Source organism: Calypte anna, chromosome 6, assembly GCF_003957555.1.
Source record: "Calypte anna isolate BGI_N300 chromosome 6, bCalAnn1_v1.p, whole genome shotgun sequence".
NCBI lineage: Eukaryota > Metazoa > Chordata > Aves > Apodiformes > Trochilidae > Calypte > Calypte anna.
This window is the reverse complement of record NC_044252.1, coordinates 21,818,798-22,070,000: the sequence shown is the minus strand read 5'-3', so window position 1 is coordinate 22,070,000 and position 251,203 is coordinate 21,818,798. Positions and strand designations below refer to the sequence as shown.

The following is a 251,203-nucleotide window of genomic DNA, read 5'->3' as shown; positions in this document are numbered from 1 at the left end:
AACTCAACATAAAAGGATTAAATATAAAAACAAACAAACAAAAATCCTCCCCATCACTAGCTCCAAAGGGGAGCATTTCCAAGTAGATAACATCCCCCACCGCCCTCTTCCCTCCCACCTCTACACGAAATCCAAGGCTGTGTCAGGTTTGAGGATGAAGGATGGGGATGGGGGGGGGGGCGAGGACCGCGTCGTCTCTTGCTCTTGAGAAATGGGGTTTGTGCTGGGAAGAACAAGCGTGGGCCGGGTTTAGAACGAGACCCCCGCGGGTCTCCGTGACCCAGGCAGGAACGCAGTCACCGCGTTGCAGCGTGCCCGCACCTGCCCGTGCCTTGCGCCCATTCCCGCCCTGACGAGGGGAGAGAAGGATTCTCAGCCCCCGACGGCGTGGGAGGCGGGGGGGACCGACAGACCTCCTGCTCGCTCCCGCAAAGGCCCTCACCCCCAAAAGCTCTCACACTGCAGGTTTTCATCTCACCAGCCAGGGGCCGGAGGGAATTTCTTAGCCCTCCTTGACCAGGTTTATGCTTTTATTTTCCCTGTGGGGATTCTCGCCTTCCGCAGTTAAATCTGGGCCTTTTCCCGCCTCATTCTTTCGAGAAAGGCCGATCTCTCTCCCTGTGCCGTAACCACCCTCCACAGAGGTGAGAACCGCCCGTAGCCGGTACCCAAGACACGGAGCCGACAACGGAGCTCCGACACTCTCCTAGTTTGCTTGGGAGTGGTAGAAAGGGACTGGCTCTGTTTCCCCTGTACATTCATGCAGGACGCACCAGGGGCAGAGAGAAGGCCGGGCAAGGGGGCCACTGACCACGGGGTTCCCGGCCAGCAAGCCCCGGGGGTCTCGGCCCAGCTCCCCCCTTATTGAAGCAGCGGAGTGGCCGGCGGCGACCGGGGCGGTGGGACAGGTTCCCACCCTTAGGGACAGATGGATTAGAGGGACGGAGTAATTCGGGGGAATGGAGCGGGCAAGAGGTGCTCCGTGCCGGCCCATCCAGCAGCCAGGACCGCGGCCCCAAGCAGAGCTCCGAGCAGGCTGAACGACTGCGGCTGGGCCCTCTGCCCCCGCAGAGGGCACGATTTTGTGCTTTCACCGAGCCCCTACTAGTGCTGCAGGAGGAAAAAACAAAACCAAACCAAACAAAAAGCAAACAAACAAACAAAGCAAAACAAAAACAACAACAAAAAAACAAACCAAAAAACCAAACCCAAGAAACCAAACCAACAAACAAAAAAATAGCCACAAAAAAAGACCAACAAAAAAACCTACCAAACAAGCAAACAAACAAAAAAGAGAGAAAGAAAAGAAATTAAAAATAACCGGTGAAGTTCCAGGTAATTTAGTAATTTCTAAAAATCGAGGCAGGGAAAAGCCTAAACAATAAATTTACACAGCTAGGTAATCTCAGGAAATGTCGCGTTTAAAAATGCATGACAAATGAGGGACACAAGCCGGCCCTTCATTTTTAAACTGAAAAAAATGAAAAGCTTTCTTTTTTTCAATATGTAAATTAAATAACCAAAATCCCAGCTATTTGGAAATGGGGGACGAGCCAAATTAACACGATGCAACTCTTTGAGTGGAGCCTTTATTTACTAACTGTCCCAGCCACGTGTGATAAACTTCTGCGGGTGCAAGGCGGCCCGGTATCTTTTCCCTTTGCTCACAGAAGTCAGAAATCCAAATTAACTCACAGCCTATTTTCCATACACCCAGCCACACCCACCCCCACTTTTTAAAAAAATTATTTATTGGTTATATTGAAGTGTAGTGTGTGTAGCCTCATTAAATCCATTCCAGGACAAAAGAATAAAAGAACGAGGGGAGGGAGAGGACAGGAGAGGAGGGGGAAGAGGAGAGGGAATGGGAGGAAAAAAGAAACAGATAAAGAAAACAAATAAAGCCCTTTAACTAGATATTCACATAAATGTCACAGTTTCTCAGCATTTACGATTTGCCTGTTTAGCATAAAAACACTTAAGGACAAGATTGAAGGCTTTCGGAGAGATCTGGACAGAAGTCAAAGCTATGACTTGGAGGTAAAAAACTAACCAAAAAACAAAAAAACACCCCACAAAACAAAAACGAAAAGCACCACCCCAGAGCAAAGCACCAAAGCCCAAACAAAAGAAAACAACAACAACACAAAGTATCCCCAAGCAAACAAACAGAAAAAAAAAAAAAAAAAGAAAAAAAAAGGAGAGGGGAGGTGGCGGAAAACAAGTGCTTTTCCAAATAATGCTAAAGAAAAGTGGATTTCATTGTAATTCATAGGCTTGTTCCAAATACCAAGAGAGAAAGAGAGAAGAATAGAAGAGCACAGATGCCCCGGCGAAGGGAGAACAGCTCTGTTCCCATTGTTGTGGAGTTAAACAGAGGAAGGGAGGGTTAACCTAATCCATCAAATTGTCTGGAAATTGTGAAGAAAATTCAAAAACCATATGGTCTCCAAGCGCTCGCCTTCTCTCTGCTGCGGAGGGGCACGCTTGTTTCAGCATGGCGAACCGCAGGAGGCTGTATATGCTCCATTGTCGCTTGTCACTTCAGAGAAGAGGGCTCATTTGTCCCCAGTTTTCATGCTTTACGCTAAAAATTACAACCCCATCCATTCTCAAAGAGGAGAAAGATTTATTTAGCCTCAGAGAAACTGGACCAAAAAAAAAAAAAAAAAAAAAAATCCATCCCACAAACCAACCCTGTCTTATCTGGACACTTCTCCTCCGAGCTCTGCCACTGTACACCAGATTTGTCTTTCTCACATAAATTTTGCAAAGAATAGGGAGAAACACACGAACACACGTTGCTCGACTCCAAAGGCAGGTCACGCCGCCCGAGAGAAAATACATTCAGCAGCGCCTTAATTTTAGCGAAAAAAAAAAAAAAAAAAGAAAAAAAAAAAGGGTTGGGAGGGGGAAGAGGGAAGGAAAAAAAGAAAAGAGTGTAAAATTAAACATTGTCCATCCTCATGTCCTCATGTCTCCGGTAGCAGAGGTTTTGCCCAGAAGCGGGAGGTCTGGCCCGGCAGGCGGAGGGCAGCTCCCCCCGCTCACAGACATCGCTCTTTTTGTCCAAGCCGGTGATAATTCCTTCCCCTCCGCTCGCATTTGGTTTTTCTTTTACATTTTTTCCCCACTTCCCTTTCCTCTCTGATGTAGGGCTGGAGGTGCTCTGCTGAAGGAGATCGGCGTTGCGGGATGCCGGTGGTCCCCCACGCCCCGCTGCCGCCGCGCATCCCCCGCACCTCTGGCCTTACCGATCCGCCGAGTTCTCTCTCTGATAGACCTCTACCTGGTATTAACCTCAAATAAATAAATAAATAAATTTTAAAAATCAAAGATATAAAGCAATAAAGTTCTGATGTGTGTGCATCTTTTCCTCACTGGTACTGCAGTTAAAGTAACTTTAAGTGCAAACGGGATGGGAGATTTCTGGGAGGTGGGGAGTCTTGCGTAACCTCGGACCAGCGGAGAGGATTTTCGTTCACAAAGAAGGACGTTAAAAGTCTATTAAAATGGTAAAGATTTTATTGTATCGGAAAAAGAGCTATCTGTACAATTCTAAGAGACAGTAAATAAAGCGACATTGTCCCTATCGGAACTTAAATAGCAGGCCTTTTAAAATTTGTACAATTCAAACAAAAACATGTCTTAAATCTGTACATTATTTTTAATTTATAGTGTAATATTTAAATGTATTGATCTTGGGATTTGTCTTTCTTATTTTCATAGCATGCAAAAATTCTAAAAAGAGTAAAAAATAATTCTAGGATTTTTTTCATTTTCTTTTTTTTTTTTTTTGTTACCACCTTCATATAAAAAATACGAAAGGCAGCTTTTTAATAAAAGCACAACAATAGCAGAAAATGGTAAAAATAGCTTTTAATTGGTAAAATGAGGCAGAAATTGCATTGGAGACAAATCTCTATGCTCTAGGAAAAAAAGAAAGTATATATTTGCCAACTTGCATTATAACCCATCCCCAAGTTCCCAAGATTGCAAAAGAAAAAAATATTTTAAAGGAAAAAAATTACTTCGTGCACATCTGAAACATGCAAGGAAAGGAAAGTGGCTAATTTTCGCTGTTGCCCTTTTAAGTCTAACTTAAATCTCCTCTAAAGTGGTTCATTTCAGAAGTGTCTGAAAACAACTGCCTATCCAAACATCTGTTTGAAGCCGAGTTTATTCCAAGGTTACGCGTCTCCGTTACAGACAAAATAATCGTCATTGATACCTATTTTTTTAAAAAAAAAAAGATAATCAAAACCTCAAAAAGAAGGGGGGGAGGAAAAAAAATCCAATATATACGTTTAAATATTTATACAGAAGCCGTCCGTAATTGCACCATTCCGAAGATGTGACAGGCGGAGGGACATCGACTCTACCCTAAATTAATTTTCGTGTGCATGTGTGTCTGTGGTGGGTTTCTATTGCTTATTGCTCCGACCGAGGGGGAGCAGCCGCCCCGCCGCGCTGCCGGGGCCGGGATGGGGGACCAGGGGTGTCAATTTGGAGCTGTCGGGGTGATGCTGGGGGGAGCGGGACGGGACGGGGGAGAAATGGTGGTGGCTGGGGGGGGAGGCCAGCCGGCCGCCCCTCAGTCATCCACGTCGATCTCCACGTCCTCCTCTTCCTCCTCCTCCTCCTCCTCCTCGCTGTCCCGGCGGCTGCGGGGCCGCTCCGTGGGGGGCGAGGTGGGGCGGGGCGGCGGCGGGGCGGCGGGATCCCGGGAGGCGGCGGGGGGCGGCGGGGGGGAACCGGACCTCGCCTTGCCCCTTCCCTCGGCGCTGGGCTCCAGCTCGGCCAAGGCCACGATGTCCACGGCGGGGTTGGGGCCCAGCTTTTTGGCCGATTCCACGTCGGCCTTCATCTCCTCCAGGTCTCGCTTGAGCTTGGCGCGGCGGTTCTGGAACCAGGTGATGACCTGGGCATTGGTGAGCCCCAGCTGCTGGGCGATCTGGTCCCGGTCCGCCGGTGACAGGTATTTTTGGTAGAGGAACCTCTTCTCCAGCTCGTAGATCTGGTGGTTGGTGAAGGCCGTCCGTGACTTTCGACGCTTCTTCGGCGTTTGCCGCTGCCCGAAGATCGTCATCCCGTCCCTGCCTGCCGACGAGCCGCCAGATTGTCGCCGCTTACCCCATGTCACCCCTCACACACACACCCGAGCCCCTCTGCCCCATTCCCCTCTCCCGTCGGTATCGGGGCGCAGCGGGGCAGAGCCGCCGCTCCTGCAGCCCGAGGGCCAGCGGGGGAAAGATGCTGCCAGGTACCGGCTACCCGGGGTCCCACCATCCCGCCCCGTGAGACACCCCGGGAGAATGGAGGGGGGAGGAAATAGGCCGTGGGGAGGAGCGGGGCAACCACCCGCAGGAGGACCCCTCCAACTCTGCCAGGGGCTTACCTTCTGCCGCCTGCAGCACGCTGACTTCCAGCCCCTTGAAGGTCTTGCTGGCCAGCTCTTCTAGGGCGCACAGGGGCGAGGTCTGGGAGAGCAGCGCCCGGCCGGAGAGGGGCAGCCCGGCCGGGGGGTGCTTCTCGGCGGCGGAGAGGAGGTGGGCTGTTCCGCAGAGGGTGTAACTCCTCCGCACTGAGGGCTTGTTGAGGATGTCCTCGATGCTGAAGGGGGTGAGGGGCTTGTTGGAGTTGGCCGGCGGTGGGAGGTGATCCAAGGGGCTCCGCCGCCGTTCTTCCCCCGAGGAGGGCTTGGGTTCTTCTTTGGAAGTCATGGTGGGGCCGGGCCGCGCGGGGTAGCCTTCCCCACCCGCCACGGGGATGCGCTGCCGCGGGGAGAAGCCCCCGGCGGGACCGCGGGGTGACGGCGGCGGAGACAGCGAGCAAAAGTTGAAGCCCACCTCCAACTCCGGCGGAGGAGCCCCGGGTCCTCCCGGGGAGAGCCACTTCTGGCGGCGGGCAGGGCGGCGGGCTGCGTCCGGAGCGGAGCTGCCGTCGGTCCCTCGCTGAGAGGTGGTCCTGCCGCACCTCTTGTCCCAGGGTTTTGGGTCGGGTATTTGTTTTCTTACCCTGTCTCTCTCCCTCTTCACTCTCCTCTTGCTGGCTCTCTCCTCTCTCTTCCTCTTCCCAACTGCTATTTTAAGAAACACCCCAAATTGCAGCACTTTCCCTGCCCTCCCTCCTTCCCCCAAGACCGAATACCCCCAAAAATAATTAAAAAAAAGAAAAAAGAAAAAAGAAAAAAAATTAAAAGCAGACTTCGGAGAGGGGAAGAGAAGCCCTCGCACCGAGACCTCGGACCAAGGGGAAAGAGGCGAGAAGAGACGGGGTAATTGACTATTGCTAACAAGTTATTGTTGATTGGGAGGTAATCAATTATCTTCAATGACACTTTTCGCCCTCTCTCTCGCTCGCTCGCTTGCTCTCTCTCTCTCTGTCCAATGCAGGCTTTTGCAAGTTCGGAGACCCATTAATTAGGAGGCGGTATGGAGGTGGAGCCCAGTTGAATTATAATGCTGAATGCACTTGTCATATTCTGGCCCTGCTATTTGTTTGGACATATATATTTTAAAATTACATTACAAACCAGCCTTTATTGCATCAGGATAATACAGTATAGTGAAAAATAATAATAAGCGAAAACAAAACAAAATGAAAAAATATCCGGCGGTATCTTTTGTTTGGTTTTGTGTTTTGTGGGGGTTTTCTGTTTGTTTGTTTTTTTTGTTTTTTCTTCCCCCCGAGATTTTTTTACTTCTATTTCTGTTTCCTGTTAACTTCGGCTACTACTTTATTTAAAATATCTCTCTTCGGCTTTACTCATAGCCGTTTGATTTTTTTTTTATTTATTTTTTTTTTAATGAGGGGAAGAAAGGGAGAGCCTGGTTCCAGGTAAGGCAGACCTTTCATTTCCAATAAAATACGAAGGTTTCCGCCAAATTTATCGTGCTGCTCTTTCCCAACTCTCTGTGCCGGAGCGAGCTGAGGGGACTGGGGCGGGGGCAGCTTGGCGGTGGGACAAGCCCACCCCGGAAGGTGCCTATGCCCGGAGTGTCGGCGGAGGAGCTGGTTCGCGCGGGCCGGGATCGCTCCCGGGATGTCGGCGGCTTCTGCGGTTTCGTTACCTCCGGTGGATCCTGACCACGGGCAGCGGGGGAAAAAGGGGCAGGCAGCTGCCGGGTTACTCCGACCAGCTGTGTCGGGGCCGGAGAGAGCCGGTTTCCAGCTAGAGGCCTTTTCCTGCGAGCCCGTGGGCAGGTCTGGAAGGGGGCAGCAGCGGTGGAGCTGGCTGAGCCCCTCACCGTTCGGGAAAACCAGCCCGGCCCGCCTGGCCGTGGGGGCCAGAACCTCTCATTTTTTTTACCGGGGCCAACAGCCCGCTTCTCATCTCTCTCCAGGGCCGAAGACAAAGCCCGGAGATGGGGGGGTGAGCTGCGTGACCCCCACTCTATGCTGGGCACTCCCCAAACATCCCGCGAGGCGTCCGGGACGCGGCCCAGGGCTGGGTTTGGACGGGGGGGGCGGCGGCCGCCCGGTGCATCGCGATGCGTCAAGGAGGGAGAAGCGGCCGGGGTACGATGGATCCGGCCCTAACTTTCCCACTTCACCTTGACGGGAAGTAGGAAAGCGGCTGGCAGCTCCCAGGCCTCTAGGTACCAAACAAGCACAAAAGAAGCAAATGGCTCCTCTCCTTAAAGCGCCCTCTTCCCATTTTTTATAGCTCTCTGGGAGTCTCTTTATGCAGTGACCTATTTTTAAAGGCCTATATTGGGTTATTCATCATATCAAATACTGCGAGGAGCTGGGGGGGAGCCGGTTTGGAAGGGGGGGAGCGAATTACACTGATTCTAAATCTCCCGGCTTCTTTGCTTGCTACGTGGATTATTTGCTTCGCTTTGCTTGGGTTTTATGAAGTGATTTAAACATATTTTAACCAATTAGAGACTTTCCTCCTCTCCCTTGTGTCCCCTCGCGTTATTTTCCAGCGTGGTGTTTTATGTCAGGATCCGGGTTTTATTGAGAACTCAGCCTGAGATGCTGATGTTATAATTACAGAAATAAGATTGAGGGGAAGAAAAAAAAAGGAAAAAGTAAAAAAATAGTCTTGTTTCTGGATAACTTCAGACGGGTTGGCAGTGTTTAGGATGCGCTGAGGTACTGCCGGCCCCAGCCTGCCTTCCCCGCAGAGCGGAGGGTCGGGGCGTAAATTGCGCCCCTACCTCGAGCGCAGCCCGCTCCAGTCAATGAAGGGACAAAACTGCGCCAGATACAGTGAAACCCACAAGCCTTTCAGGATTTCCTCCTGCCTCCTCAGATCGCAACTCCTCATCCCTTCCTCCGCGGCGGGACAGGACTTTGGATGCACCCCTCTTTTTTTTGCGCTCCCTAGTAGTAGCAGGGTCCGGGGAGGCGGGCAGCAGACTCAGGGCTCAGCAGGCACTCCGGGCCAGGGCAACGCTTTTTCGTTTGCCTCGCCCGCTGCCTGGCAGACGGTATCCTCCTTCATGCTTTGCATGAGTACCTGAGCCCGGTCGCTCCAGGCCCGCCGCCTGCCCTTGTCCCCAGTTTCCCTTCATATAGCACCTCCTTGAGAAAAGGGGTGGCTGAGAGTGAAGAAAGCAGGTTACAACCCCCGCCTAGTCTCTCTGGTGCTCCTTGGTGGTCCTGGAGCGGTCCCACCGACCCTTCTCAGATGTGTGCTCGGCTGCTCGCTTGTGGGTTTGGTTTTGTTTTCTCTGCTCTCACTTTGCCTGTGCAGATACCGCAGCCCGCTGTCCACCGGGGCCAAAAATCAGAAGAGGGGCAGTCTGGATTGCTCCAACCCTAGCTGAGTGTAAGAGCTCCCCATTCCCCCTCCACACTTCTCGAAACTTAATTATTTTATTTTAATATTTTTAACAGACGCTTGGCACTTCGCCCCCAATTAAGGACCCTAGGTGCCCCGCGACAGATCCCATCGCATCTCTGAGGGCACCTGGGAGCAAGGGGGCACCAGGGACAGACGGGGTCCGGCTCCAGCAGCCGCCACGGAACTTCGCAAGCCGCCGGGCCCTTCTTCTGCCCGTCCCGCAGAGACGCCACTGCGAATCCTGTCTACCAGATTTGAGGTAATTTGGGAAAAAACGCTCGCATCCGAAGGGATTCAACCTTTGCCCTCCCATCCTCCTTCTGCCAGCTTATTCCGAAGGCAGGCCCAGCAATGATCACTTCCTGATGGAAGCAGGAAAAGTTTGGGTCAGGTCCCGTGCCGAGACGGGCTGGCGGGAACGGCTGCCCCTCTCTGTACCCGTGGCTGGATGAAGGGGTCTCTCGGAACTGTCAGGGAGGCTTCGCTCCAGGTCCCTGCCTTCACCAGGGGAGAGAAGTGAGTAAAGGCGAGGCCTTTCCTCATCTACGGAGCGGAAAACTACCGCTAAATATGGAAGTGCTCAGAGGGAGCAAAAAAGTCCCTCTGGATACGAGTAACATTTTTGGAGGAGTGTCCCCTCGCCGCCCCCAGAGCTGTATTTTGGGGTGTCGGCGTGGCCGCCCTTCTCCGTGAGCCGTCCTAGGCACGGCAGCCAACGGCAGCCGGGGCTGCCGGGCTTTGGCTGTGCGCGGCCCACTTTTGTCCAGGAAAATGTCACAGGAATATAATTAAAGCAGGCGGCATAAATCATTCAAGTGTTGATCACCAAAGTAACTGCGTACAAATGACACCTCCTTTCCCGGCATAGCTGAGCTGTGCATGGCTCCCAGTTATGTCTGCCTAGTTTAAGTGGTCTAAACACGTTGCCTCTCCCTGTTAGCAGCGCGGAGAGGGACGAATTCCGTGCCCTCTGGGTGACAGCGAGCGAACGGTCCTGGCACAGCGTCTCGCGGAGGTCTGGGGTGGCGAGCTGACAACTTAGGATATAATTGTTATTTTTTGTCTTTAAGCACCCCCCAAATTTGCGAGTGCAGCGAGACGGAGAAAAAAAATCGGTGGGATCCGCCGTGGAGCCCGGAGAAGAGGAGAGCCGCGACGGGGTCCGAGGTCCTTGTCCCAGCCCTCTCTTGCAAAGCTGCCGGTACAGTGTACCCACAGGTGTCCCCTCTCCCCTCCGCCCCCACGTACTGCTCGTCTTTGCTCCCCTTGGAAAACAACCTCCCTGAGCTGGGCGCTCGCGGGCTACCGGCTCTCATGGGGAGGGGGAGAAGGGGTTCGGGGAACACTGCGGGGCTGCGGAAAAACTTCTCAGAGGAGTCTATCTCTGAAGGTCGTTTCGTACCTTTCTCCCACTCCTTCCTACCCTCGCAACTAGCTCCCTGCGGAGAAAAAAAAACAACTTCGCTGCACCAAAAATAAATCTGACCCAAGTGCCCGCAGCCGGCTCTGCCGGAGCACACCCTTCCCTCTAAGAAAAACACACATATCCCTCCAGAAAAAAGCCGGCGGAGAAGTCGTCGTTCCCTCAGGGGCTCCGGCAGAGAGGCAGGGCCGGGTCGGGCCGAAATCCTCCTCCCCAAAAACTTGTCCGGAGGCGGGGAACGGGACCATCCTCCCCGGGCGGGCGGGTAGGGCAATGTCCGACTCTCCACCTTTCCCCGGGGATTTTTCGTTTGCAAACGAACTCCCAGGGCGACACAGCGGTGCTGGGGGCGGAGAAGTTGCTGGGCACCATCTTCTGGGCCGCTTGTTTTTGTGTGGTGTTTTTTTTTTTTTTTTTTTTTTTTTTTGCTTTTTTGTTTGTTTGCTTGCTTGGTTTTTTCCCTGAAAAAACCCCGCAGAGAGGAGCTGGATCCTGTAGTGCTTGGACCGCCTCGCACCGCAGGGTCAGGAGAATGTGTTGAGCCAAAATTCAAGCGAGTCCTTTTGGCGGTGTGAGCGGGGACGCTCTCTGGCGGGGTGTATGGAAAATAGGGGAGCCCTTTACACGCACAGCTGGCCTGAAGCACAAGTTAAAAAATAACTGCCGAGGAGGATCCACTTCTTCGGTCGCCTTGCGTGGGACCAAGGGGAGCGTTTACCAAATTAAAGTTGACCCCGCCCCAAATGCCGGGGGTCAGCAGTCGGGACCATTCGAAAGACACCACTCCCCGCGTTTTTCAGGGTTCTCTCGGGGTTTGGGCAGCCGGTTTCAGCTGCTGCAGGACCCCGACCCCGGACTCAGCAGCTATGTAACCCCTGCCTCTCCCAGCCAGACTCCGGGGCTCCCCAGCCTGGTTGGCGAGAGCGGCCCTCGATTTCCTTTCGGGGACAGCGTCGTCCTGCAGCCGCCGCAGGGAGGGAAAGGCAAATACTAGCATTTGAACGTGTTCTTTAAAACTTGAACGTAAAAACCCCAAAAAACCAACACTCTAGTATTTTAATTTGTAGTCCAAACTAAGTAGGATGCGGGTTCCCCTGGAAAAGGACCTGCCCGATCCGTCTCCAGGAAAGGCGAGAACTTGAATTTTTAAATATATTTGAAATACCTCGATAAATGCAATTTGCAAGGGCCACTGCGGAGGAGAAGGGGACAGGCCGGGGAGGGCAGGAATCGTCCGAGGGCATTTCAGGCCTCCCGGCAGTGCCAGGCTCTGTGGGCTGCAGAGACTTAGCAGCTCTCTCCTCTCTCGCGCTGCCCCATCTCTGTTCCGGGAGAGGCAAGGCCGGGACTCGGGGAAAGGGAAGGAGACCGGTCGGAGGGGGTCAGAGCAGCCCCAATACTCTCTTCAGACCACAGCTGCCTCCTGGGTCACCTTCTTTTTGGGACAGGGCTCAGCCACAGCCTTCTCTCAATCGCCACTCTGCTCTAGGGAAGAGACCGGGTGTCGCAGGGCTCAGCAGTCGCGGAGCTCGCCCTGAGCCCAGGGGGATGGGCGCAGCCTGCAGCCGTCCTGCCCCGCAACTTCGCTCTGGACTTGCGGCGCAGCAAAACTTTGTTGGACGGTGAGAAGGACACAGACTCACACAGAACCACCCCGGGCTGTGATAGCCGAGCCGCGCTGGCTCCTCCGAGACCTGTAATATCTCTGCCGCTCCCGACACGTGTGAATAATTCACCAGGCTGCCAAATGCAAGTAACGTTTGTGGCAGCTATGAAGGAGCCGGAGAGGCGAGGGCTCATTTTTGGGGGGCAGGAGGAGGTGTGGGGAATCAATTGAAACTTAATAAAGGGAGTGGGGGGGGAGAATGGCGGAAATAAGCCAGGCAACTTCTTCTAATAACAACTTGGTGTTAATAATTCAGGAGCCGTCATTGGATTATAGTGCAATATCCGAAGTACGTGTTGCCGCCACAGTGCGGGTGGATAATGTAATCGGAGCTCATTTTGCCTTCCAATAAATTACAGAAGCAAAAGTTTCCTGTTAAAGCAGTTATTTGTATTTCTTTTTTGAAGGTGATCCCTCTCCCTCCTCCCTTTCCAACAACTGTAGTAAGAAAATTAATTAAAAAATAATATTTCCATTCCTTGGAAAAGCAGCACCGAGATGTGAAGCAAGAGTTTGGCTCTTCCAACTTTGTGTGCTGCAAGGCTGCTCCTTCCTCCCTCTCATTTCTTTCCTTCTGTGCTCCTGTTTTTGCATCCCTCTTTTTTTGTGAACTAGCCCATCTCACCTTGAGTGACTTCTCCAGGCTCAGGCAAATGCTGCTGGAAAGAAAAATATCCCTAAAATCCATCCCTGTGTTATTAAGCTTGCTGTGTTTGTTCCTCTTGTTCTTCTTTGGTTCCATTATGAAGGGGTAGCAGCTAGAGACAGGGTCAAACAGCAGTTGACATGTCTTTGAAATCAGATGTAAAGCGAATTGTGAATCCTCAGATCCCTCTTGTTCTTTTCCTTCCAAGCCACAGCACCATTCAGCAACAGACCTTTCCTCCTCTCTAGTCCCCTGTTTCTCTCACTGGCTGTCAGGCTATACTCTTGTGGTCTCCATCCATGGCAGTTCACAAGCTGATTTTCAAACCTCCCCCAGCTGTTGCTTCTGGACACAAGGCTTTGTGGCATCTCTCTCATGTACCAGGCTGCTCTCTATAGCCTGATTGGGGCCTGTCTCACCTTGAAAAGTGGCCTTTTGCCAACAGCCAGAAGACACCTCTTTTGGGAGGCTTTACACCTCTATTTTATTCTGCTTTCTGCCCCAGGAATCTCAGATACATTCCTCATATGAACTTGAATCAGGCATGATTCTTTCTGTGGGTAGTTTTAGCATCCTGTGATGATGGCTGGCATCTCCCATCCTGCATAACAGCTGCTGTCAGCTTACAGCATTCCTGTACCAATCACTGTTGGATCATTCGGTCTGCCTGTTTCCAGTGCTGCATGTTGGTAGGATGGAGGTAGAGATAAGAGCTTCCTGCAGGAGACGGATTAAAAAAATACCTTTCCTGATAGGCATTTCACTAATTCTTGCTCTTCAGAAAATAATTCAAACTCTGCGCTATGTTTAAAATAGCTACCAAATTGCCTTATCTTCAGTGATTCCATCTCTGAACATCTTGTGGTCTAGTCTATCTTCCTTCCCTACGGCCTTCTGACTGGCATTTTTTCCAGGTGATGTATGGTCTCTTGTGATGGTGGAATTTTACAGCCCGGGCTTTTTTCTTGGGTGCTGAATAAAGTACGTATAGTGAACAGCCTCAAGATTTGTTCCATTTTACTTCTTGAAATCTCCTTGGGGTCTATTTAATTCTGCAGTTTTTATAGGTGGGGAAAGCAGGTCTTTGCAAACGCCAAATGTGAAGCAACATGTGGGTTCTGCTCACATGTGACAAAACCAGTCAGGTTCTCTGCCATCATTATTGTTACACTTCACGAGGAGCTACCAGTAGCTAAGGGGAGTGAGCAAGGAAGGTAGTAAAACCACAAACAGTAGAAATAATGTCTAGGGTGTGCAAAGAAGAAGGCTGGAGCTGGCACCCCTCAGCCTCGGGAAAGGTTGCAGCTGGTTGGAAAGGCCCATGGTGAAGGTGGATTTAAGTCCTAGGAGGACAGGTATGGGACTTGTGGGACCCGAAGGGGTCTCTGGCCAGGGCAGCAGCCGCTAGAGGGAGGGCGCCGAGCGCGCAGCAGCAGCAGACCTCAACCCCTCCTCCTCCTGCTACCGCCCCCCCTCCCTTTACCCCCCTCGCCTCCCTCCCCCTTCTCCCCTGGCCTCAGCCAGGAGGCTGAGGGGCATGAGGGAGACCACCCTGAGGCTCACTACCGCTTCAGCTCCTTCTGCTTCTTTCAGTATCAGCAAAGAAACTGCTGCTGAAAGTCTCCTGTGCCCTGCAAACCTACTGCCAAGCTCTGGATGGTCCCCTGTTATAGCTAGAGAGTTTCCACCAGCCTTGGAGTGCACAGACTCTGGGACAATGTAGGAATGTGATTTCTATTTTCCAAGGTTAAATACTTGTTGGCTGTTAATTCAAGATAAAATTTATGGGAGATATGATTTTTTTGAGATGTTCACAAATTCTTAATTGGTGACTTAATTATGGATGTGGGACGTAGGCAAGGGGTGAGGAGAAGTCAAGTCTAGCAGCGGCAGAAGCTGTGCCCATGCACCCCAGGGCTATGGAGCCATTGCAAATCTTGGGTGCACTGGGGCCACTCTTCTTTTTGGTCTTTGCCCCTTTGCCCCCTGCGTGTATGTAATCCAGACCCACTGGCTCAGTTTTGCAGAGCTGGGCACATAGTGCTGCAAGAAGATGACCTTTTGCTCTGAAGGTGGTTAGAGCTTTGTGCTGGCAGCAGAACAACATACCCAGTACAAATAGAATCATTCTGATAATAAATCACCATCCATAATAAGAAGACATCGTTAATAATAAGTCATCCAGGGGTCTCCAGAGATCAGCATACAACTTACTATAAAAATAGATAGGAAACATGGTGTGATCATTACAAGCAAGATAACAAATAAAAGAGAAAATTAGTTTTATAGACATTTTATAGGCATTTAGCTCTTCTTGCTTCTCCAGCTTTCAGGTAGTTCTGTTATCAGTTTGATATCAGTATGTCTATGATTTAAGTTTGGTCACAAACACAGACTGGATTCTGCAGATGTGGAGCCCTGGGCTGAAAGCACCTATGAGCTGGTCAGATCATGACCAGCAAAGGAACCATTTGGCAAAAATCCTTTCTTCTTTTTTTGCCCTCTGTCACAGAATGATCCCTTATTTATCCCATTTTTTCCAAAGGGTTATCTTCTGGATATGGGCAAGCACTCCCTGGTTAAGATATACGGGAACCAGCTGAGGCCTTGCCCATAGATGTTGGCTCTTTCTGTACCCCTTCAATGGGCAGGATTTGTTGCCTAGCTTCCATGGCTTTGTTTTGACTCAGCTGATGGGGTGGCCAGACTTGAGAAATCAAAGAATGGTGGTTGGCAAGCACACAACAAAATTTGAGCTTTTAAATGAATTAATGTTTGCACTGAGAACTCTCCAGATCCAGGAATATTTTCACTCATAAACTAGCTAGCATCAAAAGATTTGTGAAAATTGCTCCCTGCACAGGAGCCAAGGTAATCTGACACATTTGTTTGAGGACAAATTTGCAAGTCCTGCCTTGCAGTGTTCCATCAGTTCTGAAACAGATCTGCTTGGGGTATCAGTGCTGCTTTCTTGCAGCAAAGGGGAAAGAGGTTAAGGCTGTTCAAATCTTTCTTGGTTTCTCCCCTTGTTTGCTATTGCCAGGCAAACAATAGCAGATGTTATATAGTCAGTTCAGTTTGCTACTAGTCCCATTATGTTCTATTTATGTTTCACTTTATTGGCTTTTTTTTTATTTTCCTATTATTGTTTCACTCTGGGGGAGGCAGAGGATATAATATATTCATCTTTATTATACAAAATCTGTGTGAAGCATTTAATAAAATGCTGTTTCCACACAGCTAGGAATATTACTGTTAGCTATTCTTAAGTTAATGCTCCTATTAAAAAATGTTTGATGGCTGCAGTGACTGGAACTTGTGTGGACAAAAAGCACACACACCACTACATAAGGCACTCATGGCAATTCTGAGATTTCCTGATGCCTTGTGGAAAACTTCTGTTTAGCCAGATTCCTGCTTACTTAGCATATTTCCAGCATTGCTCTTCCCTGGCTTTATTATTAGTTGAATTTGAATGACAAAGTTTTGCTTTTTCTCCACAAAACTTCCTGCTGCTATTGGAGGGGTCAAGTTCTTCTCCTGTCCCCAGGTCTCTTTCCCATGCAGGAGTTTTGGCAGAGGTAGGTGTGAAGGCAACAAGTGCAGGACACCAATGCGAGTGAAGTGGTGGTCTGAATCAGGACCAGCTTGTGTCAAATCCATTATGATCTCCTGCCCCAAAGACACTGATTCAGTCCCAAAAATGCCTGCATGAGGTACAGTAAGGTTTGTTCTGCTTTGTAAGCATGTGGAGGGGATCAGAAGAACTGCATTTGCTCATGGAGATGGAGCATGGCAGGAACTGGGACCTACGTGTCATGTCACTTGGCCATGCTGGGAACAGGAATGGTTTTTCAAGGACTGGGAACACAGGACATGCTGTTGCTTCTTGGGGTGCTGAGGGGATCATGCCAAACAGCAATGAAAAGTCAGCATTACTGCATAAGTTGAGAGGAGATTAGTGATGGAAAGAAGTCTTCCTGAGAAACAAAGAACCTATTTTGCCTTTCAGGTCTTTTCCTAATTGGTGACTTTCCAGGGAAGATGCAGACATCCACATCTGAGACAACACTGACACAGAGACTGACAAGTTTGGCTTTAGGTCCAAAGCACAATCAAGCACACAACTTAACATCATAGTTCTCCCAGCACAGGCAGTGGTTTGAAGTGCAGCTGTAGTTTCACAAACCCTTTCTGAATCAGAAGCTTTATCCTTGCCTGTCTCCCTTGAAGAGCAACAAGGCAGTTCAGTGATATATTTTCAGGAGTGCTAACATCAGTCAGCCTGGCACTGAGCTACACTGTCACCACTCAGGAGAGGCTGAGGAAGGCCATATAGGGTCTAACAAAGGTCTTCTAGCCCTGCAGCATGGCTCCACTGCTGGCTGGTGGTGGATGTCCCAAGAGACCAAAGGACCCAGTCATATAGTATATTATTATCACTGTAATATTACATTATATTACTGTAATACCAACATTAAGAAGTATATGACAGGCTTCCCTGGGATACTTCCCCAGCCTCCAGCAGTTTATGTTTCAGAGAGTCCTGAGCCAGAAGTGATACCTTTGTGTTTCATAGGCCCAGATAGATTGTTCCTCCCTGAACGTGTCTAACCACTTGTTCAACGCATATAAGCTTCTGGCATTCCTGATATCCAGGGGCAATGAGTTTCACGGCTGATCTACAAGTTACGCAGATAAGATCTTCCGTTCATTTGTCATGAATCTGCCACCTGATAACTCCACATCCGCTGGCACTTGTTCAGGAAAAGGCAACACACAACTTATCCCTGATCACCCACACTTGATCATGCGCCTCTGGCAGCACCAACACCCACAGTCCTTGGTACAGCCTGTCAGCTTGGAGCTGACTGTGGGAGAGGTGAATCATTCAGGACTGAGCAGCCAATGGAGACAATGAAGGAAAATCAAGATGCTTGTCACAGAGTGTATGGCATTAATGGTGTGGTGGGCAATGGGGAGGTCTGTGATGTCCCTAGTTGGGCAAAAAGCTGGAGAAGATGTTGAGCCAACAGGATGAAATGGAGTAAGAGGCCTGGCTGGTGCATGGGGTTCGCTGATGCATGAGGGAAGGCAGCTGTGAAGGGGAAAGGTTGGCTTTTGGGACCGCAGAAAGAGAAACAGTGGGGCAGGGATGAAGGACTGTCCCCAGCCTGTTCCTGTCATGTACTCCAACACTCTGGATTTGTGTCTTTGCTTTCCCCACATTTCAAGGGTCAGGGAGGCTTTGGAGATGAAAAATGAAACATCCAGGGAATCTAGAAGCAGATGAAACATCCAAGGGACTTTTGGGGACTGCTGTGAAAATTATTCCTCAGAAACAACAGTTGCTATAGCAGAAATGTAAAGAGAAGTGTCTTCAGCCTCCATAAGGTATTCCTTGGTCTTTCTAGCAGTTGGACAGGCAGAGGAACTGGAGGAGGGACATATCTACTGCCAGAGCAGTCATTTCATGACACTGCATTCCCCAGACGGCAGCACCTGCAAGACAGAGAGAGCTTGATAAGCTCTAGAAAGTGGAAATGTTTTACAAAAGCATCATAAACATCTGCTGAGAGGTACATGGGAATGTGATTATGAGAGAGAATGAGGAGGTGCAGGGGGGAGGGAGAATGGGTCTTTCAAACAGGTTAAACCCCGCAGCACTCCAGGGATGATGAGAAAGGCTTGATGGCACCATGGGGGGCAGCAACCCTGCCAGGTTGGGGAGGAAGCCTCTAGAGAGACTTACTGAGGCCTTTGCTCTGTGATAGCAGTGAGAAAAGAGCCAGTTTTGCTTGAAATACTTCACTTTAATTGCAGAAGCCTGCTTGCTGGCTCCCTGCTGGCTCACTGGGATATGATTCTGTCTCAGTCATACGCATTCAACTTTTGGGATGGTGAGTGGGGCCAGTGGTGGGCAGGTACCAAAATATCCTTGATGCAGTTGTCTGTCTCTAAACAGGCCTCTAGCACTTAAGCCTTTAGGGCTGCCTCTTGCCCTAATGGGCAGACTCTGCTGGTCACCCAGTCTCAGTACTTCACAGGATTTTTGCAAGTTTTTCATGTTTCACTCAAAACCTGGGGAATGGTTCAGCTTGCACATATACATTTTCTACCCTGAATTTTGTGGTGACAGAGGTACCCTTGAAGAGGAGCAGATATTATGGACAAAGCATCCAGGGTGAGGGATAAGGACAAACCACACTTTATAAAATTTTGGTTTTCATTGATTTAAGCTTTCACTCACGTTTTTTAACCTGCCTCCTCCCCCCCCCCCTTTTTTTTTGTCTGCTTGGTGTTGACAGCACTGAAACAGAACACGGGTTTCCTGCCACGACCCACAATTCTAGTGATTTTCCAAAATCCCTCAGTCTCCAGAAGCCATTAAACAAAATCACTTTTTTTTCCCTGAGACCTCCCATTGCAGTTCCCTATCTGATGTTCTGCACTGCTGTAATGCACAGCCCCCAAGGCTGCATCCTGAGGGGAACCTCCCAAATCCCAGGTGTCTGATGTGCACCTTACAAACACACCATGAGCTCAGCTGATGGCTGCCTCTGGCTCTATGTGCTCTTACAGTGCTTCAGACTTACAGGTTCACTGACAGGAGGCGAGTGGCACAGGGAAATTTTACCTCTCTTAGTCTGTCTGTCCTTCTTTCTTAATAGAAACCCATATCCCAAAAAAAGGACTGAGATGTATTTCAAGTGCTCCTTGTAACTGGAAGCTAAGCTATAATTGGAGCAAATCTAGGTGCCATGAAGGCAGAAATGCCCATGCAGTTTGGGGAGATGCTCCTAGAGGGTGTGATGCAGACATTTCACTCCACACTGTGTGTCTGGAATGACCCATGTACTTGTCCAGCCATTCAGATGGCAAAGGTAAATTGGTCCTATTGAGGTCTGTGGGAAATACAACACTTTGCCCTGCAAGTGAGCACCTGTCTGCCATTGCTCTGGGTGGTGAGGAGCCTGAGAAGCAGAAGTGATGGTGCTTGTTTCCCTCTCATGCTTTTTCCCTGGCTCTTGGTTATCTTCAAGGCTTTTAAAAGCTCCTCCTGGCTGCAATCTGCCTCCTCTTACATTCCACTCTGTAAAATGGATTCCTGAATTAGACAGCTCTACACTTCTGTATCCTCTTCCATCAACCCAAAAGCTCTCCGTAAAACACTGGCAAATCTCTTCTGTGGGGTTTGCGGTGGGATCTCATCCCTGTTCATACTGGTCAGCCCATGTGGGCTGTGCTGGAGGTAGCCATTTCCCCACTTCAGGGCTCCTAGTCCCCCTGTAACTGTGTGGGGCCCTGCCCCCACCCCCAGAGCAGAGCTGGCTGGGGTTGTCCAGCATCCATGAGCCCAATCCCCACTGGTACCTGAAGTCAGAGGAGGGATGTTGCCCTAGACATGAAGAGCAGGAGCTGTGACAGCAGGGAACAGCCCCCATCCCACAGAGAAACACTGCAGGGTGGGGAGACAGGTAAGGGGATCAGGCAGAGAATTGCAGGCAATTCCTTCCCCCACCACGACAGCGTGTGAACAGCTTTCTCCCCAACCCCACAAAACTTCTCTCTCCTCCCAAGTGAGCATCTTTCCCTTCCCCTCTCTGTGCCAGCACACAGGAGCAGTCGGTTGGTGGGGGGCTGAGCCCGGATGCTCACCATCTCTCCCACCATTTGCTCCAGGGAAGGCCCAAGGCAACGTGCTCTGCTGCCTACCTCGTTGTGTTTTTAATCCTGTTTCCCTGGTTTCGCATGGCAGCAGCCCACGTTTGCCTGTGCTAAGCCTTCCTCTGAATTGCTGGCAGCCGTGCTTCCAAACCCAGCTTGCCGTTTTCCCCAGAGTGGCGGGATTGATTGGCTCCAGCCGGAATGGGCATGGCTCTCCGCTGCTTGGACCGAAATGCAACCATCTGTTACACCTCTAGTTAAAAGTACATAAAGTTGAGCATTTGCGTGTAGACAATTCCACCCCTGATACGCTTTCCACTGCATATCCCTCTCATGCTTTGGCAGGATCTTGTGCCGCGATGGCCCCAATACAGGCAAAACCGGCACTTTAGCTCTGCTGGAACCAAGCAGCGTGGAGATGGCAGGGGTGTAAATCAGCCTTTCCTTCTTTCCCTGCAGCTGGTCGACGTCAATTTTGCAGAATGCCATGTTCCAGGCTTACCCCTGGTCCAGGGCTGGTCTTGCTACCTGATCCCCACTGGGCTGAAGCCCTCCCCACCTTGGAGGGCAGGCTGCCTCGTGCCTGCTGTGCCACTGACACTGGTGGAAATGGCTGTGTCTGGGTTGGGTGTTCCTATCGAGTGAAAAACAGAGGATACAAAAGCAGCAGAGAATTGGGAAGACAGGACCAGCATACAAGATAGCCTGGAGGGTGGGAGCATAAAGGCAAGCATTGCAGATGCATTGCCCTATCTCCCTGCACCTGCAAAGGCCTGGACCACACACCTGCTCTGCTCACCACCAAGCACTGCCAGCCTGGTCTTGTGCAGCCCAATCTCTGTCTAAATGTCCCCATGGAGCAGTGATGTAAGGGAAAGTCAGGGAACTGGTTGGGAATATGGCTAAGCGTCCGTTCCCTCCCTGAAAACATTGAGCAGAGCTAGACCCTGACATAACTACATAGCGATTTCCATGGGTAAATGAATTATGCCTTCTCCAGTATTGTTTCCCAGCTTCCTCCCATTCCTGGCTTCTTGACTCCCTTTCCCTGAAAGCTTCAGAAAGACACTCCTGGGGGAGACAGAAGTATGCTATTCTGTACCCCAGCAGCAGCTGCTTTTCATCTGTCTGCAGTGCCTCCAAGTCTTTGCTTTGGTCCTCCATGTCCACCACTAAATCCAGGCACAGATATCCACAAAAGTGTCTAGCAGCCTCTTACTGAGGCCAGGAATGGTCACAGAAATGAGTTGCTTTTCTCCAGACCATTTGTACCACTATGGAACATTTGCTTGGTTGTTTACCTTCACCAAACCACATGGCTCCTTTTGAAGAGACTTGGAGAGAACCCAAATTTCCCAGTCTTCCAAGGCTCACAGGTGGGGGCCAGCATATGACAAGCACCCTCGAAGTGCAGCAGCATCCCTCCATTGCTGTCAGTAACTCTTCCTGGAAATACCAGTCTCTTGGTGCCTTGACTGGAACCATAGATCTGATGAAGCCAGAAATACATTACCTTTGCATCATTAACATGACTGATACCTGCACTGGCTGATGGATATTGGGTATCTAAGTCTTCTCTCAGGTCCCTTCTGGGTTACAGAGGGATTGGTGGTGATGTATCACCAGTCCATGACTTCTTTCATCTTTGTGGAGCAGTGGAGGTGGTGGACAAAGGAAAGGCTAAATCCACCTCTCAGGAGCCAGAATGGCTCTGAAAGCTGAGAGGAGAGCTGGGGGCTGGGGAAGAATAAGAGACATCCGAGCTCAACACAGGGACAGCAGATGGATTGGAAGGAGCATAACCTCATGGCAATGCATGCTCTGGTCCCTGCATCTGGCATTAAGGGTCAATTATTTTCAGTGTAACAACTCATTTCTAAGTGGAAAGAGAGTGGCCTGATGACACTGGTAGGGAGGGCCTACTGATGTCCATCTCCCTGATGTGTGAGAAGACAACAGCACAAGCCTTGAGTTTTGCTTGAGGGCAGAGCCCAGGACAGGTCAGAGGCAGCTGGGCTGGGGAGGGCTGAGACAGAACCCTATGTGGTGTGGGCTGGATCCCATCCTGTTCTCTAACGCCAGGTTTCTCTTACATGTAGTAGTATGCATGATAAGACTCTGCGTCTTTTGCAAAGAAACTCCATAAGGCCAGAGGGCTTTCCAGCCACAAGGTGCAGTCTGGGTGTGCATTAGGACAGCTTAGAGGCAGCAAGGCAAGGTTTGGGTGCTGTCCTTATGGTGGGACATTGCTCACCAGCAGCACTTGATTCAAATCCACCACCTCTGGGATAGATGCAGGAAGCATCAAAGTAAGTCTCAGGAAACTCATCTCCCTCCTGCAAGTTTAACATCGCCCTGGCAGGAGGGTGATCCTCCAAGGGTTGTGGTAGATCTCAGCCATGGCTCTGCCTGTGCTGCAGCCTGGGCATCAGGACACAGGTAGACCTGGGCTGTTTGTCCCCTTGTTTCATCCCCCCTCCGCCTGTCCTGAGGAGCCAGCTGAGCTCAGGTGCTCTGTGCAGCTTGTCCAGTTCACTGAGATGAGTTAATCCTCTCCAGATTGTGCCATCCACGTCTGCCTGTAAGTGATATCTCCCACCGTGCCAGGACCCTGACCTGTGAGGAATTGCTTCAGCTGGCAGTGTGATCTGCGCTTCACTGGCCACTTGAGGGCGGGGGCAACCTGCTGCAGAGGCAGCCCATGGCACAGCCCGGTGCCAGGTTGGAGAGGCTCCTTTGATCTCATGTCTCTGCTGAAGCCACATAATATTTGTGAGGTCCACATGACACTTGTGAAGTTCACAGATCTGCTTGCCCTGCAGCATAAGCAGATGGGCACAGCCTGGGGAAGGGGCTGAACAAGGCTCCCAGGCTGGTTGCTCCAAGGGCATGACGTGGTCCTGGTTGGGTCCCCTGTGCTGAGACCTTAGTTCACCAGTAAGTCATGGCACACCAGAGCCTGACTCTCCTCAGGGGAGCATGGCAGTGGTTTGGATGAACACCTTAACCCACAGAGGGGCTATTTTGTGAGTCTACTGGACACCCAGGTTGGTAGGGAGAGAGGATCTGTGAAGGGGGAAGGAGGACAGTAGGGAAAGGAGAAAAAGAAACCCAAAAGGCTCAGGGGAGAAATAGCCAGAGCAAAGGAAAGAGAGAAGCAGAGGGAAGAGGAATAAAGGGAAGATCAGGCTCCTGCTGTCAGTCAGCCCTTTAAAGGCTGAGTGTAAAAGGATCTCAGAAGGAGCAGAGGCACAGGTCATGACAACCCACAGCCTGGACAAAAGAGATGATGACAAGCAGCTATTTTAGCTTATGGCCTGCAGCCATCTTGCCTAGGGCAGTGCACTCATCAAGTCTCCTAAGCTGAGCAAAATTTGGCCTTGGATCGGGAATTGTATGGGAAAGCCAAAGGAAGGGATGAAGGGCTGGTCCCCAAGCAGCACCATGGGTTAGCAGCATGCTCAGACGTGGGGCTGTGGAACACTGACCCCTTGGTGCAGGTTGCCTTTTCAAACAAAGTGGTTGATGCAGCTTGGTTTCTGGACATTTCTCTTGCTGTTTTTGTAAGGATGGGAACAGGACAGGCAGTGTTGTGTCCCAACAGGGGGATTTCAGCAGGCAGTCAGGGAATACTGCAGGACCTGGGTGCTTGGAAACCGTCCTCTCACCACAGATGACTGGGACTTACATGGGACTGCTGATTTCTGAAGGGCCCCCTTTCCAGTTTGAGAAGACAGAAGATGAAATAGGTCTGTGGTTTTGCTGAGACGTAGAACTCACATCTGCTTACAAAGTGCCTTGGGAACCAGTATGGAGAAAAGATGCTTTTCAACATATTTCAGTTTTCTTTCTTTTTGCATTTTCTGTGATGCAGCAAGGGCTGTGTGGGAGCCAGGTGCATTGGGAGCTGCTGGAGTGCCCTGCTGTGCTGCACAGCAGGGAGCTGTTGGGAAAAACAGCCAGCAAATACCTGAGCATGTATGCTAAAATGTCTCACTGTTGTCTTTAAGGGACCATGGGAAGATGGTGCATCTGTTAGAAGGATTCGAGATTCAATCTACAAAGCACCTGCTTTACTTAAAGCCCAAGCATAAACTCCTTGAAAGCCAAAGAGATTTAAACACGTGCTTGGAGTGAAGCCTGGCTGTCAGCATACTTGTTCTATCTGGATGGAGTCTTTCACATAAACATCAAAACTGGTTTGCAAACATAGCTGCTTTAAATTCATCGCCCAAATTCACATGTAGGCACCTTTTTGGATGTCCTGGTAGTCAGAGCAGCGCTGCTGGGTCATGGGAAGCTGCCATTTATAGAAGCCAGAACCTAAGCCATGCCAGGCAGGCATGGACCGAACCCAAGAATCTCACACATTATTTGAATTGAGACATCATTGACAGGAAGAAAAAAAAAATCCCACCCAAAGCTCCTAAATCTACCAAGCTTTAAAATGCCAGGAGGAGATGGCCAAAGGAATTATACCCAGGATGAACTTGGCTCTGCAGGTCCTTCAGCAGTGATCCCTGAGGCAATGTTGAATCTAGTATCTCCTCTGGCATTTTTATCCTATTTAATTAATTCTATTTATTCCTGATCTTATTAACTTTATCCTATTGATTCAAATGCATTTTCATATTCCCTTATGGTCCCCTTTTGCATCACTTCCAGCTTTTAGGCAAACAGAACAGAATCTTCCTCTCCTGGGGAAAACAGTGGTTAGCCCAAGTGCACGCTTCTCCTAAAGTGCCCTCATGAGTCTGGGAGAGTGGCTTTTATTTATTTATCTTAGTCAGACAAATAGCTTCATTTTCACAGAAAATAGGATGTGCTGCTGAATGCATATGGAAAAGGTCAAAAGGTTTTAACTGTGCAAAGGGCAAAATCTGAGCCTGTTGAAGTGGTGTTGGTACAGTTCAGAGCATCTTTGTGATTGAAGACATCACTAAAGGCTGCAAAAATACTGGAAGGTGAAGTTTTATGTACCTGCCAGCCAGCAAGTATGTTCAAACCTTTAACTGCAATGGGCTCCCAGTGTTACCATTGCTTTCTGCTTTTTGTTGGCTGCTGGTAGAGATTTGGAATTTAGATCTCTTGGAGAGATTTGATTTTCCTTTTGCCTGTTTCTAAAGACATCTTCAGTATTTAGATGGGTCTGCAGTTGAACGCTGAGCATCTCTCAGTCTCAGAGAGATGCTCTGGTCTGGGTGTGGGCATATGAACACTTCTGCTTTGGTGACGGCCAAAGAGGAAGGGTGAAAGAGGGGCATGAGTATCTGGAATGGAGGCTTTATGAGTCGAGACTCTTCACTAGTATTTTCTGCTCTGGCACAGTCAAAGGCATGTCTCTGGTAGAAGCACAGATTCTTGGTAGTATGGTACTGGGAGAATGGGGCAAGTAAGGAATTGGGCATCTGCAACAGTAATTATTTTCAATAGTACTTACCCTAGGCTGGTCGCTGCTGCTGTGAGCAAACTGGGGACGTTTAACCAGCAGTACCCAGTAGGTCTAGGCCTGGGAGCAATGGGTGTCTCTCAGCTGCTCATCTCTTATTAGCCCCACATTTTCTTTTTGAGTAAAATTTGTGACATACCAGTCTCCTATGCCTTCTAGTTTGCCCCTTTGGTTGAACTCTTTTGAGATGAAGACCTGTTTTTTGGCACGTACATTGTCTGGAAAAAGGAATAAAAGACCTCATTTTAATAAACACAGCCCCTCAAATAGCATGCACAGTGCCTTGTTCAAAGCACTCGGCCTGTTTGAAATCAGCAGCCCCATAAAATCCAAATGGGCTCAGAAACAGTTGAAGTCATGGGATCTCTCCACATGAAGGGACTAGCTCAGGAGCTGCCCCTCACCAGGATGTCAGGGCTTGTGCCTTTAGCGGACGAGGCTTTGCTGTCCATCACCTCAGCTCAGGGCTGCATCTCAGAACACATAAATCAGAGCCTTCGCCCTTTGCTGTGGCTCTCAGCAGAGGGGCCAAAGGGTCATGAGCTCCCCACTCCAAATAATCCCGGACGATCAGGAAGTGTTTCTCGTTTGATGAATTAGGTGTATAAAATCCATGAAGGGCTCACAAATGGACAGACCTTTTCCTTTCTTCATGGGGATAGTATTTCATGATTTGCGGAGGAAGGAGTGCAAAGGGAGCGGGGGAAATAATTAGTAATTTGTGATTAACTCTTTTCATGGGTATTTTGTTTCTTTGTTCTCTAATGCTGCCTGGAGCCATTTAAAAAATGACTTAGTGACAACAACCAAACCAATCACTCTTTGTAACTAATGGCTGTGTCAGAACTTGGAAATCAAACTTGGAACAAGTTGCAAAGGAGATGCTGAGCATGAGAGAGGGAGTGGAGAGTGATTCCCTTCATGGTATCAGACAGATCCTCAGAAAGGGCCCTGAGATCTGCAGCTATATTGAAAGAAAGCTCCCTTGAAACCTGGCTTTCTCACTGCTCCAAGCTGATTGGTCAGCCTGTGATGTGCCCCTTTCCCATGGGAAAAGGTTTTATTCAATCACACTTAGGACTGAAGCCCTCCAAAATCACCTCTTCAACTTTTGACCAATGCGTTGCTTAAGATCATAGAATAATTTAGGTTGGAAAGGACCCTTGGGATAATCAAGTCCAACAGTTAACCTAACACTGCCAAATTCACCACTAATCCACTTTCCTAAGCACCATGTTTACATGTGTCTTAAATACTTTCAGGGTTGGTGACTCAACCACTTCCCTGGGCTGCCTTTTCCAATGCTTTATAACCCTTTCAGTGAAGAAATTTTTCCTAATATCTAAACCTCCCCTGCCACAACTCGAGGTAATTTTCTCTTGTCCTGTCACTTGTTAACTGGGAGAATTGACACCCACAGATAATTAAATGCTCTGAGTTTTGGCTTTCAGTTGGTGGACTGAACCCTCCAGCAAGAACAGGAGGGTTTTGCTGAAGCTCTAGGTGTTTTCTCCCATGGTGAGTTCATCATTATAAATGGCTCTAAGGCCTCTTCCCATGTAGATATGATGCATGAATCAGAGTGACACCCTCTGCCTCTGTCTTTCTAGAGTATGGCATTTTACTGCAGGGTGGGGAGGTCTCTGGGTGTCAGAAGATGAGAATTGAGGAGTGTTGCTGGTGGGAAGCACGGAGGGATGGGGCCCGGGATGAAGTTTTCTTTCAGTCTTGAAGGCCACCAATAAGCAGGGTTTGTAAAGCAAGCCATCAGAGAGCAACTGGGACCCAAAGCCTTGTGGTCACTAATTGTGTCACACATAAAATAGAGCTTCAGATTGAAAGCCTTTTGGAGCTATGATTTAGCAAGGCAAATCCATTCTGGTATCTGATTATGACACTGACTTTAAAAGCAATAGGAACCTCTAATCGATGGAAGTTAATTTATTTAGACTGTAAACCAGGAATTAATTTGAAAAGGGCTGTGGTTGAGCAGCAGCTGAGATTCCAGCTGTCCCTTGTGTGGTGATGGCAGAGTGACAGAGATGTGCTGTCCAGAGGGTGCAGCCCATAGCTCTCCCTACTGGGAATCTCTCTGGATTCCTGTCACATCCCCCAGCCCTGTGTTGACCGCAGGATGGGGGCATCTTATTGAAGAAAGGTGAGAAGTTGAGTCTTTTTTTGATTTGCCTGCAGTGACTTGTGAAGATTCGCCCTGCAGTGGAGACTGTCCCAACTCAGGCATGATAGGTCCCCAAATTAAGGTGAGCATAGAATCAAGTTTTCTGAAATGTTACTGTCCTTTCTATAAACCTCTTCTTCCTCCAAGTGCACAGGAGGCATGGCTCAGTCCTTCAGCAGATACTGGTGGGTATTGGGCCCAGTCAGGAGAACCCTTGGGTAAGTGTGGCTGAAATTCATCAGGTCTGGAGGGGTCTGGACACAAAGGACACATAGCAGCTAGCTGTGGTCCAGAACAGTGAATTTTAGCTCCTGGCTCTTGACTAAGGTTGTGCTGAGGTGAAGATATTTCCTTAGCCCGTCACTTTTGTTTTCCTTGGTTATTGTTTAAAATGCAGAGATTATGAGGTCAAACTTTCACAGCCAATATTTTTCCTAATGAAAAATGTAGTAGGGTACGAGTCAGTGATTGAATCTATATGTTGAGTGTTCCACACTACAGTGATTTCCACAGACAGAACTTCAATAAATCTTGTTTTCAGAGAAATTATATGAGGCTGATGCTCTATTTTTGCCAGTTTAAGATCACTTTTCACCTCTGCTGTGCTCTGTCCATGTGGAACTTTCCTCCATCTGAGCTGATTCTTTGCTACAGCAACATGACACATCCTGAAGGCTACAGCATAAGCAAGGCAGAGGTATGAAGGTGGCTCTCAAAGTTCCTTTGGGGTCACTCTACATGACCATGTGGTTGTAGAGTCCTTTTTCCAAAGATGCCAGAGACTGTCCTTTGAGAGTGGCATCATTGCCCATTTGTTTTCCAACCTGAAGCATTTTGCCTGGGTGATGACAGCCCTGGGTTCATTGCCTCTCCCATGGCCAGAGAATCACAGGCACAGGATGCACATGGGTATTGCTGCTCCTGCTACACACTGTGTGGGATGCCCATCACTGGGCTGCAATAGGTAAGGGACTGTCACAGCTTAGAAAGTAAACATACCTTTGTCTTTCCATCATGCACAGTCCTGCCTCTTCTCAGTATTGTTTAATGTTGGAAGTGCCATGGCCTCAGTCAGTGTCTTGCTGTGTGGTGTGCGGTGGGATGGCCACCCTGCATGTGCACACCTGCAAACACTTTTGAAATACTAATGGTACCACTGGCTGGCTGACAAAGTCGTTCAATGTCTTTTCTCCTTTGCAGCTTGGGAGTTTTGTCTTGATTCTCAGCTTGATTTGGTGATGTTTGCAGGGTAGGCAGAGGTGTGGGGGGCAGTTTGCTCCCCATATTGACTGCCCTGCTGTCTCCATCCCCTTGGTGGATTCAGCGACAGCCCGTGTATAACAGTATTTCAGAGCCTGTCCATAGAATCAATATGACATTTCCATCTGTCATTAAATATGTCTTCTTTACTTTGTGCTGCATAAATCAACCTTTCAAATGTGGCTCCTGGAGTGAAGAGTTGCTTTCAGAGATCACTGACCAAAACAGGGTCTTTTCTTGGTGGCTTTCACATGCTCATGCTCTGCTGGCATAAATGGTGTAAACTTTGGGAAGATGTACAGAAATTATGTGCCTCTTGCAGGTATTGGTAGAGATTAAGCCTTGATGCTGCCCCTGCACTCCCACTGCTAGAGGGAAGAGGTAACATGCTGGGATAGCTTGTGTTTGCCCCAGGGGCTGGGAAGGTACCAAGACCCTTGGTCCTGGGCTGTGCTGGATTTTGAAGCCTTATACTGAACCCAAACCAACTTGGTGTGAGCAAGGTCAGGTGCAAAGACATTGGGCTTGGACCAGCCCCTACAGTGCTGTTGACTCAGGGCAGGGACTCCTGCTGTGGCAGGGAGAGGGCAATCACTGTGCTGGGATGAGTTACTCAGTCCTTGGGAGGTGGACCAAGAGTTGTGGAGGTGGATACTTCCTCAGAAAAAAGCAATTCTTGCTCCAGCTCACCCCTAGAGAGGGTTGGAGCACTCTGGAAACACGCCCCCTCTCTCACCTTCTCTGTTAGTTTTGACCCTGGAGACAAATGATCTTTTTTTGTGTGCTGCTCCTTCAGACATCGCTGTCCAGCATCCATGTCTGCCTGTGCAACTACAACTCCTGTAGAGATGGGACAGTGTGGGATTGGGCCTACCCTCCTGAGATAGTGGGGATGGATGAAAAGCACCCCATCCCTCCCTTGTGACACAGAGGCTTCACTTGGCAGACACAAGGGTGGTGGGTACATAGGATCCCTTGGATGCCCAGGCAGAATGGTGTATTCAGATCTCTCTGCAGCCATCCACAGCCCTCAGTGGCAGCAGAGACAAAGGGAAGGACTCAAAGGGTGCACACAAAGCTGCCTCTGCAGCACGCTCCAATCTCCCCCGGGAAGAGCGGGCACTGACCCGCGCCCTCCCTGTCTGGTGGCTTTTTGTCAGCTGGCTCCCTTGTCCCTGCTGTATACATACACATTTTAGCACTGTCTGCAAAGCAGTTTGGGAATCAATATTGCAATTGTGTTGTAAGTGAATTAGTTATAGATCAGCTTGGGGTAGGATTAGCTTATAGATCAGCAGGCTGGCAGGTTGCAGGGAAGGATCGCAGGCAGACATACACGCACACACATCCCCCAGCACACCGTTCTGCGGATGCCCAGCAAGAAGAAGATAGTGAGCCAAGGCTCTGTGTGCTCAGAGCTGCTGCCCTGCAAAACAGCCATTGTGGGTATGTGGACACTTACTCCTGGTTTTTGCAGTGCCTGAAGCAGAGGGCAAGGAATAGCAGAGGTAATAACATACACGACCTTGAGTCTGCAGATGTGGAACGAAAACCTGTCAGCTGGCTCTGTACAGCCCTGGCCCCATGGCTTGCATCCTTCCTGTGAATGCTCACACCTCTGTCAGGGAGCTGCTGCAAACCTTTATCCCAACAGCTCTGCCAAAAAATGTGTAAAAATACCCCAAACACAATTATTATCCTTTTATCCTTCCTCTGAATTTGAAATAAACTGCTTTTGTCTAGCTGCCATCTGCAGAACCTGGGATGTGACCCTTTTAGCAACCTCACATGAAAGTAATATCACTGCATAAGGATGGGGAAACTGAGGCACAGAGCAATAAGCTGCCTGCTGCAGCCAAAGCAGCTGGTTCAGTGCATCCACCCAGGCTCTCAGCATCAGTCCATACATGGCCAGCCCTGGACCCCACTTTCATTTGGTGTGCTGCCCATTTCTTAAAGTAATATTGAGTCTTTTGTCACAACTCCAGGATATTCTGGCTTTTAAAAATAACCAGTGCTTGGGTCCATGCTCAGGGGGTTTCCCTTTAAATAATACTCCTGCCTCCCCTCCTACTTTTGCTTTGAGTAAGCATGCTTCAAGAACAACTTGCTTCTAAAATAAGCTTCTCTTCTAACTCCCGGTTTAAACCTGAGTAGCCGAGCATGACATAGCTGGGGCTGGGATGGCAGCTGTGCCATCTCTCCGGCCACCTTTCACTGCAACAGACCCTCAAGTGGCTGGGGCAAGGGCACACGTGGGCTAGGGCTGCATGGCCTTCAAAGAGGATCAGGGCTCTGCTGGGAGAGGATTGAGGTGGTAGAGTGTGGGGACAGGTATCTCCCTCATGATACGCACTCCAGATAGGCCATCTTTTCTGAAGAACACTCCTGACATCAGGACATGGCCATTTGACAAGCTGAAATGCATGCAAACCTCCAAAGAATTCCAGTTCTCTGGGCAAGGGATAGTGAAGTGAGTTTCCCCTGGCACCTTGTATTGACTTTCCTAAGTAACCCTGTCTCCAGCCCCCTTCTCCTTATGTAGAGCCATTTTTTAGCCATAGGACTGGAGCTCAGTTTACACCCACTGGATTTGATCTGGGGCCAGATCCCAAGCTCAGTTTCACAGCCATAAATCTGGGGTAGTTCCACTGAAGGTGAGGGAGTTAATTCCAGATTTACACCCGGCACCACTGAAGTGGGACTCAGAGGCTCTGGCTTTTGGGGCGAAGGGGGTAAAGGCAGGCTCTAGAGGATTTACCCTGGCAGGTTGCAGTGCTTGACCAGTGGCAGCGCATCTGTGCCTGAGTATCCCGTGGTCAGAGTTATTAGAGCAAGCCCCCTCTTTTTTATTTGATATAATTTACTGCTGTCCCATTGGGTTCCCCTCACTCTGTGCTCTGTGAAACCGAGTGGAACTAACCCGAATAGGAGGATTACAGGCTCCAAATGGAAATGGTTGCACCAAGCTGCCAAGCGGAGCGCCTTGCACTGAGCAAAGAGGGTGGCTGACAGACTCAGTGATGTGCCAGCACTTAAAATGCTGATGATGGATGAATGTCATCCTGCTGGTAAGGGAAGGGGGGGTATGCAAGAGGGGGGATGGGGGTGGGCAGGGGAGGGGAGGGAATCTGGCCTGGAGGAGCCAGGGAAGAAGAGCTGGCACCACAGTTGATGTCTGCGCTGATTCTGGTCCATGGGCTGTGATTCATGGGGAGAGGAGAGAGCTGAGCTCCTGCCCACTGGCCCCACAGCTTTCTGCACTCCACAGTGAAATTTTGCTGCTCTTGGCAGCTCTCTTGTCCATAGCACAGGCCCATGCACAGATGTATATATATATATATATGCACACATAGAACATACATGAAGAATGTTTAACAGAAATGTGGGCAAATGTGTGTGTATATTTTTATATGTATAAACACCTCCCCTTGACAAACATGCATGAACATAAGAGATTTCCTCCAAGACACTTCATTAAAGGCTGCTCTTGTCCTCACCTTTCACTGTATATTACATTTCATCCACAAATCACATCAATTTTTTTTTTTTATTCCCCAGAAGTCAGGGGATGTCAGTGAGATGGCTGCATTGCCAGAATATTGCGGGTATGTCTCCAGAGTACCCAGGCAGGGGATTTCTCTCTCTCTGTCTCCTGTTGTATTCCTGACAGCAAAGTAATTTGCTTGTATAGATTCTGGCAACAAGAACTACACAAAATCTGGCTGCTCAACAGTGTAGCATTTTTAACTTGAGGTTGAACAACTGCAGTCTGGAGACCTCTGGGATTCTGTTATAGGGTTGTTTGCTCCTGGGATTTGCTCCAGCACTGGGTAACTCTGTATATTGGACCATGTTAGAATCTTCCTTAGCACAGGAGTTTGTGAAAGGGAGCCTACTGTGAGCTGTGCCCTGTGCCAAGGGCAAAGTGGGGCCCTTCCTGCAGGTAGGATCCCACACTGGCCATGTCTTTTTCTGTTCAGGACCCCATACTGCAGGCGTAGCATCCCACAGCTGCTCCCAGAGGTGCAAGTCCTGGAAAGGCCAAAAGTCCATAGTTATTCAGCAAATACTTTAGGGCAAACCAGTGGGAGAGAGATCCTGTGCCTGAATGTTCGTGTGAGAAGAGCACATGTTCTCCAGGTGCATGAGCAAATCAATGCTCTGGCAGCTGGTGTCCAGCTAGGCAGCTGGAAGACAAAGCAAAATCCATCTTGGTGTGTGCTAGTTGTGGTTCTGCAACACAAAGTGGGTAAAAGAGGGGGCTAAGCTTGGAAAAAAAGCCTGTAAGCTCAGCTCTAGAAGGGGAGCCTGGTTTGGGGCTGATCACAGCCCCAGGAAGAGGGTCTAAGCCAACGTTTTGGCAGGCAGCACTCCCTGCTCTCGCTCATCTCTGACCCCAGCACCCCCGGGATTAATCCTGTCACCCACCTCCGACAGCAGCTGCTTAACCACACACAGCAACCCCACGCAGCAGTTTCAGCAAGAGAGTGAAGAAGCCTGTATCCAATTGAAACTGCAGGGGGGATTTAGGAAGGCAGAAGGTAATTTCCCAAGTTGGAATATGGCCAGGATACAAGGACTAATATCATGGCTCTTGGGGAAACAGTCATGGGATCTTTGCTTGCTGAGAGTCATCATGATCTCTGTTCTAAGTCAGATCTCAAAAAAAGGAAAATGAGACAAAGGGAATAACCCTTCCAAGAAGCCAGGGCTTCAGGGCACTGGTTTAAGCTGCTGTCATTGCAGGGAAGATCTTCCAGGATGTAAAGCCACTGGGCAACCCAGACATAAAGGACTGTCAGTCACTCCATGAGGGACCTCTGTGCCTCAGGCTCCCCTGTGCACCCAGATGTGGCCAAAGAATGCCCTGCTCCCAGGAATAAAGTGGGGTGAATCACACAAGGTACTTCTGTAACTTGGTCATGTCCTTGTGCAGGTGCTTCCCTCTGCTGGGAGATACCAAGGAGGCTGAGAATGGTTCCATGACAAAGGACAGTTGGGGATGGAGGGATTTATGCTGGCACCAAGAACTCATGCTGCAGCCATTTTCCCCTTGGAAAGACTTGCTGATTGTGTGAAAAAACGATCACAAGAGAAAGCTGACCTGCTGCAGAAGCATCACAAAAGGTAGGAGCGGGGTCTTGCAGATCCATCCTGCCTTTTCCAATGTCTTAGAAGATTCAGAGCAGTTGTGAAACAGTGGTTGTAAGGGGATGGGCTGTGCTTACTCCTTTGCTTCCTCAGGGCTTCTGAGTTCAGAGCTGACCCTTGGAAGAACCATGATCCCATGGAGGGAGGTGGCTAAGCTCCCAGGATAGATTAATACAAGATTAGTTGTCTGGGAAAGTCTAAACTGGTGATCCTGGCAAGGAGGAGATGGAAAAGTAGTGCTGTCTTATAGGGCTTCCTTGGTCCTTCCGTACCAGCACAGATCCCTAGCCTGTGAGGAAAGAGCTGTAGACCTTCCCCCCCTGAGTTGTCATCAGGTCCCTGCCAAGGACGCAGAGAAAAATGGACATAGTTCCCTTGCCTGTGGGTGTTGTCACCTGGCACTTAGGCAAGCAAAAGCATCTTGAGGAGGGTGTAAATTGGTCTGCAGTCCTGTCACCCCTCTGCTTCTGATATCGCTCTTCCTGGGCCCTGGGGAGGTGTGAGGGCTGCCATGATCCTCAAGTGCCATCTTTAGGAAGCAGAGAAACCCCAGGTCTCCTACATCTCCATAGAGCATCACTTTTTTTTTTTTTTTTTTTTTTTTTGCTATTTATCTCTCCAAATGCCCAGCCCCAGGAAAGTCACCTTTCAAGTCACGCTTCCAAGTCCCTCTCAGGGACCTCTGAGGTGGTTTTATGGCCTCACTTGGAAACTGCTGCAGATAGGATGGGGTGGGAAAGAAGGCAGCCAGTGGCCAGAGCAGCAGTGGTATGAGTACTGAAAAATACTGCTCCCCAGACAGAGAGCTGCTGCTTTCTGCCATCAGGAAGGGATCCCTTTTCCTGCTCAGACCCACAGAGCTGGCAGGAAGAGAAATCATCCCTGACATGTCAGGGCAGGTGAGGGCAGGCTGCACTGCCAGATAGCTAAGCTCGTGTCCCCAGCTTTTACACCACTGGTTTGGTTAAGTGCTTTGCTCAGGCAGGGCAAGGCAAGCTCAGCCTGTGCTTGTGCTAAGTCATCTCAGCCAGTGATGCTGAAGCACTGGTCTAATGGAAGTGAGGGCTGGGTCAGCACTGCTGAGGCAAGCTGACAGCTTCCGTCCTGTGGGAAGGAGAGAAAAAGTCTACTTTAAAATTTAAAACACTTGGAAACAGCATTGGAAGCCCTCAGGTTAGGAATTATTGCTATTCCTAGTGTGGCTAGAAAACCTTGAATGTTATCTATAGGAGTGTGTCTCTTTAATCAGTGTCTCCAGCAGGTTAATAGCTAGTGCTCTTCTCACCTTTACAAGTGATCCTTTCAGGCCACTTTTTTTCTTATGGCTGGGCTCTCTGTGATCTGCCTGCTGGCTGGCAGTGACTCTCCCCATCGTCCCCTTGTCTGTTGGCAGGGCAGGGGATAACAAGCAGCAGCCCATCTCACTGCTCTATACATCATAGCCAAGATCTGTATTCTGACAGTTGCATTTTGTCTTTCACTTTCTAAGCAATGTGCCCTCAGAAAGTCGAGAGTCAAAAGTATCCTCAGGTTTGATTGAAGACCCAGGGCAGGCAGACGCATCCTCCAGACCACCTCGGGAGATCTGGCTGCTGGGAGTTGTTGTCCTCCTAAATCCAATCAAGAGAGAGCAGGAAAGCTGCCAGAACTTTGCTATGCTGTGTGGTTTTGCTGCCTTGTCTGTTCCTCCATCCTGGTTCTTGCCTGCTGGCAGCCAGGAATGAAACCAGCCAAGCCCTAATATTAACAAGCCCTGACCATTGCACTGTGCTTAATTGGGTTTGCACATTTATCAAGAAGTTCAGAGTGGGGAAAAAGGGTTGCCACTGGGGAGTCCCCAGCAGGCTGGTCTGACCCCCAAGCCATATTTCTGGGGTTTAATTTCCCCAAGAAAAGTAGACCTGAGATGCCTGTCCCACCATGGGGTGCCTCAGCAAGCTGGGCCTGTATATGAAGGTGAGGTCACAGAGCCTATGGATAGGCTGGAGCCTCATGCATTTTGCACCCTTCATATACATCCCCTCTCTTAGTCTAGACCCTGAAAATGCAACTGTGCACAGGGTGATGGGGCAGAAGCAAGGGCTAGACCTTCCCAGCAGCTGAGGCTGCTCTTTCATCTGTTCATCTTTGAGTTCCCAGAAGGGGCAGGACCCGAAGTCTGCTCACAGGTTTTGGGTGTGGGTCTCCACAGTGAGACTGGCGCAGTGGCACTGGCTGCACTGTTTATTTGCAGGGCACAGGCAGGTTTGAAAACTGGGACAAGAAGTTGGTCTCTTGTGGCTGAGGTGTCCGGGTGATGCCCCCTGTGAACGTGGCTGGAAAAGCACTCGTTCTTCATGTGAGGCCAGTAGGAAGCCATGACATGAGTTTGGAGAAAGCAGGGATATTTTCAAGATGAGAAGGAAAACAAAGATCCTGCCAGGGTCTATGTTGTAGTGATGTGTGTCTCTCCAATGACTGCCTAAGAGTCACAGCCTGCCCTTGGTGCACAAAGATAATTTTGATCATTATAAATAAAGCTCTTGGTGGCAGCCTCATGTCTGACGGTGCCTCCCTGAGGGACCAGCTCTGTGCTGCACTGATGGGCAGAGAACCCATCTCCCAATCTTCCTACCACTCCTTCGAGGAAGCTGTATTTCAGAAGCAAGGGAAGATGCAGCCCCACCACGCTCTGTGGGAGATGGTATGCTCACGTGTGTGAAAGCGGGACTGGATCAGCCCTTGCAATTCTCCAAGGGTCCTGGGTGTTTTTAAAGGCAGCTCTGTCAATCAATAAAAACCAATCACAATAATGAAGTATCAAGTAGGAAGAAAAGATTTCAAGCTCTACACTGTTGGGGGACTGGGGGTTTTCTTTAAATGAGGCAAGAGAGGCTGGGAATGCAGAGCCCTCAGCAGAGGGATGACAAATCTGCTGCTTTTACATGGGGGAAGTGGCAGGACTGCAGCCCCTCCAACCAGATCCAATGACAAGGGAAAGGCTGACAGAGGACCCTGTTTCTGCAGACACAAAGGACAAGCCAGTGGCGGTGACTTTCTCTCTGAAAAGTCACGTTTTCCAGGAGAGGCTGTGAAATCCAAGCCGTTCCCAAGAGCTTGTTCCCTTCCCCCCCCCCCCCCCCCCCTTCAAGTCTGGGGAAGGGAGTAATTCTAATTTTGTTTTTATTATCGTTATTCCCTCCTGGGCAAGTGCTGGGAAAGTGGTGAATTTTGCAGCTGCCCGAAAGTCGGTAGGAAGGGGGATGTGAGAGATGCATGCCAGAACAGGGTCTATTCTCACCTTCTCCCTGGCTTCCCATGTGACCAGGCATGGCTGAAACCAAAGCATCTCCTGTTTCCTCTCCTCTCCATTCCCACCCACCCCATTTCCCCCTCAGTAGGGCCTGTGGGGTGGCCTGTGGCTTGCAAAGGCAGCTGTGCCCCCCAAGCATGCAAGGCAGTGCTGGCTGCATTAGCAAGGGGATGGGAAAAAACTATCACAGCAGGCTTTTAAAAACTGAGTCATAAGCTTTCTTACACTGGAGGAGTAGTTGTGGTGGATTTTGGTTCGCAAGGCTGGTTATGGATGGGCAGGTCTCTCCAGATGGTGCTTGCCAAACTGCCCCATCTTCCCAAAGCAAGGCTGATCCTAATAGGGATTTCTTAGCACTGATTTAGCACTTTTTGAGCACTGATGTGAGGCAGGTCACTCAAATAATTTGCTCTAATTAAGCTTACCACAAATCATAGAAGTCTTCCCCTGTAGCCGTGTGGTCTCTGATAGGCCAACACTCTTTCTTGCCACAGAAACATCAATTAAAATTAAAGATAATCAATGGGATCTCTACCTGGCAACCAAAATCTCCATTGATACATATCAATAAGGGCTGGATGCAATTGCATGCGATCTAGGAAGGTCTGAGACAATGTCTGGGATTGTGGAGAAGTCATGTAGGTCAGTCACATTCCATTCCATACCTGTGATGCCAGCCTATGAGGATATTTAAGCACTGCTTTACAGCTAAAAATTAATTATGGCCAGAACCCAGGCAGGTCAATGAACTAGGGACAGGAACACATCTTTTGCTACTTTTGCAGAGGGGAGATGCTCAAAGTCACTAAACCTGGCCATTCCTGCAAGGCAGCTGTGGTTCCAGCAACATCTTCACCTCTTGCCTCTCCTCCCTCCCTCCTCTTGTTTCACTCCCTTAGCTTTGATTGTACCAATTGCCAGAGAAATGTCTGCCACAAACAGCCCAGGCCCTGATTCCCAGGGGTTGTGAATGCCATGGACTGTGGGTACCTCAGCAGTATCTCCTGCATGGACAACACTGTCTTGCCATATAGCTCAACCTGCAGCCCTGAGAGTAGCACATAGAGGACAAACCCCTCATGTCCTAGTGGAGGTTCTTTATTCAGGTGCAAGCACCTTAGGTTTCAGTGCTGCAGGCCCTGGGTTCAACACAACCTATTCCACCTGGGGACTGGCTGCAGCTCTTCCTCTGGCTATGGCCTTGAAGCTCAGCCCAGGGAACCTTCACATCCTTCTGCATAAAGTCTTAGCTTTTTATCAAATTTGTTCTTTCTGGGGAGATGTAGATGGAGAGGGAGAGGCATCTGATGTCTTTCTGAGGGAGGGAAGAAGATAAATACCACAAAATTCCTGGTTTCCTGGTATGGACAGAACAGTTGCTGGTTACGTTTGTCATAATCAAAGGGATATTCTTGGTGCAGGAGCTGCATGAGCTTCCAGGGGGAGACTAAGCCAAGAAGAGCCCTTGGTTTCATGTTGGGTCCACCCTTCAAGCCCAGCAAACAGCCCCCAGCTCAGAATAGTGGAGATGGGAAGAAGAAAAGAGGACAGATTTATTCCATTAAATGAATGGAATGCATTGGGTGTTAATAACCTATTTACCAACATCTCCTCCTCTTTCGCTTATCCAGGAAAATTGCTTCCTACCCTCAGCTGTGCCCATCATGCTTTCCCCCCATTTCTTTGATACTCCCCCAAAAGGGTCCCACTGTAAGGGCAATGGGAGGGGAACCCCAGAATCAGACCCCCTCCAGAACACTTGCCTCAACTTACCTGAGGGTCCCAAGCCAACGTACACTCACTCCCACCTTGTACATACACACTGGCAGAAAAGATGAAGCTGAACAAACCATTTAAACGCCAAGTGGATTAGCCAAATTGTGTTAAGCCCCCACAGGGACATCCTTGTTCACAGCCTTCATTTGATTTCTCTTTCAAAAGCCCACCAAGCTGAATGTGATTATGGCTTCTTAATACTGCCTGCACGTGTCCATGTGGGGTTAATGCAGCGTAATAGATGCCCTTTACAAGTGCACACTGGTGACCATTCCTGCATGGCTAAGCCCTCAAACCCAGATGTTCAGCAGATGTAAACGCAAAGCACAGATTCTGAGTGCTACTGCTGGACCAAAATGCTGCTCTCACATCTAAAATATGGAGAGGGAGCTCCATCTTCTCAAGGATGAGCAGCAAATTTCTGTCTAGAGCAAGAACTGCTGTTGGCACTCAGCTTCGGATCATATCAACTCCTGATGTACTGAACATGCTCAGTAGGTCCAGGCTGCGATCAGGTTTTTGCCCCCAGAGGTTAGGACGTGGTATCTGAGTCACAGCTCCACCAGCAATGCTGCCCTCCCAGTAGCACCTGCCAGCTTGAACCCAGGGGTGGGGCAGCTGATGGGTAGGTTTGCTTTTAAGAGAGTATCACTTTGATAAGGAGAAGCTACAACCAGTGTCATTGCAGCCAAACAGCAACACTGGAAATCTATAGTGCTGCTCAGCTAGTTACTGCAAGGCTGCTGGCTCTGCCCAGTCAGGCATGGGAGACTGCAAGACAGAGGGGAAGAGATTTACATTGGTCACCTTTTACATTTTTATTCTTTAAATGAGAAACTCATGCTACCTTCAGGAAGACAGAGGTGCAAAAACAGATCTTCAGAACTGTACTTTGCATAGCCAGCATGCATCAATCTAAAAAGAAAACCAGGCCTCAGTGCAGCAGGATTTGCACACAATCAGTATGAGCCTTGGCCAGAGCACTTCTCCCTGTTTCCGAAGAAGAAACCATGAAAGAGCCATTCATGCCTGCATGGAATCAGGTTGCCAGAGCAAGATGTGCAAGGTGCTTCATTTAGGGAGAGAAACCAGACATGTTTCAGTCCTATTATTGGCAAGAAAAAAAAAAATCAAAGACCTTGTCTGGGGACAAGGGGGATGAAACCACAGGGGGTAATTTCCATAACTCAGCCACCAATCAGCACACAAACTCTTTTCTCAAAGTCAGACCACCTGCCAGGGGAGCAAATCCATTCCCCTGGTGCCTTGGAACTGTATTGCATAATCCCCCTAATAAAGCAATCAAGATCCAGATCAAAACCAGTTAAATTTCTACCTTGATGAAAGTTTTTTTTTCAGGATATCACTAGGAGGAAACCTCCTTAAACTCTGATGTTTTTTTCTGGACTAACCAAAAATAAAATAGCCCCACAACAAGTAAATGGTAAAACTGTTATTTCCCCATAGAAACTGTTGGTTTTGCCAGAATGATATTTTCCATTAAAAATGTTTTGCTGGAGAATTCCCAACATCAGGCTGCCTCATCACTGATTTTAATTGACTACAGAAATTCCCATTTCCTTTTGTTTTTAAACTTATATTCAGGAGAAGGGTTAGTTGTAGATCTGTCTGCCTCCTTCACCAGCAATGTAATGTCACCCACCAGGTGACACGTACAAGAAAGACAGAGATGAAAACCCAGTGTGGCTCTTGCTACAGCCCGTGCTCCCCAGGCTGTGGCATAATCTCTCACAAGGCTGCCTCAGATCTCAGAGCCCCTTGATCTCCAGCTGTTTTTTGGAAATTCTCATTTTCCTAAGCATAGCTCTAACAGTGAGGCTGAGCTGAATTCACAGATAATCAGTATCTAATTGGATTAGGAGCTGATAATATCTTTGACCTTTTTTAATGGTTTGTCTGGCCTGCCTTTCTGCAAGGCTGAGGCTTAATTTTAGGCAAGAGTTTTTTCCACAAGTGAAGCATGACCCTGTTAACCTCTGAATCAGAGAGGCGTGACCTTCCCTCTCCCCAGCCACTGTGGGGATATTGATGCTCAAGCAGGCTTTCATATATGCATGCACACATCTGTGTACAAACAGACTGCACTTACCTACAGAAGTCAGATTCAAGATCCAATTTTCAGTTTTGGCTGGGCTGATGCAGAATTAAGTCCTGACACAGAAATGGTGAATCAAAGGAGTGTGAAACTCCTGCAAAGTCAGCGTCCCTGCTGGTGTCAGCTGTGCAAGTCACATCCTCTCTTCAGAAGTTCCTCCACATGCAATGTGGAGAAAATGAATCACCAGTGTGACAAAGGGCCAGAGATGAAGATAGTGGGTATTTGTGAGACAAAGGCACAGGGATACTTGTATATTCTTGTGATTATGTCTTGGTCTGGATCACCTAGTCCCATTATTGCAGCTAAACATCCTTCCACATATGTGAGCAGGTTCATAGGCTGGCCAAAAAGAGCTAAGTGCAGAGAGAGTTTGTTTGAGCTAAACCTTCCTGGTGCCCATCACAAACATGACTATGTATGAACACAGGAATGAGCACGCCACAGTGAGACAGACATCTACACACGGAGCCACACTCAAGTGAGCACACTCTGTGGACACAAAGGGATACCTTCCTCCTGCTTGCCACAAGCATCTGTGTGTGTATACCTGTGTCCCTCCACCTGCCTACCTGGCTGCTGTACCCTTTTTTCTGCAGCTCAGCTGGGCACTCCCGCTGGGGTGGGTATCTCCCACTGCCCTTCATCGTGCTGCCCTCCTTTGGCTGTTGCTTGATGCCTGTCTCACACATATGCACATATTGACACCCTCTAGGTCACAGGGCACTGCAAAGTCCCTTGGTCTTTCTCCTCTTGAACATGTACTTTCTTTCTTGCTTCTTCTCTCTGCTTGCACACCCACAACCTCCCTCCCTGCTCTTGCTCACACAAACCCCTCTGCACACACAACCCTTTCAGTAGGTTGGCTGAGTTTTTGGGCATTAGGATTTAAGGAGATGCAGGGAGAGGCAGGGGAGGGAAGGCTGCCTGATGAACAGCAGATGTTGGTGATCATTGGATGGAACTGTTAATTTAACTGGAGTTTATTGAATGGCAATTAGGGGGGCCTCATTATTGTAGCGAAGTAGCACAAAGACATACAGTAAAAATCCAGGGATCAGGGCTATGCACCAACAGAGTAACAGCACTGATGCAGTGTTTAGCATCTGGAGCAGTAAATCCTCTTGCTTGCCCAGAGATCCTTCTCCTGGGTGGTGCCAGCCAGAGCTTGGGTGCCTGAGCCCAGGTGCTGGGCTTATCTCATGGTGGAAGGTTGCAGAGTCAGCAAGGGGTGGTGAGTGAGGGCAGAGAGGATGGGAAAGAAATAGAAGCCTGAGAACAGTGGCTGTAATGAAGTGTGGTTAACAGCCTGGGTAAGGTTGGCAGGTCTCCAGCTCAGCCAGAGACAGGGATGGAGGCAGGATAAAAGGGTGGAGGAAAAGTTTGAAGCTCTGTAAAATATGTCGAGTGTCCCCATCTGACATGGAATGGGACAAGGTGTCTTGGTGCTAGACATAGCATTGCCTCAGAACAAGCACTGCAGGATCCCAGCAAGGCAGTTTTCCATTTCATGTGATAGCCATAGACCATGCACTTAACTGCTCCTCCTCCAGAGAATTGAAGGTCATGCTTCACACCTCTGCTGTGAGGGGTGGCTCTGACACTTCTGGGGAGGAGATTTAGTGCTTTGCTCCTGCTGAATGTAGGCACAAGCTCCAACTAGACCATTTCCAAGAAAGACCAGAAAGTGCCTGTGCCAGCACAGCCTTAGTATTTGGTGTGGCTTGACCAGTGCAAAGAGAGGGTAAGAGAGCTTTACCACCCTTGTATAGCCACACAGCCTGGAAAAGTCTTGAGCAGAGCTTGCTCCTAAGGAGGAATACAATGGAACACAGAGACATGCACAGACACAAAGCCACACTTACTCTCCTAATGACATGTGACTGTATCCGGAACAGCGTCGCCAGCAGGTCCAAGGAAGTGATTCTGCCCCTATACTCAGCCCTGGTGAGGCCACACCTCGAGTACTGTGTCCAGTTCTGGGGCCCCCAGTTCAGGAAGGATATCGAGGTCCTGGAGCAGGTCCAAAGGACGGCAACCAGGCTGGTGAAGGGACTTGAGCACAGACCCTATGAGGAGAGGCTGAGAGAGCTGGGGTTGTTCAGCCTAAAGAAGAGGCGGCTCAGGGGAGACCTCATCACTGTCTACAACTACCTGGAAGGAGGTTGTAACTGGGTGGACGTTGGTCTCTTTTGCCAGATGACTTTCAACAAGCCAAGCGGGCATGGTCTTAAGTTGTGCCAGGGGAGGTTTAGGTTAGATATTAGAAAGAATTTCTTTACGGAGAGAGTGATCAAGCATTGGAATGGGCTGCCCAGGGAAGTAGTGTATTCTCCGTCCCTGGAGCTATTTAAAAAGAGACTGGATGTGGCACTCAGTGCCATGGTCTAGCAACTGCAACGGTGGTTCAAGGGTTGGACTCGATGATCTCTGAGGTCCCTTCCAACCCAGCCGATTCTATGATTCTATGATTCTATGATTCTATGATTCTATGATTCTATGATTCTATGATTCTATGATTCTATTTGTCTTCTGTCTTGAGGGAAAATCAAATGATCCAAATTTAAACACAAACAAAAAACTTCCACTAATGAACAAATTGCCCAACCAGAGTGCAGCAGGGATTTGGAGGGTTAAAATGTTTGGTATTAATAAACTGATTAATTAAGCCCTCACATCAGCCTCCATCCCCACAGCCCTGCTATGGCAGGAGGGATGTATTGGCAGTGTGTGATCCTGTCAGCAAGACAGAGGACTGCTGGGGTGAAGGTGCTCAGCAAGGGAATTTTACATAAACTCTTGGGATTGTGGGGGTCTGCTGTGCCCCTTCAGACCTTGTGTGTGACGCCCTCACACCTCTGCTCTGATCAGAGTGGCTGCACACCCTGGTTGCTGGCTGCTTTGAGGTCTTGAAAGAAATATATAATTTTCAAATGCTGGACGGATATCTATCCCCAGAGGGCATGGGGCTTCCTTTGGTTCTGCCCTGCTGTGAATGTGACAGTAGCCTTACTCTGCTCAGCAGCCGGTGATTCCCACCACCTGCTTATCCTGGAGGAAGGGAGCAGTGGATGTTGCAGTGGGATCTCAGAGGACAGTAGCTATGGGGACATTTTGTGCTGACCTCTAGCCCCATCCAAACTTTTAATGTTGGGTGGGACCCTTCATTTTACAAGGACATGTAATAGGAAAATGGGTAATGGCTTTAAACTGGAAGAAAGTAGATTTAGGTTAGTCATCAAAAAGAAATTTCTCACTATGAGGGTGGTGAGACACTGGAACCCAGGGAAGTTTGCCCAGGGAAGTTGTGGATGCTCCCTCCCTGGAAGTGCTCAAGGCCAGGTTGGATGGGACTTTGAGCAACCTGATCTAGTAGTAGGTGACCTTGACCATGGCAGGGAAAACATGATAATTTTGGCTTCTTCTCCCATAATTCCTGAGCCACAAAACCATCAAAGGAAACCTTGCCGTGACACGAGGTCACCTGCCTAATTCCCATGTCCTGGTTTGGTAGAAGTCTATCCACTAAATGTACCACTGGTGGATCTTGTGGATAATCTGCTTGCTGGATACTAGTAAAGTCTTTAAGATTTTAAACACTGCTGTACACAGTGCTCCTAAAGGTTAAGCCATCTCCATCCCACACTCCTCTCACAGTCAATGGATTCCGTGTCCTGAAGAGTGCAAGAGTTCATTAATAAGACTTGTGCCTGAGGACTTTCAGTACAGATCTACGAAGTTCTCCTGGTTAGATGTCTTGTACATCAAGATGTGCATTGCAACCCTTCACATCAGAATAAGAGAAAATAAAGAAAAAACCTCATATAGGTTCACTCACATAAAATAGAAGAGAAAAAAAAAGGTTGGTTGCAGCAGTGGACAGAGTATGTTCAGTTGGACTAAAATAGATTGCCTTGGAGGGGTCCTTCTGAGAGTGGGTGGCACTGGCTTAGCTTGTCTCACATGTTTTTATTTTTCTGGGTACAAGCACTCAAGGGAAATGGCAACTGGAGCTCAGCCCACTACTGCTCAGTGACTTCATGCTATAAATGAGGCATTGAGCTATTGCACCCATCAAAGTCTTTCCTGTTTTCCGGTCTAAAGCAGTGCAGTGTCTGGGCTACGTATAGCACTGGTCCCTTTGTGGTATCCAGTGTGTTCATTACCCCCGGATTCTGTGATTAAGCGGGTGGCTCTGGTTTTTTGTGAGAAAAAAAACCCCTGCTAATAGCTCCAATGGGAGAGAGAAAAATTTAAGGTTAGAGCCCAAATGTATCTAGATAGAAGCTGTTGATCTCTTTTGCCTAAAAATTTCTTATAGAGAAAAATGTTATTATTTCTTAGATTCCTCTAAGGAAAAAGGTACAGGTTTTTTGTTTTCTGATCAGGAGAATAAAAGCAACAATGCAAATAATTCCACCTTGAAATTCCCTGGCCAAGCAGCAGTCTTAATTTTAAAATGTGTCAAGAATGCTTCCCAAGTTCCACTTCCACTGGCAAAGTAGAGATTTTTCTTGTTGATGTTTTCACTTTCCGCATTTGCTGTTTAGTTGCAGTCTGCACTTTGAAGACTGTTCTCTTCTGTTTTCTGATGTTTTAACTTCCCCTTCTTTTTTCCTAAAGAAAGTAACTTGGAGGAACCAAGATTTTTGGCAAGTAGAAGCTTGTATTCCTTTTCCTGTCCAGCTAGGCTGAAGAGCCTGAGTGTAAAGACAAGAACCTCCAAGCTTCAGGCAAAATGTTCTAGTTTGAGGAATGTATACGAATGTTGAATTCTTAGTGTTGGCTGCCTGGAGGGCCAAGAATCTGTCCCAAGTAGGCTCTGCAGGTGCATGGAGGTACCATGACAGCTCTCCATGACAGCTCTGCCTGCAGAATGGCACATTGCAATGGCACAATATTGTCTGGTAGAAGATAAATAGTTTCCAGACTGCAAACCCCACAAGTGTGACCATTCATACCAATCCTCACTTGTGATGGAGATAAAAACCACTGATGGAAGAAATGTACTGTTAATCACAGGGTAAAATGGGTGGCACAGGCTGTAAAGTCTGCAACATCCATGCTTGAGTTCTGGTGGGCTTACTCAGGAAGATGTGTAGTTTCTGCTGCTCTCAGGACGGGACCCTTCAGCAGCTGAGTTCACCTAGAAGCATGAGGCAGCTCTCCAACAGGTTAGTCTGGGAAGAAAAGTCTTCTTGTCACCATGCCTTAAGCAGCAGCAACACCCACATGCTTGCTCTCTCCATTCAGCCACGCCTCTGAGGGTCCTCGTAGTCCACATAGGATCCCACCTAAATCTTAATTTTGATGAGTTTACTGTAATTGTAGCAGTGCCTGGAGACCTCTGGGGAGATGCTGGTCCTACTGATGGACCCATTGCCCATATCCAGGGCACCAGACAGGTCAGGATATAATCAGACAAGATGGATGCACAGTGCAGAAAAAAGAAACACAGTGACTCCCATTTCAGAGGCAGGAGAAATGAAGCAGAAAAAAACCCCCAAACAACTAGGGCCTGGTGTCCTCCAGAAAGTTTTGCTGATGAAAGTTTGAGTGTATCCATGAAGTGGCAAATTCCCTGGGTGTGAGTGAACCCAGCACCGGGGTCAGGCCTCCCCCTCTGCAATGCCTGGATTCATCATCACAGGGAACTATCAGTACAGCCAAGGGGGGACCTGAGATGTGCAAACTGCTTTTGGAAATTTCTGCTCCCAGTCTGCTCTAGCTGTAGCTCTGGCTTCCCCACTGCCCTAGAGAGGGCAAAGCTGGGGGTTTGCTGGTGCTGGGTAGAGGGTGTTCAGCAGGCAGCCCTGACACCGAGGATGGGATCTGGGAACTGGGCAGCTCTCCTCACCCAGAGAGTACGGAGATGCCATCCAGAACACTCTAGACCACTTGTTGGGGTACAAGCCCCATGGTGTCTCAGCACTGTGAAAAGCTGTGAAAGGGGGCAGCAGGCTGCTGGAGACGTGAATTCAGAAAATGGCCTTGCTGATCTGATTTTGGGTTGAGAGATACACCAGCCTGGGAGAAGGTCAGAGCAGCCTCCAAAGGATGATCCAACAGAAGGAAGCCGCACACCTACCGTCCATCCAAAGTCACCATCTGAGCTTTTAAGGGGTGGAGATGGGTGACAGCAGACAGCCTGGGGTCGGGACGTGCTGTGCGGTGCAGCCTGGGGAGAGGAGAAGGGGAGGAGAGCTGAAGAGCTGACGCAGGAAGGATGCTGCTGTGAGTCATAGGTAGGATGCTCTAAGCGCAGGGCTGAAGGCAGGGGGGGAGCTGCCAGTGCAGCCTCCCGGCAAGGAGTGCTGACACTTCTTTTTGTTCAGCCTGACAGCGAGCACCTGGTGCCCCCACACGAGGGGCCGCCGGCCGCCCCCCGCCCGGGCACACACACGCGCAGCCCCGCAGGTTGGAATCAATGCAAACATATGCTGCCATTAATGTGAAAATCACTGCTGCAAACATGAGGGTCTCTCTATTCACGGCTTTCCCCTCTCCCAGCAGGGGGGAGGGGGGTCAAGTGCAGAGCTTTTATTTGAAATCCCTTTCTCAGAGTCTGAAAGGGGCAGGGGGGAGAGAGGGGGAGATGGATGAGGCTGATGGTGATAGCGAAAACATGATAACAGCCCGGACCGACCTGCGGGAGCTCCTCTTCTGCCACGATCTGTGTTATATCCTCAGTGCTGCCTTTCCCTTTTTTCCTATCCAAACACTTCCTTGGTGCTGCTTACATCTGAAAAAGGAAGGGGGAACATGTGGGACTCAGAAGAAGGATGCCACAATGATGGACACCTGTGTAAGAGCAGGGTGGGCTAACTTACACAGTTAAAGTAGTGCTGATGAAGGGTGCTAGCTAGACCAGTTTTGCCAGCCAGCATGGGATTACCAAGTCCCCCCCAAAAGCACAGCATGCCAGCTCCAATGTAAGTGAGCTCTGTGCACTGAGCTACTCAAGGCTCAGGTCACATGAAGTCAATGGAGACTGGTTATCTGGATCCTGCTCTTCTGCAGTGCTTCAATGAAAAGGGGGAATGCTGCAGACATTTACATAAGAGCTCCCTCCACTTCGGGCAAAGTGGCTTCTCTGAAGTCCTCTTCTCTTCCACTTCCCACCTGCTGTGAAGCATTCCAGGGTTCTTCAGCCCAGCAGCAGCAGCATGAAAGTGGTGAGGGGGCAGATTTGGTTCACAAAGCATCAGGGGTTTGTAAAACAGCTGGAAGGACTCCATGTGTATCTGAATGTGAAAATAGACTCAGATGATGTCAGAAGAACCAAATGGAGTTTCTGGACCTCACAGTCATTTGTCAAAGGCTTTAGAGCAACACCATGAGATGTCACTAAGGTGCCTTGCCCTGCTCTCTCTCAGCTCCCCCATGAGTCACGCTGTGCCACTTGTCTGTCCTGTACAGAAACAACTTTATGTCAGCAAGTCCTTGCTCTCTTTTGAGCTGTCCCTGGCTGCTGCTGTCATATAAAACATTTTCAAAAAAGCTATAGTTTCACTCTATGGAAAAACTCCTTCTTTCTCTCTTGTTTCTCAGCCCTGGGTTTTGTTTTAAGGGAGAAAATTTTTCTGGCTCAACTTTGTGCCTGTCTCAGGCTCATCTCAAAGTGCCTGGTACCTTATAACATCTCCAATTTGCTCAAGCACGTGTGCTGGATTCCCCAGCACCTGGCCTTCACTCGTATCTATCTGTTGGAAGCTGAATGCATCTCTGATTTGGGAAATCAATCACACTTAATTGAAGGGTGATTGTTTTCACATACGAGCCTGCCACATCACTTTCATCTTTATCACATTCCCTTTCTTGCTGGGTTTTGTGTGACAAAATACTGCAGTGCAGGAGGGAAGAGGTCACTGACCTTGGACCTGGATATAGTTGAAAAAAGGAGGGCAGCGTCTCCTTTCTATCCTTGGGTGGATCAGTTTGCATTTCCTTCAGCTGTCGGATGGAGCATGTGCACACCCCCTGAGAGCCATGTTTAATCCAGTCTTGCACACAGCTGTGCTGCGATGCCATGCAGAAGAACAAGATGGTGCCCAGCATGGCCAGTGGCTCTTGCAGAACCATGCAGAAGGTGCATCCCCTCTGTGCATCAGAGGGGGGTAAAGGGGGAATGATACAGGATGGGGGCAGAACATTTCAGGTGCCCAGTGTTTCTGGGTGACTCCAGGCATCTTGAAGAGTACCCTCAGGGGAGATCGGCCTGGTTTTTTAATGATGTTTTAGGAAGGCTCTTTTCTGTTCTCTCCTGCTCTTTGTCTGGTCATATGGGAGACTGTCTTGGACCATAGAATCACAGAATTTTCAGGGTTGGGAAGGACTTTTAAGATCATCTAGTTTATACGCCCCTGCCATGGGCAGGGACACCTCCCACTAGATCAGGTTGCTCAGAGCCCCATCCAGCCCGGCTTTAAAACTTCCAGGGATGGGGCTTGGCGCTTCCACCACCTTCTGGACAAGCTGTTCCAGTCTCTCACTACCCTCATGGTGAAGAACTTCTTCCTAACATCCAATCTAAATCTACCCTCCTCTAGTTTGAAACCATTCCCCCTCGTCCTGTCACTACTGACATCCTAAAAAGTCCCTCACCAGCTTTCTTGTAGGCCCCTTCAGATACTGGAAGGCTACAATAAGGTCTCCTTGGAGCCTTCTCCTCTCCAGACTGAATAACCCCAACTCTCTCAGTCTATCTTCACAAGAGAGGTGCTCCAGCCCTCTGATCATCCTCATGGCCCTTCTCTGGACACACTCCAGCATGTCCATATCCCTCCTGTAAAAGGGGTTCCAGAACTGGATGCAGTACTCCAGGTGGGGTCTCAGGAGAGCAGAGCAGAGCAGAGGGGGACAATCATTTCCCTTGATTTGCTGGCCACACTTCTCTTGATGCAGCCAAGGATCTGGTTGGCTTTCTGGGCTGCAAGTGTACACTGACAGCTCATGTTGAACTTCTCATCCATCAGCACTCCCAAGTCCTGTTCCTCAGGGCTGCTCTCAAGCCAATCACTGCCCAGCCTATATCAGTGCTTGGGATTGCCTCGACCCAGATGCAGGACCTTGCACTGGTCTAGTTGAACTTCATAAGCTTGGCATGGGCCCATATCTCCAGCCTGTCAAGGTCCCTCTGGATGGCATCCCTTCCTTCCTGTGTGTCAGCCACACCACACATCTTGGTGTCATCAGTGAACTTGCTGAGGGTGCACTCAATGCCACCTTCCATGTCACCAACAAAGATGTTAAACAAGACCGGTCCCAGTACTGAGGGACTCCACTTGTCACTGGCCTCCACTTGGACACAGACCCATTGACAGCCACTTTTTGGGTGTTACCATCAAGCCAGTTCTTAATCCACCAAATGGTCCATCCATCAAACCCATATTTTACCATCTTGGAGACCAGAACTCAGTCTTTTTATGATACACAGCAAGGCTCTCATTTCCTTCAAGAGCTCCCATAATAGATGGTACATGAGCTATCCCTCCTGGCTGACCTCTGCAAGGAATTGTGCCCAAGTCCAGTCCCACGTGGCTGCCTGCCTTGCCACCCCACTGGGATGTACCACCCTGAAGCATTCATAGGCTCTCAGCACACAGAGAAGTCTTCCCACCTGTACCAGTGAGCTGAATTGTAAACTGTTCCCCAGACTCCAGTTTGAAGGTCTCTAAAGTATTGACTTTCTTGCACTTGGAAGTGCCTCATTTATCTTATGCTCTGCATTTGTCTTTCCTGCCAGTGCAGTCGTAAGTGACTGAAGCTTGCTGCCAGCTTTTCTCCCCTAATGATATACCACATGTGCAGACAAGGATCTGAATCAAAGCTTTGGAGTTGGTCCCCACTTCCTCACTTTGGAGAAATGTATCTTAACACAGAATCCTTCCTTTGCAGTTTGTCTTAGGGCTTGGCAAAGAAACAGCCCCCATCCCCCTGACTCTAGGGAGGCTGTGATCCACGGAACATCTCCAAATGTTGGACTCATCTGAAGGCTGATATTGTCAACAAGAAGGCTCCCTCTGGCTCTAAAGGCTCTTGGACCAGGCAGCCCCAACTATGTCCTACAGTTCTTTTCCATTTGGTCAGATTTGTCCATTCCAGATGTGGGGAGAGCCTTTCCCAGCACAGACCCAATACAAACCTTCTTCCAGACAAAATGTCTTTTTAGATAGCATGGAAGGAATTTAAGGTTCCCCTGGGTGCAAGACCACATGGTAGCTGATTTTTCTTAGGTACCTCTGGTGTGGGCCGCTCCTTTTGACAGGTGGTGATCACTTGCTGCCCACATAGACAGGGCTGAAAAGGGCAGGAGGACTGGAGTTTGTCTGATGAAACTGTGGGTTTCATTGTTTTCTAAATAAAGCTTTCATCAAGACACAGAACCTCACTTCTCTCCCAGTTTTGTAAAACTCTTGTCAGTCTCTGACACAGCTGCCAGGGCAAAAAAAAAGGCTGCCAGCATCACTGTAAAGGTGTGTACAGAAGCAGATCTTTAGGTGGGGAGTTAGATGTCTTCCCTCTGCAGAGAAGAACCACAGAGCCCAAGACCAGTATAATATTGCCACATACCTGCTTCCTGGTTGTGCTGAGTCACCACGCTGTGCTGAGGATACTCTGCAACCTCTGGCCCTGCTCTTTCCCAAAGGGGATTTGTGTTTGGAATGAACTTTGCAGTGTTGGTGTGGGTCACAAATGGCATATTGCAAAGTCAACAATGGATCTGGGCAAGGAAGTGCATGATGTTTACCTAGGCTTGGGGTATGTGGCAGAGCTCTGTTCAGGGCCAAGGACTGAACAGACTGTCTCTGGGGTCTTCTTAGCATGGTGGCAGGTTAACATCCTCTCCCGGATCTTTTTTCTGGAACCTACCAGGGGTGATTGTATGGTGCCAGCAGGTCAACGTTTTACTGCAAGTGTTTGATGTTTCATAGGGCAGAGCCTTCCCCATCACTTTGTGAAAGGCAGAGGACTTGCTTCTCCCAGAACACACAAGCTCCCTACCTTGAAACTGCTATGTTCTGGAGTAGAAAGATGGAACAATCAAGCCAAAAGCAATGATTCAAGCATAATTTGCCTCTTGCACAACATTTTGGTGAAAAAATAAAAACAGATGGAACATCTTCTGGTTTTTATTGAAAAAAAAAAAAGCCCAGAAATTTGACGACAATTTTGTATCTGCTTTTTTCCTCCCTCTTGGCAAAAAATAGTTGACTACATTTTCCATTGCCAAAAAAATTCCTCCATTGAGGGTTAAATATAAAGTCTTCTGTATTGAGCAGAGCTGAGAGGAGGAAAGAGAAACCATAACTATTCCCTTGGTTCAGGCCCAGATGGATGAGGGATCACTTGGTTGAGTGTCTGCTCTGGGAGCTCAGGGTGGCTTGAGCCCTCTCTTAGCTGGGGGAAGGCAGAAATCACAGCAGGAGTGTATAGGGCAATGGACCACAGAGTGTCCTGGGGATATACCTGGGAGAATGAACATTCACAGGGTGGCCAGAGCATCTCATCCTCAGCAAGCTCTCCTACAAGAGTCAAGAGAGTAGAGCCACCCTCATCTCCTCATCTCTCAGTGGGAACAGGCACATGGCCTCCTTCCTCCCTCTTCCACTGGTATTCAGTTCAGCCATAGACTAAAACAGGAGCTGTTGGCTGCAATAAGAGCTGCTTTTCCAGCTCCCAGAGGACCCCCCTGATGTGTACTGCAAGATGTTGCAATCTCTCTCTGCCACTAGCCTGCCAGGTTTTCTCCACACATGCACACACCTTCCTCCCCCTTCCACAGTGCTTATCACAAGTGTTTTGGTAGAACTGCCCTTGTCATATAAATCTAAACATAATTCTCTCTTTCCTGTTAAGCTAAAGAAAATAAACATGTAGGGCTGTTACTGGAAGCCAAGCTGTAGGACTGCCCTAAATTCTCTTCTTATTGAGTCTGGGCTGAAAATCACTCAATTCTGCTGAGGACACACATCTATGCTTGCACACACAGGGAAGGAAGGCGAGAGGGGGGTGGGCGAAAGAAAGAGAGAGAGAACGAGAGAGAGAGAGAGAGAGAGAGAGGACGCGGTGTGTATAAATATCTCCAGCTCTCTAGATAGTCGGCAGATTTATTCCGCTGCCAAGCCTGCAGAAAATTGACTTGTTTCATGGAGGCAGGCTATTGACACATTACCGCAAGGAGGGTTAGGAGAGAAAGCGGTGCGGCTGGCGCCCCTCTATTATACGATAATGTAATCAGCATTGTGGGAAATGACTGTGGGTAAAATGGCATTGCTGACATTTATATTAGAGGATATTGATGGCAGGAACTGTGACCACATCTATCGTACCTCCCGTTTGCCAGGATTGACACAGACGGCTCTTGTTGGCTGGATTTCCTCTCTCTCTCTCTCTCTCTCTCTCCTTCCTCTTAGCTCTGTTGCTTGCTGCTGTCACTGCAGATAGATAATTGAAAAATGGATCTCACCTTTCCAGCAAACAGGAGTGGTTCAGGCAATTACTGCAGAGGTTATCTACTCAATCTCGAGGCCTCGTCTCCGAGAGAGATTCAGAGGAAATTGGATTTTACATGGATGTTTTATTCTGCAAGGGCTTTAGTATAAATAGAGGCAAGGAGACACCAGCAGACTGTACGGCCGCGACTCACATGTAGAAGGGTAGAGTGGGATTTTGACAGGGCAGTTTGACTGTAGACATGGTGGCAATACCATGCTGAGGCCCTCTGCACAATTTCTGATCTCTACTGTTTTGAAGTTCCTGTTGGGTTTTTTTTTCATGTTTTGAGTTTTTTGTTTTTTGTTTTTTCTAAGGTGGAGGCTAAAAGAGGCCCTCACCCTCACAAACACCCAGCTATGTTTTATTTCTGGAATCTAAAAATAAAAGGGAGTTGTTCCCAAAGGATACAAAGGCATACAGATGGCAAAATGCTATGAAAATGAGTGGGCAGAGGAGACTGAGATGTATTAAAAGAGCTCTGGAAACTGTCCAGCTCTTAAAGGAGTGAAGTTGCTCCCTGGTAGGGGATATTACCCAAAAGACTATTGCTCATGAGTATCCTTGAAGATTAAGCCCTCAAATGCCTGGTTGTGTGAGAGGCAACAATACATCTATGGTCCTTTGGACATACTGCTATGCCACACTTTGGCCTGTGCTTGGTGGGAATCTAGCCCTTGAAAGCAATTTGCAGCTGGTATACTCACCCTCTGAAACTGCTGAGCTGGGGAGGCCAGAGAAGAACCTTGAGGGTCTTGGTGCATCTTGACTGTTTGGTTTGGCAGGAGACAGCACCAGTGATTTGGAAGACGCATGTAGACATATGGATGTTTGGTGTGCATCACATCTGGCCTTTACTTGGAAATATTTATGGGAATTCACCTTCTGAAAACCTGGTCTTGAAAAGAACAGGACAATATGATTATTGTAGTAGGACTCTTAAAACTGTTTCATGGATAAATGTGTTGCTGTCTAGAGTTGTTGGTACAGCAAATTTCAGCAGTACAGAACATACTTTTAAATGAAATCTTAAAGAGAAAAAATTGGAAAGGGTTTCTGTGGCTTGGCAAACCTGATGATTGAGACAGTTTTGTCTGGAAGAGTCTGGGTCATGCAGCCCATTCCCCATGCTGATGAGTGAGTATGGAGGAAGGCTGTGGAGTGACCCACAGAAGGGCTCAGCAGACATACCTGATCATGGACTACTTTCCCAAAAAAGACAGGATAAAGTTGGATCTGCCAGGAAGGTTTGGACACAGCTGATTTCCCACTTGGGAAATTCATCCACCTTTTCATAGGTAATATATATCATGTGGGATACTTGCACATGTAGGTAAATACTTGTCCTTTTGGGTAAGAGCAAAACACTTTTGTGCTGACCAAATGTTTTTACTCCCAGCCAGCACAGGATGCACAGAAAGACAGCTTTGTACTAACAGTTTTTAAACTGCTAGCCCTTATAGAAGCAGTAGGGTTGGTTTTGCAGGGGAAGGAATTCAGCACAGCATGAAACAGTCTCATGAGCCTCTCCACTGTTCCCAGCAGGAGCCTGTGCCCAGGCCATGGGTGCTCCTCCTGGGTCCTGGGTCTCTGCCCCCTGCCATGTGCTGCAGTCTTGCTGCCCATCATTAGCTTTTTTTGCACTCTCCTCTGCCTGTCCCCTGATGTCAGTGCTAGAGGTGCTCATCTCTCTTGCTGATCAAATCATTCCTGACGTGCACAGCAGCAGCTTCTTTCTTGCTGAAAGTCTGTCTCCAGGGTCCTAGGTGAGGTCCTGCTCTCTCTTCTCCAAACAGCATGAAGGCAGAGATGGGGGAGGGTGGCAAGGAGGGCTAGGACAGGCTCCCCCATCCCTCACATCTCTTATTCTCATGATACTGAAAGCCAGAGAGCCCCCACAGCCTATTACCTGTTCTGTTGGTGAATGCAGGGCAAGAGATGAAACCAAATTTGAATGAGCAACAAACATCACATTTTCAAGTGAAAGAAGAGATGAGTTGATGGAGCTCAGTCCAAAGGCAGGAGTGGCTGTTATGTTCCTGGACATCCTTGAATCTGAGAGGAATGTTTTCTTGAAAGCCAAGCACAGGTGATGTAGCTGAGCTTTATCTGAAATCTCCCACCACTAGGCGGGCAGTCTGGGAGGGCCAGGACAAGTAAGGATTTGTGCTTACCATCCTCCAGAGCATCAGTTCTCTGTTTTAACATGTGGCCATAAGAAAAGATCTTACCTCCTGCATTGAGAACACAAAGCACAGTAATCCAGATTCAGTAGAAAGGGATGGCAAAGCTCTCTGAAAATCTCTCATTAAAAAACAAAAAAACCCATGTAAGGCATTGAGCCTGGGGTTTTAAATTTCATTTTGCCTTTGCATATCTTTTCTAAGTAAAGGAAATTCTGAGTTTCTATGATGTGACACAAAGCATGCTTTCTCTGAAGAATGACAAAAATCTGCTTTTTGAGCTGCAAATGATGGATTGAAAGAGGGTGAAGAGTCCATGCATGAGGAAGAGCTGTTTAAAAAACAAAACAAAACAAAACAAAAAAGGCAAAAAATTTAAAATCACAGTGAAATAACACATTGGTTTCATTTCCTTCAGAAATTTTTCATTTAAGGAAAAAAGCAATGAAATGCAGCTGAAATGACATTTTTGACAAAGTGCCATTTTCAGCATGACCTCTGGGACCCATTCACACCAGTGCTGCTAACTACTCCTGTGTTCATCAAAGCCTGCAGGAGTGCAGGGCAGTGCACCATGTGCTGATGAGCAGAAACACTTTGGCTTTTTTTCTGTGCAAGTGCCTTGTGGGTTTAAGTCCCAAAGCATCTTCCACAGAAGATTTTCAAGCTGGGCTAGCAGTGTCTGTGATTTCACAGTCACAGAAGAAAATGTGGTGGCTTGAAGAGGCTTTATTGTAATGACAAACCTGCTCTTGTGGATGCAATTTATTCCTGGGGATTGCTTGCTCTTGACAGACTTGTACTGGCACAGCTCTAGAAGGAGAACATGGTTTTCAAAATCCATTGAATTTCCCATCTTCAAGCTGATGATCTCAATAGGCAAAACCAAGTTAGCAAGAACCCCAAGAAATGCCTCCTGCAGACTGCCAGGGTGGGAATAAGGGTGTGCTGAGTAACACAAGAGGAGACAGCAAGGCCCCTGCCTTCCCTGCTTTCAGGAGATGATGAGTGTCCAGGGTGGGGCTAGAGACTGCTCTGCTGCCACAGCCAAAAGTCTTTGTGATGGACCACAGTAGGTTCTGAACATCACAAAAAATCTCCTAGTAGCTCTAAAAGCCTAGCAGATGAGCTCAGTGTCCTGGTATATAGCCTCCTCTATAATCTCAGTAATTACCCTGATTATGGTATTTGCTTTCATTGCTTGGCCTAGATTGCTGTGGACTGTTATTGCATACTCATAAATAGCTGCTATGTTCCACCTTGGAGGAGACTGCACTCTACAAATGTGGCAAGGAGGCTTTGCTGCTGTCTAAATAAGCTTTCCTGAAGTGGGATGGATGCCATGAGATTTAATCTCTTCCTTTCAAAGCTTAGAGCCCCTTAGATGGAGGAATACAATATTATTTTATTAGCATTACCACAGCTGGTAGTGGTATTACTGATATCAATCTTATTAGTAGCCATTTTATGTGATCAAGAAAAAAAAATGATTGAGCTTGACTAGATGGCCAAAATGCTGGGTCTCAGGCCACATGCCAAAGGTTTCCCTGGTGGGCGCATAGCAGTAGTCCAAAAACCATCTAAGCCCCACTGTGGGAGATGAAATAAGCCCTGGACATTCTGTACAAAGCAAGACACAAATATGTTGTCCTTTCAGAGTTCAGTTTCTCTTGCAGTTAGGTATTACTGTGGTAAGATCTTCAGCCCGGATCAGGGTTCCTCCTGTCTCTCCAGCCCCAGAGCAGAGTTCCCTCCAGATTGCTCCCAGCCAAACGTGCTTACAGACACAGTGCTGGTGAGCTTGGGTGCTCATGTTCAGCAGAATGGGAATGGCTGAGTGCTCCCATCAGCAGCTTTCCTCAGCACTGATCACCAGGGTCCCTATAAGGGAGAGATAAGGGCTTTGGCATGTCCTCTAAGCAAATGGGTAGATAAACATGAACCCTACCCTGCTCCCTCCTATGTTTGCTTGGTTCACTCTAGGAGTGAACCACATCCACTTGCAAACCTGATTTGGACACATTTAAAAGCTCCTGTTCTTAGCTTTGTTTAACCTCTCCCTGTGTCCTTGCCAATCTCTGTTCTAGCAAGGACAGAGATTCTGGCAGTGCCAATCTCTGTTTCAACCAAAGCATCTTTTAAGCTTTGCTTCCCTTCCCACCTCTCTTGGTGTGCATTACATCCACCATGGGGGTGGGAGGAAGGTGGGAAGGCTTCATGGCATTGATCAATAACTCTTTCCTGCCCAGCCAGGAACCCAACCTGCCCAACTTTATTACTGCAACCAGATCCTGACTCGAGGGACGTTACGACAACCCGCCTAGGCCGTGGGGGCCAGAAGAACAAATACCTCCTAACAGGCATGACTTCAGCCTGCACATGCCCCGCTCCCCGGATGGCTCCTCTGACAGAGGAAGCCCCCACAAGGATTTACAAGTCCCAACCACTTCCTGAAATCACCACTCCTGCTCGTTATCTTGCCCTCCCATCGCCTGCACAAACGTTTTGAAGGTTTGAAGGGGAAGGAGAGACCTGAGAAGGAAGAGGAGGAGGTGTGAGGTCCCTGGAGGTCTGGCTGTGGGGCTGGGGGATGGCTACAGACCCCAGCTATGAAATATCTGAGCACTCTGGCCGAGTCTTTTTACTACCTGCGATGGAAAATGAGTGCCAGCTGCAAATCAGGGATTTCAACAGTCTCTGTGAAGGCATGTCAAGCATTTTATGGCTGGAAATACATTTAGGGTTTATTATGGGCTGCCCACTGATCTTTCCTGCATGCATGCAGAAGCCGGACCCTGTTCCCACCCTGCCTTTGGGTGAGGGGGGGTCCCCACAAATTGATCAGTTTTCAGATGGCAAATTGATTGGTTCCATCTGCTGCTTATCTGTTTTTCTGCTCCTGAGTGAGGATTTAACCTCATGTTGAGACAGGCTGGAAGTTGATTTGGAGGGCAGCCCCAGCCTGTATTGGGATGCAGCATATGTTGCAGACCTGTCAAATGTCATACACAGCAACACACCCCACAGCTCCGTTTGCAGCAGGACCACGCTCTCTCCTTCCCAGCAGTGTGCTCCAACCACCCCATCCTCCCAGCACCCAACACGTGCAAACCCCACGCCTCCATGAAAGGAGCATCCCCATCATCTGGTCCCATGCTGGGGTCCTGGGAAAGCAGGCAGAGTAATGGGAGCCAGACCTGGAGATGGGAAGGTGTTGCAACCAAGATGTGGCAATATGGCTTTGCAAACCAGCATGCCAGCTCTTCAGGAGCCTGGGCACACTGGCTATTAGAGAAAATATCTCTTGGCTTCACTGATAGACATCCTACAGCTATATCTGCACCGAACTGCATCCTCCCACAGGTAAACCAAGGCTTAACTTTACAGCGGAGCTGCCAAACTCCAGGGACAATTAGTGACACTGAGCAGTGCAAAGAAAGGCAGCAAGGGGATAATGGTCTTCTTTCATGGCTTGAGCAAGCTCTTTATTTTAGTGAAGATGTTAATTTATATCTCTGCACTTCCCAAGCACTTATCTTCCTAAAACCTACCCTGACTTTACATCTTTGAGGCCTTCTCCCTTCTGTTAAAAATTAACTTGAAACCGTCCATGCAGTTTCAAAAGCAACTGAGGAGGAGACTTGTGTGCATGCCAACAGAACAATTAAATATTGCTTCCATAGGAATCTCCAAGCTAAACCCCAAAACTGCAGCAATCTTTGTGCAGAAACCCTAAATCACGGTCGCCAAGGACAAAGGCATTGGGTTTGGAGGAATGCCCCACTAGCTAGTGAGACTCTCTGGCAGATGGCTACAGATAAGATATGATATATGATATGATATATATGATATTATATGATATGATATGATACGATATGATATATATATATCATATAATGTATATGATACGATATAAGACAATAGGGCATGGTCTTAAATTGTGCCGGGGGAAGTTCAGATTGGATATTAGAAAGAATTTTTTCACGGAAAGGGTGATCAGACATTGGAACGGGCTGCCTGGGGAGGTGGTGAACTCTTCGTCCCTGGAGACATTTAAAAAGCAACTCGATATGGCACTCAGTGCCATAGTCTAGTGACTGTGGCGGTAGTTGATCAAGGGTTGGACTCGATGATCTCTGAGGTCCCTTCCAACCCAGCCTATTCTATGATTCTATGATTCTATGATTCTATGATACGATGGCTACATACCTACTGTACATAGAAGACCATACACCTGAGCATTGCCAGCAAGACTTCTTGAAGGAACCTTCTCCATGTGCTTGCCAAAACGGTAATTTAACCCTCTTACCATGTAACAAAATAAAAGAAACCTTTACAAAAGCAGATGCAGTTGATGCTCTTGCTGTTGATCTACCTTCCTTGGTGCACCTCACTCCTGCTATCTCATGATGTGGTGGGGTTGTGAAACCATAACATGCTAGCCTGCGTGCTGAGAGGTTTGCTGGGAAGTCACACCCAATCCAACCTTGATCATTAATGCACATAGCTGGATATTGCTGGTCTTCACCCTGCTCAGGTGCCAACCATGTCCTTTATCACTGACGGTTCTCTCCACATTCTCCAGTCCACCCTCCTGGTGAGTCTCTCCACTTTGCACTTATCTTGCTTAAAGGATCATTTTTGCCCTCACTTGGGAAGCAGATCCACACACCATGCACACCTCAGCTGTCTCGGTCCTTCTGTTTGGCATCTTGTTTAATGGCTCCCTTCAATCTCTATTGATTGATCTCTGCTTTCCCTGTTGCACTCACATTATATTTTCAAGCTTTCTCTGAAAGAAAAAAAAAAAAAAGTTAAATGGGAATTTTCCTGCAGTGTCCTGGTGGGATTCTGGGATTTGAAGACATGTAGAAAAGTCATTACTGATGGTGATAATTAAGGAGACCTGGGGATGTACTTGGGGGAGGAGGAAGAACAAAGGAGGGAAAGGTGGAGAGGAGCCGTAGTAAATCTGTGGAGCTATGGGAGAGATGAGGTGTGCTCTCATGTCACCTCTTGAGTGAACAGGGGTGCAAGGTCTGAGGTGGAGGAAACACACTCCAAACCAAACCTAGGGACCATGAGGCTCTAAATCAGGTCCTGCCCAGTGCTGTGGCAGCTGTCTTGGCCTGTGCTGTGGATGCCACTTTGCCTGATGCCATGGCAACTGCCATAGCTAGTGTCACAGCTACTATCTTGGCCCATGCCATGGAAGCCATCTTGTTCTGTGCCACAGCAGCCACCTTGGCTGATTTACCCCAACTGGATGCATCTATGAGCACCATTCCCTGCCATTTCATATCTCAATTCACTGTGGGAGTTGTGAGACCTTCATATTATCCGTGGTCTGGGCACCAAGGAAGGGCTGTAGCAACCCAGCGTTGCCTGGGTGCCTTGGTTCTGGGTCCTGCTCGTTTGGCAGCTATTCTCCTTGGACATCTTCCTTGTGGTGAGATGGTGGAGCAGTATTGTGGTGTCCAGTCGAGGGTCCTGGTGTGAACCAGGGGCCCATCCCCTCATATACTCCTGCTACCATCTGCTGGAAAGAATCAGCCTGCGCACTCACTGCCACATGGAAGCCCTGTTGGGACCCATAACTGGGATGGCACAACAAGGATGGAAGTGTTGGGGTGAACTTGGCCTCTCACTGCCTTCCGACCCTGCTTTCAGGAGTACCAGGATGCTTGGGTCTCTCTCCTAGCGTGTGGCTTCCTGTACATAATTTAAAGCCTATGGTTCCTTGGCTCCAGCACTGCCCTCTTCTATGGTCTTGCATAAAGTATTGATTTTGTCTGTGTCTCAGTTTCCTGCTGATACTTAAAACACCAGCTCTTGGTGTTCCTCAGTCCTCTCCGTTTGACTGACTCTGAATGGAAACATTGTCCCTTCCGAGACAGGTGCCATTAGTTTCACCATGCTCCCATCCATGCTCCTCCCCACACTTCCAAAAACACTTCCTGATAAGCAGCGCTCCCCTATCACAGGAACACGGCACAGGAACACGGTCTGGGGAGAAAAAAAACAGTGCCAAGAGACAAAATACCAGCACAACACGCTCTCCTGTGCAAGCTGGGCCGGGAACCAAAGACAGTCGGTACCAGGCTGGAAGTTTGTGTGTTTTTGTTATGGGTTGTTGAACAAACCACACAGTTTTACCCTACAGTGTATCATAAATAAGCAATGAAAAAGCAGAGAAGTGAAAAGGAAAAGTATTTGCTTGCACAAATAATCCACAAAGTAAATGAGTCAGAAGGATGTGGACTGTGCTGTGCATGGCCTGCTCTGTCTAAAAGCAATGCTTTTTTAAGGCAGGGAAAGTGATTTAGGAGGCTGCAGGTAAACACGGGCTCTCACGTACTGTTCTGGGGAAAAGTGGCAGAATAAATATGCAAATCCTTCTTATGTGACAGCCAGGATAGTGAAAATGATTATGAAATAGACCTGGAGAAGGCTGATTAATAATTTATCCTCAAATTGAAGTTAATTCTTGGCTGAGCAGCAAGGATTATAAGGCCGAGGAATCAATAAGAGCATTTACAACTCTGTAAAATGCATTTATAAGTGCAAAAGGATGGGCTGCTTTGTGGCCATGCCTTGCGTAGAGCTAGGAGAGAAGGTAGAGAGAGCTCTCAGCAATGAGTGTGCAACATCAGCCATGCAGACAAGTCTGGAGAGGGAGCTGGGCATCAGCAGACGCTGATGGAGACAAGCATTGTCTGTGGATTGGTACTGCAACCTGAATGATACTCTGCAGCTAACACATACACTGACAGCCTATGGAGGAGACATTAATTAAGCCCACTCACTTATGAAAGTTCCCATAATGAATGCAGTGTTGACAGAGCCTTCAACAAAAATGTGACTGTCACCAGGGATACATAGTGGAAGTCACTGCCTAGGACACCATGCTCTTGGGTGGTCCATGCACATCTTGCCTCAATAATACACCTCTTCACTGCCCCCATACTGCAGCACACATGGGTAGAGAGCTCTCATGGAGAAAGAAGCAAACACCATCAGCCTCCTTAGGTGTAAAGTTTTAAAAATATGTGTATCAGATTTAAAATAATGTCCTCAGTGAGATCCATTAGGCAGATGGAGGTTCACTGCTTCTCCATCCCTAGGCAGCTGAGGAACAATGACTTGAACAGCAGCAAAGCATCGTCACGTGGCCTGGCTCAGAGCTGGGAACAGGTACCTTGGCCCTGATGCAGCTGGGAAGGATGGGGTCCCTCAGCATGGCTCCAGATGCTGAAATGTTGGAAGGGACATGAGTCCATGATATAAAAGTGTCACCAGTGGCTTTGAGCCTGTATTCCAGGGGTTTTAAAAGGTCCCTGAAAAGTGAGAAAGAAAAGCCAAATATTTCTAAAATCCACATTGCCCCAGGCAAGATTTGCTTTGTGATTGCCTCTGTACTTAGAGCAGTGACATTCTGGGGGAGAAGAGGGAGGTGAGAAGACAGTTCCCAAGGGGGATGTGCCTGATACTAAGACCCTCCCTGCCTTCAGCAGAGAGTACAGATAACAGATTTGCACAGATTTCCTCTTAGTGCTGTTCATTCCCTCAGGGCCTTTGGCAAAGTGTCTCCAGCCCCCGGATGGCACGGTCTGTCCTAGCCGAATGGTTCAATGGAGGGAACATGAAGGGAGAATGTGAGGCTGGAGGGACCCTGATAGAAAATCTTACAAGACAGCTCTTCCCAAACCCTCCTGACAGATGGGTGTCCAACCTGCTTCTAAACACTGCCAGTGAAAGAGGCTCTATCCCTTCCTGACAGCTTGTTCCAGGGTTTGTGTGTGCTCAGAGTTGAAGGAGTTTCCTAACATCTGACCTAAATCATCTCTGTTGCAAATGGAGCCTCTCTCTCTTTTGTCTTGTCTCCACATTAAATATGGAGAGCAATCCATTTGTGTTCTTGTATAAAAACCTTATATATATAAAAAATTTTTACTTGCTGCCTCCTGGTCCTTTTTTTTTGGGACAAAATAATTCCACTTCCTTCAATTTCCCTTCCAAGGTCAGATTGTCTGAAGTGTTTATCTTTGTTACAGTGTGATGCCAAGAACGCCACACAGCCCTCTGGATGTCCCACCTGCTGTGTGCAAAGAGGAATAGTCAGCTCGAGAGTGTAGTTCTGGTCTTCCCCTCAAATGGTACCCAGCAGGACTTCATGAGAAACAGAGAGGGCTACAAGGATGATCAGAGGACTGACACTACCAAGCATGAGCTGAGACCCTGCAGCTTCTGAAAGACCAGAGGCAGGCTAGGTATTGGAGGTGAACATTATTGAAGAGGTATGTAAGGAATGACTGATCTCTGTTTCTTTTAATACAAGAACCAGGGTTGTCAAGTGAAAGCAGCAGGAGTACAAATGGAAAAAGAAATTCATTGTTCTGTGTACAGCTAACCTGAGGGGCTCTTTGCCTTGGGATGTGTGGATGCTAGCCATTTAAAGGGGTTGTCAAAGGAACTTAACAAAGTGCATGGGAAAAAATCCACAAGAACTTCTGTTAAATACAAATCTTGGCTGAGGAAGTTGCCATCAATGATTGCTGGAAACTATTCTGGAGAAATACCATGGCACACCAACCCTGTTCTTACACATGAAACATCATCTTAGACATAATGAAGGGCTGCCTGGACCCTACATCTGACGCAATTGGGTCCTCTTCTGTTCTAGGTTGAACTGTGCCACTGTCATGCATCTCAGAATGCTGTTTGCTTTAGTGAACAACAGGCCTGCTAAAAAATAAGTTCAATATTAGCTGTCAGAAAGGCACTTATGCTGACTAGTAATCCAGGTCTGTCAACAGCTGAAGAGAGAGATGAAGACCCTTGAGAAACACATAGAAGGGAAGAGAAACCAGGCATCGGTCTTGTAGAAACTCACATGAGAACAGACCAAACTTGGACCCATCTAGGGGTTTGGTCTGTAGTGTAATAAACTATGATCTTTAAGACATTGCTCACCTAAAAGCAAATGCTGGGTTCAGCTGGAAGACTGAGGCAGGGGGAAGGTGACCTGCCTTGCAGCCTTGTGTGGCCACAGCTTTATTCATATCTCTGCCCCCAGACTAAAAGCATTTTATAGTAAGATTTTACACATCCCATCTCAGCCAGGTGTGAGGTCAAGTTACCATCTGGAGCAAAGGGCAAATGTACTGGAAGGCTGAGGTCCAATGTAAAGCAGGGTCTTGGCCCATCTGAATTAGGCTGAAGCTGTTGGCAACCATAGCTTTTGTGTCTGCATTTTAAGCCTGAATAGACAAAAAGAGCCTGACCTCCTGAGGGAACTCTCATCCTTTCTCACTGCTACCGAGTCTGGGGCTGGAGTACTGAAGAGCAGGGGACGCCTCCTGCTATTACAGTCCTTCTGGCATGGATTGCAAGATCCTCACTGCAGATGGAGCACATTCAAGGTTTTAGTGGCCCCCGTTTTGAAAATGGCTTACTTCTACAGCAGCTCCTTCCATGAAAAAGTGCAGACTGACTCATTACACAGCTACACCAGCATGAACAGCAGTTGGGACCTAGAGCAAGGCAGCTGAGAATAATGTGAGTTATTTGCTCTGACCTCCAACCCTGCATGTACCTGGTCTCTCTGGGTTCTTCCCCAGTAGAGATCATCAATGAGTTTTTCCAGAGCTGAGACAGCACACAGGCTGCCTCCAGGTCATCAAGCTACTCACATCACTTTCAGAGTGCTCCAAAAACACTGAGGGTGATATTTCCTGTGGGAGAAAGTGTGTAGCTGCTCTCGTGGAGGCTGGTGTCATTGGAAGAGAGGAAAGAACCATTCCTTAGAGAGAAAAGGGCCCCAGCACATGGACTGAGGGGAAGGGTGGGCATGGACATGGGTTTTCAGCACTCTATTTATTTTTAAAAACCTCCCTTCCCCACCTCCCCCTTCAGAGTGTCTTGGAAGTCAAGACTGACACCTGCCACGATGTGAGATGTCCAGACAAAATCAGAATGATCCTCTCCAAATCTGGAGCGGAGGGGAACCAGCCTCAGCCTCAGCCCCTGCAGAGATCAAAGGGCCAGCTGCGTCTGGGGTTGCAGGGCTGGGCAATTCCCAGGTGCAGGGGACTGGCAACATGTCAGTCATGTCCCCCTGCACATGCTCCTGCAGAGGCTCAGCATATGACTTGGGGGCAGCTGGTGGCAGCTAAACCTTGGCCTGCACACCCCTTGAGAAGCATGACAGAAGGGATTATGTGGTAAGATGACACGGGGTTGATCAGCTCACAGAGGCATGATGGGAGGGGAGATGCTGAAATGGCTTTCCATCTTTGCCCTTGGTCTCCTGTCCAGTCGCTACTGAGGTCCAGATGACTGTCCTCACTGGAGCTGGAGGAACAGAAGATTCTATAGCAGCCACCTGCCTTTCAGGCCTTACCTCTATGTTCTTTTCCCTCTCCAGGCTCCTCGTCCCAAGCAGTGATGTTCCCAGAAGGTTGCTTCCAGGAGCTGGAAGACGTATGAGGGAAAGAAGATGCCATTCAAGTACAGACGTGTCCATCTGATGGGAGAGGACCGAAGTCCTTCTGCACATCCCAGTCTCCTTTCTGTCTTTACAACCCTGTGGCAAGGCTTCAGCACTGCTCAGAAGAAGAGGAATGATCTGTAGCACAAAACTGCTCCTGCTTTAATCCCTCTATATCTGCTCCACTGCAGTAACGCAGGATCCAGACTTACCCCAACCAGCTCAGCTCAGACAAGGAGATTAATCATTGAACACCCCAGCAAAGGGGACAGAGCATCTCGGTGCTTGAGGATAGCACTGGCCCAGCCACTATGGGGTGAAATCGCTGAATGCAGCCCTAACCTGAAGGGGTCAGCATCACTGATTTTGCTCACCTCTTCCTTCCCTTCGGTCGGTTCTATCATGGTAATTTTCCCCTCCACATGGCAGAGAGAAATATGTTGGGTTCCTACCACCATCTGGAGACAGCAAAGCAAGAACCATGCCACATGGAGTTTTTTCTGCAAGCACAGGTGGTTCCAACATCTTCCTGCTTTCCCCACTCTAGCCACACTGCCCCTCTTTGCCACTCTTGGATGACGCTCTTGGCTGACATTTCTGGATGAGTCCTGTGCTCTGCACTGTCCCAATCCCTCTGCTTCTGACAGACATGGGATGGCAGCACACGGGTCTTGCTGGTAGGGCACTAACTGCCACAGGGATCAGGATTAGCAGATCATGTTGTATCCCTGTACTTCCATATACTCTACAAGACTGTAGAGTATTCCTCTGCAGCCTTCCCAACCTCCAGTGGCACACAGTCTTTTGGTAACACAGACTCCTCTCATAGGGAGGCACCAGAGGGCAGGGAATAAACCTACAGGATTAGTTCATGGGACTGATCAGGGCTGAGGATGGCCAGATTTTTTTTCCATCTTATTAGCTTAAAACCCTGCAGAACCTATGGACCGCACTGAAGTCAGGCACTCTAAATCCAATGAGTGAACCTTCTCCAGACATGCAGAGTTTTATACACAGAAGAAACACGCTGCACATTGTGTGTCCTTTTGATTGTTCAGACTTCTCTGCTGGCTCAGGGGCATCTGCCGACCATTCACCCTTATGCTTAGAGCAGAAGACAGCACACAAGAAGTTGTAGGAGATACAAGGTCAAGTGGTGGAGCAAGGAACTAGACATGAAACTTATGGAATGGAGATCATCTCCTGTAGTCTTCACAAGCGATATCAGCCTGGCTGCATTGCAAAAGTCAAGGCTGTATCCTTAGTCCTGTCATTTTGGAGCTGCCCTGTAAGGTTTCCCTGAATTATGAGAGCCTACTGATGACAGCTTAAACCAGAAGGAGTAAAAAGACTCATGACTGGCATCAGTAGTGGAAAAAAAGCATCTTTAAGTAGCATCTCTAATGGAAAATCTGACATCCCTTAGTGGAAAAAATTCATGTCATTTTATCTGAAGAAGAAAGCTCAGAGAGGGCTGCTCAGTCTAAATATATATATATATATATATATATATATATATATATATCTCCATGAAGGTCCTGCAGCAGTCGCATCGCTGTCCTACCAGAAGTGATGGAGGAGCAGGAGGGAGCGGGTGTAATACAGACCTGGCAACATTAGAGGGAGCTTTGGGAAGAGGTCTGGGAAGAGTCGGAAACAATAACTAGATGTAAATTACATTTTGTGAGTTTGTTTAAATAAGGGATCCAGTTTAATCCCATCGACTGCTTAGCGTACATCTGAAAATTAGCATTAACAATTTTACGCATGCTAATAAATTTAAGCCATTACTCTCTACATCTGCGGCTTCATTCATACAGTTCAGGAATCAAAGAGCTTTCTCTAAGCATTTCTAAGGTTCGATAACTCACTCCAAAGACTGCAGATAAAAAAAGCCAGAAGGTTTAGAGAGATGTTTTTATAAGCTCTCCTTCCTTTCCTCCTCTTTTCACTCATCTCAGGCAATGTGAGATGTCTGTCCTGGGGAGCTAGCATGGATACCTGGCAGCAGCCCTCACTGGCGTTACCCTGCAGCTGGACGTGGCACACATCAACATGGGAAAGTTCCCCTGCACACTGGGAGGGTTGGCATGGGTACAGCATCTTGCTCTGGAGTGGCTTCACGGAAATCAATCATCTTTTATTGTTCTTTGCTTCTCTGGTCAGGGTGGAACATTCGTCCTAAAGAGAAACTTGTTGTCTTCCATGGCAGCATCCCTGCCAAATTCCTGGCATCAAAGGTTATAAATACGCACCCATATATGAGAACAGCATGTGGACAAGGCTCCCAGGGACTGCATGCAGTGTGGGGTCCACCCTGGGCCCTCCTGAAAATCCCCCGGGAGTGTTTTCTAGCAGGCTGGAGAGGTTTTTCCCCATTCTTAATTTAAAAGCCAAAGCGGCAAAATACTGCAAGAAAACCAGCTGGCAGAGTGTTCTCTCTCCAGGATTGTAGGCTTGGCCTGTTCAGCTGGGGCAGGGACAAAGTTGGAATAAAGGTCTGTATCTTAGTAAGTTTTGCAGTGTGAAGTTTTGAGACATGCTTGGAATTAAGAGTTTAAGATTAGATAAATCTTGCTTTCTTTTGAGACTTGCAGAAGTGTCCCATCCCAAGTCAGGATAAAACCACCATAAGTCACAGCAGCCCCCTTTCCATCTCCAGAATTGTGTGGTCAGAAACCTGGAAAAATATTTTTGTATATGCCACTTTGAACCACTGGAGTTCAGTTTTCAACCTTTCATCAAATGGTGATGTAGAACGTTTAAATTGTTTTGAAATGTTTATACTTTTTTATCAAATAGGAAATATGTCTAAACTACCCCATTGAGTAGTTCAACAAATCAAGAGACAGAATTAATAAAACATTATTCTGCCTAGGCAAGGTGTCTCTATTTTACAGTGAAGGGATTGGTGGACTATGCAAGCAGCCTGCAGCAGAGCAAGGGAGTGTTTAAAAGGACAGACAATGGATGCTGCACAAATATGTAGCAAGAAACAGTTTTCCAGGAGAAACCCATGCTTATAAATGAAAAACATTTGGCTATATGAGAACTGAAGCTCTGGGATTTAGACTGGCATTGGGACTAACATTTTAAAATGCTTATATAGCAGCAAGCCCAAAAAAAAATGAGCTGGCCAGAGCTCTGCAAGGTGCAGAAGTTTGCAAAATTCAGTGGGGAGGAAGGCTGAGAGTTCCAGATGTGCAATATTTAATTAGAAATGTCCATCTTGTTCATTCCCTCCTTTCACTGATTTCAAAACTATCTGCAAGGGAAAGCCCTCAAGGAACACTCATTTCAGATCAGATTAATTAATTTCATTTTAATTTCAGTGCTTAAAATCATCATACTTTATAAATGTTAAAATTAAAACTAATCTATAACACAGTTATTTTTGGATATACAGAAGTGAAGTCATTAAAAAATGACCGAATTTTTCCTTTAGACCTCCTTCCAAATTGAAATCCTAGCAAAATCAGGCAAATCTTTCCAACATGGGAAGAATGGTCCATTCTGATAGAGTGTTGTCTGATAGGAATGTTTTTAACCATTTTTACTTGAGGGTTGATCTTTTGGTCCCTTCTGAGCTATGTCACAGGGCAAGATGCAGCTGATGGTTGTTTCATATGTGCAAGACACCCTGGCACACAGAGCTCACATGAGGAAAGCATACAGTTGAGCCACTGAAGTCAAGAGAAGCTGGATTGCTCCCAGACGCACCACAAAACAGGTGAATATGGATGAAAATAAGGTCCTGCAGGTAGGTAGAGCAGATCTGATTTTGATAGGGTTCAAAATAGGCAATAAACACTGTGCTTTCTACTGCGTAGAGAAAGAGATGTGCAAGGGTGAGAGGACATGAGAAATCTAAATGGGAAATTAGATGCAAATGCTGCTCAAGACCCCATGGAAGAAAAGCAGTATTTGTGACCATAGGGAAATCTCCATGTGAAAAAGAAGATGACTGTCAAGAAAAGGTGATGACTATGGGATGATGGTGGAGAGGGCTGCATGTCTTCTAAAACTAACAAACTATGGTTGTCTGAAGACAGGGGTCCAGAAATGGACGCAATTTAATTAACAGGAGAGAGGACCTTGACTAGTCCAACATCTTGGCCCAAGAGAGCCAATACCCAGATCCAAGAGCATCCAGAGGGAATAGTACCATCACTGGTGTGTCTGGAGGGTGTGGCAAGAAGAACAGCAGGGGATCAGGTCTTCCAGTACTGTAGGTGAGGACTTACGAATACAAACAATGAGTTACCTAGAAGGAAGATCACCTTCAGCCAGTAGATTTCTTTGAAGTCAGATTAAGCAGCTGTTTTGAGATCTAGATGTAATTTACCAATTGACTTGCAGAACCAGACCTGACCTCCATTCACAGTGTCTTTATTATCCATAGTAAGCTTGGTTTCAGTTGGCCAGACACTGATCCCACTGAGGCTAAACTTAAGGTTACTCCTCTGAAGACCACATCCCAGGTCAGTAGCACAGCCAGCAGGGTTTTGGATAGGTTACACTAGCTGTGGATTCAACTAGATACAGATGAGGCATCTTTGCACAACGCAGGATCAGACCTTGGTGGTTGGATTGCTGTTCCATCTTGAGCCCATGGCTGATCCTACAGATCTGCTCTCTCCAGGCAATAAATTGTAGGCACTGTGGAACAATGCGAATATTGGGGTGATGTGAAACCCCCCATCAAAGTCTATGTTTGATGCATCCTCTGTTTTTCCAGCACTTCATTTTCCCTTCCTGTGTACCAGTTAGTAGAGTTGTTACCCTGTTAGTTTAAAGGGCCGCTCAAATCCTATTAGAATATTAAATTATCTGGTATTGTGCTGCTGGCAAGAGCCGGCACAGAAGGCTGTATGTTAGCTTGACAGATAACCTGTCATTCTCTTAAGTTAGCTACATTTAAAAGCCAACATCTTTGTTAGATCAGAGGGAACAGAGGGGTGAAGCAGCCAGAGAGGGGATGTTCTGCCTCGCCTGACATTATTGCTGCTCTACATAAAGTGGCATGGACCAGCTAGTCCAGTCTTCCAGCAGATGAATTTGGGAATAGATCCTTCTCCATCCTTGTCTTCAAATGGTGCTTTTCTTGCTTGCTGCAGTGGAAGTAATGGGAGCCCCAATGCTCCGCCCTTCTTCTAGAGCAAGATATTGCCCGAGTCTCTTAAAAAAGTCAAAGTGGAGAGCAGGGATGGTATCAATGGGGGACTGGGGTGGTATGAAGGTGTCCCAAATGAAGGAGGAAAGCTTCACTGCCTCTATGCTGGATGTCCTTATTGGTTCTGCAGAGTAGAGGCTGAATGAGCTTGGCTTGTTTAGCCCAGCATGACACCTGCTGAGAGGGGATCTGATTGCTGTCCATAAATACATCAACAGGGCTAACAGCAGGGAAGAGATGCTGGAGCTAAAGGAGGACACTGGCACTGGAGCAAACAGGGCTAAAGCAGAAGGAGAGAAATGTAGGCTGGAAATTAGTGGCAGATTTGTAACCATCAGAGAAAAGAGAGGCAGAAGTAGGCATCCCACAGGACTAGAGCAGGCCAAAGTCAATGTCTGTGAAAGACAGAGTTTGCTCAGTTGATGAAGGGGCTGCTGTGCTGGATGTGTTCAAAGAAACAGTCAACAGCCCCAGTAATGTTTTGTGTGCAAGTCAGGCATTGATGGCAAGAGGCACTTGTATCTCTCTCTCAGCAGAAATGTTGGTCCTGGGACCTCTCCTTTCTCAGCCAGGTGGATCAGCTTCTCTGCTGGAATGTGCTCTAGCTTCCAGGCCCCAAACAACAGCTGGATCTTCACCTTTCCACACCAGGTGTAACCCATCCAAGACATGACTTCAGCTATGCCCATACTCTGTGCTAGCAGGACCATTTGTTCCACGCAAGCTGGGGTGAATTGAGCTGCAGCAATGTTATCCCCATTGCCCACCCTCCCTCTCCTGGAAGGAGAAGCCCTAGAGCAGTCATCAGAAGGCACTAAAAGAATAACCCAGCACTGAAGATAAATTTGCAGACTGATGATTGGGGTGGCAGTGGTGGAGGCAATGTTTCCTTCTGCCTTTTCTGCTCCAAGAGTAGTAACATTCAGCAGAAGGGCAGGACAACCAGCAAGAGAGAGCAAGGGGCAACCCAAATGCTGTAGGACAAGGTCAGATGTCAGACATGTTGTACCCCTAACCATCTGACTGGGCCCAGTCCCAAAGCTGTCCCTTTGCAGCACAGCAGCCGTATGGCTGTATATTTGCTCATGAAGTGCCACAGCTTAAAACCTGACAGAAACACTGCCTGCTGATTTCCCTCTATGCTGGTGCAGCAACGGCTAAAAGCTTGTGGCAGATCGTGGTGGCTCCAGGCTGGATGTATGATGTGTTCAGCTGTCCCGGCTGCGGAGGGCAGCAACATCTGGGAGAGCATGAGGGAATGGCTGTGAATTGATGTATCACACATGCCTCCCATTTGTGTCAGGATCTCAAGTGTACAATGCTGACAGAGCCTGATGGGTTGGGGCTGCAGCCAGCCAGCTGGAGGCTGGGGAGGGCAAACTGACAGGTTTCAGCCATCAGCTGGGCACAAGGAGCCTGGATCTCATCCAGTTTCCGTCCAGCCCTGGAGATGGACTAAACAAGAGCTCTGTTGGGGGCGCTGAGGTGTGAGTGGTTCCAGTGGTGTTTGGATCTTAGGGGGATTTGGAGTGGGCAGTGAAAGCTCAGCAATCTTGTGCTGAGTGACCTGTTCTTCCCCAGGCTAGATATGAGCTGTGTGATCAGGCACATAGCATCCCCTGGTCCCTGCTATCACCTTGGGCCAGTCCTCCCTTTTCTCCTCTGCTCCCAGTGCAGCTTGTGTTTTATGAGGAATTAAATTTAGTTAAGTGGTTCATTGACTCCATGCCCTGGAATTCCCTTGCCCCAAGTGCCTCCTCCCTCCAGCATGTGCTGGGAATCCTGTTTGAAGCAAATCCCTCCTGATGTCTGCTAATCCTTTCTGTCTCACTCTACCCCATCATGATCGGACATGCTATTTCTCTCCCTTCAGTGAGGACAGACCCTTCCCCAGTGACCTGCTTAACAGGAGCTGCATTGGCCTTCTGCAGTCAAACACACCCAGCAACATGCCATCTTCTTCTAGCCGGCCACTGGTACCCTTTTTTGTTAATAGCAATTGGAACCATAATTCTGCATTCCTAAGACCCCTCTTAACAAGTTCCCAGGCAGCAGCAACTAGAAGTCTTGGTGTGTGGTGGTGGTGCTTGCCCCAGCAAATGCTGTGACAGAGGCTCTGGGCAGGCCATGGAGGGACACAGCCCGTGACGCTCTACTGGTCCGCTCTCCTGATGACAGTGTTGTATGAATAGTGAAATATAGCTCTTTTTTACTTCTAGTTATGAGAGGTGGGTATCCTGCTTCGATCTGTCTCTCTCATACACATTCATAACATTCAAATTTATAATGTAATCTTACTTGCCGTTCCATATTTATGAGAAGTTTTGATGGGTGTTTCTTTATGTGATAATATCAAGCAGAATGCTAACCCATTGCCTCAAACCACTGTAAAGTCGTTTTCTTACATAATTGACACCAGCATATTCTTTCATTATACAAGATTTAGCATGCATCTGCTCCACCATTGCACTGCAATAGATGACTTTTTCCAGAGTCTCCTATTATCAATTCAAATTAGCCCCATTTCCCGAAGCTACTGTATGGATTTTACAGTTGACAGTAAGGGAAAAACACGGGAGCATAATGACTCTATTAAATTATTCAGGCCTAGTTAAACCCAGTTCAGTCTGAACTGGAGAGCAAGGAAACAAGGAAGAGGGGAGAGAAAGAGAAAAAAAAATGCCTTAAACTGCACACAACTCATTGGTTATAAAATGCAGCCATCTTTACAATGAGTTATAGAGTGCATCACCTGCAAGAGGCCTGGAAGTCCTTAATCAAAGAGAAAAGTCTGTCATATTACAGCACATTCATTTTAGTTAGGGTAATTGGGTTCAGCAAGAGGCTAAGAGGAAAAGTTTGGTGAAGAGCTGGACATTTATCACCTTTTATCTTCCCCAAATTTTGGTCCTACTTGTTTTTCTTTCCAAACTGTCTCACAGGGCTTCCTGCTTCTTGCTAATTCTATGTCACTGCTTTTCCTTCTGTAAGGATGGGCAGCTGGACAGGGTACCACTGGGTTTTGCCAGCTGATGCCACACTAACAAAACAGACTGTGCTTCATTCTCTTGACAGGTAGGCAAGGATGGATCTGTCAATGTAGAGATACTCTGTGGGGATGGACAGGTAAAGGGGTAACACCTGGCTGCTCAGAGATGGATGTCTAGAAAGACAGAGAAATAGGACTGGTCAGGAGCACATCTGAAAATGGAGGAAAGGTGCATCAGGCTACCCAAGTCATGGAAAAGTAAGGGCCAGAGTCTACTCAAAATATGGGTAGGTGCTGACTTCCTGAATACTTTTGTAGGATCTCACACTGAAATGAAAATATTGGATAATGTTGTAAATGTTAGACAAACAAGCTCTTCAATATACAGTGTGCCAAATCAGCCACCTTTCCTCCTCTTGGCAGCCTGTCACCAGGTCTCCTTGGCCCAGTAGTACCTCCAGGTTTGGCTCTCTGCTGCATAAACTTTGGGCTCAGCGCAGACAAATGGGAAACACTGGCCTCAAGTATCAGTGGTACTTCTGTCACTTTGTCTGGATTATCAGCAAGTCCTGATGGTTGTACATGTCCTGTAGAGTCAAGTACAGTGAGATGGTAACAACTTATAGCTCATCCAGATGTGCCCTTTAACAAATAGCACCAAACCTACAGAATTCTCAATTAGACCCCACCATCAAGACTTTCATCTCCATGAGCAAATCCTTGCACTAACATATGTTGTGCAAAAAATACATTATGCATATGTTCTGGAAAAATATGTGTACAGTGAAGCAAAATCCCCATTTTACTCTGTTTTGTAGCTGGTGGAAAAGTAGATGTGATTTTTTTTCTTTTTCAGGGAGAGGAGGGAGACAGACAAGTAGTAAGGAAGAACATAAAGGTCAGAAGTAGTTTTCTGGGAGTCATTCTGTACTTGAGATCACAAGAAGCACAAAAGAGCTTCTCACAACTGCCCTCTCCTGCTTGGATGTATTTGCCCAGGTTGAAAGAGGTGAGTCCAGTACAGCATAAACTTTTTGCCAGACAGGTTGGTATAATGCAGCATGTTCTTGTCACTGCTGGTGGCTTTATCTCACACATTGGCTGCTGGGTCTTTTACAGAATAAAGGTTGTCCTTCAAATCCAAGAGCCTTGGATCTTGAAAAGTAACTCCCTTTCCCTGTTCCTCTTGCAAACAAGTATTTTGGCAGTGCTAAAGCAGTAGCTAGGGCTGGAAAAACCTTGCAGACATGTTCTGTGAAACATAGTGTACTAGCACCAGCCAGTATGGGATGTGCTTAGTTGGGCAGCTGTGATCTGTCTGCTTCCCCAGCCTCTTGGTGACAGCTGAGCCTCAATGTATGGATTCCAGGCCTGAAATGTCTAGTGTGCATAGGAACAAGATAGGAGCTGGCATCACCCTGGGAATCCCAGCTAACATGAATCACTCTCCATTAGAAGAAACGAGCCTCTGGGATCAAGAGAGAAATGCTGATAGAGAACAACCCTTCTCCCCATGGTGGGCTCTGAGGGGCTTGCATACTTGCCTCATTTGGGGCTTCCTTTCGAATGGGGTCTTTCTCCACTTTACTTCTTTGTGTTTAGACTTTAGTCAGGTCTTCATCACTTTTCCTTCTTTATCCCTTGCTACCTGCTCCAGCAGATGTTTTTTTCTGTCCCTCCGATAGCCTATCCCTGAAATCTCAGTGGTTGTTGTAGGTTTCTTTCTCTTTTCCTCATAGCAGCAGGTGATAAACCCCAAAGAGAGTGCACCCTGGGGAACTGTGCCCAGTAAATTATTGAATTGGAGAGAATCATTTAACAAAGGAAAGACGTGAATGGTTCAACATTATAGGGCTGTTGAGGACCAGTTGATAGAGTCAGACTGAGGACCCAAGTTCTTGCTGGCTCCCCTTGCTCAGCAAATCCCAAAAGGTTTAAGAGTCAAGTTTGATGATGCTATCTGGTTTAACAGAGTCAGGCAGACCAGAGAAGCCCTCACAGCAGAGCCATAGGTATAACCTCCCAGGCTACCCAGATGTTTTAGCTATTGGATGGCAGAAGTTGGATGGGCTCCCCAGACTGCAAGTGGCACAGTGCTCAGTCCAGCTGGTTGGGTGCATGGCTCCACAAGTCTTGTTAACCAGCAGCATTTCAATCTGTGCTTCTGCATTTGGGGGAGGGACACCTTGACCATCACTAGTCCAGCCCAGATTCCTTCATCCCAGATCACTGTTGAAAATTTGTGTCGAAGGGCAAAATTTTGCCTGATTTATTGGCTGTTGCAAAGGCCTGTTCAAATGTAGCAAAGTGGTCTATTATCACAAGACATATCCATTGCCCCCTGGCTTGCAGATGACTGATGCCCTGATCCAGCAGTTTATTTAACACCTGTTCAGTTTGGCGCACGTGGGCTAAGTGCTTTGAAGTCCTCTGGGAGCAGTGGCAGAGCTCATACACTCATGGTTTGAGTGTGTGATTCAATATTTGCATGAATCGGAGTCCCAGTGGGGCTTAGCTTTGAAAACAGCAAGGAGTAGGACAGGCAACTGATCCCTGGGAAGATTTTTGCCTACTTACAAGGTACAAAGAATTGGCTCAGATTAGAGTACACTTGGACAGAGGCTCATCTCTTTGTGCTTCTGTGCAGTAGGGTCATAGCTGTGCTCACAGACAGCAGAATTGCAGAAAAATGGGGTATGAAAACTCACAGAAGCGTGGCTAGCGCAGTGCAAGGAAGGGCTGGCAACTGCGTAATATGCAGAACAACTTGTACATGTCCTAGTCAACATTTTTTGTTCCTAATGACCAAAACTAAATGAAATAAAGAGTACCTATTTATTATTCTCACTTCCCTTCTGTGTGGGGAGTTTTCTGGAAGTAGAATTAGCATAAGACAGGACTTTTGGGACTCAAATGAAAAAGGATGCAAGAACAAGGCATGCGTGGAGCCATTAAAAAAACAAAACAAAACAACCCAAAAAACCTCTAAAACCAACACCAAAACCAACAAAAGAAACAGAGCTTTCTGGCCTGGATGTGCCTGGCATTACTGGCTGTCTGCCATCTAAACTAAGGAAGTTTTTAAAAGGCTATTAGGACACAACTTTATCCCTTCCCCGAGCCCACTAACGGAAATAATGCTTTAAAATGCCAAAATGTTTCAGTGTGATAAGTTCTCCAGAGGAGACAGAGATGGGACAGAAGCTATTTGTTTCATCAGTCCTTCATTTCTGAGTGACATTTTCCATTTAAAAAAATTACTAGGATTTGACAAAGGATAGAAAAGGTTGCAGGGAGGGCAAGATGTTAAAAAAGTGTTGGAGACACTGTGAGTCCTGGAGTCAGCAATAAAGAAAGTGTGTTCTCCTCAGGGAAACGAGGACCCTGTCACCCATATGCAAAGTGGACTATCATTTTCTAGCAGTGTTTTCTAGTGTTATGACAGCTCTTAATTAAGCTCCCTGTTAATGATCTGGCAAGAAGCTGCTTCATTCCTGAAGCCTGTAGGTGGTAGTGAAGGCAGGAACAGATAGTGAAATGACACCAAAATATTTATCACTCAGTTTCATTCCCAGTGGGAGCTGGACAGGGCCCATGGGAGTGCTGACCTGGGGTTTGAAATAGCAGATGAAGGTCAGCTTGGGAAAACACAGCTGATCTGCAAAGAGGAAAGTAACAGATGCTGCCCATCAGCTTCATTCCAGCTTCCAACCCAAAATACCCCATGGCAGCTTGTCTTGTCTTGGGGGAAAGAATCCTGATCCATTTTCACCTGCTTCACTTTTCATGTGAGTGGTCACTTCTTCCCTTGTGAGCTTAAAGGAAAACAGACTGGTGTTTTTTTCAAAGGAAATAAACAGGAAGAAATTCTGTCATGATTTTCATTTTCAGTCAATACTGGTTCAGCTAATGTTAGAGTCAGGAAACATTATGCTTTGGCACAGCCATGAGTAGAGGAGGTTGCCATGGGAAAGATGCTGATATGATTTGGGAAGGATCAGCCTGGGAACACCCTGAGCAGCTCTACCTATGGTCCAAGTAGAGCTACAAGGGTCTTTTCCAGCCCTCTGACCTGAAAGCCACTGGCATGATTGGAAGACATTCAGGAAAAGCTATGAAAAAAAACAGAGGTGTAAAGGGAAATATTTACAAGGAAAGATTAAAGGAGTTAACTGCAGGAGCTTAGCCTAACGATGACTCACTGAGGACATGATGATAGCTTGAAAATATCTGAGAGGTATTAGCATTAGGATCTTGTCCTGGGGGAATGAAGGGGTATAATTTAGAAGGACAGGCAGCAGGGAAGGGAGATAAAATTGAGAAGGAGATTCAAGAAAGCTTCCAGAGAAGTGGGAATGTGAGGAAATGGAATGTACTCGTCCAGAGAATGACAGGACCCACAAGCAGCCCAAACAAGGTGCTGGGGTGCGTGCTGGGGGCATGTGCAAGGTCCTGGGATGTGTGAGGGACAAGACTGGGATGAGGCCATGGACTTTTCACATTGTTTGTCCATATAATAGTGGAAGTTCTGGGGGCTAGCACCAGACAGGCATGGCAAGAGTGTGCCTTAGCCACACTCTCATGTCAGTCAGGGTACACAGTTCAGACCTTTGATGTCCAAACCTGCCCTCTTTGCTGGTGCCCTCCATGTTTTATGCATTTCCCCAGTTCCAGCTCTGCCGTCACTGCTCAGGCTTAGGCACCAGACTCTGTCATCCTTTGCTATTGCTGTACCCCTGGGCTCTCTCTCTGCATCCCAGTTTCCTCCCAGCCCCTTCTAGGAGAGCTCTAAACATCCTCCCCATTGGCCCCATGGCAGTGCTGATCTTTCCCAGCTCTGCTTTTCCATTCCTCTGGCTTTCCAAGACAAGGATTCCCAGCCATCCTAATAGTGCATGCTGGGAACTTTCCATTTTTTGTGATACTTAATATCCACTGGCAGTAGGTTCTGGGGAGAGTGAGCACCCTCTGGCCACCTCTCTGCATGTCACCATGCACCCTAGCAGTGCCAGATACAAGGTCACCTCCAGAGATGGGGTGCCACGTGGCACAGAGATGTGCCAGCCCTGTCAGCTGATGCAAACACTGCTCCTGCTCGCAGGGAGCATGCCAGGCAAGGATGTGGCTGACTGAAGAGAAAGGAGGGGATGACAGAGCAGGGGAAGGCTGGTTTCAAGGCCTGACCTTACGCTCAGTCTCCCAAAACTTTGTCAAGGTAGCCCACCAAGGAGGGATGTGGGCTGTCCCCTCAGCATCCTTCTTAGGCAGGAATGAAGCCCCAGAGACAGAAGTCCCTCAGTCGCATCTTGCTCTCACCCACACACTGCCAGTCTGGCATGTCCTCCTTGCAAAAGGCATCTCTCCAAGCAGGGAGACCCTCCAGCTCTGCTGGCATGGTCACCTCTCAGAGGTGGGGATGCTGGGCCCAGCCCAAGAGAGCAGGGCTGTAAGCAGCATATTGCAGAGGTGGCAATGGAAGCATGATGCATTGTCTGCTGCTGGACAAACAAAGAATTCCTCCAACTGGTTGGTTTTATCCAAAAGTGACATGTATCTAGGCTGGGAGTGAGGAGAGGGGACTAGAAAGGGATTCTGCTCATGGTAACAGCTGGGACCAGGCCTAAGCATGATTAATTAAAATTGTAAAAAAAAAAAAAATGCCAAAACAAAGCAGAAAGAGCAAGACAAGAAAGAGTAAGAGAGAGAGAAAATGAAAAACCCAAGTCACAGATACAATTGAGATTTATGGGCCAGAAGGGTGAGAAGGTTGGGGATGGAGGAGATGAAGGAGGGAAGGAGAAAGAGTGCCAAAGTGGTAGATTACAATATAATGCTTCTTCGTTCTCAGAAATTACAAGAAGGGTCTGAGTCGGGTGGAGTCCCTGGAGTGGGTGCAGCTGGAGCTTGGCTGGGCAGGAGAGGGGAGGTGGGGTGGAGCACAGGCTTGCTGTACCTTTTTGAGGGGGGAATGTGTCCTAAGCAAGATGCCACCAGAGGAATGTTCAGGCATGATTTACAGCCTGCCCGGCTGCACTGTGCCAGCTCTTGTTTGGCTCTCTAGGCCTCAGCACTGTGGGACTCTGTGTGATGTGGAGAGAGGGGAGTAGTGGGCTCCATCCCCCTGTCTCTGCCTGCCATGCAAATGGCTCCTGGGAAGGAAGGGCTCAGAAAGGCAATGGGGTGAAATCAAAATCAGTTTTGTGCAGAACCAAAGTGCTGTGGCAAGCTGCCCACTGCCCAAAGACTTTCCCTAGAGGAAGCCAAGGCTGAAAGATAGAAGGAACAGGAGCTGGGACAGGTGACCCACTTTGAATGAAATAGGAACCGTCTGAGACCTCCTTCCAAAATGACTGACCAGCCTAGCTGTGCTCTACCCCCCTCAACTCACCCGTAATTTATGGATTAGAGGGTACATGATCCCAAACAGCCCTTTCACATCTCTGTCTAAGAGCTGTCTTTCAAAGACAGCTTTTCTTGAACCAGCCAGAGCTGTGACATGGCATTGACATTTTCCTTCTGCCTCCCTGTGTTTGTGTGCAACTGCCAATGGCTTCACTTTGTCTCTTTTTTTTTCCTACGGATGAGCGGCTAAAAGCAACCCATTCTCCCCAAATCAATTTTCCATATTTTGTTAAATGTTCCTGGCTTTCAAAAAATCAGAACAAACCCCTGGTTGTAATTTTAAAATTATTTTGCCTTGATGAGACCAAATTGGACACGAGTGCTTTGCAGAATTATAAATAAATAGGAAGGGTATTCCTATTGAAGGGAAAAGCTTCTGCAAAGGGCTCAGTTTGCTTTAAGAAATGTTTCGTCTAAAATGTCACCTGGCTCCATCAGCATTTGCTGCAGACATGCAGAGCTCATGGGCAGGGTTATGCTTTGCCCTTCCCTTCTAAGTCATCAGTGTCACCAGTTCTGTTGTCTCTCATCTCACATCTCACAAGGAAAGTGAGGCTATGGATCTACTGACTCCACCCAAATAACACCTTGTTGCTTGCCTCAGAACCACTCATGGCATGCAAAGCATCACTCTTCCAGGATCTCCATGTGCCCTCTGATCAGCTTGGCCCCCACAGCAGCCAGCAGATGCAAGACATGGAGAGCCAAGGGACTGAAATCCAGTGAAATGGGGAATGCTGCTGCCTTGTGTCCATGATCTGTGTCCCTGGGTAATTCCAGCCACACTGCAGACCAGTGAAGGAAAGTTAGCTCCACATCCCAGATCTCTGCAGACTTTTTTGACACTGTGCAAATCACACAGTGATTGAGGGAGGGACTAGCAACCTTTTCTGTCCTTACATGTTCATTCTTGTTTCAGGGTGCAGAAGAACAGAGCAAAGATCTTGGTGGTTGATTAACCTCCACAGTGAAATAAGTGGGAGAGGGGAAAACACAGACAGAATTACCCTGTATCTGGCCCTGGTGGGACAATGCAATTGCAGAAAGGACGTTAATCCTGGCTACTTTGCTACAGCGCTTTATGGCATGAAGAAAGGGATCGGCAAATGAAGCATCAACAGAATGGCATCAAGTTGTTGTCAGAAAGTGGGAAAACTGTAGAATAAGGAAAAGTTTGGGGTGTTTGGTTTCACTACAGCTGATGGGAAGTAAATTAATATGAGGAATTTAGGAATTTACAGCAGAACCATGACTGGACCCACCATACATCTGGGCTGCCTTTCATCCATCCTTCCATCCATGGATCTTCCATGAACCACCCATTCATCTGTTTATCTTCCTCTTCCTGCGTGCAGTAATTGTTGGCACATGGTGCTGCACAGAGCAAACCAGCTGCAGAGCACAATGTCAATTTGTATCAGTAATAATTCCCCAGGAATGATGCTTCGTGGTCTTAAAAGCTTTCTAGTTGCCCTTTCTGTATTAACCATTTGCACATAGCAGAACAGCCACCTCATCATTTTTACTGCACGAGGCCTGCTCAGAGAGAAGCATCACACCCAGTCTGCTCCTCATTAAATCAGAAAAAAAAAGGTATTTGCAGGGAAATAGGCAAGAAGGAGAGGAGCAAAGAGTTGGTAGCTGCAGTGCTGGGAGGATGTGGGCTCATGCTTTGCATGGATGTCTTGCAGAGGTCCCCCAGGGAAAGAAGGAGCTCAGAGGGGTAATAAGAGAGGAAGCAAGAGCAAGACCCTGCCTCCATGTCCCTTGGAGGTGAGCTCCCCAGCCTGTCAGGCTGCTCTTTCTCATGCTGCTCCTCAACCCTGTCAGTGGTTTTCCAGCTGTCTCCCCTCTCCAGGGCAAACCCTGGGGTTTCAGCAGGAAAATGGCAAGAGACCACACTCCAAAGTAGCACATCTGTAGTAATTTCCCACTGTACCCCTGGAGCTGCTGCAGGTGACAGTGTCTGGCAGACTGACAGTGAGACATGTGTTGCTCCTAACACAACTGAGGCAAACCTAGGTGTCCTGACCCAGGTTGTTGTCCTGTCTCTGTGGCACTGGGAGGCTGCTATGATGTCATGTCCAGTTTAGGAGGATGGTAGAAAATCTGTGTACAGATTCCTGGTGGCAGGAACGAGCAAGGAGAGCACAGATCAGTCCTGTGCAACAGTAGAATCATAGAATCATAGAATCATAGAATAGGCTGGGTTGGAAGGGACCTCAGAGATCATCGAGTCCAACCCTTGATCAGCTACAGCCACAGTCACTAGACTATGGCACTGAGTGCCATATCGAGTCGCTTTTTAAATGTCTCCAGGGACGAAGATCCACCACCTCCCCAGGCAGCCCGTTCCAATGTCTGATCACCCTTTCCGTGAAAAAATTCTTTCTAATAGCCAATCTGAACTTCCCCCGGCACAATTTAAGACCATGCCCTCTTGTCTTTTTGAGAGTTGCCTAGGAAAAGAGACCAACCCCTGCCTGGCTCCATCCTCCTTTCAGGTAGTTGTAGAGAGCAATGAGGTCTCCCCTGAGCCTCCTCTTCCTCAGGCTGAACAGCCCCAGCTCCCTCAGCCTCTCCTCATAGGATCTGTGTTCGAGTCCCTTCACCAGCTTGGTTGCCCTCCTTTGGACCTGTTCAAGGACCTCAATATCCTTCTTATAAGTATAAGGTTCCAATTGCATTACACAGGTGTACTTCACACCTTGGACCAACCTTCCAGGGAACCTCAGAGCTGTTTTTTTTTTGAGGCAAATGTGAAACAGCTCCACCCCTTTTATTCTCTGATGCCTCTTGATGATTCTTTAATCTGGCCCAAAATGATTCATGCTGATGGGCTTGGGAAATGGAGCCAGGTATCCTGCTTTGTGCTCATGATTTGCTCTGTTTGGGAAATTCACTATCAGGGTTTTATTCTAATGTTTTGGATCAAGGTACCTGTCCCTGCAGTACAGGTCACATTGAAGCCAGCTTGGCTGCTCCTGGTCAATAGGCTACATAAGCAGCAGGATCCCAAACCCCACAACATCCAGGGAACACATGCAGAGAGCAGCTGTAGGGTGGTCTATGTGCTGGAGCCTCTGAGGTTTCCATACCCTTTAGAAATGTATGGGCTGGTACAGCCTTCTCTGATATAGGCATCATCACATGGCAGTGGGGTACAGAATGAAGCTCCTTGTGTTGTCCCAATGAATTCTGCTGTTCAATTTCCCTGAAACCTCCTTGAGTTCCAAGACTGAGAGAAGACATGGCAGCTCCCCCTGCTATTTTTGTACATGATTTTTTCCTCTTACTTCACATTTGCCCCTTCCTTGTCCTCTCCTGTTCTCTTACAGAGGAAAGTCTTTCCAGCCAGATCATCAGAGGCTCAGCCAGACACATCCAGGCAGCAAGAGCTGCAGTTTCAGAATCCTTGTAGAGAAAAGAAATGGCTTAATGCTTAAATACCCTCCCCGCCATGTCGACACCTTCCTCCCCCCAACCTGGTGTGTGTTGAGCGAGCAGCAGGGTACCCCAGGGAGCTCTGCTCCAGCTGCACGCTCATCAGCCATACGGGGAGCACGCAGCGGTGCTTCGCCACTAACACTCACCGTGTTTAATCACACATCTGTGGGTTCAAACAGATTTAGCCAGTGCGGGAAGGGATGCGTCAGGTAGCAGCAGGTGACAGAAGTTGCTGATTCTGGTTAAACTGTGAAAAACGGATAAGGCAGGGAGAGCACAGAGGCAGTGCATTGGGAAGAGGCATCCTGGCCAGGGCTTCTGTGGTAACAAAACATCTGTGTGTCTGTGAGCAACCACCCACGTGCTTATAGGAATACCCAGATCTCTACAATTCTTTGCCGTTCAGTCTGTGTCTGACATGCTCACACTATCGGGTTCACATGTGGGTCAGGGGTGCCTGGGCATGTGGGTGATGTCTCTGTACACAGAGCAAGCCCCACATAGGTTTGGGCTGACAGTTGGCACACACTGTGATGATCCCACATAAGTATGTTGGGATGACAGTGTTCCCATGTGTGATGAAGCCCTACTCGGGTATCTGGCAGGAGGAAACCTTGAGTTTTGTGTAGGTGTTTTCTGAAGTCTGTGTCTGTATGATGTTCTTCCCTGTTTGTTTGCATGTACCAGCAACAGAGATTAGCAGGGACACAGTGCCTTAAGTACCAGGGGAAGTCAGGTCAGGGAAAAAAGGATTTTGGAACATGGGCTCCTCCCTGTTTCATGGACATGTGAGTACTTGTTCACCTTGCTGACAGGCGCATGCGTGGAGGGACTGTGTGTGTGTGTCCCACATCCATACACGCACTTAGCTAAATGCCTGCACACAGGGCAGGAGGTGGAAGCGCTGTGATACAGAGCTGCTGGCCTTGGCAGAGCCTGTGTGGCACAAAGGTCCCTCTCCCCTTATGTCGCTGGCCTGGCCTCCCCTGATGCTGGGGAGGGGAGAGGGGCAGTCTGGAGCCTGTCCCAGGCATGGCCAGCTCCAAAAGCCAGCAGGACTGCCATGCCCAGGGATGAGGAACTGGGGCATGGGAGCCTGATGCTGGCTGATACATGGGACATCCTGGCTGGCAACTGCTCTGTGCCTGCTGGTGGAAGGAACAGGTGGGGTCGGAGGCAGTATCTGCTCCACAGCATGGCACAGTTCAGAGCCACATTTGACTCCCTCAGCAGGAGGGAGGCGGGCAAGGTAACGGCTGCTCTATTGGGAGCATGAGCATCCATCTGGTGTGCTGAGGGCACAGGGGGTTTGGCACCCAGGAGCTGCCATCACATGCCCTTGGAAGGGCCAAAGCTGAGCTCTACCTGGAAAGGGAAATTTGTCCTTTCCCCTGATCTTGGGGCTGAACAGTCCCTGTGGAGCATGCTGCATCCCTCAGCCAATACACTCTGTTGCAGCTTTCCACACAGGCCTGGGACAGTCTGGCCTCTGCCTGTCTCTTCCCAGGCTATGCCTTGCCCCTGACTGTGAGGGTAGATCTAGGGGACACTGCTCTGGGCCCTGCACAACTGTACCATTCACTTGCACCAGTAGAAAAACTAGTTGTGACAGCATCACCTCAGAAGAGCATTTCATGCATCCAAGGTGTGTTTGCAAATGACTCTACATCACACCAAAGGGTGAAGAGTCTGAAGATGCATAAGAAATTCCCACCGTGGCACTGCAGGGCCTTATGAGGGGTTGAAAGGGAAATGCACCAGCAAGATGGGAGGCACGTGGTGAGATGACTGTGGAGAAGGCTCTCCAGTGGGAGTTGAAGATGTTTAGTGGCACAAACGCTCTTGAAACTCAACAAAGAAAAGAGAGAATTTAGCTTATTCCTTTGCTCTTTCCCATTTCTCTAATGACCTGTCTCACTCTCCATCTGCAGCACTGGCTATTTTTATTTCCCACTTCCTTCTCAGGGCAGGGATTTCCATCCCTGGATCTCCTCTGTGTGAATTCCTGGGGGAGGTGGTGGCTATAGCAAGTCCTCATCCACCAGGAGGGTATTTCCCCATTACTGCTGTATGAGAGATAGCAGATCCTAGGCTGGGGTGTACTTTTGGGCTTACAGGCTCTCTGGGGTGCCTGGGGAAGGTTGGGGCACAGGGACTGCAGCAGACACAAGCACCAGGGCTGGCAGAGGATGAGTGTGCTTGGAGGTTTAAGAGCTCTTTGAACATCATCCTTTCCTGTGGTTGGATTTATACCGTAAGGATCGCCAGTGTCACCACCACCTGCTGCTGCACAGAAACCCATCACTATCCCAGATGCACTGGCAGAAGCCAGAGTTTGGAAGAGGAAGGTCCAAGGCCGCTCTTCCCTCCAAGGACTCTTTGCGGCCCAAAGGAGAAAGTTAGATGCCACACAGGATATGCAGGGTCCACAGGCTGTCATACTGACTCTTCATCTCACAGAGGATACCAGCAGACACATCATTAACTCATGTGCCCAAAGCCCTGTGCTGCCCAACGCAGCCTGAAAACTACCACAACATTTGCATTGCTTCCTCCTCTTGCTGCTCCATACCAGCCATCACAGTGTACCCCCAAAACTTGGACCACAGCTCGGTCTCCCCTAACATCACCATGCTCACACCCAGGGCCCCCAGCCCACCTACAGCATGGTGACAGCCCTGTGCTGGGATCCCAGCAGGCAGCAGACACCATCTCACCACCTCTGCCCACAGCCCCACGCTCCAGGAGCCCCCAACGCCTGCTCCACCACCCTGGCTGCTCTTAGTTTCTCCCTACTGAAGAATTATGTTGCATGAAGAAGCAGGCTCCACCATCTTGAACTGGCAGTGAACTTTGCTTTCTACATATAAATACAGATAGCAATCACACCCCAATCAGCACACAAGCTTCAGGGCATCATCACGGCAACTCTAACTTTCCCATTACGATAATGTGATTTTCACTCAGTCTATAATATCACCAGCCATGAATAAAACAACTGGCTTTTTCTCTCTCTCTCTCTCCCTTCCCTCTCTTCCCCCTCCCTTTCTCTCTCTTCCTCTCTCCCCCTCTCTCAGATCACAGTCTTTGCATACTAATGATGGTTGAATATGGCTTGCAGGGTGCGATCTCTGAAGGGGGAGGTCTGGCTCTGGGTGGATCTCCGATGTTCTCTAGTCCTAACACACAAACCTTCGTCTCTCTTTTACTCTCCTAGCTATGTGGAACATGGCTGGACAGACAGGCCTGGCTGGATGGACAGCCAGTATCTGGCTTCTTGCCCTGTCTTGCATCATGTACCTGAAGCAGAGCATGGAGGCACTGTGGCTTGTGTAGCTGCATAAAGGGGGGAGTCTTAGTCCTTGAAGCCCCTCCAGCCCCTGCTTGGTTCCCTCTCTGCTCAGAGGCTCTGGTGTGTGGGAAATATGTCAAGCCAGGATTAATTCTGCCCCAAGGCACCCTCTGCAGCTCACCCCTGCTGCTCAGCCAAGCTGTTTGTCTAACCCCGTTCGGGTCTGCTGTCCCTGAGGATGTACAGAGGCCAGATCAGGGAAGCAATCCAGCTGAAAAGCAGCCCTATCGCACTCATAAAAATTGTAACTAATTCCAAAGGGTGTCAGGTCTCGCTCATATAGCCCACTACCCAGAGCATGGCTGTGCCAGGGAATCAACTGGATTTTCCCCTCTGAAAAGCAACTTCCTGGATCAGACCTTCATCTGGGTCCCAGCTCTGACAACATCATTCAGGGCTACTGTAGAGGAGAAAACCTTTTTGCAGACTTTTAGGGAATAACTATCCAGAGCTGCAGTCTAATCAGCTTAAACTAGCCAGAAACAGCTCCTGACTGATTGTGATTTTCACCAGACTGAGCATACTGTGCATGTTCCGGTGTACCTGGGGCACCACTGTGCCCAGTGCTGCATGTCCTGTTGTGCCTCCAGCCCCTGTGTCTGTGCTGTGCATCTCTGGTTGGAGCTGCCACCCAGCTGGCATGGGTATGGCATGGAAGGGAGCCCTCCTATACACAAGAACTCAAAAGAAATATGCTGGTTTGATCTTGTTTCCCATTCTTGCTCCAGAAACTGCCACGCCAAGGCACGGAAAATCAGGAGCAGTTTTGTCCTTTCCGGACCATGCTGGTCCAACATGCAAAGCCAAAGTTGAGCTCCCTCACATCTGCCCCCATTTGTTCTCTGTCAACAAAGTTTTCAGTAGAAGAGACATGGGTGGCTTGGAGCACAGTAAGGTTCTCTAAGCTCATACAAGAACCAAGCACCATTCCTTTAACTCCTCCCCAACCAGTGCTTTAGTTAGGGTTATTATCTCAGGGTGGGTCATTAATTCTCTTGAACATCAGCAGCTGGTGCTGGGAGGGAGCTGCACTGGAGAGAACCATAGAACACAGAATTGGGTTGTAAGAAGCAAGAATACATTTGTGCCTTTTGTTTTCTTCTTAAAATCTATAATGAGAAAGAGAGGCAGTTGCTTCTGTGCCCCTCAAAGGAGGCACAGTCCCTCTCTGTTCTGCTCCAGAAAGGCACTTGTGGGTGAGCTGTCTGCTTGTTGCAAGATAAGAGATGCATCAAGCAGCAATTGCTCAAGTGGTTGTCAAAGTGCCTCTGTTCTTGACCAGCACCCCTGTGTCAGGAGAGCTGTGGGATGTGTTGAATTATTTGGGTTTTCCCAAGGGTGTCTGAAGTAGTAATGAAAGGAGTTAGGATGAGAAATGGGATAAGATGTTGCTGAGACTTCGCAGAGAGTGATTGCAGATGTTGTGGTGGAAACTGTGGAAGCCAAGTGAGTTGTCTTGCTCAAGTGCAAGTTTTGAGGGCTCCAATGGGAAAAACAGTTGGAAAAATGGAAAGGAGCAGAGGCATCCTGATTTGTGCTACAGATCTCTTCCTGTGCATGAAGGGTGACAGTCTGCACAGGGCATGCTCTGCTGCTGCTAACCTATGCCAATGCTTTATTGCCATGGCAGATCTGACAGGATGGATGCACTCAGCATCAGGCCTGAGCACCCTCCGCCTGAAAGCATCTAGCCAGGGGTTGTCACATTCACAGAGATGCTGTGCAACATTGACACTGCTCCCAGATGCTTTTCCTGGGAGCCACACAGGGAGATGGGAGATTCTGTCCCTGCAGCTCTTTCCCAAGATGGGATAAGGAGGTAAGCTGCATGTTAAAAAAAACTTGCAGCAAAAACTGGCACTGAACCCTCCTGGTTAGGATGTAATGTAGGGTGGCAGACAGGGCATTGCTCAAAATGAAAGACTGGGACAGGTTTCCTGTTCACTCCTGCCTGCAAGCACTCACAGCTTGTAAGTATCCTCATATAAATCAAGAACTTCCACTGCTGGTGTCTTTCCCTGCAGTCTGGGTGGCTTTTAGGAGTGTCTCAGTCTGCTGTCTCTCAGGTGTGAGATGAGCTGGTGCAGAGACTGCAAGGGTCTCTGTTGCAAGCAGCCTGGAAACTGCTCTCTGCAGATGAAGTGTGCTGGGTTGGTGTATTTCAGAAACCTGTTTTGGGGTGCAGTGCTTCTCCTTTCCCCACCCCACAGCCATGCTCTGATCCTGGGATGTGGGACGCTTTGAGGTTTCAGAGCCAGGCAGGGCTGAGTCCTCACCATCTCCGTTGCCTCTGTCTCCTCTTGAGCTGGCAATTGCTCCCTTGCCTACCCTGCCATTAGGAAAAGAGCAGAGGTGCTCCAAAAACTGGCAGGCACCTCTGCACACTGATCCACCCACAGAACTCACCCCACACAGCAGGGGACATGTCCCCTGGTGGGTGACAGAGCTGGATCAAATGGATGGGACTGTTATGGAGGTACCTGCCGGCAGGGCTACCTGGGAGACGCTCTTATCTGTCATCTGATTTATCCAGGTTAAAAGGCTGCAATCAGTCACCAAGGTAGATTCATTCCCTAGTAAATAGTGCCCGAGGGCTTCCAGGACCTATTTTACTGCTAAGCACTCTCTTTCCAATGCTTGAATACCTTTGCTCCCAGTGGAGTCGTTGCTGGCTGATATATATATGATATGGGGAGTCCTGGTGACTTTTTTATTTTTGCTCTGCACAGCTCCTGGCCTTGTCTCAGCTGTGTTGGGCTGCACGATGGATGATCTGTGAAAGCCTTCTTGTGTCTGGGGACAAGTCCAACCGAGGCTACTGCTGGCTTCTGGGAGGCTTGCCTCTGCAAAACAGCCTTTGCCTGAAGCCTGGAGAACAGTGGGTTTGGAGGGGAGGGAAGCTATGCTTGAAGTGCTGGTGGGGATGGCTCAGATCTTGGGCTGGGGGCTGTGAATGACCCAGCTTGCTTATCCTTGCTGCTGTCACTGAGGCACATTGGGAATGGGGTGACAGATCTGGGCTGATGGAAGATTATGTGCTGTGGGTACCCAAAGAGCTGCTTTCTCAAGTAACTCATTCCTGCTGGATTCTAGACCCAAAGTCTGTCCCCTATCACAAGTGAGTTCCTTCCAGATTTGGGGAGATACCCAAACAGGAAAGAGTAGTGATCAGCACTGATCTGAGAGTGATGCCTTGAACCTAGTGATCCCCAGAAAAAGGGTTCTCTCTGGATTTCAAGTGTTACCTCTCATGACATGCCACAAAGCCACTCTGGTTTCTCCCCTGTGCACTGGACTCCCCTGCTCAGATCCTGCTCTTTGGGGGCATCCTTGTGCCTAACTCAGTGGTGGGGGAGAGGAAATCTCTGGCAAGACAGCAATGGACAATATCAGTTTCTATCTTAATTACAATTTGTTTTGCTTTCTTTTAATCTGGAAGTTGGCTGGTTTTTTTCTTTTTTTTTCTTTTTTTTTTCTTCTGTCTTTGACACACCCTCATGCAGTTCGTCATCCCAAATAGGTTTGTTAACTTCCGCCCCCTCTTCTCCATCCCCTCCCACTCCTTCCTTCTCCTCCCCCTAATTAGATTTTGAGTGGAGGACTAATGAAGTACTACTGCAAAGGACTAGGCAAGTTTCCTAACGTGCTTACCTAAGGGGCAAGCACTTTGACTAATAGATATGCTTTAAGTCGTGCATTCTCGTGGTCCTGAGAGCAGGTTATATCCACCTCTCTCTGGGTTTCCAAGCTTTGCTGTATAAGCTGGACAATAATTGCTCTCAGATGCATCCTTAGGGGTGGGGTTCAAATCTAACTTGGCCTTCAGTAATACTTCCCGTAGATGGATTTGATTCCCAGGTGGTGCAACATTGTCCTTTGCCAGCTAAAGATACAACCTTTTCTGCCTGAGGGAAGGAAGTTTTTTGTTTGGTTGGTTGTTTTTTGTTTTTTTTTTTCATGCTGTGCTTGTACAGCACCTAGTGTAGGGTAGCTCCTTCAGTCCCCTAGGGAATGTTCTGAAATTAAGAACTGCATCAATGCTTTGAGCATTGCAGCACCCAAAGCTGCCCTGGGACAAGGCACTGGGAGAGCAGAGGGGTCTGTCTGGTGGTACAGAGCACTTCAGGAGCTGTAGTATACTTAGACCTTCCACCTGGGAATGTGATGAGAGTTTTTAGCCTGCTGGTGTATTAGCTTTAAAGCCTCTTGTGCATTTTCCAGAAGCTCCACACAGCACTGGAGAGCTGGAGGCATTTTGGAGACTAGAGCCATGCAGGACCACACAGCCTGGGCTTTAGGGGTGCACTGGGATGACAGGCAGTGAGGATCAATTTGTCTCTCTATCCCTGCTCCTGCCATTTGGTTTCTGAACCTGTGCTAGGCTGCAGAACTGATTGGATCAGTCTGGCAGCCATCACCAACGTCATCTGCAACCTTCAAGTGTTTTGCTGCTCAATCCTCTAGACCCCTGGAGGGCATCACACTGACATTTAAAACCCTGTAAATGGCAGCAGTGCTGGGAGGCACCAGGGAAAAGTCAAGTGCTTCAGTAATACATGGGCAGGTAAGTGTTGGCTGGTTAAGTGGGTAAGGACACCTAAACTTGGAAGGGAGGTAGCAAAAGAACCTTAGTGGGGATGTAAAACTGAGTGTGAGCAGAGAGATTAGGAGAGGGAATAAAATGGAGTGAGTGAACTGGGGCTGTCATGGGCATAGCACACAACCTGAAGGAGAAAGGCTTTCCAGAAACTGGGTTTGGAGAAGTGATGTCATAATGTCTGTGAAATATGGTGGCAAAGTTCAGGGGACTCTTGATGGCTGGGTCTGAAGGTGGCATCAGGGGACAGTTTATGGCATGTTTCTGAGACTTCTTGTTTTACCAGGCACAGAATAACTTGCTGAGTGGACACAGCCTGTGCATGCAGCCATCCCCACATGTTTTTCACTTGGGCTCTCCAGGTGTTCCCAGATTTCTCTCTGCCACTTCTTGCTTGTAGCCACCCTTTCAGTAACTGGTTGCTCAGTAATCTCACCTTAGATAAGTGCTAGCTCTTTAAGAATTTTTTTGTGTGTTCCTGTTTTTTTTCCCTGATTAGCAGTAGCTCTAGAATAGGAGAGATGTAGGGATAGATACAGGATGGGTCCAACTTGTCCAGCTTCATTCACTAAAGTCAACACCTCCTTTGAGTCACCCAAACTCCTGGTATTCTCCATGAGGATACTTCTAGACACAGTTTAGACAAACTTAGCTTCAGTGCATAAGGAACCTGTGAACAGTGATGGAAAAATGGCTCTGTTCATCCCCACCTCCTCTTACACCGCTGAAGGGCACAAAACAGCCATGGGCAGAGACTGATAAAAGAACAGAATTTGGCCCAGCTGCAGCCTGGGTCACAGCCCACCTTCCTGGCTCTCAGGGTCCAGGCTTCAGTTTCTGAGTGCTGGTACCTGGTGTGATATATTCTGGGAAAAAGAGGAATCTACCACAGCAGGAAAAGCATCCCCAGGATAACCTCTTGTACACATGTAAAACTGAGAGGGAGAACACAACTCTCCCCTAGGAAGGGCAGGAGGTTACCACCATTCAGGCCACCTACTCACGCAAGGTGTGCAATCTTGTTTATCCCAGCACTGGGGAGAAGGAATGTAAGAGCTCCCCACGAGCTGGACACTGCTCCCTTCCTGCCTGGGTGGAAGTGCAATGTGCAGCTGGGGAGCAGGGTCACTCTGTAGTGCTCCCATCAGGGAGGAAGCTTTCCTGTGCCCTGGCAAACCCCTAGTGAAAGACAATCAGGCTCACTGTTACCAAGCTAATTCCAATGGCATAAAAACAGTAATGAAATTCACGGCAGGATTAGCCTCTCCATCCAATGGGCCGGCGCCGCAGTGACATATCGTGCTTCTTGCCCGAATGTAACACACCATCTAATTTACGTCGTGTAGCGAGCGGGAATGAAATGTTCATAAAGAATTGCTGAATCTTGTCACCTTAACTGCGGCCCCGGGCTCTGAGGCATCTGTCAGGGAGAGGAGAGCGGAGAAGGAGGCTTCTGCCTTGCAAAGCTGCGACCAGAGCTTTGGGAAAGGCGAGATGGCTGCATTAATCTTCTGGGTCTGTGCAATGGAGATACAGCACGTGGAGATGAGGACTCCAGGGTGGAGGAGGGGGGCTGTACAGCTCCCTTGTGTGTGCACAGTGAGTGGTGCCAGCAATGGGAAAGGAAGGAGCTGTTAGATCTTCCCCACTCCCAGAACTGCAAAACTGGGATGTGTGAGAAGAGACCTGTGGTGGTGTGGAGATAAGGGGCAGCATCCCTGGAGATCTCCGTGCTCCCAGCAGAACACAAGTTCCTGATTTCCATGGTGGGTTGCAGGTGCACATAGGTCAGCAACTGCGGGTGTTTACTGGTCTTAGGAAACCTGTGCATGTGTGCACATTCCTTCTACTGTGGCTCAGCAGCCCTATTCATCCCCCTCCCCTCCCCAAATGTTTATTTGCACTTAATTTTCATGGATCCTAATGGCTTTGATCCTGCTAGGGGGGATCATGCTTGCCTCTTCAGTCAGAAAGTTTGCAGAAAAAATAGCCTTTTCCTGTTGTGTTTGGATTAATAGTGTCTTGGTGTCCGGAGGGTAGTTGGCAAGGAAACAGAGAAGTTTATTAAGAGTAAGAGATTGAATTCCACTGGGTTTAATTGGAAGTGACTGAGCAAGCAGGGGAGGGAGCAGTCCAGTCCAGCCCCTTAGAAAGAGCAGCACTGTCCCCGGCTCCATGTCCATGAGGCTGGCTGGTCCCAAGGCCACCCCTTCCTCTAGTCTGATGGGGAAGCTTCAGGCTCTTGCTTGTTTTGCTTCCTTGAGGTCATCTCTGCACCCTGACTGTGACTTCCTTCTCCATCACTAGATAGGATCCCATGTGGGCTCTGGAAATTCTGTGTCAGTAGGGACACAGCTCTGAAGGGGGTGGGAAAAAGCAGTATTTGGGTCTGCTTTTTCCTCTGGAAGTGGGTTCAGGACACAAAGCTCTGTGTGCAAGAGAGACAAAAGTCCTGTCCATTCTGTGCTGACCCAGTCCCCTCACATGAAAATCTGCCAGGTTTTCTCCCTGCGCAGGGACAGTGCAGCTCTGAGCTAGGTCTTGGCTGTGGCTGGATGGGGTGCAGATATCAGGTATGTAATCTGCAACTGGCATATGTTTTGGAGAGTAACCTAAACTTGAGGGGCCTGATCTGCTTTCCCAAATTAAAGCAAACTTTTGCTTTAATCAGCTATTTTAAATCAGCTTTTGGATCCAAACCCCCACTCCATCCTTCAGAGCACAAAAAATATCTGAGTCAGATTGCCATGAATGCAACCATCCCTCTGCCTTGGGCTGGACTAGACACTGCCTGCAGGATATTCCACAACACCTTTGAGCCTCCACAGCACTGATACTCACAGACATGCAAAACACTATGGAAATGTGCCTTTGTGGCTGCCAAGTGAGCAGTGCCAAAAGTCTGATCCCATCCCAGAAAAGCCTTTCCTGCAAGACCCCCTCCTGACCCATGATGAATTGAAAGAGGCATTAAATACTCTGTACTGTTGACAGTAAATGGGGGCTCAGACATTTGTTTCACTTTGAATTTAGCTGATAGCTCTGAAAATTTCTAAATTAAAGAACAATAAATAATTTATTACTTTATTTACTTTAATTAAAAAAATTGCTCCGCCCAAATTAAGATATATTGCCTCAAATTACATGTTTCATTAAATCTGAGATTAAACTTTTGGGGGCTGGGGAAAGGAAGACTTTAATTTGGCTGAAAACCTGAAAATTGTGTCTTCCTTTTGCTTTAATTGCAAACCTTGGAACAAAAGTGGCAGAAATTTCACAAAGTGTAGTTGTGCTGTTTGGTCTCTGTTCCCGCCCCTCTGGGACACCAGTGGGTTTCTCTTTCAAGCTCTCCCAGGCTAGCACATGGCCACAGACTTGCAGCTGCAAATCCAAGGGGAGCATGTCTCTAAACCTAACCAAACCTCACAGGAACTTCCTTTAACCAAAACACTTTGTGGCTTTTAGACTTCACAAAGTTTTGTTTCTCCATAACCTCACTTCATGGGTGTAATTGCCATAGCAGCTGACTGTGCTCCAGCTCTTCTCTGTGAGATGAAAACTGAGTTTCCAAGGCCCAGCTCTTACCAGTTTCACCCTACTTCACATATTGCGCACTGAATGCTCTTCGGTTTATATTTATATTTTTTAACTTCTTGGGTGATGCCCTGTGCTGGGACTCTTGATGTTGGGATTGCAGCCACAGGCTGTACCCCACTCACCTCAGATCTGATAAGCATGAGATACAACCTCATGACTCTGTTTGCTTGTGGTCTTATCAATGTAGAGCTTTTCTACATGGTCTCCTTAGTATAATGTCCAAGCCACAGGGTTTGGTGGCACATGCAGTCTTGTGCTTTGTTTGTGCTCTGTTTGTGCTGCACCTAGCATGACTGAAACTCTTAGAGGGTGGGATCTCTGGGGTCTGTCTGGCTGCTGCATGTTGGTACCAGCTTTTGTAATTTATCACAGCTGGAGTGGCTTCCGGCTCAACACGCACCTCTCTAGGTAAACATGCACCTAAGCACCAGTGTAGTCACTGAAGCACCTTAGTGTCCTGTGGTCTTCAGAAATGTTGGAAAAGTCTGTGCTGTTCAATTTAGGAACAACCTGAACAGCCATGATGGCAAGAGCAGATCATTGCTAAGGGCTCTTGTTCTTTACCATCAGACTTTGTAAGAAAACCCAGGCTCTGGGTTAAGGACAGGCAGAAGAACTTTAGGTCCTGCAGAATGATGCTGGAGAAATGAATGGTGCTCTCCCTTATAAGCAGTACCTCCAGCCAGTAGGCTTTGAAGGGAAGAAATACACAAACTAGTTGGTCATGAATGCACCCTTCCTGGTCCCCTCTTCCCCTCCCATGGCTGCTGGCTCTTCGCTGTTAGGATGTCCTCCACTTGTGATGGTATCTGCCTCAGGTTTGCAATGCTGAGACCATGGTTATCTTTTGCAGGAGTTTTAGAGCAGCAAGAGGAGTGTGTTTGGGATATTGGGTGGTCTCCAATGAAGGGAGAAAGCCTTTTGCCTACACTGACCTGATTTGAACTGGTCTGGTAGAAGCCTGTGCAGAGGCAAGGCAGTGTTCTGTTTCCCTTTGGATTTAAAAGGAACCTCACCTCTTGTGAGGGTCTTGCTTTCAGAAGAGGTTTTCCTCTAGGCAGCTTTTTAAAGGGCTGGGGAAACTCCCTTTTCTGAATGTGTGCCATGGGCAAGATAGTGCATGGGGCATGGGGGTTGCCTCTGCAGGGAGGGTCCCAGCCTCCTCCCCTCAGCAGGTGAATGATGCTGGAGAAGCAACCTCTGAACTGCCTCTATGTCAGCACCTGGAACTCAGGTCACTTTTAGACTCTTTGAGTCCATGGCAGAGAGCAATTGCTTTTGGACCTATGAATGGTAATGTCCCTCTAAGGCACAGGGAAAGCTATGGTTGCTGCAGCAAGAGGGCTTTCACCAAGCAAACTCTTATGTACATACTATGTAAGTCAAGAGTATTTACAGGAGATCTTGCTGCTTGTAACTTAAAGCTTTAGTGAAACAAATTGGAATTGCCTTCTGGAGGCCATTGTTATAAATTACAGCCCCAACATCTGTCCACATCTGCAACGTCTAGACAACCAGTCTCAGCTATGAGAGAGAGTGGGGGAGGCTGTGATGGCAGCGGGGAGGGGAAGTGAAGGGCTGATGCTGGGATTGTGCTGAGCACCCTGGCTCACTCTGCCCCCCACCCTGAGCCCCTCTGCCTTTGAGTATGATGCTCAGAGCAGGGTCTTGCCAGGAGGGACTTCCAGGAGGAGGCACATCTGCCTTCCCCCATTGCAGCCTGCACACTGACACCAGAAATGAATTTGGCACTTGGAAGCCTTGACTGCCATTGCCTTATTTATTGCATGTTGCAGGATGTGAGGGAAGGCAGCGCCTTCAGGCAGGCTTGTTCCTGTCTTTCCCAGCCCCTGTGCTGTGCTTGCGATAAAGAGGCCGGGCCATCAGCTGAACGATTGTATTTTTTTTACAGTTCCTAGCACAAACCTTCTCATTTATATGTAAAGTAGCCATTAGTCATAGCTCTGTTCCCTCACACTGCCTGATGTACAATCACATTTTGCAGTGGATGAATCTTTCCACACAGCTGCTCTGCTATGAATAATCCGTTGCTGGGCCCATAAATCAGAAAAAAATCATGCACCTCCTTTGCCTGATCCTTACACAAAGTCGTATATTTTACATGAGGACAAGCTAAATATTCATGAGGCTTTAAAAGGCTTTTCTGACTATGAGGTACTTGTTGGGGTTGTTTTTGTTCTGTCAGGTCAGGTTTGGTGGTTTGGGTTTGTTTTTCATCTTAGGAAAAAATCTTTCTTCCCCCTTCACCATGCTCCAGGCAGTGACGTTGAGCCCCCAGTGATGCTCCTCCATGGTTCTTGTGTTTGCAAAATGACCAATGAATTCATCATCACTGCCTTCTCAAGGATGGGCTGCTGGAAAGTGCTGTGAATGCTGGAGGTGGCCAAGCCTCAGCAAGCAAAGGAGCTGCTTTTGGGGATAAAGGAGCATTTCCAGACCTGTGCTCAAGGGGACCTGGCTGACTGTGGAGAGTGTGTTCTGTATGTGCCCAGCCTCGCAAAGCATCATAGAGCTTGACACTGGAGCGTCTGGAAAGGCTGTGGGAGAAACTAGGAAGGCTGCTGACAAGGGCTATAGCTCCTGATGGAGAGCATGGCTGTCACCCTGATTTCTTTTAATCCATGTTTTAACCAGAATACCTACAGAGTCTATGGAGAAGACAGGGAGCAGGGCTTCAGCAACTCCTGTTTGCCAGCAGCCAAGTGAATCCAGGTGGGAAGCAGAGCCATGTAGCCCTAGTGATATGATGGGAAATGAGCTCAGGGTTCCCTGCTCAGGATCCCTGCAAGGATCCAAAAGTCTAGGGGTCTGGCCATCCTGAGACATCCCCCAGCTCTCTGCCTCAGCCATTCAGAGTCTCCAGTGGTAGTGATGATGCTGTGTGAGCAGGGAGGGCTCTCAAGCTCTGGAGGGTCAAGAGACTGACAGTGTGAAGATAAGAGGTTTTTCACCTAGTATCTGCTGAATTAGCAGTTCTCCATCACTGAGAGGGACCAGTCTCATCCCACCCTTCCCTGGCCACTCATCCCACCCATTCCTGCCTGCCCTCACAGTAGGTCTGCCAGTTTTCTGATCACAAGAAAAGCCAGTCTGACTTACCAACAAAGTATTTAGTTTGCATTTCCTAATTATAATTTTTCTGCCACTATAGTGAATTAAAACTGCTCACTGATAGCAAACAAACAACTGAGCTGGCACAAAGTGAGGGGAGGAAGCAGTGGCTGGCACATAGAAGGAGATTGGGGGGGTGGGATGGGATGCAGCTCCCCTTTTCAGCAGCACAAGGTATAAATTCAGCTCAACCTGTAATGTCAATCCATAGCCTGACAGTTCTGGTTTCTCTGAAAACAAGCCTCTCTGCTCAGCCCCTCTATATCTGCTACCTTGAACATCTCCTTAGTCCCAGGTAACAGGTACTGTCCTGCTCCAGCTATTCACTGAACACTATATGTGGTGTGTGGTCTTGGACTCTCTTCTTTTGCTCTTGCACAATTGAGGGGCAATGTCCCTTTGTTTAAAAAAAAAAAACCAAACCCTTTGCTCACAGGCTGCAGGGAGCCATTCTGCCCCATGCCCCTGCATATCAAACCCCTTTAGCTAGGATGCCAGAGCCCTGTGTGGTGTACACCATTGTGATGGATGAGCTGGGATGGAGAGGCTGAGCTGCACCACTGGGATGTTTCTGGGTGCAGGAGCCCCTGTCTTAGTGACAGGAGCTCTGGTTTTATCAGACACTGTCTGTGTGCTCAGCACTGTGAAACATACCTGCAATAAAGGCTGCTGCTGCTGCCAGCATCTTGCAGGACAAAGGGAATAACAAAAGGTTCCTCCTCTGATGCTCTCTTCTCCCTTCCCTTCCTTTTTGCTGCAACTTGGAAAGAACAAAGTCAAGGGACTGCCAAAGCAGAGGAAAACAAGGCCAAACACACACAGATGGTGAGCCCACAAATTTAATTTAAAATCATTCTTTATTATTCAAAATATTAAAATTCAGGCAATAATGCCCAAAGGAACTTCACTGATTAAAGCTCCCTAATGTTTCATGGCCAAATCTTGCTGCTTCCTCCAAGGGTCACTGGGACAAGAAGTGAAACACTTCTGGAGTGCAGAGAGAGGTAGGGCTGTACCTACTGTAGATTGCTTTACCAAACAGTTACTTATTGACCCAATCAGCTTCACTTAAAGCAGAGCACCAGCTGTTCCTTACCCAATTAATGATTTCCACAGCAAATTAACATGGCGTTACACCAGGCATGGATGTGGTCCGCAGAGTCCAGAATGCACAGAGCAATATGCTATTGCAAAAATAATCACAGTAATATCTTTACTATTAGGTAGCATCATTCATCTGGAAGGATGGTGAGCTCCCTGTGCTCTATATGGTTTTCTTCATGCAACATGCTCTGCAGTGAGGGTGTGGAGGGCAGGAAGAGAGGTTTATCCTGAGGGCAGGAGAGAGCTGGTTGGGGCAGCTCTACTGTGGCAGAAACAGCACTGACCACACATGTCCAGCTCTTGGTTCCTGCAATCCAAAGAAATAATTATTTAATTGGTTGTAAATCTGCTGAACTTGAAGCGTGCCACAGACCTCTCCAGTGCTTCTCCTCTCACTGTGTGACACGATACCCTGATGGCTCAGGGGTCTTGTGGGTGTCACATCTCCATGTGCTGACCATTCTCCTGCTCTTGGCTACAGTGGACACAACAAGCTAGTGGGCACAGAGCAGTCTGCCCAGCTGCAGTGAGCACCCCACAGTGGGAAGAGGCTACATGGCAGGGTTCATGTGGTGAGGTGTTACCTCCATGCTTAATGCTCCCTGAGTGCTGCCTCTATGAATCCTTCCTCAGTCTCTCTGTGCTGTGGTGGAGACTCTTGCCCAGTCCCTCTGCAGTCATCCAGCATTGTGAGGTCCTGATGGCAGTATAGCAGAATAAATAAGCCACTCTCATCTTCCACCAAAGTTAAGTCTAGCACCTAAACACTCATTAGTTTTGGCTCCATTTAATTTATGCTTTTAATGACCTGGAGACATTAATCCCCTGTAAGTTACAGTCCAGACAGATCAATTAGCCTAGAGGGTTTTGGAGCAGTGGTGTCTGCATTACACTTTTCAATTTTCCTACAATTAGGCCAGCATCAGATATTATTGACAAATAAACGGTGCAATCAAAGCCTCGAGCCCATCATGCTGCTGCAGAGGATCCATTTACATCCCAGGCAACTGCAGGCTGCCCAGAAGGAGGAGACACAGGAGAGCCATGCCCTAAGCACCGGCAGCCCCCAGTTGCCTGCAGTACTGTTACAGGAGCCGTCCCTTTGTAATTACAGGGCTTCCTCATTATAATTACTGTTATATATATAATTGTGGTAAGTGTTTTCAATCCTATCAGCAGTCTGGAAAAAGCCCAGGCCCATTACAACCAAGCATCTCAGGCGTTTCACTGCCGAGAGTCTGGGCTGAAAGTACGATGATCAGCAGCATTGCTGGCACAGTCCAAGAAATGCAGCCCGTGTCTTGGTGACCTGAAAGTGTTCTTTGGAAGATTTCTGTGCATTGGTTATAGTAAAGGGTAGATGCAAGATTATCCCTACCTCAAGCAACTGCCCTGGGAGAACCTGGCATCACACCCTGCATGGGCTGACATTCCCCATTACCTCTGCTGGGTCATTGGCTGGAGGGGATACTCCTGGCACTGGGTCATGATGCATCACCCAGCCCATACATCACTGCAAGGAATCCAGTAATGGGCATATTGTCTGCAATGTTTGGTGTCTGATTATCTTGTTTAAAAATCTGGAGGAGATGGGTTGCATAGACAAAATGAGGGAAAAGGCTGGTACACAGGAGATGCCCGTGACTTGAAGCTTAACTTTATAGGTCAAACACACACACACACACACACATGAAAAGAATGGATTTAAGCTGCATGTCAGCAAGAAAGTGCTTATGTTTGTGACTGGCTCCTTTGCATGTAAATAGGATGAAATTCAGGGTAACTTGCTTAAGATGCAGTGTCACATCTATAAATGCAGCAAGGAAAAGAATCTGAATGTTTTACTGGATGACAAACTGTGTAGGAATCAGTGTCATGATTGCTATAGATAAAGGAAAAACTTTCAGGCTCTTACAATTAGTACTAAAGAGACAGGAGATAATTCCTCTCTGCTGCTGCATGTAAGGTGACCTCAGCATTTGGCCGTACTGTGAAAAATGTAGGAAAATTGGAAAGAGACAAGACAAAATTAACAAAAGCAAGAGGATTAAAAGCAGTGGCTGCCAAAGAGTGATCTGGTCTTGTTTGGTGTACAACAGAGAAGATTAAAAGAGGGGGTTATTGTAAATACCCTCCAGCCTAGAGTGCAGCTGCTATTAAAGGGATGCTGACCAATTGCTTTTTTGTTTGTTTTGTTTTTGTTTCCTGGGTTCAGCAAGGAGAACTTGGTTCAGGGAAAACTGATTTGGCATCATCAGGGAGAACAAAAACAACAACAACAAAACAAAAACACACACACAAAAGCTCTAAGCGGAAGTGCACCAAAGCACCACAGGAGGTTGTAAGGTTACTTTACAGGACCAGTTTGAACCAACATCCCTCAAGCATGATGTCAGTCTACTTCACACACTCCAGTGATTCAAACTCCCCCGTTTCATCTCCTCTGCTCAGGAGAAGCAATGGCCCCCTCGGACCTGCTTGCTCTCGGTACGAAGTCACCAGATGTTTCCGGTACTCTCTCTGCGGGTGGCAGGGTGCGGCAGTGCACGGGCTGTTGGATGCTGTACCGGCACCGAGTGACTTGAATACCGGCAGTGCGCAAGCATGGGGTCCAACCGGAGCAAAGCAAGCGAGCAGCCAAGCTCTTGCAGACGCCGTCCTGCGAGAGGAACCTGCTGCCATCCGCCCCTGCACCCCGCCATTAGCCACATGCAAGATGCTAATTAATGGGAGACAGCGCAGGGCTGTGGCTTGGAAGCCAGCACCTCCCCCGGGAAGGTCTGGGGCTGAAAAAGGCCGACATGGACCCTGTAGAGAGGGGCTTTGAGCAGCCACGGGCCCCGACCCCTACCCGCAAGTTACAGAGTCACAGCACCGCGCTACTACAACTCCCGTCAGCCCCCTCTCTCGCGTATAACGCATGCTACACCCGGTTCCCGGCGTGCTCACGGCCCCGAGGCCTTTCGGGGTTTGTAGTTTTCAGTCGCAGTGATGGCCCTTGCCAATCTCCCTGCCGGAGACTCCATTTCCCGTGGGCCTGCGGGAGGCGCATGCGTCGTGCGAGCAGCGGGGCGAGGTGGAAGGAGGGGGGCGCAGGACAGCACAGGTTCCTGTCTGCGCTGGCTGCGGCCTGGCTCTGAGAGGAGGGGCGGCCCCGGCCCCGGCGGCGCAGGACTATGGACCCGGCCGAGGCCGTGCTGCAGGAGAAGGCCATCAAGTTCATGGTGAGAGGCCGTGGCGGTTGTTGGCGGCGGGGGTGGGCACCGGTGTGTGTGAGTGTGTATGTGTGAGTGTGTGGAGGGGCAGCCGGGGGAGGGGCGAGGGATGAGGAGGGACTGTGGGGGAGGGACGGGCAGGGGGCAGACGGGGCTGGGGGCGATGGGGATGGGGACCCTGGGGACGTGCTGGGCCGGGGGGCGCGGCGGGCAGCTCGTCCTGCGGGCGGGGGATGGCGGTGAGCTGGACCCCAGGGGCGCCGTGGGTTGCGGGGAGGGGGCTGCCTGCCCGGGAGGGCTGCGCGTCGGGAGCGGGGCCCCAGATCCGTGAAAAAATATCACTGTGTTTGAGCGGGGGTAGGGGGCTGCAGGTGCCACCTGGGAGCGGGAGAAGTTGAACTCGGGTGAGGCAGGAGATGGCAGAGAGGCCCAGAGGCACCAGGCGGGGTTGTGTACGTAATTCTTGGGTTTCTCTCGTTATTCACCGTAGACTACCCTTCTGAATTGTACACCATCTCTCAGCAGCTTGATTTTCTTTTTCTTGCCATTCTGCTGTGAGAGCAGCAAATACTGGCGCTTAAATCGTCTAACTGCTGTTAAAGCAGCATCTCATTGATAGTGACTGTGAAGAGCACTTACATTGTTCAGGTTTGCAAGTTGGCCTTTGGCATGGAAAACAACCTTGAGGGTACTTGAGTCCAAGATGCTCTTCAAATATGGCGAGTTTACTTAGATTTTAGGCATGGTACACCTAAACTGTAGTTTAATTCTCTTCCTTTGTTGATATTTCTAAATGTTTTAGCTGGAAACATAAGATTTAGAAATGAAAACAAACTGGTGCCAGCTGACAGTGTAAATTTCAGTTGCCCCAGAATATTTTTACCTAAGGACTAACAGTCTAAAGGACTGGCAACACTTGCTCAAAGTTTGTTTCAGATTAATGCTTCCAGTAGTACAGAGTTAAATCTAAACTCATGAAGAAGAAGCAATTCTACTAAAGCTTCAGAACATATGCTCAAAATTAAATTGAGGATACACTAGTTGGAAATCTTAATTTTTGTTTTAACTTCAAAACACTTGCTTGGTTTCTGTTTTTTTAATCTTGTAGAACTTGTTTCTCTTGAGACTTTTTGTCCCTTTTGCTCATAGTCTTCAGATTTGTCAGATTTATAGTCCCTGCTCAATGAAGTGAGAAAATGCTATGGATACCTAAATAGGCAAGGTGGCAATTAGTAATAATAAACTACCCTCTTTAGTGTATGATTGGATGAAGGAGTGTCCCAGATCCTGTTGCACTTGTGTTTGACCAAGCTTGGTAATTACAACCTGCCTCTAGATAGTGAGTTTCATATCCTGACAAGTTTCTGCTGAAATTTTTTTTGTCTTCTGCCAGAGAAATAGTACTGTGAACATGCTATCCTGACTCCTCATACTCTGCTTTTTTCACCTCCCTGTACTAAGATTCCCATCCAAAGGCTTAGTCCAGGTGCTTGAGATTTTCAATAAGATTGGGCCTGGGACCTGAGGGAATCCCTGTCCATCCTGCAGCTGGCTGTGAGCCACTTGAACAGTAAGCTCCCCGTCACCAGGGAGAGACCTGAGCATGAGAGAGCTGCTCTTACAGGAGATGTGTCTGTTGAGAGCACCCCATAAATGGAGGAATTATCAAGATCAGTCTATGCTGAGAGCTAAAAGCTAAACCAGGTTCCTCAATGTTTTATTAAAATGCCTCTTGTATGCAAAATACATGCAGTAAAAGATGTGGCTTCTCTCTGTCTCCTCTGAACTTTTTAGGGTATTTTTACATACAGGTTTAAAGGAGAGCAAGAAAAGCATTTGTTTAACACATCTCAGGATTTTGCTTTAGCACGTATCTATCCAAAGCATGACTCTTGAATTAGGAAGTGAAGTTTTAGTCAGACTTGGTGGGGTCTTTTGGTGTTTGTGGAGATGTGGAATTAGGGATGTTGTTTTGATAGCTGAGATGTCAATTGCAAGTATCAGTTTGGCCCCCCTACAGGGGTCTTGTTTCTGCCTTTTAGCACTCAGAAAGTGCTTAGGTACTTCAGTAAGGGCATTGGTATGATTATCTACACAGAGGTAGTAGGTCAGCTGATGCATCCTCTCCACTAATGCTGAATCATTCACAATGTATTATCTTGTTCATCCAAGTGTGTGATACACTTCGTGTACATCATCCTTAATAGGTGGCTTGCAGTTTGGGCTTAGATGTGCTATTAATTATTGATTTTCTCTGAGAGTTTCCCAAGTGCCATCATAGGTAAATACTCAAATATCTTTTGGAAGTATGAGAGTTATTATGTCTCTAGATTTTGGTTGTTTTGTTTTTGATGTGGATTTGTGGTAGGTTTCAGTTCATGTTGAAAAGCAACCCAATAGGTGGTAGTATTTTTGTGCTTCTCTAGGAAAAAATACCCTTTCCACTTAAAAGTCTCAGTACCTAATTTTCAGCATAGACTTTAAGCTGTTTTCTTGAGTTACAGGTATTGGGCAAGATGGACGTGGTGATATTTTTTTTCTCATTTTAATGATTACCTCCAATAGAAAAATGTCATTTGAAGACTTCATCCAACACTACTATTATGAACTAAATTGCCTTGCTTGAAAGTATTTATTTTTGATGCTTTGAAAGGCAAACTGGACTATTTTTTTCCTATTTTTTCCATGTGCTTTGCCTATAATTTTTTGATGGAAGTAAAAGAAGGCAACCTTCATACTGGCTGGTATTGGCTTGATTATTTGCCAGTGAAAAAATATTATATTTAGCAAGTATCTGGTACCAGTTTCCTAATTATCCATTGTCAGCTACAATATGTATAATCTAATACTTTAAGTAATTTATTTAACTTCAGTTGCCTTCCCATTGAACTCTACGTTTTAAGAAAGCATAGTTTATTTCTGATATTAAATTGCTGTGTATGAGCATTATGCAACTGGAAGACTGGTTTTGTTGGTGAATTAGTGTATTCTATATCTCATCTTTCAGAGGCTTTTTTTTAATCTTATTTTCTTATTTTTAAATGAAAGCCAGTTCAGATTTAAAATATGATTGTGTAAATGGCAGTCCGGTGTTCTGTAGCTATGCCAAGGATTTTAGCAGAAAGGAACCTACAATACCACAGATAAAACTGTGAGTAAGAATGATGCTCAGGCTAGAAAGAGAGATGAATGTACCCATTAGTTTAGAAAGAACCACCCAAAAACCCACCCAGAAACTCTTGCTTTACAGAGCTCTCTTCAAGAATGTGGGTTTTCTGTTGTCATAACCATTTACAAAAGTACTGGAAATGAGGTGCTCAATAAGTAAACTTCTATATTTGAGTAAAGTGTTTAAAACTGTAGATACAGTATTTAAAGTAAGAGTGCAATAGACTCAACTGAGACTTTGATTAAATGTCATATAAAGTAAACTACATATGCCTGCATAGAATAGTAGATATTTTTCAAAGTAGCTTCAAATGGTTCTGTTAAGTGTATGAATGTTCTGATGATTATCTTTTTAATTAAAATGAGAAATCTTTGTTTAAAGTGGCATTCTTTTTTACGGCCTGTTACAGTCTCTGTAACAATCATTTCTTAAGTCGGAACGTTTTTAATTCCAGGAATCCATTTATATAAAACTATGTTTAGACTTAATTAAGAAATGGTTCTTACAAAGCTTGTAAATAGCCAGGAAAAAAGGGACAGAAAATAAAACTGACATTCATGCTTAACAGAATGATTGTTACAAGGTATGTAATATGCTATAAAAATACAATAAAGCCCTTTTTATAAGAGTTCATATTTTTTGTTCCTCATTTTGAAAGGTATTTAAAAAAAATATCAAAGCTCTATGAAGTAACATCTGTTTTCTTGAATGGACTAGTAACAACTTCAGTTGTGTTTAATTGGCAGTGCTTGGAGCTGTACCTGACCAGCTTGGGATCCTATTCAGGATGCTTTGGGAGGCAGTAGCTTGATATTTAATGAAGTTTCACTTTCTCAGTATTTCTGAGTGAATTAATCTGACAGGAGTTGATTTAATTTCCTGGGTTGTGAATAGGAAGATGTTGATACCAGTGTTCTTCACAAGTGTCTTGTTTTCCATTTCACCCCCAAGTTAGAATTTTCTCTCTCCTTCCTGGTAGTGTGATTCTAGGAGGTTCTGATGGCTGCTCTGTCTCACAGAAGAACCAGAACTTTTTGGTTGCCTTATAAGATGTGTTTGCGTTGTGGTGTTTGTTTGTTTTTTTAAATGAGACTAGAGTTCCTAGATTTTATAGTCTATAGAGCTTCTACATAACTGAAGGGTTATAGATTCAGAATCCTTTTTTTTTTTTCCTTCTCTGTATTTACATGTTTTTATACAAGGAACAGATGGACAAAAGCTTACTCTTTAAAGAGGTGCCATTTACACTGAATCTCTATGATTTATGGGGTCAGGAGGATGGGGAGTTTGAAGACCTAGGACTTTTTAGCTATTATTATAAAACTGTGCTTTGAAACCTTAAGGTCTTCCCAGTAATGTAGTTGTGTCATGGTCATTGTGGCAGGCAATCCAGGGTATCCAAAGCAAGGTATGAAGCCATTAAAATAATTTTGTAAATCAACTGAGATAGCAATGAGTTGCCTTAAATGTGGGTTTGCAAATCCTGCTTAAAAATTAAATACATACTTAGTAATTTTTTCCAGTAGAACTGAATCAGCATCTTCTTAGTTTGAGGATATGTTGGGGGTAGTATATCATAAAGAAGCTTGATTTATTTTCTTCTACACCAAACTCTGTGGTCTAGGTTTTTCTGCACTTGATGTAGGCCTTTGGTACTTCAGTAACTTCACCCTTGCTTCTCTGGTAATGTTTCATTTCAGCCCCTTTGCTCCATTAAATGTGTGCAATTAGAAAAGCAAATGGCAAATTTGCTGTCGCATCACTGAAGTATTTAGTTTCATAGACTTAAAAAGGAGAATTTGTTGCACCATGCTCTCAGTGCTATAATATATACCATAAACATCAGAGAGAATAGGCTGACCTTAATATTTGCTTCCCAGACTAAATCGCCGCCTTGCAGCAGTTATTTCCCACTGAATAAAAAGTTTAATTTCACGCCCTGATTAGTGCTAGTATGTGCAGGTGGATATTTATTTTATGCAGCTAAACTAATCTGCCTTGGCAAATAATTTGCCAGTCAGCAGAGCTATAATTCCTCATGAGTATTTGGTACTAAATTATCATTAGTAAGATAAAGGAGACTGTTCTAACCACAAAGTTTGGATAGGCAGAGTTTCCTGAATAAACCTTGCAAGATACAAGACGTGCACAGTGGCCTCAATATTCATTCGTGATTTGTGATACAGAAAGAGGTATTGAAGATTTCAATGGAAGAAAATAAAGTTATTCCATAGCTGTGTATTATCTGAGGTGGGAATGTGCAGTTTCTGGAGAGTGCACATGGAGGAGGTGCCTAATGAAGAAAAAACAAAGTGGTGATCTTTGGAGGATTTCTAGTGGCCAACCAGCCTCTGCTCTCTGGACAATGAATGGATGGAAATACAGTTACATTGGTTTTTATTTTTGGTGTTGTCAGCTACTGAGGTAGGGTAAAGAATAACTAGAGACTTGAAGTTTTAAATGGCAAAGGAAATGCCATGGTCTTGTCTCATTTAAAATTCACTCTCTAAAAGCATTTGGAGTGGGGATCGAGTGGTGTTTCCTTACCTACAGATGTTGTCTAGATATGCTTGTCAAGTGGATGTGTTTATCCACTGCAGTGCTTTCTTTGGATTTTACATGCTGTTAGTTTGTGTCATATAACTTGTTAATGAAAAGTATTTATTTTCTTTGGCAAGGAACTTAATCTATACCTAGAAATTATGAATTTTCATTAAGAATTGAGTGAAGCGATTCACTCATTCTCATCTGTATAGGTGCTTTTCCTGTCATATTAATTTTCTCAGTGTCCACTGCAGCAGTGTTTAGTGTACAAATGATCAGATGATGTGTAAGACCAGCAAAACCTGCAAGCCAAGCAAATTGATTTTGTTGTATAAAAGTTTTCATGCTAATGTCAACAACGCAGATGGAAAAAGGTGTTTTCTTACTTTCTTGTCTGCTTACACTGTGTCATCTCTAACCTCAGTGCTTTGAGATTTGTGTAATATTTAGCTATTATGAGTGACAAACTTAACTAGTGTTTCTAATACTCTGTTTTCTTTAGTCTTACTTGTTTTCTCCTTCCCACAATTCAAGAGATGCTCAACAAGGTATATTATTTATATATTTTGAGTGATTTTGTACAGAAGGGCTGAATGCAGTGTGTGTTTAGCTGTGGAAACTGAAAATGAGTTGTAGCATACCAGAGTACAGTGACTGCAGCTAAGTAGTAAGTCCTTTAAATACAATTAATAAGCAATCAAATATGATTTTTTTTTTGACAGGATACTTATTAGAGCTGAGAAAAACTACTTGATCTTTAAGAAACTTGAAAATAAACATCCTGAGAGTTGCATTAAATATATCCCTGCTTATTAAACACCAATAGTTTCTAGTGTCTCTTTCTGAGGTCTTAAGGAGCTCTGATGTTGGACTGATACCGCTTCTGCTTTGCAGGAAGAGAAAGCTGAAGCTCAGAAATTTGCTTGGGGTCATGAACCAGAGGAATTTGTGTAGGGTCATATGGTACATCGATGACAAAAGACAGAAGAGGAAGAAAACAGTTCTAATATCTATCCTAGTGCTTCTGACCATGTTTTGGTTAATTTTACAATTGGCTAGCCACCTGTTAAGATAACACATTTTATCATTAAACAAAATTAATTTAAAAATGGCTTGAAACTGTCTGGTTTTAATGGGATCTGAATATTCTTAGTTTTAATCTGCCTCATGAGGCTTGTCTTTCTTCTGGGAAGTACATTGTTACATCATTAAAATATCATCCCCTACTGAGAGAGAAATCGGTCCCATTCACTAAATGGCAGTGCTGAAACAATGACAAGTATTTCTAAAAACTTCATTAAAATTCATTTTTTCTCTTTTATCTGCAAGTTCTGTAGTTCCATTAACCAATGGGTGCTCAGCCTGCTTGCAGCTGCTGTGTGCACAGCCAAATTTTTAGTTGGTATGCCAGAAGGTTTGAGAAGAGGCAATGAAGACTTTCAGTTTTAAATTATTTCACTTTTCCTCAGTGATTTTGCTTGGAAACAAATGACTGATCATAATTTTGTGCTCTCTAGCTGCTTCTAGTCCTCCTCTGTACTAAAAACTGAGAAACATTCAATTTATTTTCCCTCCCCCCACTGCTGAAACAGGGTCTGTGCAATCGTCTTGATAGCAGCAGGAAGGAGAGAATGAGGAAGAATGGGAAGGCTCAGCAAGGGGTCTTTCCAGTCATCTTAAGGGAAGGATGGAAGTGCTTATAGTCAGGAGCAGGAGTCATGCAACCTCTTGGCAGAATACACTGGAATAACCAGTTCGGACTGACAGAAGCAAAGTAGTCTTAATCCTGGTTTAATTTCCTTCATTCTGTGCTAAGACATGGAAATGTTACAGGGACAGACAATGAAGGAACGAAAAAGTTCTTACGTACAGTTATATATTAGTTAGCAGAACAGTAGTAAGTGTACTCTTTACTGTAGTCTAAATGGCCTATCCTCAGAAGCACCTGGAGTAAAACAGATCAGAAGAAGGTTGTAGAAAGGTTTTTTTGGAGATACCAGCCAATGTAGAACTCTGATGTGTTTTTTACATCACCTGGCTGTGTGCCTTCCTGTGGATTCTCTCTGTTTGTAGGAATCATGTCTCTTGATGTTTCTAACTAGGGACATAGTTATTCTTACAGATTGTGATTTTAAAATTTTTTTTCCCAAATACAAGAGGATGGATTCAATGCTCAGGAGAATGGTAATGGCTGTCTCTTCTTGAGTACAAAGTGGGGCTAAGTTGAATTCTGTCTAGAAAGGAAAATTCTTGTTTCCAGGCTTGCCCATATAGGAACCAAAATAGTCTCTATTTGTTTCAGAGAAAAATGGTCTAGCATGAAAGTTTGTCATATACTGTAGTCACTCTTCCTCTCTACTTACATTGTTTGCAATTTATTTTGAGAGCAATGCAGAATGGAGCAGTGTTTATGTGGGAGTTGCTTCTAGTTTATGGATAGTTGGCCTCAAATTCTGTTAGGAAGCTGCTGGCGATTGTCCAAGGGGGTTGTTCATCGAGTTTGCTCAATGCCCTTCCTTCTTAAATGCCAAAACTCTCAATGGGCTTGTGAAATGCAGCCAGCTGTCATTCATCTCCTGCAAATTAGAACAATGGGAAGTGGGCGCACTCACAAGAAACGACGGATCAGTCTTTTTTTAGAAGATGGGTCTTGGAAGCATCTCAAAAGTTTTCTGAAGAATTCCGGTCAATGTTAATACCCTCTCCAAGTCTGTCAGAAGGTGCTTTCCTTTGCCAATAGGTTTGAAGGAACAAAAATCTACATTGCCTGTTAATATTATTTTTAAACTTTTTTCTTTTTTTCTCTTTTTGACTGGGATGTCTCCAGTCAAGTGTGTTGCTCTTGTACTTTGTCACAGCTGGTTTTTACAAACAAGCATAAATGTCCCATAAGTTTTCTACAGACAAGAAGATATTTCTTTATATCCATATCTCACTGATCTTAAAATAAGACTTCATGTAGAGGCAAAGCAGTGAAGAGCCCATCAGTGAGAGGAACATATCCATATGGGGTTGGAACAGATCTTGTGTTCAAGTCCAGTATTTTCAGTCTCTAGTCCCTTTTGCAGGCTACTCAAGGCAGTTCTTGAGAGTAGAATTGTCTTTGCTGTTCCATTGTAGAGCTGTTCCAAATTTGACTGCTTTGAAAGCTAGAATCCTTGTTCTTATTTTCCAGCTTAACTTCATTCATTGTCAATTTACTCTCATTTGTTTACCACCAATGCCAATATTGTCCTTGAGTTTAAACAGCTCTTCTTACTCCCCTGTGTTCATCTGAATGTATTTGTGGGGAACAAGCATTTTCTTCTTTGAGCTAGATCTGGTCAAGCTACACAAGCTGCTTTTTTTCTTTTTTTTTCTTTTTTTTTTTTTCCATTTTAGTCCTACTTCCTGTAACTCTTGGTTATCTTAGAAGGCCTTATTAAACAACTGCAGAATTTGATTAATCTATCTGGAATATGAGTGACCAGAGCTATACAGAATATTCCAGGAAAAGTTTATTTGTTTCTTGTACAAAAACAGTGTTCCTAATTTCTCTCTCCTAGGAATTTTTCACTTTATACAAAATCCTGTAGTAGTATTTCCTGTCTTCATGGCTGTATCTTGCTGGTGAACCATCATTATCTAATGAGTAACATATCTTCTCCCCTTCTTAGTTACCAAATCCCTAGTTAATAAGGGAAATAATATTAGTTTTTCATTTGTGTACATCTTGTGTTGGTTCTTTTTCCCAGGTTTTCGAGATGCTATGTTCTATGCTTTTTTATGCTGTCTCTTAACTTTGTCTTCAGCCGATTTCATTATCACATTGGTAATTACTGGGTTATTTAGCCATTAGTGACAATATTTTAATATTAATTTCAAGATTAATAATCAGTTTCCACTAAGATCCATCTCTGTGTAGCTTGGTGGTTCTCTTTTGAAAATAGCCTTTGATCCTCTACCCTTTTTAGATTCTTAACCTCCTTACAACTCTGGTAGTAATCCTAATCCTCTTCATTTTAACTAGTAACTTCCTACATGTCATCTATCAAATGCTTAACTACTTCTAATTTGTCTGGACTTCAGTGATCTTCTTAAAGAAGATTGGGTTAGTCTAGCACTAATTCTGATTTGTTCTAAATTGGGAATAGATTTATTTAGACCTCCCATGGTGACTGTTTCATTTTGGCAATAGTTACCAGTACTCCGTCTCAGCAGATTTCCTTTCTTGGGAGTTGTGATTTACTGTTTGTCTGTGTTTCAGTTTGTGTTTGTTTTGTTTTATTTTGTTTTTTTCTTTTTAAAGATTGTCCAGTCATCTTGGGAATATTTTAGTCTCATTCTGGTTAGTCTTCTTACAGGTACTTGTTCTGCAGGAGAGTGATGCCAGAGGCTGCCCATTAGGTATCTTCAGCTGCTTCTGTTGTCACTACTTTGTCCTTGTGTTGCAGTCATCTGAGACAGCAGGATTCTTTGGTACTTGTTTAAAGGAGGAGCTTCCTGTAGTTAAGCCAAGCAAAGCAGCATTTGCATCTTGTGTCAGTCTCAAAGACTTGAGAGCTGAACACAACAGCTTTTAGTACAGGGCTTTTAGATCAGGAAAAGAAATTTAGTATATCTTGGTAAGTACTTGAAGCAGTTGGTTTAGGATTCCAAGTTACTTATGATGGGTGTATAGGTCTCTCATTGTAATTGCAGCACAGGGAAATGAACAGGGATAGAATGGCCATTTCTGCAAAAAGAAAGTTTTCTTTATTACTTCATTGAACAGGAAAATATTTGGCTTGAGTGCTGAAGTCTGCTCAGAAGTGGAAAGCTCACTAAACAGAAAATGTAGTTGAGTATTGTAGACTGTTCTTGAATGCATTTATATTTTTTTAGGAAAAAACAGATATTCCACTTAAAAATTTGTCTGCTTAATGTGAGAACTGTAGATTTACATCCAGGATAGCTTGCACAGACCTGTAACACATCTCTTCTGTGTGCTACATAAAATCCAGCAGATCAAGAAGGTGAAAGTTAGCACTGTAGGTTCTTTTGCTGACTATGGAGATCAAGATTTTTCAGACTTCTTAATTCTGTTCACCTCATTGGTATTTTTTTTTCTCCAGTACAGAATTTTCTATTCCTGATGCTATAAGTCTCAGTAAAAAATTAGAATCCAAGGAGAGCTTTCTGATTTTTCTGTGGACTTAAGAAAAAGAGATAAGATGCTTAAGGCATCAACTTTATTTTATTGGCATCTAGACAGTTTTGCTTTATACATAATGCTCTGTGAATGCCTCTGTTTTTGTTGGATACTTACCTCGCACAAGCTCTGACAGTAGTATGAGAATGGTAGCTTCTCATTTCTTCACCACAGATGTTGCAGTCTTGAAGGAAACTGATTATAAGAATTGAATTTCAGACTTAAAATGTCAAGTAGTTCTGATATCAATCATGTTTGTACTTGTGGGCAAGAAGAGAATTTTATGCTGCCATAGTAAGCATCCTCACAGATCTTGCTATTACTTTTTTCCTAAGAGATTAATGGAGTGCCATCAATGATCTCCATTTGCTTTTGAATACTGTAGTGTAGTATTCTTGTGAGGCCTCAAGAGGGTATCTGGGTGTTTCATGCTACAAAAGTAATTTTCCAGGTAGCTGCTGCTCTTGCAGGGTGTAAAAACTTGTGTCTACTTATCTGTCAGGGAATATAAATAGCCATTACCCAGGGTGAATTGTTTTTGAGCAGATCTTGGTCAGTATATTCTAAACTGCTTCACTAGAGAACCACAGTAGCCATGTTCACCAAGTGCAGTGAATTCATTTGGTTTCCAGGCAGGCAGAACCTATTGTTCTAGAGTGCTGTGTCCTTCTGAAGGAGTTTGTATCGGACTGTGAGACCTGACAGTCAACTGACTCAGTGTTCATTTCTCCTCCAGAATCTCATAAAGGGTACACTTAAATATTGGCAGCTTATGGTTTCAGAATCGAAGAGTGTGTAGCAGGGATTCAGTTTATTGCTGCAATGCATACAAACTCATTAACAAATTCTAGGCCACAGGGGATATTTTCCTTTGCTATGGAAGCCATGTCAGCTGGACAGTCTTCACTTCAACTGGCCATGCCCTCCCATGTCAGTGACTGACAGATCTAATTCTGCCTTTGTAGCCAAGAGCCTATCAGTTAATGTAGTCATGAATATTGTTACTTAGAGGCAACCTTTAGAGTATTAAAATGCATTACTCCTGTTCTTCACTTGATATTTATCAAACAAGGTGCTGTATCTTGTTATATCATTGAATTAAATCTTATTATCAAATACTGCATGTAGATCATAATTTAAAAGGAATGAAAATATGAGTAGTTTCACAGTTGCCTTGCAGTCACGCAGGGAGGTGGGTTTAGCTTGCCTATTTAAATTGTATGGGCTGGAAACCCAGAGTGAATGTCCTCTCTGAGGGAAAAGGAAGCATTGTGGGTTATGTGATCAGATCCATAAGATCCTTAGTACATATATGTTTCGTACAGGTTTCACTTTTTTCCCCTCCCATTTCTTCTTAAATGGAAGGAGATGAAATGAAGAAGCAGCAGTAGTGCCTTACAAATACCATAGCAGGTTTCCTTTTATAATTATCACTCTTGACATATTTATCCTTTCCTATGGAAGTGAAGATGCAGATACTTAAGAACCCTTCTTGCACAAAAAAGCCCAATTTCCGCTCAGTACTTAATTAGCACTTGTTCATGACACGGCATCTGATTTGATTTTCAAAACAAATTGCACAGTAAAGAGGCTGATATTTAAACTGTATAGTAACCACAGCTCCAGCTGTGACTCAAATATTGTAAGCCTTCAGGGGTTGTGTTTAGGCTTAGAAAATAGGAACTCAGGCCTGTAATTAAATGTCCTCTAAAAATCAGCCTTTGTAGGGAAGGAAAGAGAGTACCACTGAATTTTAAATTACGGACTTGTTCTCAGAAGTCATTCTGTTGTTCTGGGCCTTACTAGGGACTGCAGAAATCAAATGGATTAAAAATGGAACAGTAGATTACTAAAGGAAAAAAGTCAGGGGCTGCAGGAAAAAAAGAAAGCTAATCCACCTCACGAGTTTATAAACAATTGCAGTATATATAATAATATAATTTAATATATGGGTAATATATAAATGATAAGTTCTGTAGCCACCAATAAGGTTAAAGAGAAAGTCAGCATTTCATACAGGGTAAAATTGCATTTCAGAACTGTGAATGAGTTGCTGATGATTATGGAGTAAGCTGTCTGTGGTGATGGAAGACTCATTTTTTAAAACAAATTCCCAATAATAAACATGAATGTCTTGGAATGGGAAGTTGTCAGCGTTGTATCACATATTAGTCTCCTAGATAAAAATTTGAAATATTCTCAGAATGGTATGATAGAAGTTAATAGTTATGGTGCTATCAGAGTTACTTTTTCATGTGGCTGCTGAAAGAGGAAAACTATGCTAGCAGTCTGACTGCTAGTTGAGGAAAATGCTGGAGCAGATGCTGTGAGAAAACATTATGCTTATGAATGATGCTGAACTGTGAGCATAAATGCTGCGTGCTCATGAAGATACAAAGTTGAGTAGATCTTGCTGGACAGTTAATTGTATTGTTGATAGAATTGCCTTGAATGGTTCATACTAATGGAAAATTTTACTAATGATTGGTAAAATAGTACAACTTTCAAACAAGGCAGTTGCTGTGTGCCAGATCTTTTAAAGGCGGGGAGAAGAAGAGCAATATTATCTTTTTATGTTACCAAGCATGTACGAGATCCTCTTCATAATTTTGTGGTTGCATGCCTCCTGTCATTTGGACACAGAAATTTGGAAAGTTGATATACTTATTTAATTTCTTATCTTTGCTGAAGAAGATGTTCCTGGGCATCATTCACAATGAACCACAGAAAGCTAGGAGAGCCACAGAAATTTAAAATACAGGAGATTGGTTGTAAAGGTCTGAACCATAGTGAGTATGTTTGCCTTAAATGTTTGTAAGTGAAAGCTTTTCTATCAGCACTGACGTTTTATATGAATGGGGACTCACTTGTGGAAATATCCCATTTTAATGGTATAAGCAGCAGCATGAGGGTAATGACATATCTTCTACACATAAAATTTGCTGCTCCCTCTGAACAGTTTATTTTCTCCTTAGATGAGAGTAGTCTTACGAGCTTTTGAGGAGACGTACTTCACTGAGGGCATTTTGTAAGTGTGGTACTGAGGAGTTGGTGATAGGTCTTAGTTTCTTATTTCTATATTTGACTGTTAGGCATTGAAAAAGAAATTGAGTTTACAGTAGCTGCTAATCTGCTGTGGGTCTTGAATACTTTTATTGCTAATAATCAAGGAACTTTGTTCTGAATTTGAGAAGACCTGGTGCAGGCTAGAGCTGTCAAAATAGAAACAGTGTTATCTTTGATACTGGAAACACTTCTGCATGAGTAATCCTGTTGATGGCATTAGACCTATTAGTACACTTACATATTTGCAGGACCAGGGTCTTCAAATTAAATGTTTTAAATCAGTGTCTTGAATCAATTACTCAAACTACACTGGACTGATGGGCTTTACAAATGTTAAGCTGCCTGCTGGTCCCAGGAGAAAGCTTCACTGTTATCCTTTAATTTGTAGGTTAGGTGACAGAAGCAGAAAGAAATGAAGTAATTTTCTTAGATTTGTTCTGTGAAGCTGGGCAGATCCAGCTGGTATTCAGGCCTCTTTACTCCTGACACTGATTTCAAAAGATTGTATTTTCTGCTTTTTTATGAAACTTTTTTTTTTTTCCCTTGGTAGATATGCTGTGCTCTGCTACTTTGAAAAAGCAGCTGAAGCAGCTGAGCCAGAAGTAAAATGTGGGTTTCTGTAGTGTTCATGCTAGATATGTAGCACTTCATATAGTTTCTTCCATTTTCAAAGCAAGGAAAAACGTCAGCAGTTCCTCTCAGCAAACCTGTGAGGTGGGTTAAATGAGTGTTGTCCTCATTTTACAGTCATAGGGAGACTAACCACCCATGAAGTAAGTGCTGAAGTAAGGGTTAGGTCTCAGGGCATGGTGCTTCTAGCTGTGTGAGGAGGGCTCTAAAATGTCGTTTGTTGATGTGCTGAGCATTTCAAGTCCAAACTCAGCAGGTGAATGCAGTAACTGGGTATAGCTGAATTTAATTAATCAACACAATGGTAGTTATTAAAATTAATGTTTAACTTGGATTACTCGCTAGGACACCAGAACATAATCTTGCTACTGCTTTGAATGATTTTGGAGGTTTTCAATTCAAACTGGAGAGAGGCAAAAATAACTACTGTTCAAAGTATATTGTAAAATCCTGTGTGTGTACTTCTCCTTAGAGGCAAGATTTTAGTCTGTTCTGGTTCTTTAAGTTTCAAGTTCCAAGGCTGGACTGCATTCGCACTGTAGATGTGAAGCTTCATCGTTCAGTGGTGACACGTTTTTCTGCTCCAACTATTTGTATGTTTTAGTGTTACAAGTACAAAGGTGGACACAGTTCGTAGAAACTGAATATTGTGAGCAGTCTGAAAATGAGAAAGATGTTCCAGCCTCCCAGAAGGAGTGGTAGGGGCACACATCTGCTGTTTCAGAGGGAAACTGCAGTGAATCAAGAAAGAGATTGTGAAGTAGTTTCTAGGAGTAAGAAAGGTCTCTGGAGTTGGTGTCTGCAGATGTCTTGTCTGGTCCTGTTGCTTTCTTTTGTGGGGGAGTGAAAGAGTTAAATCCACTTGATTTGTTAGAAAATATTTGAACTGCAAGTTAGTATCATGACAGGGAGCATTTAATTTTTGTTGCATTTTTATATCAAGCTGTAAGTTATATGTGTTCTGTGCTTCCAGAACAATTAGATGTCTTGCCTTTTCCTCAATTCAGTAAAGCATGAAAACAGTAAGTGGGGAGGAAATTGTATTTGTCTATCTGTTTGAGGCATAATTTATGGCTGTGAGTATAGTCTCCTGTTCCTCCTGTATTAAGGCTGTGCCTCTTCAGGGATTTTCCTTAATCTTTTCATGTTGTGCAATGTCTGGTCTGACTGTATGATGACTGTGAAAGCATTCTCATAGCTTGACTGCTTCTGTTTTGACACCATATTAAGCTTTATGTAGTGGCAAAAGCATTAATGACCATAAGTCTCTGCTACAGCACCCACACAGAGTCTATGTTTATCCACATACATTTGTGGAAATTTTAAAGGAATATCTGTATATGCTGAGCTGAAATGTAAAATGGTGGAAACTGTAAAAAATGATGGTGGCTTTATTAGAAAAGTTTCTTAAAGTAGCTGATAACAGGAGTAAACGATAACTAATCTGGGGACTAAACCTTCATACATGGCTTAAAAAAATATGCATTGTTTAAAATGCTCCAGAATTAGATTTAGGTTAGTTAGGTCCCAGTGTAAAAGGAGGTCTCTCTTTATGTCTATTCTCTCCTAGCCCCGAATACACATGCCAAAAGATGGATTCCAACTTATATCTTCTGGATACCAAGCATGGCTAAAGCAGGTTGGACTGTATTATTGTTATTCATCTCATGTGAGGGACCGTGTTGGACACCTGTGCTTGTCTCATTAGTGAAGTACATAAATGAGGGTGTAATGAAGTTACAGTGCCATGTTAGCTGATACCCCTCATAGCCATTACCGTTTTGTGTCTCTGCATGCTGTGTTTGTATAACATTTTCTCACCAGTCTTATGAATGTGCACTTCCTGTAAATAAAAGTTCAAAATGCAGTCACCTGAAAGTGAAAAGGGCTACCATGTGAAAAGAAATCTGCAACAACAGCTCAAATTACAGAATTAAAATGGGCCTTGAAACACAAAGCTGCATGGTGGTGCTGCTGGTAATAATGGGGAGGCCACTGGGTTAAAACTCAAGAGAATTGCATCTAGCGTCTAATTCAGATCTGCCTGGGTGAAACAAGTATGGACACTTACTCACATCACATAACAATTGTGCAGTTTGACACAGTCTGACACTGTGGGGACTCCCCACTTGGAAGTGGCCTAATGCTATATTACTGTGGCTGTTATTAAAGGCCAGGCTTTAGATGTCTCAGCAGTCTGCCTCTAGCAATTGCTGTCAGCTTTTCACTTTTGTGAGTGAAAAATCCCCCTTCAGAGAAAAATAGGTTAATTTACAAATTGCCTGTACAAATCTCTTCTCTTGTGGAGATACATGTATGGTGAATCCTGTGTCCTTCAAAATACATGGCTTGAAGTTGCTGTTTTTGTAGAAAGCCAGGATGATTCTGTTGTTATGGCAACAAAAACTGGAAAAATGAAAACAGCAGAGATAAGCTGCATCCCGTTGTCGTGGCAACTGGAGTTGTGAAATGATGAAACATGGTGAAGGTATCTGTGGTACTGTGTGCCCAACAGAAACAAAGAGCAAAGTCACATGTACAGAGTAGGAGAGAATTAAAAACTACAGCAGCAAAACTCCTTAAGTCAAACACGTGTTTCATTGCAGTTGCTAACAGGATGGCTTTGAATCTCTCCATTCTTATCTCAGTGTCTTATTAGTAGTAAGTAGTAACTTGTTTGTGCAATTTGCTTACTTGTGTCAACTTAAACTGGCTTCTGTGAAACTGAGAAGAGCTGAAACATCTGTAAGAAGAGGAGCCCTGAGTCCTCTATTACATTTGCAAACCATTTCTTTGGTTTACTGATATGCTGCAAAGATGAAGCATGCTTTGGAGCTTCTGTCCAAGAGATCATTGCTCTTTCTCCAAGTCCACAGTTGTGGAGGTCAGCTGGGACAATAAAGATGATGTTTTCTTGATTTAAACTTTGCTGAGCTAGAGGCAAGGGATCTCAGAGGAATCTCAACTCTGTAATTATCTTCTCACAGAGATCAAGTTTGTTGACCTGTGGGGCATGGCATCAGTTTCTGTTTCTTGTGTTGTAGGTTAGGAGAACAATAGAAAGAGAAATGTGTGACTGACTGTTCTATTTTTCTGAGGCAAAGAAACCTACATCTGTTCTTGCTGTGTGATAGTATTAGTGCTCTGATACGAGTGGGTTATTTGCTTTTTTGGCTGAAAAATACTGAGGGGGAAAAAACCTAAAATGCTCTGTTAGCGAATTTTCCAAGAAGACTTTCATGTTAGGCAACCTCAAACAACACAAGAACTTACACTTTAGAAAACATATTTTTCTGTGTCGATGCTTTCCTTTTGTTTTTTAGCTTAATTACTGGATATAAAATATTAAATCTTCTTATTCTTTCTTGATCCAAGGAAAAGTTACAAGCCTGAGCTTGCTTTCAGCAGATGCTGCCGTGGGAATAGTGTTGCTATTCCAGTTTCAGTGCTGTGAGTTTGCCACAGGAAGTACATGGGTAACGGAGTTGATGCAAAAGGTGGAAACATTTGATCAAAAGAAAAATCTCTTATGAGAAGCAGAGAAGTTATATTTTTTTGACGTGAGACTGATTTGTTGTAGGGACCAAAGTTCCTACCTCTAGGATTCTTTAAAGTTTCATATTGGAAAGAAATCCACTTTTGTTGTTTTTGAAAACACCAATCTACATATGCATCCAGATGGATTGGTGCTTGTATATCATGTTTATCCTCCTGGTGACTGTGTTTTTAACAGGATCCTTACTTAATGATTTTATTTTTTTTTTAATCTCAGCCTGAGTATTGATCTGCTGCCTGGCTTATGCATAATGTGAGAAGGATCCCAGTAATGCATTGTATTAATGTGGGCTAAAAATGGTTTGTGTTACAAATGAGGTGGAGGAAGATGGAGTTCTGCAAAACTGGACACATACTGTAGATATCTGACAATTTTATTTAAACACAGTGCTCACTGGATTTGCGTATTTTCAACCTACTTTAACTGGAGATAATAGTTGAACACTACCTGAGTGTGAGTCGCCCACGCTGATGCCATTGCCCTCTGCCCTTTAGTGGCAGGATTTTATATTAAATGTTGCTGTGTTCCTATGTGGGCTAAAGGAAATACAATACCAGTGGCCAGAAATAAATGTTACTTTAAGAGGAGCATTTTAAGTAACCTGCAAAGCTCTGTACTGCAGCTGTTTCCTGTGAATTTATCTTTGACAAAAAGGCAAATACCTGCAATAAATTCATTCAGCTTTGATCTTCATGTAAGCCTTTCTTCTAATGGCAGTGTTGTGCTGCTGGCAGTCTCTAGTGTCCCATCCCTAAATGTTGACCCACTAAAGACAAGCTGCAATTGACTTCTGAGGGGAGGAAGAAGGGAAATGTTTGTGTATAAATATGTTCCATAGACAGGACATTCCAATTCTTATGTTGTATTACACCTTATATTGTTTCAGCCAAACTGAAATTGAGCAAATGAGCTATTAATGAGCTGAAACACTCACAAAACATTATTTTGATTATATAAACAGGGAAGTTAAAAGTATCATTTTCAGTGGCTTGTGAAAACATGGTAATTCAAAGTTAAAGCTAATCCCTCCCCTTCGCATACCATTGTGAGCAGGTATGCATTACATAGCATGTGTAATATAATGCACTCATCTGAGCCTTTCTGCCTCCCACTGTCTTTTGGAGTAGAATTTTTAGAGCCAAGTTATAAACCTGTAAATGTGTTTTATGCTGGAAATTCTTGGTCCTACCTTAACTAGATTGGTACCAGCAAAGGGCAGTATAGTCAAAACAAAGCACTTCAGATATTAATGATCTGCACTTCTGTCAAGTCGGCTGTAAAAGAGAGTATAAAAAGCAGACTATGGTTAAAACAAGGTTCTTGCACTAGAATTGCACTTTTCCTAGGAGAAAAATGCAATTATTCTGTATATATATATATTTTGGTTTCGTTTTGTCATTTAGCACCTCCTTCTTAATTTCTAAAATATATTGTATTTCAGTGCATCCATATGCTTTTTAAAATGCAGATATTAATTCCTTGGGTGGGAAGTAGAAATAAGCTTGCGTTCTGCAGTTCATTATCAGTACTTGGCACTCCTATAGTACTTTGAGAAAGCAAAATGCTATGCAGACGTATTAGTTATCTTTGAAACACTTTTGTGTGTTAGGTGCATAACAGAACAATAATTCTGATATATTTTATGGAATTAAATAACACTGGAGATGGAGGAAATCTAATGAAACCTCAGTTTCATCTCTCTGCCAATGTAAGTTTGTTCTGTGATGGAAGTATGAATGAAATTGTAAAAGTGTCCCAAGCTGGAGAGGTTCAACCCATTTCTTATAGTAGGGTTGGGTATTTTTTTAAAGCTTCATAGTTGTTAAGTTTCAGTAATGGTTAGGCAGTTGGTATACTCCTCTTACGTTTTTATTGTAAAGGTGGTGATACACAATTATCTTCTTCTTACCTCCCTGTTGTTTCAGGTTTTGGTGTTTGTGTGTCAGAACTTCATAGATAAGGATGCTCTTGGTCTGTGACACCTTTCAGGCAGGGAGGTTATGGTATCCTTGCTGTGCAGATGCAGAACTGAGATGCCATGATACTCTACCCAAACTCGTGGAAAATGTCAAAATTAAAGAATAAGATTTATGACATAGTAAGATTTAAAATGGTTTGATTTGCTGCAAAATCAGGCTTTGGACATCATGAAGTTTAATAGCAACTATGTTTTCTCACTTGCAGAAGAGCTTAATGCTCTTTATTTTGTAAGATATCAATTTTAAACCTTCAGATGGTTTTATACTTTAAATTTGGGTGACATTACTTCTAGTAACTTTGGGTGGGGCTTGATTTTAACACCACAATCTTTGGTGTTGCTTAAAGAAGCATGCAAAAGTCTTTGCATGTTAACTAGCAGTCCTTAAGTATGGGTATGGCATCTGACTCTTTAAGCTCTGCAGGTGCACTGATTTAGATGTATCAACTTCATGGATTAAAAAGCTAAGATTATGGAAATATAAGTATCCTCTAGTTCAGATATGATCTACACAACTTTCTTCAAGCACTTGGCAATCGAGGATCATGTACACATTATAGATGGGAAGCTGGCCCCATTCTGGGATGTGTAATTTCTTTTGATTTGGAATCCCAAGGGTTGAACTGTGGGAGCCACTCTCTGTGGAAAACATTTCTTCACTAACATTTGCCTAAAAAAGCTGTGATTTGATCCTCCCAGATCCTGCTCAGGTAAGAAATTATTTGGATAACCTGAATATGTAAATCTTTCTATGCCCCTTATCTTTGATATTTAAGAGTACTGAACTGGAATGTCTTGTAAAAAGTTATGGTAAGCTAGGGAGTTACTGCAAGATCAGTGAAGAGTTTGCATAATATGTATGTTAAGGAAAATGCGCTGAGCAAACCGAATCATTTACAGTAGTATGAACTGTGTGTACACAGCAAAGCTTGCAGAATGCAGTAACCTTCAGGCCTCAGGGTGTAGGACAAAACTGCCACACAAAAGTCCGTGGCCTACAGTGGGCTAAGAAGTTCAGTATTTTGAATGTTTGGAACCTAGGAAGGGTGCTGTAACTGAACCCTGGTAGAATGTTTCAGCCTCTGATTTTTGAAGTCTTTATTTTTTTAAATGGATCTCACAGTTGTCCCAGGAACATGTTTGTAGTTTTCCCTGAGTGAGGTATTTGTTTGCTTGATTTGCAGTTTGGAAAAATGCTTCAAGGGTCTTTAATAAGATAGCTCAGTTGTTGGCATTATAGCACAACAGGAGCACAAACCTCTTCTAATTTTCCTCACTTGTGCTTGTGGAAATCTGAGTAAAATGTGTGACCATAAGAGAAGCTGAGAAACTGAAAAGTACTCGTTATGACAGCAACTGTGTGTTGCCTTTCATGATTCTGATACAGTATGTGCCAGCTAGAGGAGCTGGCTGTGGGCTAACTGAAGCTGGGGGGAGATCCTTCTTATGGTCACACTCTGAGAAATACTGTAGTTGCCTCTTTATTTTATAAATTTATCTTCTTACGATGTAAAAACTGCCAAGAAAAACTGAAAAAACAAAGAATTGTTTTGTTTTAAGTGGACGGAACTCTGACCTTGGGTGTATGGAGGTATATTGAACCATTTTGGCCATTGTTTTTTGGCTTAATTAAGACTTAGAGCTTTTAACATTTTTCTTATTTTCAAATGAAAACAGTCAAAAAACTTTTGGAGAAAGATATTAAAATATTAATTTGCTTTGAGCATGCTAGTCTCTTTGGTAAGTTCATAATTAGGCAGGATTTTTTTTTTTTTAAATTAGTATTTTTGTCTCTCAGGTATATAACTGCTCCATAACTGGTAAATCTGTATTCATATGTTAGGGTTTTTAAAGGCATATTATTTACACAATTCACTGGAATGGCTCCTTTGAAAGCTGGGTGGCTCTCTCATGTAATTATATGTTTAGTATGCCTTGCATCCACTGTTGGGATAGGAGGAAAAAGAAAAGAAAAAGCAAAGGCTCCCAAAAGCTACTAAATTAATAAAAGATGTTTTTGTTTTTGTGAAGTGATATCACATACCCTTTTTCAAATAAGAAGCATATATGATCAAGTGTTACCCAAGTTAACAAATATGTATGGCAGATTTTAAAAATTTTGACAGCGAACTGTGAACTTCTTCTTTACTTTTATGTCATATGTATTTAATCAAAGAGGGCACCTACCTGAACAGTAATGGAAAAAATAAAAAAGTGTTTCTGTTTTGTGTATTTCTGAGAGGTTGAAAGGATGAGAAATAGAGCAAGGAACGGAACCAAAATTATGTTTTAGCCAGAACTAAATTTCTGGAATTGCTAATAAATTTAATGGGACCAGGATCTGTAATGTGAACAGCAGCTGCCTTATCTGATATGTTTCATACAATGTGCTGCATTCTGTGGCAAAAGGAATAGGGCACATTGGGCACAACGTGAAAGTGAGGTCTATTATATTTTTGGCATTGGTTTAGTTAAGTATGTGGACAAAACACGTGTAAGATGAACTGAGTGTGATTGAAAAGTTTTGGTTTGTTCTTTCTTCAATTTGGTTTGTTATAAAAATGTGTGAGTATTAGGAACCCTATTAACGTCTGAGCATGTGTTTCATAAAGCATCATAAAGGATCAAAATTCCTAAGGCTCTCTTCCTGATAATTAGATTTTGGAGAGCATGCAGGAATGAGTATTGCGAAAGAGACTTTCAGGGATAATTGCCCTTGCCAGCCATCCCATATTTTCTTTCTAAAGTGCGTAAAACAAGAAGTGGGAGAAGATATACCTTCTCATATCAAGATCAGGTCTGGTATATGCAGTTTTACTCTTCATAGAGTAGTAAACACATAAGCACCCCATGTGTTATATCTGCTTCAGTTTGGGTCGTAGAATTTCTAGCTTATCTTCTTTCTCCGGTTTTTTGGGTTTTTTGGGGTTTTTTTAAGGTTAAAATTTCTCTTGTTCTTGGAACAACCTTATCCAGTTCCCTTATGATCTGTAGGACCAACCAGAAGAAACCCTATTTCTCTGCTTTAAAACTCCTCAGCTCTTGCCAACATGTCCCATGTTTTATTTATAATCATTCATGAAAATCTTTGGTGTACAGGATCTTAATTCCCATTTCTCAAGAAAAGTAGGAATGGTTACTGATTTATCTTTAGAGTTCAACTGCATAGAGTTCAACAGGGCAGTGTACTAGAAGTGCAATAATTCTGAACTAGGGAAAGATTTAAATAGATGTGGTTAGCAGCTGAGATTTGTGCTATATACTGTTGACCAAAAGCCTTGAAAGAAAAATTTCGTTTTCACCTTCACATCTTTCACACTAACTTGTGAAGATGTGCAAAAATAGGTTATGTTTCTTTTAAATCAAAGGTGTTTTGAACATGCAGGTTATCATTCAGCTGAGTGCAGGGTTCAGGCAGGGATAATAGGTTGTTAAAATGCACCACAATTAAAAACAGAAATTCTGCACTACTGTCTAATTATTTTCTCCAAAGTGTTTATAAAGAAAGTATTCTTAAACTATTGTTTTATTTTTGTTGTTGTTCTTGTTTTACAGAGGGTTCAGTACAGTGAGAATGTATTTTCATGCCTGTGCACTATAGTGGTAAATTTTAATAGACCAAGAACTTCTGTTTTTTTCCCCATATAGAACCACTTAGTTTTACAGGACAAGGTGATACATTTCTGACCTGTAACACAATTTACTAAAACTGTGTTAGTTACCCCTAGTTTATTGTATTTGCTGAAGGACTAGAAGAGAACAAATTTGATAAAAAAACCAGTCTGAAATTGTAATGTATAATCTTGTAATGCAATAGCAAATAAAGTAAATAACAGATTTTTTGCACTGGCAAAAATTTTAGCTGTTGAGTGAGTATTGAGATTTGTCTTTAGGACATCCAATAATTGGAAGAGAGGGTAGGCTATTAGAGGCAGATTATCTGATGTAGTAAAAAATGTTTTTGCAATATAGTTGTAAGAGTAATTGAATGGGTTAAAAGAGAGCTTCCCTTCAGCTCAGGGTTACTACCCACTCGACACAGTCAGTGACTGTCTATGCTTTTAGCCTGTTTTAATTCTAAATAAGACGACCCCATTATAATCACCAGTGGAGCAGGCGGGACCAGCTTCTGTCAGGACCATGCTGGTCTTGCTTGAAACTGTGTTGCCTGTGTTTCTATTTTGGCAAAAATGTATTTCAAAGTTCAGGGTGTGAGGCTAAAAATAAGTTAGAAAATGAAATTGTGTTCTTTATCAAATAATTCCCTGTGTTATGCCATTCAATGTGTATCAAAGATGCTTAGCTTTATAAATTGAAAGCTTTGCTCTGTGGGTCCAAAAGTTGTGCAGGCATCTGAAGTATTAAAGCAGTCAGGATTCAGGAAGGTAGAGAGCCTGGTGCATCCTGGCCCAGTACTTAGCAGGCAGTATCAGCATTCCCATTTGGCTGTAGTCCAACCGTGGTGCCTCAGTGTCTTTGTTTTGGTAGATTGACTTGAGTTCAGGAGAGGATTTTGGTCAGTCAGCTTTCAAGTAGTGAGCTTGGAGGCCAGTCCCTTGTTTGTGGAGCTGACAGGACAAAGTGAGTGTTTGACATGTGGGTTGCTCAGTGGATGGGGATAGAGGCTGTTGAGATTTTTCAGAGATCGGTCTGTAAATGAAGTTGTTCTGTTGGGTCACTCATCTGATTTACACACAAGCTGTTTCTATTGAAGCACCTGGGGCCTTTTGTTCATGCTTGTGAATAAGCCTCTTTCATACTCCAACAATAATTTAAAGTCTCTGCTTTCTTCAATAGGTAAAAGGCAAGTAGAGGAATGACATTTTCTCCCACACTGTGTGCAGCTTCACACTTCTTTTTTAAGATAATTAACAGCAGTATAAATTTTGTTATATAGTGGAGTAGATACAGAGGTCATGTAAGGTGTTGGTAATTATTTACCACATACTTCCTGGTGATGGAAAAACACCATTGAGAACATGTGGGTAAGTAACGATATCCTCAGTAGGTGCAGTGAGTTCTGCAGTATAGACCCCCAATTTTTTTTGTTTTTTTTTGTTATTGTGGCAATTTTAGAGGAAGACATTACCTTGTAAGTGCCCTAGAACAATGGAGTACCATACCTGCAGCTTGTAGTGACCCTGACTTGAGCCATAATCTGACAAACGTTGAATCCTAGGATAGGTAATAGTAATTAGCTGATACTTTCCTAGTGAATTTGCTTGGCATCATCAGAGGTACTATGTTGTAGTTAATCTCCCTTGTGTTCTTGGAAGGTCATAAACACCTTTCATTTAAGTAAGTAAATCTTATCAGTGAAATGCTTAACCATAGATGTCTACTTCATCTGTGAATGAGAGAAGGACTAGGGGGTGATGATGGACCAGAAGCTTAACATGAGCTGTCAGTGAGTGCTTGTAACCAAGAAAGCCAACCCTGTCCTGGGCTGCATCAAAAGAGGCATAACAGCTTCTCACAAGGAGGTGATTCTGCCCATCTACTCTGCTCTTGTGAGACCCCCCCTGGAGCACTGTGGTCCAGTTCTGGAGTCCCCCAAAAAAGAAAGACATAAAGCTCCTTGAGCATGTCCAGAAGAGAGCCACAAAAATGATCAGAGGACTGCAGCACCTTGTCTATGAAGATAGTCTGAGGAAGTTGAGGTTGTTTAGCCTGGAGAAAGGAGGCTCTGAGGTGACCTTACAGTGGACTTTGCAGTACCTGAAGGAGACCTACAAGAAGCTGGGGTAGGCTTTTTGCACGGTTTGTGTAGGGAGAGGATAAGGGTCAATGGTTTAAAACTTGAAGAGAGAATTTAGATTAGATATTAGGAGGAAATAATTTCCTGTGGAGGGTGGTGCAATGCTGGCACAGGTTGTCCAGGGATGCTGTGGAAGCCCTGGAAGTGTTCAAGGCCATGTTGGATGGGGCCTTAGCAACCTGGTCTAGTGGGAAGGTGTCCCTGTCCATGGCAAGGGGGTTGGAACTAGATAATCTTAAGGTCCCTTCCAACCAAAACCGTTCTAGGATTATATATATGTGTATATGTACACACACTTATTTTAAGGGTGATTGTCAAAACAGCTTTTAATAGCTGGAGTGATGCATATTGCATAACAAACAAAAGATTGCTGGCATTTGGGAAGTTTTGTATGTCAGGGTATTTTTTAAGGAGTTTAGGGTAGCAGATAAGGGTGTATGGCTCAGAGTTTTCCCTACTTGTAATACTGTGGTTGTAATTTTTGTCTTCAGAAGGGGCATTATCTACATTTAATGTGTAATATTATGAAGTACTCAAGTTCTCAAGTTTCAGTATCTTTGCAAAGTGAAGAGTTCTTTTAAAAATGAAAAAGAGGTAAGGAGTTAATCTTAAGGTATCATAAACTTTCAATATGCCCATATGTATAGGTTATGTTCCTCAGTAGTCTTTTAATACTATTTCTGGAACAGTAGTGTAGAAGGCAACAAAGTACAGCAAAGAACATGGTGATAGACAGGGTTATATTTCTGTGGCTCTCTGCACAGTTCCAGTTTATGGATGTTGGTGATCACCTTTCTGCTCATTCAAGGATGGGTTATGTTGCTCCTGCATACTATTTAGTGCAAGATTGTGCAGGTTTTCTAACCCTCTTAGGAGCAGCAAGAGATGATGGTTCAAAGGCAGCGTGTCATTTCATACCCATTCCAGCTGCCCTTTCACTCAGATTTCCTCCCCATCCCGCCCTTCAAAAAAAAAAAAAAAAAAGATCAGAGGAGAGGATTGCAAAAAGAGAGTATGAGGATTTGAAATTGTTAGCATCTATCTGTCACATCCTACAGTTTCCATAGCTATCTGTCAATTTAAATATACGTTTTTTTTCCTGCCTTGCCAGTAATTGTTCAAACTGCAGCAGTCTTAATAGTGGCATCAAAAAACTCTGTGGCTGGTAAAATCAATTGCTTAGGATAATGCCATTCCTTAAAATTTAATAGTAGTAGTGTAAATGAAACAAGCAACTTCTATATTTCAGGGGGTAAATGGCTTTAACTATCAAAATAAGCTAGTATTTTTCTTGATTGGATGCTTTGGTTCTTTTTTGTATTTGTGTTTGGAATAACAGAATCAAGTGTATTAGAATTAATTGTGTTTTAATGAATAACAAGGCAAGCAGGAAAACATGAAACTCTATATAAAGTACCACCAAGTTCTGATTTACCTTGGATTACAGGTTTTTCCTTTCATCCCCTTTACAAAGAACAAACCTTTGCTTCCATGCTAGTACTACCACTTCAAGTTGTCACTTTTCCTTTTATGGCTTCCTTGCAAAATTTGCTTTGCTTTGTGTTGTGCCTGGAGCATGGTTGTGGCCATGGAGAAGAGGTCTAATTAATTGGAAAGAAACTTTGTTATCAGGAAAGTCTCACACATTGGTGGAGAAAATTAATCAAAAATTTACTTTCTTGATCCATAGTGCCTTTTCCTTGCTACTATAATATCTGTAAGGCTTCTCTCAAGGAAAAACTCATTGGCAGTTTGTGTTCTCTTAAGATGTCTCGTCTTTGAGGTCAGGTGCAGTTGTGTTGATGGCTAAGCCTTTGAAAGTTCCTGTAATCTGGCCATCCTGTCTCATACGTCCCATCTCATAGTTGTTCCTTTCTTGCAGTTGCTCTATGGCCCAGATCTCTGTGGCTGGGCTGCTCCAGCCTGGCGGACAGCATGCCTCGCTGCGATGCCTGTATAACCAGGCTGGCGCACTCCCAGCTTTCAAGGTACTTTCTGTCTTCTTCCCCACTCCTTCTTTCCTCTCCATTCTTTGTATGTGGAGCATCTCCTTCTTTACCTTGCTTGCTTTACCCTCAGTTTAATTTCCACTTCATGCGTATGCCTCTCCTGTTGGTCATTCAGCCTCTAGGTATTTAAGTCCACATTTCTTGTGTAGATTTCAGGGCAAACTCAATACTGGGGGCATTTCCATTATTTCAGTATATATTATTTTGTCTTAAATTGGCCTGGCTACCAATCATTGTTCCATTGGCATAATATTCATTTGTTGTTAAAAAATTATACCACTTAATTATATTTGGCAAACAGTATCTGTCACACAGTTTCCAATATGGCTTATTCAATGCAGTGATCCCTCCTATCAAAATTTTCTGTGTGCCAATTAAAGGACTGAGGGGGGTGGATTCATTTGCCCATGGTGATAATTGGTGCCAGCATTTGTTTACTTCAGCTTTGGTTGGCAGTAGCCTGGACATTTTGACTACAAGAAATTATTGTACAAGTAAACTGTCAATCAAAGGCAAATAAAGAAAACCTGTTTTTCTTGTTTGGTCTCTGAATTTGTTAGATAACTTTTCACTGTCATGAGACAGCTTCTGCCAAACAGGTTTGTTTGGATGCTTTGGGGTGACTAGCTGGATCTTACAGAATGCAGACAGTCTTCTGTGGGTTAGAGAGTGAGGCAGCTACTCAGTGAGTATCTAGAAACCTAGACAAGGCTCTCAGGATAATTGCAAGCGTTTTACAATGATGTGAATTAAACAGCAGAGATTGAGTAGCAGAGAGGTTATGTTCATGCTGGATACTATCTCTGAGATGTTGTGTGAACCTCAGTGACTGAGAGGCCTTAGGGAGAGTCTGTAGAGAGCAAGTTTATTGGACCTCAATGGTAGCATGAACTTCAGGGTTTATGCTGCTAGATTATACTACTGCTGATCTAACCTGTGGCAGGGAAGTTTTTATTCATCAGTATCTTCAAAGCCAGACCATAATGAATATGCTAGATTTCTAATATTTTCCGTCATGAAAAGTTCATTATCTGCCTCTGAAGGGCAGCATGCAAAGATTATTTTGAATTTGACTTCTTCCTCCTAGGGCTAGGGACAGTTCTGTGGAAATAATCTCTCAGTCTCAGGGGAAGCTTAAGTGTCTTGCATCATTTTGCTGCAACTCTTTTTGCTGACCCAGCAGTAGCACTGATGGACTCTGGAAGGTGTCCTGCCCGGCCTCCTTTGCTGAAGCAAGCTTTTAGTGAAGCTTTCCATGGGGGGGGGGGGGGAAGATGACTTTTTATTAGTCTGAGAGGACTCTGGAGACAAAAGAGTTTAGATTCATACATTCTAATCCTGATTTTGTGTAATTTGACTAAATCGGATGGGCCTTGTTTTTGGGCTTTCTGGTGTTGAATAAATCTCTGATCTCTTTAGCTCAGGTTTTAGAGAACCTTAGCAGTATATGGAAAGCAATTTATAAACTCAAATTGTGACTCCTTTCTTTCTACTTGAATTATTTTTGATTACTCAGAATAAGCATATATTACAAAAGGTAAGGGAAGTTAGCATCTTTTAGCTCAAGATGTTTTTGTTAATGGTAGATATGAACAATAACATTTGCTTCTAATGCAGCACATTCATATTTGGGATGATTCAGTCAGCTGCATAACCACTCACTGTATACTGCTGTCTTGGGAGATCAGTAGGACTTTGAATTTTTTCATTCCTCCAGATTTTGAGAGACTTTTCCATGTGTATTTAGTGACTGTGGGAACTGGGGAAATCTGCCCCACTTGCCATCTGAAATGTTATACTGGTAATTCTTTCAAAGCACTCTGACTTCTACATGAGGAACACATTTAGTGCCAACTGAGAGGGAAACTAAACTGCCAGCAAGAGCTTGTGCAGCAGTGAGTCATCCATGTTTTTTCAATGGGCTTTGACCCCCATTAACTTGCATGGCATGAAGAAAACTCCCCTTTATGAGGTATGGCTTCTACATTTTCCAGTGCAGAAGTCTATCTCGGAGCCTGCTTGAAACTGTCATGTTGCAGTATTTCGTCATTCCTGAATGCTTTTTTTTGGTATAGAATCTTCAGGAAAGCATTAAAGACTTTATTGTAGCCCAGCAATTTTCTCATATTAAGTTATTTTCATTTTCCATAGCAAGCTTGAAAGTAACTGGAGAAGCATATCAATGTTCTTTTGCTTGTGGCAAAGAGAAGATGCCATCTGGAAGGCTACTTTAGTTCACTGCTGAATTGTCTAGTTATTTACATGCTTACCTTCAGATGCTCAGGACAGAAATGTGGAAAAAAAGGCTCTTTCTGAATAAGCTCAGTCATTAAAGCCTTGGACTTTCTCATGGAAGCATTGGCAGATAGTCGATTTAGAGATATTCTGTTAATATGTCAGATAACCTCATTTTTCTTCTAAGTGTTTTTATTATTGGAGACACTTGTGTGAAAACAGGATCTTCTGGTTCCTCAGCTCTATTGGCAATCCTCCCACAGTAGGAGGGTTTTAAGGCTAAACCATGAATGTGGGAATAAGGAGCTAGAACAGTTCTCTTAATTTTTTATCTCGAAGGGCTTTACAACTGATAGTCTTTTGCTTTACTGAATTTCATAGGGATCATGGTGGAAAGATAACAGCAAATTGGAACGTGAACTTGTATAGGCATGGTGGGAAGGGGTCAAAGAGGGTATTTTAACAAGAGAAAAGTCCAGCCATTCAATTTTCATGTCTTGAGTGCCAAATTTTACTGTACTGTTAATGTGCAAAGCAACAGAAAACTAGATTGCATGTAGATTCTTTAATAAAAGAAAAAAAGTATTTGGAATATTTTTTGTAGAAATCCATGCTTTGGAAGTTTCGGGAATGTGCCAACAGGCGTCTGTTTTCATGACATTTTTCATTTTTAAGAATAATTACTTTCCTTTTTAAATATTTTCCATGCATGCTCACAAATTTCAGTCTGTGTTTGCTTTTAATAGGTTGCAATCTTGAAAATTCTATTTTAACAATATACCCATTGAATATGCCAAGGAAATTATTGTATTAATCCTTCTATGTTTGCAGGAAGACCATAGCATTTCCTTGAATTTATTTCTGTAAGAAATTAGTAGAGTTAAGGAGCAATTTTAAAGTGTTGCCAAAGTTTATGCATCTGGATAATCACAGAGAAGAGTCCATCTCTTCCTTTTTACCTAATTGAACCCATCACAAACATCAGCTCCACTTTAGAATGTGAACATTTGGGATGAGAGTCATACTTTTACTCCTTTGTCTGGAGTCTACGGAATCAGTGAAAAAGCAATGAGTTGGCTTGCCAGCTTTATTTTGCCCAGATCTGAAAAGCTATTTCTGTAACTGGGCTCTAGTACTCCAAGAGGAGGATTAGCTTTTGTGGTAGAGGTCACAGCATCTTGTTGAATATCAAACTGTCTCTCTGGAATGCTAGAAATTACATTTTGCTTTAGTTGAAATGAAGGTCTTGATCATGAAGAACTGCACATAGGGGTTTCTCGTGTGAAGGGAACTTCCTTCTGCTTGGTTTTGGAGAAGCAAGATCTGCCTGCCTTGATTTTGATGGAAGCTCTGTTCCTGGCTGAAGAAAGCATGGATGTACCGTGCTAGGGAAAATTGAAGTGAACTTGAGTGCACTTGAGGTTGGGCAGCATGTACAACGCTCCTTTCTTTGGACGGAAGATCACTTTTGGAGAAAGGTGATAGATGTAGATGATCCGTAGTCATGAATGCTGTTGCACCCATGAGGAAGAGATGAACTAATTTTCTCAATTATTTTTAAATTATTTACGTGTTTAGTTTTTTTCTGTTTGTTTTTTGGGGTTTTTTTTGGGGGGGGGGGTTGGTGGTTTTTTTGTGATAGGAAGTGGAATATTTGTTAAGCTTTGTAGGCAAATAGAAACACTCATCTTGGTAAATTTCCTTCAGATTGTTCATGTGTTTTTGCCTTGGAAGTTTACACTGTATTTCTCAGCAATAAAACCTCAGTGTGAGCAATAGTAGTACATTATTATGGTCTTACAGGAGGCTACAGCTGAAGTCTTGGGTGGGTAAGTTGTGCATGCTCAGAATGCGTTTGTGAGAAACCCATCTGAAAGAAGTTGCTGGGCTTTGGAGCCAGTGTTTGCTGGTGTGTGTAGTTCTGTCTCTAATTGGAAGCGAGGTGGGGTGAGGTGGTAGACTCCATTGGTGTGGTGAGGTGGCTGCCTTCGTGTGAAATCTGCCCGTGGGCTGTTTACTGTGCACCTCAAAAAGGGAATCATAATTTTGGTGACTAATAGCCAGAGTATGTGGCTCCAGCACCCCCCAGCTGGCGGCAAGCTCTGCCCTGGTTATGAATGTAGTTAGGTGGCCCCCAACTGTTTACAAGACAGCAGAGGTGAGATCTTTGATTGACAAGTCAGAATGCATTAGATCATTCCCTCTGCCAGTCTCTGGTTCATGCTGTTAAAAATGTCAGCCTCTCCAAGTTTGAATGGCAGCCTGAGGGCCTCAGAAGCTTTTTGTTTTCTGAGATGGAAACACAAATTGGATGTGTGCCTGAGCGCTTCATCCTGGGCTGTAATTTCATCTTTTTAGCTAAGAACCACAAGGTACATGAGCAAAGCACCCTGTAAACAATAATACTGGAGAAAAAAATAAACAAGGTCGTGTTTCTGGTACGTTGATCCACTGGTGTCCTGACCTCTATCACGTTGAACATCTCCACTCTGATTGCTGTTCCCTTTGGCATTACAATGAGAGGAGAGAGACTGACACTGGAGGCAAAGATTTAAAGTTGCAGTGTTGTTGGCACATTCCTTGTATTGGCTTTGAATATTGAACTGCCACAATGTCACACCTGTTTTTTTAAGTAAAGTTTCTTGTTGGAGGTGTTTGGCAGCAGTTTTCTCCTGTTCCTCCACATCTTACCACCTGGCAGGAGCAAGTATAAAGGCATGAGAAGGGATACGAGGAGAGCAGAAGTGAAGCCAAATTAATAGCCATAATTTTTGCCCCATCTGTGGTTCACACTTTTGGGAGCTTCAGTTCAAGAGGGTTATCCTAGCTGGGGATTTTTCTTTTTTTCTTTTTTTTTTTTTTTTTTTTTTTTTTTTTTTTTAAATAAAGTAAATGTCCAGTGGCTCAAGAACTGCTTTGGTAAACAAAATATATTTAGGGCAATATATTTTAAATCTACTCTTTAAATCTAATGATCTTATCAGTCTGGTGGCATAACCTGTGCTGTTACACAGGGATGCTGGGGGAGCCCACTGACTTCTGGACAACCCTGGGTGTGCTTCAAAATCTCAGTTCTCTAGTAGCAGCAAAACAAAGAGACTTTCCCTCCTTTCAGATGGCAAAGAAAAGGCTTGTCTGAAAAATCATGAAGATGGGTTTTCTTGATAGTATGCCACAATTTAGTAATTAGAAATGAGCATTTATTCTCTACATGTATTGACTGTCAGAAGTTGTGTATGCTTTTATTCATTCTCCAGTCTGAGTATCAAGAAGTGTGACAGTATCTGTCACTGAGAAATGCCACCCCAGTATGCCCAGCATGGATGATTGATTTAAACTGCATAGTAGCATAAAGCCTCCGTTCCCCCTGCCTCTGCGTTAATGTTGTCGTGTTACTATGCCAACGTGCTCAAGGTCTTCAGCACACCGGCATTAGTTTGCCGTGCTTTAAAAAACGAAACGGAACTCATCCGAGTTTTCTTTCTTCCCTCGTTAGAAGTCAGAAAGGTGTATAAAACCGTAGTGACAAATGGCATATGCGGCGCCGCACTGAAGGCGTACAGGTATTTTTAAAGCGAGCTCCAGTTCCCCAGGACTGTGAACATCTGCTTGGAGGTATTGTAGAGCTGCACAATGCACTAATTGAATTACTCTTTTTCTGGAGTTGCAGACTGCACTAATTGAATTAGAATCAGGCAGCGCGTGTGCGCGCCCCCGCCAGCGCGCGGGTGTCCGAGAGGGGGGGGGGATAGAGAGGGTGGGTTGCGGGGTTTGGGGGTGTGTGCGGGGGGGTCCCGACATCCGCGGACTGTGCTGCGCTCTGATGGCCCCGGCGGGTACTGCAGGGCCGGGGGGGCTGCCCGCCTCCTCCCGCCGCTCCCCTGGGCAGCGGGCCTTTCCCCATCTCTAACAAAACTGCTTCTTCATGCTGTTTAATTTTTTTTTTCTTTCTTATTTTTTAATAAACAACATCTTAGTGACTTTCCATGCCTTCCAAAAATCCTAACTATTGTCTAATCGTAGATCTTTCTTGCTTTATATGAAGAAGGCATTAAGTGTACCCCACTGCAGTCCCTCACAGCAATTACAAATGTTTGTGTGCTTAGCACCAGCACAGCCTGCTGTAAATCATCCGGCTTGGGTTATCAGTTTGAATCTGATGGCTCCACAGCAGTGCTTCAAAGGGAGCCAGTTGCACAAGATCAAGTTTACCTGTTTCTGCAGAACTGGCAAAGAGCTAATACCACATTAGATAATAATGTAAAAATTAAAACATAGAATATTAAATTTAAGAAGTCGATGAAATACTTTATTACCCAGCATTTAAGCCAAGCTTAGAATTCAGTGCTCTTGGGAAATACAACAGACAGAGGTATTTCTGAATAACTTTAAAAGCATGCATGTATAGGAAGAACAACATAAAAATATTTTTCTTTGGAATCAGATGTTTATGTGATCTCAAGCCAATTTCAGAGAGACAGACCCAAACACACGGTGTAGAATGCACTTCCTAACCTTAAAATTCATAGCCTGTAGAGATAATGACCGTGCCACATTGTTGGGTGGACTTCTTTTTATTTCTTCTGCTTTCTCTTGGCTGCTTCTTAGACGGTACTAAAATATAGTCAGATATTCTCTTCTCTATAGTAATTTTTCTGTAGGCAACCAGACAACTCAGTTTTGCATAAAATTTCAGACACTTCCATGTAGCTTTCTGTACATCTGGTAGGGTCATTCTCATAAACCTAATCAGGGGTATTTATTTTGCTTCAGTAGTTGATCGTTAGCTTTACTTTTCAAATAGACAAAATAATTTTCTGGAATGCTCTGCAGACTAAGTAAAATTAAACTATGCTTGTCAAAATGCATAAACAATACTCGGCAATGCGCATGGGGTTTTTTGTTTGGTTTTTTTTGTTTTTAAATTTATTTTGCTTATATACTTGTCCTGTGTCTGGTGATGTTAGACAGGGCTTCTAATGATCACAGAGAATTAGGAAAAGGCAGCTGGTAAACCAGAACATGGGAATTTTCAGTTTCAATTGAAATTTGTTTAATAACTGCTTCCCCTAAAAATTAAATGCTGATTTTTTAAAAAAATATGAAATAGTTTGTGTTGCTTTTGGACAAGAATTCCCAAACAAATTTGTCCATCATATGGATGGATCAGGTTATTTACATTTGTAGTTGTTTTCTCTTTAGTGTTTTTATTTTTAATATATATTTATGGAGATAAGTATAAAAACCAAAATGAATGGTTAGAGCTTTTTTGCTCCCTTTGCAGTTTGACAGGTAGATTGCTTCCAGTAGGCACTGCTAAATGAAATATCCAAGAAGCTGTATATTGGTAATACCACAAACATTTGGTAATGCCCAAATGTTTATTTGGGTTCATATTTAGATACTAAAGATTGCCAATATGATTTGGGTACCATAATGGGTTTTTCTAAATGGTGTCTTTATATAGTTTGATCAACCATTCACCTTTTGCCTACCTTCTACAAAAAATCCTTGTGATTTATTCTGTCAAGGTACAACATATAATCCAGCAAACAAAGGAAGCAACTCTTCATCCAGCCAATAAGCCTGGCATACGGTTTTACTCTTTAAGGAATAAGCCTTCCTCTTCTATTGCATCTTCAGAGTAATAAACTGTGCAGCAACCCTTTGATGTAGGTAATAACATTTGACCTTGCAACGGAGTATGTTCCCTTGTTGAAACAAAGACAACTAACATAACAATGTTTTGGGTTGTTTTTTCTTTAAAAATAAAAAGAAAAAGTTTAAAAACGTTGTGTACCATTAAGATACTTTCATACAGTGGCCTTCTCTTGGTAAGGAGTCAAGTGAAGATCAAGGTTGTTTTGGGGGCCTGGGGTTGTCACCTTTAAATAATGTGGGAGCCAGTGGTTTGCTGTGCCTTAAGATGCTGTAAGTGGACAAGAATCCATTCCATCCAGTGTATAAAGTGCTTTTAAAAACACATCTATTTCTAGAACCTAAATTGTCCTGGGACCCAGCTCTTGGATAATAAAATTCATAGAAACCTGTTTTTCCAAGTGTGGTACTTCTTGCCATAGTGCTGTAGTGCTAGAATTCACATTGGCCAGGTTGTTCTGTAAATTAAACAGTGACAGCTTCCCTCGGGGGAACAGCCAATGTGATTTATGATGATGTGCTGATTACAGAAAATACACTGCAGCAGAAACAGCTGCAGAGAACAAACCTCTTAAAAGAATACAATTACAAATAGCACCCTCAGTATTTCTAGTGGTGAGAGTAAAATACAGCATGCTAATGCAGGCTTCTTGGTTTGCTTCTGAAGAAGAAAGAGATCTACAAAGAGGAGGCTGAAGTATGGTTGGATGCACACACAATGCCAATATGGGGTGGCATATAATCCCTTTCTGAAGGTGAAGGGCAAGAACATAGCTCGGGCCAGCTTTTTAGCTGTCCTTAGTTCTGAAAATTGTTGTGACTGAAGCTCCAGCAGCACTGGCCAGTGGGGCACTGGGGCTCTCTGTCTTGTGTGTGAGCTTCATCTCTTCTGTCCTTGTTAAAAATTGACTAATGAATAGTTTGCACTACCAGTCTGAATATTATGAAACATTGCAAGAGATGTTAGGGGGAAGAAAAAAATGTCCCTGGCTTAAAGCCATTCTTTCTGCTGCTGCTAATTGTTTGCTTTGAGGGAACTTTTAGGAATAAATTGCAATTGTGTTTTACATAGACTGCTGTGTTTTAAGAGGTCCCTGGTTTGCATGTGTAGGGCAAGGCTTTGTACAGGCCAGCTTTGGATCCTCTTTAGAATATGACAATAAAGTTTGAAACAAAATTACTGGGAAGATGGTGGAGGTGGGGACTGTGCTTACAGACTGAGGATGGCAACAGACCTTGGAAGATACACTTGTCAATCTTTCATCACCTGGAAACAAAAACTGAAGAAGTAACTAGAGTTGTTTGTGTATGGTAGCTTTATGCAAGAGAGAAGTTGCAGTAAGAACTGCTGTGGTGGGATTTTGTGTGAGAGGTTTATGAAAACCAGGAGAATGTGGCAGTGGCAGCTCCCACAGCTGCTAATATCTCCTTTAGGAGGGCTGCAAGCAAAAAAAATCTCCAGGCTCCTAAGCACAATCTTTTTGTATCCAAGACGAGCCATCACACTTTAATTTTTTAAAATACAACATTCTGGCTTATGGCTGTGGCAGATATGTCTGTGGCAGACTTCCAGTACTGAAGCCTTTCTGTCCACTTTAGAGAGTCATTAATAGTTAAGTATAGTGTATTATTAAAAGGCTGGGCTTTTTTGTGTTTTGTGTCTTTGTTACTTTCCAAGGCTGCTATCAGTAAAACATGTTTCAAATACTGGGCAAAGAAATAATCTACTTCAAATAAAGAAATGTTGCCCCTTTCAACATATAGATCTGATTTTAAAGCAGATGAGGCAACAACATTGACACTCTAATTTGCAAGGACTTTAATTCACTTGCTTAAAAAGAAGAATCAGGCTTTCCATCTCTGGTTGCTGGCATGTACTAATAGACTGTTTATTCATCTGTATTTTCTTTAAACCGTTTTTGAGCCTCCCTGTGTTGTCCTGCTCTGCTGACATGTATCCCATGTGGCAAGAAGGAGTTTTGTATAATCATCCTGCTTTAATCAATAGAATAATTGATAAACCAGATAAGATTTAAACTGATTACCTCCCCGAGTAGAACTCCCTGAGGGCCTTGGACTCTCTTAATTTTGACATGTATGTTGTGTACCCTCCGTGGATGAAGTGCAGTTTGAATTATCTGTTTTTATTTGCTTAATGATGGGGAGGGTGTTAAAGTCAAATGTTTAATTAACCCAGCAATGGGCTGCGCTGTCACTTACACGCACATCCAGCTGATTGAGATATCTCACCAAGAATACTGAATAGGAATGATAATGTGGCACTGAGACGGAAGATTGCTTTTCAATCCATTTGGCTGGGTCACTGCTTTGAATGTCTTATTGGATGAAAGGCATTCAGCCTGGGAAAAAAAAAAATTAGCATTTAAGTACATTTTGTTTGCCCCTCTCCACTAAGAAGTTAACTAAAACAGATACGTTGTAGGTTTAATAAGCCATTCATGTTGTAGCAAAAAGCTGTGAATAGTGGATCTCAATGGGCAGTGATCTAGAGCTGTGTAATTTCCTATAGGAACAAAATGTTTGCTAGCCCCAAGGTATCTGAAGGTGGGATGTTGTATATACCTTTATCTTTCCTTCTTTGATTTCTTGACTAGCCACCCCATTTGGTGGTCTCCATAGCAGGTCCAACTCCTCTTCCTTACCCAGCAAAGTGAGATTTGCAAAAATATTTTGTAACTCCTTGCTGTAATTTAAAAAAATGGCATTTTTGTTGGAATTACTTTGTAATAGCAGAACCTAATATAGCGCTTTTAAATTGAGATGTTACAGGAGGGGCTGTTGTGTCACCACATTCAAATTTGTCTTGACCAAATCAGGAAGACCAAGAGGTTTGTTTTTTGGGTGGCAGCTGCTAAAAGGCCATAGTACTTGATAGCCAAATGTTACAATGCATGGTGCCTAATCTGTAATTTTCCATTATTTTACCAGAAGACTATAAAGAATTTTTCTTCATGAGATAGAAGGATGGGACATGTTTAGAACTTTATTAAATATCACTGTGAGGTTTTTTCAACAGCAAGATATGGAAGTAAACATGTTACGAATTAGAAGCTAACTAAATTTTCCCTATAGTCCAGGGGTCGATGGTGCTTCCTGTAACTAATATAGGTTTGGAAGCTGGAAAAAGGCCTAGCTGTATGGACTGTCTGGAAGGTTGCCTTAACTGCTCCATGGTGACTCTGCAGGGACTTTCAACCTGTTCTGATTAGAAAACCTAGTTGTTTTGGCTGCAGAGTCACCTGGCTTACATTGTCTAAGACATAAAGATATGGGTGTTTGTACATACTGTGTTGCAGACAATATGCTGTGAATTCACGTCAGCCTAACACTGCAGTGAGATCACTGGGAAGCCATTTCATTAACAAGTGAGCTGCTTTCATTCACTGTTTGGGAGGAACTGTGCCTGAAGTTAACTGAGTGTGGGAAACAGAATTTGGGGTTTGTTCCCCCACACTGTCATTTTGACTTTGGACAGATAATTTCTGCTTCATACCTTTGTTTTGTACATCCTTCCTGTTCCCTGCAATGAAAACTAGGGTGGAAAAAACACTAAGAAACAAACAGTACTGCAAGGCAGCAGTGTGGTTGAATTAGATGTTGGGAACAAGAAAGTCGCAGCTCTAAGAAAAGGGTGTGATGAGAAGTGGAAATCTTTTTGTTCTGCTCACCGGAAAAGCTCAGAATGAGAGTTTTTGAAAGGAAAAATCAAAAATAAGTGTAGGCAATGACCAGGGATTGAAAGTGAAAGGGATTTTATAGTGAAACCAGTGAGACAGCATTGGTCCTTTGAGGGAGGTAGTGAGAAGTTAGGAAAAATGCTTCGGAAAGACTTGAAATCTACAGCAAAACTAGCCAATTTTACAACCCATTTCTTGGAGCACTTGCAGTTCCTATGCAGATGAAGCTGTAATAAATACTGTACAAAAGAAAGTTAATCTGTATCTAGAGAATTTTAATTAAATAAAAAGTTAAAAAGACCCAGCTCCCTGGATCCATTTTGTCTTGCTAACTCTTGTTAGTACTAGAAATATGTTTTGACATCTTTTTTGGATGTTGGCTTGTGTTCAGATGTTCAGGAGCCTGTAAAAAGCTGATTATGTGCTCCCCTTCCCCCCCCTTACATATAGGGGGGGAAAAACCCCAAAACCCTGTCTTATTCCAGCATACAAAAGCACTGATAAAAGCTATCATTTTTGGGAGGGGGAGGAAAGAATTCTGTGAGCTGAGAATGTATGATTTCAAACTTCACGATTTTATCACCCCTGGGAGGAGTGTTGAAAATTACTTTTATGAAAGGAATGTAGCAAGATGAAAGCAACAAAGGGGGAGCTGAGCCCTGATTGATCCTGTTCTTCAAAAAGCTTCTGTTGCATGCAAAATCCCTCCTCCTGGAGTATTTGTGGGCACAACTCTGCAGTCTGGCAGAGAAATTAACTTTAGCTGAAATTGCTAGAAGAAGAATTTGAGCAAGAATTTAAAAGATTTCTCCAATCTTTAAGGTCATACTGAAGAATAGAAAGGGAAGAAATCTCTTTTAAAATTCAGTGTGGGGAGCAGATATGCAGGATAAGCAACTTGTGAGAGACAAACCAAAGCATAGTGTTAACGAGATTCAGAACAAGTCCTGACACCAGTCTTACATAAATGGTCTGCTTGGATATTTGGGAATATACCCATGTTATGTGTAGCGTAAGGCTAATTGGACACTTTCTTCTGTGTTTTTGGGAATATGGGCTTTCTGTTCTTAAAAAGCTGTAGATAGCTTTGAACTACTATAAAAACTTGGAGTACAAGATGTAAGCTATAAAATCATGCACAGAAAGTGCAAGCTATAAGAACATATGTATAACTGTGAAGGTGCTGATCGATTTGTACTATTTAGGAAAAGAAATTCTGAGACAGACCTGGCTGTGAAAAAATGCAAATAATAAAATTCAACTAGAGGTCCTTGAGGCTTCTTAAGCTCTAACCTTGTTATGAGAAATGGGATGTTGAACTGCCTAATGCAGATGTCTGTGAGTTACAAAAATAACCAGATGTCCTGATTAGCAGAAGCAAATGTTCTGTCCTTAATCCACGTAAAATTATATTCAAAGGCTCTCCGGATGTAATACTTGTGTAAATAAGATACCAACAAACATTGGAATAGAAAGGGCCATTGGCCAACTAGCTTCCAAAGCTTGAAAGCTTGAATATTAAAAACAAATTTACCACTGCTGACTCTCCTAAATTCACAGAACAGAAATGTTAAGCAGGGCTGCTTCCCAGGGAATGTGGAAAGACTGTTCTCATTAGCTGTATTTTCTCTCTCTCTCTATTATTTGAGGAATGTGTATGAAGTGAAGCTAGCTTTTAAAAATTTCCCTAAATTGCTTGTTCCCAGCACCTGGATTTCTGTTGAACAAAAAGACTCGTGCTCTTCAAAATGCATCTGTTCTTTAGATCTTTGATTTTTGTGCTGGCTTTTGGTATTTTAACACTAAACTAAATTTATTGTTCTTCTGGTAATGTGAAGACATCCCACTTAAAGACCCATTCTTTACAACCAATAATTAATAAATTAAATAACTAGGTAAGAAACTTTCCTTGATATAATGAAGCTCCATTCAAGTCTCATTGCTTTGAAAAGGTATGTTTTTCTAATCACTGACTAGAATGAAAAATAAGAAAAAATATGAAGGATATATTTTACAGATGTTAAAAACAAAATTTTGTCCTGATTTTCAAGTGCAAAAAAGGTTGTTGAAACTTTTGTTATAATTTACAGTGCTAGCATAGACCAAACTGGGACTTGTGTGGACATGCATGTGTGTGTCTGGTTGGATGAGCAGTGTTGTACTTTTCCATTTTCACTGCTGTCAGAGCTTCAAATTTAAGATTTTAGCTTATAGTATGTGCCTGATATGCTCGTCTGAATTGGAACTTCATTTCTTTAGACATTGACACAAGTGCTCCAGGTGGGTGTGGAGAAGTCCCTATCATGGGGAGTTTATAAACATATTGGAGGAAAAAAAACAACAACCCAGGATTCTCTGCAGCTAACAGGATAATATATACATAATCATGATGCATATGTACATAGCACTCTGCGGGCACTGAACTGGAAGGGCAGTTTAGCTTGTTTCCTTTCTTTTTCTGATATTGGTTGCTGCAAGGCAGGCTGCATTTTCTCTGCCCTCTCCTTCCATCATTCTAATGCCTAGAATTGTGAAAGTACAATTTAAATTTCAAGTTGTATGAGCTGGGAAACTTGTCTGTGCCTTCATTCTGGGCTGAAGTCACCCCCTTGTGCCTACACACTGCAATTTATGGTATCCTCTAAAAGGATCTAATCTTGGTGAATGTTCAGTGTAGCAAATGCCAAAGAGGAATGGGGTCTGATACTTATCTCTGCATTTTCATTGCTGTGGATCTCCCTGTGTGTTACAGCTGTCATTTTTGTTTTATCTGCCCAACAGAGAGCAAATTGCCTTCAAACTTGCAGCTTTCATACTTGTTTTTCTTAAAGAACATTATTAGTGCTAAGGACTGCTTTTATATATTGTAGAGACTAGCCAAATAAGCATGGATTTGAACATTTTGGGCCTCATGGTAGAAGAAAAAAGGAGGGGAGCTATTCTTAAATGTTTTTAATGGATGTTAGATGCATTTTTTTTAAACTGTAATACTGCTTTCAGGCTGACACTGGCTATGCCAGGATTCATCCTAGCACTGTTTGAAATGGCTGAGATATTTACAAACTGACAGATAGCATTTATAAAATCAGGATGCTGACAGTCCCTTAACGATAGCAATGGGCTTGGACTCATCTATCACTTACAAAGGTTATTGGAAAGAGAACGTAAGGCTTATGTGTGCCTCTAGTCCTAGACTGGCAGTTATTTTTACATGTCTCTCTCATTTTCTCTCCTCCCTCCATTCTCCTCCCCTTTTCAGTCCACTCTGGCTGACATGGGCATCAGACAATCACAGCTAATTTCTCCATACCTTTACCCAATGATTCCTTGTCCTGTTTCCTGGAAACAACTGATGCAAATTAGAAGACAGCTGACTTTGTAGCATTTTGGGGCAATCCCCTTTCCCCCCTGGCTCCTCCTCGCCTAAACAAGACACACATCCTGACTGCTGGCAGGCTGCTGGATTGAATTGGGAAAGAACAGTGTGCATTGACTGACAGACTTAACCTGGGGCTGGGAGGGGGTTAGGCAGACCTTCTGCTTCCTTCTCCTTTCATATAACACCAGTCTGCTTGCAGAATGCTGATGTACCTACTTTATTCAGTGGCTCCCTCTTGCCTGTGACAGTACCCCTCTGTCCTTGGTGAGGAAGACCGAGTGCAGCACAGGGACACTTCAAGAGACATGAAGGAAGATGACAGTTATTTTCAAGCTGTGATAAAATGCTGCATTCACTCAATGCACCTAAGAGCTTGAGGGTCAGGTTGTATCAATAGTTTGCACTGGAAAAGGGGAAATGTACTATTTCATTGGTGAGTGCTAAAGCATCTATTTTTGTGAGGTAACAAATACTGAGACAGCTACATCTGGCATCCAGTTTGCCCTTGAAGCATTTACTCTACTGTAACTGTTTGGACACTGTGTTCCCACTGTATTATTTGCTTAGAGACCTGAAATACCCAAGTAGATTTCCTTCATGGAGTTGGTTCTGCTGATACCACTAAAAATGCACCCTGGCCTGACTTCTGTTCAAGCTGATGTATACACATGCAATGGCTAGAGTGAGACTTGATTGGCTTGAGGGGGTCTATTTATCAGGCAACTCAATTAAAATACAGACTACACATGACATCAAATTTGTAATCATTTTTCCACAGCAAGCAAGCGTTTTCTGTATTGGATGCAGGTGTTTAAAGCAATAGTGTGTTTTAAGGGCCAGTGCAGCACAAATTCTGGCCTTTGGGATAATGACAAGTGTTTTGCCTGCATAAACAATATATATTTTTTTTCCCTCCCTGCGGTCCACACACACCTAGTTTCCCTCAAGCTCATCATCTCTGTCAGGTTAATCAATAGGCACCGTATGGCAGTGGGTCAGTAATCAGTGTCATCGTGCCTTTAAATCGTGTTGAAAATTTGCTTAAAGCCTGGGCCAATTAACATCGAGATGATGAATGGATGGGTAGATGGGAAGAGCCTGGCGCTCAGGGGCTTTGTGAGAAGGAGATGCTCAGCTGTTGAGCAGCAGACACCAGCGAATAAAATCAGCCATTCATGTGAGCTCAGTCCACCCACTCTTAATGATAATGTCAATCTAGCAAAATATATACACATTGGAGTTGTCATGAGTTCATAAATCAAAGGAGTTTGTCAAAGGCATTCAGATTAACGAGGCAGCAGCAATAACAAGTCAAATTTGCATAGAGAATTGCCCGAATCTCAGTAAATTATGATCCTGTTTTTCATTTGATTATTTGCTAATGTCTCAAGAGGGAAAATGATTATATTAGCATGCAAAATCTACTCCAGAAGTAGAAATCTGAGGTATAGCAGACCAGCACACGATGACAATTAATCAGTTTCTGCATACTAGCATAAACACGCAAGGCCCAGAAATGAACTCCTTTTTTTATTATTATTTCTCCTTGCTACTGATCCAAATGGTTCAGCTTGACAGAGACTTTATATTGCTTTAACAGTGTTCTGAATTGTGCCTGCAGGCAAGACATAGTTATGCAGCTATAACCAACCTATCCATCTGCCAACCAGATTGGAATTCTCCTATCCAAGGCTTCCATTAACCCCCACTGACAGCTCCAAACAGGATTAAGAATTTGAAAGCATAAAAAATAGTTGTGCTCTTCACATAGACACAAGCTTCTCCCCCACCCCCACCTCCCCACACTTGGGAAAAGGCTGCACCTGTACTCATTTATAATTAGTGCAGGGCAGAACAGCACCAAAGAAAACCTCCCCCAGTTGGCAGGGGTTTGATTTCCACCAGGACAAGTGAGGCGGTACTAAAGGTAGCTCTGCCCAATTGGTAGTCCCTAGGAGTGCATTTCTCTGTGTATTAGATCTCATTCCCAGCAGTGTTTTGCTGGGCTGTGTGCGCAAAATACTGCATGTCATCTCCTGTCAAATGCTTCAGTCTAGGGATTCCGTATGCATTGTAGCATGTTGTGTTTAGTGGTGGAGGAGGCTTCATGGTGAGAGTTAAATAGTAATAATTTCATAGTGGTCTTTAAGGCAACCTGCCATGGAGTTATGTGCTGTTAATTACAGGCAGAAGTTTTAAATGCAAATCAGATTTAAAAGGATCTCATTACAGACTGTAGCCATTTTAGGGAAAATGAGCTATGGAGGGCAGAGCCCTTTACAGGAACCTTCCTGACAGAGGGAAATTGTGAAGTTTACAAGAAATGTGAGCTTGGGTTTCCCAGCCTCTCTCCCAATGTTTCCACTGTCATTCTGTGACCTTGGGCAAAAAAATTATTTTACCTGTTTGTTGAAAAAGGGAAGGGGGCAGGGGGTGTATGCAGTATTTTCCCACCAAGATTGATCAGTTTGTGCTTTGGAGATTTCAGCACTTTGTGTCTTGCTTGTACTTGTTCAAAAGAAGAAACCCCTGCATGTAAGCGCAAACGCTTTTGGCCTGCTTGACAGTAGTGTGAAGGAAGGCTTGCATGCAGGTTTTAAACATTTTCACTGATGGGACTTTTCAGCTTGCTGTATGCACTGGTTTTCTTCACATTCTTCACCCTAACAAATTCCATTATTCCTCTACTACGTATCAACTACAGTTGCTGCAGATCTTTAATATTCCTTGTGAGTACACCCAACTTACCGTCTGGATACCAAATGCTTCTTTCCAGTTCTTTGCCCAGGATGTGTATTTCAGTAACCACAAGAGGGTGCTCAGAGTAGATCCTCCCTTTGTCTGCCTCTCTTGTGGCTGAGAGCATCACCCAAGTCCCGCTGAAGCAAACCTTATTCTGACCTCGCACATGTTTATCCCTCCTCCCACCTTGTTCAGCAAGAAGAAATATATAGATGTACCGTTTCAGTCGATTACATTATGCTCTTGCCATGGCGTAGTGTTGCCCTATCAAGTGAAATTCACTTCCATGAAGCTACAGTTAGTCCTGAAATATGCAGGGTCTTGTACCTGCACCTGAATTGATGGGTTTCCGATTCCTGAGAAATGAGCGGGAGTTACAAACATCTGTGCTTTTTCTTAAGTATAATGCTTTCCAGTCATTCTGTCTTCACCAAGCGTAACTTACTTGTCGACAAAAGTGCATGAGCAGCGCTCCTCTTTAATAGTCTGCTGTCGGGGCTGCTGTGTTGGTGCTGTAGGATGGTGAGACGCCAAGCTGTGAACCACCATATGCACTTGGCAGTCTTTGTCTGGTCTTTGTTCAGCCAGCCTCTTAGCCTTGCCACCTATAAAGATAATGAATGCAAAGTGGTCCTCTGTTTACTCTTAAAATCAGGCGCTAAGCTTAAAGAAAAAGTAGATAACTTGATGCTTTTCAGTAACTAGGAATTTCAAAATAAGGGCTGACACTTCACCAGCAGCACTGAGTTTCCTGCTTTTTCCTGGTTTTTGAGGGAAGATCTTTAATGGCTTTGAAAAGTGAGAAGACTGTAAGACTGCACTGTTGTATGAAGATTCCTTGGAAGGGGAAATTGTTTTGGCACTTACTGTGAGGAATGGGGTGGATGTTGAAAAAGCATCCAGAAATAGTAAACAACCCCCTCACCCACCCATCCTCCTCCCAACCTGCATTCACCCAACCTAAGGTATTTCCTGGAAATTTATATGAACTCACCTTAGATTCTTGTATGTCTTGCATTTCATCTCTTTCTCCAGAGGACTAAAAATTAGCTCCTTATTTGAGTTAACCACTTAGTGAACTGTATCTCATGAGCAAAAAAGAGCAGGTTTAGTGCTTGACCTTTCTTATAGGAGACACGTGATTCTAGCTTGTATGTTTTTATGATCACAACCCTTTCAAAGCTGGTTGTAATGTAATAACTTGGTTGTGGCCGAGGACTTGTATGAAAACTTTTAAAAGCTGACCTCTTACACATTTATCAGGCCTGATTAGGATTCATTCCTGTTATAAAATTGTGGCCATGGCATTCTAGGTTTCATGGTGTCTTGCAAGTTCTGTATCTCGTGTAAAAAAAAAACAAAGTCACTTGTTGGTTTGCAAGCCTTGATTTACACAGCATCCTCCCAACCAGTTTATTCCATGCCAAGTGGGGCATTTGTTGTTGTGTTTCCCCCTCTGTATCTGCCATTTCTCAGCAGCTTCCACCCGTGCCCTGCCTCCTGGCAGTGCTTTTTCTTCCACCACACCACACCCGCAAACCTGAGCTGCCGAGCCAGCGCCCGGTCACGCAGCACTGCAGTGGGCACGCCAGCGCACGGCTCTTCTGACGGCTCCCCGCAGCCTGCTTGCTTTCTGCTGGCCCTGCTCTGCCACGCTGCCCGTTCACAGGGCCCAGCCCCTCCCACGCCAGCAGATGCCACTTCTGTCTTCTGAGGTGTAGGTCTGGAAGCTGGCTCTGCAAGGAACCCGGCAGAGCCGCGCTCAGTGAAGGACAGGTTATTTGGGGGACGAGGTGCAGTATGCCAACTTCTGCATTAAAATACTCACTCTGGAGCTTGTCTGCAACTCTCTGGAAAACCACCCTTTTCCTGGCAGAGCTCTCTCAAAGCAGTTTTTCTGTACCTCTTTAAAATCTGTTTGGTTGCTTACTGCTGAATGTGCAGGAATGCAGCCCAAGGCTATGAATACTGTGGTGGTCAGACTGATTTTAGATGTGTGTGTGTGGGGGAATCCCCCAGAGTTGGATGTCATTACTTGGTCAATTACTTGCTGTGGCTGAACCCATGCAAAGGAACTCGGTCTTACAGAGTAGCTGACTTTGGCAGTGAGGACAGGATTCTCCCCACATACCCAGCAGTTTTTAACCAAATGTTTGCTACAGACCCTGTGTGTCCTGAGATAAACTATAGTGTGTCTTCACTCTGAAGTGAACGATAACTGATTTTAATAATGAGGCTAACAGGACAAAAATCTTCTGGTGGTCTTTCTTACCTGTGCTGGAAAAGCCCTGCTATGTCTTCTTGTCCACCTTCTGTTGTTTCACTGATGCTCTTTTTCTGGAGGTGGCAGCTTAAGTTTTGGAGCATAAGTCCTTCTAGAAATTGTATTTGCATGTAGAGTCAGGGGCAGGAGTGAAAAACATAGCCATGATACCATATACTACCTAACAATAATTCTTCTTAAGGATCTCCTGACAACCTCTTTTGCCAGAATTTAGCTCTATCATAATTCCTTCATGAGTTTTTGGGAGCCAGGCAGCCTCAGAAAAATTAATAATTGTTAAGTAGATTAAAAGCATAAGAGCACAGAGGACAGTTGCACCATTAACAACCTTTTTGTTTTCAATAGGTTCCACTGTTTTAAACAGTTATTCTGGGGTGCTCCCACCACCGTTTCATGTTTTTGAAGTGGCTGTTATCAGTAGTTTCAGAATAAATCCCCAAAGCACAGGCTTCTTCAACAGATACCTGCACAGTGGTACATTGTGTTGAGGAAGAGAAATTTTTTCTCTGACATAGCAAACTCTTTGGCTTAAAAGGACAAGTTAGCCTCTGGTATGTGTATGTGTGAAATACTACAGCTTATGTAGTACAAATATTCTGTTTCTTTTCTCGTCGCAGAGTATATTAGGGATAAGAACTGAATTAAAGCTTACTTTCTTTCACAGAATTCCTCTGAGAGAGAAGACTGTAATAATGATGAGCCCCCTAGGAAGATCATTCCTGAGAAGAATTCACTTAGACAGGTATGTGATCAGTCTCTTTAAAAACGCAATAAAACTTTCTATCTATTTGAGTCCTTAAATTGTTCTGGAAGCTGCAGACTGACTTGTGCTCATCAAAATCCTCTTTTCTCCTTAGAAGTTTGAAAGAATCACATTGTACCCAGAAAAATCAGACGCATAGCTTTAGCTTTCTGAAGAGTCTGATGACTCTTCCTAAGGAAGTCTAGATTTCTGCATAGTGCAGTCATCTGTGGCTCTCTAGTGTTACTTTTCTCCATTTGGTGCTCATCAAGATCTCTTCAGCCTTTTTTCTGTAATCCTTCTTTGTCATTAGTAGTGTGATTTACCTTGCTTCAGATCACACATTTGAGAACCATAAGATGTTCTAGAACAGTTAAGTTTTTCATTACCCTTGAAGATAAATTTTCTTGGAGGTAATGCAGAGGTTAATACCTGAAAAACTACTTGCTTTTGTTCCTTCAACACTCATATAAATTACTAATGGATAGATAGAGGAAAGAGTGGCCTGATAAAACATGATCTTTTTGCCTTTTATATATAATAAAGCAAACTTCTTATAAATTCAGAGGAATCACTTTTTAAGTCCTCGTGGCCAATGAGAGGGCCTTGTGTGTGATTTCTGGGAGATTTAAGTTGGATTTAATGATCTCTGATCCTGCTTTACATAGCACCTTGCTCTTTTCTTCCTACTGCAACCTTCAGGCAGCAGAAGCAAAAATATGTCCACGTGTCTGCTGCCTGGTGTATTAGAGTAAAACCATTGATGAAGGTAACTGAAGTGAATAGCCCAGGCCACACATTGCTACAGAAACAACAATGTCAGGAAGAATAGGGTGGCAATACACTGTTCCACTGCTGCTGTTTCCAAGAGGAATTGTGGGTCAAAGCCCTGGTAAAGAAAGGAATATCTTTTTGATACAATATGTTTGTGCTGAAAGTTGTTTTTTTGAGGGGTGGTGGAATGTTTTTTTTTATTTCAGTGTTTTCATTGTTTGTTTGTTGTTGCTGTTTGTTTGTTTCTTTCAATAATGTGTTGTGTTAGAAATGGTTGATTTTGTAGGAATAGGTGTCATGTGAAGGACTGCCTATGGTTAAGATAGGTCCATCTAATAGACATAGTCCATGTAAGTTTTAGAAAAGGGCAATATGCTGCGATAATGAGTGAGGTCCCAGATACTGCAGAGAAAATTACCTTGTAGAATTGATTAAGTATGTTACAGCAAACTTAAAATATTTTTGGTATTCAGCAGCAAACAACAAGAGATAGAGGGCAAAGCTACCAGGTTCCTAATCTGTGTCCCCAGGGTAGCCAACAAGGTTCCTAGCACACCAGGAAAGGTTTTTTTCATCTTACTAATGGCAAGCCTTCAGGTTCAACAAGATAAGGCATATATCTCTTCTCCAAGAAAAAGTTCAAAGTAAAAGATGTTAACTCACAAGAAACACAAGTTACCTGTTGTTTATGCCTTCTCATTTCACTAAGTCCTTCCTTGTGATTATTGGTTAGAGAGAAGACAAATACTTAGGACCAGTATTCTACAGATCAAGAAGGCATGGTTTCTTGAGCTGAATTTCCTTTCCCTTATATTTCAATCAGCTGAGGTATTCTTAGTGTCCAGGGAAAGCTGTCTTTCCCACAGCCCACAGGTCATTGTAACCAAAATGCCTAGATACCAAAAATACACCTAAAAAACCCACTTGTGCTATCCAAATATTTCATATTGGCAGTAATTCTCATGGACTTTATGACAGTTAACTGTGTTTCAGGACATTGTTGAGATGCTGTATTAGCCTTCATCTTTGTGTCCAGTCTTTACAAAGACAGGACAAAGTTTTTGGGTCTTCTGATTGGTACCTGGAGCCTTTTGTGTTGAGAACAGTGTTTGTGGACAAGTTCAAGCTGGAGTCTTAAAGCAAATGCCTTTTTGTCTAGGTCATCGGGGGTGGTTGACCATAAACTGTAGCCTGTGGTAGGAATTCTGGCTCTTTATGTAGACATAAATAGAAGATGTCAGTGCATTTTAGAAGCTCAGATTGCTTCTCCATTGGTGATGGACAAGAAGCAGTGGGGAGTTTTCCAGTTGTAGGTGCAAGAAACAGACACATCTGCAGCCATGTGCGTTTTTTCTGTCCTTATCAATGAGCAGAGGCACGTGTATTGGAAAGATCTGCCTCTCTTCCACAGAGGTGTGCAAACTGGCTACACTGTCTTGTACCTGTCCATACTCTGATTATACAAAGAGATCTGACCTGCAGATGTTGTTGAAGCAGTAATACACAAAGAGTTCTGAATTCTATATTTCACTTTAGTAGAAAGATGCTAACTGGGAAAATACTGAGAGTACAATTTCATGTTTTCTGTTCCTCCCTTAAGACACTGCTGTCAAGATTTCATTATAGGGGAACCTAGACCTACATTCACAGAAGGATTGAATGTGTATATGTGGAGAAGTCTGCTTGCTTAAATGGTCTTTCCAGTGAAAGTGTCTACGTATTTTGTACTTTTTACTATTTTTAATTAATTAAATTAATGAGATGCATCAGACCACTTCAGGAAAAGTATGATGCCTTGACACGTCCAGCTGTTGACAAGTTTAAGGAAAGATGCATTACCTTTTCTTGTCTTGTCTGCTGTGCTGGTGTGCAGCCTTAGCCATAAATGTTTTCTCAGGTGGGTTTGTGAAACAGATGTGCCAGAAGATGGAGATAAGAAGAAGGTGTAATGGTTACTTAAGTGTCTGAGGTTTTAAGTAGGGGCTGAAGGCACCCATTGCTCAGTGCTATGGATCTCTTACTAGGAGAAATATGTAAATTGCAATGATTTTTGGAAAAGGGTGTCTTCAGTCTCAACAAGGTGAGCTGGGTTGTTGGGATGCTGGAAGTGGGAAGCTCAGCCACTTAGGTGCATGAGGGGTAGGAAGGCAGGAGAGATGTGGAGATTAGCACTGGGAAAGGAAACAGAAAAAGTCAATGAAGTTAGCACTGTTGGCTGGAACAGTGTAAATATCTAAGATATGACAGTAAGGATGCAAACATTCAGTTCTTGTTTAGTGCTTGATATGACAAAATTAAATTTTGAAGGGATAAACCAAAAATCATAGTATGAAAACAAACTTGAGAAAAAACAATGACAAGTGGCAAAAGTTTTTGGCAACTTTATTTAAGCTAACAAACGAATTTTCACACTGCAAAGTTATAAATTAATTTTAATAGGCTGATCCAGATGGTCCATTTGGAAAATGGATTGCTTGATCTGTTGAAAATTAAACTAAATTTATCTCTCTCATACTTCAAACTGAAGTAAGCATGAGAAGAGTGCCCATTAAGTCCAACTCATACAGATGGACCGGCAGGTCACACATGGGACTAATCTGATTCATTTTAAAAATAAATGCATGAGTTATTGAATCAGGTTTGTGTTTTCAAGCCCTGCATATGTGTGTGTGTGTGTGTGTGTGTGTGTGTGTCGCCCTTTCAAAGGGACTTGCAAATGCTTCAGTGCCTTTTTAACCTGTGTGTTTCCATTTTAATTCAACTTCCTTGCCAAAAAACATAATTAGTTTTCAGTACCTATCATTTAGTGTTAGACCCAAACACTAGATTGATTAGGTCAGGCATTTGTTATTTTAAGGGCTCTGTCTCCATTCTTCATTTATGAAGAACACGAGCTCAATAGTCTTGGGGAGAGAGCTGGCCTTTAGAAACTGGGAAGGGGAAGCTCTCTGGGGGCCCCTCCAGCCTTTTAGCTTCTGGGTGTTTTTAACAGAGCCATGAATGCAGATTTGTAAATTTATTGCAGTGCCATCTGTTTTTTTTTTTTTTTTTTTTTTAGGAACCGTATTATTGTTGGCTCGTATCTGTCTATTGTGGTGGTCACTCCCCGGGAGCTTGCCCTCAGAGTCCCAAGAAAAGTGATGAATAGTGGGGGTCAGCATGAATAGGTCACAGGGCAGCTGTCCAGGGCTGCCCTGAACTTGATTACCCTGCTGGTTTTTAAAGATGAGGGGCACAATGCAGGTTGTTTAAAAGCCTCCCTCCCTTCTCTTCAGTGCAGCAATAATGAAGTGCCTTTTGCTGCTGTGGCTTGTCTGTGGGTGAAGGTGCCTTGTGGGGAAATGCTGGCAGCGGCGAGGCTGCCGCGCTGTACCTCCTGTAAGCCTCACATTGGACTCTGCTGTCTCTCTGTTAGCTTCCAGATGGAAGTCCGGGGGAAAAAATCCCTGTCTGTTACCCCATTCAAACAGGCCCCTTAGCGTTTTCAAGAATTTTTCCTCTTACTGCTTTGGCATGGAATATTACCTCAATTCACTCTTACAGATTAGAGATAATTTTGCAAAATTACATGTAGCACCTAAAATATGCTCTAGGCGCTATTTCAAAGTTAAAATAGGCACAGTCTGATCTTAAGAATTTAAAGCCAATATACAAGCAAACTCTAAGAACTGGAAAGTGGCTGAGGAAGCTAGAGCAAAGGAAAACCAAAAAGTAGCAGCCATCAACCATTTACTCCCAGCTGATAACCTCATCCTGCTGCTTAGGGCTCCTCTTCAGGCATATTTCTCCTCCTCAAAGGTATTTCTGCCAGGCAAAGTTGAAGCCCTCTTTATGACTGGTGGGGAGAGTTGCATACTGAGGGAGGGAGTGAGGGTCCTTCAGCTCCCTCCCTTCCTTCAGGGAAGAAACTGCAGTTCAAATTTGCCTTCTGTTGGAGAGCTGGCCAAGGCAGGATGTACCTGGTGTGTAAAGTTATTCTGGTTACCCTATCTTTTACTCTGTTATTGCCTCTTTGTAAGGTTTAATAGCATCCGGAACTTTCTAGAAATGCATTCTTAGTCTTACTTTTAAGATTTTTCTTTTCTGCTTATTTTTTTTTTTACTGAAATAAAAATGAAAAATAATTTTCATTTCTACGTGAGAATTAATGCATGTTAAAAAAACTAGCCAAAGCGTGGGTTGTGCCATAGTCTAAGTTACAATGGGAATGCTGCCTCGTGGCGGAAAGGCCACTGGGCTCTTTCAGCATTACTGCTAATAGGAATCTGTCACCCTGCTGCATTTCTGCATTCCTCTGTAATTGAGTAAATTGCAAGTGTTGTCTGCTCCCTCCACCCTTTGTGTCCATGTCCACTTACCATCCGAAGAACGTGGGCAGTGATAAATAAAGCTCTGAACAGGGCTCTCAACTCTTTGAAAGCAGCATGTAGCCAGCCCCCTAGTTGTATTTCTTTAAGTGTTTATATTTTTCTGTATTCTTTCTCTTGTGTGACTGGAACCCTGGGGATCCAAAGCCATGAGAGAGGCCAAGAAGCTAACAAAGTAGCTGTCCCCTTGTTAGCTTGTTTCTTTCTTCTTTAAAAAACAGGATGAAAACCATCTGGCTCAGGGCATTACATTTTCCTCCCCCGTGCACCTCTATAGATGAAGAGTTTCACCTGCAGAGAGGGTTTACATTGATTAGGGAGGGAGCAGTAATTCAAGCCTCCATCCACTTCAGTGATACTTTGCAGTCTTTAAAGGTGTTGACCCATTGAGTTAAACTGTCAAGGGAGGATAAAAAAGGATCTTCATCCCGGGAGGTAACAGCTGCCAGGTTTTCAACACCTTGCACGCTGCTGGAAAAATGTCACAAATTGTCAATGGAAAGAAAAATCACTTGGCTGCCATCTTCCCTTAATGATGTGCCTTATAAAATGAAAGATTTAGGGGTTTAAAAATCAGCAAGTGGCTGTCTGGAAAAAAAAATAAATATGTCCTGGGGTTTCTTGGACAATGGGCCCAAGAAGATGTATCCTGAAAGACCACAAATAAAACATCTAACTTGGGATAACTGAATCTGATTGAGGTGATCATGATTATCTTTGCACAGTGGGCAAGAGGGAAGTGAAAGCAGCAGCACACAAGTCTAACATTATCATGCTTGTATTTAAAAAAAAAAAAAAAAAGTTTGATTCATAAGCCACTGAACTGAGAGAAGACATACTGTATTTCTGCTCTTTTGAGGACAATTTGTTTTCAAGCAGCTACCAGATGGCTAAATACCACGACATTTCCTTTTTCCCCTTTTTTTATATCTTTTCTTTAACAAGAGACCTAGTTCTCCTTCTCTTTGTTTTCACTTGTTTTAATGCTTAAGTCACTGAACAGCCCTGTGGTGTTTGGGCATTGTAGCATACTCTTTTTTTGTTCCCCTCCGCCCTTGCATTGATGGATGAGGAAAAAAAGATCTTCAGCTTTAATGTAATTTCAGATAACAGGCAGACTGGAGTAAGGCTTTTTGTTTGTATTGTCTTGAGGTTTTTTGTTCTAGGGGCCTTTTTTTCTGTTTATTTTAGGTAAGTCATTTTAATTGTACTGAGTAATTAGAAGGTACACACAGCCAAGGGAGCATTGTTATGGTAATTGCTAAAGAAAACCCACTCCCCAACTACCACTGCCATGTGTTGAGACACGTCTTCCCTCTAGTGGCAATATTAAGGACTCTGGCTTTCTAAGTCGGCAAGGTGTAATTGCAATATGACAAACTGTGCTTCAGGGAAAATCCAGTAAATGATCTAGTTTTTTGTTTGGCTGGTCTTTATTTTGTCTTACGACCTTCTGTGGAGAGACTACCCTTCCCACAGCTGGGCTAGGGATAAAAAAAATTTCATCTTAAGAAAATAATCGCAGTGAATCCTGGGTAATGTCTTGCAGCTTGACTTAATTCCAGTCTTCTTTTTAATTACCTGTTTATAAAATGTTTTTAAATTTGTTGAGATTACTTAATTCTTTCAGAAGAAGCACCTCATTTGAAATAAATAAATAAATTGCATTTATTGTAAATAGTCCATGTGAAAGACCTTTAAAGGCTAATTAATGCAAGTCTCCTTAGACTCTAAGTAAGATGAAAGTGATCTTTCCAAATCTGCTGGAGTGATTTGTTTATATAACTTCCCACTTCTGCTGAATTCTTCTGAGTCTAATAACTTTTTTTTGTAACCGTTTGGCAATTTGTGCTTAGCTACAAAAGCCCTTGTTCAAAAAGAACAGTTTAATAATCTTTTCCCTGAAAATTACTTGAAGGGAGGGTATGGGTTTTTCTTTTTGCTCTGTTTTTATTAGTGTTATCTTTCTCTGATAAATCATGTAATTATTAACTACTGGGGGGGGAATCTTATTGAACTCCTGGGTTGCAGCTTCTATTAAAAAGTGGAGTTTTGTTCAGGGACTGGGGATTCTTGAAATAAATGGCCAAAGAAATGAATTTCAGTTGGCAGAAAAGCTGGTATACACAGACACACAGGGTTCTTCCTGGGGTTTGAGACTTTAGGTTGGCATTCAGCATTCATCAGGACTACACAGACAAGAGTAGAAATGTTTGAATGTTTATGTCAAAGAGCAGGATATGCTTTCTTAAAAAGAAAAATGTAACACTTAGGGAAAGAGATCTGATACAGCTCTGTCTTGAGTGAACCATAGTCTAGCAGCTCTGTGGCATTTTAAGCCTTTGGCTGAGAGTGAATACAGGTTTGTGGTTCCCCTACTTCTGACATGATTTGGTGCTGCCATATATTGGGTTTTTTGGGTTTTGTTTTTTTTTTTTTAATTAGAGCTTGTTTTGCTGTAGGGCTCCTTAACACTGTTCTCAAACAGATTTTCCAAGGTTAAAGGAATGCAGCTTGGTAACAAGTTTGTGTCATTTTAAATATATGCCTCCCAGTAAATAAGGAGGAGCCTTGCAATCAATCCCTTTTAGTGTGTTATATGTTTCACCTGACAACTAAGCCCTCTATTGATTAACCATTACTTTGTTAGATAATCTTGTGTCATTGAAGCCACTGTAAAAATTAAACTCTTTAAAATGTTTTACCCTAGCAGCAGTGTGAAAATTGAAAACTTGTTCAGAATTACAGCCAGCTTCCACAAAGAGGGTAGTTTTCAACAGACTAGTTTATGTTTGCATGCTTTATATGCAATGTCAAAACATATAGCACTCCAAGAAAAAGCTATCTGCCCATGGCATTGAACCAGGCTACCATTTCAGACTACTTTTCCTTGGTGAAGAAACCTCTTACCTTGATGAAAGGTGAAGAGAAACTTGGAATAATTTTTGGTGCAAATTAGACAAGATTTGTAAAAGGGTTGAGCTTTAAAGGTGATCTTGAGAAATCTGCTTTTTGGAGGCTTAGTTCTTGATTTGATATCCTTGGTTTTCTTCTAGGTTAGTCAGTGTTCCCACAGGCATCAGAATGAATAAAAGGAGGTACTCTAATGTTGCAGCGTACCATGAGACACCATCAGATTTTTCACCTAAAATGTAGGGCTGTACATTCTTACTTGATGATATGACATTCATTCCACTTTCACATAAACCTGCTCACTAGTAACAAGTTATTATATCAAGTAACTCGTGTATTAACACAAATCTAACTATACCAGATGAAATCAAACCTCTGTGTTCGGCAGTAATCTTGTGTCTCACAATAGCCAGTTACTGCAGCCTACAGAGAAGCATTAGGAGGGCAGCCATACAGTACTGCCTTCACAAGATACTCTCCTAGATTCTCATGACTTGACTTCACAAACCAGATGCAGCTTCTTTGCAACATTATTAGTACATTACAACCTATTGAGTAGAGTGACATTATCTCTATTTTCTCCTGGAATTCAATGGGGAACTCGACTTTCATCTATGTTTTACTTTAGACCTTTTAGAACATACTGTAGGACATAATTGTGACTCTACCCTTTTACTGTCCCATAAAGCTAATAATGCATTCTTCTGTGAGATTGTGAAAATGAGAACTTTGTAACCTTGCAAACATCGTAATGGACATTGAACTGAAGACCACTGTATGTTTTATTTTCAAATCTGCATCCTTTTAATTTTTCTTTTTCACCCACTACATTTACTGAGAAGCAGAGAGCTGCTGACAGACTAAATTGTCATCAGGTAATTTGAGACTTCCATAGTTCTTTACATAATACAATTAATATGTAAATGTTGATTCTCACAGTAAAACATGCTCTTGTCTGCTTTCTGTGGCTGAAAAGATTGAGAAGGAGGGGTTTAAGTAACGTTGGTGCGTTGCGAAAGGGCAGATAGGTATTGAGAACATGGGAATGCCATCAGATCAGTCAGACTGAATGTCCGCTTGTCAAGTACCAACCGCAGCTCTGTCAGTGGGAGATGCTGTTGAATAAGAGCAAACGTGTCTGGCTGCTCTCTGGGCTTCATTCCCTTCCTGGTCCTGCAGCATCTATCTCTGATGCACTAGAGATGTCCAGGGATATCTCTGCTGAGATGGACCTGCTCTCCCTGACTTTGTTTAATCCTTTTTTCTTCTTGCTGATGTTTCTCTCCATGCTGTCCCGAGGTAGCAGGCTCCAGAAGTTCACTGCCTGTTTTGTGAAGAAGTGTTTCATTTTATCTGTTCTTGATGAACAGTTTATGCTGGAAATTCAGCTGATGATGTTCACACTAAGGTGTACTGTGTGGATGAAAATAATAAAAATTAAGAAAAACATTGGAGTAATTGGTTGTGTCTACATTCTGACAGAGACTTAACTTTTGGATAGTGGTATAGTGAGCTTCCTTCCTTCTCAGAAAGTTCCAGAGCTTTTAGATTTAGCATTTCACGTTGTGCATTTGGACGATCTGCTCTTTCACATTTGTAAATGTGAGAGAAAGCCTGTTACTAACCCTGGCTTTTAAAAAGCTGGCTTGCTACCTGTCTTGGGAGGAAAAAAGACTGAGAAGATCTGAGTTCAGGTTATGGTTCAGTTCATGGAGCCACAGGCTTCCCTGTTGCTTTCAGTAAATGTTTTTATGGCTGAGCTTTTCATCTGTAAAGTAGAGTTAGTAGCTTTCTTCAAGTCAGAGATCCTCATAAAATCTACAGTTTAGTGGATAAGCTGTGCAGAAATACTGCTACAGGGATTTAAGGAATGAAATTGCAAGTGAAAGAAATCAGATTTATGATAAATGGGTTAAATTACACAAATGAACAAAGAATCTTATCAACTCTTCATAGTCTTTCACCTTCGGAATCTGGTTTAATTTAATGAACAGGACGCTTGTAAATTGAGGTTTGCATGGTATTGTCTGAACATCAATGCGAAGCAGATGGTGTCAGCTTTCTGTCCACCAATTGGACCACTGCATCTAAGCCATGATTTAGAATAGTTTATGCCATTCTGATCTTTCTCCTGAGGAAAAAGTGCTCTGCATTCCAGAGTGATGGTTTTATGATGTTGGCAAATATTTGCAAGAGTCTAACTTGAGTCCATCAGACTTCTGTTTGCTCGTGGCCTAATCCCAGTTTGAATTTGAACCTCCCCTGCTGAAAGATGCACTCTTCATCTTCATGGCACTTGGAACAGATTCATGTGTTTGAATTTTTCAGTTTCTCCTGAATCTAGAGTCAGAAATTGCTATCTGGCTGCTACTTGCGAGAGATACCAGTGTTATAACTTGTAAGGAGATCTGCTGGAGCCAGGATATTCTGCATTCCTGTCTGTCATGTTGTTTTCTGCTTTGAGAGCTCACTTAGAAATAAAACATGAAATGCTTGCTAGAGTGATAGGGGAGATACAGCTTCTGTGTTCTTATTTGTTTTTGTTTCGTGAAGAAGTTTAAAGAGGGTCTGTAAAGAAGAAAGGGTCTGTGATTTCCTGAATTTCCACTTTGCCAGACCAGTGCAGATCCACCTGAGCCAGGATACTGATTTCCCATGGTGGGCAGTAAGGAGTGCTTATCAGGATTATGAGAATTTAGGTGAATAATGTTATAAACTGTTTGTGAACATTTAGTTCATGTCAGTTGGTGCTAACTGTCCTCCTGAGCTGGAAGCTGTTAGGAACATTGATTTTGTGGACATACCTGCTATCACTCACATCACTTAACTCCCTTTTAATCTCTTTGCATTCTTACTCTGATGTCCTTTGCAATGTGCTCCTCTGCTGGTTTGTGTTGTTACTGCCTGCATCTTGTGCATAGTCAAGCCTGTGTCAGAGGGGCAGAAAGGGGAGATAATTTGTTTGGTGCATAGAGCTGAAGGAATCAGGCCCTGATGAGGTAGCTTTGCAGCAGAGGGTGGGGTTTAGGATCCCTTAACATGCCAGTGTTGCCCACAGGTTTTGTAACCTATGGCAGGTTTGGGGTTGAATTAGTTTCAAATCAAACAAATAGAAATCTGTACCAAGCCCTTAAAGGAAGATCTTCTGAGATTGCCAGCAAATATTGCAGGGAGAGAACTGACAGGCTGTTCACTACAAATCTTTCTGTGTCCTCCCCTTAAGGCAATCTTAAAAGTATCATGAATGTTAGTATGTTTTGCTGAGTGCTCTTGGAAATGTCTTTGTAGCAAGTTTAATTTCATTCTCTTTCATCATACTTCTTGGATTTTCCCCAAACAAATGTTTGAGGTAGCAGCATCATCTCCATGGTCCACTTACTACTCTTGAACAGGGCAAGTTTGTGCTTGCTTTTGGGCTGCTACTTTTGCTTGGGAGTAGTTTTCTGTAAATAGTGACAGGGAATAGGGTTTTAATCTGATACTGGCATTCTTAAGTGCTACTATACTCCTCCTCTTGCCAGAAAATGTGAGTTTAAGCAAGTAGTAACTAAAAAGGTGTTGAAAGGGAAGGCAGGCTCCATTAGAAACTCCTGAATTCTTCAGGTGTCTTAGTTCAAGTAGCCAGATCAACCAAAGCATAATTTTAAACACTCTTTGTAAGCACTGTTTGTATGCTTCCCTTAAAAAAGGGAGAGACTATGAGTAATGAGCTGTGCAAAGACTCTGAAGTCTGCAGTCTCAGCTGAGGGTATCCTGAGCAGGACAGTGTATGATTTAAAAAACAAAAAAACAAAAAACAAAAACCTAAAACATTCTGCTTTAAAAGGAGAAGCTTTCAAAAATTGGGAAGATTAAATACAAGAAGTGAGATTTAGTTTGCATTTTCTCCCTTGTGAGCATAACTGTTGTACTGTCCCCATGTATTTTCACTTGCTGAAGATAGGGGATGTTTATTAATAATTGACACACACTGTGGCAAACTAGCATGTAGAAATCACCTTGCTTTATTGGTTTGGTTATGCAGCATTTTGTGAAAGATCAAAAAACTGAGATAATTTGTGGGTTTTTTTCATTTTTCAAAGGAAAAGAGGAGGAAAAATATTTTTCTTTTCTTGCATCTCAAAGCTATAAAATTGTTCGTAGCTTCTTAGAGCACATCCATGCCCTCAACATAGGCTTTTGCTGTAGTTTATTTTGGTTTGAAATGTTTACACCTTGGGAAAAGGCAAATGTAGTAAAGTTGTTGTGGGTTCCTGTGCCAAGAATGTGGTGCCTGAAAGAAAATCGTGTTCTTCTATTCATAACCATTTTAATCTTTCTGCAGACCTACAACAGCTGTGCCAGACTGTGCTTAAACCAGGAAACGGTATGTCTAGGAAGCACTGCTATGAAGACTGAAAATTGTGTGGCCAAAGTAAGTAAAAGAATAGCTTTGATTTTCAGGGTTTTATAGCAGATTATTCATTGTTAATAAAGGAAAAGGTCTTATTAGCTGTTACAGTCGGAAAAAATATTTCAACAGAAAACATTTTGGGTAGGTTTTTCTGTTCTTCAGTGTAGAGTTTTCAGACTTGCTGTTTCTGTATTGCAAATGATTACTGGGGTCCTGAGGTGCCTAGGATTGAAGGGTTCATTCTGCTCTACAAGCAATAGGCTTTTCCAGTGGGATGGCCTGTGCCTGCCATGTAATTCACTGTGGCAATTTGAAATGTTAAACATCCATATATATACACTAAAAACACTGTATGTGAGCTCTTTTTGTCATAGTTCCCTTTCTTAGCTACCAGAAGGAAAGTGCAAAAAAAACCCCAAAAGATCTTTCAATTAAAATAAGGGGAAGGGGAGATAATGGCGGTCAGAATGATAAGAAAATGGGTATATTAGCCCATCAGAGCCCATCCTTGAGAATTGTAGTCAATGTGATTGCAAAAATGAGGTGCCACTCTCTTTTCTTAAAATTCAGTGTAATTAGAATAAAATAAGATACATGTAGGGCTGTTGGTGAATGGATAACATTTGAACCGTGATGTTATATGTATAGAAAGGCTGTGAGAAGGATGTCTTTAGCCTTGTGTAGGGTTCATATTTCTACTGAAAGGAAGTTTAGAATGGGCGTGCAGGACAGATCAGTGCATGCAGCCATCTGTTACCAAAACCAGCTGGCATTTTGTTGCTTCTCTTGTCACCACAAACTTGACCACTCAAAAGCCTATTTTCTCTTTCAGTTATATTTTCCTTGATCTTTTTGAAGTCCCTTGTTTTCCTACTTCGAATGATTGTTAAATGGTGCTTTGTTCCTTCAGAGCCCACTTTTGTATTGACTTTAAGATTTTCAGCTAAATGTTTGCTGGGGTTTTGCTGATGAAATTTGGATGCCCTGCTACTTTTGTTTCTTGTCAGGGAATTGGCCAACATAAAAGTTTGTCATGGTCCTTGCAGGTGGCTTAGCATTCGTTAACTGCTTGACACAGGTGCTTGAAGGGTTACCTTCCAGTGGAGAAGCACTTCTGAGAGAAGCTACCAGTCTTGGTAGAAAGTGCTAGTATTTATTAGCAAAACCTCTTTTCTTAGCTTAAGACCGCTGTTTTTTGAGACACTTCATGATCCAAAGTGGGTGAAACTCTTTCAGCAAGGCACTAGGGCAGCACTGACAGAATTACGTTGATGTACAGCATCACGAGGCAGCTCACAGGAAGCTAACTAGAGTAAACCCATTCATGCTTTATAGCATCTTGTTTGGCCTGGTTGCCTTACAAAAGAGCAAGGATGTGCAAGAACTACACCTAAATCAAGTGATGCCTCTTTTAAATGAAATAACATACCTTTAATATCCTAATGCCCTAAATAATAAACTCTCCTAAAGTTATCTTTTAAGTTCAATCACAGTAAGACATGTGGGTCAGGAACACCAAGACTTGTGTAGTGTTATTGAGGATGAATTTGAACCATCACTCTGGAGATGAAAAAGCATATGTTTTTAAGTATAATATCTCTGCATGCTGTAGAACTGTCTCTACCATCACACATGTGTATGTGAAAAGCGTATATATATGAGTATATGTCCATAAATGTACACACACATACATGAATATATGCATGAAAAAAATGTGAAGACTTTTTTTGCCTGGCTCTTATACTCCTTTCCTTTGCCTTTCCAACAACAAACCAAAATTAAACAAGAAAGCTTGTCTTTCAAATTCCAGAAGTGTTGAGGTTATAAATGCAGTTAGCTAAATGCAGATGGCTCAATGATGGCATAGGCAAGTGGCACAACTGTTAAGTGTTCCCTAGGTGAAGGGCTTTAGTTGGATTTAAGGAGTTCAGAGGCCTTCTAGCATTATACATGTGGTGAGTTTTATCCTCTGTGATTGATGTGTCTTACAGCCTTGGATTTCAAAATTTTTTTTTAAGAGGATGAATACTGGAAAGTGTAACTATGTTTCTTTATCCGCAGCACTTTTGGAAAAGGGGTTTCAATTTCACTTTTTTAAGCTGGCACTTAAAGACATAAATTGGAAATCATTACTTACCTTTCCTGATTCTGCAGAGCAGTATCAGCCCGGAGTGGGAGCCACAGGCAGCATTAGCACATGTTTGTGAAAAGTGTCAGTCTGCAAGGGACAATGTTATTTTCTGAAAACAGGATTTCTGCTTCTGCATCCTTTTGTAGAAAAGGAAATTTTGCTCTGTTAAGACTGTAGTATTGCCATTTGTTGATCATGTGCTTAGTGTTTCTAAAGTTTGTTCAAAGAATGTCCTGTGGTTTCCCTTGAGGCCACATGCATTAATATTGAGACATCTTTTTTCAGACTGAAGCACTGTCCATCCGTCAAGCTCTCTTGTGAACTGTACAGAATACTAAGATGTCATTTAGTAGCCTAACAACTGGCATTCTTTCTAAAATGGAGGGAAAAGAAGTTCGTAACATTAATATATATTTTCAAGTTCAGAGAGGAGCATGAGGCTACTGTCTTTCTGACCACTCAAGGAAGTCTGTGTTAGGAATCCTTGTCTGCCTAGTCTTCTATACACTGTTATGCTGGCTGTGTAGCCAGCTGCTTTGTATCTTTTGCAAACTTATGGATTATATAGTTTCATTTAAGCATTTAAAAATCAAACTGGAATATTCTGATAATGCTGGTATTTTGTTCTTAGCTGTGCTTTTCTGATATTTGTCCTGTTAAACTCCATTGTTGGGACTTGGGCATATTTAGGTAGAAGTAAATAAGGAGCAGTAGATTACTTAAACTTGGTCATATTTTGAATAAAGAGATTGAATCTTGAATTAAAAGATGCACAGATATCGCTTGTGTGATCTGTAACGTCTCTTGTCTTCCATCCTCAAGATTTTTTCCATTAATGTTTTGTCATCTCATTGCCCATTTTATTTGCATGCTTGACAGGTCTGATGTATATTTAACCTAATATATTTAAAAAGGCAATGCAATCTCTAGTGTAGTTTTTCTGTATGTACACACACCCATAAAATCCTCCTATTTGTAGAAAACAAAAAAATGTCTGTGAGAAGATTTCTTGTTAGGATACTACTGGTGTACAGTGAAAGTTTACAGCTTTCTCAGGAACTGGTGCTAGGTGCTTAAATAATGTAGAAATGTAGCATGAACCTGAGCTCCAAGGACAGGGAGTTTGGTTTTAATGAGGCTTATTGAACTCTGGCCAAATGAGCATCTGTTCCTATTGTTTGTTCCATATTTTGTAAGCCAGTATCTTCAGGCCAGATAATGGTGTTGGTGTGTGCTTCATCCTCAATTAGAGAGGGGCACAGTTAAAAATCCCCTGGCATCTGGTATATCACTAGGATTCTTGTGATGCTCCTGGGTGAGCAAACAAGTTTCTCTTCTGTTCTGCATCCAGGGCCACTTACTTTCTGTGGTGACCTTCACACTTGCTGTTTGCTGTGCAGTGGGGGATGCTCTCGTGTGTCTCCAGTCTCCTTGGCTGAGTTGTCGCTTGCATGGATTGTATATATTCCTGTTTTCAAACCTTAGTCTTACCTTTGCACCCTTTTATATTGTGGGCTGTTTCAGTTTTGCTGTTCACTTGGAGTTCTTTAGCTTTTGCTCTTCACTGGATTATAGAAATAACCTGTACCCTTTTCTTTCCCAGCAAGAGACTGGTGTACAGCTGATCTCACAGAGTTCTACAGTCAATTCCCATTTCCTGTATTCATTAGATAGGTCTTTACTGTTTATTAACTCCTGCAGTCAGTTCCAGTTCATCTGTATCTTGTATATAAAGAAACGTTCTCTCCTTAATTTTGCGCATTGAATTCTTTCCTACACATGCCAGAGATAGGCACCCTATGGCATACCTGCCAGAGAGAGCACAGACACCTTATAAATGGTATACAACATCCCCAGTTCTGAACTCAGCAGCAGCTGGGAGAGGCTCCCTGCCTCTATCTTTATCTCAGATAAGTGACATTTGAGGAAGAAAAATATAGTCAAGCACATCACCCTTGAAAAAAATAGACTTCTGTCTCATGCTGCTCCTTGGTACCCATATGTGATAACTGATCCTGCTTTTTAAGGTCCCAGCAAACCAAGGGAATTCTCAGTGTCTTTTAAGCATGTTGTGCCTTCTAGGGAATCTTTAATTCCTGTGCATCACTCTTTTAAATGTGCACACTGCAGTGCTTACAATATTGAACTAGGAATCTAGATAGGCTTTGTACCCTTTATTTTTAGCACTGTGATTTTATTCTCTGTGACCACAATGGCATTTTTTGCTCCTCTTCAAACAGGGAAGTGTATAACACTCTCCTTGCAGAAATGTTGTGAAATTTTACTGGATGGTGCTTTTTTGACTCTTGGATGAAATGTCCTGCTTAGGCATGTAGTGATGTACTGCCTTCTTCGCAAGCTCTTTGTAGTGTACAGGAGGACACAACTAAGTTCTGCTCAGTTCTGGAAACACATAACAGGGCTTGGCACTTCAAGTATGCTATGTGACATTTTCTCTCAAAAATGCATAGTATTATTTAGCTATTACTACACCTTTTATATTCAAGGATGATTCAGCTAAAGCAAGTAGTTATGGAGATAGCTGGTAATTGAAATCCACCTTCCTTTGTCAGTTCTATCTGCATCGCATCACTCCTTCAAAATTTTTAGAATAAAAATAATCTGCACAGTAATAGCATTGAGCTCAGAGTTTTTCTATGAATTCAAAGGAGAAACCACGAGTACTCTTTAATAAGAAAACATTTAGGGTACCAGGCTAGATGTTCCAGTTGGCAGTAGGACAAATTGATCTGAAGTGTCCCTCTTGTACTCTCAAGTCCCTTTATGTCACAGATTGATGGCTTCTCTTTCCTGAGAGTGTCCCTGCATTCACTTTACATGAAAAAACCAACCAACTCAGAGTTCTGCTGTGATATACCACCGAGTCGGTGCATCTCCAGAAAATGCATAATTTTCCAGTGCTTTTGAAGCCGTTCCAGTCCTTGAGATTGAAATTACAGCAATTTAATCACCAACAAATATTCTTTGACTAGCTACATTCAGTTTCCTGATAGTCTTTCCACTGTTTTAATGAGAAAACATGTTCCTCCATACCTTTAGTGTTAAGCTTATGCATAATGGTGCAGAGGGGCTGTCCATGGACATGCTTCCAGCTCCAGCCCCCTCAGTAGCAGTGTCCCTTTTTGTGGCTTGGATATACCTTTCTCTGGGATTACACTTATGAGGCCATTGCAGACTGGATAAACACTGCCTCAGACACTGGCTAATAGAGATCTAAACCTGTCATTTTACTCTTCTGTTGTGGGTATTCTCTCTGTAGAAAGTGAGTTGTGAGAATGGAGTGGGTGTTGCAGGGAATTTCTTATTGTTCAAAAGGTGCTTTGAAACTGAGTTTTCAGTATTTCTGCACAAGAAGAAAACAGCATCAGTGTTTTATTTAAGAGCTTTGACCTAATGATGATCTTTCTCTCTTAATAATATGTATACTTTTATGTTGTGAGATTCTTGTTTTTTATATATATTTTTTTTTAGGTCAAGACAATCTTTATGCTTTAGCTTCCCCTTGGTCTAATAACCTCTTTGCAAATGACTGAGAAAGAAATGTGATATTCCTGCTCCCCTCACCCCACCATACACATTCTCCAGATTTTGATAGACTTGTTTTATTTATTTCCAAAATTATATCCGCAGGAAACAAGCTGTTTAAATTCAGATTATGCTGAAGCAAAATGGTCCTGGTATGAGAAGCAACGTGCTGTTTTATGAGCGCAGAGTCCCTTTTCTCATAACTGATTGATAGTAAATATTTTCCTGAAGAATTATTGCCAACCATGAACAGTGCAACTGTTTCACTTTTTTTTTTTCTGTGCTACTTTCTGTACCAGCCATTGTCTGTAATTAAGATCTACAATTCACAATGCAGACGTTTGCACTTCCTCTGGGTCTGAGCTATTTATAAGGCATTTCAGCTGTTCAGAGTTTCTTTTGAGTGTTAAACTACATGTAAACAGGCTTCTATAGTCTTCATTTATGCAAACACTGTGGAGTGCTTGTCATTTCTGCTTCTCTTACCACCCAAAATTACTTTCTGTGTCATTGAAGCCATGAATTAGAAAAGATTTTTTTTTAAAATGCAGTAATACTTTGAAGAAATATTTATTCAGAGCTGAGAGTCTTTAAGTGTATTATGGAGATCAGTTCTCAAAGCTCTGCAGTAAGAATGGTAAAGTGATACAAAAAGCCTTGATAGAAAGAATAATTTCCAAAGTGTGGTCAACTCAGTGGAGCTGTTTTTGCTTTCTGGAGTCCTGGATTTGGAAACTCAAGAGAGCAAATTACATTACCTGTTATGTTGAGTTCAGTAAATGCCCATACAGATCCCCACACAGATCTGAGAAACTCCATCTCAGTTTTGACTTATTATAAGGTAAAATTTTTTCATGATGATGACAGATAGCTGGAAGAGGTTGCTTGTAGATGCTTTTCAGCCTCCATCCTTGGAGGTTTTCAAGACCAGGGTAGGTGAAGCCATGAGCTACCCAGTTTGACCACATAACACAGCCTTCTTTGAGCCAGGAGGCTGAGCTGGAGAACTCCTTAGGTCCACTGTAAACTGAATCATCTTGGGATCCTCTCAGTACACATGCAGTAGATGAAAGAGAATGCTTTTAAAATTTAGAATTTGACCTGACATCCTTTATCAAAATTCCTCTGTGGTATGTGTAGCATCACATGATGTAGCTCCACTCCAAGTGTTTCCTTGCTTGGTGATTGATACTCTGCATAACTGCATAAAGAATTACAGCCTTGAGGTCTTCCTCCCTGTCCTGTCATATTAAGTTTGTATGGAGCGTTCACCAGGATGAGAGTTCTCAAACAAACTGTACTCGCTTATGAAGTAGTTTGGGACCTTAGTGCTGGAAATGTGAAACAGTTTGGAATGCAAATAATTGGTAATTTTAGAGGTAAATGATGACAAACATCAAGAGAAGCAGCATCTCCTAAGTAGTCATCTGCAGTGGCAGCACCCTCAGATGGTAGAAAATAGCCACCATTGTGACATGAACTAGATATATCTTCTATTTTTTTCCAATGCAAGAGCTGGAAAAGTTGTTTGAAAAATAAATCCAATTCTTGTACCAAAGCTTGTGGTGTGAAACACTGGAATAATCCTTTTATCCCCTAGCCCACTGCAGAGAAGCCATTGGTGTGACCGAGTGTCACACTCAGAAGGCCAAGCAAGTTCAGGGTTTAGTTTAGCAAGAGTGCTGCTAAAACCGAGCCAATTTTTTTGACCAGCGGGAGTTTAGGCAGGGTGGACTCCAACATCTTGGCCACGAGGAGCGGACAGGAGAGGGGAGGTGGTGTGGAGCGAGCTCATCAGAGGCATGCGCTGCAGCACTGCCCAGCGATGCGTGCCGGATCACCCGCACACAGAGATCACATGGCTCCTCCAAAAGTCAAACGATCAATTCGCCTCGTTTTGGCTCTGTACTTAATGCACAAACAGTGCGATCTGCAGGGCTGTAATTGCATTGTTAGGGCCAAGGAACAAGCCTGTGCCTTTTCAGCAGACAGCTGGCAGGGAAAGAGGCATGTTGTTAGGAAAGAGAGAGGCAAGGCAAATAAAATTACTGCTAACGCTCAGAGATCGGCAGGAGTCCTACTTGCCTAATCTTACCGGTGGGAGCAAGCGGCTGTTGTAATCCAATTATAGCAGCATAAGCAATTTGTTAGACACTCCGCATAATGTAACAATTTCCCAATAAACTCTGACTTGTAATAACGTCGGCAAGAGCCCACATAAATCTGCCCGAATGGTGGGGGCTGGAGTGTTCGGCTGGGGGCTTGTAATTTGTGCCATCAGCACGTTTTGTGGAGTGTGGTGTGGTGCAGTCTTTCAGTGCAGGAATTTTAAGGAGAAAAGCATGGCACACCCCTCCAAGAGAAAGCCATTAGCAAGGGTCAAAAGAGATACCAAACAAAACCGGGAGGTGGCTTTTTGAGGAAGGAGGTAAAATTGAGCCCCAGATGCAAGGCTCTAGCTGATGAGGATTTAAAAATATTAAAAAGCGGTTGTGGAAATTGTAGCATTTTAAATTACAGCAAATGGAAGAGGGTAGAACTAAAATTACAACTCTTTTGGAAGGGGAGGGAGGACAGTGCCCTTCCTTATACTTAAGCTGTTTAAAAATTAAAAAAGAAGCTCAAGTATTGAAAGGGATGCTCTGTGCTTACAAGATAGAGAAGCCATGGATCCTGTCCCAATCAATTCATAATCTACAAAGGGAAAAATTAAACCTTTTCTGAAATCCAGTTACTCTCCAGTTGTCTGTCTTGCAGCTCCAAGCTGGCTTCATGCATATTGGCACAGCATCTTGATGATGTGCTTGAGAGATAAAACCTAGGTCTAGAACCATTCACTTTGAGTGTACCCCAGTGAATTTAACTTTTTTGGCACAATGATGAATGTCCCCTCTGGTTCATGCAGATCTACACAAAGAACTAATCTAATTTAGATATTATTTAAAAGTAAAATCAGTCTGCTGCACTCTGCCTGTCACTCTTAGAGCACATTGCGAGTTACAGCATCATAGACACCAGCTTAAGGTTTATGTTTAGCAAGATTTAAGGTAGCATATTTTTGTTAATCCCTGTGTTAGTATTTTTCTTTGCTGAGATGCAGATAGGTAGCAGGCAAAATAACCTAGGACCCTTTATATACAGCATAGGGACTGCCGAGGTCCAGGATTTTCAGTGTAGTTCTTAGCACTGCTGCAGTGTAAAAATGCCTTAGTTTGTAGAGCTAACAGTACTTTGTTCATTTCTTAGTGATGGAATCCTGCGAGGCTTCACTGTGGAGTGACATTTCTGCTCTGACTCATTCCCGAATTGTGGCAGCACAGTGCTTTTTTGTAGGGGAAAAATAGATCCCAGCTATACAAAACAGTTTTCTTTATCATTTGGAGATCCTGCTCCCAGTCCCTGTGTTTTGATAATGGGCTACGCAAGCTCCTTTGCTTAGCAAAAAAGTAAACCCAAAATTAAATTGTTGACCTTGTACATACAGCTCACACAATGTGTGACCATACTGTGTCTTTATGGTAGTACCGTATTTTGTACAATGTATTTGCATATTCACCTGTCATATTAGTACTGAGATGTTTTTTTATTTAAACTGTAAAATAGAAGCTGGGATGTGCAGGCAGGCTGCTGTGTGGATAATGCTGCATATTTTGCCCTTCTTTATGTGCAAGTCAAGCCTCCATTGTTCTTAATCTTCCTTGTCTGCCAGCGTATCAAGATAACAGACTCAGACTGCAAGCTTTGCCAGAAGTATCCTAATAAATATTTTCTTTCAACATAAATAAGTCCCAAAAAGTGTGTTTAAAGAGGGCAGATATTATCCTAGTTTACAGAAGGTGCATCAGATAAACTGCAGTGCTTCTAATAAAGCCACTCAGTGTCTGGGTTTAACTAATGGCTGATTTTCACAGCTTTGACAGTGAGCTGTGTGCGTTATTTTCTCCTGATATTGTAAAAATAATGAGAGCAAATTAGAACAATCAGTTTACCCAGATAGCTGCTGATTGGAGGTGATGGGCAATATGGCAGCGGGTAATCCATCTTCGGGCTCCTGTCACATTAACTTCAGCAGTGTGGAAAAGATCAGGCGGAGCGAGCGGGAATCCTGCCCAATCAGAAAGCCGAAATTAATGAGAAGAGCATTGTTCTGTGATCAACCTTTTAATTAGCAAGAGTGGAGATGGAGGGAGTGATGAAGCTGGCAGCACAGCTGCACAATGCTGGGCATGTTTTCGGTGAGGGGGAGGAAAAACATGGGTTTTAAATTACCCCTTCTGTGCTCCCTGTACACCGGCAGTGTGTCTTCATTCTAAACCTCTTAAAAGATCTTAATAAACAGCCGCATCCAGGTTAATATTGCAAACGTGGCTGTTACTAATGAGTAGTTTCAAAGTAGGTCCTTTCGGGGGTCATTTAGGAAGGTGTTGATCACTGTTTACAAAAAAAAAAAAGAGAGACAGGGTTTGGTGTTGGATTGAAAGTTTCACTACATCAAGGGAAGAAGAGGAGGGAGACGGATAAAATTAGAGTAAGGGACTGCCTGTTTTATTACTGCCCTCCTTATTTAGTATATATTTGAAATAAGATTCCTTGGCATATTTTTGAAATGAGACTCCTCAGTTAAAAATACTATGCATGCCATGTGGCTTTCAGCAACAAAAAAAGGGGAGAGAGTAAATAATACTGTGTTGATTTCCTAATGATCCTTTTTGTTGTGTGGGTTTTTTTTTTTGGTGGGTTGTTGGTTTGGGGTTTTAGGGTTTGTTTTTTTTGGTTTGGGTTTGTTGTCTGTTTTTTTGTGTGTAGGTGGGTTTTTTGGTCTTTATGTTTGTTTTTTTCACCATTGTTTTTTAGTTTGTTTGCTTATTAACAAAAAATTATAATTTGAAAGTTTTGGCTGCTATAATTGCTAAGAAGATTGACTTGTTCTTTTTTAAGAGGTTTGATAAAACTGTAATTTTCTCAAGTGCCATCTAAAAATGGGCATAGGGATTAATGTCTTCTAGATCTTAATACCAGTCTTAAGAAAACTGATATTTTTGTAAAGGGAAAAAATAAAGTGGGAAAAAGAGTGAGATTAGGGAGTATTTTCTGCGAAGGACAATAAGAAATGTGGCAGTATTAAAGTTTGCAGTGCAGGGAAATCCAGCAACTGCTAAATAACATGATTCCTGTTCTTCCTTCCTTGCTCTCTGCATTGTATTTTTCAGCCAGCATTTTTCTCCTTGCCCATAATTCCCAAAGAACTTGTAAGGGTTACAGAATGAGTCTCCCTCGTTCTGCGCACTGTGTCCATGCTACCTTTTTCATTTTTCTCATCAGAACAGGGGCTCTCTTCACGTATAGGTATTCCAATTTCTGATACTGAAAAGCAGGTAAAATCTTACCAGTTTGTGAGAGAAGCCAAAAAGCAACCCACTGCACCCAGCAAACTCTACTGGCTGCTGGTATGGCTCCCATCCAAGCTCACACCCACCCATCAGCTTTGCAGTACTTACTTTTAAGTAGGTAGCAGTGAACAGATGAGCTATAAAAGCTTGTGTGGGGGTGAGATTGGGTTTTCTGCTTTTCAGTTTTAGGTACCATCTTTGATTAGGGTAGTATTTTGGCCTTTGTAACAGTGATGCATCCTCTTCCCTCTCCTTCCTTTAAAAATGAATCATTGTGATAGCCACGTAGCTTTTTATCTTGTAAGGCGTTACATCTCTGCATAGAAGTTAATCAAATCACAGACCATTTGTACTATCTAAACCAGCTGTATTTCTAATATAATAATTAGTGGGGCTTGCAGTTCTGCATGTTAAGGCTGTCTAGTATTTTCCTTTGTAAGAAAGGAATTTTTTTATAACTTTGCTACTGTTAAACCATTTGAAGTAAAATTTTATTTTGACCTCAGTCTGATTCCCCTCCCTTCCTGCAGCCTGAGGGAGAAATGAAGTTTGGTATGTGGGATGAACTGTCTTCACTTAACAAAGAGCTGTTCAATATTTTATTTTATTTGTATTTGTTCTGTGCCCCAGGTTGTATTTACTGCATGCCTTTCAAGCTCTGGTCAGAATATGGAAATACAAACTTCCTCCTGGGGGTTTTCCCTCTAGTTGGAGAGCTCCAGAAGCCTTAATTAATCCTTTCAGTGCTCCTTGGGGCGAGGGCTGGATTCACAGCATTCTTTTTTTTTTTTTGCAAAAGAAGTTCAAAGTTTCTTTTGCAACTGAAATCTAGGGAGGAAATAGTTTATTTATAGTAAGCAATGAGGCCTCACAAGAGGAATATTAGATAAGGAATTATGGCTCCAGATTTTGTGACATCTTTTGTCTTTGTCATATTCTGCTTTTCTATCTCAGTTCTTCCATCTTTAGAAAGGGATGATACTGCTTAACATTTCCTTATTAGACATTTGGGGATCTGGAAACATGGTATCAGTTGAAGCATGTTTTGTACTTAAGCATTCTTTTTGTTTATATACACCTAATGTTGATTTGAGCTTCCTTCCTCTGACACTCTCCCCATGTCTGTCTGCATTTTTAAAAGGTTGTGTTAGACATGCATCTTGGGAAATACGCACTTGCCAATGGTTGCAGTCAGATGTGCAATCAAATATGGTCCTTATGGGAGGCAGGGGGAAAGTCTAAAGAAAAAGTGGACACTTTCTGAGACAAATATTATTCTTGTTGCACAAAACACCAAAAGTTCTTAAAGCTCTTTTTTCTCCTTTAATAATGCAAAACCCAGAAAAGTATTCCACAGCTGCTTAAATCAGTTTGTCAGTTCTCAAAGAGATTCCCTTGTGGGCTGAAGCCAAATGGTAAATTCTTGCCCAAAAGTAATCTTACTGCAAGAGACTAAGAGGAAAGTGGCAATGTCTTGCAAAATTCACCTTAAGTATAGAGCCACTACCGTGACTGTAATGGGATGACCCAGCATGGGGTGTAATATCGTAAGTAGTGTAAATATGCCACATGTGAATTAATAGGCAGCCCAAGGATTATTAATGTTTACATCCATGTTTAAATGAACTGACAGCTAATCTTATTGTTTTTAACCCAATAAAATAATTTTGTTCTAGCTTCTGGTTGAGTTTTGCAGCAGGATGATTTTATCAGAAGTTCTTGGCTGTTTGTTAGATCCTATTATAATTTAATTTGAAATGTTTCACATATTTTTCACATTAATTTTTCTATATTTTGCATTTTCTTAATGTAGTTTTCCTGCTTCCCTCTTCCCACCACCATGTGTGATTCTTCTGTTCTGCTTTCTCAGTCTGAGAGCTGCTTTGAGACTGGGGAACATGCACTCCCCAGTATGCTTGGGGAAAACTCATTTTCTGGAGTATTTTTCTTCACATTTTTGCCTGATCACTCTGAAGTTTTCCTATAACATCTTTCAGCACCAGAACTGTGTGTAGGGTATTAATGCTTAGTGTCTTCTCCCTGAGGCTCTCAGTTGGATTAGGGAACAATAACATAATTCTGCAATACCTTGCAAAGTAGCTATATAGTATCTCAGGAGAAAAGGGACCTTAGCCAGGCTCAGACCAAAACTTGAGGAGAACCAGCACTAAAAGTAGTCCTCTCGCTTTACTAACAGTCTAGTTCATCTTTCCTTTCACAGAGATATGTGCTGGCTTTCTGAACTTCCACTGATTTTCATCACAAGTTCAATAACCATCACCTCTTCATCAAACTCTCTCTAAAATACTCCTTGTGTGAATGTGACTTTCTGAACATCAGCACTGACATAAAAGGGAACCCCACAGAGTAACATACCTGCTTCTGTAAAGCTAGTGGTGGACTGAGGCCACACCAAACGCTTTGATGTACAGCCAGGTTCTCAGATAATGTATGGGCTCTGGGGAGGTTACAGTAATATCATCTTCTGTGATCTAAAGAGAGAGACTCCTCTGTAGAGGGGCAGCTTTCATCTTTGAGTAGGCTTCCCAGCATTCTACAAACTGCTGCAGGGCATGCTGCTGCAGAGCAAGTTGGATGGGCAAATCAGCCTGGGTTGGATCTAATAAAGAAAATCATTAAGTAGTTGGAGCCTGTAGAGGAAGAAATTTTCCCAGAGCCCTTCCCTCTCTCTCACCCTACCTTGTAGCTTTCAAATAGCTCCCGCAACCTCAATACTCACATTGCTAGAAACAAATGCTCGGGCAACCTAGCACACACCAGACTGTGTTGAGGTAGCGGAAGTTTCCAGAGAGTTTCCCCTGTAGTGTTCGAAGCAGAATGCTACACTCCATGGATGCTTTGCACTTCCTAGAATATACGTTTTGTCCAGCACACTAAAAGCTATCCTAAATATTGTTGATGAGGTCAAAACCAAGCTTGTTTGTATTATGTGCTACAATTTTCCTACCTCTAGGTAAACTCTAAATTTTACTTATTCCATTTATCCATTTGGAGAATGGATATTGGGTCTCTAGGGATTAACAAACTCTTTACTAGCTGTTGAAAGAACACCAGCAACATTTTCTTTAAATTTATCTCTCACCTTTTAATACAAAACCAGGTTAAACTGGGTCACAATTTGCAGGCAAAAATCAACTTAAAAATTAATTTTTAAAAAAGTCATAGCAATTCTCTATTTCTACATAGCTATTCTCTATTTCTACAGGGCTTGTATTTTCCATCTGTATTATACGTATTACTATTCCCTAGAAATATCTAATTAATTAATTAATATAAGTACATTGAACTTTTTGTGAATACTGTAAAAACAGAAGGAGGACATTTATTTAAAGACAAATAATTTTGTGAGTTTACCTGTTAAGATTTTAGTAGCTAAAAAGTTATTTATAAACTATTACAGAATGTAATTTGTCTGTAGAGAGATTATAAAACCTTAGATGTACTAATGAAATCAATACATACATTAAAGTACTAGCTCCTAAAATATATCTTGTAGTTCCCATGAAGATGGGGGTGAGAGAAATGTGAATTCATAGTTTAAATAGATAAGTTACCAGCTGGGAGATGGGAGCAGCGATGTTGAGTCTGCAATCTCATCTCCTGAATAATGTTTAATAGAATAAAACAGTTCTCATTGGAGAACTTGATGTCTTAATTTCTGTTTACTTCCCAATATGTAGTTGTCTTTACCTTAATTTCTGGCCACTTGTCACCTTGGTAACTTTTTTGGATCAAGTGCTGACACTTGGAATCCCTTCTAATGTGAAAACCAAGATAAATGGGCTTCAAGTCCTCAGGTGGAGACATATTTAACTTCCGAGTTTGCTGATGCTAAGCTACAGAACTCTTCGTTTTATGTGGCACCTCAAGTGACTCAACTCAAATAGTCTGTCTGGAGGTCAGACACTTGTCTCCATCATTTTTTCTCTCAAAGTAGATCATCATCAACTGTCAGGACAAGTTTTGATCGTGTTGATTGTAAGAACTGATTTGAAGTCATACCAGGCTCCAGATAGTACCACTCTGAGATTTTGCTCTTCTCAGAGCAAAGAGACTGGCAGATGCCCATTGCAACCTATACCCACATAACAGGTCAGTTAAAGATAAAAACTATCAGAAGACAGCAATAATGTTGAAATCAGCCATATATTTTTCCTTCCAATTATGGAGACAATAGATGGTTTTTGCTGAAGACAATGGAGTTCGTTGTCTCATCAGCTGTCTGCCTAGCAGATCTCAGCCCCACCTTCCCAGTCACTGGTAAGTGTCTTGAAGCAAACTCCTTCAGCAAAAGTGCCTCCACATCAGGGACTCTTAGCATCACTTGCATTACTAACATTCAAGCATCACATAAATATACACCTTAAAGGTTTACCCCAGATCCCATGGGGTTTTACCTGTAATCAAGGAAGGTATGAAAGGAGGTATTCTCTGTTCCCATGTAAAACATTTGTTACAAATGCATGAGACACCATGTGGGTTACCCTGTTGTGCCAACTACAGACACGATGAATATATTGTCTCAAGGGAACCTTGAAGTTCCCTGCCTATGAGTCTCCTGGAGCTGAGACAGGTAGGTAAAACCATACCAGAATAAATGGTGTTCCTGTGTGTCATATGCAACCTGGCAGTTCAGTCTAGTGGAAAGGTATAGGTTGTACATTTCATAAATCTTGGATATGCACAAGTTCACTGGGCACATGCCAGACTAAAAATTGACAGCTCCTTCTCTGGGTGAAGCTTTTGCTTATCATCCATTATAGAGGATTGAAGCTGCCTTTGGATATTGAACAGAATAGAGTCCACAGTCCCATCACTGTTCTCTGCTCATGGGAAGTAATTTTGCTTAGTGACCAGTCAACAAGTTTCCATCTGTGCCCTCTTAGATATAATCTGAGCTATAAAGTGATGAATGTCCTCCTGCAGAACAGGACATTGCCTGGCTTGTGTCATTCTCCATCTGGGACCTCTGGGATCACTGGTTCCAACCTCTTGCTACTTTGTCTCTTTAGTAAATGTGCTGAGTTTCATCTTAGAACCAGTTAAAGGTTAGTCTGAGGTCTTTTTTCCCTTTTCATAGAATCATAGAATTGGCTGGGTTGGAAGGGACCTCAGAGATCATCAAGTCCAACCCTTGAACCACCGTTGCGGTTGCTAGACCATGGCACTGAGTGCCACATCCAGTCTTTTTTGAAATATCTCCAGGGACGGAGAATCCACCACTTCAGTGGGCAGCCCATTCCAATGCCTGATCACCCTCACGGTAAAGAAATTCTTTCTAATATCTAACCTAAACTTCTCCTGGCACAACTTAAGACCATGCCCTCTTGTCTTGTTGAAAGTTGTCTGGCAAAAAAGAACAACCCCCACCTGGCTACAGCTTACTTTCAGGTAGTTGTAGAGAGCGATGAGGTCTCCCCTGAGCCGCCTCTTCTCCAGGCTGAGCAGCCCCAGCTCCCTCAGCCTCTCCTCATAGGGTCTGTGCTTGAGTCCCTTCACCAGCCTGGTTGCCCTCCTTTGGACCCGCTCCAGGACCTCAATATTCTTCCTAAACTGAGGGGCCCAGAACTGGACACAGGACTCGAGGTGTGGCCTCACCAGAGCTGAGTACAGGGGCAGAATCACTTCCTTGAACCTGCTGGCGACGCTGTTCCTGATACAGGCCAGGATGCCATTGGCCTTCTTGGCTACCTGGGCACACTGCTGGCTCATGTTCAGCTTCCTGTCAATCCAGACTCCCAGGTCCCTTTCTGCCTGGCTGCTCTCCAGCTACTCTGTCCCCAGCCTGTAGTGCTGCATGGGGTTGTTGTGGCCAAAGTGCAGGACCCAGCACTTGGCCGTGTTGAACCTCATCCCGTTGGAATCAGCCTAGATCTCCACTCTGTCCAGGTCCCTCTGCAGAGCCCTCCTGCCTTCCAGCTGATCCACACTCCCCCCCAGCTTAGTGTCGTCTGCGAATTTGCTGATGATGGACTCAATCCCTTCATCTAAATCATCAATAAAGATGTTGAACAGAACTGGGCCCAACACTGATACCTGGGGGACACCACTAGTGACCGGTTGCCAACTGGATGCAGTCCCATTCAGCACCACTCTCTGGGCCCAGCCCTCCAGCCAGTTCCTAACCCAGTGCAGAGTGTCCCTGTCCAAGCTGTGGGCTGACAGCTTCTTCAGGAGGATGCTGTGGGAGACGGTGTCAAACGCTTTGCTGAAGTCCAGGTAGACCACATCCACAGCCTTCCCCTCATCCACCAGTCAGGTCACCTGATCATAAAAGGAGATCAGGTTGGTCAGGCATGACCTGCCCTTTCTAAACCCGTGCTGGCTGGGTCTGATCCCTTACCCATCTTGCAGGTGCTGTGTGATTGCACTGAGGATGATCTGCTCCATAACTCTGCCAGGCACTGAGGTCAGGCTGACAGGCCTGGAGTTTCCCGGGTCATCCTTCCAGCCCTTTTTGTGGATTGGCGTGACATTCGCCAACTTCCAATCATCTGGGATGTCCCCAGTGAGCCAGGACTGTTTACATCAGAAGATGATTCCATAACCCAATTGTTCCAATGTCTGGAAATCCTGAGTTTCCAGGTTAGCTTATATATGGAGAGATTGTACCACTGGTTCTTTAGCTTGTTTCTCCCTTCCTTTCATTTTTAAAGTTACTTTTCCATTTTTGGTGTTTATCCCCTGTATTTCTAAAGAGCAGGCATAGCCTCTTTGTTTTATTAGTATAAATTGAACGATCCTTGTGGTGTGGCTTAATTTAACAAATGAGGGAAGAGAAACAGTGAAGATGTTTTAGCATTTGTGGTTGAAGAGTTTGTTTTTTAGGAGGAATTTATGTTTATTTTTCTGGTCACTCTCTCTTAGAAATGATCAAAATACTGTTCTAGACTATACTGCAGCTATTAACACTCAGTCTTATGTACAAAGATCTAATTATTCTGAATGATCCAAAGCTTGTGGTTTAACTGCCATATTAAAGCAGTGACACAACTTGGATGTCTTCTGAAAGGAAAAAGGAGCTTGAAGAAATGGCTGAACGTCCCTCCCTTGTTATTGTCAGGTATCTTGGTGCCTTCATTTTCTTAAAATGTTGTTCTCCCTTTGCAGTACTCAGCAACTACTACTGCTTAACTGGAACAGGTCTCACTAGTAGTCACTGCCACTAATTGGCAGATTTAAAAATTTAAGTGTTTTCTCGGAGGGAACCTAGAATGGGAAATAACTCATGTTGTGCAGTAAAAGAAACTGTTCCGTTTTTTTCTTTCATTTTTATTTAACGCAATCCATAATTTACAAAACCAGATTTGAATTAGTCTGCCTGTGGAAGCTCATATCCAAGAAAATTTCAACAAGGCAGGCAGTCCCTTGTTGCTTGTGACTTCAATTGAGGCTGCATCTTGGAGACAGACAGCAGTGCTTGCTGTATACCTTGGTGAACCTTATTGTTAAGGAAAACTAAAAATGAGCAGCCAAGTAGTTCCTCTCACAGACCTGGAAATAGTATTCAGAGCAGCTGCAATTACTTAGTTTATCATAGTAGGGAATCTTGGCAGGCAAGTAGACCTTGCCTGCTCAGCTGATAGAGTACTTTGGAATTAGGGAATGAAACAGGCTCTGCGTGTAGCCAGGCTGAGTCCTGTGACCAATAGGCAAACTTGCCTTCCTGATGCCCTGAATTTGTGAAATATGATAGGGCTTTCCTAGTTGTGTACACAGCTTCAGATTTAACTGTCTTCTTATGTCCATAAAGTCTGAGTTGCACTGTTGTTTCTCAGCACAAAATGAAACCCTTCTTAGAGGGACCCCAAAATACAAATCTGGTTAAAATACATGATGATTAAAATATTTCAACACTGATTTTTCTGCCCCTGCTTCTGTCAATTTAAACAATAAATTTTGTGCTTAGGTTAACATTCATGTAGAAGAAAATAAAAGTGAAAAATACTAAACTCTAGTACAAAATAATTAGATTGTTAATTAAGCAAGATTTGCAATTCTTCAGCAAAGCAAGCCCTCTTTCTTCCAAGTAAGCCTTCCTTACAAGTCTGATTGCAGGTAGTAAAAATTGCTGCTTAATGCTAGTTATGTGCATTCTTTCAGTTCACTGGATTTTACAAAATTTTGTGAACTACAGAGTTGAAAAGGTGATTCTCTTGCCATCTTCACTTACATCTCATAGTCCTGTTCTGAATCATGATTTGTGATCATAGGTAGTTCTGAGATGAGTTGTAGTGGGAGTATTTTGAGAGTCAATTCAAAAGACTGCAGATGATTAGGCATCACAGTCAATTGATTCATTGCTTGAGACCTGACTTTTGAAATTGGTTCAGGTCGTAAGTGATGCTCAGTTTGGAATTTAATAATTTGTGTAGAGCCTCAGTTGCAGTTTTTAGAGAACACATGCATCAGAACAAAATAACCATTTTTGAAAATTTTTAAGTAGTTGGAGAGATGGAATTAAAAGTCAAAATTGGATGTCCAAAAAGATCCTTTAATTACTACAGGCTCTCAACTTGCAATGCCAGAGAGCAGGAGTGTCCACAGCACTTTTCAAAAACCTGGTATGTGATTGCAATGAAGAATGACTAATACAATAACAAAGGCTTGTGAAGTTCAAAGTTGGGAAGCCTTTTAAAAAAGAATTCCCTATACAGCATCACATCTTGCTCAACATCTGACAACTGTAACTTCACTAAAAAGCTTTTCTGTCCAAAACCTGGCAAGTGTAGATAAGCTTTGACTATGAGGTTACAAACAGAATCATTTAGATTGGAAGAGACCTCAGGAGGTCCAGCCTTCTGCTTAGAGCAGGGTCAATATTGAATTCATTAATCCCAGTTAACCTCCATTGCTGCGTGCCTTTATCTCCTAAGATAGCACAGAGAGCCTCATGAAGTTACGCAGTCTGAAAAGGCACAAAAACAACAGCTACAAACTGCTTCCTAAATGGAGATGGGAGATACATTTCTTCTAATATACAGCAGTGATGAAAGATCTCAAAAGTTTTAGTACTTGGTTATACGTATATGGGGAAGTGTCGCTGATGCCATGTCTTACTGCAGCTTGGTCAACACAACCTCTCTCTTACCTGCTTGATTCAGACGCAAGCCACAAGTGTTTGCAGATGCAGGGGAGAACAGATGGACTGCAGTGTCAGCCCAGAGAGGCATGCAGCTGAGTGTTGCCAGCATCACTAACAGATCTGCAACTGTGGAGGCCTTGCTTTCACTTCAGATGTCCTTTTGCTCCTGCTGGACAGGTCAGATATCTGACTGTAATCCTCTCCTGCCACATGTCAGAGGTGTGGGGAGAGACAAGTTGTTGCCAGTGCTTTTCTCCAAGTCTTCTCAAGGGGATAAAGGGAACAGCCTTGGATGCCATCTGTACCACGGGAAGGAAGGTCTGTGTGTCAGGATTTGGGTGCAGCAGCAGGACTGTGTACAGAATTCGGGCCCAGAATGGCAAGGACAGCTGTCAGCCAGGACTTAGGGGCATTGGTAGGCGATGCTGGGAAGTTTTTGTCAGGTGCTTCTGTCATCTACTTGGGTCTTGTTACCTCTAGTCTTTCTTACTGGACTTGTCAAAGATGTGAAAACATAGCCACGGATAGCCAAACACATCCTATTGTACTTCCTTGCCCCTGTCTAATATTTCCAAACCCAGGAAACGTTCAGAAGTCCCCTGGTGGTTACATATTGAAATTGCTGTGATGAGTAAAGGAACTTAACTGAAGCACACCCTCCCTAGGGTGCACACTTTCAGAGTGTGCCAGTTGTTTCCAGGTTTGTACTGATTTTAGGATCTATATCTGGATGCCATGGCTCAGTTTGAAGAATCTCAAGGTGAATTTTTTTCATAATGCACTCGACTTTTGATCCTGCTTTGGAAGGCTGTTGAAATGACTAGTACAGCTGCCTTTTTTCTTAATGGCAAAGTTTAGACCATGCTCTTTCCAATAGGTCTGTTTAGTTGAGTTCTTAAGTGACCAATGTGTTTGCCAGCGCTTGAGGAGAATTTTGCGCATGTGTGGAGTGTGCTGTGGTGTTGGCCAGAGACATTGCCAAGCCCCTTTTGTGCAGAGCCCTCCAAAGAGACTCCCAGCATTAAGCTGTGCTTTGCCTCTGTGTGAAGTGTGTTAGGATACATCTACTTAACACCAGGCTTGTGAAATGGAGTGACTTGCTTATAGGAGGGCAAAAAGGCAGTGGGAGAGTTAGGGGTGAAGCTTGCAAGACTTGGCTCCCATTTTCCTTTCTCATTTCTACATTGTACTGCCAGCTTTCAGTGTATCAAGAATTAATAAGTAATAACCTATGATTAAAAAGGGCTGACACTGTTTCTGTCGTGAGATGTTTCTCTGTCTTCAGTGTTGTGCAGAACTCAGCAGTTGCAACTTTTGAGTTTTACTTGAGCAGCACTACTCAATATTTAATGCTGAAATAGAAACATGTAATTCACAACTGCAGGCGACCTGTCAGATGCATTGGGATGTTTGTCAGCTGCAAAGGGAGGGTGAGGTAGCAAGACTTTTTATTCTGAGAAAATTGAAAATTTTCAAGAACCTTTTCATTTAATTTCTTACTACATTTCACATTGTATGCACAGCTGACATAATAATCCTTCAGCTAGCCCTAAATTACATTTTAAAATAGAGATTGGTTAATTATAGCAGTCTGAGTATTTTTAATCAGTTATAGAAGGAATTTCTCTTGGCATTTATTTCTCCTGAATTTCAGATAAACTAGTGGATGTATTCTTAATTATTCATGTGACAGCAAAAAGTAAATTAAATAAAAATTACAGACAACCCTACCCAAGACTCCCTTGTATGAGACCATATAGTCTCAACTCAGCATCTGTGGCCCTTCTGTTTCAGGAGTGCTAGAGGGAGCTCTAACCCCTCGATCAAAACACCAGGTTATGAACGGTGCATCTGACAGTTTAGTCTGTGGTAGGAAACACTGAATTCTCATGATGTTTGATTTTATTTTGTTGCAGGAGGTTGCATATGTTTTTTCCAGGCATGATCCCAAAACTGCTCCTTGTAGATGAAAAGATGGAAATAGTGTGTTTTCAAGTGTACTAATGCTAGACTTAACACAGGCTATTGTGAGCTGACTGAATACACTAGAAAAAAGGGGCAAGTATCACAGAGGTGTTTAACAAATAGCCTGCAATAGCATACAGTCGTCTACATTCCCTTCCTTTCAAAAAGGAGGACAGTTCTCACAATAGGTGACCTAATGATATTTTTAAAAGAATATATTTGAAACTGTTGGAAGGAAAAGCTACTTTACTTAGCATGTAATTGGTTCTTAGATGTTTAGCCAATTGAAGAAAAGGTTAAAGAAATTAAAGAAAGGGTTAGTGATTGTTAGATAAATTTACAATGAGATGAATCAGTGCAAGTAACTCTCAGAGAGGGATGAAAAAATTAAAAAAAAAGCCGAGCCTATATTATAGAAAGGAAAATGCATGTAGATTGATACTATTTTCACTGTTTATTAATCTCATTAAAAGGAAGAGTAGAATCATGCCTTTGAGTGAAGGAACATTATGTAGGAAATACAGTGTGTTAAAGGACCAGGTGAGGCTAGCAATCTTATTCTGCCACAGTTTACTGGGATTTTTGTATTGCTTATAGGTTATATTCAAAGAATTCCACTTTGACTGAGTCTACTATAGAGACTGAAATGCTGGAAGGTTCCCTCCTTCAATCTGAGGTTTTTTTCTGAAATATTATTGGCAGCTGAGCACTGAGCCTAGAAGTAATCCCTAGTGCAATAATCTGTGACTTGGGCTTCTGAGTTGTGCAATTTAAGTGTCAGCTGATAGGGACAAAGTCTGCTCAGCTGTGAAACTGAATATGCCTTCCTGAAGCACTATTATGGTCAGAGCTGGTCACTTGTTGCTGAGGGTGCTATTTCTTGCCTTTCTTCTGTTATGTACTTTCACATAGCAATAGTGTTTTTCCTAATCCAACCTAGTCAAATTTTTAAAGATATAACATTCATTAGAGAGTGTCCTTAGCTTATGTTTTTGGAGTCTTTTCCTCAGGTTTCAAATCTCTTTGCCAGGTACCACTGAAAGAATGGGCCAACATGATCTTAAAATATAAAGTCATAGAAAAGTTTTAAGTTAGGATGGACCTCTGGTAGTCTCCAGTCTAAATGCCTTTTCAGAGGAGGATTATCTTCACAGTCTGATCATTTTGCTCAGGACATTGTCAACCTACATTTTGAAAATTTCCCTCATAATGTCCAGAGCTTTGCTTTCTACAGCTTGTGCCTCCTGCCCCTCTGCTGTTGTTACACACTTCTGAAAAGACTCCGTCTCACTTTCCACTGTAACCTCCCCTTAGGTGTAGAGGAAGGCTGGTAGACAGCCACTAGTCTTCTCCAGGCTGAACACATCCACCTCCCCTAGCAGTCTTAGTGAGGACCATGGGTATCACCCCAGTTTGTCAGCAAGGTAACATTTGACTGCAAGGTTAGTGGAGCAGCTCATTTTGAGAAGACAATCCTCATTAGTGGGTGAGACTTATGTGATGACTTTGTGGGTGCTATAGGAGAGGCTACAAGGCAAAATCGTCAAGATTTTGGCTGCAGCCCACTGACCAGCTTTGAGCTGACACTGTGCAAGAGTATTTCATGTACTTTTCCTTTCACTGCTGCCTCTTAACAGCAGCAGGTGGCTGCTAACAGCAGTAGTAGTGGCATCAGCCAGTGTGAGCTGATCAGATTTCCTCTTCTAGATCTAGATGTACTGGTGGAAAGAATACCACTCAGCCTTCCTTTGACTGCTGCAGGTTGCTGCCCTCCAGGACTTGTCAGCAAAACTGCAAACTTGCTTTCAGTTAAGATGAGGTGTTTTAGTTTAGACAGTTTAAATAGCGGGTCTTCACTAACAAGCTTATTTTGACTGAAATAGGTGAGGGAGTGCTCATGTAGCTGACTCTGCCAGCAGATCTGAGTACATTTGCCATGGGAGCAAACCATGTACATGAATTTCGTTGTTCTTCAGAATACTGCTGTGGTTGTGTTTGTTGCATCTCTCCAGTATGTCTCGAAATATCTAGTACTCCTGTAGATGGGAAATGGAATGTCATGTCCAGCATGTATATTCATGACTTTCAATTTTTAATCACTCACTTTGCCTTGGCCAGGTAGTTAGGTGCTTTTGTGTGTTGTTCATACACCTCCAAAGAGAAAACTCATGGAAAATAATACTTGGTAAACTGTCTTGGATGGTTTCTGTTTCTTGATGACAAAAGCTTTACACGGACAGAACCACAGAGTTTTGAAAATCTTGGCAGAGTTTTTGAGAGTAGATAACAGGTCTTTGGGGTCTTTCTTTCCCTCTACTCATATGTTGTTACCAGTGGTCTAGTCTTCACTATTCAGCCATGTTTTGTATTGCTTAAGTCTACCTACCCATTTCTTGCTACTTTACTCCCTGAGTTAAAGGAGTACTTGGAGCAAAAGATACCCTCAACAGTAACATTTGTGAAGAGTAACTGCTCAGGCAGTAGATCATGCTTGGGTGTTTTAAAAACAGAACCAGCTGTTCCAGAAAACTATGAAACTGCTGCTTAGAGCATAGCTTATGCTTTTCCCTGCCATAAATGAGCCCTTTGCTGCTTCTGGTCATTACCTGATGACTTTAGTAGACTAGTTCTCCAGGTGATAATGTGCATATTCCTTCTCTCCATTAACAGTAATAACCTGTAATGGTCCCAGCAGTTCAACTCTGGTTCTGGTAGCCATATTGAGGAAGAAAGCATTTCCTTTGGTGACTTCCACTGGAAGTGACTTGTTACTGAAGGATCTGCTTTAAAATTTGCATTTGATCACTTTAAAACTAACAAAAGGTGTGCTCTGACATCTATCTCTTTAAGAGTGGTGGTGACTTCCCTTCCCCTCATACATCTAGATATGCATTTGGTCAGGGATCAGAGTTTAGGAAAGTAACATATGCTGGTGATGTGCTGATGCAAGCGCATTTCAGTGGTTGCAAAGACTACTTGGAGATCAGGGAGGAGGAGGAGAGGGATTCCCAATTCACATCCATTGCTTACGTCAGAGAAATTTTATTTTGGAGGTTTTTACCAGCACTTAAAATCTAGATGGGACACTTATATCAAAGGAAAGTACAGTAAGAGCTATGAAATTCCAGACAATTAAATTTTATTAGTCTATCTGAAACATTAAGTATTAGCTTAAAAGAACAGGTTTTTATCTTCTCTCCCTGTTGTTGTTTACTGTGTTGCAGTGTGGGAGGGGAAGAGTTTCTCCAGCAAAGTGTTACTGCTGCCCTTTGTGTAGCCAGTGTGCAAGTGGCCTGGCTCAGTCCTGCCTCCTCAGTCCCTGGAGAGACTCAGCATGTTACTTCTCTGGTGCCTGCAGCTTTTTCTGCCCCTAAATCAAAAGAGCCATCTCCTTTTCTTCTTTGTTTGAGGTCATATCCTTAGCTAGGTGCCCTCCAGGCTGTGACACCATGTCATAGATACTTAGATGGTACCTGTGAAAACTATTGGCCCTCCAGGATTTCAGAAACTGCAGCAGGTTGGACTACTGTGTCCAGCAAAAATCCAGTGATTAAAGAATCACAAAATTTTCAGGGTTGGAAGGGACCTTTAAGGTCATCTAGTTCCAACCCCTTGCCCTGGGCAGGGACACCTCCCACTAAATCAGGTTGCTCAGAGCTCCATGCAGCCTGGCCTTAAAACCTTACAGGAATGGGGATTCCGCCACCTCTCTGGACATCCTGTTCCAGTGTCTCACCACCCTCGTGGTGAAGAACTAACATCTAATCTAAACCTGTCCTCCTCTAGTTTGAACCCATTGCCTCTAGTCCTATCACTACTGACATCCTAAAAAGTCCATCACCAGCTTTCTTATAATGATCTTTCATCTATACGTATCCTTTCTTATCAAAGTTTTTATGCAGTGTGATTAGATACTCAGTGTGGGCAAGCAGCTAAAAGCCCCAGACGGGCAAAGGTGATTGTTCCTTGGCTGTCCGTTACAGTGTGAGTATGTATTTTGAACTTTATCTTGAATATAAACAGTAGAGATGCTGTGTTTCTTTTGTGGTCCTTTCTTTTTGACTCTTGGATGTGATTGATGATTATCTCTTTCTGGGTTATGTTCGTTTTTCAGAATGTTTCAGTGAGCTTTGCACTGTGGAAACTAATTCAGTACTGAGCGAGTAAGTCCATATATGTGCTAAACCCATGGTTAACCTCACAGAGACTGTTATGTGAGATGGAGGCAGACAGAAATGGGTAGATTCTAAACTGAGCTTTTAAAATAAAAGTAAATGGAGTGAGTTGTTTAATGACCTAGCATTGTAGCTTTGCTGTCAAGTCAAACACTGGAAAAGCAGACTCATCTTGCAAAGGAGAAAAAGGAAAAGCCAGCTACCATTCTCATGTCTTTCAGGTGCTATGGTTCACGAGCTTCAGCCCTTCCTAGTGAGACAGCCCCTCACCACCCCCCAATTCTCAAAGTAAAGTATCTCTTTAATAGGAAACTGCCAATGAGGAGCAGCAAAGGACTTCTTCCCTCTTTGCTTAGCCTTGGCAGTCTGGGAATCAGTTCTGCAGGATTTGGTAATTCAAGCCTAAAAAAGAAGCCAGAATCTGTATCCTTTTAATTATGCTGTTACTGCCTTCAGGCCATGCAAACAATACCTTCAGAAGGGATTCTCGTGTACTAGCTCTGCCCTTTAGCATGGAGACCTGGCATACCTTCCTTAGCTCCTGTTTTTGTTACACTGCTGCATGGGTGTGGTATTGAGTGGTACTTCTTATTGGGCATGTAGGAAGCACTTCCATGGCCACACAAGTAGCTTTGGAAAAGGCAGCTGTGCTGAGGCTCTGTTGGCTAAGGGCAGCTTTACAGACATCAAACCAAATCATCTTGCTGCCACACTGGTACATTTTAATCCCTCTACTTTTCCCACACATCTTCTAACATGCTCCAAAATTCCTGAGCTTTGTGCCTCTGCTCAGACGAGTTTTCTGTCTGTATTCACTGTTGTAGGTATTTTTAATGTGGTAAATTTTGGAGGATACTCAGGATATAGGGACGTGTGGCTTTGCATTCATAGTGAAGTTCATATCTTCCACCACCACTCTGGACATGCACCTCCATAGATTGTTTCTTTGTCATCCTGTTGTTTGTTTATTTTTTCCCCAGTGTCTTTTATCTTGTGAGTAAAGTTTGAACAGTACGCAGAAAGTTAACTGCCTGGAGTCTTTTAAATATAAGTAACACGCACCCAGTAATAAGCTGTCGGTTGTTTTTTTGCTGCCTGCAAAGAAACATAAACACAGCGCTCATTTCTGGCAGGTTTTTACTGTCAGAGTTTCTCCTATTATATTTATCTTACAATTTGCCAGGGGGTGAAGTTATTAAGTTTTAGCAGCAGCCATCGATCAAGTTCACAAGTTAACACGATAAAGGCTCTGTGCCGCTCCGATCCGGGAAAATGATGATCCTCACTCGGTAATTAACTAAATGAGAAAGTTAAATCTTACTTGAGAGCTGGGAGAGATGAAAGAGAGGTGTTTGTCAGTTTCTCAGTGGAAATTAGAAGCAGTTTTCTGCAATTCCCTAAGCTGCTGCTCTGTCATATTTTACATAAGCACTGGGAAAATGTCTTGTAATTAGTGCTGTCATGGAGGATTTTTTTTGCTGAAGGATGTTGGAATAATTCATTAGATTATCAAGAAAGGCTTGTGTCCTGAAATGATTAGCACAGTGAAATTTAAACCATTAACGATAACAAGTTTAGAGCTTGCTGCAGTGCAGAGGCACCCAGGGTATGTCTGTGCCTATTTCAATCATTTCTTATAATTAAACATTATGTCCTCTTTTTTCCTCCCCTTCACTAAGACCCATCCAAAATTCCTGTTAAGGTGGCTCTGTCTAGATCAGTGACTTAACCATGACCGACTGTGAAAGCAGTTAGAGGTGCAATGCTGCAGCTGCAAATAAGCAGTAGAAGACATCTCTTTGTGTCATAGCCTGTAGTCCCAGGGAATCCAGGAAGGAGGGGAGAAGCCCAGTGTGGCCTTTTGGTACTGGAGCATTGAAGGGAACTCCCTTCCTTTTGTTTGAGAGAAACTCTGAGAAATTTGCAGTGGTGGTCTAAGATCTCAGTTCTTTTGGAGCTCCAGCGTGAAGATGTTTTGAAGATTCAGACGGTTCCAAACTTTGTTGGAACCATAAGCCAGTAGTCAAAGGGACAGCTTCTCTTTTTTCTTTGACCTTAAGAGATTATCTTCTTACTTTAGGAAATATACAATCTTAATTCACCCAACCTGTGGAACATCCCTTAACAAAGTCCTCTGCACTGGTTAGAGGACATGATGTTTTTTTTAAAGATTGTGTAAAGTTGTGTCTGCTCATAAGGGTGGGAAAAACACTCTTCCAGAGTCAGAGAACTGTGCTTATGTTTGGGTTTGTTGTGGGTTTTTTGTGCTTTAGGAGGTTTCTTGGTCCCCTGAACTGAACAAAAACCAAAAGTAACCTTGGTTGTCATTTATGGGTTATAGCTGTGATATACCATGGCTGTTTTGTTTTATATACAGTGCAGTAGATTTATCCAGGCATTATTCACTTGTGGTGAAATACTGCACCTTCCTATAGTTGCAAGCTATTATTTAGATTAAAGTTCTCTCATATATTAGTCCTCTTCTACTTCACTGGGCATACAAATGTGCTTTGTGTTAAATGTAGCCAATTTGTAGAAATGGTCTTGTAATTACGGGCTGCAATGGAGCATAGGACATAGATCCCTGAGCTAGTACCAACCTGAGGCACTCAGTCTCTTGGGTTTCTTGGCACAGCTTACTAGCTCAGGCACACTGTTGTAAGAGGACACCTCTCCTGTTCCTACATTTGTTGTGCCTAGAGCCAGCTTGGGCATCTCTCAGCCCTCACTTGTGGGGAGACTGTGAAAAAGGAGCCAGAAAAGCTTTATCTGATCTGAGTTAGTAGTTTGCTCTGTTATACCCACACTTCCTCCCAGGTGACTACCAGTGCTTATTCTTGTTTCCTGCTTTTGGAAGTGAAGCTTATAAAAAGCATGACCACATACAGTGCATTTGGGTGGGTGTGTACCCTAGCAGTATGGGTGGCATGTGGAACACTTCGTTCTTTTTCCAGTGAGATGCGGTTATTTTACGAGGAGAGGGAGAGGCTGTAGATGGTCGTGTGCTCCAGGAAATGGTTCCTGTTATTGTTCTGGGGTGGTTTGCTGTGAACTTGATCAGAATGGTTGAGTCATCAGGGTTTCTCAGGAAGCCAAATCAGTTCTCTTACTGACAGTAACTGCTCTCACTTTCCCACCCTTCCACCCCACTTCTTTAATAATACAGGTGCTTTATGTTGTTGTTTTGTTGCTCCTTTTAGTAACAGCCCTTTTTCACTGAACTGTCAGTGTATTTTCAGGAATCTTCAAATTCAGATTCTGGAATTTTGTTCTGAACTGTTTTGTTCTAAACTCTGGAGGAGGCATGTGAACATGGATTGTGACTGAGTGATTTGGGAGCCTTGTGAGTTCATCTCCCTCCACTCTGCAGAACTGGTGTGTTCATGGCTTGCCCTGTCCTCCTGGTTCCCTTCTGTAGACCACAGGACCTCCTGTGCACAGCATGGCTATCTCTGGTCTTGTCCTCACTTTTTCATGGGAAACCAAAGTAGGCAAGGGTGCAAACCAGCTCTCAAGTTGACAGGGTCAGAATGTGGTTAAAGTATGTGTATGAACCTAGAAAATACTCCCCTTTCCACTAGTTTGGACTTACACACTGTAATGTGCATAGTGCTTTTCTTAGCAGAACCACTATGTAACTCTGGAATATGACTTTAAGAGCTGTTACAGGTGTTGGTCAATGGACTCTCTAGTTTACTCATTATTCCCACCCCGGAGGCTTGTATTTGTTTGGGATCCAGGCAGAACAGGTTGTTTTGTCCCATCTAAGCCATCTGTGCACACAGAAGCCATTACTTGTTTTTGCAGATGTTGCAACTTCTGTTTGTTACCCCAAACCAGTATTTTAGATGTAACTGGGGAGTTACAAGCTGCTGGGAGAAGAGCGCTCAGAAGGAAGGGAAAGGCAAAGGAACATGGTGTTATCCTGTGATAGGAGTTGAGCCCTTTGTGGTCTTTGCACATCAGCTCTCCAGTCTGCTCCAACTCAGCATATTGGTCAGACTTCACACTCTCAAATTAAAAGGCAGAGGTTTGGGGTTTTTTTAAAAATGCTTTGTAGAGACAGCCTGTTTTGAGATGTGCAACGAACAGCATGAGAAACTAAATTGACATCAAGCTTGTGGAATACATCTCTCCACTGTCTTAATCCAGCATTTTTACAGAGGTATCTGTTTTACAGGCAGCTTAACTGCTGCAAAAAGGACCAGAGTCCCTTAAGACCAATGTTCAGTGTAGTCCGTTGGTAATACTTTTTTTGCCAGACTATTACCTACTGTGGACTTCGCTAGGAAAAATTTAGCCTTTCAGACCTCAGGCTTCATGCCCACAGTCCTTTTAGGGATTTCTCTCTGTAAGGTGACTCAATAGAGAGTACTTGCTTAGTTCTGCCCAGTAACTTTATCTAGGACTCAAGTGCAGTCAGTGCTGTCCATGGGATGATGAAATGGAAGTGTTGCTCAATCATAGCCCTCATCCTCCATGATCTCACTGGGCACGCAGAGAAATTTACAGGGGGGGTAAAAGTAAGGTTGAAAACATTGAGGTATTGGATTGAGCACTCATAATGTGATCTCCATGTTCTGTGTTCTCAAAGAAACTTAAGCCAAACCATAATTTAGAAATAGAAGAAACTTGTTAACTTGCTTGTTGGAAAAAACAGCTAAATATGCTTTTTCTACGCTCTGTCCAGCTCTGCTGGAAATTCTAAACAGAGTATTTAGGTGAATTTTCTCTAGAAAATGAAAGGTAAATGGTGATTAGTTTAATAGATTTTCAAAATTGCTGTTGGGTTTGGGGGGTATTGAAATACTGAAGTTATTTACTCCTGAGAAATGAGGAATTCCTGCATTCTAAATACAGTTTTAGTAACTGGATTTTGTGGTCTCTGAATAACCCACTGTTTGGCACTTGAAAAAAGGCTGCTTTGTTGTTTTTCTTTTCCTGTAAAATCAGCTAATCCATGCATTTATTTTAGATCAGTAGATACCTTTGCAGAGAGATTAAGGTAATCTTTTTTTTCCCTTAAAGTTAACAAAGTCTCCTGGTGAGGTTGGTGCCTGGAATTACTATCATAGAACAAAAATATGGCATTTCTGCATCAATGTTTTATATATTCTGATAACTTGAATTTGTTTCTATTTATTCAATAATTAATAGAGGACCTGTAAGTGTATTTTACAAATTAAAATTATGCAGTAATAGTGACTGTTTTTAGAAGCTGTCTGCTGTTAAACCAAAGAGAGAAAATTACATTTTCAGGTTTTTACACAAACTTTTTTACCACTATGGGAAAAAATAATTTCCCAGCAGACAGTTAATCTTACTTGGACAAAGGATACCCTTGCAATGCAAAATGTGCACTCTTATTCCTGTTAAATTGTTTAGAAAGCAGAAATGATATCTTGCTATCAAGTAGTAAATTGAAATGTCAGTGTTTTGTTTTGTTTTGTCCCTGAAATTCTTCTTTGAGCTGAGTCCTTCTGACAAGATATTAACAGTACTCAGAAAGTTAAAAATCTTTTATTCTGTGAAAGAAGTATGTACCAAATATCAGGATATGTTTTAACTGGCTTACACTTGTCATGGTATAATTTTATACTCAAAAGAAATACAGTATTTTATCTGTTTCACTCATTTCCTATGAATTTTAGCAACAGAAAAAAAAAAACAAAATGCAAACGTAGTTTTTTGTTGGTGCATTGAAGTAACTGGTAACTGTATACCAGGAATCCAAATGCATGTTCTGCCTGCAAGATGTAAATAAAATCGTGTTTATGTTAAATTGCCACTAACAGTCTCCTGCCTAACCAGAGTCCTTTGTGTGCAGCTCTGGCATGAGCCAGTGCAAGGGTTACAGCTGACAGTGGCTGCGCTTCGACTGACAGCACCAAATGGGACATGTGCCCTTGGCCAAATTTATGTATCAGAGTGGTTTTTTCCATCTGCTTTCCTCCCCCTCCAAAGATAACAAAACCACTTGAGCTTCTTTTCTTATGTATGATTTGGGGTTTTCTCTCATTTCTGTTTACAGACAAAACTTGCCAATGGCACTTCCAGTATGATTGTGCCCAAGCAAAGAAAACTGTCTGCAAGCTATGAGAAAGAGAAGGAACTCTGTGTCAAGTATTTTGAACAGTGGTCTGAGTCTGACCAGGTGGAGTTTGTGGAGCACCTCATCTCCCAGATGTGTCACTACCAGCATGGACATATAAACTCATACCTCAAACCCATGTTACAGCGGGACTTCATCACTGCACTGCCAGGTATTTCTGTAGGCAGAGAGCTTGCTTCTCCATCTTGTCTTTCAGAAAACTGTTCCACTATGGCCTACCATGCTGGAGAGGTCTTTTCTAGGGTCAGTTTCCAAAACAGGTAATAGTTTTTGAATGAAAAGCTCTATACTGGTATGAAATATAGTAATATTTTATTTTGTATTCCTACTGTCTCTCAAGGCATGATCTAGTATCACCATGGTTTGGCTAGGAGTAAATGATAGCTCAGAAATGTGTCAAAAGGATAGTAGTGCAAGCCACAGGGCAGGTAGTTGCACTCAATACCCACAGCAGTGTACAAATAACAGATTTTTTTTTTTTTTAAATTAAAACTACTACTCTTTCTGGTTGCTCAGCTGAAGATTTTCTTTTTTTTCTTTTTTTTTCTTTTTTCTTCTCTTTTTTGTTTTCTTTTTTCTTCTCTTTTTTTTTTCTTTTTTTTTCTTTTTCTTTTTTTTTTTTTTAATTTCTTTTCCTAGCAAAATATCTTCTTGAAGCCATTGCTTTGATTGTGTGTTTCTTGCTAATACAGAATGGAGGACATGAAACTGAAGGATGAAATTGTTCTATTTTTTGCACCTCTGTAGTACTTTCCATTAAGAATATTATCCCAGCTGTTCTCAGGGGTGGCACTGGGTATATCTCACAAAATGCACAATTGAAGTAGTGTACGTGCAGTTTTGTGTTGGCCTTGTCTTGTAGATGGGAGACTGAGGCTGAGGCAGGTAAAATACATATAGCAACAGGTTCAGAACCAGACAAATTCATGCGTCTGTGGTATTTTTTTCAGACTGTTAGATCATACCTCTGTAGATAGACAGACAGGCAGATAGATTAATAGATTATAGATGATAGATTACCACTCCGATGGCATAGGTCTCTAGTTTGTAATGGACCTGAGCAGGTGCTACTGGTGTTGTCTAACTAGTTGAAGGGAGCAGTTTCTTGCCAAAAGCTTCTGCAGATACCTACAGAGGACTGCTGACCTCCAACAATTGTTCAATCCAGTCATTTGATCATTCTTCAGAAGGGATTTCTTAACGTGAAATTTAAGTTCTAGGGTTAAAAGACAGGAAAAAAGCAATTTAACTGTGGATTGTACAAAGCATAGAGGCACTGCAGGAGTTTTGCTATGTAGACTCACTAGATTTTTAAACTCATTGTGCCCAGTAATCAAATGGCTATTGTAGCATTAAAAAAAAAAAATCTTAGTTATGCTAAGTACCTACTTTATGTTAGTTTTTAGTAATCCAATGGCAATAATCTCATGTACTTAGAGCAGCATTATAACTTGTGGAACTGTTCTGTTTCAGAAAAGCAGGGTGTATTTAGAGGGTGCATTGGTTTCCCTGCTTTTAAAGAGGAAGTATACACAAAGTTATGTACACAATTTTTCCAAGTCTTACCTCACAAAACTCCATCAAAGCAAGCCAACAGATCTCATTTGCATTTGATTAATTTCATCCTACAGTCCTTTTTCTGAAAATTTTGGGTAAATGTTATAAATATTTTCAGAGCCATACCACATCTGTTAGTGGTCTTTTCACAGTTACCCAGGAATCAGCTAATATTACTATCTCAGAAGACAGAACAGATAGAAATCAGGCAACCAATATGTATTTGAATAGCTGTGGGAACTGTGTGCTTAAATAATGTATGTGCTTCAATTTGCATATTTGCAAAGTGATAATGTCCTAGTGAATATGGCTCTAAGGGAGAAAATTAATGGCAAAGAATTACATTGATACAGACTTCACAGTCTGTGCAGGATTTTGTGGGTACAGGCAGCTTTCTAACGAGGGGAATGGGAAAGAGAAAGGTGAGAATCTGCCTAGGAGTAGTGATGAACCTAAAATTTTAAATTAAGTCACACAGTGATTTTAAAAAAAAAAATCTTGAGGTATTTTTATCTTTCTGAAATTCCTATCATTTCAGTTTTACTCCTTCAGTCTCTCTCCTGCCCTCCCCCTGAAATAAATATAACAGTAATGCTACTTCAAAATCAGGAGGCATTTTATCTCTGTACTGCCACTGTCCCAAAGAATGACCAGTATTAAAGGTAGTTTTAGATCATGAGCACATTCTACTAGTGTGGAGTAAAATTGGCTTAGATTGTTTTCCCAGTACATTGAACAGAATTAAGGTTATTTGAAAAATAACAGCTTAACTGTGTACTTAAGAAACATTGTTCTGTTTCTGAAAAATAAGTTCTCTGCTTAGCATTTCCAAGCTGTTTAGCATTTTTCATGAGGAAGGTCATTTTTGTAAGGGTTTCATGTGTGAAATAACTGAAACATTCTTGTTGGTATGGAGGGCTGAAGGGCTAATCATGTTACACATTAAATTAGCAAAAGCTTTTTTGAAAAGAGAGATTTCTCTTTTTTAAGGAATTGATGTTTTGTTATATTCATGTCTTGGGGAGTTGTGCTGTTCCTAAGAAACAAAATAACAAAACTGAAGTTACAGCCTAACCAACGTAGCTCTCTCCATCCACTTATCATAAGTGTGAGAAGTAGAGGCCAAAACATACTTGGCCAAAACAGTATTTGCTTTTAGTATTTGAAGAGTCTAGGATCAATGCAAATGATGACTGCATTCATGGAAGTGCTTACAACACCTCACTGCTGCAAGATCTGAACTGCAACTAATGATGATCCAGGAAAGGCAGGCGGGTCAGAGGCAGTCATGTGGTGAAGATGACTGTGCCCAGTTGCCCAAGGTGGGGAAGATGGGGGAAATTATATTTGTTTGCCCTACCAAATTGCAGAATTCCTGCAAATTTCATTTCATTGCAGAACATTGTATATCTCTTTGCACAAATTCTATGGAGTCAATCTCAAGTTACCCTCTTCTATTTTTTAAAGAATTTTATATCATGACTGGATAAATCTTTTCAGATTAAATACATAATAAATGCTGCTGATGCTTTTATTTTTGCAGGTTGACATCTAATTTTGCATCTATAAAGATAAGAAATGTCAGGCCTCTTTCTGCACTCTGGTTGTGCATGGTATCAATTCATGTGCTTTTTCTGCATATGAATAGAAGCATAAAATGCTGGGCAGCATGTCTTACCATAAGTATAATATAAATTTAGGATGATTGAAAGGAGCAAGAGGAGAAATGTTGAACTTTCTCATTTTTATGCACTGGGAGATAATCTTGAGATCTTTTAACAAGACCAATGGTCTTTTGTGTCTCATGAACTGTAATAAAAATCAGCTGATTGCACCCAGTTTGGGTTTGCAGAAGCACAGACATGTGACTGTAAAAGTGCACTTACTGCTTTTTCTTTCCCTGTCACAAGCCAGGGCCTGGTCTTTGAGGCTGTTTTTTCAAAAGCAAGAAAAGATGTATTTAACTGTGTCCCAGATGTGAACCAGAGGGAAGATGCATGTAATACCAATCTGCCATGCTTCATTTTTTGGTTGGTCTGAAGATTATGCCTGAGGGACGATGAGGTCTAAACTGCAACTTTCACAAAGCCTCTGAAATTTGACCTGTCAAGTGAGATAATCTCTTGATGGTGTGTCTTACTTGTGAATTAAACAGCCTCACAGAGAAGCTGCATTTATGAAACATCTCATTTGAGAAGCATTTTGTTTTCCTCAAGTCTTGCTGTTGATTAAATTTGAGTGCATAAGGGCACATTTTTACTGAACACATGCATCCATTTAAGAAACGTATCATAACCTTCCCTGGCTAGGGTCCCCAAGCTACACAGACGTTACATCGGGCTGCTCAGTGCTAACCAATGCTAACCAGGTAATGTAAATGTTGCTTTACATTTCACTCCAGCTATGTTGAAACAAATCTTATCCTGGTATTCAGACTAGAAAATATTTGCAAAGTATACTGGTTTTGTGTGTATTTTTCCTCCACCCACTGAAATAAATGAAACTAGCAAACCTGCTTCACTTTCTTTTTACCTAGTCTCTCCTTTCCTCTCGACTTCCATGTGCCTCTGGATATCTTTCCCTCCCCCATGTCTAAAGGTACCACTACCCTTCAGGGCACACATTGGGAATATATATTTTTTTCTTCATTATATTTAAAAGCTACTGCTTTAGCAAAAACAGCTTTTGAGCCATTGGAACATGAGAACAGCTGTAGCAGTGAGATGAGAAATGTTCCTAATATAGAGAGATTTTGGGGGCTGCGTCGCTGAGTTGGAAATGCAATCCATAGAATATCCCCCTAGTGCTAAAACCCATCGAAATAGATTGGAATGACTTCTTGGATTCTTTATTATTTTTAATGACTTGTTGTGTTATATCCAAAGGAAGTTGGAGAACACTGTTCACTCCTGAACTTAGCTGCAAATACTATTCTGTGCATTTGGTCCAGCGCTGCACACAGAAGAGATGGAAGGACAGGGTGTCTTCATACTAGCAAGGGGAGTTTTTTTTAAATTCTGTATCTCCCCAGCAAATAATTATCTATTTTTCTTTCTGTACCAGCTCGAGGATTGGATCACATTGCTGAGAACATTCTGTCATACCTGGATGCCAAATCATTGTGTGCTGCTGAGCTGGTGTGCAAGGAGTGGTACCGAGTCACATCGGATGGCATGCTGTGGAAGAAGCTCATTGAGAGAATGGTCAGGACAGACTCCTTATGGAGGGGTTTGTCAGAGAGGAGAGGATGGTGAGGAAATTTCATCTTTACCTCTTTCTCTCCATTCAGGACAGTAGGTGCTGTGCGTTTCAAACTATATTTGAAGAGGATAATTTAGCATGCTGAAAGATCATGTTGGTTCCAAAACTGACAGTTGCTTAAATAAAAATTCAGAGGTTGAGGAACTAAGACATCATTTGGCTATGCAGATAATGTGGGGGCTTTTCTTCGTCTTCCTCATCTGATTATGCTCTTATCCCACTGTGACAAGCAAGATATGCAGACTGAGATTTTTACACCCAGCTGTCATTCGGTTCAAATTAAGAAGCTGTGTATACCCCAGGGGAACACTGAACTAGTCAGCAGTTCATAGCAGAAGAGCTTTTTTAGGCATGGCAGTGGGGCAACATTTGCTATGAATTAGTTGTTTCCTGATAGGTCTGTTTGTTTTCCTCAGCAGATTTTCACTATTAGATATCTGTTTAATTTTCAAACTGGAAGCTGAGGGTAGGTACCACAGAGAATAGGGGACTTAAGAAATGCAGATAGATTAGTTAATAATAATCTGGAATAGCCTTAATACAGTGTGGGTCTCACTCAAGTTTGAAGCTGCTCTGTTAACATTTCATTAGAACTTTCCCTCTCAGGGGTACATCCTTTAATACATAATTTTCTTTTCCAAGGGTGTCCCTAGGATGTTGGCAGAAAGGAAACTGGGTATGAATATTTCATAAACAAGATAAAAGTGACAGCTCAGGCATTTTGGTTGCTATTAAAAAGAAAAAGATAAAAAGTTGCAAACAAAGACTCCTCTTTTATGGTTAATTTTGTTATACTGTTTGCCTCAGGAAGTAAAGGCAAGTAGATCAAGATTATGAAATATCCTTTAAAAATAAATACTAGTTTGATCTGCTTCCAATAGTGTAATGGTTGTAAAGAGTATAAAATAAACACAAACATGGTAGTGGTAACTTTTGCACTCCTTCTAGTGCCTTTTTCTCTACGGAACTTATATTTTTGCTCTGTATTGTTGAGGTCACAGGATGCGTGAAGAGGTCTTTGAGAGGTTATTTAGTCACTTCTGTTTCCCAAAGGCTGAATCAGGTTTCTCTTAACGTTTGTCTAACTTGTTCTTAAAAACCTTCACTGATGGAGATTTCCCAGACCTTGCCTGGGCAAAGAATTCCACTCTTTTATTAACAGCAATTTAAGAAAGATTTTCATAAAACCTAGACTGTCTTCTTAGCTAGAGTTTGGCAAGTTATATTTAGCCTACACAGGGCAGTTTCTCATTCTCCTTTTGCAGTAATCTTTTCCATGTTTGATCACATGTGTTTTGGATGCACTAATTAACTGTAATCCACTTGTTCTTGTCATTCTTGGTTTTCTCTCTTTAGACTCTCCCCAATTACTTCATTCTTGGGTGATGGGGTAATCAACTGGCTCTCTAGCTTCTGCTGAGGCATTGCCAGAGTTTGGTGGGGTGGGAGGCATTTGTTTGCATGCTGTATGGAGGACACTTCATTTATTGCTTTACAGTTCAATGTGTGCTTTTCTTTACAGTGATATAATACTATCATTAAATTAGTTAAACCTTTCTGTGGAAGTTCTACTAGCCATTATTCCTCACCTTCCTGCTTATGTTGCTATTCAGTGATAAATTTAGCACTTGTCCTTGTTGAATTAGATTCTATTTATTGTTTGGTGTTTATCCATTTTGTCACAAGCATTATGAGTATAATCTTGTCCTCCAAAGTGCCTGTAGCTTCTCCCAACTTTGGTATCATTGGCCAGGTAAGAAATGAACCCCTATTCCATTATGTGTCATTAATAGAAATGCTCAGTAATGACACATCTGGGACAGATGCCATGCAAGATCTCAGTTGCCATCCTGTTTTACAGTGCACCATTGGTAAGCTATGCTTTCCAGCTATTTGTGTGTCCACCCATGGGCGCTACCAAGATCATACTTCTATTGCTACATCATGAGAATAGCCTGTAAGAAGAAATGAGATCAGTTTGACATAGTGTGTTCTGGATTGATTAATGTTGCCTGTTACTTGTAACCTTGTCATCTTCTGGGCATTCATCTGATTGAATATGTGTGCTAGAACTGATAAGTCATCGAAGTTGAGTTGAATGGTTTACCATTTCCTTGGTGGACCTTTTTTTGTTTTTAAATTGCAGGAGCTATATTTGTCTGTTTTCTGTTATGTGGGACTTCCACATCTTCTCAGAGGTCATAGGTGATAGTTCTCAAATTGCTCCCTCCAGATTTTAGAAACAACATTAGCACTGTTTACTAGTCATAGAGACACATGACATTTCCAAAAAGAAAAAGCGGTTGGAAAACTCTGCTTCTCCTCTCAAGGGACAGTCACACCTGCACTTCTTCAAGCTTACACTGTGTCCTGGAGGTTGCTTTGACACAACAGCAGGAAGTTCTGCCCTGTCTTTCAGATTGCCATCTGATTAGCTCTAGAAGAGAGAACTGTAGGTATGGTGGGGTGGTTAAGAGAAAGAGACAAAAAATACCCAGTGTAATTTCATTTCTGCCATACAGAATCTTATAGCTTGTAATCAGTGCTAACTCTGCATGGCACAAGAGGGTGACTAACTGAATGATTCAGAATGGTAGGTGCCTGACTGGTGTTTTTTTACAGCTCCTCACTTTGCACATGCTTCCTGATTTCAGCATCTGCAGAACATGGTTTACAACAGAAAGCCCCAGTTCTACAGCACAGTAGGTTTTGCTGACAGCTTGTCAGGGAGTAGTAAGGGTTACATAGATGTAGAGAGATACAAAACAGAAGCCAAAAATCTGGGCATGATAATGTCCATCTGACTATTTGATTGAATTGGCCAGTCATCAAAACCTGCAAACAATAGTTCATTTTATCCCAGACTTACAGTCCAGTGGCCACCGGGATGCTCTGGAAATTCCAAGCAATCTTTTAGATTAACTGTAAACAACTGGCTCTACATGCAGCAAGGCAGGGCTTGTAGGTAGCAACAAGACTTTATTATGTCAGCTTGTAAAGTTGAAAACAACAGACAGGTTTTCGGGCACACAGGCTTGTGTACAAATTGTTGTAAACCTATCCTGAGTCTTCCAGGATGTGTCCTAGGTATTTTGGGTGTCTCCAAACCACTTTTCTTCTCCCCAGGCCAATAATTTAAATTTTTTTGTATGCTTCTCTAGACTGGATCACAGTAAATAGGCAACCATCCAGTTAGTGGTTTGCCTGTATCCAATGTGTCCCTTCTTCTCATCCATTTGTCTCCATATGAGTGGCTGCTAGTCACTATGTTTGAAGACTCAGATGATTTTTCTGTCCAAAGTGAAAAGTACCTTTCATTCAAGACATACTTTAAGTACCTTATTTAAAGAATTATCAGAAGTCTGCTTCTTGAGCATTTGCTGTTTTGATCGTTCAGTCCTATTTCTCACTACCACCTTGTATTTGGTTCACTGATGTGATTTCCGTAGTTCTGGTACATCAGGGCAGTTAATGTACAGTCTCTCAAATGAGCCTTGAGATGTTCTGTATGGGAAGGACAAGAAAGAAATGCACAAGGAAGTGTTGAACAATTAATTATGCCATAATGGAGCAAGGAAGGGAACAATGTAGATCTGGCCCAGTGTAAACTCTGTGCCTCTGATGCCAGGATTACACTCGGAGGCATTTGTGCCTCTTTGCATTTTGTGAGGCATGTTGCCAGACAGAACAGCAGTTAGTACGCCCATGGTGGGGTTTACTAGCTTCCACACCGTGTTTGGTGGCTTCTTAACTTCAGGATGAGGAATTAAAGTTTTTTACACAGCAGGTAGTGATTGCTGTTTACAGATGATTTTTTTTTTTGTAGCAAAAATCTAGCTTGGGATATGAGTATTCCAAATCAGTGTTGAAATGAGAGAGACACCACTAATCACTTGTTGCTTACCAAAATACAGTAGCAGGAGTAAAATGTACCAAAACTGATAATGTTTCTTGTAGTGCAGATAAAAGCTAGCTTTGAATGCTTTGAGTTTGAGGGTTCCTTGGTTTCTTTCATTTTCTTTTTACACTTTATTTTAAAGGTGACCTCTACCATGGGTATGTGTATTGTGAGGATGAGCCATTCTCACCTCCTACTGAGTTGAGTGGGCTCATGTCCATAGTAGATGATATATTTCGTTTCCCTGAGTCACTAGGCACGGATTTTTCCTGAGTATTTCAGTGTCAAAATGCAACACTGATATGTTGCACTGCAAACAAACACAGAACCACCCCATTTTGCTGAGTAAATTGTTTGAATGTCAATCTGTCTCTGCTTTTCAACAGTGGTTACCCATTTGAAAGATAACAGAAGGATCTTCCTCCAAAACGCTGAAACATGATTTGTGTTCAATAGGAATGTTCTTTGTCTTCTAGGGGACAGTATCTATTTAAAAATAAACCTCCTGATGGGACTGCACCACCCAACTCCTTCTACAGAGCACTTTACCCAAAAATTATACAGGACATAGAGGTAAGAAACATTCTTCTGATGTAGTGTTTGGTCTTTAAAAAAAAAATCTCCATTATTTGTTTGTGATGCTGAAATACTGATATTTTGTTCTAAGCTCAACATGATCCAGCAATGTGTACTTGCAGCCCATAAAGCCAACCATATCCTGGGCTACATCAAAAGTAGCCTGACCAGCAGGTCAAGGGAGGTGATTCTCCCCCTGTACTGCACTCTCATGAGACCCCACCTGAAGTACTCTTTCCAGTTCTGGAATACCCAACACAAGAGGGACATGGTGTTCTGGGGAGCAAGTCCAGAGGAAGGCCATGAAGATGATCCAAGGGCTAAAGCACCTCTCCTATGAGGACAGGCTGGGAAAGTTGGGTCTGTTCAGACTGGAAAAGACTGAGACCTTATAGCGGCCTTCCAGTACATGAAGGGCATCTACAGGAAGGCTGGGGAGGGACTTCATACAAGAGCATGCAGCGATAGGACAAAGAGTAATGGTTTTAAACTGGAAGAGGATAGATTTAGGTTAGACATTAGGAAGAAATTATTTAGTGTGAGGGTGGTGAGACATTGGAACAGGTAGCCCACGTTGTGGATGCCTCACCCCTGTTCAAGGCCAGGTTGGATGGGGCTTGAGCAATCTGGTCTAGTGGGAGGTGTCCCTGCCCCTGCAGGGCATCTGGAACTAGATGATCTTCAAGGTCCCTTCCAACCCAAACCATACTGTGCTGTAATTCTATAATGAAATATTTCATTAAATCTGAAGTGTCTTGGCTGTCCAAGGTTTGTAGGTCCAGGATGGTTATATAAAGTCCCAGGCTTTGCTGCTTCTTTAGACAGAGGATAAGTTGGATTGGTCAGTGAGCAGTTTTTAGATGGAGTCTCAACACCTTGCATGTCAGATATCACAGCAGCTATGTACCATCTTGATTTTCTCATATCCACAGTACCTTTGCTTCACCTAGTGCAGGTGACAACTGAGATGTTACAGAGAAATATCTGCAACTGAGACAAGGAGAAAGTGCATTGCTAACAACTGCAATCCTAAAACCCAGGGAAACAGGAAGCAGCTGAGCATGATTGTGTTGTTCCTAGTGTGAGCAAAATACTGTGTTCTGGTAGTTTCCTAATGGCAAAGGGGGTGCTCAGCTACCATTGTGATGTCTGTACAAGCACTTAGCTAGAGCCCAATTGGGATTTCCTCTTCATTTGTTTAGTCATTGGGTCACGGTGGTGGTAGTGGAGATATTAAAGGTCAGAGATAGAAAAAAGCCTTAAAGTTGCTTCTACCTCACCATTCCACAGAATCACTCTGGTTGGAAAAGACATTGAAGATCATCAAGTCCAACAACTAACCTAACTCTGCTGAGTCCTGTGCTAAACCATGTCCCTAGGGACAGTTATGTCATTGTATGGTTTTTTTGCAGGAAAAGCATGAAGAAAAGTATTTGCTGTGTTCTCAAGCAAAAAAGAGGAGATAGTTCTGTGCTTTGTTTTTACTTCTCTTTTGTCTCCTGTCTCTCCTCAAGACAATAGAATCAAACTGGCGTTGTGGAAGGCACAGTTTACAGAGGATCCACTGTCGAAGTGAGACAAGCAAAGGGGTTTATTGTTTACAGTATGATGATCAGAAGATAGTAAGTGGCCTACGAGACAACACTATTAAGGTAAGAATGAGAATGCTCAAAAACAGCATGCTAATGACACTCAATGTCTGTTTTGTAAATAATAGTGTCCTAATTTCAGTGACACCTACTTAATCTCTTGTTAGTATTCTAGCCCTCTTCCCCCACTGCACACCTGTGCAGCACATAAGCCTCTTTTATGTAGCAAGAGGGGCAGCGTTCTTGTACAGACAGATACCAGTAGCAGAGTTTTTGTCAATCATTTATTACTGTCTGTGTAAGAACAGTGCCCTGTACCCTGATGAGAAGAGTAGAAACAATGATTGAGTAAAGTCAGTGGTATCAGATATTAATGTATTGCACCACACCTTCTAGAAGACTCTACAGGTGCTACTAATGGTATTCTAACTGACCTGTCGTTGATGTATTGTATTAAAGAACAAACTAGTCAAGCCAGTAGATGCTGAATGATGAAAACCTTACTGAACTGTCTCGTTTTGAATGTTTGCTATCTTAGATCTGGGATAAGAATACATTAGAATGCAAGCGAATTCTCACCGGACACACAGGTTCTGTCCTGTGCCTCCAGTACGATGAAAGGGTGATCATTACTGGATCTTCAGACTCAACAGTCAGGTGTGTACTTAAGATTCAGAGCTTTCTGTTTGTCTATAAGATTTTTGCCTTGCTAGCTGTCAAAATGGTCTTTTTCTTAGATGTGTGCCATTCAATTAGTTCTGTGTGAAGTAGTTCAGCATATTTGTTCAGGAGTGTACTGTCCTTGTTTATCAGATGTCCATGCAGATGACTGTCAAGGAGAAATGAGAACCTAAGCAAAGGCCAGTCAATATCAATATAACTTAGGAAGGCCATCTGGCATTTCACCAAGGTTTTGCATATTATGACACTCCTTGAGAATGTTTTAAATTCTCCCTGAGAATAACCTTTTTTTAAAGCTGATAGAAGTTTTTGAAGCAATTGTGAAGCTTTAGTCATCCATTTTCACTTAATTTTAACAAAAGTTCTTCTGTGACTTTTAATTAAATTTCAACATGACGTCATTTCAGTCAGTCTTTCTCACCTTGACTTCCTTCCAGTCTCCAGCAAAAAGCTGGACATCTCGAGTCAGCATTTGTGCATATTGTGCAGACATGAAGTCCACGAAGCATATTAGAGGATCCCAGAGAGTGTAAGACCTGTAGGCATATGCGAGTTAGTGACTTGCAATCTGAACTTGGATGTGAAGGAGCAGATCTGTCTTGTTCGTGTTCTTATCAATTCTCTTCTTGTCAGAGTACATACAGTGCCCATGCAGTGAAATTACAGACCGTGAAAAGCAGTGTCAGTGGCCTTTTCTGGATCTATTAGCTTGTGTTCATATGACTGCAAGCTCCTAATGGTTATCACCATGCCTGCATGTAAACTACCACTGTTAAGCTAATAACCATTAAATTTAGTTTCTGACACGCAATGCATGCTGTCTTGTGGTGCTGCTACATTTTGGGGTTCTATCATTAGTAGTAATCCAGAATTCTGGCAACACTGCCTGCCTGAAGACACTGTGGGAAATTCTAAACAGATCACAAAAGGAGAGACTGATTTCTGTGACAAGAACTATCATCTTCCACAACAGGCCATGCAGGCCAAATCACAGACTGGCTACTTGCCCAGACATACTTTGTTTCCCACTGTATCTATAAATGCTTTTGCAAACCCCAGAGGCAGGTAGGATGCAGCACTTTTTTCTCTTAGTCTCCTCAGGAAATGGGGCTTCATCCAATAGACAGTACAGATGGGGTCTTAATGCTTCTGAGATCTCAGGGATGCACTTGTCCGAAGAAGTCAGTAGGCCTCCAGCTCCCATTCAGTTTGCCAGTCCTCTTCTGCAAACTGCTTGTATGTTAATGGCTCAGGTCTTTAGTCTGGGAGCTTTTCTCCTTTGCATTTTGTAATTGGAATGTGGTTTTCTTTCTCATTTATAGTCCATAAGTTGATACACTTCAGCCTCCACAAGTTAGAAAATAAGACATTAGAAGTCTTTCTCACATCTTGCCTTTTCTTACTGCTCACCTTATTGGCAGAGGAAAATTTTAACTTCCACAATGGCTGATGTGCTTGATGATGCAGCCATTTTCTGCTCTCACATAGTGTGAGTGTGCCAAAAGAAATCTCTTTATAGAGGGTAAAAGAAGTTTGCCAACAAAATAGTCTAAAAGAAACATTTTTAAGGCTTAAAGTCTTCATTTTAAGTCCTAGAAGTTCTGTATGAAGCTTTTGTCTAACTTTCATCTTAAATTATCTTTGAGCTGAAACAGTTGGTTCCAATAGCATTAAATTGACATAAATGCTCTGTCTTAATTTGGGTATTCAACACATCCCTGGAATGTCACTGTGCACCAGATGCACTGCAGGGTAAATGCAATTCATGGTGCAACTTACAGCAGTTACTTTTATTTGTTTGAAAAGCAATATCTTATCTTCTGCTTCTGTATAAATTATCCTTTGAGTTGATAGTCCTATGGGACTAATCAAAAATTAAACCTGTCACTGAGCTTGCTTCTCCCCAGGTCATGATTAAGTACTCAATGACTGGAAATGGAGTGTGTGGTAGGCTGACACAACCAGGAAACATCAGTCTTTAAGGCCATCCATCTCATACCTTAGGCACAGAATTCCCTTCATTAAAGAACACTTCTTTCCTGACTGGGTTATTTTTATGTTGTTAACTGCATTGCAGGGTTTTTTGCTGCTGGACTGTCTCAATGTTTGCATAATCAACAGGTTTATTAAATACACCATTCAGTGAACTATTTAATAGATGTAGATATAGCTTGTAGTGTTTGCTTCTCTAATATTGCTAGAGAGTAAATTACTTTTCCTTGTCCCTCTCTTGCTCTGCGGAAAATCCAGCTTACAGTTTTTTAACCCTCTTTGGTTTGAAATTTGATACTGCAGGGTGTGGGACGTGAATGCAGGCGAGATGCTGAATACACTGATTCATCACTGCGAAGCAGTGCTGCACCTCCGCTTCAACAACGGCATGATGGTGACATGTTCCAAAGACCGTTCCATTGCTGTGTGGGACATGGCTTCACCAACAGACATCACCTTGAGGAGGGTGCTAGTGGGGCACCGAGCTGCCGTCAACGTAGTGGACTTTGATGACAAGTACATTGTATCAGCATCAGGTGACAGAACTATAAAGGTGAGGTGTTTCTGCGGCTTTTTTTTTTTTTTTTTTTTTTGCAACACTGGGGTATTTAATAAACAAGATCAGTGTCTAGACAGGGAAGATGGTCCTTGGTGATTATAGTACGGTTTTTCTTTTAAAAGCAGTGTTCTTCTGCTGCTTGTTTCTACTTGTCCTTCCTCTGTTGAGCTGGTGCAACTTGCTTAAAGAGCTGTATGGCAAAGAAGATCCAGGTACCGATGCAGTTGAAAAAGAACTTCTTTCCTGTGTTCTTTTTCAACTTCACTGCTTCCATAATCTATTTCAGCATCAGTCACTCAGTTGTCAGAGGGCAGCATGGGGGCAAAAGTGAAGGTGAGTGGATAGGATTCACTTAAGCGTTAACTTCAGCATGAAAACTGAGGGAAATCAAGATGAGTGTAAACTAAGTCATGGCCTGAGGTTGCTAAAGCTTGATAATGTAAGCTAATTCTTGTACAGTGTGGCAAAAATCTTCCATGTACAGTGGCTAAAGCTGCTAACAGCTGCAGACTATAGTCACAAGTCATCAGAGGGGTAATTTTGTTAACAATAACATCTTCAGTTAAAAGCGTTCTGGATGCACCTAGATACCTAGATCTGCACCTAGATCTGGTAGCACACAGATACCAGCTTTTGTTAGTCTCAATAAATTTGTCTCTGTGTTGTTCCCTCCCCCTTCCTGTCGCAGGTATGGAACACAAGTACCTGTGAATTTGTGCGCACCTTAAATGGCCACAAACGAGGCATCGCGTGTCTGCAGTACAGAGACAGGCTGGTAGTGAGCGGCTCTTCAGATAATACTATCAGGTGAGAAACACACTCCCTGTTGCAGAGTTCTGTGCAAGCACGTTGTCTCTGATGCCCTGGGATGTGCAGAAGTTAGGCCATGGAAGTGCTCTGTACCCTTGTTGTCTTGGAAAAATACTTTTTTTGGTATAGAACATTGGGAACTACTAGAAAGAGAGATGAGAAGCAAGGTTTACCATATTGTCTTTCATCCTCTGTATTTCAAGAGTCTCATACCAATCAACAAGTTGCATTACTCTGACAATTCTGGTATATGAAAGAGCTAGCAAGTACTACTTTTTGTGATGTCCTCTTGTGATATTTTAATTGGGCTATGTGTCAAGTTAAAGGGGTCAGATTTGCAGTAAGAGGCATTTAATCCTCTGCAGAAATCCTCCTGGGCTCTCGCCAAACTCTTCTTGTGGTACTTGGCACCTGGTTAAGTTTGGAACAGCTGTTTTAGAGCATGAAGTTCAGTTTGCTGCCTTTTGCAGTTCTTCAGCTGCCCTGGTTGCAATCTGAGATTTAACTCCTTCTGGTGTCATGAGCCAGGATTTCTCCTTACATCCTGCAGCTGCTCGCAGAGGGATGTCCTACTAATCTTGGTGTGTATGGAGCAAGCTTGCACAGCAGTGTACTTGTATCTTTGTCACTGCTTTAAATAATTGCCTGCCTTCTTATAAAACTTGAAAGCTGAGCAGTGTAAGCAGAAGCTCCTCACTTTGCATGTCAGTAATAATCTTTTGCTTGACATTTTGGGGTCATTGTGCCAGATTTTAGTATAGGGCTGTCTGACCAATCAGAGAGAAAAAGTATTACAGGCATTGTGTCAGGGTAGCACCACTTATACATGATAACTCCAGCACCTGGAAAAGAAAAAATTAACTTTCTGCAATTGTACTATAAAACTTGTACAATTAGGATTATTGTAAGAAATATTACAGCAGTTAGGGAAGGATCTAGAATATGACTTGCAATGCTATTAGATGTCAAGATAGTGATAACGCTGAAGAGGAATAAAGTTACTTTTATGTTTACAATGGACAAAATCCCTAGCTGACAGATAAATTGTGCTAGAATTTGAGGAATGTTGGCTGTGAATCTTAATGGAAATCAAGTTTGGGACCAGTGTGGGCAAGGCAGAGGACTTACCTGGTCACATTATTTCCTCCCAGCAATTAGCAGAGGGCAGAAGTCAGTGGAAGAGTGATTAAGAAAGGGCAAGTTACTAAGTCATCTTTGTGGCTAGCTTGGTGCTTTGTATGTTTTATTTTAATCCACTGTAAAATGCCAGATGTTGTTTGTTAGCCTTTAGTAGAGGCTGCCTCCTGATACATAATTTGAAATTTGTTGTTCCTTACTTATAGGGAAACTATTTTTTCCCAGATGACTCTGATTTCAAGTTTTGCAACTGTAAATATAAGGACGTGAAGTAGCTGAGAAATCAGTGTCTTTCTTCTATAGGAAAACTTGATGTGTTAAATATTATTTAGTTTTTGGTTTCAGCCAGAAATTTCACCAGTGTAAGAGGAAACAGCTACATTGGCATCACTATCATTCTACCAATTTCCATCTCACGGAAACTGGCCCATAAAGTTTAATCCAATCACTTCAGTAGCTTAGTGCTATGGCCTAAGTTCTCCATTGTTCAGTTCTACAGAAAAGTGTGGTATGGGGGGAAAAATATAATTTAGAGCAAGAAAATAGAATCAGATTACATCATCTTGGGTTAATTTTTAAACAAGTGGTTGATTTGGATGTGTGTATGCAACTTCCACTTTGTGCAGACATTGGGAATTTAATACTGAACTGTTTAGACAACAGCGTTCTCTCTTGGAGATGGGGATTCAGGCTCACCTGCCTTATGTACATATTCAAGCTCTGCCAGGACTTCAACTGAATTAATGGCTGAGATAATTGAAGACTTCCCTCTACTTCCAGAAGTTCCCCCAAAGCTATATGAAGGAAGAGTGGCAGTAGTTCTGACTGCATACACTTCAGAGTGAATTGTTTTTTCCAGTTAGTTCTCAAGCCTTAAGAGCAGCCCACTTACTATTTGGTCCTTTAAATATATAAAGTAGAAAGTTGATAAGGTTATCAAATCTGGAAGGTATCCTTGGCACCAATTCTTCTAGGAGAATCTGCTCTTGCATAGCAGTTGTCCCTTTTATACATAAAAGCCCATTCCCCACATGGCCAGGGATAGGATCATCTCTTCTAATCCCATTCAGATTCAGGTTAAACCTCAAAATGGCACCCGAGAATGCGTGCCTGAGTTAGTGTGATGCAGCTCCCAGAGCTGCTGGCAATCTCAGGATTGATGGCAGGAAATGGAAACGCATGGCACGAATGTTTCTGGCACACGATTGCTCTGCACCAGTTCATTTCTGGCATCGTCCATCCTGTTTATGGTCCTTGAGAGACTTAATGCTTTCTCACCAGAGTGCCTTTGGCTGACATTTGCCATGGAGTTGCCTCCTCTGCCCTTGACTGTTGTGCTAGTAGACATGTGAAAGCTACTGTGATCTTCAGACTCCTGAAAGATCATTCCTGAAAGATCACCTTTATGGACTGAAGATTCATCTTGGCCTCAAATGCGTACATAAACAAATTCTTTCACAGTTCTACCATGTTGTCTTCCTCTGTTGTCCAAAGTGAGAGCAGTTTGTGGTGGCAGGGCAGCTGCGGTCATTATCCACCAACCTGGGGTCTGGATTATTCTGTGGGGGACCTCAGGAGTAAAATATATGTGGACAATTTATCTCTTTGTCTCCTGACTCCTTTCTTTTTGGCTAGAGCCCTTCACTACAGTGCTGCTTCAAGATGTCGCACCCAGAGAAATTCCATGAACCACACTTATTTCTCACCACTGTGAAGTTCATGTCAGTCTGGACACTAATTGAACAAGCATTTAAGAACATTTTTTACTTTCTTTCTTTCAGCTGTCTGCCAGAGAGCCGTGGCAGATACGAAAAGCTATTAAAAGATTTCTGTAAGATCAGAGCATGTCTCAGCCAGAGGTAGAACAACTCTAGACAATACATGTTAAAGAATTTCAGTTCATGTAGGCAAATATCTTTCTTATCCATGGTAACTGGAAGTCAGAAGGGCTGTCAAAAGTATGGAAAGAAAATACACTTACTTCGTAACTGTTTTGAGTGTTTCTTAAGTATTTTTTAGGCTAGTGTGCAAGCATTAAAATTATTGCACTTTAGTTTATTCTCCATGCTAAAAATCCTTCACAAAGCTCAAAGCTCTGGGATGTTTACAGCTGAGAGAATAACATATTGCTGGGTCTCTTATTGGGATACTATGTACTGGTGCCAGAACCTTTTAAAAATATTAGATTATTAGAAATAGCTAGCAGAGAGCCATAGGAATTATTTGTGGTCAAGATTAAAATGCAATACAAAGTAATAAACATGGAGTGCCCATTTTAGCTTATGCATAAGGTGCCTAGGTTACAGAGTAAACATACCTTCAGTGGGAGAAATTACAAACAAAAAGGAGTTGTTAATTCTTGTACCTTTCTCCATTGTATTGATGTCTTAATTTGTCTGATGGTAGTCTCCAGATCAGAAATAGGCATGTAGGGGTACAAAAGGGGCATGTGTCCTGTGAAGGGGATCTTAGTGATTCCAACAAGCTGCAAAGAGGATTGTTAAGTCTCCCTCTCTTCATGTCTTAAAATGAGGGAGGTTCATGAAAAATCAACTTCAGTAAAATAAAATTGTGAGGACCATTCTGAAGAGAACTGTGAGATATCCTGTGTTACTAGAGCAGTAGATACTAAACAAAACTGGTCTTTACATTTTTTGATCTTTGACTCCCTTTCCCATATGATACTGTAACATAACAGGGTCATGTATGAAAGGATGCATCTGCCTAACCAGGGAAAAGGAGTGATGGATGTAGATTGTTTATTCTTTGTTGTTTCATCATGATCTTTATTTCCAAGCTTATATTAACTACAAGCAGATGGCAATGATCAGATATTAAAAATTCTACATTCTTCTTCCTGCTCTCTTCTAGGCTGTGGGATATTGAGTGTGGGGCATGTTTACGAGTACTGGAAGGCCATGAAGAGTTGGTGAGATGCATACGCTTTGATAACAAGAGAATTGTCAGCGGGGCATATGATGGGTGAGGCTGTCAGTGCAGTCATCCTTACATCTTCCTCTCTGTCTCAGTGTCTCACATCCCACTTTGTTGTGACTTTATAAGTACGAAGCAACTGGTCTGTCATACCAAAAGGACCTTTTCATGGCCAGTAGATCAGGACCATGCTACAAAATATATCTTCTTTTCATCTTTTGGTACAAATTCAATGTGTGTGGTCTACTTGAGCTTGTAAGAATATCTGAGTAACTCAACCTGAAACCTCTTATAGCTGAACCACTGGCAAGAACAATTTTTCCCATGTGTGTTTATGTCTTCTTGACTATTTGCCATTACAGACAATGTGTCTGCACTCCCACATCTTTCTCTTAGTTCACCTGCTTTTTAGGTGGTTTACTGTGTTGACACCATATATTTTTCTCCCATTAAGCTCTGTAAGCTTTACAAAGGGGAAATGCAAGAACCAGGTCACAAGAACAGAAGAATTGCTATAATTTTCCTTCAACTGGTGTATTAGCTAAACTGTACTAGCAGTTAATTTTTTTCTGTGAGCACTTGCTCTTTTCTCTTTAACAGAGCCGTGGTGTTTGTCTGTTTTTTCACTACTAGGAAAATTAAAGTATGGGATCTTGTGGCTGCTTTAGACCCCCGTGCTCCAGCAGGGACTCTTTGCCTACGAACACTTGTGGTAAGAGTTTTTGGTATAGGGGTGGTGTTGGGAGCAGAAAAGTGGGTTTGATCAGGGCTATCACGAGCCATGAAAATTCAAGTCAGTTTAGCCCCAGTCTGCAGGAGCTAGAAATAATTTCTAGGGTTCTGGCTTCTTTGGGTGTCCAACTTCAATGTTGCATGCTATAAAGCATTAAGATTTAGAAGCTGTGGAGGATTCATTCACTTTATAACAGTTTCATACTGTGACTTGAATTTAAGTACTAAATCAGTTTTTGAGAGTTGTCCTTCTCGGATTCTGTGTGCCAGTGGCTTTCTTTAACCTGTGTTTACCTAATTATGTAGTAGTAAATTGTCTAGGTTAGTGACATGAAATTCCTTAAAGAAAAATAGTACATTCGAAATTTGAGGAACAAGAACAAAAGCACCCTTGGGATTGCTGTTAATTGGCTTTTTGGGTGTTTAAGGAAAGAGAAGGTAAGGACTGAAACAAACAGTGAAATTGCATCATCCCTAAACAGAAACTACTTCTTTCATTCTGTCTGTTGCAGTTCTGATGATGGTGTGGTTAGTGTTATTGTGTGAGTGTTAACAACATTCACAGTTATGCTTAACAGTACCTCTGCACGGGTCTTAGAATAGTATGGAGAGATAGTGAGAAAAATACCAGTACTGCCAAGGGCATGAGGTGGTTACTAAAAGCATTCCTCCTTCATATTTACCCAAAACTTGCACTGTTCTGCTCCAACAGCACTTGCCCTGGGGATAAAGGAAGATTTCAATCTAGTACCAAATTCTCATTGGAAAAGAAGTACTAAATTTAATTTTTTTTTAGATAAGAAATATTTGGGTAGTCTTGGAATTGGGATGTGTTAAGCCATTTCCTGCTGTGACAAGGTGACTGTAGTCTGTGCTGTAAACCAAGGTCATCCCAAGGCTGGCTGATTCTCTAAAAACCTGTTTGCTTCTCACCAGTTGAGCTTCTCTAGCTGACCTTCTGCACACTCATCAACCACCTGAATTGCTACCATTGCTATAGATTGCACTGAAGTATTTTCCTTCACATTTGGCACAGGCTGTGAGGGTTACTGTGACTCAGCTGACAGGCAGTAGATCATTAAGCCATGCTAACTCTTTTCCAATCATGTATTTAGACGATAAGCTGCAGAGTAAGAGTCCATGAGAGTCTTGGATGCCTGCAGGTACTATGTTGAAAAACCTTCTTGTTAGCCAAATAGAACTGCAAATAGTTTCATGGCTGAAATCCAGAAAAAAACCTTTGCCCAATTGCAAGCTATGGAACAACTCTGTGCTTACAAGCACATATCCTCAGAGTCTAAGACTTCAGCTTGGTATTAGCAGTGTTCCTTCTCCAGCCTGAGACAAATGTGTATTTTGTAACCTGTAGACTTAATTTAACTGGTGTGATTTCCTCTGCATTTTCCAGCAGTGGACAGCCAAAGTGTCCAGCTAATTATGTTGTAAATCAGAAGCGGTGGGATGGAAACACTGTAGGAATCTCAACACGTGGGTACTCATAAATCCCCACTTGATAGCAATGGAGGGGGCCAGAAGAGGGGAGGCAGGGGAGGCTGTTGTGGTGCTTTTAGGACTTTCCATGTTGATGACAACAGGGTGTCCTTATACCTGCTTACCCATGGTTTGTTTTTTTTCTCTTCCCTCGGCCTTCAAAATTAAACCTGGCTGCACAATGAACATCGTGAGTCTCCTGCTGCTCATGTTCAATTTTCAAACAGTAGGAGGAAAGTGCACACATAACAAATGCTTACTGCATGCCAGGTCCCTTTCAGTTCTGTCTTCTGTTAGCTGGAACAGAGGCCACATGAATCTGACAGAAGCTTTCCAGGTGCAGAATAAGCACACAGCTCAGCTTTCCCTGTGAGGTACAGGTCCATGTGGCCTCAGCTTAGGGTGTGCAGTCTGCTTATTGCCACTGCAGCAGTAAGGACAGGGACTGTGTGGAACTCCTAGGACAACCTCACTTAGGCTACAGTGACTTGGGAGAAACAAGGGAGTTTCAGAAACAGGCTTTGGAAGGAGCAGTCCCTCAGTGAATTTGGCTACTGTAGTGATATTTTTTAACAAAAACTTCACTGATGTGACAGACTCTTGAAAAACATTTCTCTTGGAGTAGAGGAGAGGAGAGGATAAAAACCCGTAAGATGGGTTTCAAGACAAATTTGAATTATGGTTGTAAGGTGAGAAAGGTTCCAGTGACTGTACCTTTTTAAAATTTTTTCTTAAAACTAAAATCTGAATTGTGTCTGTGTATTTTCAGTTAATTTTAATTTTAAAATGCAGAGTTTCAATTTAAAGCGGCTCTTGTGCTTTGCAAACTGAGCTGAATTTTTGTAGTCCTCTGCCTTCTCATATATTAGGTAACAATTCTTGTTTGTCTAAATGTTTGAGAAACTTGTATTTTCAGTACTAAAGTATTTTCAAGCATGTTTTGTTCCTGACCCTGTTTCTTACAACATGGGAGCACTAAAGAGAAATGTGTATTAATAGAAGAAATAGGGCTCACTCTACTTGCATGGTTTCATTTCTTTTCTGACCACTCTTCTGCTCACTCTTGCAGCAGTGCAAGCACCAAGAAAAAATAGGCAACACAAAAGAGAAAGCATAGTGGATTTGCTCTGTGATATTCAGGATCTTACCCGTTACTGCCTGTTAATTACAGCCTGAACTCTGGCCAAATCGTCATGCCATTTCCACTCAGCCTCAGAGCAGAATGCAAACTGCTTATAAGGAATGCTCTTTCTAGTTCATAATTTTAGAACTGCTTAAGAGAATTATAACTGTCGTTGGACTTTACCACAGGGCCCTTAGTGTCCTCCGTTGTTAAGCTCATTCCTCCTTGGTAGTGGCAATGGTGCCAAGTCTTGAATGCAAAGTTCTCGTCTCCCCCCATGTAACCTACTGCATCTGGAAATGCTGTAATTTTGGGAAAGAGGAACAAGGAATGCAGTACCCCCATCAGCCTCACGAGACTGAATTGTGAAGGGAGCTTGATTTGTTCTGCACAATGCGTGACCAGTAATGGGATTTAAGGAGTAACAGGATAGCTGTAATGTAGACTTCGTGCGAGCCAAGTACTGAGATATGGCAAGCCCTTTTCACTGAAAGAGGGTTGAATTTATGCTATGTGATGGCAATGCACAGTATGTCATCTGGGGTTTACTGAGAAGTGAATGTAACACTAGAAACCAAGCCCAAGTTCATCTTCTCTGCTCCATCCCAGGTGCCAGCAAGTTTGTGAATTAACATGCTGTGTCTCTCAATTGCATTTAGGAGCATTCTGGAAGAGTCTTTCGACTTCAGTTTGATGAGTTCCAGATCGTCAGCAGCTCACATGATGACACCATCCTCATCTGGGATTTTCTGAATGACCCAGCTGCTCAAGCAGAATCTACTCGTTCCCCGTCCAGAACGTACACCTACATCTCAAGATAAATAACACTACACTGTACCTCACACTCGCACAGGTAAAAAAATTTAAAAAAAATAAAAAGAGGCTCAAAGGTGACACTGACTGTAGTGTGAGCATGCTGCTTGAATAACTAGCTGGGTTTATCAGAATTACTCATCTTGGTTGGACAGTAATTACAGTGTTCTATAAAAGGACAGCAATGGTTTTGATACCTTAGAATAGGGACTTCATTTTAGGATTTGTGGCATGTGGTTCCTGTGAGTTCCCATGTAGAACTCCTCCTCCCTGTGTCCATCATCATCAATAATTAAATCAGCTACCACTGCTGTCCAGAAGGATGAGGGTTTCTGCAGAGCGAGTAGAGCAGCTGCTGCCTAACAAGGGGATGCAGATGGCCTGACCCTGGGCAGTTGTCACCAGGCAGGAGGGTTTTGCCAAGAAGTGTCAGCTGTATTCCCTCCTCTGAAGTGATGACCGTTCTTCTCACTCTGCAGCAAGCTGAATCAATAGAACAGTTTGACTAGGGGAGGAGACACTGAGGTACAAGCCCAGGCAAATAAGATCGAGATGCATCAGTGTGCAAAGTCATTTACTGATAGTGCCTAGCCCCCCATTCTCTCTAGCACAGCATGAATGTCAAATTGTTCATGCCAGAGCCTGACTGGTTTGCTCATCACCTTACCCTTTTGTCTTGGCCAGCACAGTGTGGGGAAAACATAATGTTTCATATATTTGGGTCAATTGTAGAGTAGATTTGATGTATATGAGTAGAGTGGGATAGCCTGATTGCCCACTTAGGTGGGTACGTGCACCATTACTGTTAGTAGCTTGTGAAAAATGGTAGAAGAGCTGACAGGATTCTGTGGGGGGTATCCAGAATGACATCTTCCCCGTGAAAATGCTCTGTCATGGGTGCGTCCTGTATCTCATTTGATTGGTAAATACACAGTGCTGCTCTGAAGCTGTCAGATCACCCATCTTCCTCAAGCACTCTAGTCAATCAGGTGTTCTTTTACATCATTAAAAGGTATAGTACCAATGGGATTTGTTTGTTTTTTTCTGTTTTTTTGTTCCCAGGACTCATTTAAGCTGCAGTATTTAAATTATCTGCCAATGCCAGGACAAAAGAACTATCCACGTAACCAATACTTGCTGAAGAGAGGCTCTCAGATTGTTTCTGGAACAAAGTTGGCATGCGGTTGATCTCAGACAGGGTCTACTCAGCGTGGCTGACTGCTAAAGTGCTGCTATATCAGAAGATGACTTTTATCTTTCATGAACAGTTAACATTTTTAAGTCTTTCCATCCCTTTCCTCCCTTGTCCCCTTCTTCCTGTTCACTCCTCTTCCCTTTCCCCTGTTTGGTTCCCCTCCAAACCCAGTCACAGGTGTCCTATGAATATATTTAAGATGTTGCCAGAATGTGTTGCTTTGCTGTTAAGCAGAAGACTTATAGCCACAGTGCACCCTGCTGAGAGAGTCACTTCAGGGTGGGTGGGAGGGTGGGTGAGAAGGAGGCTGCTTCTTTTGGACTGAAATTAATATCCATTGCTAGGTCTTTGAAAAAGCATTCGGCCCTGAAGAGCAACAGAAACACAACAGCCAGACCAGCCCCCCACCCTGATTTCCCTGTGGCTTTTGGCTGGTCTGACTGTAGACCTATTTTTGTGGTGAGAGGACCCTTGAAATTTGACTATCTTGAGCCAAATCCATCTCTCCTCTCCTGCCTGCTCTGCTAACTCTTTGGAAGCTGAATGTGTATTGTAGTTTCTCTTAACATCTGCTTGGCTGGGGAATGCTAGTAAATTAAAAGTTAAACTCTCTTCTGCCAAAGTCCCAAGCATGATGAACTGGGGCTGAGATCCTGTCCACCCCTGCCCCAGGTGAAACGTTGGCCCAGGACACTATTTCAGTACCAAATGGGATTATCTGCACCATCTTCCTTTTGCAGCTCTCCCTGAAGATAATGTCCTGCTGATAGCTTACAAATAATTCTGTAAATTGGAGGAAATTTGGGGCTGGGGTGAGGGGGAAAGGTGGACATTGCTTCTCTCTTTCCATTCCTTCTCTCCTCAGAGAGGCTGTAGCTGAGTGCTGGAAGAGGGAGCTGCTAAAAACCTTGTGGACCTCTGAAGATCCAGCCACCCTAGAGTGGAGACACTGCACAAACAGGCCATGACAATAAGATTTTGCTCACAAAAGCACTAATGGGGCACAATCCCTTAGTGATGGCAGGTGAGTGAAATGAGTATGGCCATGAGTACAGGTAGCAGTGGCTCCAGGCCAATTGTGCAGCATTTCTGAGGCTGGTCTTGCTAGAAAGCCTTCAGAGGGAAAACCTTTGGTGTGCTTCTCTAACCTACGTGCATGCTGCATTGCCATTTATGGACATAGGCTGATTAGTCCCTTTGCTGTTAGCTGAGCTGGATCTTTGCTTTCTAACTGAGACTTTTCCAAATTGCTATTGTTTAGAAGATAAACATAGCCCTCAAGATGAGGGACATGAGAAACAATTCTGCATATCTTTGAAATAGGCAGGGAAGTTTTGGGGAAAACAGCTGTTTTTACAGAGGTAGAAAGAATTGCAGCAGGCCTGCATTTGGATCAGGAAAGACTGTAAAGCAGTCCCTGACCATTCCAAGTTTGGGCCCTGCCTTAGTGGGGAGTTGCACCAATCCCACGGTAGGAAATCACAGCCCTTCATCTCTGGGCTGGAGGGGGTTTAAACAGGCTTTGTTAAAACCTTCTGAACTTGGAACTTGGCAGATGGGAAATTTTTTTAAGCTATTCTCATCAACTTCAATTTGCTGGGGAAGCAGTTGCATTTTTTCTAATTGTTTGGGATGCGTTTTTTCCACCAATGAAGTTGTGCAAGGAGTGAGGCCAAGAGTCCTTGAAGAGTAGTCCAGAGTGCTCAAATCATTGTGGTGACAACTAAGACAAACAGGAAGGCAATGGGCTTCTAGAGGAAGGGAAAGCTGGTGCTTGGGGAGTACCTAGTGCAATTCCTGAAGTATGTGTGCAGCAGTGTTGAGCACTCAGCTCTCCTTATTTTCACTGAGTTTAGAAACTACATCAGTTCTGAAATGCATCTCAGAACTTGTGGTGACACTCCTACTTTCTATTTGGACTACTGTTGTAAAAGAATCAAACATGTTAACATCTTGACACTGCTCAGGTAACACTGAAAGTGTGATTTTTCTCTGCAGAGTCATGTATGTTCTGGGTCACTTTGATAAGTTCATCCACAACTAATTTTGGCACTACTTTTAAGTCTAGGAAGGCTGTTATGGATTTCAAGCATCTCCTTATTAGACATACTGCAGTCCCAAAGCCAGAGTGGCAAGGGAGCAGACAATCAAAGTTTACATCCCAAACTGTGCTGAGTTGAAGTTCTGAGTCTTAATGTTATTTAAACACTGTTCCTCTTAAGTTCAGTTATTACCAGATCTGCAGCATTTTTTGTATATGAGCAGGAATTCATATGACCTTGGCTGCAGATTTAACAATTAGTTTCCTCAGTTTGGTCATCCTCTGTCTTTTACATTTAGGTTATTTTAAAAAACAGTGACCTCTGAAGGCTGCAGAACTTCCTAATATTTTAATTGCATCATTGTGGGCAATACCTGGAAGGATGCATTTTATTTTGCTAGTTGAGAGAATTTGGGAGAACTGGAAAACACCATTGCAGATTGTCCTTCACTGTCATAGCCCTGCTGCTCCATGCTGCTGTTCTGTAACTTCTAAGCACTGTTAGGCCTTCAAGTGGTACCATAGTTTCAACTCTGCTGGGTAGAGCTGTTTAAGGTACAGTTAGAGAGCAACAGCTGAAATATCGTTTTGGCACATGGTAAGAGCAGTGTCTTACCCTCAAGAAGGGACTGTGTCTGGGTACTTCATACAGAACTGTAGAAGGGTGAGGATTCCTACCACACTCCCCAAGTTGTACAAATTTTCTGATAGCTAAGAAGGAAACTGAAGTTAACTGATCTAACTTGAACTTGAAACTGCCACAGCCTGACATTTGATGGTGTTCATTGTGCACCCAGGGAGGAGCAATCTGGTAAGTAGATCTCCCAATGTCAGAAGAAAGTGGCTTTTTCAAATTTCCCCCCTTAGGATATTTGTATGTGTGTGTATGAGTGTTCACGAGTGCATGTGAGAGAGGTTTCAGCATGAATTGGATGGATAATCCTTCAGCCAGGTTGGAGTAATTGCAAAGTTTATTATGAAAAGAACTAGCACGTGCCTGCTGAAAGGAGATAAAAAAGATCTGAAAGTGTCTGTGGGCTTTAAGTGTTGCACATCGCTTTGAAATGAGATGAAATGAAATGAAATACCTCTGCTGCGTAGAGATCGGCACTTCTCCCACAAGTAGGAAGCTCACACAAGGCTTCCCCCTCGGACTATGGGATGGAAAGTACTGGAGGTGTGGGACATTCAGAGCAGGACAATCTGTTATGGCCACACCATCTCCTGCTTGTGACTCCTTTGCAATAGGGCACAGTTCTGCTGCATATATTTCTCATCCTCAGAGGAATACAGCTTGCTTTAAAATATGCAAATAGAAAATGACATGAAGGAATTTGCATCAAGAAAATGTTTATGACTGTTTCCTCTGGAGCAGCTCTCTGTGCTCCCTGTTGACATTCAGGGACAGACATGTCCACTGTTGGAACAGAAGGATTCATGTGACAAGCCTGTGTCAGGATTCACATTGAGAAGTCTGTGATCATCGGAAATACTGAAATGCTTTACGCTTGTTTCTAAACTGGAAGCTGGCTTGGACCACCATGCTATATGTGCCCGCCACCTGCTCCTGCTCCAAAGGATCCTTTTTTTCTTTTTCCTAATTTTTTTTTTGAATACTGAAAAAGCTGGAGAGTATCATGTTCATTTCTCCGCTCCCAAGTATGTGTTTCCTGCCTGTGCCACATGCCCCTTTCTCAGTCTGAGCAGAGCTACAGGCTTGGTTCTAGAGTTTTTTGGCATCCCAGCTCTGATGTGGAGCACATCTCCAGGTTGGGCTCGTAGCCAAAAATTTTTAGTGTTCTTTAACATCATTTTGTGGCTGATGATTCCTAAATTCTCTTGCAGGGGGAATGTTTGTGTTTTATATATAACAAATACTTGCAGCTCTTCCTAGCTGAAGAAGCAGATGAGGAGGAGCACCCTGCCTTCCTACTGCAGGCTAGTTCTTATTTGTGGGAGGAAAACAAGGAGACAACCCAGGTGGTTGAAAGGTTGGAAGGGGTGTGGGGATGGATATGGATCTCTATAGAAGGGGGAACAATGCTGAAAATAGATCTCTTAGCATGTGTAGTGCTGGGGGCATGTGGAGGAAGGGATGGTCTAAACTACACTTGCCAAGAGAAGAGTGCCAGGGTCTCGAAATGGCATGCATGATGCATCTGACATGCTGAGCCTTGCCCTACTGTTCTTCCCCCTGAAGCAATAAGCAGCAGCTTCCCAGAAGGAGGGGGGAAAAGCAGGTGACCCAGTTGTCCCCAAAGGAGGTCTTCATATGAAATCCCTCTGTCCTCTTGCCAGTAAATCCCTACTGGACTGATTGGCACAAGGGGGTCCCAGTCTTTCTGTCCCCACTTTTAATTCAGAGACTCAAGCAGCAGGTCCCTTGGGTTCGTTCCTTCTCCACAACCCCAGCAGTGGGCTGAGGGCAATGGATGTCCTCTGGAGCTGAACATTTGGCTTCTCCTTTCTCCCTCCATATATTTTTTTTAATGAAATGTAGCCAAACTACTGGCAAATTCCCAAGGCATCTCTCCCAGGGTGAGCCTTGGCACACTGTCAGAATAAATTGTCCTTTGTCTTGTCATAAAAACTCTTCCTGTGACTTTTTGCTTATTCCCTAAGACCACTGGGTTTCCACATTAGTTGTCCAGCAGATACCCTTTGGGAGTTTGCAACACTGGTCAGTCTGTAGTGATGTTAAGCTGGTGTTCTCAAAATCACAGGGGTGCTGGAAGGATGGATGTACAACAAGCTCTTTAGATGTTGTGGCCAACTTTTTTAGTAGCCTGTCACCCTAAAAGACATCCTGATTTCTGCTCAAACAGGAGCAGCTGTGACCAGAAGATCAGCATGAGAGATCAGTGTTCATCAGAGAGCAGCTCGTCTCATCCCTGTGTGATGAATAACACTTGTTGCCTTTACAGTCTAGGTGTTTTAATCTGCTAGCACTCAAGCACTAGTTTATGTCTAAGCATAAGGAGGAAGACCAGCCAGCCTGTCCTAGGTCATTTGCAGTGGCTTTTACAAGGATCTAGCAGTGAGAATTTTGGGGCAATTCAATGTGAGCTGCTTTTAAGGGTAAAACTTTGCTTTCAGCTACTTTGTCTTTATCGTGAGAGGCATTGCAGGGCTCAGCCTAGCCACAGTTTTAGCATGGCAGAATAATAGTGTTGACCTCAGCAAAGTGTAGCAGATCCCATTTCTCCCAGTCACATTACATCACTAGGTTTAGGAGAGCTGCATGCCTGCCAGGCCAGCCAGTGCTGCATCACCCCTGCCTGCTCAGGCTGAGGTGGGTGTGGAAGTGGGAGAGGTGAGAAGGAACATGGTTTCTCCAGAGTTTTCTGTTTGTTACTCTGCTATATTTGTTATCTGGATTCTTAAGTAACGAGTGCTTTGAATTTTGTGATTACGTTACGGTGATGTGTAGTTAGTGTACTAATGTTCACTTGAGCTAGGATCATGGTAACAGTGTGGTTTGTTTGTTTTTGGTTTGTTGTTTTTTTTTTTTTTAACTGTTCAGAAAATAACTTAAATACAAATACAAAGATTAAGCGGTGAATCTCTCTTGTTTTCCTTTTAGGGTGAAAGACTCTGTTAAAATATCAAGCCTGTGACATCCTCAGGCCTCATGTATGCGAATCATACTTGTGCTATGTGTACACTGTGCACGACATTTGCAGTGTGTACACCTAGAAGTGCTGCAGCCCTAAGGTAGAGAGCTTTGCCCTGAGGCCTGGGTAGATGCAACATCACAGGATACACGGAGTCTGCTGTGGCCAGTCGCACCTCAGAGCTGCCTCTCATTGATGAATGCACCATAAAAGACTGCTCTGGCAGTCAGAAAAAAACACTTATTCCTGAAACCACAGCATACTTTTTAATTAACCAACTCTCCATTCATAGCTGATGGCCTCTGGCTGGGGCAGATGAGTCTGCCCTGTAACCCAGAGAATGGATGTGACTGACACAGAAGGGCTGGAGCCATCCTGCCCATTAAAAAAGTCAGGGGGAGAAGCTATAAAGACTTTGTATTTTTCTGGGTACTGTTGCAGGATCCTGGTAGGAGAAACACAAATTTGTTTTATAAGCTAATCAGAATCCTGCTGTTCAATAATGAGTGAGTAATTGACATATCGCGGCACCACCATGCAGCTCCATGGCTGGGGATGCTGTCATGCTTACGGCTCGCCTGAATTTCAATGCAAGCACCCTTACCCTCAGAATACCTTTCTCTTAAAAGTGGTCCTCAGATAGCAGCCTTGGATCTTTCTGTTTTACTTGACAGCCCCTTTTAAAACAAAGGCCACTGCAGTTTTAAGATCCTCGCTCCTGGGGTGGTCAGAAAACAAACAAACCCTGCGCTCCTGCTGTCTCTCTCCCTGCTGGCTACATTCTTGGGAGCCAGCAGGGGACTGGAGATTGCGGAGGCTCCTGCTTCTCTGAAACGCTGGGAGGAGGATTCTTGTCACTTCCAATCCCTGTCTCTCCTTGTGACAGGGTTCCTGGCAGCCGCGTGCTTTGTTTGGCAAGAGTTTGGGGGTTTTGTGTATTCAAGTGTGTATATATGTGTATATTTATGTATTTGCACCACTTAAACCTTTTCTGTTGCATCCCTGCTCTTTCCTCCTATCATGTAATGAAAGAGGAATTGCAGTGACAGGCTTCATCCATTGTTTTGGATCAGTCTGTAACATGATGCAGGTTGACTTAACCTGTGACTGCCCGTACAGACAAATGAGACTCCTTACCTTTTGTACTCTCAGTACCAGGTCTCTGTGTGTACCAAACAATAGACTTACTACCCATTCCTATGTGAAACAGCTTCTCCTTGTGGGTTATTTCTAGCTGTTCTTTCCCTTCTCTTGATTCCTCCCTTCTTGATGTTTAAAGATGAGAATCAGAGTGTTTATGCCAGATTTCTAGGATGGGGACAGTGCTGTGCTGCAGAGCAACGGCTGGAAAACTCCCAGGAATTCTGGCATCACATTGAAAAACTCAAGAACTAAAGCGTCTTAGAGAAAGAAAAGCAATCTCACTTGTAAATTTCCACTGGAAAAGAATGAACACTAGACAGCTTTATCTTAAATAGCTTCAGTGGTTAATTACCCTTTCCGTTTAAAAATGTGTGCCTTATTTCCACTTTAAATGAAGGAGGAAAGTGATGTTTACCATAGCTTCAAATTAACAGCATTTGATCGACTTACAGCTTTAAAGTGAAATGTTCTGTTGGGGCTTTTTTTTTTATTATAATATATAAACACTTTCAAGAGTGTAGTAAAGCTAGGTTTGGAATGGGGAAACTGGCCAGTTTAGACCTGCTAGGCTGGAATAAATGTAATAATTTAAAAAACTGTCTCAGATGGATTCAGCAGTCAGGAGGTACTGCATCGGTTTGGAGGAGGTTAGGACGGTGAGCTCGCTCAGCAGAGGAGGCAGCGTGGCTGGGAAGCAAAAGTCTTGAGCAGACAGACCTGCTCTAGGGCTGCCACTGGTTTCTGTCTGAGCTGTGCCCTTGTGCGGGCAGCCCCCGGGGTGCAGGCAGCACCGGCAGCGTCCTGCCCCGTTTGGTCACAGGCTGCGTGGGGCAGCTTCTCTCTTTTCCAAATGCTTGGATTCCTTCACATCCAACGCACACCCCGCCCAGGGCACTGCCCCCGGAGGAAAAAGGCTGCACTGCTGAAGGAGACGATTAGCAGAGGCAAGTAAGATCCTGCTTGTGCTGTCCCATGCAAATCTATTGTAATAATGGGCTGCAGCCATCTGGGATCTCAGCCTGTCCCGTTGGCTGGCTGATACTTCCAAGCATGGCTGGGGACATCTGATGGACAGGGTTATGATGCCCTTCTAGCAAGCTCCCAGCAGTGCATGTGTGTGAGTAGCAGCTGCTTTGGTTTGCCCCAAAAGAGCTCAGACACACATTCATTGTATCCCCAAGGGATACTCTTTGTTTCTCACCAATGTTATTCTCCCATCCTGAGTCTCCCTCAGTGTTTTCCTGACGTGCTCTGGTAGGAGCAGCGAGAAATCTCCAACAACAAGGAGGTTACTGAGCTGTGGGACTGGTCTGCTGAGGACAACTGAAGTCATATAAAGGAATATTACTGGGAAAACCTGGGCTTGAAAAGGTCTCACCTGTTCAGGTCAATTGACTTCCTGCAGTTGGAGAACAGAGCCAGATGGGCTTTCCAGTGCAGCAAAGCAGAGACAACAGCCTGAGCAGTGCTTTCATAAGGAACTTGCTGAGCTTCTTCTGGAGGCCACTGCAGTTTGCAGAAACTCAAGCCCTGGCTAACATCACATCTTATGTGTCCAAGTCTCCCTGTCCTGTGCCCAGAGCACCCTGCTGGCATTTACAAAGGCAGATCTCCAAGGGGGCGTTGAGACAGGAGGCTCCTGGACCATCTCTTTTTCTGCTGTGTCAACTCTGAAAGGGCAGCACTGGCAAACTGCTCTGATCTTTCATTCTGCAACGAGCTTGAGTGGCTCTGCCTGCTGCACCATGAGTGCAGAGTTCCCCCTCCTTCAGCATAGGGAAAGGGGTCAGTGGCTGCTAAGGGATGCATCTTCTTGCCTACATTTATTTGAGTTGCTTATTACTTCACGAATGAACACCAATAGGCAGTACTGTAGACTATGAGCTCTCTAAAGGATTTCCAGCTCATCTTGGAAAAGGAGACAGACAGTGCATTTTCACTACTGCTGTATTTCCCAGTCCTACAGAATCTTCATACTGTTTTTTGCAAGTGTTTTATATCTTCGCTATGGAGTTCCACATAGCTGGCTCATGGCTGCCAGTGCCTGGCCCTGGGGAGGTGAGCAGGGAGGCAGGAGGCATCCAGCCCTCCTTATTACAGTGGGGCTGGCTCTCTCCTTCCCCTCCACAAGCTTCTTTGGCTAGGCTGGATCCTGCCTCTGCACACACCATGGGCAGCTTGGCTGGAACACTGTGCAGCATCACACCAGCAGCTCAGGGGAAGCCCTCAGGAGACCACAGGGCTCCCAGCAGCACTTACCCTCCTGGCCTTGGCAAATACCATTGCTCTGTGTAGGGTGTGTGCTGAGACCAGCTCTTCTTGCTTCCCCAGCTCTCCTGGTCCTCCTGGGCTTCTTGGCATGCCCCAGGCACTGTATGAAAAGCACTGAGATAAGGACAGCCCCAGTGCTGTGTCTGGGTACCAGGACAGCAGCAAAGCAAGAGTGGGACAGGAGCTCCCATGAGTGACAAGAGGGAGGGGATGAGGGTGGTTTGTGGGCTCACATTTGCTTTCCCAGCCAAGGGGGTATTTTAGCCAGGGAATCCATGCACCGAGTCAGGGAAATAACAAGGATGCCTGTGAACTGTGGAGACAAGCTCCCTCACAGCACAGAGCAGCGGGAGTTTCTCATTGGCATTTGTTCCTCTCTTACCATGTGCCACCATCACCAGGTCAGGTCACAAGAGTGTCTCCAATTAACCCAGCTCCCTGGTGCCCCTTAATTGGCACCCCAGGCTTTCCTTCTTCTCCTCCTCCTTCCTCCCTCAGCACGTGTTTCTCACCTGTACATCTGCTGCTAAACCACTGCTCTTGGCATCCCCGTTGCTGCTGGGAACCAGTGGTGGTAACCCAGATTTATCCCTTAAATCAAGGCAGTGGCCACCCCCTGGCTTGGAGCACCATCCTGAGGATGTCCCTGCTCTGACCAGGTTGTGTGGCTGGAGACGAGCTGTTGCTGCAGGAACAAGTGCTCTAGGCTTGGGAATAGTTAAGGGCTCCCATGCAAAGTGGCTTGGAAGCTCCAGGAGGGTTTTTAAGTGGGTACTTGCTAGGATGGCTCAGGATAGGGAGGAGATGGCTGCTGCTGTTTCCTGATTGCTGTGGCAGAGACCACTGGATTGGGCACATTTAACCCTCCAGATGCTGGTCCCAGAGATAAGCCATGTACCTAGATGACTGGAGTGGGAATGTGGCTGTGGCACACAGCATGGCCTGGTTTGTTGTCCTGTCCCAGGTTTGCTGCTTTGCCTGAGTCCTGGGGGACTGCAAGCACCACCAAGGGCTTGAGGCATGGCTGGTATCATAGGCTGCATGTTGTCCTTGTGCTGGGTCATCTCACCCATGGGCATGTCCAATAAATGGATCTTCGTCCTGCTGCAGTGGGAATAAAATAGGACCATACCCTGAAGGACTGTGGCTCCCTGCAAGTTCCTCCCCACCATGGCCCTGTGGCCAAGGTCTCTGCAGTCACCTAGCACACCTGCACAAGGGTAAAGACATGGGGAAACTGAGTCTGGGCAAGATATAGACACTTGCATATAGCGAGGTACCTGCCCTTGGAAAAGCTGGATGCCATCAGTCTGGGAAGGGCTAGTGGCTGGGGCAGAGGGCACAGTGGAGCTGAAGGACCTTATGGAGGGAGGAGATGGAAACTGCAACATCCCATGTGGGAGGATGAGGTGCCTGGGCTCTCCTTCACCAAAAACAGCCTGGCTGGGGTCGGGCATGGCACATACAGAGGTGTCCATGGGGCTCTCTCAGCCCAGCTCCTCTGCCCCGGCCACCACAGGACCCCTCCTGACATGGGGCCAGCCAGCCGTGGTCAGTCCCTTTTAAAGCCCTTGGAGCTGTTGCCAGACGTAGCTTAGTGGGGTCCCCATCCTTTTCAACTGGCTGTTCAGCAAATTAAGAGATTGCTATTAGGCTGCTAATTAAAGGCACTTCATTAGCAGCAGGGGAGGCAGCTCCTGGCCGCAGCAAAATTGGATTCCTCTGAGCTGCCATGAGCCAAGTCTTTCCTCTCTGAGGCTGGCGGCTGTGCCCCTCCCTGTCCGGGGAAGCCAGCAGCTCCGAGCCATGGCGATGTGGGTATCAGCCCTCCTGCTGAGCCACAGAGGATGGGGCACATCTGCTCCACACGTCTGACACGGTGGGAGAGGGGCTGGGGGGTGATGGGGGTGTTGGGTGATGTGAGGCTCTTTTCCCAGGTAGCTACCAGTAAGACAAAGTGGGCATGGACTTAAGCTCTGCCAGGGGAGGTTTAGGTTAGACATTAGGGGAAAATTCTTTACAGAGAGGGTGATCAGGCATTGGAATGGGCTGCCCAGGGAAGTGGTGGATTCTTTGTCCATGGACGTTTATAAAAAGAGACTGATGTGGCACTCAGTGCCATGGTCTGGTAACCACAGTGAGAGTGGATTAAGGGTTGGACTCGATGATCTCTGAGGTCTTTTCCAACTCGGATGATTGTGATTCAGTGAGGCTGCCCCATTCTCCCCAGCCTCCAGGGTGATGCAGGGATGTCACCCTGCTTGCTGCCCCCGGATCCAACCCCCGTTTGGAGGGGACATGCAGGGTCTGTCAGTGGTGGCAGAGAGTCACATCGGTGGTTCTACTGTCCCCAGTCCTGGCCACTGCCTCTCGGCTGGGCTGGGCAGCCCAGAGGTGCCGACCTGCCCCTGCCACTGCCCCGGAGAGGGGGGAGGCTCCCGGGCTCCTCCTCCGGCCGCTCCGGCGCCTCCAATGAGCCCTCGGGGGCACCCAGGCTGCCTGCTCTGCCCTGCCCTACTTTGCCTTCCTTTCGCTTTCCTTGCCTTCCCCTACTGTCCCTCTCCCCCTCCTTCGTCCATCTGAAAATGGGAGAGACGAGCCAGGCCGCCGGACCGGGGCTGCCTTCATCCCCTCCTCCTCCCTCTCCCCGCTCCGGCTGCAGCCTCGCCCCGACAGTCGGGAAAAGGACCCCGCAGCCCGGCGGGGACATCACTGGGGTGAGCTCCCTTCGGGCTGGGGGGGGGCTGCCCCATCCTGGCTCCTCATCTGCCCCACAGTGCCCACCCAGCCCCTGCCCTGACACCCCCCACTGCTATCCCGGCTCGGGATTCCAGGTGGGATTAGGGGGGATTTGCTGTGCGTGAGCCGGGAGCTGCTGAGTGCTACTGGTCTGGCTACTGTGTTAGGGGGCCTGTGGGGGCCAGGGGGGTGGGGGGGGCGCGAAGCTGGGGCGCCCTCCCCGCTGCAGGGCTGAGTTTTGGATGCTGGGATGGGGGATGCTGCTCCCAGAGGACGCAGCCTTGCCTCTCCACGCCCTGTCACCGTGGGATGTTTATTTCTCCAGGGGAGATGATCAGGTGTAGCACCCAAGGGTGCCCCTGCAGCTGGGGTGTGTGCCCTGAATGCCTCTTGAGTCCTGCTGGGCACCCCAATCCCGGGGTGGGCTGGTCTCAACCCCCGGGCTGGGTCAGGGCTGCATGGTGTGCCCCCACAGCCAGGTCCCCCCTGGAGCTGGAGCAGGAGGCACTGGTGGGGATGAGGGTGGGTGCTTGTGGTGCTTTGGGAGGGCTGGGCCCCAACTGAACCTTTCAACAGTGCTGGGACTACCAGGCAGGGAGGATGCATGGGGCAGCTCACAGCAGAGCCATTTGAGTACTTCCATCTATAGGAGGGGACAGGTGTCTCTCCCACCTCTACCTGCACCCTTCCAGCCTGGTGTGGGGTTCCCTGGGTGAGGCAGCCTGAGCAGGGCCACTGCTAGCATTGAGTCTCATGCTGCAGCCATGGAGAAACTGGATCGGCTGGGCTGGGGGCTGAGTGGTGGCACAAAATGCTCTTTACAGGGCTCTGTCACACCGTGGCCTTTTCTCTTGGCCAGGGACATCCTTTAGAAAAGGGACAGGGACCCAGCACAGCTCATGCCACATGTGATTTTGGCTCCCAGCTCTGCCAGCTGGGGCTGTGCTGATCCCTCATCCTCTCTCCCAGCATCTCACCTTCCCCCTGCTGTCAGTCACTCTCCTGGTGTCCTTCGGCTCCTCCATGCTCTATGGCTACAACCTGGCTGTGGTGAACTCACCAGCAGTGGTAAGGGACTGGTAGCATCTCTGGGAGCAGAAGAAGGGCTCTGCATCCCTCTCTGGGAGGGTGGAGGGACCACTGGCCAGCAGACCCACATCAAAATATTGACATGTCCCTTGGGCAGTTGCCCACAGAGCAGCCCCAGGAGCGGAATGAAATGGGATGGACATGGAAACCTGTGTTCTTGTACCCTGGACAGCACAACCTCCTTTCTCCAGCTTCAGCTCTGTCTGTGCCATCTCTACTTTATCCTTAAACCCCTTCAGTGGTGAAACTGTGTGATCAACCAGTCCAGCACATCCTAGTCATCCCCAGTCGTCCTGCTCTGCATCAGCCACAATGCTGTTAAACCCCTGGCATTTTCCCTATGGGGGCTGTCTTTTCTTGTCTTCCCCTTTCTCCCAGTGTGTTTGGTGCCCATGTATCTCTCTCTGCCTTACAGCACATAAAGCAATTCTACAATGCCACATGGTCCCAGCGGTATGGGCATGGACTGGGGCCTGGCCCCCTGACCCTCTTCTATTCCCTGACCGTCTCCATCTTTGCTCTGGGTGGGCTGGTGGGCTCCTTGCTGGTGGGGATGCTGGTGGATCGGTATGGCAGGTAAGGGGATGGCATGGGACAGGGTGGTCAAGGGACAGGTCAGGGCTGCTTGTGCCCTGCTGCTTGTGCCCTGCTAGGAATGGCACACTGATCCGCAGCACTCTCCTTGTCCTCCTGGCTGGTGGCTTCATGGGCTTCAGCCGGGAGCTGGGGTCTCCTGAGATGGTGATCATTGGCCGTTCTTTCACAGGGCTCCACTCAGGTAAGTTCTGCTGGGCTGCATACAGCCCTTTCCTCATAGCCTGGTCCTCTACAGCCCACTCCCAGGGGGATGGAGACAAATTCATATTCCCCATGGCCACAGGCTCTGTGGTGGGGGTCTCCATGGGGCAGACAGGGCCCTGGGGTCCGCACTGTGAATGGTGCTGGGCACGGGAGGAAGTGCAGCCAGGTCCCTTTTTAATTCCCCTCAGGTATCTGCCTCAGCGTGGTGCCCCTCTACCTGGGAGAAATTGCCCCCAAGAACCTGCGTGGTTTCCTGGGCCTCGTGCCCAGCATCTTCATCTGCCTGGGGGTTTTCTTTGCTCAGGTCCTGGGCCTTCCAGAGCTTCTGGGTGAGGTGAGCACTATACCCCAACCTTCGAATGCTGGTCCCTGCGCTGCCCTCTCTGTGACACATCCTGTTTTGACTCCTCTCAGGACAGGTTCTGGCCCCTTTTCCTGTCAGTGGTGGTCATTCCTGCCTCCCTTCAGCTCCTGCTGCTGCACTGTTTCCCCGAGAGCCCGCGGTACCTGCTGATAGAGAGGAATGACATCTGCGGGGCCACCAGGGGTGAGGGGGTGTCCTGGGGAACACAGGCTCTGAGAGATGCTGGGTGCTGGTCCAAGGTCTCCCAAGACCAGGGTATGTCCTCACAGCACCCTTCTGCATCCAGACCTGATAGCCTATGATGGTCCTTATGGTTCATCCCACCCAGTTGCACCATAGCATTTTTGGTGCCCATCACCATGATGTGAGGCATCTTCTTGGTTCCTATGGATGCTCAGCAGGCAGGTCTTCTGGGAGGCTAAGCCAGGGCTTAGCAAAGTCCTTGCCTCATGCCATACCTGTGAGCATCCACCTTGTGGTGAGCAGCCATGTGTCTGTGACTCTAGCTCTCCCCACAGCACTGTGCCAGTTCCTGGGGACATCTGACATTCAGGATGTGATTGAGGAGATGAAGGAGGAACAGCAGTCCCTCTCATCCATGGAGATGGTTTCTGTCTGGCAGCTGCTGCGGGACCGCTCTGTTCGCTGGCAAACCCTCTCAGTGGTGGTGGTGAATGCTGGCATGCAGCTCTCGGGGATCGATGCCGTAAGTCCTGTGGGGTCCTCACCCCAGGACCTTGCTCTGTAGAGGCTGGGTTGAGACCTGGCAGCTCATTTTGGCTCCATCCCCCAAGCTCATGCTAACTGCCCTCCTTGGCAGATCTGGTTTTACACCAACACCATCTTTGAGAACGCCGGGATTCCTGTGTCCCAGGTCCCTTACACTACTGTGGGCACCGGTGCCATTGAAGTTGTTGCAGGGTTGATCGGGGTGAGTGATGGATGGACAGATGGATGCAGACCCTCAGTGCCAGAGCCTTGTCCCTCACTCCAAACACCATCAAATGGGGGGTGCTGAATGGACCTCAAATGCTACAGCACAGCCACAGGCAGAAGGTTTGGCAGGGAAATGGGGTGGGGAGATGGAATGAGAGTGGTTCAATTTTGGGATCCAAACCTAAGGGGGGAGTGGGAAGATTTTACGGTAAGTGGGTAGTAGGAGGGTTGAGGGAAGATGCCAAGAAAGGAGCAGGTTGGGGGTGAGGGAGGAAACTAAGGGGTTCCTTCTGGTTCTGGATTTCATTGTCACTCTGTTAGCAGATCCACATTTCCCCATCTCCCCCCCCATCCCAGCCAAGCACCAGCCTCGCCCCAGGCTAGCAGCCCGGCCACCCCCACCCCCACCCCCCCGGCCAGGACTCATTTAGCAGGAGAGTTGGCACTGGGCCAGGCAGATTTATGGCCCTCGTCCCATCTGCACGTGTCACCCGGGGCCAGCCTGAGCCACCCAGCACTAAATTTGCTCCCTGACAATTAGAGAGATGGATGGGAGTGGCTTCGCCCAGAAACCTGGCTGAGAGGGGGCTGCTCCCTGCTACCTAGAGGTCAGCCCACAGTGGAATGAGGGCCCCCCAGACTCCTCCTGCCCCTCCAAAAGATGATGCCTCCTTCTCCATTTCTCTTCTGCCCCAGCCGTGGGGCTGCCCCAGTCCTCACCAGCCACCCAGCAGGCAGCTGGATTGCTCAGGAGCAGCCCCGCAAACGGCCCCCGATGGATGTGCCGAGATTGGTTATAAAATTACAGGCATTTGTTCTCCTGTCAATACCCTTCCTGCTCCAGCCACTGCCGTGCTGCCTGCCCGTGCCCTGCCTCCTCTGCCTGCTTCACCACAAACAACCTGAGCCCAGCCCAGCACCCGCACTCAGCACCGGTGTGAATGCAGCCATAGGGCCACCCTGGCCCTGCACCCTAATGGGCTCTGCAGGACCCCACTGCTGCCCAGTGCATGCTCACCCGCAGACCCTGAAGTCCTGGATCTTCCAGTGCCCCAGCCCCAACCCTGGAGCTCTGAGCCGGGGCTGCCCCCAAATGCTACCAGCAGCATCCCTCCACCTGTAACTGGACCTGGGGCTCAGGGGGTACCCTGGTGAGCATTTCCCCATCATCGATGGGTCTCTGCTCTCCCTTGGCAGTGCTTCACCATCGAGAAGCTGGGCCGGCGACCCCTTATCATCACTGGCTTCTGCACCATGGGCATCTGCTCAGCAGGCATCACTGTCTCCCTACTGCTGCAGGTATGGTCCAGCTAGTGCCAACCCTCTTGGGCCACTGACATGTCTGGAGCTAGAGCTCTGGGCATCTTAATGAGGGCTGGAAAATGACAGGGCTGGTATCACCTTAGGGGAGGCAGTGTGCATGGAAATGAGAGGTGAAGCAGCCCTTTCTAAGCAATGTTTTCCCTTCAATCTTTAAGGGAAGGAAAATGCAGAGCAAAGAAGCCAAATCCAAATAAGAAAAGTCCTGCCACTTCTGGTAGGTTTTCTAAGGGCTAGTTGTCCCTAAGAAGGCATCTGTGAACTGCCAGGGGAGCTGGAGAGGTCTGCAGGTTCCTTCTTTAGCTGCCTACCCTGAAAGGACACTCCTGCAGCTCTGGGGTTGCATCATGGTGCCAAATCTCACCAGATTTGCCTGATATATCCTGTGTGGTCACTGTCCCCAAAAGCCACTGCTGAACCTACAGGTGTGAAGCGTCATCCTGGGGATGTTGGGCATGAAGGTCAGGGCCACAGCCCTGGCAGGATCCCTCAGCCCCCTGTCCCCTTGCAGACCACCCTACCCTGGATGCGTTACGTCAGTGTTGCCTGTGTGGTCGGCATCATCTCTGGCTTCTGTGTGGGACCAGGTGGGTCTGGGTTTGGTGGAAGCAGGAGGTGGTCAGGTGGGAATGGAGGCCCCAGAGGTGTTGGGGAGCAGATGGATTTGTAGGCAGGTGGCAGCGCTTGTGCTCTGGCCCCTTCCCTGCAGCCACATCCTGGAATATTGTGAGCAAGACCCCACCACAAGGCCCTCCAGCCCCATATATCCCCAGGGTATGTTCCATGTCCTCACCATCATCCCTGCTCCTCAGCTGAGAGGGGAGAAAGCCCTGGCAGCCTTCTTCAGACCTCTCTGGAGGTGTCATCTACTTCTGCCATGGTGCATCTGGTGAGTATTGTCCTGCATTTAACAGAGTGTTGGCACAAGAGCAGGCTCAAACAGTGAGGAGTGAAACCTGAACTGGTTTACCCAGCTGATGTATTAGCAGAGCTGTTAACAGATCTATAATTCATCCTCAGCCCAGACTTTATTCACTGTAATTACATCTTTAATTAGGATTTTAATGGCTCATTGTTCACAAACAATGATGAATAGGAGTTTTAAAACAAAAAAATACATATCTCTATTCTGGGCAAGCTGTGAGTAAGAGTCCATCAGGGGCTACACTTATCCCTCATCCCTCACTTCCTAGTGCTTTTTTTTTTTTTTTTTTTTTTGGTTTGTCTTTTCCCTTGGAGCCTCTCCCAGGCAGTGGGACCCCGGGTGTGTCACCATAGCACAGAGCACAGTCCCCTGCCATATCCCCACATGCCCTGAGATGTGAACTGGACCTTGGATCCTGCCCTACAGCAAAGGGACAGCCCTGGAGCCCAGGGCAGTCAACTCCATGGCAGGTGTCAGGAGGGGCTGAGTTCTTCCAGAAGCAGCCAGTACCCTTCTCCAGTTTTTAGAAGCCAGGTTGTCTTGGACAATCATCTTTAGTCATTCTGGGTCTTTTTGATCAAACATGGGGAAAGCTGGTTGGAATTTCCCATGGGAAATTCTGATGCTCGAAAATGTGGTTGCTTCTTTCTTGCCAAACTCAGTCACAGAGTCTGAGCCCTTAACTAATAGATACAAGGAAATTTTCTAAAGTGCTTTGTTCAAGGAAGGCTGGGAAGGGAATTATGGAGTGCACCAGGAACATGTTTCTCTCTGCTGGTAGTCTACATGAGATTTAATGTATTAGCATTAATGTATTAGCATTGTTAAAGGAGAACCTAGATGGAATGTTCCCCCCTGATTTTGAACCAGTATAAAACTTTCCAGTTTGTGAAATTGGCCTCAGCACTCAACAAAGAGTAGCTGGGGGGGGACATCACCCACCCTCTGAGACAGGGCCCAAAGGGAGACCAAGGCCAGGAAACTGGCGCGCTCATCCCTGCACTTCCCATCTCCTCCAGCCCTCCCAGCACTATGAATTTGGCCCAGCAATGTTGGTAGGCTCCAGGCCTTTGGCAACAGGGCTGAGACAGGGAGGATCTCTCAGCCTTGGAGGTGTCCATGGCAGCCTGTCCCCCACACCCTGAATCTGTCCCTCCCTTTTCAGCCGGTGTCCCCTTCCTGATGACAGCTGAGCTCTTCACACAGTCACACCGCCCAGCTGCCTACATTGTGGGAGGGTCCCTCAACTGGCTCTGCAACTTCACCATTGGCTTCATTTTCCCCTTCTTGCAGGTACTAGTCTGGAGGGACCATGGAAGGAGGAAGGGATGCACATAGCCCTGATGCTCCCATGGATGGGGTGCCAAGCCAGGCTTAATCCTGGGGCTGTCCATGCTTCTGGCTCGTATCAATGCTGGCCAGAACCAGCCCAGGGAGGGGTGATGCGAGGGGACACTGCCTTGTTCCATGCCCATTTTGTGGGTGCTTGGCTCTCTGCTCCATCCCTGTTCTCTCATTGTCCCCAGATGTCAGCTGGTGCCTTTTGCTACCTGGTTTTCTGTGGTGTCTGCCTGCTGGTGGCCTTATATGTCTACCTTATCATCCCTGAGACCAAGAACAAAACCTTCATGGAGATCAGCCACATCTTTGCCACCCACCACTCCTTTCTCTCCAACCCAACCCAGCTCACTGGGATGATGAAGCTCAAAGGCTATGGGACCTTGGAAAGCAGCTCCCTGGAGGGTTAGGGCCCCAGCCTGCCCTGATCTGGAAGGTCTGGGCACATCAGGAGTGATGAAGGAGGCTACAGGTTGGGGAGGGAAATGAGGTCCATTTTTCTCAAACTTGATCATCTCTACATCTCCCAGGACATCCCATCACTCCACAGCCTGCAGCCAGGAAGAGCCCTGATGATACACCAGGGGCTGCAAAAACCTCTGTGCATCACCCCTGTGCTGGAAAAGATCCCTTCCCAAAGATACTGAGACCTCATGGGGGCAGGGGCTCACTTCTCTCCTGGATACATGGATGTGCCTGTGCAAGGTGTTTAATAAAGAGTGTGGCCTCCAGAACCATCATTTGGCAAGTGCAGCCTGAGATGGCAGTGGTGCAGCCTGGGATGGCAGTGAGCCAGAGCATTCTGGCACAGGTGGGTGCCCCTTGGTGCCAGGGAGTAGCAGGATGGGATGGGATGGGATGGGATGGGATGGGATGGGATGGGATGGGATGGGATGGGATGGGGGGGAGGGGGGCTTCGCCCTCTTCTCTGTGCCTGGCTGGGAAGGTCAGAGTCACCCCATATTTCAATAGGGAAGGTGGCCAGGGTCACCTCCAGGCTCTTGTTTCACCTCAGGTTAGTCATGGAGAGGCTGTTGCAGAAGGAGCACAAAGCAACTGGGAGCTGGTGGTGTCCATCAGGGTGCCATGCCCTGTTCCAAGTCCACTGACAGCTCCTCACTGCCCAGCCTTGAGTGCTGCCCCACAGAGTGCTCCCATGGGACCCCTGCACTCTCCCAGACTCTGCTAATGACAAAGAGGTCCTGGGTGCACCCACAACCCCTTGCTGCACCCCATTAAGTGCTGTGACCCTGGGGTGCTCTTCACATTCAGCCTTTCACGTGTCTCTGCCCAGAGTCCTGGAGGCTGTGGTGGGGCAAGTTAAATCCATCTGGCATCCTGTCACAAGCAGTGTCCCCCAGGGCTTGGTTTTGGGACCAGTCTTGTTGAGTATCTCTATCAATGATCCAGGTGAGGGGATTGAGCAAACTCAGAAAGTTTGCAGAAGATACTAAGTTGGGTAGGAGCACTGATCTGCCTGGCAGTAGAAAGGCTCTACAGCAGGACCTGGACAGGCTGGATTGTGGGCCATGGTGAACTGTATGAGGTTCAACCAGACCAAGTGTCAGATCCTACATTTCAGTCACAACAGGCAATGCTACAGGATTGGGAAGAGATGCTAAAAAGCTGCTCTTCACAGAAGGACCTGGGAGTGCTGGCTGACAGCCATCTGAACATGAACCAGCAGCCTGCATCAGGAATAGTGTGGCCAGCAGGACCAGGGAGGTGATTGTCCCCCTGTACCCTGTGTCAGTAAGGCCACACCTGGAGTTCTGCGTTCAGTTCTGGGCCCCTCACTACAAGAAGGACATTGAGTTGCTGGAGTGTGTCCAGAGAACAGCAATGAAGCTGGTGAAGGCTCTGAAGAACAAGTCAGAAGAGAGACTGTGGGAATAGAAGAGGCCATATTGCTCTCTACAACTGCTTGATACAAGGCTGTAGTGAGGTGAGGGTTGGTCTCTTCTCCCACGTAACTGATGATAGAACAAGGGTAAATGACCTCAAGTTGCACTAGGGGAGGTTCAGATTGGATATTAGGAAAAAATTCTTTATTGAAAAGTGGTCAGGCATTGGAACAGGCTTCCTAGGGCTGCTGGAGTCACCATCCCTTGAGGTGTTAAAAAAATGTGTGGATATACCACTTGAGGACATGGTTTAGTTAGCCGGTGGTATTGGGCTGATGGTTGGACTTGATGATCTTAGAGACCTTTTCCAACATTAATGATTCTGTGATTCTATGATTCTGTGATTACTTGGCAAGGCCTCAAGGTGCCTCCTTGGGCAGGTGGGTGCTGGGTCCATGAGGGACTGGGACATACTGGGTCCCCCTGTGCCCTGTCCCAGCCTCTCCATCCTCAGCAGCTGTCTTGGGGCTCTCCTGCGTCTCGAGCCATTTAAAGTACATCAGTCAAAGCAGGGTCATGGCTGCACAGCACCAACCACTTCCCACTCTGTCTCCCTCCCAACTTGGATGCTCTTGGCAGCAGAACAGAGCGGTAAATATGTGCAGCATTACATATGTATAATGGAGTGTAAATAACCCCAAAAAGTGCATTGTAAATAGACTCCAAGTTTATCCTTTATTAATGAGGCACTGAGTGCCCTGCTGTTTTAGAGCAGCGAGACTTTCATAATATCAAAACCTAAATTACACTTGTGTCTCTCATTCCCAGCAAATAACAGCATCATTTCAGGCCTCTTTGCCACTTGTATTTATTTATTCTGGTATTTATTTATCTCACCCACCCAGCATGCAGGGTGTCTTGGAAGATGCCCTATGCATGGGAGGCAATGGCCCCCCTGGGAGCAGCTCTCCCTCATCCTGGAGTCCTGACGTGGCTGAGGAGCCAAAATGTTGACTTATGGCCAAGGACTGCTTCGTGCTGGCTTGTGAGATGGGGCAGACCTGAGATACACAGGGCCAGGACCCCTACCTGCCCACAGTTTCAGGTACCTCCAGAGCCAGAAATCCCCACTTTCCAAGGATTGAAGGTCAGTGGCAAAATTCTATGGTTCCTTCTGGAGACCCTGGTGAGGGTACCATGCCAAGGCAGATGTTAGTCCTCCTTCCATCAGGACCTGGAAGGGCAGGAGCAAGGAAGCTTCATGCTTATTGGACACAGTTTCTAGTCAGTTTTTCTTTAGGATAATGGGTCAGGATCTCTGGGGCTGTCAGTACAAGCTGGTCCCCACACCACAGGTCTGGCACTCTTCCAAAAGCAGGATTTGGGCTTCCCCTCTGCTTGTCCTTCCCAGGGAAGAATTCCCAGCCACTCCATGGCAGGCTTCCTGGGAAAGGTATGGCTGGCTGGCCTCCAAGTAGCTTTCCCATGTCCAAAGCAGCTCTCTGAATTCATATCTCCAAAATCACTGGTTCTGCTGGGCCTTGGATAAGGCTGTATCCTCCAGCAATGTCCAAGCAGACTTTGAAAGATTGGAGAAGATGCAGAAAAAAGTCCAAGAAATTACTTGGACGCCTAGAAATACTCCTAATCCTCTTAGAGCTTGCAGAAATGAAGATGAAGATTACTTTTTCCAAGTGTGTGCCTTCTTGTGATGCACTCAGTGCTAACGGATGGGTGAGTTTAAACCCTGAGATATGCACGTGGTGTGCTGAAGCTCACCCCAGCCAACTGGAATGGGAAAGAAGTCCCCGGGTTGCCACTTGTAACTCTCCAAAGGCTTTGAAATAGTTTCCTCAAGGAAATGGTCATGACCCATCAGGGACCAGTTTTGAGCAGAGTGAAGTTCCTGCATGGTCTGAGAACGGTGAAAACCCTGCTCCTGCCTCGTTCCACAAGGTGCCCTGCATTGTCCTGCAGAGGTGGGTGTAGGGTTGATTCCTGCCTCTTCCCAGTGGATGAGAGGGTCTGGAGCTGAGAAGCTCCATAAGACATCTTGCTACTCAGTGGTACCTGAAAAGGCACTGCAGCCTCATGCCCCATCCTAGAGGACCCTGAAGCAACTTGTGGTGCCATGATAGAGGGCTGGAGCCCCTGGTACACACACACTCTCCCATGCCAGGCTGTTCCTGGTATCCCCTTCAACCCAAGTGGGTTCATGAGGGCTTTCCTTGCTTCCAGCACAGCAGCCTCAGGAGGAGGATGGACATAGGAGTACCCAACTGACAACTGGCTGAGTCCCCAGCAAAGCTCAGCATCAATGCTCATGGAGGATCTGAGACTGCAGGATGTAAACCTCCCCCATCTCCCAGTGCCCCCAGTGTATGCAAACACACCTTCAGTAAAAGCACAGGGGGACAAAAAGGGGAGCTTTTTCCTCTTTGGAGACAGGGTTTGTCCTGCACAAGCCCCTCTGCCCTCCCCATTGCCCCAAAGGAAGGGTTTAAGAGGGGTTAAAGTGCAGGGGCTGCACTTTGGGGATGGTAAAGCTCAAGGCAATGAATGGGCTGTTTCACCTTCAAACTTAGGTTCCCTTCTTCACCATGAGTTTTGGGGTGAAGTAAGAATATCTACTTGGGAAGGGTGATTTCAGACAGGAATAGATCCTCTTGGTGCCTTCTCTTGTTTTGGTTTTGCACAGTGGTGGCAGAAGTCCTGCAGGGAAGGATTTTACTGCAGTAAACCTGGCTCAGTCCTGGCTGAAACCTGTCCTGCAGGGGGGTCTCATCTCCTTTAAGTGCAGAGGCAGCTCCAGCCAAGCCTGTGGTTCACAGGAGCTCTGGTCAAGAGCCTTTTTGCAGGGAAAAACCTTAAATGGGTGGGCTGTTTTTTTGCTGTGTTCTGTACTAATGGACACTCAGCTGAAACCCAGCACTTTGGAGTAGTGGAGGACAGTGATGTGTTTATTTTAAAAGCTAAAATATTTTCATGACATCAAGGAGACCCCCTCAAACCTCTTAAAATAAATAATAATAATAAAATTAACAATTTAAGGGTGCATTTTGGGAGAAAAAAGGTGTTTGCTATTCTATAGAGAAAATAATAATTCTGTACTTATGCCTCTGGGTCCATGGCTGCTGTTCTACAGGAGCAGGCCTCTGCAGCAGGCACAGGGTGCTAGGGCTGCTCTGGGTGCAGGTGCCCAGTGTTGGGGTGGCCGAGGTGAGGGTGCCCAGTGGAGGGTACTGGCACCAGCAGATGGCACTCCCAGAATTTATTGCTACAGCAAGCTGCCTCTCGGAGAGCAGTCATGTAGGAGATGTCCTATTATATGGGCAGTTGACTTTAATAGTCATTGTGTGCTTAAAGCACAGCAAAACAACAGTGGGAAAAAAAAATCCCCACTCCACTTGGATGGCCCTTTTCCCCTCAGCCCTGCTAGTCTATTTGTACAGTAAATTAAAAATATGAATCACTTCTCTCTACTGCCTCCCCAAACACTCATCCTGTCAGGCTCTGTGTTGTCTTCATTTGTATTACCTTAATTTAATGTTAATTATGTTCTTCATTTACAAAGAACAAGCATTTACACTCCCTGTCTGGGGATTTTCCATGCTCGCAGTCTCCATGGACTGGGAGGTGAAGGGGAGTGGCAGAGGCAGTGACACTGGGGAGGGGGCTGTTAGCATGGGGGGTGGGGGGGGGGCAGGGATGTTCCTGTGGCACCCCCGAACAAACCATTGATGATGAGCACTATTGCCTTCCAATTTATGAAACTGTATCACTGCCTGTGCTGAAATCCCCCCTAATAAATCCTTTTTAAAAGGTCCTCGGCCAATGGAGGGCAGTGATTTATGGTAGGATGCAGGGCAGAGGGAAGGTTTAGTGGTGGGATTTGGTACCAGGGGAAGCTGGGGACCCAGCTGGGGATGTCATGTGGCTGGGAACTCAGCAACCTCTGGGCAGTGCTGAGAAAAAAGTTCCCAGACACCTTTTTCCTGACATCTGCAGACTTGTTGGATGCTGTCGATGGTGGGGTGACACGTAACCACAGCATGGATGAGGGCTGCAAGTCTCTGTTCCATGCCTCAGTTTCCTCATCAGCACCTGGACACAACCTCCTCCCAGCTCTTACCATCCCAGAAACTCCCAACCTGGTTGACAGCCCCAGGCACTGGATCTGGACCCAAACTTCTGGGGACACTGAGAGAAATACTTCTGTGTGTTTGTCCCCGTGCGCACACATGTACAGTGCCTCTAAAAAAGCCACATACCTTCCCCCAAACCTGACAGTCTTTCAAATAGACACTGTGGAAAGGAAGGATGGAAAAGATAGAGGAAAGAAGAAGGGCAATGAAGGAAACTGCCAGGAACCTTCCTGGAACTTGGGACACATGTTCCCCTTCATAGCCAGCTCCTGCCTGTCTTCTGGGATGGTGGGAACACAGGGGTAAAGGCTTTGTTACACAGACCCATTTTCAAACCTCATGTCCCTCTTCTGCATCAAGTAGGGTTTGGGCACTGCCCACACCTGCCTGATCCCTGCCAGTACCTGGTCGTCTGGCACAATGTCCAGCTGCAGGTCAGAGACATCAGGGACTTCTCCCAGAGAATCTGTAAGTTTTCTCTGGGCACTGAGAGAGGAGGTAGAATTTTGGACCCTGCTTCTGGATAACACCCGTGGGTTGTGTCAGAGCTCCTAGGGTCATGTTTTGCCATATGTAAATCAGGGGTGCACCAGAACATGGTGGGAGATGGGATGGCAGTGTCACACACCCTATGCTGCCCACACTCCCCATCACCACCACATGTTTCCATGACAACAACCAACACAATGGGGTGAGAACCTGAGCCCCCTTGCCATTAAGTCCAGCCCCAGAGCCTGGAGCAGGTCTCCTCACTGGCTGCTCATGGGGGTGGGTCACAGGTTTGCCCCTCCCCCAGACTTTTCTCACCTCTCACAGTGGCTTTGAACCCTCTCAGGATGCCCCTCTGTGGAGCCCAATTTTGGGGAGCCCAATTTTGGGGAGCTGAGCCTCAGCACCTCCTGCCTCGACCCCAGTTAGTGCAAACCCCTTCAGGGTCGCCTTCACTCACTCCCCATCCATCTGCCATGCAGGGCTGAGGACACCCACTTCATGAGGAGTGGCTCAAACATGCCCCACAGTACAAAATCCCTCCGGGCACAAAGGGGATGGTGACTGTCTCCGCCACCCTCCTGTGGTCGTTCCTTTGCCCTCCCTGTTCCTGTGAGCTCTCCCTTATTAACAATGACCTTTCCACCATGCTCGTCGCCGATTCCCCAGTCCCAAATATCTTTTAAATGGGTTTCAGGAGCTGATGCACGCTCTGTTAAAAGGCCATCGCACCGCGCCCGCGACACCCTGCGTCCCCCCATGCCCAATCCCCCCGTCCCCACGCAGTGCCACCCGCACACATGCTCACGCTAACATTTTAATTAATGACAATGGCGCTTTTTTTTTGGTGGGCTTTTTTTTTTCCTTTGTTTTTTTTTTTTTTTTTCCCCTCCCCTCATAAGCACTTTAATGTGTGCTCGCAGCCCGGCTGATCCCCACAGCCATGGAAATATTAGGTTGACGGATGTGGTCTGTCGCCAGTGCTCCCTCAACGGGTCTGCCTGTCAGCTCGCCGATGATGACATTAACACGGGAAGAAAGTGATGACAAATGCCCGTTATCAGGGAACGAGGCCTGTGACAAATCGCACGGCGCCTCGCGAGCAGCCCCATTACGCTGTAATAAAAAAAGATGGATGGCTCAGCGCACCGGGGCCCCGCGCTAATGCGATTTTGCCTGGTCTCTCCGGGTTCTAATTAAGGCAGAAAACGGAGAACGAACAGGAGTCCCCAGTGCCCGGCCCCCACTCACCCTCCCTCCTCAAACACCCTGCAGTGCTGGGCGCTTGTCCTTGGGGACGATGCCATCCCGCCACCCCGCTGCCCCAGCCACTTGGGAAAGGGGTTTTGGTGGGGAATTAAGCAGACAAGAGGTGAGGATGTCTCAGGGGGGCTTGTAGAAGAGGTGGGGGCTGGAGTGGGGACCCCCCCCCGCCTGTTCCTGCCCATTCTGCCTCTTCTGGGTGGGCTCAGGGCTTCCCCATCCAGGGCAAAGGGAGGAGGGGAGGACAGGGCCACTGTCAAGCACGTCACTCGCAGAAAAATGTCACCTCCACCATCTGCTGCAGTATGTGGGGCGGGGGGTGGGGGTGGAGTGCTGCATGGGAGAAGGGGACAGCATCATCCGAGGAGGAGGCTCAGCTGCTGCAGAGTGGGGACGTGACATCAGCCACCAGGTCCTGTGGAAACAGAGAGGGGGTGGCCACTGGGGGGCTGAAGAGTGACCCTGATATGAGGGGGACCCTGGGAGCAGAGATCAGAGACTTGTTTTGGGACAGGGGTGGGGGAGTGGCAGCTGCAGGGAGAGTCAGACCCCTCTGGGGGGCATGGCTGTCTGTACCCACTGAGCACACTGATGGCTGTGCCCTTGGTGTCAAGGAGACAGACATAGCTGCCAGTTGGGGTGGGAGAGGGCCACATCCCACCCCTTCTGGGTGGGGTAGGGCCTGAGAGTCCCTCCAGTGTGGGGTGCATAGTGAGGATGAGCACCCCATGGTCCAGGGATAAGATGCCCAGGCTGGAGACCCAGACTCTTCTGAAGAGACCCTGCACCTCCCTGCTGCCACCAACCTGCATCAGCGGGGTGCCCTCAGACTCACCCAGCTGCCTGTATGCCCCTCATCCCCTCCCAGCACCCCAGCAAGGAGGTACATCGGGTCTCTCTCCCCAACTCTGACCACCCAGCATCCTCAGCTCCCTTGGGTATTCTCAGTAGGGTGGAGGGGAATGAGATGTGCAAGCAGTGACTCCATTCCCTTCCTCCTCCTGGAGATCTGAAGAGCATCCCTAGACATGGTCAGACTTTCAGGGTGTCCCAGAGGGCTGTGAATAGCCCCACCAGAACCTTAAGTCCAGGCCCCCAGAGAGGACCGGTTGTGCTGTCACTGGGAGCTCTCCATGTGGCTGGATCCAGCCGCACTGGAACCTTGCAGACAAGCTGGCAGGCCACACCAATGGGGATTTTTACATTCTCAGCATGCAGGGAAGATCTAGGCAGTCCCTAACCTTACCAGCATTTATATGGGTGATGTCAAGGGGATGCAGCCCCTGCAGGCACTCTGCACCCACAGGACAGCATGGAGCAGCCATCTCCTGCTGCAGGTTACAGCAGGATCCAGAGTGTGCCTTGTGCCAGGCAGGCTGTAGGCTCAGGCTCTCCATTTCTCTTGCTTTGCTGCATTCAACCTCACATCTTCAGGCAGGACTCAGCAAGGAATTGGGTGCCGTGAGGACCTGCCAGGGGATGTCACCATCCTTGGACAGTGGAAAAGGAGGCTCAGGTGAAGTATGCTCCCCGGACTGGCACAGCACTGTGCAGCTCAGACCATCTTTTGAAAGTACTTTTTCTTTTCAGTGCAGAGACAGCTTTCTTCTGAAGGGATCCATGAGTGATCCTGGCCTTCAAAGTGGGTTTGACAAACTCAAAATATTGTTGGAGCAAAACCGATTCCAAATGTGGGAGGCACCCCAGCTCTGTAGTGCAAGCTGCCAATCTGGAGCTGTACTCACCTGTGTGTACTCATCAACATTTACATCCCAGCTCTAATTTTGTGCCTGCTCAGAGTGGACCTGGGCAACGTCCTCCAACACGTCCTCTGAATGAAGCTCAGCTTCTGATGCTGTCAGCAGCATAGGTTTGACCTGGTCTCCTGAAGCCATGAGCCAGAAGAAGCACAGAGGCCATGGGAATCATTTCATACAAATCACCTGTGCTGGAATCTGGCTAGGAATACACCAAGCTCCTGCTTCTGCAGCAGGTTCAAGCCAGGGGACATACTTTCCCAAGTGGGCTGAGCTTTGCATGCCACACCCAGACATGGCCATGACCAGCACTCAAGGGTGGTGCAAGACATGGGCTGCTGTTGCCTGCATCTGTCTTAGCCCTAAGAAAGACCCTAAAAACATAAATAAAAATCACCCCCGTAATGTTGCAAAATTACCTGCAATGGGATCATTTGAAGGACATGATAAATATCTTGGGGATGAGTTGATGGTAAGGATGCAAGATTTCACTGGAGCTTTGCAAAGTTATTGCTCCTTGAATGAAAACAGGGAACAGAAATGTGTGTTGTGGGCTGGAAAGCGTAAGTGTCAGTTTATACTACTGCCCGTCAGAGGTACGGGCAGACCCCTCAGCTTGCAAACAGCAGCAAGAAAGTCTGGTGGGAGCACAATAGACACATTGCATCTGCTGGACAGCCAGGCAGTGTCAGAAGAGGCTTGCAGAGCCCTGTGTGTCCAGCCAAGGGGATGGCAGCCAGCACACCCCAACCTTTGGCAGTAGAGCTCACAAAAAATGAGCCCTTCCCACTGCTGACAGGCAGGCAGATAGTGGTCTCTGGGGGAAAATCTTAACAACTTGCATAGATGTGGTTTTCTACTTGCTCATCCTTCAAGCAAAGGCTCTGTCACATACACAGCATCAAATCTGAAACCTGTTTAAGGCCCGTGGCATTTAACTCCATTCAATGGCAGTAGAAACACTGGCAAAATCTGGCCCCAGTTCAGTCTGGTAGGTGATGATAGGACAGAGCTTTGTGCAGACACCTCATGGAGATGCATTTGTCATTCCAGGGCATGTCTCTCAGCCTCAGGGCTCTGCACTGCCCCTGGGATCACATGTGCCAACCTGGGGTGAGTTCAGAACAGTAGCTGAATCACTGTGTTAACACTCCTAGAGAGCTTCAGAAGTCAGAAACCTGTTCTTTTTGTGCTCTTATTTTTTCAAACATTCTCCCTTGTCACTGGGCAGTGGGGAGCTCTCAGTGTGTGGCCAGAAGTGGGGCAAATGATTTTTATAGCATTCCCAAGGGCTTCCCCTAATCCACTCAGACCACCTGGACTGGCAGGTCAGACTGGCATTATCCCAGGACAGGCAGCAGCCTCTTGGGTAGATGAATATCAAGGTTTACAGCTGTGATGAGATCCCACCCAAGCAAAACAAACCAAGGGGGATGCTTCAGACCACCAATAGTGACATCACACTCTGCTGTACCTCTGCCAGATCCTCCTGGTCCTTCATCCCAGTGAGGCCTGGCCAGGGGCTGGGCTCACATACGGGTGCCCACCCTGGCCTTGCTGTTAATGTGTATGAAACCATCAGCTCATGGGTTTCCTTCCAATCCATCAGGCTTGGTGCTGCTAATCCAGGATTTCCTCTGGGTAAACCAGGAGATAAGCATGGTCAGAAAAAGCCTCCATAGGAC

General features: G+C 44.7%; 4 protein-coding genes across 13 annotated transcripts; 3 read left to right on the top strand and 1 right to left on the bottom strand.

The window, feature by feature from the left end:
- Nucleotides 1–3,735: 3,735 nt before the first annotated feature.
- Nucleotides 3,736–6,147, bottom strand: LBX1 (ladybird homeobox 1). Its single transcript, XM_008490451.2, has 2 exons — nucleotides 5,399–6,147; nucleotides 3,736–5,100 (listed from the first exon to the last, which is right to left on the bottom strand). The coding sequence occupies exons 1-2, from the start codon at nucleotides 5,721–5,723 to the stop codon at nucleotides 4,595–4,597; spliced, it is 831 nt and encodes a 276-aa protein (XP_008488673.2). The 5' UTR covers nucleotides 5,724–6,147; the 3' UTR covers nucleotides 3,736–4,594.
- A 2,711-nt stretch (nucleotides 6,148–8,858) lies between these two features.
- On the top strand, nucleotides 8,859–12,242 carry LOC115598530. 2 transcript variants are annotated; one of them, XR_003987712.1, is made up of 3 exons: nucleotides 8,859–9,313; nucleotides 9,868–10,485; nucleotides 11,710–12,242. XR_003987712.1 is itself a non-coding variant. In XM_030453364.1 (3 exons), exons 1-3 carry the CDS (start codon nucleotides 9,677–9,679, stop codon nucleotides 12,055–12,057), a joined length of 489 nt encoding a protein of 162 aa, XP_030309224.1. In that variant the 5' UTR covers nucleotides 9,672–9,676; the 3' UTR covers nucleotides 12,058–12,242. The 2 variants fall into 2 exon arrangements, 1 of the variants encoding a protein (XP_030309224.1); XM_030453364.1 differs by lacking the exon at nucleotides 8,859–9,313 and adding an exon at nucleotides 9,672–9,686 and having other exon boundaries at nucleotides 9,868–9,998.
- A 91,235-nt stretch (nucleotides 12,243–103,477) lies between these two features.
- BTRC (beta-transducin repeat containing E3 ubiquitin protein ligase) lies at nucleotides 103,478–227,031 on the top strand. Of its 7 annotated transcripts, XM_030453023.1 has the most exons (16): nucleotides 103,478–103,610; nucleotides 119,751–119,819; nucleotides 131,356–131,460; nucleotides 152,142–152,219; nucleotides 164,598–164,687; nucleotides 197,011–197,242; nucleotides 201,712–201,898; nucleotides 206,284–206,380; nucleotides 207,898–208,035; nucleotides 208,511–208,629; nucleotides 210,949–211,198; nucleotides 211,893–212,011; nucleotides 216,023–216,133; nucleotides 216,719–216,797; nucleotides 220,091–220,284; nucleotides 221,307–227,031. In XM_030453023.1, exons 1-15 carry the CDS (start codon nucleotides 103,563–103,565, stop codon nucleotides 220,250–220,252), a joined length of 1,884 nt encoding a protein of 627 aa, XP_030308883.1. In that variant the 5' UTR covers nucleotides 103,478–103,562; the 3' UTR covers nucleotides 220,253–220,284; nucleotides 221,307–227,031. The 7 variants fall into 7 exon arrangements, with proteins under 7 accessions (XP_030308883.1, XP_030308884.1, XP_030308887.1 ...); XM_030453024.1 differs by lacking the exon at nucleotides 119,751–119,819; XM_030453027.1 differs by lacking the exon at nucleotides 131,356–131,460.
- A 6,028-nt stretch (nucleotides 227,032–233,059) lies between these two features.
- On the top strand, nucleotides 233,060–240,693 carry LOC103525493 (solute carrier family 2, facilitated glucose transporter member 5). 3 transcript variants are annotated; one of them, XM_030453347.1, is made up of 12 exons: nucleotides 233,060–233,225; nucleotides 234,217–234,315; nucleotides 234,752–234,912; nucleotides 235,011–235,114; nucleotides 235,326–235,471; nucleotides 235,552–235,684; nucleotides 236,020–236,207; nucleotides 236,322–236,432; nucleotides 237,635–237,736; nucleotides 238,269–238,344; nucleotides 239,848–239,975; nucleotides 240,209–240,693. In XM_030453347.1, the coding sequence occupies exons 1-12, from the start codon at nucleotides 233,094–233,096 to the stop codon at nucleotides 240,428–240,430; spliced, it is 1,602 nt and encodes a 533-aa protein (XP_030309207.1). In that variant the 5' UTR covers nucleotides 233,060–233,093; the 3' UTR covers nucleotides 240,431–240,693. The 3 variants fall into 3 exon arrangements, with proteins under 3 accessions (XP_030309207.1, XP_030309206.1, XP_030309208.1); XM_030453346.1 differs by having other exon boundaries at nucleotides 234,990–235,114; XM_030453348.1 differs by lacking the exons at nucleotides 238,269–238,344; nucleotides 240,209–240,693 and adding an exon at nucleotides 238,570–238,646 and having other exon boundaries at nucleotides 234,990–235,114; nucleotides 239,848–239,963.
- Nucleotides 240,694–251,203: the final 10,510 nt, after the last annotated feature.

What these genes read in the sequence shown, in the direction of transcription:
- LBX1 (XM_008490451.2), bottom strand. Translation starts at nt 5,723, where the DNA reads ATGACTTCCAAAGAAGAACCCAAGCCCTCCTCGGGGGAAGAACGGCGG. An exon ending in CGTGCTGCAGGCGGCAGAAG is followed by an intron (nt 5,101 to 5,398) that starts GTAAGCCCCTGG and finishes GCTCGTCGGCAG; the next exon opens with GCAGGGACGGGATGACGATC.
- LOC115598530 (XM_030453364.1), top strand. An exon ending in CCTCTCTTGCAAAGCTGCCG is followed by an intron (nt 9,999 to 11,709) that starts GTACAGTGTACC and finishes ACTCTGCTCTAG; the next exon opens with GGAAGAGACCGGGTGTCGCA.
- BTRC (XM_030453023.1), top strand. Translation starts at nt 103,563, where the DNA reads ATGGACCCGGCCGAGGCCGTGCTGCAGGAGAAGGCCATCAAGTTCATG. An exon ending in AGAAGGCCATCAAGTTCATG is followed by an intron (nt 103,611 to 119,750) that starts GTGAGAGGCCGT and finishes ATTCTCTCCTAG; the next exon opens with CCCCGAATACACATGCCAAA. An exon ending in TTTGCCTACGAACACTTGTG is followed by an intron (nt 216,798 to 220,090) that starts GTAAGAGTTTTT and finishes AATTGCATTTAG; the next exon opens with GAGCATTCTGGAAGAGTCTT.
- LOC103525493 (XM_030453346.1), top strand. Translation starts at nt 233,094, where the DNA reads ATGGGAGAGACGAGCCAGGCCGCCGGACCGGGGCTGCCTTCATCCCCT. An exon ending in TTCCAGAGCTTCTGGGTGAG is followed by an intron (nt 235,472 to 235,551) that starts GTGAGCACTATA and finishes GACTCCTCTCAG; the next exon opens with GACAGGTTCTGGCCCCTTTT. An exon ending in TTGTTGCAGGGTTGATCGGG is followed by an intron (nt 236,433 to 237,634) that starts GTGAGTGATGGA and finishes CTCCCTTGGCAG; the next exon opens with TGCTTCACCATCGAGAAGCT.